The sequence below is a fragment of the Neolamprologus multifasciatus genome, chromosome 18 (genome assembly GCF_963576455.1).
Source record: "Neolamprologus multifasciatus chromosome 18, fNeoMul1.2, whole genome shotgun sequence".
Lineage (NCBI taxonomy): Eukaryota > Metazoa > Chordata > Actinopteri > Cichliformes > Cichlidae > Neolamprologus > Neolamprologus multifasciatus.
Window position 1 is genome coordinate 3,654,425 of NC_140456.1, and position 241,973 is coordinate 3,896,397.

General features: G+C 40.1%; 17 protein-coding genes and 2 long non-coding RNA genes across 32 annotated transcripts; 4 read left to right on the forward strand and 15 right to left on the reverse strand.

The window, feature by feature from the left end:
* Positions 1-2,523: 2,523 nt before the first annotated feature.
* Positions 2,524-9,644, reverse strand: LOC146497032 (uncharacterized). 3 transcript variants are annotated; one of them, XM_085140801.1, is made up of 3 exons: positions 9,500-9,644; positions 7,158-7,392; positions 2,524-4,380 (listed from the first exon to the last, which is right to left on the reverse strand). In XM_085140801.1, exons 2-3 carry the CDS (start codon positions 7,375-7,377, stop codon positions 2,987-2,989), a joined length of 1,614 nt encoding a protein of 537 aa, XP_084996927.1. In that variant the 5' UTR covers positions 7,378-7,392; positions 9,500-9,644; the 3' UTR covers positions 2,524-2,986. The 3 variants fall into 3 exon arrangements, with proteins under 3 accessions (XP_084996927.1, XP_084996928.1, XP_084996929.1); XM_085140802.1 differs by lacking the exon at positions 9,500-9,644 and adding an exon at positions 8,903-9,488; XM_085140803.1 differs by lacking the exon at positions 9,500-9,644 and adding an exon at positions 7,528-8,889.
* A 511-nt stretch (positions 9,645-10,155) lies between these two features.
* On the reverse strand, positions 10,156-18,477 carry LOC146497033 (uncharacterized). 3 transcript variants are annotated; one of them, XM_085140855.1, is made up of 4 exons: positions 18,118-18,347; positions 15,610-15,873; positions 11,239-14,363; positions 10,156-10,797 (listed from the first exon to the last, which is right to left on the reverse strand). In XM_085140855.1, exons 1-3 carry the CDS (start codon positions 18,311-18,313, stop codon positions 13,465-13,467), a joined length of 1,359 nt encoding a protein of 452 aa, XP_084996981.1. In that variant the 5' UTR covers positions 18,314-18,347; the 3' UTR covers positions 10,156-10,797; positions 11,239-13,464. The 3 variants fall into 3 exon arrangements, with proteins under 3 accessions (XP_084996981.1, XP_084996982.1, XP_084996983.1); XM_085140856.1 differs by lacking the exon at positions 18,118-18,347 and adding an exon at positions 17,136-17,411; XM_085140857.1 differs by lacking the exon at positions 15,610-15,873 and having other exon boundaries at positions 18,118-18,477.
* Positions 18,478-24,189: 5,712 nt separating this feature from the next.
* On the reverse strand, positions 24,190-32,098 carry LOC146497034 (uncharacterized). Its single transcript, XM_085140871.1, has 3 exons — positions 31,918-32,098; positions 29,112-29,379; positions 24,190-25,519 (listed from the first exon to the last, which is right to left on the reverse strand). The coding sequence occupies exons 2-3, from the start codon at positions 29,362-29,364 to the stop codon at positions 24,525-24,527; spliced, it is 1,248 nt and encodes a 415-aa protein (XP_084996997.1). The 5' UTR covers positions 29,365-29,379; positions 31,918-32,098; the 3' UTR covers positions 24,190-24,524.
* A 5,438-nt stretch (positions 32,099-37,536) lies between these two features.
* LOC146497035 (uncharacterized) lies at positions 37,537-58,877 on the reverse strand. Of its 7 annotated transcripts, XM_085140676.1 has the most exons (5): positions 55,988-56,543; positions 48,078-48,127; positions 48,000-48,032; positions 47,743-47,951; positions 37,537-40,453 (listed from the first exon to the last, which is right to left on the reverse strand). In XM_085140676.1, the coding sequence occupies exons 1-5, from the start codon at positions 56,060-56,062 to the stop codon at positions 38,727-38,729; spliced, it is 2,094 nt and encodes a 697-aa protein (XP_084996802.1). In that variant the 5' UTR covers positions 56,063-56,543; the 3' UTR covers positions 37,537-38,726. The 7 variants fall into 7 exon arrangements, with proteins under 7 accessions (XP_084996802.1, XP_084996800.1, XP_084996798.1 ...); XM_085140674.1 differs by having other exon boundaries at positions 48,000-48,127; positions 55,988-56,545; XM_085140672.1 differs by having other exon boundaries at positions 47,743-48,032; positions 55,988-56,286.
* An 11,506-nt stretch (positions 58,878-70,383) lies between these two features.
* Positions 70,384-81,326, reverse strand: LOC146497036 (tripartite motif-containing protein 16-like). Of its 4 annotated transcripts, none has more exons than XM_085140783.1 (2): positions 71,736-72,577; positions 70,384-71,031 (listed from the first exon to the last, which is right to left on the reverse strand). In XM_085140783.1, exons 1-2 carry the CDS (start codon positions 72,537-72,539, stop codon positions 70,975-70,977), a joined length of 861 nt encoding a protein of 286 aa, XP_084996909.1. In that variant the 5' UTR covers positions 72,540-72,577; the 3' UTR covers positions 70,384-70,974. The 4 variants fall into 4 exon arrangements, with proteins under 4 accessions (XP_084996909.1, XP_084996907.1, XP_084996906.1 ...); XM_085140781.1 differs by lacking the exon at positions 71,736-72,577 and adding an exon at positions 79,947-81,326 and having other exon boundaries at positions 70,428-71,252; XM_085140782.1 differs by lacking the exons at positions 70,384-71,031; positions 71,736-72,577 and adding exons at positions 79,570-79,728; positions 80,424-81,276.
* Positions 81,327-88,469: 7,143 nt separating this feature from the next.
* Positions 88,470-90,227, reverse strand: LOC146497037 (tripartite motif-containing protein 16-like). The gene has a single exon (XM_085140887.1). It carries the CDS (start codon positions 90,190-90,192, stop codon positions 88,513-88,515), a length of 1,680 nt encoding a protein of 559 aa, XP_084997013.1. The 5' UTR covers positions 90,193-90,227; the 3' UTR covers positions 88,470-88,512.
* A 1,933-nt stretch (positions 90,228-92,160) lies between these two features.
* LOC146497038 (tripartite motif-containing protein 16-like) lies at positions 92,161-93,920 on the reverse strand. Its single transcript, XM_085140878.1, has one exon. The coding sequence runs from the start codon at positions 93,897-93,899 to the stop codon at positions 92,244-92,246; it is 1,656 nt and encodes a 551-aa protein (XP_084997004.1). The 5' UTR covers positions 93,900-93,920; the 3' UTR covers positions 92,161-92,243.
* A 5,156-nt stretch (positions 93,921-99,076) lies between these two features.
* LOC146497039 (tripartite motif-containing protein 16-like) lies at positions 99,077-102,542 on the reverse strand. The gene has a single exon (XM_085140777.1). It carries the CDS (start codon positions 102,211-102,213, stop codon positions 100,555-100,557), a length of 1,659 nt encoding a protein of 552 aa, XP_084996903.1. The 5' UTR covers positions 102,214-102,542; the 3' UTR covers positions 99,077-100,554.
* Positions 102,543-110,185: 7,643 nt separating this feature from the next.
* Positions 110,186-112,946, reverse strand: LOC146497040 (tripartite motif-containing protein 16-like). The gene has a single exon (XM_085140709.1). It carries the CDS (start codon positions 112,867-112,869, stop codon positions 111,211-111,213), a length of 1,659 nt encoding a protein of 552 aa, XP_084996835.1. The 5' UTR covers positions 112,870-112,946; the 3' UTR covers positions 110,186-111,210.
* An 8,510-nt stretch (positions 112,947-121,456) lies between these two features.
* Positions 121,457-132,939, reverse strand: LOC146497041 (uncharacterized). The gene is made up of 3 exons (XM_085140670.1): positions 131,684-132,939; positions 129,175-129,439; positions 121,457-125,615 (listed from the first exon to the last, which is right to left on the reverse strand). Exons 2-3 carry the CDS (start codon positions 129,422-129,424, stop codon positions 123,673-123,675), a joined length of 2,193 nt encoding a protein of 730 aa, XP_084996796.1. The 5' UTR covers positions 129,425-129,439; positions 131,684-132,939; the 3' UTR covers positions 121,457-123,672.
* Positions 132,940-135,824: 2,885 nt separating this feature from the next.
* Positions 135,825-144,527, forward strand: LOC146497042 (uncharacterized). The gene is made up of 2 exons (XM_085140872.1): positions 135,825-136,047; positions 142,182-144,527. The coding sequence occupies exons 1-2, from the start codon at positions 135,825-135,827 to the stop codon at positions 143,186-143,188; spliced, it is 1,230 nt and encodes a 409-aa protein (XP_084996998.1). The 3' UTR covers positions 143,189-144,527.
* Positions 144,528-145,669: 1,142 nt separating this feature from the next.
* On the reverse strand, positions 145,670-152,234 carry LOC146497043 (uncharacterized). The gene is made up of 3 exons (XM_085140694.1): positions 151,666-152,234; positions 150,307-150,556; positions 145,670-149,282 (listed from the first exon to the last, which is right to left on the reverse strand). The coding sequence occupies exons 2-3, from the start codon at positions 150,539-150,541 to the stop codon at positions 147,658-147,660; spliced, it is 1,860 nt and encodes a 619-aa protein (XP_084996820.1). The 5' UTR covers positions 150,542-150,556; positions 151,666-152,234; the 3' UTR covers positions 145,670-147,657.
* Positions 152,235-152,878: 644 nt separating this feature from the next.
* epdr1 (ependymin related 1) lies at positions 152,879-156,487 on the reverse strand. Its single transcript, XM_085140981.1, has 3 exons — positions 156,194-156,487; positions 154,036-154,244; positions 152,879-153,154 (listed from the first exon to the last, which is right to left on the reverse strand). The coding sequence occupies exons 1-3, from the start codon at positions 156,427-156,429 to the stop codon at positions 152,961-152,963; spliced, it is 639 nt and encodes a 212-aa protein (XP_084997107.1). The 5' UTR covers positions 156,430-156,487; the 3' UTR covers positions 152,879-152,960.
* A 664-nt stretch (positions 156,488-157,151) lies between these two features.
* On the forward strand, positions 157,152-164,090 carry nol7 (nucleolar protein 7). The gene is made up of 8 exons (XM_085140962.1): positions 157,152-157,376; positions 158,017-158,077; positions 158,933-158,988; positions 159,081-159,106; positions 159,223-159,313; positions 160,030-160,151; positions 160,526-160,603; positions 162,365-164,090. The coding sequence occupies exons 1-8, from the start codon at positions 157,192-157,194 to the stop codon at positions 162,436-162,438; spliced, it is 693 nt and encodes a 230-aa protein (XP_084997088.1). The 5' UTR covers positions 157,152-157,191; the 3' UTR covers positions 162,439-164,090.
* A 2,745-nt stretch (positions 164,091-166,835) lies between these two features.
* On the reverse strand, positions 166,836-195,713 carry ranbp9 (RAN binding protein 9). The gene is made up of 14 exons (XM_085140698.1): positions 195,057-195,713; positions 191,738-191,849; positions 188,838-188,890; positions 184,957-185,124; positions 183,717-183,739; positions 179,602-179,786; positions 176,178-176,290; positions 175,607-175,715; positions 174,926-175,080; positions 173,428-173,581; positions 169,393-169,514; positions 169,081-169,232; positions 168,171-168,282; positions 166,836-167,542 (listed from the first exon to the last, which is right to left on the reverse strand). Exons 1-14 carry the CDS (start codon positions 195,271-195,273, stop codon positions 167,412-167,414), a joined length of 1,806 nt encoding a protein of 601 aa, XP_084996824.1. The 5' UTR covers positions 195,274-195,713; the 3' UTR covers positions 166,836-167,411.
* LOC146497047 (uncharacterized) lies at positions 192,071-195,050 on the reverse strand. The gene is made up of 2 exons (XR_014870797.1): positions 192,427-195,050; positions 192,071-192,388 (listed from the first exon to the last, which is right to left on the reverse strand). It is a non-coding gene; the product is annotated as an uncharacterized LOC146497047 (long non-coding RNA).
* A 2,554-nt stretch (positions 195,714-198,267) lies between the features above and the next one.
* On the reverse strand, positions 198,268-206,207 carry rnf182 (ring finger protein 182). Its single transcript, XM_085140959.1, has 2 exons — positions 204,224-206,207; positions 198,268-202,448 (listed from the first exon to the last, which is right to left on the reverse strand). The coding sequence occupies exon 2, from the start codon at positions 202,094-202,096 to the stop codon at positions 201,233-201,235; it is 864 nt and encodes a 287-aa protein (XP_084997085.1). The 5' UTR covers positions 202,097-202,448; positions 204,224-206,207; the 3' UTR covers positions 198,268-201,232.
* Positions 206,208-206,387: 180 nt separating this feature from the next.
* retreg1 (reticulophagy regulator 1) lies at positions 206,388-240,461 on the forward strand. Its single transcript, XM_085140858.1, has 9 exons — positions 206,388-206,628; positions 207,654-207,760; positions 211,029-211,059; positions 233,436-233,553; positions 233,869-233,953; positions 234,310-234,432; positions 235,406-235,476; positions 236,258-236,381; positions 236,488-240,461. Exons 1-9 carry the CDS (start codon positions 206,444-206,446, stop codon positions 236,988-236,990), a joined length of 1,347 nt encoding a protein of 448 aa, XP_084996984.1. The 5' UTR covers positions 206,388-206,443; the 3' UTR covers positions 236,991-240,461.
* Positions 211,066-225,399, forward strand: LOC146497050 (uncharacterized). Its single transcript, XR_014870738.1, has 2 exons — positions 211,066-218,766; positions 218,802-225,399. It is a non-coding gene; the product is annotated as an uncharacterized LOC146497050 (long non-coding RNA).
* Positions 240,462-241,973: the final 1,512 nt, after the last annotated feature.

Genomic DNA, 241,973 nt, shown 5'->3' on the forward strand with positions numbered 1-241,973 from the left:
ACACTACACAGAGAAGAACAGGAAGACTTCACACCTGAGGACAGTCAGGAAAATGGGTGAAGAACTTTTCAGACAGTAATCTCAACGAACCTGACAAGAAAGTACTAGCCAAAGGACTCAATTTTGCCATTTCTCCTTAACAGATTCTCATAGTGAACCTCATCACAGCCACAGAAACCGCCATAATGAATAAAATATCACAAACAGAAGTAGAGCAAATTAGGATGAAAGTTTCAGCCACCCTCTCCAGTGCTAAAGTTCCTCCATCTAACCATACAATACAAGAAAAGATTTGCTTTGCTTCCCTAAGCAAAGACCACAACATCACCATATTAACAGATAACAAGGGAAGGTGCACCGTGGTTCTAAATTACCACACAAAGATTACTACACTCCTCAGTGTCAACAATACATACGAGACCAGACAAGCAGCTACAAAAAGAAAGTTATCGCTTGCCTTCAAGAATTTGAAAAGGACAAAATCATTGACCGACCTACATATCATCATCTATACCCAGGGGATGGCATACCCAAGTGTGGGTATAAAGATGGGATCCCACTCAGACCCATTGTTAGCAGCATAAACTCTCCCACTTACAGCATTTCTAAAAACCTTGCTACCATCCTAGCACCCCTTGTGGGGAACACCCCAAATCACATCAAAAACTCCACCGACTTCACGAACAAGGTCCAGAAACTTATGCTGGGCTTAAACTGTGCGATTTTTGGCCCATCTTGAGCCGATTTTTGAGTTGTGCAACCATTTTGGTGATCGGCCCGAGTTTGGCCTTCATCGTGCGTCATGCATCGTGTAGTATACGTGGGGTAACGAGAAGTGATTAACACCTCACGACCAGCTCCCGATCATCAATCGCTTGGTCGGGAGGATTTCAAACCTGTTTGAAATCCTCCCGACTGTCGTGAGGGTGTCGCCGCAGCCGCTCACACTGCGCACAGATGAAACAATGGTGTCCTTTGATATAGTCTCTCTCTTCACTTACATACCCACCACGGAGGCAGTGGAGACTGTCAGAAAACGACTACAAGAAGACAGCAGGAAGACAAAACCAGCTTCACCCCCAACTAGATTTGCACACTGTTAGACTTCTGCCTTACCACCATATATTTTAAATACAATGAGGGTTTTTACAAACATAAACATGGATGTGCCTTGGGCTCCCCGGTGTCACCTATTGTAGCCAACCTTTACATGGAAGAAGTGGAAAGAAGTGGAAAAGAAACGCTCTTGGCTTAATGTATATATGTATATATATATATATATACGTATATATATACGTATATATATATATACGTATATATATATACGTATATATATATACGTATATATATATATATATATATATATATATACGTATATATATATACGTATATATATACGTATATATATACTCATTGTATTTAAAATATATGGTGGTAAGATATGAAGTATATATATATGTGTGTGTATATATATATATATATATATATATATATATATACGTATATATATATATATATATATATATATATATATATATATATATATATATATATATATATATATATATACATATATATATATATATATATATATATATATATATATATACAGCTGCTGCTGGCTCTTCCTCCTCCTCTTCCTCACACACTGCTGAGTTTGTTCTGGTGGATCTTCGGATCTTGTGCAACAGATGATGTGCAGCAGTGGGTCCCTCAGTCTGTCCTCACTCTGGACACTTGCAGTTGTCACACATGGAAATCAAATGTGTGATAAGCTGCAGGATTCAAACACAAGTGTAACTTATAAATACACGTTCATACTTTATTACACAATCAGAGAGGAAGAAAAAGAGAGAGAGTGCAGGACAGACAGACAAGTGAGAGTCTCAGGTGTATACACTGCTACAAAACAGCACAAGACAAGGAGGATTTAGTGTTTGTGTTATTACGAGTGCTAAACAAGAAGAGTTCCCAGATGGTACAGTGGACACATATGTGAATCCTGTAATTAAAGCATCTTTCTTTCAGCTTAACAAGTGAACCGTCAGCTCGTTCAAACACACGTTAAAGTCCGTTTGGCTCGACACCACCGAACAGAGGCAGCAATATAACATAGCTAACATTAACAGTGCAGTGAATCCTGCATGTGCTGTGATATTCAGGACTGCAAACCGAGCAGCATCACTGACTTTCAGCTTGTTGTGTTTCTGGATATATGACTGACTTTAATTATCCATAAAATCATCACATTCTCTGTAAGATTAAGGTAGACTATATATATATTTTGAAGTAGAGGCTTTAAAACATCACTAATGTCACATAACTTTGCCAACATGTGGCCAACATTGTTTTAATGTTCTTCATTATTAAACATTCGCACATAAATAAGTGACATCATATTCAGTACTTACTTTTGCCTTCTGCCGTATTTTGCGGCAAAATTATCCACACCCACCGCCGCGCTATGAATTGTGGGATATATGGGACCACGAAGCGTGCATCCCAAATTAGGTCACCTTTAGGTTTTGTTTTCCTCCCCGTGTTTCTGTTTGTGCCACCAGTGTGTAAATAAAGCTCGCTCACGTCCAAGCCAGTGCCAGCGTCTGGGTCCTCTCTCACACTCACCACACGTCTGCCACCGCAGCCGTGACGGTATCATTCTAAGATCTGAGTAAAAAAATCCTTCTCATTCTATATCTCTCTCTGAAAGAAATAAAAAGCCCACATTTGCAAAAAAAAAAAAGAGAGATAAGTTTATTTAAATAATTAAAACAACATTTTCTGATTTCATGTAAGCAGTGTCAAACATAAAGAAAACATTGGGAAATAACAGACAACACTGTTCAAATCCATAATGACTTTTACTTATTTGTGTCACTTTCCAGCTTTTGGATAGAGTGATGTAATCTTGGCTATAGAATACAAGTGTCAATAAATTATTTATCCATTCTTTTTCTATAATAAAGTACATTCTACATTTTAAAACTTAACTAGTATGAATTCTCATGTGCCTTTTCAAGTGTATCATCTGAACAAAACCTTTCCCGCAATTGCCACAGGAATGTGGCTTCTCAGGCGTGTGAATTCTCATGTGAGTTTTCAAGGGCGTCATATGACTGAAGCTTTTCCCACAGGTAATGCAAGAATGTGGCTTCTCACCTGTGTGAATTTTCATATGAATTTTCACTCCAGATTTCTGAGTGAATCGTTTCCCACAAGTGTTACAACAATATGGCTTCTCACCTGTGTGAATTCTAATATGAGCTTTCAAATTCGTCATGTCACTGAATCTCTTTCCGCAGGTGTTACAAGGGTGGGGCTTCTCACCTGTGTGAATCATTTTATGTTTTTTTAATCCTGACGAATCGCTAAATCTTTTCCCACAAGTGCTACAAGAATATGGCTTCTCACCTGTATGAATTCTCATGTGGGTTTTCAAGTTCATCATATGACTGAAACTTTTTCCACAGGTAATGCAAGAATGCGGCTTCTCACCTGTATGAATTCGCATGTGAGCTTTCAAGGACTTCATACGACTGAAGCTTTTCCCACAGGTAATGCAAGCATGTGGCTTCTCACCTGTGTGAATTTTCATATGATGTTCCAGTCCAGATTGCTGAGTGAATCGTTTCCCACAAGTGTTACAACAATATGGCCTCTCACCTGTGTGAATTCTAATGTGGGTTTTGAAGGCTGACAAGACTCTAAAGGTTTTTCCACATGTGCTACAACAATATGGCTTTTCACCTGTGTGGACTCTCATATGAGTTTTCAGGTTTATCATCTGACTGAATCCTTTTCCACAGATACTGCAAAAATGTGACTTCTCACCTGTGTGAATTTTCATGTGAGTTTCCAGGCCATATTTCTGACCAAAACGTTTCCCACAGGTGCTACAAGAAAAAGGCTTCTCACCCGTGTGAATTCTTACATGTTTTGTCAAGTGACATTTATACTTAAAAGTCTTTCCACAAGTGTCACATTTTAGAGACTTTTTACTTTTGTCAGTTTTACACTGATTCTCTGGCACTGGAGAGTTGTTTACACTGTTACTGTTCTTCAGCTCTGGTTTTCTAGTAGATTCTGATTCCACATGCTCATTTTCTCCTTGATGCTGGCTCTCTGGTGCAGGAGAGTTGTGAGAAAGAAGCTGGTCTTTGTTTGGTTCATGTTCACTTTCATCAAAAGTCACCATAAAGGTATCAATCTCCTCCTTCAATAAAAGCTGTTCTCCTTCCTCACTGGTGCAAAGTTCCTCTGGTTCCTCTTTAATCCATGGGAGTTCTGGGTCCTCGTGGTTCAAACTGGAGTTCCTCTCCTGGTTACACACCTGCTGGTCATGCAGATCCTGTTGCTTAAAGACACACTGCTGCGCAAGATCTGAAGGGACAAGTGGACAGAAATATATTCTAATTTTAACGATTAGCAGTACTTTAATGGTTGTGAACTATGAACAGGTTGCTCACATGTACCACTGAAATTTAGAGTGTACAAATGTGACAAATCATTTGGACACTGAAGCAAATTTTTGAGTATTTGGATGTGATACTAAATATGTATGAATTTTAAAGATATTTGTTTTCTTCCAATTTAATTTAGTTTGGGAATGGAGTTATAAGGTACAGCTGCTATGCTGGCTCTGACCTCTTATATCTTAACACTTTGACTACACACGTCCAAACACCATGAAAAACACTCTTCTTATATGATCAACTTCCACTTTAGAAATTCTGAATTGTACACAGCAAATTCAAAAGTGTTAAATGTTTTGGTGTTAGTAGTCTTAGAGTTAATTTTACTCTAAGTAGAGTCACATTCTTTTAATGTAACTCTGAGGTGTAAAATGATAGTAGTTAAAATCGAGTGTTAAAAATGAGTGTTTCTATTTCAAATCTGGAGGTGTTACAATGGAAACATTAACTCTTGACCTCTTAACTCTGAACTCCTACAGGGGCTATGACACCAATAGAGTAAATTCACAGACTCCGCCCCCAGCACGGCTCCAATCGAAGCTGAAGTGAAGCCGTTTCAGAACATTTTGCTCTACATATTTGAGTTGTTTGCCATGCTTGGTAAGTCATTTTTTCAAAGATTGTTTCAATTATTATTATTAGCTTTTACTTCTGTGGCTCTTTGGAGTTGAGACAAAGCTGTGTGAAAGGCATTAGCCATGTTGCTCGGTGATAGCATAATATTCTGTTTTAGCTAGCTGAAAGGTATTGTTTGCGGGCAAATACCACAGCCTTGAAAAAAAGCTTGCATGTGAATTTTCAGTCAAACCTTTGGTCAAATACACTTAAAACAATGTCTAGAATGTGAAATGTTGATATAATGGTGCTAATTGAAGCCTGAAAATGATCTCCCATAAAAAAACGAGCAAACAGCAGTAGCAGATGTCCCGACTGAGTTCTACGTTAGCACTTAGATCCCTCCAGAGTTTTGTGCACACGGTTTAGGTAAAAATGAAAAAGGTTGAGGTTTTACATTTAGTTCAGTATTACCTGTTGTCTGTGTCCTTGTCTTTTGGGAAAATACTTTACACAAGTAATGTCTCAAAAAGGATTCTTTTTTTTTATTTTTTTTATTGTGCAGCAATTGATTTGTGCCATTAATTAGTGTCAACTAATTTTTATTCAATCTCCACATAGGATATGCTTGTGAAGATGGAATATGGGGGAGAGCAGAAGTGCGTTGCAGTTCCACAAAGTGATGAATGAAGGACATGCATATTTTATTGAAAAAATAAGTGATGAGAATGCTGTTATTTGCATTTACCAGCTCACCTATGTCAGACCTTTTGATAAACAAAATTCTAATGAAAGTGAGAACATGTACACTGTTACATCTTTCAGAAAATGTTTTGAAATTGTGGTGCACAGTTCAGAATAAATGTTTTTCAAAAACCATTGCGTCTTTTTAGTAAATGTTTATTTCCAAGAGAAATTTCTAGAAGTTAAAATTCCCGCTTTTTAGAATTAATTAGAAGATAACTCTTACGTAGTTAAACTAAAATACTCTTTGAGAGTTAATATATAAACTCTTAACACCAAGTGTTAAATTATCAACTCCAGACAGATTTGGTGTTTAACATAAATCAGAGTTAACATACCAACTCTCCAAAAAGAGTTAAATTAACACTCTCTAGTGTGGACCCATATAGACACTTTAAAAGTGTTGAAATCAAATCTGACAGTGTTAATTTGGACATGCTGGATTTGCTGTGTATATTATGAAAACTGAATCTAAAAATTAATCCATTAATTAATCCTGGGAATTGATCAAATTAAATTTCACACATTTCCATTCTACAGAGAAAAAACTTAACAATCTTTAACTTAAACTGATGACAAAAAAAGAAACTTCTGCTGTTGGATTTGTGTCTCTGTAGGGGTGCAGACACTTCACTTCTTGCATTCTGGTGAATTGTTTTTCACATGAATTAACATTTTTTGCATCCTTAAAATGCAATGATGGGAATAATGGCGTTAAAAGTAACAACGTTACTAACGCTGTTACTTTTGTCAGTAACTAGTACTATAACTAATTACTATTTCTATGTTTACAACGCTGTTACAGTTACTAATAAGAAAATGTGGTGCAGACACGTTACTATTTTTCATTTAACCAGGAGCTGGGGGGGGACAATCACACGGGTGCTGCTGATTGGCTGAGGAAAAATAAAGTAGTCATGGTAAACCAATCACCTGACCAATTTAAGATGACACATAGCAACAAGATGCTATTTCAACCCAAGACAACCCTAAGTGTCCATTTTTGTGCTAAAAGTGGTAAATGTGATAAAAAAAAAATATACGCCATAATTTTTTCCGGAATACTATCGTATTTACTGTCTAAGGTCAGTGGTAGGAAGAGAGAGATTGAGTTTTGAGATGTGAGAGATTTGTGATGTGTAGCATGTTTGGAGTGTAGTTAGTGTGTTGATGTGTAGTTCGTGTGGATAATTGTTTGTTTTGTGTATAAGAACAATGAAGCCACTGCTGCATGTCAAAGTTGCTGTCAAAGAGCCACCAAGCCACCATTTACACTGCAGTCTGCAGAGGTGCGTTAATTTTACTTATTGCAGTTGGCCCTTAGATTCCTGCTATGCTAAGAAAAAGAAATGTTACTTCATTATTTTTAAGGGCAGTTTAGCATACCTTTACTGTATGCCGTTATTTCAGGTTTCCAGATGGTATCCAGCAATCTGAGCCGCTCTTCTCCGGTCCAGATGATGATGTCCTCAGCCTCCTGCTTCACTACAAGCTGCTCTCCCTCTTTAATCTGTGGAAGCTCTGGGTCCTGTGGGTCCAATGTGGAGTTACTCTCCTGGTTACAGACCTGCTGGACATCCAGACCCTTCCCTTCATTACAGTTCATGTTGCTGTTGGTTGTCTTTGGAGCAAATGAACACATGAAAAATATCTAATGTGATTATAGGAGAACACACATAAGCAAATATATCTCAGCAAGACTATGAATATGTTGCTCAAATAAAAAATAAGCAGCTTGCTTATTGATAAGAGATACCTGCCACAGCAGGAAGCTCTAGGAATCCAGGTGTAGGTGTGTCACAGGTTAATGGTAAATGGCCTGTATTTGTATAGCGCTTTTACTAGTCCCGCCTAGGGACCCCAAAGCGCTTTTACACGTCCAGTCATCCACCCATTCACTCGCACATTCACACACTGGTGGAGGCAAGCTACAGTTGTAGCAACAGCTGCCCTGGGGCAGACTGACAGAAGCGAGGCTGCCATATCGCGCCATCGGCCCTTCTGGCCAACACCAGTAGGCGGTAGGTCAAGTGTCTTGCCCAAGGACACAACGACCGAGACTGTCCGAGCCGGGGCTCGAACCGGCAACCTTCCGATTACAAGGCGAACTCCCAACTCTTGAGCCACGATCGCCCGCGTTAATATTGTTTAGGCAATGGCACTTCCCCACAGGTGCCACTAGTGGAGTGGACTCTGCTTTTGATGTAAACTGGACGCTTTGTCTGTCAGTTTGACAACCCTCAGGTCACATCAGAGTAATAACAATATGTGGGGAATTAATAGTGAAGACTAGAATATTTTCCATACCGTTAATTAACTTTCGCCTCTTTTGAATAGGCACTGTTATTTGCTTATTGCTGTATTCGCGTGGGAGTATCACCAGTTAAACACTGAGGTTATTTTATGTTTCTTTTTCAAAACAATATGAATGACAGATTGCTGTGTTTAGCTAACCCCACAAAGTGCCGTTTGTAGGCGACGTATTCACACTGATTACTTCCTGGTTTGTCGGTATCAAGTCCCGGTGTCGTGCCAAAGAATTTGTTTCCCCTGTGCTGGGAGCACGCAGGAAGTACTGATAATTTCATTTTGTGAAAAAGTGAAAAATTAGTATCGTTACATTACCATTCAGTTTGAAGGTTACAACAGAAAATTATATATTTATTGCTCACGGGGTATCAGATGGGATTATTTTAATAAACCATTAACATTTTGGCTGATAACTATTTTTATTCTCCTGTAACTTTACTATATAAAGAGCTAAATCCTCCAAAGTTTCAGGAGTAATGCGTCATAATAAGAAGTGTTTGTGAACAAAAAATCAGCAATGTGGGATACTGTTGGTCCGTGATTTACACAGGGGGAACAAATTGTGGCAGGATCAGCCTGATATTATTTGTATCCCACTATAACTTCGTTGTATAAAGACCTAACATCTCAAAAATGTCAGGAGTAGTTAGTCATTATAAGAAGTGTTTGTAAACTAAAAATCAACAATGTGGGATACTGTTTGTCCGTGATTTGGACAGTCCAGCGTGTGCTCCCGATGCAGGGGAAACAAATTCGTCGGGGATAACTAGTTTGGCACGACACCGAAAAGCCGCACCCGTGACACATCTGCTCACCCTTACCTGGTAATACAACACCTGTTAGAGAAACGGGCCTGCCTCAACCTCGGGAAGTCTGCGGATGCTGACGGAGGTGAGGTGCACCACCGGCCGAAACAACCGCAGCGGACTGTCGTATAGCCGCGGAGTGAGACGCAGTCACGCTGCACGGAGTGGACCGTTTTTTCTCATTATGCGAGTTTAAAGTGTGATTTCATCTCCCGCTAACGTCACTTGTGTGTGTTTCACTGGATGTTTAAAACTCAAAGTTTACAGTTTAAAGAAATGGAGCGTTTCTACGCCCGGTTTTAGTCTGTTAGCCTACAAACTGAGCTCTGATCAGGGTCCTACACGAGTCCTGCACCTGTGTTAGTTCAGTGACCTCCAGGATCCGCTGATCGGCGGACAGACAGAGGCGTTTTCTAGCAGCTTAAGTACAGTTTTTTGTTTTACGGTGGTACTTTTGCGACTTTTTCCCGAAGTCGCAAAAGTATGACGTCACAACATTCTGATTGGTCACTTGCAATGTTGATCCTGGAACAACATTTACTATGTTGATCTGGGAACAACACCAACACGACGATATCAGATCGCGCCCCGGGCAGAGGTTTTTTTTCATACCTGTAATTCTTCAGCAGCAGTCAGCCTTTCTTTTATAAACTCGCACTGTTGCTTCCACAGCTAAAGAATGTCGCTGTTAAGCGAGCTAACGGTACATGAACACGTCGAGTAAGTAAGGGTTGTGGCATCTTCCGCTGCTCTTCTGAATTTCCGGGAAACTGGTCATATCAGTGGCGTATTGCTGCCCTCCTCAGGTCATTAGTAGAAACTGGTTGTGATCCTCTGTGTGTGAGAGCTGCTTCAGCTCAGCATCTTTCCTCTTCAGCTCAGTGATCTCCTGCTCCAGCTTCTCCTGAAGCTCTTTGACTCGACTCACTTCAGTTTCCTGCTGGGATCTGATCTGCTGCTTCACATCAGAGCTTCTTTTCTGGATGAGATGGATCAGCTCAGTGAAGATCTTCTCACTGTGCTCCACTGTTTGATCAGCAGACTGATTGATGGCCTCCACCTCCTGTTGAAGCAGCTTCACATCTTTCTCTCTGTCCTGGATTCTCTGCTGGATGTTTTGTCGACTCACCTCCAGCTCTCTCTGCCTCTCAGTAGGAAGAAGAGTGAGGGTTATCAGACTTTATTCCAGGAAGAGATGCACTAAAGGATTCTTATGTGTTTACCCATTTTCTGTTCAAAACCCATAGAAATATAATGTCATGCTTTTCAGTTCATCGGGTAAATCTGCTAAATTAGTAATTTTGTTCTCTACAATAATTCAGATTTAAAAAATCACTGATAGTGATAAAAACAAACAAAGGAAAAATAAAAAACTTGCCAATAAAATAAAACTCAGCACACAAACTGACTTTCATAACTTATTTTCTTCAGTTACACAGACTGGATCCCACACTAGTCTTTTGCTGCCCTCTACTATTTCTCATTGAAGTTGTATCTATGAGATTATAGAAAGCCCAAAACTGTGTTCCACAGAAACAGAAACTTTATTGTCGCAGTTACATTCATGCAGCACTTCACCTTGTATATAACATATACAGGACATAGAATGAGACTAATATCACCACCGCTGTCTGTAGAAACTAGACGAACCTCAACCTAAATTAAGGCCGTTACTGGTGCTGACTGCAGCCCCATAACCATCAGATAGCAACTGAGACCGCAGGGCTTCAAAAACAGAAAAAAGTCTTCAAAGGCCTCGTCTCCTTGAATGCCACAGAACTGTCCGTTTGGACTTTGCAAGAGAGCACCAAACACGGGACATTGAAAGGTGATAGAAAGTTTTATTCTCTGATGAGAAATATTTAACCTTGATGGTCTCCAACATTACTGGCATGACAGGCAGATCCCACCTGAGATGTTTCCTATGTGCCACAGGAGGTGCATGCGCGACAAACGCTGGCTATGTCCAGATGTTGCAGAGAGCATGACTGAGGGCCCTCGTTTGCATGGTAACGACTGGGTTTTTCAACAGGATAACGCTACAGTGCACAGTGCCCGCAGGACAACGGACTTCTTCCACTCTTTTTGGCCCATTCCCCTGATTTAAATCCAATTGAGAACCTTTGGGGATGGATGGCAAGGGAAGTTTACAAAAATGGACAACCGTTCCTGATAGCAGATGTCCTTCATGTGGCCGTCTTCACCACTTGGAAAATTGTTCCCACTAACCTCATGGAAGTGCTTGCATCAAACAAATATTTGAAGTATCAATGACATAATGGTGGAGCTACTCATTACCAAGTTCATGTTTGGAACTTTGATTTTTGATTTTTTGAGGTGTGGTCCTAAACCTTTGATAAACTGTAAAACAGCCTGTTTCAGTTTAAATGTGGTTTTCAATAAATTGCATGCTCAAAATGTTTTGTCTCACTCCCATTTCTTCTTGTTGCAAGTTGAAGCTCTATTTGGAACCTTGTTAAGATCCAACCATGCAAAATATATTTTTTTTTTGCCATTTTTCAAGTGGTCTTAAACTTTTGATCAGGACTGTATGAGGAGATTCAAGTGGAGAATAGACCACAGCTTGCTTTGCACCCACTCACATAAATGGGGATACATCACATGACTCTTTTTCCATACAAAGTGATTCCTATATGAGTGCAGCCTTTTTCCAATCAGATAATAATGATAAAAGGCTGTAAAAATCTATAAAGTACAAATCAGTTTGTCAGTAAAATGCATCAGTGTTGCAAAAAAGATAAGACTTTTGGTAAATCTGATGATCTAGCCCACAGATAATACATTTCACCCAGCAGAGAATATACATTGTACTAAAAACATACTCTACGTAAAAAGTCAGTGAAAGTGTGGCACTTCCAGCTGATTTTTAAATCAAACCTCAGAACATAACCTGCTACTGAGCAGGGTTTGTGTTCAGAATCAGTTACCTTGGTGATTTAGCAAGGGAAAAAAGAGAGCCACTGACACAAGCTAACCTTTTAATCTCCATCCATGGTACAACCCTTTGTACTACAAAGCAGGGTTATCATATTCAGGTTAGGTTAACCTAGTCTCAGTATGGTGTTTTGTACTAGAAAGGTGGTTTACATCTTATTGAGGTATATCACCATGGTAACATATCAAGAATCAAGAATCAGAGGACATGAGAGGACAGCATTAGAACAGAAAACAAAAAAAAACTCCTCTGCACAGAGAGCACATAAATGTCCACATCACAACCATGAAGCACGTGACAAGCAACAGCGGTGGGTGAGGGGTGAGAAGTAAGCCGATGCAGACACAGCCATCCTGCCCTGCAGCTATTCATCCAGCGCTGGGCCCAGACCCGCCGTCCAACTTGGCCTTGGAGATAAGCACACGAAGGCGTTTGGAACCAAGAGTCTAAACACAGTTTGTTATCAGGGGAGAGATTATTTGTTATGTTCAGTTCCAGCCTTGAGACCGTAGCTGGCGCTGATATTGTAGCCGCATGAAATAATGGTGGTGTTCTTTCTTTAGTGCGATCCATCGTTCCAATCAACATAGTGGGCAGCCTTGTGGGGATTTGAACAGCCGTTTCCGCTTTCTTTAGTCTTCGATAAGCCAGGGCCAAGCCAGGGCCGATCAGCAAGAACCCTGTTATCATGGTTCCGAAAAGATGTCTTCAATGTCTTGTCACGGGCTCTCCCGAACCCAGGCTTCTCATTGAGAAGAGGGTGTCAATTGCGTTCAGGGACCAGTTGATCAAATCCATAATTCCTCTTTTAGGTTTACAGAACAGACTGTGAGACTCTTCCAGGGTAAAGGGAGAGAAGTAGACAAGACTAGACAGAGACATGAGAAAGCCAAGCAGGAAAGATAAGGGAAGGGAGAAAGTGCCACCGCCTTCGTCAAGAGCCAAACTATTTTTTACTGTAAATCTGTAAAACTAACCTGAAATCACTGCCCACTGACCAGTCTGATGGAAAATACATGCTGTAAAATAAAATAATTGTCCCCTCACTGATCTATTTTGTACGTATTTGTTAGGCTTCCATTTTAAAATGTCTGATTTAGGGTCAAAAGCATTGATGAGACTAACATATTAAAAGTTATTTACTGTCACATTTACATGCAATTTCCACTGTAAACCAGCAGTTATAGTACATAAATATCATATGTGTGCATCATTGATTAAAGTAGACTTGTAAAACAGAGTGAGGCAAGTTCAAGTAGTGAAAAAAACATTTTCTGAATTTATGTAAAACAATATGAGGGAAAAAAAGTGTGAAACAAGACAGAGCGCTCTGATATTTCAGAGATTACACCTTAAAATTTTCAATTAATTAATTAATTGAAATACTTAAGTTAAAAAAAGAACCAACAGTTGTAAATACAGTTCAAGAGGACAGGCACATGCTGAAGTTTACGCCTCAAGAAAGTCAACACCACAACACATGAAGAGACCTTGAATCCATAATGATATAATATTTTTGGTCTTGTCTTACTTTCTAGCAGCTTTTAAACCTGTTCAGAAAATGACTAAGTTATTATTATAACTAAAGCTCTCCCAAATTTTGTAAGTAAGTAAAAACCTTTTAAACTGTATGAATTTTCATATGTCTTTTCAAATGGATAATCTGAATGAATCTTTTCCCACATATGCTACAAGAGTGTATCTTTTCCCCTGTGTGAATTCTTATATGAGTTTTCAATGTTGATGAAACCGTAAATTCTTTCCCACAGGTGTTACAAGAATAGGGCCTCTCACCTGTGTGAACTCTCACGTGGGTTTTTAATGTTGATTTTCGACTGAATGTTTTCCCACAGGTGCTACAAGAATACGGCTTCTCACCTGTGTGAATTCTCATATGACGTTTCAGTTCTGATTTCCAGGTAAATGTTTTCCCACACGTGCTACAAGAATGTGGCTTCTCACCTGTGTGGATTCTGATGTGATGTGCCAAAGTTGATTTCTGACTGAATGAGTTACCACAGGTGTTACAAGAATATGGCTTCTCGCCCGTGTGAATTCTCATGTGAGTTTTCAAGTTTATAATTTGACTGAATCTTTTTCCACAGGTGCTACAAGAATGTGGCTTCTCACCTGTATGAATTTTCAAATGTTTAGTTAGTCTGGATTTATCGTGAAACGCTTTTCCACAAGTGTCACATTTTACAGACGTTTTTCCACAAGTGTCACACTTTACAGACTTTTTACTTGTGTCAGTGTTACACTGACTCTCTGATCCAGGAGAGTTGCAAGACAGTTTCCGGTCACTGTGTGCTTCTGGTTCACTGTGATCCACAAAATTATCAGATTCCTGCTTCAGTCCAAGCTGCTCCCTTTCCTGACTGGTACAGAGTTCCTCCTTTTCCTCTTTAATCTGTGGAGGCTCTGAGTCATCCTGGTCCAGACTGGAGTTCTTATCCTGCTTACAGACCTGCTGGTCTGTGAGATCCTCCTGCTCCTTAGAGACATGCTGATGTTGGAGGTCTGAAGGGACAAATTGAAAAAGAAAAAACTGAAACATCTGAAAAAAAATACATTTCAATCTTCATGCGTCGGAGTCTCGATAAAGCCTGACTCTGACTCTGACTCTGAAATAATGCCACTGTCTACATTCAGTAAGGAAGTATTGTTCATGATGGTAGGATGAAGAAGCATCATTAATGCAGCTGTACAGCAAGCACTGAGCATAAACGCCGAAGAAAAACTCCCTTTTAACAGGAAGAAACCTCCATTTTTACCATGAAGACAAGTGGACTGGAAAATGGTTTATAAATAAAGGCTGCTTTCGATTTTTCCAAATGTGCAACTTTTCACTATTTTATGCCTGCATAGTCATGTGACAGCAAAAACAGATAAGTATGTAAAATAGAAAAATTTTATCGTGAAATTGGCTCATCATCAAAATATTGATAATGTTCCCAGAGGAAGTGTAAGATTAAGCGTTAGCTGCAGATGATTCTAACAGCAATAAACATGTTGGATTTCCTGCTATAATTACATTCTTATTACAAACAAAAGTTAATCTGTTGGGTCTTTATTTTCTCTGATACTGAGAGGGCACAGTAACCTTGTTATAACGAAGGCTTGTGAGCTTACTGTTCGAAATCGGGCATATTCAAGTTCATGTTCTGCATCTTTAACCACTGGGTGATTGAGTAACACGTTTGCAGAATGCTTGGATTTTTTTTACACTCAGGTATAATTTTGTTTCTTGTGGTTTTATTTTGGCGGGTGTCAAAAATTCTTCTACGTAGGAAAAACCTTCACTTTGTTACACTGTAGCTTCTGCTGCCATTAACTTGTGTTCATGTTTTGCTATATTTATTGAGCACCTTTGCCACAAAGACGATTAATTAATTAAAATCCACTGAATCTCATTTTCAGCTTATAATAATATAGTAATCTAATCTCAAAACTATTTCTTCTCAACCAACAGATTTCAGCTGGACTTCAACTTGTTTTAGTAACCTTCAACAGTCAAAATAAACACATTTAAAATAATTTTAGTGAAATAAACAAATCCCTATATTCAGATTGGATAAAGTGCTTTTACCTTCAACTGACACAAACTGTAGGTTTAATGTTAAATGTTCACAGTTTAGAAAAAAAATGCATTAAAGTTACTTATTGCAGTTAGTCCTTAAATTCTTCCTAAAAGTAACTCTGAGCTCTGATTAGCATCCAAATTGAGTCATATTTATTTTTCTAAGACCTTTACAGTTTTACATACTTATTCTGTGTAAGTTTATTTCAGGTTTCCAGTTGGTGTCACTTAGTCTGTCCTGGTCTTCCCTGGCCCAGACGAGGATGCCTTTGCAATCGTGCTTCAGTACAAGCTGTTCTCCCTCCAGACTGGTGCAAATTTCCTCCTCTTCCTCTTTAGTCTGCTGAGAATCTGGATCCTGCTGGTCCAGATTGGAGTGACTCTCCTGGTTACAGACCTGCTGGTTATCCATACCCTCTTCTTCCTTACATTCATCTTCGTGTGGGAGGTCTTGAGGAACAAAAACACACAAGAAAACATTTACTAATGTGATGATGGAAAAACACACATGAGCAAATATATCCCAGCATATGTAACCATGTCCCTCACATATGAGTGAAATGTTTCAAGGTATTCCTATGAGTTCTGACAGTCTTATTAGCAAAGTTGTCACACTTTCAGTCCCCACTTATGTTGGACACTGGTGCCTTCACAGAGGCCCACACCACAGTTACGTCAGAACTGTTTTTCTGTTGTTGGAGGGGAAGACACTCAGAGTAGGTAAGTGGCACATTAAGGAAGTCACATACCTGTGAACTATATTACTGAGGTCCACAGGCACGAGTCTGATCAGTAGGGTTGATTAAATCTATTTATTTTTAATCAAAACATTGTTTTGTAATGCTGTATATACATTATAATAACATGGACATGCATTTAGTATAAACAGGTGATTGCAACTGTAATGCAAACTGTGCAGCTCCATGCTAAACTTTTGCACAATCGCATGTGTTTCATGAGACAGATCATACACATTTATTTCCTGAATTAAACAGCCTACTGGAAGCAAAATATACCAACCTAAAGAAGTATAAATGAAAAAATTCTATGTAAATGTATATTATTATTAGATATTAAAGGAATAAAACCACAACACATCAACACTCGGTTGATGTCGGCCTTTGCTGTCTGTCTTCAATCGTCTCCTGGCAGATAGACTAATAACAGCACAAACATGAGTAGACCAAAGACTGGTTGTACACACAGATGATCTCTGCAGACAGATGGGCTATGAGTAGTTGCCCACAGTCTGCCAACGGACTGCTAAGGCACTGCCATTGCCGAACCATAATTTTGCCCTAAGGCAGTGGTTCTTAACCTTGTTGGAGGTACCGAACCCCACCAGTTTCATATGCGAATTCATTGAACCCCTCTTTAGTGAAAAATAAAATGTGATTTTTTTCAAATTCAAGACGTAGATATGTTTTTTACTGGTGCACAAAATGAGCCGTGCATGTCACGGCGGAGGCTCTGCCCAAACCCCTGAGACCAACTCACCGAACCCCTAGGGTTCGATCGAACCCAGGTTAAGAACCACTGCCCTAAGGGCTTCTCGAGGACCAATGTGTTGGTTGCAACCACAATATAGAAAGCAGCTAAATTAAAAGAAATTAAATTAAATTATAAAGTTTGATTAGCTGTTGAAACAAATATGTGATCTTGTTAAGTGTGTAATAACGTAGTGTAAAAGTGTAATAAACAGCTAAACCTACTTGGAGCAGAGACTGCTGAGCCACTGCTGAGGGCGATGTAAAATCACCCTGAATGATAAAGATCTGGAAAAAGTTTGTGGAACATCTGAAAAACTGTAATTTTTGCCTCAAACCAACGTTGCCCTGATGCCAAGAAAACTTTCCTAGACAACGGTCGAGGAATGTAGCCAGAGAGAGGATGCCGTGAACTTTCCCCGATCCCTCACTCGCTTTTTTTTTACACTGTATTCTGCTGTGGATTCCATATCTTGTGACACAGGCATGATATTTTACTCAGTTTCGTTTATACTGGACCTGCAAGCATTTATTGTGTTGTTTATAAGATTTTTTACACCAGAAGTCTCAGTGGAAAAGCACATTTGTCATGAGAATTGTTTTAGTTCACCTGGAAATGCATTCATTTTACTTAGGCATTCACGCATTTGTTTGTTTGTTTTACAGCAGGTATACTCTGTCAGTTTCTTGGTCAAATTAAAGTGAGGATGCAGCAAATATGATCTCAATTTCATATTAAATACGGGCGTTAGAGATTAAAACTCTGCCTATTATTGTGTCTTTGAAAGCGATTGTATTTAATGAACTTACAGCACAGTTTGCTCTCTTTATGTTGATACAGCTCAACTAACAGTCTAAGTCTTCATCTCTCACTTACACGAAAGTTATAAATGAAATGAGAAGAGTGATTATTATACTTGGTTGTTAAAGTAAATGGATGGTTGAAATACTAATAACAGATCGGGTATTGTTTCCATAATCTCTACACTCACGTGTATCCGCTGGGAATAAACAGAAGCGGTGGTATTAAAAACATTAACTTTAAATTACAAGGCCCAGCCTAAATACTGCCGCTTATCGTTTAAGACAAAGAGAAGCACTTCTATTATTTATCTAAAAAATAAAAACCTCAGAGCTGCGCCTTCATTTTATTCTACAAACTGGGCTGTGATTTAGGTGCTGCGTGAGTCATCCCAGTTTTACATACCGATCATGTGTAACTTTATCTCCGGTTTCCGGCTGATATCCAGCAGCCTGAGCTGATGGTTGATTTCCTCCTCATACCGGACGATCGTTTTTTTAACCTCTGAGAAGATTTCTTCAGCAACGCCAGTCAATCTATCCCTGATGAAGTCTCTCATATACTGAACTGAAGACATTGCTGAGCCGTAACACAGACGCATCGTTTCCGTTCGTCCTCGTCTTGTGTTGGATCTGCGGAAAGCTTAAGGAGCGCCCCCTGCAGCTCAGGCTGAGAATTCCAATCAGAAACAAATCCTTACAGTGCAGCGAGTAACGTGGACACAGGCACCAAAACTTCATGCTTGGAGCAACGACTGTAGTCATTGGTTTGGAGCCATTATCTTGAAAATGTCTTTATTTATTTTTGCTTTCAATCTTAGGAAACAGCTGTTTTCTAAATCTCAGATTTAAACTAACTACAACATGAAAGACTGAAGTTTAATGAAGTCAGCAATGTCTCTAAGCTAAAGTCAGGCTAAAGTCAGGCATAGAGCGGCTGAGTGAATGTGGTCTGGATTCTGTCATGGTTTCAGGGAAGAAGGACACAATACCTGCTCATCTGGAGGACTGAGGACCTGAGAGTCTCAGAGCTCTGACACAAAACCTCAGAGGATGGATATTGTTGTTGGACGAGTTTGTAGACTCACATCTTCTACAACTGAAATAGTTCTCCATCACACCACCAGCCCACAGACTTCCAAATGACATAAAAATCATACATGAAACTGGTTCCCTCATTTTACAGTAAAGGGTGTTTCCTTGATAACATGTGGATGCTTTGCTTTGCTCCATAGACTGCTATTGTTCCTTCAGCACTGGTGTGATCACATTATAGAGACAGATTACAGTAAATTATATAGTTTCAAAAATAAGGCAAATATTGGGCTGGCGGTAGAGGTGCTTCCATATTTTTATCCTTTAAGTAAATTATCTTTAACTGCGGCCCCGAGCTAATGGGAAGCAAGGAGAGGGGCTTTAACAGTGGACAGAGCTAAAGCTGCAAGTTTCAGACAGAATGAGCTGAGGCGCTGCAGTACAGCCCAGTAAAAGATAAAAACTGAAAAAAACAACAACACCCTGATAACGACTGTGTTTAGTCTGTTCCCATTCCATGCAAGGCCACCTGGGTTGGCTGGTAGACTGTTTACTTAGCCTGGCAGGGCGAAGGACACTGTCTCAGCTAACTATGGACACGCACACACACACACTTACACTGATAAGCACACACTCATCCCCCTCCCTTTCCAAACGCCTTCGATGCTTGTTTCCTGCGGGGGAACACGGCGGGTCTGTGTGCCGCGCTGGAATGGTAGCGCTGTGCAGGGCGGCTAATGTGTTCGCTTCGGATTACTCCTCACCCCCCACCCAATCCTGTGGCTTGTCATGTCTTTCACAAAGTTGTGCTGTGGACATTTCTGTGCTTTTTGTGCAGAGGAGTTTTGTTTTTTTTTGTTTCCTGTTCTCATGCTGTCCTACCATGGAAGCACAGCAGGAGTAGAGGTCTCTTTTTTCCTCTTGTACTTTCCCACTGTAGTGTATATTTCAGTGTTTTTCTGTAACGCTACCGATCTCCGACTTGTATCCCCATGTAATGTCTGTGTTGTGTGTGTAAGGTGGGGGTGGGGGGTCCCAAATGAAGCTTTGATTGATTGATTGTCATTTTCCAGCTTTTAGTCCTGTGTAGCCTCCTCACTGAACAACAAAGGAATCGAAACCTGGCTGTAAATGTTTTTTCCAAAACACAAATCTCCATCTATAATTGATGGTCATCACTTCAAGAGCCTAAAATTATATTTTAAAAAATATATAAAATTTCACAAAAATTCTCTGTTTTTGGTAAGATCACAGAGACTGTATCTACTGAGGAAGTTCAGTGGTCTGCTGGAAGTGTTTTAACATGTTTTATGTAAATGTGACTGCAGATTAGTATAAGTCTTTAAACATTTGTGAGAAGTAAACCAGCAACCAGTATGGATCAGGCTTTCAAACCTTCAGTGCTTTAATGTGGCCGTGTAGATGTCTCAAGTAATATTTTCTGTGCTCATTTCTCTCAACCAAAAGGCTCCATCTAGAACCGATGCTTGTCAGCTCTACAGTTTATAACAAGAAAAATAATAATTAATTAATTTATCAGTTTAAATAAATATAAAATCAGGCTTTTTTCTAAATCATAACAAGCCAATAAAACATTTACAACCAGGTTTCGATTCCTTTGTTGTTCAGTGAGGAGGCTACACAGGACTAAAAGCTGGAAAATGACAATCAATCAATCAATCAAAGCTTCATTTGGGACCCCCCACCCCCACCTTACACACACAACACAGACATCACATGGGGATACAAGTCAGAGAACGGTTGCAATACAGAAAAACCACTGAAATGGACACTACAATGGGAAAAGTACAAGAGGAAAAAAAGAGACCTCTAGTCATGCTGGGCTACAGGAGGACAGCATGAGAACAGGAAACAAAAAAACTCCTCTGCACAGAAAAGCACATAAATGTCCACAGTACAACATTATAGAGCACGTGACCAGCAACAGGGTTGGGTAGGGGGTGAGGAGTAATCCCAGGCAACACAGCAGCCATCCGGCCACTGCGCCGACTCTCCAACGCGGGCCCAGACCCGCCTCGTGTTCCCAGGAGGCAACAAGCATCGAAGGCATTGGAAGAGGAAGGGGGATGTGTGAATGCTTATCAGTGTAAGTGTATGTGTGTGCGTGTTCATAGTTCAGCTGAGACAGTGTCCTTCGCCCTTCAGGCTAAGTAAACAGTCTGCTAGCCAACCCAGGTGGCCTTGCATGGGATGGGAAAAATAGTCATCACACAGTCGTTATCAGGGAGTTTTTGTTCGGCTCCAGCCTTGGGCCTGTGCAGCTGGCGCCGTGGTGTCCGCATGTTTCTGTATCTTAACATTGTTTTGCAGTGAAAAGTAACTGCCCCCCTTCATTTCATTCTCCCACATATTCTGCCACATATGAGTTGTGCTTTCTTTGATGATGCATCTGAATTCAGAAGTTCTGATGTTTATTCTTAATAAGCTTTTGGATTTAATATGCCAAATACATCTCATTAATACCATTTTGACTGCTAACACACAACACTCATTCTCCCCGATTCAAACAGAAACCCCACTGATTCTGCTTTTTCTTGTTCAGCAGAATGAATAGCTTCACCCTTAAGTCTCACCCTAAGTTTGATTGTTTGATCCATCATCAGTTTTTCCAAAGCTGGGCTTGTAGTTGTCAGTGATTAAGTTTGAATTACCTAATAATTGTGAAAGTAATGATTTATTGATCCAGTTTACCATGATCTATGACACAATATTATAAAGGTTTTAATTAGCCTAATAATATGTAATATGATGTAAAACAGTGCACAAACTGAGCTGAGGTGCTTTAACCTCCTCTACATCCCTGTTAGCAGGATGAAGGCGCCCTCTTGTGTTGTGCATCACTCTCAGATTTCACTTGTTAACCTGCAGGAAGACAAAACTTCACTGAGCCTTCAGCAGCTTCAACATCACCAGTAAAGACAGATTTAAATATGTGTAATATCACACTGTGTCAGTTTGTTTACAGGAGTCACAACCTGTAACACTGATGCTGCATTCCAACAACTAAAATAAATGTCTCATTTCTCAGTAATGAAGCTCTTTTAGTGATGAAAGCTGAAATTTCACAGAAAAAGCTTAACTCTGAATTTTGTTTCAGAAGGAAAACTGCTTCAGCAGTTTCTCGCAGATTAGTTTCAAATTTTCTCGATCAGAGGGAGATCCTGAAATAATGAGTAAAACACCTTGTTTAGGGTTCAGGGTTTTATTTTTTCTTTAGTTTTTTAAAGTAAATATCTCTTCATTGATTATAATCATAAATATTATAGTTTTATATCATTAATTTGTCATTTTTAATGCAAATATTTGGTCTACCAAACAGATAAAAGTAACTGTACTTTTAGGTTAACATTTTTCGCCTTGGTCAGCAATGACTCTTGGGATAGTGGGCCACAAAGGATACACTTGGTGTTTCGTTCAAATCTCAGGAAATGGAGGAGACATTTGCCATAAAACAACTTTTAAATAAGTTTTTCCATCTGCCCATGCCAAACAGCTTTTTCTGCTACTGACTCTTGATTGGTCTTGTTCATTAGATTTGACTGGATGGTTGTCTGGCAATTTAACAGTTCATTGATTTAACAAATAGAAGCCTCAGTAGCATGTGGAAGAACCATATAGAGCATGGCATCTCCTCCTCATGCTGGTCACACAGTGCTGTGGGATGGCATCCCATTCATCACCCAGCATGTGTTGCTGGTCAGCCACTGTGGCCATGCTACTCATTCTGGCACGAACTACACATCAAGTCGATCCCATGAGTGTTCGGTGGGATTGAGGTCTGGACTACAGGCAGGCCACTTCATCCTCCCTTCTCCCAGATTCTGGGGGTAGTCTCTGATAAACCCCGGACTGTGGGGGTGAGTGTTGTCACCTTGGAGCAGAGTTTGGTCTCAGCCTGTGGAGATATGGGACTGCCACTGATGCAGAATCTCATCTCAGTGTAACTGAGCATTAAGGTCCAATGATGACAACCTTTGTTTTTCCAGTGAGGGGGATGTAGTCCCAGTCTTCCATATCCTCTTGCGTACCTTTATTTCAAATCTACTGGAGCCTGCCCACAAAATGATGAATTTTATATACATACATATATGTATGTGTTGTGTGTCAGGTATAATGTCAATGAGAGGACCTGAAACGGCTCGTATAAGATTATTAATTCAGGCGTTGCATTAAGGCCTAGTGTAAAATAGCAGCGAATCATGGCCTCTGTATTTATATTCTTGATGTTTACTAGAGCTGAGAATGAGCCTGTTTCTCCTTCAAAGTACCATTGATAAAATATAATATCCAACCTTAAAACATTAAAAATGTTTTGTAGGAAAACCAACCCAAATGCAGGATTCAAAAAACAGGCAGGAGTAACAAAAACCTAACATTTAATTAGGTCAGCAACCAGCTTTCAAAATAAAACACACTGAAACTTGATAGAAACCCATAGCGGAAGGCTAGAGGGGAAAAAAAGCAAAAAAGAGCTATATTTAAAAAAAATTAGCTGGAACACAAAGAAGAAAAAGAAACTCAAGTAATGATTACCATAAAACAAAAGCATAAAAATAACAAGTATGTTTTAAATGACAAAACTCCAAGACTAAAGCGCAATAGCGCAAAGTCATATCATATGCTAATCATCAGGCTAAATATGACAAAAGTGCTTATTTGAAGACCAAAAGCAATGACAAACCATATAAACATATTAAACATCTTTTACCATTGCACTTTCACGCAGTTTAACTGTAAACCTGCAGCTACATTGCACAAATGTCTCGTCACCAGAAGTGTTTCATGAAATCTTTATTTAAACTTTAAAGATAAATAACATACTAAGCACATTGCTAAGAACACAATAAACACCACAACACATTCAGTGACCTGAAAGTCTAGTCTGTCTCTTGCTAGTGGAGTTTTTCCTTGATCTGTTGCTTAGCCGGGCAGCTTTTTAGTTTACAGCATCAATAAGTACGCATAATTTACTTACTGCGCATAAGCGTAGATATACACATTATAACAGACGAACTCCTATGTTGTTGTAAGCTGTTTGACGTTTCTTAGTTGCCCTCCATCCTCAGCTGGAGTAAACGATCGAGTCCATTCACCAACTGCACCGTGCTTTGCTTAGAATGTCTGGATTTTTAATAAACTCATATTAACTTTAAGAGTCATGTTTTTGTCAAACCATGTGAAGGACTGAAATTTCATTTGACAATCAGGTGCCATGTTACAAATCATGTTGCTTGTCAATACTGCACTACAACTAAGCGTACATATTTATTTACCAGCCTACAGACATTATACACACCTCCTGCCGTCAAGCCATTTGTAATGAAATACAGATTAGTCATTAAAAAAAAACAAAAAAAAACAAAAAAAAAAGATACAAGACAGAAGAAAAACTGAGAAAAAAAAACAAAAAAAAAAAAAAACAACAACTCAGAAGAATCAAATCTTTACTATGAAAAACAAAACTAAACAAAAATGAACATTTGTTTAAGTTTTTTTTTTTAAAACAAAGCTATTTAGTGAATCAAGTTTAAGGACATAATTCTACAATTAATTTTTGTGTATTATCTCTACAGGCTAAAAATATCATTTCTAGATTTAAAAACAAGGAAACAAAAGGCTTTCCCTACAATTATAAGAATAAGCCAGTATTAGAATATATGAGATCATTTTTTCCTCACAGGTGTTGCACTGATTTGGCGTCTCACCGGTGCGTGCTTTGCTATGAACACAGTGCTAAAAATCTAAAAGATGACATTTTTAACCAGTATGATTTCTCATGTGTCTTTTGAACTGTGTTTTCTGCTTGAATGTTTTCCCACATGTGCTACAAAAATGTGACTTCTCGCCCGTGTGAATCCTCATCTGTGCTTTCAATCCAAATGAGTATCTATATCTTTTGCCACGGGGGCCAGACGATAATGGCTTCTCACCTGTGTGAATTTTCATGTGTGTTTTCAAGTGTATCATTTGACTGAAGCTTCTCTCACATATGGTGCAAACGTATGGCTTCTCACCTGTGTGAATTCTTGTGTGTTTTCGGAATCCTGATAAGTCCCTGAATGTTTTTCCACAGATGCTACAAGAATATGGCTTTTCACCTGTGTGAATTCTAGTGTGAGTTTTGAATGATTTTAAATCTCTAAAACATTTCCCACAAGTACTGCAAGAATAGGGTTTCTCACCAGTGTGAATTCTCATGTGAACTTTGAATGCAGATGAGAAACTAAATTTGTTTCCACAGACACTACAACAATAAGGCTTCTCACCTGTGTGAACTCTCTGGTGTTCATTTAGTCCAGATTTAAAATGAAAGACTTTTCCACAAGTTTCACATTTTAAACCCTTTTTAAATGTGTTTGTTGTATACTGGCCCTCTGAGCCGGGAGACTCATCCGCTCCCTCACCGCGAGGTTTCCTCTTTATCGGCTCTGCTCTTCTAGTTGATCCCAAATCCACATGCCTGCCTTCTTCCACATCTCGCCTCTGTGATTCAGGTAAGTTATGAGAGAGAAACTGCTCACGCTTTGGTTCTGGCCTACACTGCTCGTAAGTCTGAGTCACCATAAAGGTATCACTCTCCTGCTTCAGTGCAAACTGCTCTCCCTCCTGACTGATGCACAATTCCTCCGGTTCCTCTTTAATGTGTCGCAGCTCTGGGTGCTCCTGGCCCAGGCTGGAGTACCTCTCCTGGTTACACACCTGATGGTCATCCAGCTCCTCTTCTTCCTTACAGTCGTGTTGTTGTGGGAGGTCTGAAGGGACAAATATGAAAACACATCTTTGGTTCTGGATGTCTGGATTCGGAGCAGTTGCAGTCATGGTACAAAAAACATAGAATTACATATTAAATTAAAATAAAATGTTGTTAGCAGGTCTTAAATTAAGCAGATACAGTCTCAGATAATAAAAAGTAAACAGATGCTGCTAATCTAAAGCACTTTATTAACTGATCATCTTTACGTGTGACCACCTCTATAGCTTCTTTGGCATTTTCTGGACTGGAGGTTAAAGGTGTGTTTTTGCAGATTGCAGAACATTGAAAATATTACAATTATTCCAAAACAGAAGCTTTACAAAATATTTGTTTCATAAAGTCTTCCACTACAGGATAAAATGCAGAATTAATTAAATGTTCATTAAAAATTACTCAGCAGCCTTTTATTGCCGCTTATTCACAAGGAAAACTAGTTGATCTTTGCTGGTTTCAGACACTAAACACTTTGTCTGCTGACAATTTTAGACTCGCATCTCAAATTTGATAAGCATGTAAAGAAAATGTCATAGTAGTTATGGCTAATCTGAATGTTTTAACTTAGTTTGACACTGTATAACGACATTAGCATACCTACATTCCCTCCCTCAAGGTCCTACCACAACATTTTAATAACATTGGGTCTGGGCTTTGACTGGGCCATTGCAACACTGTGACTGTTTTCTTTTCAGCCATTCTGTTGTAGATTTGGTGGTGTGATTGGGATCATTGCCCTGTTATACGAATTATTCTCCTCCAAATTTTATTAATTAGAAAGACTGTCTCAAATTTGACTCTACAGGGTGGGCCATTTATATGGATACACCGTAATAACATGGGAATGGTTGGTGATATTAAAGCCCTGTTTGTGGCACATTAGTATATGTGAGGGGGCAAACTCCTCAAGATGGGTGGTGACCATGGTGGCCATTTAGAAGTCGGCCATCTTGGATACAACTGTTGTTTTTTTTCAATAGGAAGAGGGCCATGTGACACATCAAACTTATTGGTAATGTCACAAGAAAAACAATGGTGTGCTTGGTTTCAACGTAACTTTATTCTTTCATGAGTTATTTACAAGTTTCTCTTTGTTCACAGCCATTGACATGTCAAAGAGGTTAACATGTGAGGAGCGGATCGAAATTGTGTTAATATCTGGTGAACGCAGTAACCGGGTCATTGCAGCAGATTTCAATGCAAGACACCCTACGAGACCACCCATCTCCCATGCTACAGTCAGCAAACTGTATTTGCTGACTGTGTTGGATTTGCCCAAATGTGGACGCAAGAAAACTGTCACTAATGAAGAAACATCAGTGGCTGTCCTAGCTTCATTCAGCAAGAGCCCACAGCCTAGCACTCGCCGCATGTCACTGGAGAGTGGCATTAGTCGAACAGCCCTTCGGCGGATATTAGCTACTCACAAATGGCACCCTTACAAACTCCAGCTACTGCAGCATCTCAACGAGGATGACCCAGATCGGCGCACAGAATTTGCAGAATGGGCAAAACAAAAATTGGAAGAGGACCCTCAGTTCACACAGAAGATTTTGTTCAGTGATGAGGCAAACTTTTATGTGAATGGTGAAGTTAACAAACAAAACCACCGGTCTGACACTAACCCACATTGGATGGATCCCTCCAAGACTGTTGGACCAACAAAAGTGATGGTTTGGTGTGGTATATGGGGTACAACGATAGTGGGTCCATTCTTCATCAATGGAAACCTCAAGGCCACTGGATATTTGAAATTGCTACATGATGATGTGTTTCCCTCTTTATGCACTGAAGCTGGCACGTTCCTGAGTTTTTCCAGCAAGACGGTGCACCACCACATTATGGGTGCCAGGTCGGAGCATTCCTAGATGAACAGTTTCCTGGAAAGTGGATTGGTCGTCGTGGGCCAGTTGAATGGCCCCCAAGGTCTCCCAATCTGACCCCCTTAGACTTTTATCTTTGGGGTCATCTGAAGGCAATTGTCTATGGTGTGAAGATACGAGATGTGCAGCACCTGAAACTACGGATACTGGATGCCTGTGCTGGCATTTCTCCTGCGGTGTTGCTATCAGTGTGTGAAGAGTGGGAGAAGAGGGTTGCATTGACAATCCAACACAATGGGCAGCATATTGAACACATTTTATAAGTGGTCAGAAACTTGTAAATAACTCATGAAAGAATAAAGTTACATTGAAACCAAGCACACCATTGTTTTTCTTGTGACATTACCAATAAGTTTGATGTGTCACATGGCCCTCTTCCTATTGAAAAAACAAAAGTTGTATCCAAGATGGCCGACTTCTAAATGGCCACCATGGTCACACCCATCTTGAGGAGTTTGCCCCCTCACATATACTAATGTGCCACAAACAGGACTTTAATATCACCAACCATTCCCATGTTATTATGGTGTATCCATATAAATGGCCCACCCTGTACAATACTTTGTTATGGTCCTGTAGCTGGAAAACAAGCCCAAATCATCACCCATCCACTACTGTGCAAAATAAGTGGTATGAGGGCTTTTGTAAAATATGGTGCTGTGTATTATAGCAAACCCCTCCCCTATTCTGTCCAAAGGACATTGCTCTAGACATCTTGTGGTTTATTCAGATGGAACACTGCAAACCTAAGCCATGCTGCCATGTTCTTTGTGGGGGCGAGATTAGCCTTTCTCCTGGCAACTCTTCCAAACAACCCCAATTCTTTTTAGTCTTTTACTAATTTTACTGTCATGAACTTTAACATGCCAACTAAGGCCTTTACAGTCTGGGATGTATCTCTTGAATTTCTTGCAATTTCATTGAACATTGAGATGTATTTGCTAGGGTATCAATAACTGGAAAGAATGGCAGCTACCTTGAATGTTTTCCACTTGTGACTAATCTTTCTCATTGTAGAATGATGGACTCCAAATTGTTTAATGACCTTTTCCATATGAGTAGACAACAGCTGCTTGTGTAGGATCATTGCTAATGTCTTTTCTAATACTACAGCTGAAAATTATCTGCCACTTTAACTGATTTTTTGTAGCCCCTCAGCTGGATCCTTTGAAGAAAAGTAAGTTCACTCAGAGTCCGTCTCAAATTACAGAGGTCCTTCTGGGCTGAGCCTAGAAATCCACTGGAACAAGCTCGTTTCCACAAATATGCCAACATTTAGAGGAGATGTTGAAAAATTATGTTTTTACTGAGGTAGTATTCTGTAGCATTTTATTTTTGTCTCCTGGTGCCTTTGTGAGCTCTTTTCGCAAGCAGTCATACTTGCAAATGACTCTGACGTCCCAGTTTGTTTACTTGGATTTGTTGAAGCATCACTTTCACTTGTTTTGGTCATATACTTATCATGTTTATATTTATTTTATTTAAAAGAGACGGTGCATATTAATGAATATGCTAAATTTAGCTATATAGGCTAATTTCATCTGCACTTTTTACAGTTTGTTGGTGCTTTCTTCAGGTTTGTGGTGTTTCACCATGACAGTTGCAGTGTGTGTGTGTGTGTGTGTGTGTGTGTGTGTGTGTGTGTGTGTGTGTGTGTGTGTGTGTGTGTGTGTGTGTGTGTGTGTGTAAGATCTCTACAGCACAGCTGCATACCTGATCTGTGTAATAAATTTCTTTCAGGACTCCAGATGACATCCAGCAGCCTGAGGCGCTCTTCCCCGGTCCAGAAAATGATGCCATCGGCCTCCTGTTTCACTACAAGCTGCTCTCCTGCCTGAGCGATGCAGAGTTCCTCCTGTTCCTCTTTAATCGGTGGAACATCAGGATTCTCCTGGTCCACACTGGAGCTCCTCTCCTGGTTACAGACCTGCTGATCATCACGAACTTCTTTGTCCTTACACTTCATGTTGCTGTGGGATGTCTTGATGAACAAAGTGACACAAGAAAAAAGTTACTAATGTGATGACAGGAAAACAGATCTGAGCAAATACATTCCAGCAAATTTAATAATAATAATGATAATAATAATAATAATAATAATAATAATAATAATAATGGATTGCATTTATATAGCGCTTTTCAAGACCCTCAAAGCGCTTTACAATTCCACTATTCATTCACACACACATTCACACACTGGTGGAGGCAGCTACAGTTGTAGCCACAGCTGCCCTGGGGCAAACTGACTGTTTCTATTAAGGAACAACTTCAGAATATCAAAAACAGATACTATTACACTGGTTATTTACATCCAAACAAACTTTCAACCATAAAAATTACATTTAAATCAACAATGAAACTTTTTTTTTTTTAAATCAAAAGCTGTTCGATAAAGGACTAGACCTAATTAGCCCACTCTTTAATTCAGATGGTTGCCTGCTTTCATATTCAGAATTTGTCCTTTTATCAAACGTGTGATACCAAAATAATATGCAAATGTTTGCGATGCAAGTCCAGATTGTGCAGTGAGACATTTATTTGCAGCACAGATGGAAACTACATCACACCACCCTTTGATCTCGGCTCTCCCATGACTGTGTCTTTAATCAGCAACAAAGCATCAACAGAATGATCAGAAACAAAAAAAACCCAAAAAATTATTTTACCCAGAAAGCTCCTACTGACCAATAAATGGTGACATTTAACACCATTAAACGTTACCTCACAGTGACCAGACTTGTTTACATTTCTAGAAGACGTTTCACCTTTTATCCGACAAGCTTCTCTGGTTCTAAAACCTAATGGTGAAGAAACCCGGGTATTTCAACTCTAGTGGGAGTTGTCCCTTAGGAACTTGACCCACTATTGATTATGTGAAAAAGGGCGTAGGTCATTATCAGCAGAATTTTCATTTGAAACCATTGTAAGATCTGGCCTCACCCGATTATGGCCTATTGAGATCAACTGATGCAAGATGTGAGTGGGCCCTGAGGTGCCTGGAAGTGATGTTAAAACTGTATTGTAGGTAGCAGACGGTTGATGTCGTAATCCACCCCCTCTGTTCAAGGATGGCAACAATGGAATCCTCGAAAGAGCGACCTTTGACCTTTAGATGCTGATGTACTCCCAAGTCTTGTCTTGTCAACGTGGCTCTTCTATGCTGTGCCATGCATTTATGGAGTGGCTGTTTGGTTTCTCCAACGTATGCACTGCACAGCATGCACCATGTTGTTTTGTAAAGGAGCGTATGCAGTGCAGTGAAGAGTGCTCAGACCTCTACATTGAAGAAACCAACTTTAAAATAAAATATTTGTAAGTTAAAATAAAAAGATCAAATAATGAAAACTCTGACAAGACTCAAACCTGTTTCTGTGACCACAAGCTAACATTCTCCTTCTGATACCACTAAGCAGCCCAACGGAGTCTCGAGTTTACTTAATACATCCTGTTCAAAAGCTTGGTTGATAAAAGACTGGGCCTAATTAGCCAACTCCTTAAATCAGATGGTCTCCTGCTCAGTTTAACACAGGCGGCTTCCTGCTCAATAAAACAAAACATCACTTTAATTTGTATAAAATGACCAAAAGTGTCTCTTTCACTAGCTTCACAGAAGGAGTCATGATAGAAACAGACCAAAAATCATGTTAATTAATGAATCACATTGGAATAATCTGTTTCCAGCGAGCTGTTCAGTGTGAAACGTGTGCTGCAGTCAGTTTACAGCTCTGAGCGGATCAGTGTTTCTTTAAATGTAACTGTACCATTTAAAGAGAGAATTACAAAAAAATAACTGAATGTCAGCCACTTAAGATGCCATCATGGAGATGTTTTAGTGGTGATTGTCTTAAAACAATTGATGGTTACTGTGAAAAACAAATGATCATCTTAAATAATCAAACATCATGGGGAATATATAAACACTGACTCTGCTGCGTTAATTTATTGTAAAAAGTATGAATGAGTTCAAGGCATTGAGAACTTCATTCAGAAAACTAGTGATTTTAGTCATCAAGAAATAAACTGGTGATCCCTCTACAGCCATACTGCCCCCCCCCCTCTCCTCGCGGGGTCTTTAATCTGGTTAAATCACCACGTGATATACTCGCAGAAATTGATGAATCCGCGGATGTAATCCGAAACACGGACTGGAATATCTAAACCAATCTATCTAGTTCAGGTAAAAACAGCTAACACGGAACACCAGCGTTTACATTCTGGTTTTCTGTTAACGGGTCCTGAATGCTGCTTCTGTTTCACTGTTTTGCCGTGAATGCGGCACACCGGCCTGCGCACACACCGCATGGAGTCCGCGGGTGTCCGCAAGCACGAAGGTTTTCACCGCGATGTTTTAGTAAAGTCACTTTCTGCTGTGTCTCTCTGGATGTTTAGTGTTAAACGCTTACCTTTTAAAAAGACAAAAGCACTTGTGTGATTAGCTGCTCCCTGATTTTAGTCTGTTAGCATACAAGCTGCGCTCTGATCAGTGTTAGTTCAATGAGACCGTCACAGTTTCACAAACCTGCTTTGTGTGACTTTATCTCGGGTTTCCGGTTGTTCTGCAGCAGTCTGAGCTCACGGCTGACCTCCTCCTCATATTTCGTTTGTTAAGCTGGCAGGATTTCTTCAGCAGCAGCAGATAAACTCTCACACGGCGAACTAAATATATTGTCGAGTAATAAAAGTCACGTCATTTCCGTTCTGTTTCGTCTTCCGGTAAATCACGCGTATCGAAGTTGCACTGCTGCCCCCCTCTGGTCATTCATACAATTTCAACCAGAACCAAGTCATTACATAGAGTCTTTTGCAGAAACCTGGATACAGAATTTACACTTCTCCAGTGACCCCAGTTCAGTGTTGATTTAAAGAATAGACTGTGATGTCATCCCTGACAGTTCCTCATGCATGAGGTTTCTTTCTGAAACCTGTAATGCCAGCCAGAACCTGGTCAAATTCACCTCATCCCTCCTCCTGCTTGTTTTTACACATAACAGATTTTCTGTATCTTAACGGTCATTCATAATGAGAAGTAATGGCACTCCTTCATTCTCCCACTGCTTCTGGCACAACACTGTTATGTTTTCTTTGATGATTCAGAACAGCCCATCCTTAGCTTAATACCTCTTTTAATTGCCCCTCAGGGTGCGGTGACTCAGGCCCTTCTGTGTGTTGGTATCTACAGACACCCTACTGATGCTCCTGTGTTTTCAGTACTATATAAATAAATCTGATTGGACTCCAGCCTGAATTTCTTTCTTTCTGTAGTATAAACAGACAACCGCCTTCAGTCACCTAAGCTTTACATTGCCTGTAGGTCTGTTATGTCAAAATCAAAGTCTCATTTACCATTTTGTGGACCTTCTGGCCATCTGCAGAAATCTGGGGTGCAGCTGAATAGTCACTTTCATTTAGGAAGGGTCCTAACTGAGTGACAGGACAAGTATCTGTGTGGGAGCTGTAATAAGAGCTCATCTCTAGGTATTAAGAAAGCTGCTTCACTGATTGCTTTATAACGTCATTTAGCAGAGGATACAAGGAATCAACCCTTATGAAAGGAAAACAGATAATATCATCTCATAGTTCACAGCAACACAGTGTCTGACCACTCATGAAAAGGATCAACTGTCAAAGTGGCATGCACATGTAAATGCTAGTTGTATTTTTCAGTTTTCAACAGCAGACCTTAAAGCCACAGCTGAACTATGGCCACAATAAAAATAATAACATCTGCTTCTTGTTGCATGAGGGCCCTACATTTATATAGGCTCTCTAAATCCAGATGAAGAATTAAAATGATCAAAATGCTTTTACTGTCACGGTTTACAGGGGCAGACCATGTGTTGGTGAGTGGGGACCCAGGTGCAGACACAGGCGAGGAAACCAAACTAACTTGAACAATAGGCGAGCCTTTTATTACGGCTTATAATCAGGTCAACAAAACAAGGGAGTACGCACAGAGGCAAAGCTAAACTGGGCAGGCTGAATACTGAGACTATGAAAGCTAGGAAGGCAATGACAATGAGACGGTGAAGACTATAAACAGGACTTTGTGCAGGAACATGAAGGAACTATGAACTCAAGCAACATGACCTGCACAGTGTCCTGAAACCTGACATGACATGAGGGCTGGAACACAGGCAACAATGAACGAAGGGAGACAGAGGACTTAAATACAAACATGAGGTGATCGGGGGAAGTGGAGACGCCTGAGGAAACAACTGACACAAATGAATCATAATGACACCACAGGGGAAGAGTAAAATTAAACACAGTAACCATAGAAACACAAGATCTCTTCAAAATAAAACAGGAAACATGATGAGACAGACATGACAACACAAACTTGACAACATAAGACATGCAGACATGAAACACATGAAGGGCAAGGAAGACTAAAACACAGCGGGAGAAGACATGAGGGGATCTAATAAACAGAGAACTAAAGGCTGAGCAGCTTAGGAGCTTAAGAAAAATAGATGAACTTAACATAAATAAAGAATAACAAAATACAAGGACTCAAGTCCTAACTTTTGCAAACAATCTGGATCGGATTAATTAATTTTTGCTTTGGGTCTTCTGGGATAGACTCCAGGCTCCTCCTCACCCCCAACAACCACTCACGACCCTGAACTGGATAAGAGGTAGATGTTAGAAATTTTGCTTTAAACATAGAAAACAAATAGGAGGAAAGGAATACACAAAATCACCTCTCCAGTGAGCATGTCACAGTGTGTGGAGTGAGAGAACAGAGTGCAGAGTTTAACAAACAAAACCAAAAGAGACATTTATTTAGGGTGATACATTTACTAAAATCAAAAGTCCATAAATGTGACTAATATATAAACTAAACACAGGGAGAACTGGAAACACTAACAGTTACTCAGAATACAAATTAGGAAACACAGACAGCCGATCAGGCAGAACAAGCTGTACAGCACAACAGGAAATGGAGGGAAACTGAGGCTATGAATACACAGAGAGAGAATGGAGTCAAAGGAAGTAGAAATATCTGAGGCACACGCATCACAGATCACCTTAATCCAAATAATGAGGCAGAAAGGAAAGCAAAGCAACACAAAAGAAGGAACTGCCATAACGGAAACTCGGAAATAAACAGTAAATGTGAATAAACTACACAGGAAAACAAGGGGAAACACTGAAGGAACTTCTGAGCGGAGAGTAATGCAAAGTTTTAGTGGGACCTATAGAGGTCTGCAAATTTAGAACAAGTCTCAAACCACTATAAAAATATTAACATCTTTCTCTGTTTTCAAACAGACTTTAAACAGTTGTTATTAAATTGTGTTTGATTTCAAACCCTATGTGGTTAACAATCCTTCAAAGCTTGCACTAGCACTCTACATGAGATTTAGACCATTGTTTTCATATCTACATACCGTCTAGCTTACTATTATTTGTATGTTAGGATAATATATTAATCTGAGGACATTTTACTGGTTTATCTTAGTATTATAGTATATGTTGGTAAGTATATATGCATTTGGTTTATATCTGATGTTCGGGGTTGTATTTATAATCTGTGATTAGCTTTTGGGCCCAATTTCAAAAATAACTATTTGTATATCATAATTTTTGAATTTTTATTTTATTTTTATTTATAAATAACCTGAAGCTGATATCAGGAATGCAGACATTAATTGAAGCTAACATATGTCAACAGCTGAAGGTTTATAATACATAGAAATCAAAGTTAAAACCTCATGAAAAGGAAATAGACTCTAGAACTGAGAGGCTCAATAGTACAAGTACATAGTTGAGCTAAGAACAAAGACAAAGGAACAAATAACGCAAAATTTTCACAACAAACTAAACACTGCACAAGGGAAACAGGGAACTACAGTAGTAAACCAAAGACCAAACCAATCGAAATAATAATAAAACAACCCTGACTGAATTAACTCAGTGTGCACGCTCAAAAACTGAAAATCCTGGGTGCAGAATCAAGGACGATGGAAGGAGTGAGAACAAATAAGGAGTAAAAAGCAATGCAAAAATAACGCTATGTTAATTTTTCTTGCAATCAACTAATTTGGAATGTTAATTACATGAGCAGCCTTGACCTCAGCTTCTCCCTAGGTTCTTCACAGTGCCACCTTCAGACATCTCAGGGCTAATTTTATCACCCCACTGACATGTTTTGACTTGATTGGAAACAAAGAACTCCACAGACAGGTCTGCTGACATGTTTTTAAATCAATCCCTGTTCTTTCACAGCCAAACGGTCCCCGGGTCCTAGTGTAAGTAAATTACTGCCAGTTGATTTTTTTCTCCCAAAAATTAAATAATAAAATCAACTAAGAATAATTTCAGAAAAGAAAATTAAATTAAATAACTCATTAAATAAGTCTAGTTAATTTCAGCAATTTAATTAAATAGAAAACCATCTACAAGGTATAACAAAAAAGGGCTGGTGTACAGCAGCATGTGAGGAGAGATAAAGGGAGGAAGAAGAGTGTTCACCTGTTGACTTCATGTAAACGCTGCTACTGTTGCAAGACATAAAATGCATAAATGCTGCATCATTTTAATTGTTATCCATCTTAAACATGCATATAAATGGATTAACTTAATTATTCTGTGAGTGTAAGGAAGTATTTTCAGCTGTTTGTTATCTCTCTGTAGTTTAGTTTGTAGTCGTCATGTCTGTATTTGTCCACTAGATGTCTCCCTTTGCTCACTTTTTCTACGTGACAGCTCTCTGCGCGTTAAGGCTTTCTGTTTAATGTTTGAACCAAGTTAAACTGTGTGTTCTTTACACATTTGCTGGTTCTGTTTCGCTGCTGCTTGTTCTTCTTAATAGTCTTGATGTTTTTTAAACCAATTCTACAATGTTAGATGATACAGCTTCAGAATAATAACTAAGTAAAACTTATGCAGCTTCGGCAACATCAGTAAAGAGAGATTTGTGTGTCTGCAGTATCACTTTGTGTGAGTTTATTCACAGGAGACATAACGTGAAACACTGATGCTGCATTCAGGGACCATGTAAAAGACGGTAGAGAAGATTTTCCAGTTCACAAATATCCTAAAACACTTTGCCTGTGGTGGTTTGAGAGTGATAGTTAGTGTGAGCAGATGATATAATCAGAGTAACAGAGCAGGAAAGGAGTAGTGATGTTCAGAAGATCAGAGAGTTATGGACGTATGAGATTATGGAGAGACTTAAAATTAGCACAATATTTTACAGGAAGCCAGTGAAGCTGTTGAAAGACAGGAGCTATATGTTCTATGAAACATCTTTATGTTACTGCTGTGTATATCCACTATCCCTCCTCTGCAAATGTGAATAGTGTTACAGAGTTGAAAAGAGTGTCTGACAGGATCTGAAGTTTAAAGCGAGATTAAACTGGAAGGGAAGTGCAGTAGGTTAGGGTGATTAAGGATAGAGCTGGAAATGCACTAATGAGGGCATTTCAAATGCTCCTGAGAGGAGTACTTTTATTAGGTTCACCGGGAGGAGGCCTTGTCTGCTTAGGCTGCTGCCTCCGTGACCTGGCCCTGCATGAACAGAAGAAAATAAATGGATGGCTGGAAAATTAAAAAGAAAGGAGGACAGATGGCAGAGAGACAGTGCATGAGGAAGTGCAGGAGATTGGTAAGGGGTAGGTTACAGCAGCTATGAAGGATAATGAGTGGAAAAGCAGTTGGTCCAGATGACATATCTGTGGAGGTATGGAGGAGAGAGGGCAGTGGTAATTACTTTTTCACACAGGGGCAGGTAGGTTTGGATAGCTTTCTTCCTTAATAAATAAAATGGGCGTTTAAAATTGCATTTTGTATTTACTCGGATTATCTCGGTGGAGATGAGTGTTAGGGTGATTTGTGACAGAAGGATAGCTGCAAGAGTTGAAAGGGAAGGTTTAAAAGATGGAAGCGAGACCTGCTTTGATTTATGGTTTGGGAAATTTGACACTAACTAAAAGACAGAAGGTAAAACTGGAGAAAGCAGAGCAGAGGACGTTCACGGATGTGGTGAAGGACATGCAGTGGGTTGGTGAAACACAAGATGAATCAGATGTAAGCAGATGATCTGCTGTGAAAATCCCTAATGAAACAATACAGCAGATAATAGCTGTGTGTATTGTTTTTATGCCAGGAATTACTTTTGAGAAGCGAGAAGATGGTTTTAATGGTTTATTTTGTTTTGCAACAGATGTGCGAAGTTTGACAAAACAGTAAAATTCAGTAAAATTCCTCATTTCAGATGGAGGATGAACTGTGGGGCTGCGCCAAGGTGCAGTATTCAGTATATCAGGTTCGTTCCAACCGTGACTCATGCAAAGTTCCTGCAGTGTAACAAGTTTCCTGTAACCAAAATACCATTATAAAATTTGATCTAAGGTAAAAACACTTTTCCCATCTTGTTGAAAAAAATATTAAATCCACATTTGCACAAAAGGTTTGCTTCTAATCATTTCAGTTGGTTACTTCGATGCATCCCTCTCATTAGACTGCACATTAAACCAATAGAGTAAATATATTTCATATCAAGCAGGTCAAACCCTATGTTACTGAGTTCACATCAAATTCAATACAAATAATTGTTGACATGATCACCAAAATTGATAAAATTTTCATGCAGTTTGAACTGTGAATCTGCTGCTAAACAAGAACTATAACACAGACGAGGACATGTTTATTCAAATAGTACAAAAAAGAAAAAAAAATCTGCTTCTACATTTATATAAAAAATATCAGTAACCAAGAAAAATGTGTGAAATAAGGCAAAATTTATGTTTCCTTTATATCTTAGATATTACTACTCAGAAAAATATATAAGGATTACTTTTAAAACTTTACTTGAACTGCATAAAACTCATAACCGTTCAACACACACTGAAGGTTAATTTTCATTAATATGAATAGCTCGTCAAGTCCATAATGACGTATTTCTGTCCTATGTGTGGCACTTTCTTGCTAAACTCTGAACAACTGAATTAAAAGTTTTCTATAAAAAGCATGAAGTTCATCTATCCTTGATTTTCTATAAGAAAGGTATTTCTTAAAACACAACCTACATCTACAACTTATGTTTGTCATGTCTACAGCCTAAAACAAAACAACAACAAAAATAAATTCAGACAAATATAAAATCAGGGTTTCTGCTACATCAGGGGTGTCAAACTGCCCCACAAGATAATTATTGATTGATTATCTGAAAAACAGCAAGTGTAGTGGTACAGGACAGGTACACACTGCTGCCATTCATCATAAGAATAGGACAGCAAATTGAATACATGATCGGTACAGTTTGTTAATGTTATGGAAATAAAATGCATATGAGGTCATCTTTTTAAGTGAGTGGGACACTTAACTAGTGTGACTTTTCATGTGATTTTTCAGGTTTGAGGCATAACTGAATCTTTTGTCACAGATGCTACAAGAGTGTGGCCTTTCACCTGTATGCCTTCTCATATGATTTTTTAAGTGTATCATCTGAATAAAACTTTTCTCACACACACTACAGGAATATGGCTTTTCACCCGTGTGAAGTCTTGTGTGAGTTTTGAATCCTGTTAAGTCACTAAAAGTCTTCCCACAGGTGGTACAGGAATATGGTCTTTCACCTGTATGGATTCTCATATGTCTTTTCAACCCTGATAAGTCACCAAATCCTTTCCCACAGGTGCTACAAGAATATGGCTTCTCACCTGTGTGAGTTCTCATATGTCTTGTCAAGTGATTCACCTGAGTGAATCCTCTTCCACAGACACTACAGAAACGCAAGTTCTCTCCTGTGTGAACTTTGAGATGACTTTTGAATTTCAACTCATCACTGAAACTTTTTCCACAGGCACCACAAGTATGTGGTTTCTCACCTATGTGGACTCTCACATGTTTTCTGATTGCTGATGAATCACTGAAGTTTTTGCCACAAGTTCCACAAGTATGTGGCCTCTCACCCGTGTGAATTCTCAGGTGTGTTTCCAGTCCTGATCGCTGAGTGAATCTTTTGCCACAGGTGCTGCAAGAATATGGTTTTTCACCTGAGTGGATTCTCATATGATTTTTGAATCCTGAAAAGCTACTAAATCTTTTCCCACACTCACTACAAGAATACGGCTTCTCACCTGTATGTTTTCTCATGTGTGTTTTCAAGTTTACCCGCCGACTGAATACATTCCCACAGTAGGTACAGGGGAAAGGTTTCTCACCGGTGTGTGTTCTTAAATGGCCTTCCAATATAGATTTTTTTCTGAATCTTCTCCCACAGGTGCTACAGGAAAAAGGCTTCTCACCTGTGTGGATTGTCATGTGACTGTCCAATCCTGACTTCAGTGAGAATCTTTTCCCACAGGTGCTACATGGATACGCCTTCTCACCTGTGTGACTTTTCATGTGACTTTCCAGTCCCGCCTTTATAACAAATCTTTTTCCACAGATGCTACAAGGAAATGGCCTGTCACCTGCGTGATGTTTAACATGGATTTTGAAAGGTGACAAGAAAGTAAACTTTTTCCCACAGGTGTTACAAGTATATGGCTTCTCACCTGTATGTAGTCTCATGTGAATTTTCAAGTTTACCATCTGAGTGAACCTTTTTCCACAACTGCTACAAGTATAAGGTTTCTCACCCGTGTGAACTCGTGCATGTTTTGCTAAGTGGCAGTCAAACCGAAATGTTTTTCCACAAGTTTCACATTTTATAGGCTTTTTGTTTGTATCAATTTTACCCTGACTCTCTGATTCGAGACAGGTGTCTACTGTGTTACTCTGACTTCTATTTGTCTGTTGTGATGTGTTCTTCAGCTCAAAATGTATAATCAATCCTGAGAGCACATGCTTGCTTTCTTCCTGTTTTTGGCTCTCAGTTTCAGAAGACTTGCAAGAAAGGAGCAGGTCAGTGTTTGCTCCTGGAGTGACCTCCTGCTTCACTGCAAGCTGCTCTCCCTCCTGACTGATGCATAGCTCCTCCTTTTCATCTTTAATCTGTGGGGGCTCTGAGTCCTGGTCCAGACTGGAGCTCCTCTCCTGGTTACAGACCTGCTGGTCTATGAGTACTTCTTCCTCCTTACAGTCATGTTGTAGTGGGAGGTCTGCATAGACAAAAATGATAGAAAACACACACATATTTGAGTAAATATCATGTAATTTGCCATCGGAAGTTCAGTTATGAAGGTGGAAAAAGTTCTAAAGAGTAAAAACTATTTATTACATCCTCACAAAAGCCCTTAGCTGTAATTCTCCACTCTGCAGTAATATCGTTTTTTTAAAATCAGTATATACCTATGTATTTCTCTGACACATTTTAGATTTTTCTCTTCTACTTATTACTTTTTATATTTCTTAGGGGTGAATTTAATGCTTTAATTGCAATTAATTAATTTGAAAAAAAGAGAAATGCGTTAAAAAAATTAAAGCATTTAATCGCACTTTGCGTTCCAAGCAAATCGGAAGTTTTGTCCATGTCATGATTTCCTGGTATACGATTACACTGATGCAAACAGCTACAAAAATGGAAGACTCAGAAGAAAGCATGCTGCTAGGACTGATCGCAGGCAAACTTCCTTTCCAAAAGACTACTAAGTAAAGCCTTGATAAAAGTTTGGTTTTGTGCAAACTGTGCACAAAGGAGTTTGCATACCACCAAATCACTTCAAGCTTACAGTACCATCTAAATGCAAAACATGTTGCAGCGAGCACAGAAACTGTGGGAGCTGTTAGCGCTAGCAGTCTAAGTACCAACAAAAGGTGCCAGCAGCCCAAACTTGATGAAATGACTGGCTTCAGGACCGACATTAGTAAGTCAACATCGGACAACAGTTAGCATCAGTTGATCCAACTTTCCACCTGAAAGACTATTCAGGTAAATTCAACAGCTTTATGACACTGAAAAAGCAAGTGAAATTAGATGCATTACACACAGTCCTGCTAATACTAGAGGTGGGAATCACCATACATCCCACGATACGATATTATCACAATACTTAACGCACGATATGATATTGCAATTTTTAAAAATATTTTGCGATATTCAGATTCTGTACATAAAGGTAAACTTTATCAATATTCATTTTATCTAATATCAAAGTCTCACACTCAGTCTTTCTCTCATTTCAGTTTTATTGCTGACAAACTGAACGGTTTGTATTACAGTCTAGTCCAACTTAATTGAACGCAACCATCTGGTACAATTATAGCTATTCTGAACTATGCAGTTTATGAAAACTATGCAGCCCCTTCAGCAACTGAAGAATTTGAAAGTAAATTAAAACAAAATATAATTTTACATTAAATAAAAAAGTTTTAAACTTAATTAAAATAAAACATGTCTTAAATTAAAATAAGTAAACTGTCATGTTTATTGCTGCCAAAAAAAAGTTGAACACATTTGGACAGTGAAGGAATGTCAGGATGCTCAGAAAAAGGATCAACATGCTCTGAAGTCAGAGCATGTTCCAGTCCACAAAAACTGTTTTTGTAACAAAATATCGATTTCTGCTGTCCCTGTATCGATACATTATTAGCAAACAAAATATCACAATACTACACAGTATCGATTTTTTCCCCCACCCCTAGCTAATACGATGGAACTACACCACGAGCAAACACGACTGGGGCAACAAAAAGAGCCACTCACACAGGATGTTTCCACACAGTGGAATTCAAAGCTGGATATGGTTTCTTGTCTACTAAAGAATCAAGAGGCTGTTTTTGCTGCTTTAGACAAACAATCGAATCAGACAAACTCCATCTGAGCCAGTAAAACTCCAAAAGCTGACTGTCTTCAAGTCATGCAAGTAAATAAAACTATTTTCAATTTATTGTTGCTGTTTCTTCAAAAAGTTCTATAGTTGACAATTACTGTGTGGATTAATATTCACTTTCTTGAACTGTCTACTACAGGTTTGTGACTGAACTTCTTAGAGGTGAGACATGTCTCATGTCCAGTGGTTTTACCTGCTTTCTGCCATCTGCCTCACACCATGGAGGTCTCCGATGATGAATCAAACTACATGGTGAAATTTAGGATCCTTCACAAAGGACATATCCCAATGTGTAGCAACACTCAACCATCAGTGCCTCAAGATAGCTACTGTGCTTGACCCACCCTTTAAAGATTTATAGTGTCTTAAAGTGTAAAGATGCCACTACAAAGGAGCCAGCAAAGACAAAGAGCCTCCTCCTCTCTTCATTGTCTTTGGACTCTGACTCAGATGAGGAAGCCCTGAGTACCAGGGCCATGAGTTTGTACAGAGCAGAATACACCATCAGTGAAAAAGACTGACCGCTGCACTGGTGGTCGAGTCGAGCAGGGACCCACCCACAGCTGTATGTCCTTGCCACGTGAGAGTCCCATGTGAGAGTGTTCCCCACTTGCAGGTCACATAGTAACAAAAAAAGAGAGCTGACTTGAGCTCTGAAAATGTGAACAGGGTAGTTTGTCTAAGTAACTGGCTGAAAGAGACAGACAGCAACTAAGCATAGAGGTATTGTGACTCAAATAGGTTTGTTGATTTTTGCACTAAAATGTTCAATGATCACACTGTTTTAGCCTAATGTACAAAATAATTTTGGCTACGGTTACTCAGAGTCTAAAGGTGAAGCTGGTTAAATAACCTTTAATGTTTCTGCCTTATTTTTTTATTAAGAAGAAAAACTGCACTTTATGTTGAAGTTTGTATTACTATTTAAAGACAATACGATTTTGAAAATGTATTTAAGTACTTAAAATAATGCTTTATTTTTAAGTCTGTTTAAGTTCTTGTTTCTCTGTTTTGAACTGAAATTCAGTTTAAATACTTTTTTCTCTCAGAAATTAAAAGAGTTTGAGTTTACAGCATTCATCTCCATGTCCATAATTTGATTCTGTTACCCGCTAAAACCCTTTTAAATAAAAAAAAACAAAAAAACAACAACATTTGAGCTTAGGGTAAACTTTTCTTGTGCGAGCAAATGTGATTAATTGAGATTTTCATTGCAAAGCCTCTAATTAACTAGATTAATCTTTTTAATCGAGTCCCACCCCTAATATTTATTCATTTATTTAGAATAAATTGTACAAAGTTCCTATACATTTTAATGCATCAGAATAAATTGTACAAAGTTGCTATACATTTTAATGCATCAAGCAGGAGTAGCACTTCTTTTTTGATATTTTTCCACAGTACAATGTGGAAATTTTTACAGCCTTTTTTCAAAAAAAAAAATTAATGTTTGGGCAATAATAAGTCCCAATTTTTAATTTTTAAAGAATGGAAACAACATAAACTAATTATTTGAACTCCACTTTCTGCTTTTATTTGGATAGAAACCTCAACTTTTCCAGGGGACCACTGTTAGCGTTCCTAAGCAACAGTGTCCTGGGTCTACCCCGGGGACTCCTCCCAAGTAGGATATGTCCAAAACTCACTGCCTAGAAGGTGTCGTGGAGGCATCCTTTAAACCGTATAATGTTAAACAGGCTGCCAGAATTAATTTGTTGTTTTAGCTGTGGAAGTGTCATAAAATCTGCTGTGAGTATGTGGTTTGTCCCTTTTTTAGGACTACTATTTCCTTCAACATCTGGTAGTTGTTTTGCTTTACTGTATGCTATAACTGTGTAATAACAGAGAATAATAACAGGAAACCACAAAACAGGAACATGAAATTTTACAGATTTTTACTGAATAAGGTACTCAGAATGTACATGAAAAAAAGATTTGCAATTTGCAATTTGAACTATAAAACAGACAACAACAAATATGTAAACTTTTGTTTGTTTGTTTCTGGGGGGCCTCTAATTTTTTTTCTAAGCAAGTCCAGACATTTTTGGCCTCTGGTGTAACTCCAAAAAGCAGTTCCTTTCAAGCTGCAGGCAAAGGCCTACATTGCACTGCTGGCATTTCCAAGGAGTGCTCCTCTTACAGACAGTGCACTGCTTCCTTCCCAAGGTTGCCCTGTGCCTCTTTCCCATATCTCTAGTGCTCGTAGGGACAGGAAAGTGTCCTTGACTTGGGAACTCAGGCTTGCCATCCAAGCAAACACCTAGGAGGTGTGCAGCGAGCTCCTCCTGGAAGGCCTGCCGTGTCTTGTGCTTCTGTTGCTTGCTGATGCACAACTCTTTGTGAAGAATGAAACTGTTGGTAACTGCAATGTCCAGTAGATGCTGGAAAACTGTCATGTTTGATCTTTTGGTTTTGCAAAGGACTGAATTTGTTCCTAGCATCTGGTCTGATGTGTCCACTCCTCCCATGTATTTATTGTATTCGGTCACAGCTGTCGGTCTGGGGACAGAAACACTCTCAAAATGTCCATCTTCATTTTTCTGCCAGCGTAACACTGTGTCCCCACTGTACACAGGGTGGACGGTGGTACAGATGGCGACTTCTCGACTGTCCAACCATTTTACAAATAAAAGGTCACCATCCCTGATCCACCGAATGGAGCCTCTTGGTGATCTTTTATGGAGAGCATTTTCCTGAGAGGATGGAATACCCAGTCTGCCCTCCCTGTATGTACCACAAGCCCCAAATCCCTGCTTTTTCAAGTGTTGGAAGAGGCCTGGGCTGGTGTAGAAGTTATCACAGTAGACAATATAACCGGATCCCAGAGAGTCTTTGTCCACTAGTGATGTAACCACATCAAAAGAGAGTCCTTTCTCTGATGACAACTTTGATTTCGCTGTGTATGGCTTGAAGTCTATGATGTAGCCATTTACATCAGCAAGAACAAAAAATTTTACCCCCCACTTGGTGGGCTTGGCAACCATCCTCTCTTTAACTGAAATGTGCTGCTTTGGGTGGTAGTTACTCATGCAACGACTTCTCATCATCTCAAGGAGAGGTCTGACCTGGTGAAATGTGTCATAGTCCTCGGTGCCCTTTTTCTTGCCATAGGCAACATCTTCTTCTGGATCACTGATATGAAGGTTAGAATTGATGGCCATAAATCGGTCTTTGGACATAACAGTGGCAGGAAAAGGAACATGAAAAATTGTGTTACTCCTCCAAATGTCTACCATTTTTGGAAAATTGCAGACTGCCATGTAAAGTAACAAGCCCAGGTACTTTTGGAGTTCTTCTGGTGTAATTTCCTTCCATGCAAACGTTTTGCCCTTTTCCTTTTTTTTTTGCCGCATTCTTGTTTGTGTTTTCACACAAGCATTTTAGTACTTCGTCATCAAAAAATTTGGATAAGATATCACCTGGGGATTGTGCAGCATTGAGAGGAGGTTGAATACCAGGGGTTCTCTTTGGTCTGAACCTTGGTGGTTGAGGGACAGCATCATCTGGGTCTGCCTCTGTTCTCCAAGCCACTGGACGATGTGGCGACCGGCTGCGAGAGGCATCACCACCAACTCCACGGCCTTTCCGATGTACATGGCACCGGCCTCGACTTTGGCCACAAATGGCACGGATCCCTGCTGTAGTCCTCAACATGAATGAATGAAATCCACCCCACCCCAGCAAAAAAAAAAAGGAAAGAAAAAAATTTCTGTTATACTTGCTGACTCTGTTTTCTGTCAACCAACCTTCGTTTTCACAGGGTTGCGTTCACCCTGTGCCTGGGATAATGAACCTAATTTCAATAGAAAGTGCAGAACCTCTGCTTTCAGAAACTGTTGCCATTTTTTTCAATTGTGTGAACTGTTCAAAAGTTACGGTAGGTTGAAAAAACCTGTCACCAGCGACGGGTTAGGGCTTAAAGGGTTTTAAAAGCCTGAGGACTTTAAAGTTGCTCCTTTCAATACAGAGGTGGAGAGGCACTTCTGACCAAACTCCTAATTTCTCTATCATAGAGCCCATATACCCTTCAGAAGATGCTCATTTTCATTTCCCATCACCTCCACACAACAGATATAGCATGCACAGCAAAAGCAGTACGGATTCCCCTTCAAGTCTCCCGCTCCACTCTGCCTCACTTCCTGAACATTTGAGATATCTAACTTCTTCCACTTGCAGGAGCAACTCATCCCTGACGCAAAATGGACATTCACCCCTTTCTGGCTGAGAACCATGACCTCATTTTGAAGGTGCTAGTTATCTTTCCAAACACTTCACACTTGGCTACAAATGCAAGTTGGATGATAAAACCCAAAAATAGTCACATCAACTGGTCAGAGAATTGGTGACAAAGGGAAGCCCTGTCAGTTCAACTCCCACCAGGAGTAAACATGAAACCAAGCTGTCACCACAGTTGCACCGAGTCCAACTCCTCTCAGTTCCCAAGATGGTTTTAAAAGGACTAGCAACATCACCTCATCTTAGATGGTTTTCAGATTTTCTGAGAAAAATGCCCAGACATCAGATCGATAAAAATAAGTCATTTAAATCAGCGGTCCCCAATCCCCGGGCCTCGGACCGGTACCGGTCCGTGAGTCGTTTGGTACCGGGCCGCGAGAGTTGAGGCTCAGGTGTGAAATGTATAGTTTTCAGGGTTTTTATCGGTTTTCAGCGTTATTTTGTTATCGTTTTTATCGTTTACTCGGTTTTCCTGGGTCTTTTCACGTGTTATGAATAAATTTTCTTTTTTTTTCGGTACCGGTACTAGTTTTATTTTGTTGTATTTATCTGCGACACCTTAAAGGCCGGTCCGTGAAAATATTGTCGGGCATAAACCGATCCGTGGCGCAAAAAAGGTTGGAGACCGCTGATTTAAATGATTCAAATTAAATAACCAAAGTACTGTACTCAGACTGAATAAAATGCTGTAGTAAAATCTAAACTTTACTCCAGGGGTGGGGGAACTCAAGGGCCGGTGTCCTGCAGGTTTTAGATGTGTCCTTGATCCAACACAGCTGATTTAAACGGCTAAATTACCTCCTCAACATGTCTTGAGGTTTTCCAGGGGCCTGTTAATGCACTAATTATTTGATTCAGGTATGTTGACCCAGATTGATATCTAAAACCTGCAGGATACTGGTGTTCTGACAAACCATCCTACTTTGGCAAAACGTCCTACCGTAAGTAGTTTATGCACATTTCTGCTGTCACACAGTAATTCCAGCACAAATTTAAGTATGTATGACTGTTTGCCACTTAACTTTGCCCATCAGAGTATACTTGTAGGTAACATTCAGAAAGGTAGCATGGTTTGTCACGTCATTTTACCAGTCAAAGTATGTTTCTAGCTCAGATTAACAAAGGTAGGACGATTTGCCACTTAATTTTGTGTTGTGCGCATGTGCAGAAACAACGGGTAGGATGGTTTGTCAGGTACAGAACACTGGCCCTTGAGGCCTGGAGTTCCCCCACTCCTGCTCCTGCTCTACTCATTGCAGTTTTCCCTTAAAAATTTCCTGTGCCTGTAAACAAATAAGAAACTTTGAGCTCTGATTAAGGTCAAAGTTATTAAGAAACATATTCCTGTGTCATCTCATTAAGAACTTTTTAGTTGTACATACCCAAGTTTTCTTTTGGTTTCCAGATTTTATCCAGAAGACTAAGCCGTTCTTTACCAGTCCAAACGATGATACCATCAACCTCCTCCTTCACTACAAGCTGCTCTCCCTCCTCACTGATGCAGAGTTCCTCCTGTTCATCTTTAATCTGTGTCGGCTCTGGGTTCTCCTTCTCCAGACTGGAGTTCCTCTCCTGGTTACAAACTTGCAGGTCTGGGTCCTCCTTAAACATCTTGTTGTTATCAGAGGTCTCCTGCTGATCTGGGTCCTCCTTAATGATCACGTTCTTGGAGGTCTTTTGTTGATCTGAGTCCTCCTTAATCCTCACGTTGTTGGAGGTCTTCTGTTGATCTGAGTTCTCCTTGCTGGTCATGTTGTTGTGGGAGGTCTTTGGGAACAAATGTACACAAGAAAAAGGTTAGTAATGTGATGACATAGTACAATGCAGTAAAACCATTGGATTACCTCTAACAGAATTAGATTTTAAATGTGGGAATACTACACATATGTAATTAGAGTCAATTTTGCATCAAATGTTCTCTGCAGTTTTATAAGAGACCGTTTTTTAAAGATAGCGATGAGGTCATAGCTGTAGTGATTTACTGAAACATGGAAAAATACAGAAATAGTGTATACATGGAAAAAAAGAGCCTGTCTTACTCTAATAGCTTAACAATCAATATTTGTGATAAACACCTTTATTCTGAACTCAGTCAAGCGTTTGCATCATTTCGTCTTTAGGAATAGTTCTTCTTGAAGGACACTTCAAGCTTTTCTTTGGATGTTGTCTGTCTTTTTGTGTTGTTCATTGTCAAGAAGTTCCTACACTGCTTCACTAATGCTGAAAAATAAAGCTCTGCTAAGACACTTCTTAGATGTTCTTTTTGTTTTCCTGATCTACTCGGTACACACTGATAAGAACTTGAACCAAACTTTTTTTTTTCACATTTGGATTCATTACTCGCTTGATGACTCCCTCACTAACAAGTCTCATCATAGGCGATGCTTGCAGATGACAAGAAAGCTCGGCTCACCATTCCCACTACCAGTGTTACTAAAACAAATGAGCTCATATATGCCACTGCCACAGAAATAATAGAAACACTTGGGTATGAGATCAAGAACGCATGCAGAGAAAGTCTCCTGTGGAGAAGAAGGTTGGAAGCCAAAAATCAGGGAAGCCCAGAGGGGTTAGTCAGCTAACAGAAGTACTGAACGACAGGTCCTGGATGAATAAGATATACAACAAGGTGCAAATAACTAAGGCTCTAGAAACTGCAGAACAAAAGCTCACACCTCTCGCCACTAGGCTGAAGAGACAAGCAAAGGGAGAGTAAATGGCCTCTTCTCCAAAGATCAGTCAGGTGTACTCTCAGCTACAAGGGAACAATAATAAGAGGGCACCCAGAGCTAAAACTGAGCAATACTGGAAGAACATCTGGGAGAAAGAGATGTTGTATACCACGAGCGTTAAGTGACTTGTGGACCTGAGAGCAGACCACGGCAACCTCCCAGAAAAAGAGGCAGTCAACATTATGGACCTGAGGTGATCCACACCTACCATCTGAAGACGCTAACAGCACAAATAAATGTGGTCATAACAGCAGGTACTCACCCAGACTGACTAACACAGGGCAGAGAACGCCGCCATTGAGCTACCAGCTGATTACCTGCGTCTACACAACATGGAAGCTCGTCCCACCAACCTAGCTAAATAGGTACATGAGTCAACACATAAGTGCATCTCTAAAAGGAGTAAGGCAATACTTTATCGATGCAGGGACACTAAATATTGATACGTTATTATTATATAAATAATCTTATATATTATCATTATTATTTTTGCAAATACAAAGTGAACCTTTTAATGCTGGGATAATAAAATCAGTTGCTTTTCAGTCTGTTGTTGCTGTTCTAGTGAGTACAGCAGCTCAGGAAGTTGGCAAAACAAAGATGAAAGCATCAGAAACAAATCACAAAAGTGCCATCTGTGTTTTAAACAAATACATGGGCTTATTATGGATGTTTTTAACAAATAGGAAAGACACAAATTCTCTCAGAATACTATAAACATAACGGCTCATCCCATGCAACACAACAGGATGAGTATACTGCCCTGACTGTGGATATGAGCAGGGTTGTCAACAACACAACAACACTGTGGTAGCGTAACTGAAGAGGGGGATTGGAGTTTATAGCACAAGCTGTGTCCGTTCCCCATTTTCTGACTGTTGCTGCTGTCCATAAAGCTAATCAAAAGCTGAAATGACGCTATTGATAATACTGATTTTTGTGGCACATTACTGTTGCATTTACTGTGTGTGTGTGTGTGTGTGTGTGTGAGAGAGAGAGAGAGAGAGAGACTGTGACAGGCAGACAGATTTGAGACACTGTGGTTTTTGCTGCATGTTTAAGACACTGGAGCTCAGGCATAAGTCACTGCCGTGTGTTTTCGTGGATAAAGCCAAATTCAGGTTCTAAAATGAAATAGAAATAAATGAAGTGTAAAGTTGAGGATAGTAGAAAGATTAGCATTATCTTGCAATGCGTGGACATTGCAGATTCATATGCAACTATGGCGACTCATTATATCACAGGGAACTGGCGACTGCTGTCTCACAACTGAACTAAATCTGCAGTTCGAAAAAAGTAATATATCACAGTTTATCTTATTAGAATACTCAGCATGTCACAAAATGTTACAAATTGTCTTAAACATTGTATATACTTGTATGTTTGTACATGTTTCAGTTCATCACTGCAGCTATGGCCCCAACTATCATACATAACATCATTATATATGATATCTCATAACCTATGTATTATATCCCTATATTTAAATTAAAATTACATGAATTCTGCTCAAGGTTACAGTTTTACTATATTCCTTTTCAGGTTAACTGTATGGTTTTAGAAAAAAATAAAAGCAAGGTCCACTCAAATCACATAATGTGTGAATATTACCATGTCTGAACTGCAGTTACATTAGTTTTCACAATAACAAACACAACACAACTGCAGCGAGTATCGAGTCAGGTTGACCCAGACTCCGTTCATGGTTATCATCTCCCCATATTACAGTACACTTTTCTGTTGTCACTTTATTATACAAAACAATACACCAAACAAAGTCTTCTCAAATAAAGTCATTTCAATTCAACTTATATAGGAATTTAAATGGTAAAAATAGCCGCCTCACAGTGCTTTATATTGTGAGGTAAAGACCCTACAACAGGGGTCTCAAACTCCAGCCCTCAGGGACCGGGGTCCTGAAACTTTTCCATTTGTCCCTATTGCAACTTACCTGAATGCAATTAGTAGGTCATTCGTAAGACTATAGAACTTGACTGTATGCTGATGTGGCAATTCAGCCATTTGATTTGTGTTACAGGAGCTCATGAGTGAATAAACATGGTGCAATAAAAATACTTTTAGTACATTTTTCCAAACACTTATATTTACTTAAGAGGTTAGGGGTTGCTGCTTCAGCATGCAGTGACGTTCTATACTCTTGCTAATGGCCTTATAATTTTATTCAGGTCTGCTGCAACAGGCAGGGACACATGGCAAAGTTTTAGGACACCGGCACCTCAAGGACTGGAGTTTGAGACCCCTGCCTTACAATAATACCGAGAAAAACCCCAAAAATCAGATGAAAAAAGTAATGTGGAAATTACTTCTCCATATTCACAATGCTTTTAATTTTAACTGCGAACAGAAAGAGCTGGATGAACATTTTACAACTAATAAGGTTCTTAAGGATTTCATGTATTTTCAACCTGAAAAGGAATCCAGTGAAACTGTTGCATCAATTCAAACATGATTACTGCAACTACAGTTCATAGATGGTAACATTATAAACAAGGCAACACATTTGAGTAGATTTTGCCTCATTTTTTTCTTAAATAATACAGTTACGAGATACACTACTACAAGCCTTAAATAGTTTAATAATGTATTATGAATGTATTATAACGTATAATGTATAAAAACCTATACGGGACAGCGGAGTAAAACGATAGTTCTGCAAATAAAGTAAAATAAAAACAGTTTCAAAGTTGCAGAATGGACGCGTGTTCCTTTGTGCTAGTCACTCGGCACCCGTACCACAATGTCGGGAATAGAGGAGCAGCACAACTGAAGGTGCGGCTTGCTTGACCGCGACTTCTCGAATAAAGGTTCCGGGCAAAATTACCGCTTTAAAAAAAGAGAAGCGCTTGTTTTACTTCTATAAAAACGATTCGATGCTGCTCCTTGATTTTAGTCTGTTAGCCTAAAACAACAAATCTGACTAGGATCCTGCATGAGTCGGATTCTTGTGTTAGTTCATTGAGACCGCTACACTTTCACGTACCTATTATTTGTAACTTTATCTCGAGTTTCCGGTTAGTCTCTACCAGTCTGTGCTCACGGTTGACGTCGTCCTCATACTGGGAGATCGTTTCTGAAGATCTGAGAAGATTTCGTCTTCAGCAGCAGCTAATCTCTCCTCGACAAACTCTTACCGATGCCGAAGACTGAATTGTTGAGCAGTAAAGAGGCAAGTCATTTCCGTTCTCCTTCTTTTTCTTCTTCTATTGTACTTCCGGTAGAATACACGCATCAACGTCGCATTGCTGCTCTCTTCAGGTCAGTTTGAAGCTAGTCCTAAACGAAATTAAATAGCTGACTAACTAATGGTATGTCCATACATTTTAAAAAAGAAATGTCAATATCTGTAATATCACGCTGTCAGATTGTTCATAGGAGTCATGACGTGTAACGATGGTGTTGCATTCAGGGACCGTGGGAGAGAAGAGATTATCAAATATCCTAAAACAGTTCAGTGCTACAATCCATTTCAGCCCCCATAAACAGACAACAACTAGAAGATGTCGCGGTATCACCCATGATGTTTGATTAACATCTGACCGCTGTGCTGTGCAGAGATGCCAGAACAATGATGGAAGAAAAATAAAATAAAAGTAAAACACAGATTTAAATTGATGAAAACAGGAAAGACCTCAGTCTATTTCAGTTTAACAAACTCAGCAAAGACATCAAAATTGATTGAGTTATCATAATATAGACTAATCCAGCATAGAGCGGCTGAGTGAATGTGGTCTGGACTCTGTGGAGGAGAGTCATGGTTTCAGAGACGCTGTAGAAGGATAAAATACCTGCTCTGTGATCCAGGTACACTCCTACTCTGGAGGAACGAGGACCTGAGACAGGAGTTTGGATGTTGTTGTACCAAAACTGGCCCGGTGGCGCCAGTGTCCGGCAGCCTTGCTTTTGTCAGTGCGCCCCAGGGCAGCTGTGGCTACAATGTAGCTTCCCATCACCTGTGTGTGAATGACTGAATGACTGAATGTAGTGTAAAGCGCTTTGGGGTCCTTAGGGACTAAGTAAAGCGCTATACAAATACAGGCCATTTACCATTTAATGACTTAGCGCCCAAGATTTGTCATTGTGTCCAAACCAGCATTCATTCCCTGTTCTGCTGATATTCTTGTATTCAGCTACTACATAAACTCCTATGCCTCTCCTTTCCACCTCCCAGTAACAACATCCAGTCAAATTTTCTCCACTCAGGATCTGCCAGTGTTCAGTGAATCTGTCTGGATAAGGCTTATTCATTACTATTGCTTTTCTGTGCCCCTCTGATAATAACAGCTGTTTGTGTGCTGTGTTTGGATCCAGTGTGATTTCACATAAATATTTTAAGAATTCAGCTCTGGTCTTTGCTTCTGGTGGATCTGACAGTAAAACATCCACTTCAGTGACTGTCAGTAAGACGCAGTGTTGGGGAGTAATGGAATACCACATCATAATGAGGCTGAAGGTGTTTCTCACAGTAAGATGCCAAAGATACTAAAGAGGATTTCATTTTTCTCCCAGTGCAGATATCACAGGCCACATCTTCAGGTCCAGCATAGCAGTGATCAGCAGGAGCAGCTTGGAGTCCAGTCTTCTTCAGCTCCTCCACTAAAACTGCTAACATGGTGTTTTTCACCAGGACAGGCCTCGCTGTGAAAGTCTGTCTGCACTGAGGGCAGCTGTAGATTTTCTTCTCCTCCTCTCCATCCCAGAATCTTTTAGTTCAGTTCATGCAGTAGCTGTGTCCACAGGGAATAGTAACCGGATCCTTCAGTAGATCCAAACAGATCTTGGTCCAGCTGAACTCCTTTCTGTGCCATTTCTCCTCTCAGTGTCAGTGACTGTGTGAGTTTGTTTTCCTTATAACTGAAACTAATCTGAGCTCTGATTGAAACAACATGTGAATGGGGCCTGTCAGCCCTTACACGTCACCACATTTTGGTTGCACCTATCTTCAAACTGGAGAGTTAAAAGGGAGAAAACGAAGAAATGTGTAAACAGAGGAGGTGCTGATTTAGACAGCAGGAAGAAGAGGGAGGGTTATCAGGCTCTGCTTCACTGTAAGAAGTAAAGCAGTATGAGAGAGAGTGGCCATGTTGAACCATTTCTAGGACCTTTTTAAATGTTTTTTAAACCTTTTATAAAAGTTTTGTGCTACATTTATAAACTTGAAATGCCTTCGACCCCTGTTTCTAATTGTTAAAGGTGACTATTAAAGCTGAAATTGAACAGAAATGATATGAAATGAAATCTGAGGATTTTTTGAATAAAAATAGCATATTTAGAATGTAACTTCAAGTAAAAAGTGTATTTAAATCTTTGTCCGTGTAAGTTGAAACACATAAAATCCCAGATCATTTGGCTGCTTTGATTGGAACAGATCATGTTTCAGATTTTTACTGACAAGTCAAATCACTTTTTTTCATGTAGACTGAGGACCCCAGATGTAGAGTCTGGGATTACATGAAAATCTTTTTATTGAAAGTGACCCAAATCCATGAGCAAACAGAGAAATGCGAGGGAAACATTGGAATTAGGGAAACTGCAGGAAACATAATGGCCACGACGCACAGGAAACAGTCTGAGGGGAACAGGATGGTGTGACAAAGGGCTAGGGGAAGACAATCTGTTTATCTCCTAGCCTCTTTTCCTTGACCTCCATATTGTTTAAATGGAGACAAAGGTACGAAGGAGAATTGATAACAAGTTAGGAAAAGAGAAGAGTGGTGCTGAAGTCGAACGCCCTTACGTGATGCGTTGCGCCATGTTAAAACTACAAGAAGACAGACTACATAATGTGCACCACATGTTCAAACCCTGTTAGTTTATGTAAGTCATATAAGTGAGAACAACATGTGAAAAATATCACATCATTAAAAAGATTGAGATTTTAAAGAAGGTGCATTGAAGGCCTGATTTGCTAACATCTGTAGCAGTGCAAAGTCTTCTTTTGATACTATAAAGCTGCTGGATTCATTAAAGAGGTTCTGTTTCAGTGACAACGTTTTAAACAAGAGTGTTTTTGCAGTTACCCTGATGACATGTGTATTTGCAGGTGTTTTACTTTCAGGACAAATATATTTAAGTGAGTCATACAATTGGGAAATACAAAATCTATGCCATACAACTTACAACAAATTTAAAAAAACAGCACTAAAAAAGTCATGTCATATGTCTGTTCTGGCTGCGATAGTTGCTACTAAGAGTGTTTGTTTTATAACACATGTATATCTGTTTTAGTCTAAGTGCCTTTTGTTTAGATGAACTGCTGGACTTCCAGACCAGCAGGTTTAGGAAAGTCACACACACACACACACACACTTACACAACGGGCAGGCAAGGTACTCTTTGTGTGTATGTAGACGTCATATGTTAATGAACCTATGTATATTCACGTAACCTAAATAAAAGAGCAGTGTTACGGGGAAACGAACGAGAGCAACTGGGGTCAAGCGTTCGTCCAGTTCTCTCCCGTGCACGAGAAACATAAAGAACTTTGCCTACTCGTGTCTTGCTTTGTCTTGAACGTTCCAGCGAATAGGTTTAAGCTACAAACCTATCAATAACACATATAATAACACAATAATTTAACTTGTTTTGTAAATCTGTCCCATAGCCTAATAAATTAAACATGGAACAGTGGAACTTCTTTCCTTCTTTCCTCCTCCAGCCATGGTCTGTGTTAGTGCCAGTGTTTTTCCACAGAGCCGACAGGTCCACCTCTGGGAGGAGCCACCGTGTTCCTGCTCTCACCTGTGGGTAATTAAGCTGTCGACTTATAAGGGCAGCGCTCTCAGATTCTCAGCTAACCACAGTTAGTGCAGGCCATCAGTGCGTTTTGTAAATATCATAGTAAATTACCTTGAACCTCTCATTCATAGCTACTCACCAGATTACCAGATACAAATCCTCTCCATAGAAGCTGCATTCGGACGCTGGACCTCTTGACAGTCTTCATAGTCATGGTTTTTGCTCACTACACACCTGCCTGCCTCAGCGTCAGGAGTCTTGGATTCCTTATCACTCACCCAGACCACTCTCCCCTCCATGCTACTGATCCACTTGCGGCAATTAAGCAGCTAAAAGGAACATTCAGAACCAATAACTGCCAGCATTGTCCTGGAACCATTTACTCTTATTTCAGTGACTCCGCCCCCCCTGGACCCTGCCATCCAGTCTGACTCTCCCTTTGGCCCCAAAATCAAAGAACTGCAGTTTCCACAGTTGAAGTCTCTCTTGTTGTTTGCATAGCTCAGGTTGCATAAGTGCTCCATAGTTTTGGCACAAGTTTATACTCACTGCCCACAGTTCACAGTTGAATAGCCTCGTTGTATAAACACTTGTTTTGTAAATTAACTGTCACTTAAATGTTGCCAGTGCTCCGTCTGCATCCTGCATTTGAGCCCTTTTCTCTCAAGTTGGCTACGGCTGACGCACTCCTCCAAGTTTAGGATTTCTGTGACTGCAGTAGATTTCCCTCCGTCCATCGCTTATCCCACAATGTGAGAGGATTCTCTTCAACCATGAAATTGATGTGGAGGAGTGGCGACATGCTTTAACACGTAACACTTTAACAATGACTGACTAAACAAAACTCTCCTTGAAGAGGTCACTAAGGTGGTATCAGATCTTAAAACATTGTATTGCTGATTGTTTTCTCGTGGGTGGTGATTGGAACAAATGAGTGATGGATAGATGTCCCCCAAAATTAGGGAAAAGCGACACAATGACATGATTAATTTATTAATGGATAATAATTTAATAGATGCATGGAAAACATTAAATCCAGTGCTTAAGAGGCGACACAGAGCTCACACACAGCACAGGGAGTGGTACAACACAACAAAGGACAAAGGAAAGCACGGCTTAAATACACAAGGGAGTGACGAGGGAATGGAAAACAGGAGGGACACACAGCTGGGACTAATTAGACATGATCAGACATGGGGACGCAAAACTAGATACACTGACATAGGACATGAGACCGTCAAAATAAAACAGGAAACATGAGACAATCACAAAGACGCAGACTAGAAGTTGAGACATAGTGACTCGACGAGGAATACGGGAAAGACAAAGTAACAGAAACCTAAATCCTAGGACGAAGAATATAACAAAAGCGGAAAACAACAAAGAGAACCAAAACCCATGAGTAAAAATAATCAAAAAATATAAATTAACCACAAACACTGAGTCAGAAGACTTAGGACCATCACATGACATGTGCCAGGGGCGATTTTAGCCCAGTTTTGGAGGTGCTTCAGCACCCCCAAAATGAATCAAAGCACCCCCAAAGATGTCTTACTATTTTTGAAAATATTTGCTGTTTGTGGGACACACTACTAAAAGTATAAAAAGCATACAGTACTTAATTGAGATGGAACATTTTAACAACAAAAGTGTAAATAACCCCTCCCCCCTCCCAAAATGGTTTGTTCCAGCTCGGCTCTCTCCTACTCGCTCTAGCGCCGTTGCTGCCAGAGCATGGTGGCTGAAACGCAGCGGAGCAGAGGTGGAAGTGCCTGGCTTAAAACAGGACATATTAGCTGCATTTAACTTTCAGTTACTCTTTATATAGTTAGGTAGGAGTCAGACCATGTTTCTTTTTAACTGAAAAACATTACACCAGGTAACCTGCTGTGTTGAAAATAGGGCTGCCACGATTAGTCGACTAGTCACGATTATGTCGACTATCAAAATCATCGACGACTGATTTAATAGTCGACGCGTCGTTTGAAGCTTTGTAAGATCATAAAAGACGCAGGAACAAGTAGAAGAATTTAAGAGTGTAATAACGGACTGAAACAGAAGATGGCAGCACTGCATGTACAAGGATGCCAGCTGCCGTTAAACCCCGAAGAAGAAGAAGAAGCTGTGTCCCAGAATTCATAGCACAGCCCAGCTCAGTCTCCAACAATGGCGGCAGCTAGTTAGTTTTAATGTTACTCTTATTATTCTTTCTGGGTCACAAAATAAACGTTTAGCATATTTTCAGGCGAGAATGTAGCTGTGTAAACCTCAAATATCTGCTCAGTTTATCAAGACACCACATATTTTCAAAAGCGCTCCGACGTTTTCAGAGACGTCTGTTACCCACTAGCTCGATAGCTAGCCGGGGGCTAGGCTAACTAGAGCCCGTGAGACTCCTGGCAAATCGTTTTCAAACCCACTGCGGTCTTTCGCTACTCAGGTTAAACATATATAAGTCACTTAGATAACTTAAAAATGTTATTGTTTGGCTTTTTTTTTAGTATTTTATTTGTTCCTGAGTAAATCGGTTAGGCTGAGATTAAAGTTATAGTTTTTACACAGCTGAATAAACGTCAAGCAGACAGCTGATTATCAGAAGTGTGAGATGCTCGAGAATATACTCCGGTGTCCTGTTATATTTTAGATAGCAAGGAGTTTATTAAACTTCACCAAAACAATCTGCAAATTTCATTAAAATTTAATAAACTATCATCTTGTCTTTATTTTTAGTTAGCACATACCTTAAACACTTAAAGCTGTAAGCTAATGATAGTTATATGAGAGCAGATGCTGCTGGTGCAATAAGCTGTACGCTGTACATCCAATGGATGATGATCTGATTAGTCGACTAATTGCAAAAATAATCAGTGACTAGTCGACTATCAAAATAATCGTTTGTGGCAGCCCTAGTTGAAAACGTGTTTTCCGACGAAGTTTGCTCTGTAGTAAAATTAGCGATATTTGACTGCCCTGTTGATCTCATTGAAATGTATACAGCCTATTTAAAATCTAAAACTTAACATTGTCCATTGCCTGCCACTGTCCTGTTTGAAATGTAATGAAAGAAACTGGTTATTTTGCCATATGTGCATGTGCTGATATTGAACCCAAGGTACTAACTAACTAACTGACTGGATGCCCATTAACCTTATAACTCCTGTTGTATGTGTGTGTGTGTGTGTGTGTGTGTGTGTGCGTGTGCGTGTGTGTGTGTACAGATTGTCAGTCCAAAGAGGGAGAGAGGAAAGAGGGGAACATGAGGACAAAGTACGAGATCAGGAAGTACCAGGTAAGAAAACAGACAGGGAGTACTAACAGGCAAAACAGTAACTGTTAAACTGGCAAAGAAAAAGAAAGACAAACAACTAATACAAACAACTCATACAATCTGGAAGTTGTGTTCTCCCTATATTAAAGCTGCTATACAGAATCTGCAAAACAAACTGGGTTGTCAGCCCTGGCACTGCATTACCATATTGAGCTTCAGTCAGAGGAAGTCACGGTTGCCAAAGACTTTATAAAGCTCAAGAGTGAGGCTGGTGCCATTCCAGATATGTTAACATTGTACAATCTTCTGGATAATCAGATCTTCCCCAAACTGAAAACTGTTATTCAGGTTGCCCTAACAAACCCAGTTAGCAGCTGCAGCTGTGAAAGGTCTTTTAGTGTCTTGAGTCAGCTCCATACCTGGCTGAGGAGGACCATGGGTCAAAGCAGACTCCAGCACCTGGCTGTGATGTCAGTTGGGAAAGAGATGCGTGAGAGACTTGACCACCAAAATGTGACAGACGGATTTACCAACCTCAAGGTGAGGCGACATAGGTTAAAAGAAAAGAAAAAAATCTGCAGAGCCATAGTAGTATCTGCAGTAAAGATCTTTTCATACATTGTATACATTGTACCGAAGGCCAAGTGTCGCCATTTTCTAATAATATTTTGTATATTTCAAGGACTCTTCTATTTTTGGAGTGTATTTTTTATGTATCTGTATTGTATTATACATACACTTTAGAAGTGAATCTCTGTCCAAAAAATGCACACAGTTTACTTTTTACTCACTATGAGCATCATTTATAATTTTTCCCCAGTAATTAAGGTTAGGATATGTATTTTTTTAAAATTCCAATCCATTCTTCTTTGACAGCATTTAAATAACCTTGATCAGATTTGATGGTTTTGTTACAGACTTTTCAAAAAAAGTGTTTTGCTATTCTTTCACAAATGTGGGGATTAAATTGTGTTAAAATGTACAAAACAGTGATGTCATGTTTTGTGACGAGGACCCAGGCACAGAGAGACTTGATGGATTTAAGAAACTTATGATTTAATAAAGAAATTTGCAGACTTGCACAGAGAGGGTAAAATTATGATGACTGATAATGGAGATGAAGACAACAGACGATGAGGACAGGGAGGAACAGGGGTTTAAATACACCAAGGAGGCAGTCAGAGAGAACTCGGGACAACTGGAGGCATTTAGGGATGCAGGGACTGACAGAGACGGGGAAGAAGTCTCATTGTGATGAGTAAAGTTTACCTTGCCTGGATGGGCAGCTCTCTGGGTGCTCAGCACCCCCAAAGCTCTGATCCTAGAATCGCCCCTGACGTGTACCTTCAAAGTGCTTTTATTAGATCAAAGGCCAAGTGGATTTAAGACGGAGAAAATTATTTCCATTATTTTAGTCAGTTAGAAAAACAAGTCGACAGAAAAAAAACCTCCATAACCAGTTTATGGAGTTATTAAGTTAAATACAGATACAAGATTGTAAAAAAGGAAGTTTTTGAGTTTTTCTCTGGTCTATGCTCCTCTCATTACTCAAGAGTAATCATAGACTTTTTATTTATTTATTTCAGATCTAAAATATCTAAAATCTATAATATCTTGATTAAAGCGATGCCATTTCTACTAAATTCTATGGCTTCACACTGAAAAATATAGAATATAGTGATAGAAAATTGTCCAACACATTTTTTAGATTTTACTGACAGAACATTTTTCTAATCAGAATAAGGAAAAACTGAACTGAAAGAAGACAGAAGACTTTGATCAAAGTTTATTTATTGTATAATAAATAAACTTTTGTTTGTTTGTATGTATATATCTTCAGTTTGTTTGCACCTTAAGTATTAAATATTGAGTTACATATTGCAGTCAATATTAATAATTAAATGATCTATGCTTTGATTATTATCATGATAATAACAGTTTTACAGCTTCTAATATGTTTGTAGATTTAGGGGAAAAAAACAACAAAAGTATTTTTTCTGCTAAAAAGACAAATGTGTATGTGATTACAGATTTAATTTCTAAATGTACTAAATGGTGGGAATAAAATCTCGTTAATAAAGAGTTTTCTCTGCTATGATTATTGGCTGCTAGAAAACCAAAAAGATGGATCAGGATTAATCAGTGCAAGCAGTAATATCAGTAGATCAGAGGATTCTTAAGGAGCTGTGGATGGTGAGGAAACTGATGATGCTGATGACCTGAGGTTGTACCACCTGATATATTGTAATACTTTTCAAAACAAATGGAAAAATATTGAATTTTGGTCCTAACTGGTCAACTGCAGACTTTATAAGAATTTCTGAAAGTTCTGACTCAACTGTTTTATAACAAAGCATTCAGAGGACAAATCAAAAATTGTCACAGTTTGCTGAGGCAAGCCGTGGTGTGTGAGAGTAAGGACCCGAGATGCAGGCACGGCTGAGATGCAAGTGAGTATTATTCATAAGGTGGGTGATACAAACAGAAACCGTGAAGGCGTGGACGGAAACTAAGCAAAACCTAAACTGGAAAAAACTAACAACACAGAGCTGAAAGGGAGACGCAGGGAAACAACACAGACTAACCAGCGACGAGCACAAGAGGACACACACTATGGCTGTATCCCTATTCAGGGTCTGCAGCCTTAAAGTACGCAGCCTCAGCGATCCTCAAGGGCCGCGTACTTAAAGACCGCTAAGGCCGGAAGTGCGAGGCTTGTGAAATGGGACGGTCTAGCCTCCGTTGCGCTGCCCAGGTTGCCTAGCAACCATGATACTAACAGCTGGAAACGTTTCATACAGCTTTGTTTGACAGAAATGAAGGAGAAAATCTTTTGTTCATTTGTTTGTTTGTTTCTACATGAGCTTTGATCATTCTCTGTAAGATTAAGGTCAGCTAATGAACGGCGTATATTTTAAAGTAAAGGCTTTAAAACCAAGTTAGTACAAACGTCACTAATGTCACATAACTTTGCCGACATGTGGCCAACAGGAATGTTTTCATGTTCTTCGTTATTAAACATTTGCACATAAATAAGTGACATAATGTTCAGTACTTACTTAAAGTTTACTCTTCGGCGCCCCTCATCCGCCGTTTTTTTCCGGCAAAATTATCCACACCCACCGCCGCGCTATGCATTCTGGGATATGTTGGGCCACAAAGTCTTAAAAATCTTAAAAGTCTTAAAATGCGGCCTTTAAGGCTGCAGACCCTGAATTGGGAAACAGCCAGAGTGAGACACAGCTGAACCTAACTGACCTGACGAGACAGGGGAAATGTAAACTGAACACACTGACATCAGACACAGACCTTCACAATAAAACAGGAAATGCATAGACTGAACTCAGAAGCACAATACAAAGACAGAACCAAAACCTAAGAAGCAAAGATACATCATAAAATCAAAGATTAATAATATAAAATGGAAAACACTGGGTCACTGATCCAGTACCGTGGCAAAACTAATGTTTGCATCAATTAAGAGTTGCTATACATGGTCTTACAAAAAGTGGCAACAGATGCCATGATGGTGCACGCACATGAAAAACAAAGTATGTCTGAATTCAGGATTAATTGCTAGTTTCAATTAAAGATAGATGGGAAGAAGAGATGAGACAGAACATTTGTAAACTCACAGACACGTTGTTTCTTTTGTTTAGTTCAGTTTTTGTAAGACCATGTATGACTCCTGTTAACTGATGCAAGCATATTATTTTTAGTTTTTGCTCTGGGTGTTTTAGAAAACTCTGACTGAACTGAACTATTGTAAATGGCAGCAATATTGAAAAGACCACGGTGCTTTCTACGAGTGGCTAATTGTTTTAGGATTTAAAAACTCTCAAAACAAACATTTGCTTCCTTCTCTCAACTCCAAATTAAGTTCCTTTTTCCTCAGTTACATTTTTAATCTTACTCCTAAATCAGACATTTTGTACAGGCGTACATCTGTGAATTAAAGTTAACCTTAAAAATCACATTCTTTTTTTTAAAATCTATTCCTGGTGCAACTAATATTCAAACATTTAGTGTCACAGTTTGTTAAAGTTTTTTCCATCCGAGTTACTGGCAGCCATCTCAGCGAGGCCTGGGCCAATAAGTTGGCTTCCCTAAAATCCACTGAAGGAGAGTCTGTCTTGCATTCAGAGCCGTTCTGAATGCAAGACAGGCTGATTCAATTTAAAGCTTTGTACAGACTTCATTATTCAAAGACTAAACAACAAAATATTTGGCAAACAGTGACACTGACACACAGACAGAAAGCATAGCTTTGTCTTTACATGTGTGCAGAATTTAATTTTTAAATATTTCAGTTAATTATCATACTCATGTTGGATAAAATCCATCCATCCAGCTTATTTAATATGGGTTAAAGGGAACTGGACCCTATGGTAGTTTCCTTTTGCTAAAGCGTTTATTTAGCGATGGATCAGGTGACAATGAATCCTCCTTTAGTTATACAGCAATAGGCTGCTGAGGGATTCCCATGATTCATTGAGGGTTTCTTCTTTAGTCAACGTTCGCGCTCACTATGTGTTAATAAACCTCTCTGCATTGAAACATTACTTGTTATTAATCTTCCAGAGCATGCCTTTTGTCCTGTCTTCCTCCCCTCACCCCAACTGGTCGCAGCAGATGGCCTTAAGGCGACTGTAAAATTGAATTAACTGAACTGTCATAGTGGAAGAGGCGGGACATGCAGGACAAACACAGGTAGTCATTAAATTATTCATCTCTGGTTCTCTCTCCTGTGTTTGCTTGTATCCGTCTCTCTCTCTGCTCTCTTCTCTTTCCCCTCACACCCAACTGGTCGCAGCAGATGGCTGCTTCTCCCTGAGGCTGGTTTCTTTCTGTTCCTTAAAGTAAGTTTTTCTCCCTGTCACCAAGTGCTTGCTCATAAAGGGTGCTGAGATTGTTGGGGGGGAGGGGGGGGGGGTGCTTTCAAATATTGTAGTATTGTGGGCTCTTTATGTTTTTTTATTAGTGTGTTATCAAATATGGAACTTTGCTTAAGTGCTGGTGTCGTGGTCACTGAGACCTCCTGCGCTGGCATACCTTCTCTCTCTCTCTCTGGCCCTATTTTTTCCTCCCTTTCTTTGTATGCATGTGTGTTTGTGGGCGTGTTTTGCTTACTCTTTCAGAGGCGGTACTTCCCAGCTTCCCCGCCTTCCTGGCAAACCCTCACTTGTTAAATACTGCTGATTAACATACCTCCTCCTCATGTGGTTATCAGACTGCCTATTTTAAGCTCAAGCAATTCCTCAGTTTTTGCCTGACTGTTGCATTACAAAGGGTTATTGGCTTCTTCATGTAATCCACAGGGTCGTTTTCAGATCTAACCTGTGATTCTGTGCAGACTACTCCAGTGTCTCAGAAGCCCTTGTGTATTTGTAACAGTGTGACAGTGTGTGTTTGTGCCCACAGTGTTGCATCTTAGAAAATGATTCTTTTTCCGGCACTTAAAAGCAACCTGTAAAACCTATGTAAACATTTCTCAGTGTCCTGTGAGTGAGTCTTCCTTTCTGTGACTTCCATGACAGCTGGACTTTTTTCTTCTTCATATTTTAACAGGCCATTACTCTGGTATTTGTCAATGAATTTATCCAAAATTACAGATCTTTGGTTCATTTAAATGGTAAGAAGATTTCAGGATTCTATCTTTAATATGTGAAATAAAGTGAAAGTGGGTCAACAGACCATTTTTCAAAAAGTATGTCTTGAAAAGTATTTGACATCTGAACCTATGTCACCCTAATCAATCTTTGCACCCAAACTTTGGATCATAACCATGACTTATATAAAGGAAAGCAGTGTCTCATGATTTATGATGTGACTCAATTTGCAAATTTTGAACTCATTTTATTGACCAATAAATCATTGTTTTTTTCTTTCCACAATAATAAACAACTTTCAGCTTTTAATGTATTTGAAAAAAAATAAACAACAACATGAAAATGGGTTTTTGGAGCTGGACTGTCTCCAAAGCACTTTGGGTCAACTTTTGTTGTTTAAATGTGCTATAAATATAAATAGATAAAATATATAAATAAAAATAAATGAATAAATACAATAAAAATCTATAAATAAAATATAGGTGACAGTTAAATCATAGAGCATGCTGGACTTACCAGATAGAAACAAAATATGGACTGGACTATTGATATCTGGATAAACCTCTAACTCAGTTCCCACAAAGCTCCAAACTGCCAGGAGTAAAATAGAAAAATGTATGTGTGCTGTTTGTAATGAGCTGTTTGTGAAGACACCCAGCTGTGACTAAGGGATGACAAAGACAAAAGCATGAAAAGCAGGGCTGATGTTACTCTGGAGACACAAGGCATTGTGTCTGTCAGGTAACATATGTACATCAGTCTGCACCGTGACAATACTACACAATACATTTTTTCCATAAGCTCCCCTGCACCTGCTCTACAGCTTCGATTGAATACACTGATAAGCTCCAAGTGCTCTGAATGCACCACTGAACGTACATTTTTATGCTGACCCAACAGATGTTGATTAGAGTTTGTTTCCTGAAATAGAAAGCACTTCTTACAACATCCTGTTCCATGACAGTCTTTGGGCATCTTTCCAATTTCAGACTTCCTCTTTTAAATCAAAGGAGGAACTTCTTTGATTTAAAACAAAGAAGTTTAAGTTATGACTGTCATCCTTTAGCACAAATGTTTCCACTTCTTAAGAGGCTGACGGGTAAATTATCTGATACCTTACATGGTTTAAAACCTGTGTTCTAGATTTCAGAACTCTATATAAAATAAAATTAAATACATTAAAAGTTACTGTTGTCTTTTCATACAGTCTGAAATGTAAACCTGCAGCTACATTACATGAACTTGCTGTGTGTGTCACACTGATTACAAACCTTTAGCAGAATTTTTCTTTTTTAATTAAAGGTTTAAAAACAAGTAGCACACATGGTCAGCAATGGGAACCATTCACTAATCTATAGTATATTGCCAAAAGTATTCGATCAGCCATCAAAATAATTGAATTCAGCTTTCCAATCAATTGCTTGGGTACAGTTGTATAAAATCAAACACCTGAACATGCCATACATATTAGCTGGATGGCCCTTTCCTGATCCAGAATGACTGTGCACAAAGCAAGGTCCACTGGTCCAAGCAACCCAATGGGACACTTTAAGAATGAATTAGAGTGGAGACTGCAAGCCAGGGTTTCTTGTCCAGCATCAGTGTCTGACTTGAGCTAACCACTGCACCACCGTGCATGTGTTGTGACTTTGAAGATCAAAATCACAGCACAGTAAGTTACTTTCCAGCTATTAATTGCATTTTATTCTGTATTACCTAATAATGCCTTACCATGCTTATCAATGTGTTATCATGCTCTTTTTCCTGAAGGAAAGCTGTTTAATGGAAATCTTGAGAACCTTCATCACAGCAGACGGCTGAATGTGTCAAAAAGAGGCCCAAAAGCAGGTTGACGGAACTTTTTTGGTAGAAATATAATTTGAAAAGTATTTGATATATAACCTTGAAGTGTCATAGCAATCATACTATGTGCTCAAACAATATTTTTAGACAGAATTTTAGGCAAATCAAAGATGATCAAGCAGAAAATATTCTAAAAATTGCCTAATCTGCAATGGAATGATGCTTTTGTCTTTTGAAGACTGTAAATGGATGTGTGTGGTCTTGTTGCATTGCTGACTTACAATAGAACAAAGGACTTCCTGTTGCAACTCATTTGGTTTAAAATAAGGAAGTTCCAGATGGAACTTCTTTGTTTTAAACTTCATTTCATGAGAGTTGACAGACATGTTGCTGAACACAACAGATGAATTGAACAGTGAAAGATGAAATGTCTGTGAAGGTTCTCAGTCATCCAGGTCATCGTAGTCAAAGGAGCTTGGAAAGAAAAGCGTCTGGACTTCTTTAAGTTGCTTGAAGACGTTTCACCTCTCATCCGAGAAGCTTCTTCAGTTCTAAGGTCAAATGGTGGAGAGTCCCAGATTTAAACCTAGTGGGAGTTTCCCCCCACAGAGGGACAAAAGGACCCCCTGATGATCCTCTAATCGCCTGAGCCAAGGTGTGAAACTGGGTGTGGGTCCCAATCAGCCAAAGTTTCGAGTGAGCTCATTGTGAAACCTGGCCCCACCTTATCATGCGAATTCCTGCGGTCAGATGGCCCAGGATGTGAGTGGGCGTTAAGGCGTCTGGGGAGGGAACTCAAAACTGGATTATAGATGGCAGAGAGTTGGTGTCGTAAACCACCGCCTCTGTTCAAAGATGGTCGCTCACAGTGGACATAGATGCTTCTTTCACTCCTTTTTCAACTCTTTCCACTCTTTCCACCATTTGACCTTAGAGCTGAAGAAGCTTCTCGGATGAGAGGTGAAACGTCTTCAAGCAACTTAAAGAAGTCCAGACGCTTTTCTTTGCAGGCTCCTTTGACAGTGAAAGATGAAGCACATCTGCTTATTCCATCCTCTGCACTCCCCTCCAGGTAGTCTCTGATAAATCTCATACGTGGGGGTGAGCATTGACAGCTTGGAGGATAGAGTAAATTAATACTGATGCAAATGGGATTAGCACACACAAAATGTGTAGAGTAAAAGTTCACTGTAGACTCTGACTGTAGGATTGCAGACTGTCAAACTCTTTCACTGAAATCAAGCTCATGTGGAATAACTTTGTTAAAACACGAGAGTCACAACAGTCATACCGCTGACCATGACAGGACCATGACACACCAATTATGTTGTGACTCTTTTCAATAGTCAAATTAAACTTAATAGCTTTGTTTAGATTGGCCACTATGAGAACTACCTTCCTATCCAAGCCACTTTAGTGAGCTGAGTTACTGTTAGGGTGTTAGTTCACATTTTTGTTTTATTTTCTTGAACAGCGCGGGACCTAAATACAATATTAAGAGAAAAGCTATATTTTTATTATGCAAAGCATAACAGGTACAATGTGTTCTTCCACAAGAACCTCACTCTGACAAAGAAGACAATAGAGGACCAGCTAAATTGGTCTTTTACTGCCCTCTACTGCTTTGTATTGAATCTGTTTTTCACAGTTAAATCTTAGTGGGGGAAAAAGAGAGTCCAGAACTTTGTTTCACAGAAAAGGAGAAGGCAGGAGTAAAAAAACAAGATATTTTGTTTTCACGGTTAAATTCATGCAGCACTTTGTCTTGTGAAGAAAATATGTCACCCTCGGTTTAACCACACTGACAAAAAGCTGCTGTATAGATGATCAACACACACCAATTTGACCACTGCAGGGCACATTAAAGCAGCGCAAACTGAAAACCGATAATAATGAATTACAGTAGTCCAGCCTAGAAGTAACAAATGCATGAACTGTCATGGGTTCATGTGTTTTTTGTGGACTTGTTTATATTTCTGGGGTTATCTTGGGCAGGCAGTCCTCGCTGGTCGCCCGTGTGTCTGTTTAACATGCCTTGCTGTCATATGGTTGTTGTTGTTCGCTCCTAGTCCCTCGTTTCCAAATTTACGTGTGTGTGTGTGTGTGTGCAAGTGTGTGTGTGTGTGCCCAGAGTTTCCTGTAACATCAGGCCCAGAGAGTTTTTCCCTGCAGTGGAGCCAGCCGCACCTGAGGGATAATTACATGCACCCGTCAGCCTCGTCTGGAGGGCTAATTAACAGAGTAGCTGAGCTGCAGTCGATGCTGGATTGTTAAGAGAAATCAGTTATTTCCCAGCAATTGTGGGACAGTGATTTTGGAGTTGACAAGTGGCGTGTACTTACCAGTTGCTTGTTGTTTTCCCAGAGTGTTGTGGACACGAGTGGAGGGAGTTGAGCACTCTGTATATAGACACCACAAGGGGGAAAGAAACTCACCAAGGACACTCGAGAAGTCGCAGCATGGGAGCAAGAAGCAAAAACTCACACACAGAGGATTGTTTGCTCTTGTTATCATTGTTATTCACTATAAATAAGTTCACAGTTTGCTGCACAGTCCTGTGTTTGGGTCCTGCTTTCACACCCCTTGACATGAACTTGGTTTTCGGCGTCACTCTGAGTGGTCAGAGCTTTCTGTGTCTGTGCTTTCTGTTTCCTTGCCAAATAAACTAAGGACAGATTATTTTCTTCCTGAACCTGCCAGTGTTCCCGATGTTTATTTAAATTCTGATTTTGTGAGTTTAAAGTAAAAAAAATAACTGTTTTGAACTGTATAACTGTGAAGTTGTATAAATGTTGTATGAATGTATAACTGTCAAGCTACAGTTTAGTTGTACATGTACAATGACAAAAAAGGCTTTTCTATTCTACGTTGGTGTTTCTAAACTGGCCAATTCCTCCAGAGGTTGTGTGAGTTTGGTATAGAAAATGTGACGTGAACATTTCTGGAATAAATATGAGTGAAAGTGTTGTCCCTGAGCCTGTCATTGACTGTTCTGTCTCAATTACTTCTGTGTGTGACTTGGAACAAAATTAGAAAATAACCTATTGACAATGTTTCTAAGGAAGCTTCGCCTGTATGAGGGACCAAACCTGCAGGTTCCTCTCCTCCTGAGCCAGAGGCACAGCCCCAGCTTGAGCCACCAGAGTCTGCTGTGTGCCTGCGCATTACTGTGCATATTGTTTATAGTTTAGGTTATTCTGGATTTATAATAAAATGTATGTGTAATTACTCTTTCAAACTTTTTAAAATTGTTTTCATAGTTAATCTGGTAGCTTTAATAAATCTGGTAAAAGTAATGTTCCAGGTTTCTGCTGTAACAACTCCATTTCCTAGATTGAGAACTAATGCTTACAACTTCTTTGATAGTAAACATAATAACAAAAAAGTTTGTTTGTTTTCCTCTTCATGCTACAAAAATGTGCAAACTATGAAAGTTTGAACCAGAATTTCCTGTATTCCCCAAAATGAAAGATAATTTTAAGACAACTAATGATATTTATCTGTGTGCTGATTTTTAGATGAACATTTAAATTGGACGGTAGTGTATGTACCTTTTTGTCAAAAAATATTCAAACTTACCAACGTCTTTTCTTTACATGCTGTATCATTAAACCCCATTGGGATGGTGTCCATGAATGGTTAGCACTGAAGAATTTTAATACCTGTGTTAGAATGAGAGATGGTTCCATTTGGTGTTTTTATAGAGAACAAACACGTGGAATTCATGTGCAATAACGCTTTTATTATTATCTTATCTTACATTTGTAAGTGATGATTATTTTTAATACTATCCAGCTTTTCTTGCATTTAAAAAAAGATTTTTTTAAATGGTTAAAAAATGTAATTCAATCTGTTGAAAGACCGGAGACAAGAAATACCTTAAAGCTTTCATGCATCTTTTTATTTATTGCCATTTCTATTGCCATCTATTTTCTTCTACTTATCCAACTAAGACACATCAAAGAAAAGTCATTTGTCCAATGCTTAAAAATGTGGAGTAACTTTACCTGTGATGAAGAATTACATCAAAACTGTCTTTATTGTCAAAATCAAGTAAAGCAAAAGTTGACTTCTTTCTATTTTATGACACCATTTGAAGAAAGTTGAAAATATGAACTCTTAACTTTGCAGTGTTTCAGGAGGACTATTTCAGTTACTTATTGAGTTTCACATTTTCTCTACCAATTTTGAGTGAGATCCTGGAATCAATGTAGAAGAAAAAACTTTTTTCAAATTGATTTATTGTATTTATATTTATTGAAGAAATGTCAAAACAATGATTCAGAGAAAATAAAATGGAAACTAAAATACAGATTTGAACCCACAACAATATGAAAGACTTCAGTCTACTTCAGTTTAATGAACTCAGCAGTGTCTCTCGTCCAAAGTCCAGCATAGAGCGGCTGAGTGAATGTGGTCTGGACTCTGTGGAGGAGAGTTATGGTTTCAGAGACGCTGTAGAAGGACAAAATACCTGCTCTGTGATCCAGGTACACTCCTACTCTGGAGGAACAAGGACCTGAGATGGGAGTTTGGATGTTGTTGTACCAAAATGTATAACTGTTATTTTCACAATCTAATGACCAAGATTTGTCATTACGTCCAAACACACATTCATTACCTCCTTTTCTGCTGATATTCTTGTATGCGACTGCTACTCGAACTCCCCCTCTCCACTCCACCTCCCAGTAACAACGTCCAGTCAGACTCTCTCTACTCAGGACCTGAAACCAGTCAGTGAATCTGTCTGGATGATCAGAATAAGACTGTTGTTGATTCACTACTGTTACTTTTCTGTTCTCCTCTGATAATAACAGCTTTTTGTGTGCTGTGTTTGGATCCAGTGTGATTTCACATGAATATTTTAAGAATCCAGCTCTGGTCTTTGGCTCTGCTTGTGGATCTGACAGTAAAACATCCACTTCAGTGACTGTCAGTGAGATGTTTGTCCATTCCTCTCTCAGAATGTCCTGTAGTTTATCTCTGACCTCTGACACAGCTGCTGTCACATCCTCAAAGTAGCTCAGAGGACGGATATTGATGCTGGATGAGTCTGTAGACTCACTGAGTGCTGACAGTGAGGGGTAGTTGTGTAGAAACTGGATGTGATCCTCTGTGTGTGAGAGCTGCTTCAGCTCAGCATCTTTCCTCTTCAGCTCAGTGATCTCCTGCTCCAGCTTCTCCTGAAGCTCTTTGACTCGACTCACTTCAGTTTCCTGCTGGGACCTGATCTGCTGCTTCACATCAGAGCTTCTTTTCTGGATGAGATGGATCAGCTCAGTGAAGATCTTCTCACTGTGCTCCACTGTTTGATCAGCAGACTGATTGATGGCCTCCACCTCCTGTTGAAGCAGCTTCACATCTTTCTCTCTGTCCTGGATTCTCTGCTGGATGTTTTGTCGACTCACCTCCAGCTCTCTCTGCCTCTCAGTCCTTTCTGCTGCAGCTGAGACTGTGTCGTGGCCTTTATGTTCATCCACAGGGCAGAGATAACAGATACTCTGCTGATCAGTACGGCAGAACATCTTCATCACCTCATCATGACGAGAGCAGATCTTCTCCTGGAGCTTCTTGGAGGGCTCCACCAGCTTGTGTTTCTTTAATGGAGCCACATCATAATGAGGCTGAAGGTGTTTCTCACAGTAAGATGCCAGACAGAATAAACAGGACTTGAAGGCTTTCATTTTTCTTCCAGTGCAGAAATCACAGGCCACATCTTCAGGTCCAGCATAGCAGTGATCAGCAGGAGCAGCTTGGAGTCCAGTCTTCTTCAGCTGCTCCACTAAAACTGCTAACATGGTGCTTTTCACCAGGACAGGCCTCGGTGTGAAAGTCTGTCTGCACTGAGGGCAGCTGTAGATTGTCTTCTCCTCCTCTCCATCCCAGAAGCTTTTAATACAGTTCATGCAGTAGCTGTGTCCACAGGGAATAGTCACCGGATCCTTCAGTAGATCCAAACAGATCGAACAAGAGAAAGTTTCTCGGTCCAGCTGAACTCCTTTCTGCGCCATTTCTCCTCTCAGTGTCGGTGACTGTGTAAGTTTCACTTCCTTATTATTGAAACTAGTCTGAGCTCTGATCTGAACAACATGTGTTGGGGCCTGTCAGCTTATACACATGTTGGTTACACCCATCTTCAAAGTGCAGATCTAAAGGGGAGGGAACACAGAAAGATATGGACAGACAGGAGGTGCTTAGCTAGAGAGCAGGAAGAAGAGGAAGGGTTTTCATGCTGTGATTCATTCAAGGAAGGGGAGTTTATACTTTAAATCTGCTAAATGTAACGTTTCTGTTCCTTGCAATAATTCAAATACAGCAGATGTACAGACACATTAGCGACCACTTTAGGGACTGAGCTGATAAAACAGGGCGTTTTTTTTAACACTTGTGTATTATGCCTTTTTACCCTACATTTTAAAGTTTTTCAGGCTGTAATTCATTCCAGGAAGCAGAGAGAGGGTTTCTGTTTCACTGTTTTTATTTTTCAAACCATAAAGAAATAACTAAATTGTCATGGTAGGCTGTGTGGCAGGCAGGCAAGCAGGAGTGGTGGATCCAAAATGCAGGACTCAGACACAGAAGTACAACTTAAAGCGCAGCTTCATTGCTGGGAAAAACCTCTTACTAAACTAAACTCACCAAAAGTAGTGATGTGACGTTCTGTATCGAGGCTTCAAAGCTTGTGTCGAGTAATTTAGGGGGCGTTTCCGCGATGCGCGTATCGAGGCTTGCTTCATTTGTGGGAGGAGCTGAAAATGATGACGTCCGAAGCCTCGCTGCCAGGCTGTACCACGTGACTGGTTCATGAAGTGGTTCGAACTTTGCCGCGAGCTATGACAGCGATATAAACCCCTCAGACTTCATTCAAAAATGTGGGTGTTTGATGGAGAGTTGCGGTTAGTGAGAGTTTGTTTGGAGGTTTATGAGAGTGAGGAGAGAAAGTCAGGAGAGAATGGAGCCAGCTAAGACGAGGAGGATGTCCTCCCCTGCGTGGGAACATTTTGATTTTATTCCTCCCAACAAGGTATGTAAATTTCTACAGAAGATGTATTTTCATAATACTGATGGTGCAATACAATTTATGTTAAGCTGTCTTTACTTTTGTACAAGGTGAAGTGTTTGCTATGTGCCAGGGAGAATAAGGGGAACACCGATTGTGGAGCAAGACCAGGTGAGCCATCAAATGCCATGATAATATAGCATGCAGTAATGTTACTAAATGATATAACAATATTATACAATGCAATAAGTGACGTGTGTGATATTTATATTTGTGCTTTGTTTTTATTGTCTTTCCTCAGGAGAACAATCTCAAACAGATGAAGACCTGGTTACCATGGTGATTGAGGACTCCCAGCCATTTAGCATCGTGGAGGACAAAGGATTTAAAAGATTTGTTAAATCATTAAATCCTAGCTATGTTCTTCCCACTAAAAAGGTCATAAAAGCAGTGAAAATTTAGTTTTTACAGAATAAAATGTGAACAGGCAGGGCTGAGGCCTCAGTGTGTAGCTGTCCATACCTCAACGTTACAAAAGCACAACCACTGTCCACACCCCAACCTCACCTCACCTCACAGTAAATGATCGTTTCCATTTTAAGCATTTCCAAATAATCATTTCCATACTGCCAGTATAAATATACACAGTATACTGCCATCACTACAATATACATGTTTTACACACTCCTTTTGTTGTTGACATTTACAGGCTGTGTGCAAAAGGCCACACTCTTCAAATTCATGCCAACTAATATTTTTACGTCCAGTAGGTGTCCTACTAGAGCAAATGAAGCTTCAAGAAGCTTTGCGCTGGGGTGAACAAATTGGATGAAAAGCTTCAGTGCTTCATGAAGCTTCATCTGCCCATCACTAACCAAAACACAAACAAAAACGCTGGTGGACTAAAACACTGTAGCAGAAATACTGAACTGGAGCTGGAGAAAAAAACACTGGAAACACAGAAGCAAAACACACAGCTTGTTGAGGGTACGACGCGACACTGACTCAGAGAAACACAGGGTTTAAATACACTGGGAAGTAACGAGGGGAATGAAACACAGAAGGAGAGCACAGCGTGGGGAAATAAGAACTGACGAGACAAGGAAGCGTAACCTGAACACATTCACATAAGACACGGACCTTCAAAGTAAAACAGGAAGTATGACACAGACGCGAACTTGACACGGTGGAGACAGCAACTAAGAAACACAGAGACATAACCAGTAAGGCAGAGTACTCGATGGACCAAAAGACACAGAGGGAAACTCAAACATGCAGACACAGACTTACACAGAACAGAGGGGACACAGAGAGACATGAAGGGCAAGGGATCAAAACTAGAAACCATAGAATAAATCACACACTAGTACAATAATATAAAAATCACAAAGAACTAAAAACGCTGGGTCAGGAGACCCAGGACCCTGACATAAATAAATAACAATATAACTGGATGCCTCCCATGTTAATCTCCTATATGAATAGCTGCTTTTGAGATGGTCAACAGTGTGAAGTTCCTGGGTGTGCACATATCAGATGACCTCGCTGAAAAGAAGTCTCTGCAGTGGATAGTGAGGACAGCAGAGAAGATCATTGGAGGCCCTCTCACATCCATCTCTAAACTCTACGACAGACACATCATCTGACGTGCAAACAGCATAGTGAAGGACACTTTCCATCCCTCACATGCACTGTTCTCCCTCTTTTCATCTGGCAGACGGTTTCGCAGCATCAAAACCGTAACGAACAGACACTGCAAGAGCTTCTTCCCCCAAGCAGTCAGAGCCCTCAACTCACTACCACCAAAGAACTGATATACACATACAAACACCTTACAATACTCATCAAAAGACTCAAAAACAACAAAAAATTGCACAATCCACCTGGGAACAATATGCTTATTTTCACACTCAGTCACATAGTTACTGAAAACACATCTAAACTACACTACATTTGCACATTTTGCATCTTGTACATGTCTTTTCATGTCTCGTCTATAATATCCTGACAATAACTCAACCTGGTATTCAATCTCACTGCACAATCCACTTTGTATTGTCTCTGTCCTGTCTTTGTTTATCGTACAGTTAGTATCGTATAGTTATCATTATTGTATTGTATAGTTAGTAATTAGTACCTTTTTATCCCGTAATTTTACAGAAAATTAGCACGTTATTTATTTGTAATTTCTAGTTTAATATTTTTGGATATATATATTTTATATACTTATAAATGCACCATGGGGCAGGGCTTGGGGTGAAACAGAATTTCAATACCCTGTATACTGTGTATACTGCTGTATTGACAATAAAGCTCTTGAATCTTGAAATAAATTCACAGTTTGCTGCACAGGAAGTCCTGTGTCTGGGTCCTGCTTCCACACCCCTTGACATGAACTCGGTTTTTGGCATCACTCTGAGTGGCCAGTGATAAGTAGGGATGGGTATCGTTTAGGTTTTATCCGATACTGGTGCCAAACCGGTACTTTTGAAACGGTGCCGGTGCTTAAACGGTGCTCAAACCGGTGCTTAAAGAATGGAGAACACAAAATTGGTCCAAAAACCTCTCATGTTTAGCTGTTTTTTTGTAAAAAGATAACAATGTTAGCCTTTTCTGCAGCTATGGGGCATATATGGTATCACTCTTGGCTGGAAGCAGTGCTTAAACAATGGAAAAAACACAAACTTTGTCCAAAAACCTCTCATGTTTAACTGTTTTCCACTTTTTCTTTGGTCATTTTAGCCTTTTTGGCCAGGGTGAAGGGAGTATCTGCCATCAAACAAGAAGACAGCCGCATGTAGCTATGATGATGTTTGCTAGTTCACCTTACATGCATTAATGTAATAACGTGGTTAGCCTACTCAACGTAAATTACACACGAACAACATTAAGCTACTCACGCAGAGAAGAACGGCTGCTGCTGCCATCAATATCCGTCATCATTTCTGCTACACTAGCAGGGCTCCGGGTCCGTTAACAGGCACCACACGCGCAGTAGATGTGCTCGGTGTGAGGTCTCGCAGCAAGCTATCAAATACGGCGCATTTCTCGGCTTTAAAAAAAAAACGCTATGTCGCCAGGTGTTTCATCGGATTTGAGGTGTTACCTCCTTTGACAGTGTCACAGTATCAGCTTAAAGCACTTGTTGCAGGCTGCTGAGTTTGCATATTTTGCCGTGAAGTACAGCCAGACTTTTGACCGCTTCGTCTTGGGCATTTTAATCTGTAGCTCTGCTCTAAAAGAACGTACGCACCTGGCCCCGCCTACTATCCTCGGAAACGTAAAATGATTGGCTAGAATCTAAAGTGTATCACAGCTCAGGAAAAAAAAGCACCGAAATAAAGCACCGAAATGTGCGCTGCTTTTCGGTCTGGTTACTACCGTTTATGTCAGAACCGGTGCCATCATGGCACCGGACACCGGTACCCATCCCTAGTGATAAGTCTGTGTTTTCTGTTTCCTTGCCAAATAAACTAAGAACAGATCATTTTTTCCTGAACCTGCCAGTGTTCCCAACGTTTACTTGAGTCCCTGCGCATACTCGTAATATTTTAGGTTATTCTGGATTTAAAATAAAATGTATGTGTAATTACTCATTCAAAACATTTTAAATTGTTTTTATAGTGATGTTCCAGGTTTCTGCTGTAACAACTTCATTTCCTAGATTGAGGACTGATGCTTACAACTTCTTTGACAGTAAACGTAATAGCAAAGTCTTACTAGTTAGAAAAGTTTGTTTTCCTCTTCATGCTACAAAAATGTGCAAACTATAAGTTTGAACCAGATCTATCATTTCTTGTACTACCCACAGTGAAAGTTCATTTGAACACAATTAATGATATTTATCTGTGTGCTGATTTCTAGATGAATATTTAAATTGGACAGTAGTGTATGTACCTTTTTATCAAAAAAATATTTAAACCCACTGTAACAGGGCGGCCTTTTGCGGCTGGATATACAGTGAGGCAGACCAAGACAAGTATAGTGGAACAAGGCATTTATTCACAATAAAGCTCTCCTCACAAAACAATTCACCGCATCTAATGACAACTGGCAGCCTTAAATACCCTCAGCTGTCACAGGCTAAACCATTATTCCACTAACAGGCGGGTTTTCAAATCCCAACCTTCCACCACATACAATAAATAAATTTCAATATATAAATATAAACATACATTTCACATTTTCATATTAAGAAATATTTTACACTTTATCCTTAAAACCATGCCCATTATTATAAAAAAAAACCCCCAAAAACCCAAGCACAAAAGATTGCCCACACTTCTTTAACATTCTCCCGGAACCTTTAAATAGTGCCTGGACCCCCCCCCCCCCCCCCCCCCAGGCAAACATTTGCAGTGTTTTTGGAGTTGAGAAGTGGCGTGTACTTACCAGTTGCTTGTTGTTTTCCCAGAGTGTTGTGGACACGAGTGGAGGGAGTTGAGCGCTCTGTATATAGACACCACAAGGGGGAAAGAAACTCACCAAGGACACTCGAGAAATCGCAGCACGGGAGCAAAAAGCAAAAACTCACACACAGAGGATTGTTTGCTCTTGTCATCATTGTTATTCACTATAAATAAGTTCACAGTTTGCTGCAGTCCTGTGTTTGGGTCCTGCTTTGACGCCCCTTGACATGAACTTGGTTTTCGGCGTCACTCTGAGTGTCCAGAGCTTTCTGTGTCTGTGCTTTCTGTTTCCTTGCCAAATAAACTAAGGACAGATTATTTTCTTCCTGAACCTGCCAGTGTTCAAGATGTTTATTTAAATTCTGATTTTGTGAGTTTAAAGTCCAAAAAGAACTTTTTTGAACTGTATAACTGTGAAGTTGTATAAAGGTTGTATGATTGTATAACTGTCAAGCTACAATTTAGTTGTACATGTACGATGACAAAAAAGGCTTTTCTATTCTACATTGGTGTTTCTAAACTGGCCAATTCCTCCAGAGGTTGTGTGAGTTTGGTATAGAAAATGTGACGTGAACATTTCTGGACTAAATATGAGTGAAATTGTTGTCCCTGAGCCTGTCATTGACTGTTCTGTCTCAATTAATTCTGTGTGACTTGGAACAAAATTAAAAAATAACCTATTGACAATGTTTCTAAGGAAACTTCCCCTAAGACGGCTAAGAATTAGTTCATTACTGCAGGGGTATCGAACTCCAGGCCTTGTGGTCCGGTGTCCTGCAGGTTTTAGATATCATCCTGGGTCAACACACCTGAATCAAAGAATTAGTTCATTAACAGGCGTCTGGAGAACTTCAAGATATGTTGAGGAGGTCATTTAGCCATTTAAACCAGCTGTGTTGGATCAAGGACACATCTAAAACTTGCAGGACACTGGCCCTCGAGGCCTGGAGTTTGACACCTGTGGCCTACTGAGTGCCTGAGCATCACTGTGCATAGTGGTTATAGTTTAGGTTATTCTGCATTTAAGCTCAGCATTGTAATTACTTGTTCAAACTATTTTAAATTGTTTTCATAGTTATTCTGGTAGCTTTAATAAATCTGGTAAAAGTAATGTTTCAGGTTTCTGCTGTAACAACTCCATTTCCTAGATTGAGATCTAATGCTTACAACTTCTTTGATAGTAAACATGATAACAAAGTCTTTTATTGCATAAAAAAGACTGAAAACAAGAAATACCTTAAAGCTTTCATATATCCATTTATTTATTGCCATTTCTATTGCTATCTATTTTCTTCTACTTATCCAACTAAGACACATCAAAGAAAAGTCATTTGTCCAATGCTTAAAAATGTGGAGTAACTTTACCTGTGATGAATCATTACATCAAATCTTTTTTGTTGTCAAAATCAAGTAAAGTAAAAGTTGACTTCTTTCTTTTTTATGAAGAAGAAAGTTGAAAATATGTACTCTTAACTACTATAGTCATTTAGATTAGGTTCACATTTTCTCCACCAATTTTGAGTATATATATATATATATATATATATATATATATATATATATATATATATATATATATATATATATATATTGCACAAAATGTCAAAACAATGATTAACAAAATAAAATGGAAACTATTTCAGTTTAATGAACTCAGCAGTCTCTCCAAGCCAAAGTCCAGCATAGAGCGGCTGAGTGAATGTGGTCTGGACTCTGTGGAGGAGAGTCATGGTTTCAGAGACGCTGTAGAAGGACAAAATACCTGCTCTGTGATCCAGGTACACTCCTACTCTGGAGGAACGAGGACCTGAGACACGAGTTTCAATGTTGTTGTACCAAAAACTGTTGCTACGATCTAATGACCAAGATTTGTCATTATGTCCAAACCAGCATTCATTACCCCCTCCTGCTCTGCTGATATTCTTGTACGCAACTGCTACATAACCTCCTACACCTTTCCACTCCACCTCCCAGTAACAACGTCCAGTCAGACTCTCTCTACTCAGGACCTGACACCAATAAGTGAATCTGTCTGGATGATCAGAATAAGACTGTTGTTGATCCACATATGTTACTTTTCTGTTCCCCTCTGATAATAACAGCTTTTCGTGTGCTGTGTTTGGATCCAGTGTGATTTCACATGAATATTTTAAGAATCCAGCTCTGGTCTTTGGCTCTGGTTGTGACAGTAAAACATCCACTTCAGTGACTGTCAGTGAGATGTTTGTCCATTCCTCTCTCAGAATGTCCTGTAGTTTATCTCTGACCTCTGACACAGCTGCTGTCACATCCTCAAAGTAGCTCAGAGGACGGATATTGATGCTGGATGAGTCTGTAGACTCACTGAGTGCTGACAGTGAGGGGTAGTTGTGTAGAAACTGGATGTGATCCTCTGTGTGTGAGAGCTGCTTCAGCTCAGCATCTTTCCTCTTCAGCTCAGTGATCTCCTGCTCCAGCTTCTCCTGAAGCTCTTTGACTCGACTCACTTCAGTTTCCTGCTGGGATCTGATCTGCTGCTTCACATCAGAGCTTCTTTTCTGGATGAGATGGATCAGCTCAGTGAAGATCTTCTCACTGTGCTCCACTGTTTGATCAGCAGACTGATTGATGGCCTCCACCTCCTGTTGAAGCAGCTTCACATCTTTCTCTCTGTCCTGGATTCTCTGCTGGATGTTTTGTCGACTCACCTCCAGCTCTCTCTGCCTCTCAGTCCTTTCTGCTGCAGCTGAGACTGTGTCGTGGCCTTTATGTTCATCCACAGAGCAGAGATAACAGATACTCTGCTGATCAGTACGGCAGAACATCTTCATCACCTCATCATGACGAGAGCAGATGTTCTCCTGGAGCTTCTTGGAGGGCTCCACCAGCTTGTGTTTCTTGAATGTAGGTGAATCATAATGAGTCTGAAGGTGATTCTCACAGTAAGATGCCAGACAGAATAAACAGGACTTGAAGGCTTTCATTTTTCTTCCAGTGCAGACATCACAGGCCACATCTTCAGGTCCAGCATAGCAGTGATCAGCAGGAGCAGCTTGGAGTCCAGTCTTCTTCAGCTCCTCCACTAAAACTGCTAACATGGTGCTTTTCACCAGGACAGGCCTTGGTGTGAACGTCTGTCTGCACTGAGGGCAGCTGTAGATTTTCTTCTCCTCCTCTCCATCCCAGAAGCTTTTAATACAGTTCATACAGTAGCTGTGTCCACAGGGAATAGTCACCGGATCCTTCAGTAGATCCAAACAGATCGAACAAGAGAAGGTTTCTCGGTCCAGCTGAACTCCTTTCTGCGCCATTTCTCCTCTCAGTGTCAATGATTGTGTAAGTTTCACTTCCTTATTATTGAAACTAGTCTGAGCTCTGATCTGAACAACATGTGTTGGGGCCTGCCAGCTCTAACACATGTTGGTTACACCCATCTTCAAAGTGCAGATCTAAAGGGGAGGGAACACAGAAAGATATGGACAGACAGGAGGTGCTTAGCTAGAGAGCAGGAAGAAGAGGAAGGGTTTTCATGCTGTGATTCATTCAAGGGGAGTTTATACTTTAAATCTGCTAAATGTAACGTTTCTGTTCCTTGCAATAATTCAAATACAGCAGATGTACAGACACATTAGCGACCACTTTAGGGACTGAGCTGATAAAACAGGGCGTTTTTTTAACACTTGTGTATTTTGCATTTTTACCCTACATCTTAAAGTTTTTCAGGCTGTAATTCATTCCAGGAAGCAGAGAGAGGGTTTCTGTTTCACTGTTTTTATTTTTCAAACCATAAAGAAATAACTAAATTGTCATGGTAGGCTGTGTGGCAGGCAGGCAAGCAGGAGTGGTGGATCCAAAATGCAGGACTCAGACACAGAAGTACAACTTAAAGCGCAGCTTTATTGCTGGGAAAAACCTCTTACTAAACTAAACTCACCAAAAGTAGTGATGTGACGTTCTGTATCGAGGCTTCAAAGCTTGTGTCGAGTAATTGAGGGGGCGTTTCCGCGATGCGCGTATCGAGGCTTGCTTCATTTGTGGGAGGAGCTGAAAATGATGACGTCCGAAGCCTCGCTGCCAGGCTGTACCACGTGACTGGTTCATGAAGTGGTTCGAACTTTGCCGCGAGCTATGACAGCGATATAAACCCCTCAGACTTCATTCAAAAATGTAGGTGTTTGATGGAGAGTTGCGGTTAGTGAGAGTTTGGAGACAGTTTGGAGGTTTATGAGAGTGAGGAGAGAAAGTCAGGAGAGAATGGAGCCAGCTAAGACGAGAAGGATGTCCTCCCCTGTGTGGGAACATTTTGATTTTATTCCTCCCAACAAGGTGTGTAAATTTCTACAGAAGATGCATTTTCATAATACTGATGGTGCAATACAATTTATGTTAAGCTGTCTTTACTTTTGTACAAAGTGAAGTGTTTGTTATGTGCCAGGGAGAATAAGGGGAACACCGATTGTGGAGCAAGACCAGGTGAGCCATCAAATGCCATGATAATATAGCATGCAGTAATGTTACTAAATGATATAACAATATTATACAGCTGTTATAAGTTACGTGTGTGATATTTATATTTGTGCTTCGTTTTTGTTGTCTTTCCTCAGGAGAACAATCTCAAATAGATGAAGACCTGGTTAGCATGGTGATTGAGGACTCCCAGCCATTTAGCATTGTGGAGGACAAAGGATTTAAAAGATTTGTTAAATCATTAAATCCTAGCTATGTTCTCCCCATTAAAAAGGTCATAAAAGCAGTGAAAATTTAGTTTTTACAGAATAAAATGTGAACAGGCAGGACTGAGGCCTCAGTGTGTAGCTGTCCATACCTCAACGTTACAAAAGCACAACCACTGTCCACACCCCAACCACACCTCACCTCACAGTAAATGATCGTTTCCATTTTAAGCATTTCCAAATGATCATTTTCCATACTGCCAGTATAAATATACACAGTATACTGCCATCACTACAATATACATGTTTTACACACTCCTTTTGTTGTTGACATTTACAGGCTGTGTGCAAAAGGCCACACTCTTCAAATTCATGCCAACTAATATTTTTACGTCCAGTAGGTGTCCTACTAGAGCAAATGAAGCTTCAAGAAGCTTTGCGCTGGGGTGAACCAATTGGATGAAAAGCTTCAGTGCTTCATGAAGCTTCATCTGCCCATCACTAACCAAAAGACAAACGAAAAAGCTGGTGGACTAAAACACTGTAGCAGAAATACTGAACTGGAGCTGGAGACAAAACACTGGAAACACAGAGGCAAAACACACAGCTTGTTGAGGGTACGACGCGACACTGACTCAGAGAAACACAGGGGTTAAATACACTGGGAAGTAACGAGTGGAACGAGACACAGAAGGAGAGCACAGCTGGGGGAAATAAGAACTGACGAGACAAGGAAGCGTAACCTGAACACATTCACATAAGACACGGACCTTCAAAGTAAAACAGGAAGTATGACACAGACGCGAACTTCACACGGTGGAGAAAGCAACTAACAAACACAGAGACATAACCAGTAAGGCAGAGGACTCGATGAACCAAAAGACACAGAGGGAAACTCAAACATGCAGACACAGACTTACACAGAACAGAGGGGACACAGAGAGACATGAAGGGCAAGGGATCAAAACTAGAAACCATAGAATAAATCACACACAAGTACAATAATACAAAAATCACAAAGAACTAAAAACGCTGGGTCAGGAGACCCAGGAACCTGACTGTGGGATACACTACACACAGGCACAGGACTTTGTATTCAGACACCAGCTTTATTTCGTGTTGTACGTGATGACCGACCACAGTCTGACAGCTGTCGGACACAGCTGATCTCTCGGCCCCCCTCCGCTCCTCTCCCGTCTCACTATAAAGGGTAAGGAGAGCATCATCAGTCCAAAACGCCATCAGCTGTTTTCACCTGCGTTTCCAGCACCGCCCCGTTGAGCTCACTGCACCACCCCTCCCCTGCAGCCGCGCCCGGGACCACGCCTCCGCCACACTGACATAAATAAATAACAATATACAGTGGGGCAAAAAAGTATTTAGTCAGCCACCGATTGTGCAAGTTCCCCCACTTAAAATGATGACAGAGGTCAGTAATTTGCACCAGAGGTACACTTCAACTGTGAGAGACAGAATGTGAAAAAAAAATCCATGAATTCACATGGTAGGATTTGTAAAGAATTTATTCGTAAATCAGGGTGGAAAATAAGTATTTGGTCACCTCAAACAAGGAAAATCCCTGGCTCTCACAGACCTGTAACGTCTTCTGTAAGAAGCTTTTCTGTCCCCCACTCGTTACCTGTATGAATGGCACCTGTTTGACCTCATCATCTGTATAAAAGACACCTGTACACAGCCTCAACCAGTCAGACTCCAAACGCCGCCATGGCCAAGACCAAAGAGCTTTCGAAGGACACCAGGAAAAGAATTGTAGACCTGCACCAGACTGGGAAGAGTGAATCTACAATAGGCAAGCAGCTTGGTGTGAAAAAATCAACTGTGGGAGCAATCATCAGAAAATGGAAGACATACAAGACCACTGATAATCTCCCTCGATCTGGGGCTCCACGCAAGATCTCATCCCGTGGGGTCAAAATGATCATGAGAACGGTGAGCAAAGATCCCAGAACCACACGGGGGGACCTGGTGAATGACCTGCAGAGAGCTGGGACCAAAGTAACAAAGGTCACCATCAGTAACACACTACAACGGCAGGGAATCAAATCCCGCAGTGCCAGACGTGTTCCGCTGCTGAAGCCAGTGCATGTCCAGGCCTGTCTGAAGTTTGCCAGAGAGCACATGGATGATACAGCAGAGGATTGGGAGAATGTCATGTGGTCAGATGAAACCAAAGTAGAACTTTTTGGTATAAACTCAACTCGTCGTGTTTGGAGGAAGAAGAATACTGAGTTGCATCCCAAGAACACCATACCTACTGTGAAGCATGGGGATGGAAACATCATGCTATGGGGCTGTTTTTCTGGCAAGGGGACAGGACGACTGATCCGTGTTAAGGACAGAATGAATGGGGCCAAGTATCGTGAGATTTTGAGCCAAAACCTCCTTCCATCAGTGAGAACTTTGAAGATGAAACGAGGCTGGGTCTTCCAACATGACAATGATCCAAAACACACCGCCCGGGCAACAAAGGAGTGGCTCCGTAAGAAGCATTTGAAAGTCCTGGAGTGGCCTAGCCAGTCTCCAGACCTCAACCCCATAGAAAATCTGTGGCGGGAGTTGAAAGTCCGTGTTGCTCGGCGACAGCCCCAAAACATCACTGCTCTTGAGAAGATCTGCATGGAGGAATGGGCCAAAATACCAGCTACTGTGTGTGCAAACCTGGTAAAGACCTATAGTAAACGTTTGACCTCTGTTATTGCCAACAAAGGTTATGTTACAAAGTATTGAGTTGTATTTTTGTTATTGACCAAATACTTATTTTCCACCCTGATTTACGAATAAATTCTTTACAAATCCTACCATGTGAATTCATGGATTTTTTTTTCACATTCTGTCTCTCACAGTTGAAGTGTACCTCTGGTGCAAATTACTGACCTCTGTCATCATTTTAAGTGGGGGAACTTGCACAATCGGTGGCTGACTAAATACTTTTTTGCCCCACTGTAACTGGATGCCTCCCATGTTAATCTCCTATATGAATAGCTGCTTTTGAGATGGTCAACAGTGTGAAGTTCCTGAGTGTGCACATATCAGATGACCTCGCTGAAAAGAAGTCTCTGCAGTGGATAGTGAGGACAGCAGAGAGGATCATTGGAGGCCCTCTCACATCCATCTCTAAACTCTACGACAGACACATCATCTGACGTGCAAACAGCATAGTGAAGGACACTTTCCATCCCTCACATGCACTGTTCTCCCTCTTTTCATCTGGCAGACGGTTTCGCAGCATCAAAACCGTAACGAACAGACACTGCAAGAGCGTCTTCCCCCAAGCAGTCAGAGCCTTCAACTCACTACCACCAAAGAACTGATATACACATACAAACACCTTACAATACTCATCAAAAGACTCAAAAACAACAAAAAAATTGTACAATCCACCTGCGAACAATATGCTTATTTTCACACTCAGTCACATAGTTACTGAAAACACATCTAAACTATACTACATTTGCACATTTTGCATCTTGCACATGTCTTTTCATGTCTCGTCTATAATATCCTGACAATAATTCAACCTGGTATTCAATCTCACTGCACAATCCACTTTGTATTGTCTCTGTCCTGTCTTTGTTTATCGTACAGTTAGTATCGTATAGTTATCATTATTGTATTGTATAGTTAGTAATTAGTACCTTTTTATCCCGTAATTTTACCGAAAATTAGCACGTTATTTATTTGTAATTTCTAGTTTAATATCTTTGGATATATATCTTTTATATACTTATAAATGCACCATGGGGCAGGGCTTGGGGTGAAACAGAATTTCAATACCCTGTATACTGTGTATGCTGCTGTATTGACAATAAAGCTCTTGAATCTTGAAATAAATTCACAGTTTGCTGCACAGGAAGTCCTGTGTCTGGGTCCTGCTTCCACACCCCTTGACATGAACTCGGTTTTTGGCATCACTCTGAGTGGCCAGTGATAAGTCTGTGTTTTCTGTTTCCTTGCAAATAAACTAAGAACAGATCATTTTTTCCTGAACCTGCCAGCGTTCCCAACGTTTACTTGAGTCCCTGCGCATACTCGTAATATTTTAGGTTATTCTGGATTTAAAATAAAATGTATGTGTAATTACTCATTCAAAACATTTTAAATTGTTTTTATAGTGATGTTCCAGGTTTCTGCTGTAACAACTCCATTTCCTAGATTGAGGACTGATGCTTACAACTTCTTTGACAGTAAACGTAATAGCAAAGTCTTACTAGTTAGAAAAGTTTGTTTTCCTCTTCATGCTACAAAAATGTGCAAACTATAAGTTTGAACCAGATCTATCATTTCTGGTACTACCCACAATGAAAGTTCATTTGAACACAATTAATGATATTTATCTGTGTGCTGATTTTTAGATGAATATTTAAATTGGACAGTAGTGTATGTACCTTTTTATCAAAAAAATATTTAAACCCACTGTAACAGGGCGGCCTTTTGCAGCTGGATATACAGTGAGGCAGACCAAGACAAGTATAGTGGAACAAGGCATTTATTCACAATAAAGCTCTCCTCACAAAACAATTCACTGCATCTAATGACAACTGGCAGCCTTAAATACCCTCAGCTGTCACAGGCTAAACCATTATTCCACTAACAGGTGAGTTTTCAAATCCCAACCTTCCACCACATACAATAAATTTCAATATATAAATATAAACATACATTTCACATTTTCATATTAAGAAATATTTTACACTTTATCCTTAAACCATGCCCATTATTATAAAAAAAAACCCCAAAAACCCAAGCACAAAAGATTACCCACACTTCCTTAACATTCTCCCGGAACCTTTAAATGGTGCCTATATGCTGTTTATTTAAATTCTGATTTTGTGAGTTTAAAGTCCAAACAGAACTTTTTTGAACTGTATAACTGTGAAGTTGTATAACAGTTGTATGACTGTATAACTGTCAAGCTACAGTTTAGTTGTACATGTACGATAACAAAAAAGGCTTTTCTATTCTACGTTGGTGTTTCTAAACTGGCCAATTCCTCCAGAGGTATTGTGAGTTTGGTATAGAAAATGTGACGTGAACATTTCTGGACTAAATATGAGTGAAAGTGTTGTCCCTGAGCCTGTCATTGACTGTTCTGTCTCAATTAATTCTGTGTGACTTGGAACAAAATTAGAAACGAACCTATTGACAATGTTTCTAAGGAAGCTTCCCCAAAGACGGCTAAGAATTAGTTCATTAACAGGCATCTGGAGAACTTCAAGATATGTTGAGGAGGTAATTTAGCCATTAAACCAGCTGTGTTGGATCAAGGACACATCTAAAACCTGCAGGACTCCGGCCCTCGAGGCCTGGAGTTTGACACCTGTGGCCTACTGAGTGCCTGCGCATCACTGTGCATAGTGGTTGTAGTTTAGGTTATTCTGGATTTAAGCTCAGCATTGTAATTACTTGTTCAAACTATTTTAAATTGTTTTCATAGTTATTCTGGTAGCTTTAATAAATCTGGTAAAAGTAATGTTTCAGGTTTCTGCTGTAACAACTCCATTTCCTAGATTGAGAACTAATGTTTACAACTTCTTTGATAGTAAACATAATAACAAAGTCTTTTATTGCATAAAAAAAGACTGGAAACAAGAAATACCTTAAAGCTTTCATGTATTTATTTATTGCCATTTCTATTGCCATCCATTTTCTTCTACTTATCCAACTAAGACACATCAAAGAAAAGTCATTTGTCCAATGCTTAAAAATGTGGAGTAACTTTACCTGTGATGAATCATTACATCAAATCTTTTTTGTTAAAATCAAATAAAGCAAAAGTTGACTTCTTTCTTTTTTTATGAAGAAGAAAGTTGAAAATATGTAATCTTAACTACTATAGTCATTGAGATTAGGTTCATATTGCACAAAATTTCAAAACAATGATTCTGAGAAAATAAAATGGAAACTATTTCAGTTTAACAAACTCAGCAATGACCCCATAAGAATAACAAACCCAAAGTCCAGCATAGAGCGGCTGAGTGAATGTGGTCTGGACTCTGTGGAGGAGAGTCATGGTTTCAGAGACGCTGTAGAAGGACAAAATACCTGCTCTGTGATCCAGGTACACTCCTACTCTGGAGGAACGAGGACCTGAGACACGAGTTTGGATGTTGTTGTACCAAAATTTATAACTGTTGTTGCAAAAATCTAATGACCAAGATTTATCATTACGTCCAAATCCACATTCATTCACACTCCCTGTTCTGCTGATATTCTTGTATGCAACTGCTACATAACCTCCTTCCCCTCTCCACTCCACCTCCCAGTAACAACGTCTAGTCAGACTCTCTGTACTCAGTACCTGCCACCTGTCAGTGAATCTGTCTGGATGATCAGAATAAAACTGTTGTTGATCCATGTTTGTTACTTTTCTGTTCCCCTCTGATAATAACAGATGTTTGTTTGCTGTGTTTGGATCCAGTGTGATTTCACATGAATATTTTAAGAATCCAGCTCTGGTCTTTGGCTCTGGTGGATCTGACAGTAAAACATCCACTTCAGTGACTGTCAGTGAGATGTTTGTCCATCCCTCTCTCAGAATGTCCTGTAGTTTATCTCTGACCTCTGACACAGCTGCTGTCACATCCTCAAAGTAGCTCAGAGGACGGATATTGATGCTGGATGAGTCTGTAGACTCACTGAGTGCTGACAGTGAGGGGTAGTTGTGTAGAAACTGGATGTGATCCTCTGTGTGTGAGAGCTGCTTCAGCTCAGCATCTTTCCTCTTCAGCTCAGTGATCTCCTGCTCCAGCTTCTCCTGAAGCTCTTTGACTCGACTCGCTTCAGTTTCCTGCTGGGATCTGATCTGCTGCTTCACATCAGAGCTTCTTTTCTGGATGAGATGGATCAGCTCAGTGAAGATCTTCTCACTGTGCTCCACTGTTTGATCAGCAGACTGATTGATGGCCTCCACCTCCTGTTGAAGCAGCTTCACATCTTTCTCTCTGTCCTGGATTCTCTGCTGGATGTTTTGTCGACTCACCTCCAGCTCTCTCTGCCTCTCAGTCCTTTCTGCTGCAGCTGAGACTGTGTCGTGGCCTTTATGTTCATCCACAGGGCAAAGATAACAGATAATCTGCTGATCAGTACGGCAGAACATCTTCATCACCTCATCATGACGAGAGCAGATGTTCTCCTGGAGCTTCTTGGAGGGCTCCACCAGCTTGTGTTTCTTTAATGGAGCCACATCATAATGAGGATGAAGGTGTTTCTCACAGTAAGATGCCAGACAGAATAAACAGGACTTGAAGGCTTTCATTTTTCTTCCAGTGCAGACATCACAGGCCACATCTTCAGGTCCAGCATAGCAGTGATCAGCAGGAGCAGCTTGGAGTCCAGTCTTCTTCAGCTCCTCCACTAAAACTGCTAACATGGTGTTTTTCACCAGGACAGGCCTCGGTGTGAAAGTCTGTCTGCACTGAGGGCAGCTGTAGATTTTCTTCTTTTCCTCTTCATCCCAGAAGCTTTTAATACAGTTCATACAGTAGCTGTGTCCACAGGGAATAGCCACCGGATCCTTCAGTAGATCCAAACAGATTGAACAAGAGAAGGTTTCTCGGTCCAGCTGAACTCCTTTCTGCGCCATTTCTCCTCTCAGTGTCAGTGACTGTGTAAGTTTCACTTCCTTATTATAGAAACTGGTCTGACCTCTAATCTGAACAACATGTGATGGGGCCTGCCAACACATGTTGGTTACACCCATCCTCATGATGTAGATCTAAAGGGGAGGGAACACAGAAAGATATGGACAGACAGGAGGTGCTTAGCTAGAGAGCAGGAAGAAGAGGAAGGGTTTTCATGCTGTGATTCATTCCAGAAAGCGGGGAGAGGCTCTGTGTTTAATTGTTTTCTGTTCAAACCTTTAACTAAATAATATAAATGTCAATAACTGGATGCCTCTCTATTCTTTTTGTTAATCTGCTAAATGAATAGTTTCTGTTTCTTTTAACAATTCAAATAGCAGAAATGAACAGCTGACAGCTTGTCAGACTCAGACTGTAAACCATAGAGACAGTTTATATATACATTTAGTCAGGGCAGTGCAGAGATGTTTAAAGGGGCGGGTGCTCACAGTTAAAAAGGGCACATAGAAGCAGGCTGAAGAACAACAACCCACATTCATCAAGAATCTAATATGGAATCGCATCACACTATATCACTGTCATCAGGTGGGCACGATGCAAAGCAAACGTAGCCTATTTTTTACCTGATGGGTACAATGTTGCTGTTTGGGGGGTTGCTTCTGCTCTTGCTGCTGATAGTGCTGGAGGGCAGGGCTGTGTTGATCTGAGACTGTAGAGATTAAACAGTCGACAGGAGAGAGGGTAGCTGATTAAACAAGTGTTATGAGATAATAATAAAACACAAAGATTGGTCACAGCTCTTGGAACCATAAGGTAACAAAACTGTGGGAGATTATTTTCTTCCTGAACCTGCCAGTGTTCCCGATGTTTATTTAAATTCTGATTTTGTGAGTTTAAAGTCCAAAAAGAACTTTTTTGAACTGTATAACTGTGAAGTTGTATAACAGTTGTATGACTGTATAACTGTCAAGCTACAGTTTAGTTGTACATGTACGATGACAAAAAAAGGCTTTTCTATTCTACGTTGGTGTTTCTAAACTGGCCAATTCCTCCAGAGGTTGTGTGAGTTTGGTATAGAAAATGTGACGTGAACATTTCTGGACTAAATATGAGTGAAAGTGTTGTCCCTGAGCCTGTCATTGACTGTTCTGTCTCAATTAATTCTGTGTGACTTGGAACAAAATTAGAAACGAACCTATTGACAATGTTTCTAAGGAAGCTTCCCCTAAGACGGCTAAGAATTAGTTCATTAACAGGCGTCTGGAGAACTTCAAGATATGTTGAGGAGCTAATTTAGCCATTTAAACTAGCTGTGTTGGATCAAGGACACATCTAAAACCTGCAGGACTCCGGCCCTCGAGGCCTGGAGTTTGACACCTGTGGCCTACTGAGTGCCTGAGCATCACTGTGCATAGTGGTTGTAGTTTAGGTTATTCTGCATTTAAGCTCAGCATTGTAATTACTTGTTCAAACTATTTTAAATTGTTTTCATAGTTATTCTGGTAGCTTTAATAAATCTGGTAAAAGTAATGTTTCAGGTTTCTGCTGTAACAACTCCATTTCCTAGATTGAGAACTAATGCTTACAACTTCTTTGATAGTAAACATAATAACAAAGTCTTTTATTGCATAAGAAATTGTAAATACATTTTTAAAAATGTAATTCAATCAGTTGAAAGACTGGAAACAAGAAATACCTTAAAGCTTTCATATATCCATTTATTTATTGCCATTTCTATTGCCATCCATTTTCTTCTACTTATCCGACTAAGACACATCAAAGAAAAGTCATTTGTCCAATGCTTCAAAATGTGGAGTAACTTTACCTGTGATGAATCATTACATCAAATCTTTTTTGTTGTCAAAATTAAGTAAAGTAAAAGTTGACTTCTTCTTTGAAGAAAATATGTACTCTTAACTACTACTTCAGATAGTCATCGAGATTAGGTTCACATTTTCTCCACCAATTTTGAGTATATATATATATATATATATATATATACATACATATTGCACAAAATGTCAAAAAAATGATTAACAAAATAAAATGGAAACTATTTCAGTTTAATGAACTCAGCAGTCTCTCCAAGCCAAAGTCCAGCATAGAGCGGCTGAGTGAATGTGGTCTGGACTCTGTGGAGGAGAGTCATGGTTTCAGAGACGCTGTAGAAGGACAAAATACCTGCTCTGTGATCCAGGTACACTCCTACTCTGGAGGAACGAGGACCTGAGACACGAGTTTCAATGTTGTTGTACCAAAAACTGTTGCTACGATCTAATGCCCAAGATTTGTCATTACGTCCAAAGTTACATTCTTTCCCTTTCCCTGCTCTGCTGATATTCTTGTACACAACTGCTACATGACCTCCTCCCTCTCTCCACTCCACCTCCCAGTAACAACGTCCAGTCAGACTCTCTCTACTCAGGACCTGAAGCCAATAAGTGAATCTGTCTGGATGACCAGAATAAGACTGTTGTTGATCCATGTTTGTTACTTTTCTGTTCTCCTCTGATAATAACAGATGTTTGTGTGCTGTGTTTGGATCCAGTGTGATTTCACATGAATATTTTAAGAATTCAGCTCTGGTCTTTGGCTCTGGTTGTGACAGTAAAACATCCACTTCAGTGAGTGTCAGTGAGATGTTTGTCCATTCCTCTCTCAGAATGTCCTGTAGTTTTTCTCTGACCTCTGACACAGCTGCTGTCACATCCTCAAAGTAGCTCAGAGGACGGATATTGATGCTGGATGAGTCTGTAGACTCACTGAGTGCTGACAGTGAGGGGTAGTTGTGTAGAAACTGGATGTGATCCTCTGTGTGTGAGAGCTGCTTCAGCTCAGCATCTTTCCTCTTCAGCTCAGTGATCTCCTGCTCCAGCTTCTCCTGAAGCTCTTTGACTCGACTCACTTCAGTTTCCTGCTGGGATCTGATCTGCTGCTTCACATCAGAGCTTCTTTTCTGGATGAGATAGATCAGCTCAGTGAAGATCTTCTCACTGTGCTCCACTGTTTGATCAGCAGACTGATTGATGGCCTCCACCTCCTGTTGAAGCAGCTTCACATCTTTCTCTCTGTCCTGGATTCTCTGCTGGATGTTTTGTCGACTCACCTCCAGCTCTCTCTGCCTCTCAGTCCTTTCTGCTGCAGCTGAGACTGTGTCGTGGCCTTTATGTTCATCCACAGGGCAGAGATAACAGATACTCTGCTGATCAGTACGGCAGAACATCTTCATCACCTCATCGTGACGAGAGCAGATGTTCTCCTGGATCTTCTTGGAGGGCTCCACCAGCTTGTGTTTCATTAATGGAGCCACATCATAATGAGTCTGAAGGTGTTTCTCACAGTAAGATGCCAGACAGAATAAACAGGATTTGAAGGCTTTCATTTTTCTTCCAGTGCAGACATCACAGGCCACATCTTCAGGTCCAACATAGCAGTGATCAGCAGGAGCAGCTTGGAGTCCAGTCTTCTTCAGCTCCTCCACTAAAACTGCTAACATGGTGTTTTTCACCAGGACAGGCCTCGGTGTGAAAGTCTGTCTGCACTGAGGGCAGCTGTAGATTTTCTTCTCCTCCTCTCCATCCCAGAATTTTTTAATACAGTTCATGCAGTAGCTGTGTCCACAGGGAAGAGTCACCGGATCCTTCAGTAGATCCAAACAGATCGAACAAGAGAAGGTTTCTCGGTCCAGCTGAACTCCTTTCTGTGCCATTTCTACTCTCAGTGTCAGTGATTGTGTAAGTTTCACTTCCTTATTATTGAAACTAGTCTGAGCTCTGATCTTAACAACATGTGTTGGGGCCTGCCAGCTCTAACACATGTTGGTTACACCCATCTTCAAAGTGCAGATCTAAAGGGGAGGGAACACAGAAAGATATGGACAGACAGGAGGTGCTTAGCTAGAGAGCAGGAAGAAGAGGAAGGGTTTTCATGCTGTGATTTATTCAAGGAAGGGGAGTTTATACTTTAAATCTGCTAAATGTAACGTTTCTTTCCTTGCAATAATTCAAATACAGCAGATGTACAGACACATTAGCGACCACTTTAGGGACTGAGCTGATAAAACAGGGCGTTTTTTTAACACTTGTGTATTATGCATTTTTACCCTACATTATAAAGTTTTTCAGGCTGTAATTCATTCCAGGAAGCAGAGAGAGGGTTTCTGTTTCACTGTCTTTATTTTTCAAACAATAAAGAAATAACTAAATTGTCATGGTAGGCTGTGTGGCAGGCAGGCAAGCAGGAGTGGTGGATCCAAAATGCAGGACTCAGACACAGAAGTACAACTTAAAGCGCAGCTTTATTGCTGGGAAAAACCTCTTACTAAACTAAACTCACCAAAAGTAGTGATGTGACGTTCTGTATCGAGGCTTCAAAGCTTGTGTCGAGTAATTTAGGGGGCGTTTCCGCGATGCGCGTATCGAGGCTTGCTTCATTTATGTGAGGAGCTGAAAATTATGACGTCCGAAGCCTCGCTGCCCGGCTGTACCACGTGACTGGTTCATGAAGTGGTTCGAACTTTGCCGCGAGCTATGACAGCGATATAAACCCCTCAGACTTCCTTCAAAATGTGGGTGTTTGATGGAGAGTTGCGGTTTGTGAGAGTTTGGAGACAGTTTGGAGGTTTACGAGAGTGAGGAGAGAAAGTCAGGAGAGAATGGAGCCAGCTAAGACGAGGAGGATGTCCTCCCCTGTGTGGGAACATTTTGATTTTATTCCTCCCAACAAGGTGTGTAAATTTCTACAGAAGATGCATTTTCATAATACTGATGGTGCAATACAATTTATGTTAAGCTGTCTTTACTTTTGTACAAGGTGAAGTGTTTGCTATGTGCCAGGGAGAATAAGGGGAACACCGATTGTGGAGCAAGACCAGGTGAGCCATCAAATGCCATGATAATATAGCATGCAGTAATGTTACTAAATGATATAACAATATTATACAGCTGTTATAAGTTACGTGTGTGATATTTATATTTGTGCTTTGTTTTTATTGTCTTTCCTCAGGAGAACAATCTCAAATAGATGAAGACCTGGTTAGCATGGTGATCGAGGACTCCCAGCCATTTAGCATCGTGGAGGACAAAGGATTTAAAAGATTTGTTAAATCATTCAATCCTAGCTATGTTCTTCCCACTAAAAAGGTCATAAAAGCAGTGAAAATTTAGTTTTTACAGAATAAAATGTGAACAGGCAGGACTGAGGCCTCAGTGTGTAGCTGTCCATACCTCAATGTTACAAAAGCACAACCACTGTCCACACCCCAACCACACCTCACCTCACAGTAAATGATCATTTCCATTTTAAGCATTTCCAAATGATCATTTTCCATACTGCCAGTATAAATATACACAGTATACTGCCATCACTACAATATACATGTTTTACACACTTCTTTTGTTGTTGACATTTACAGGCTGTGTGCAAAAGGCCACACTCTTCAAATTCATGCCAACTAATATTTTTACGTCCAGTAGGTGTCCTACTAGAGCAAATGAAGCTTCAAGAAGCTTTGCGCTGGGGTGAACCAATTGGATGAAAAGCTTCAGTGCTTCATGAAGCTTCATCTGCCCATCACTAACCAAAAGACAAACAAAAACGCTGGTGGACTAAAACACTGTAGCAGAAATACTGAACTGGAGCTGGAGACAAAGCATTGGAAACACAGAGGCAAAACACACAGCTTGTTGAGGGTACGACGCAACACTGACTCATTCACATTCACATAAGACACGGACCTTCAAAGTAAAACAGGAAGTATGACACAGACGCGACCTTGACACGGTGGAGACAGCAACTAAGAAACACAGAGACATAACCAGTAAGGCAGAGGACTCGATGAACCAAAAGACACAGAGGGAAACTCAAACATGCAGACACAGACTCACACAGAACAGAGGGGACACAGAGAGACATGAAGGGCAAGGGATCAAAACTAGAAACCATAGAATAAATCACACACAAGTACAATAATACAAAAATCACAAAGAACTAAAAACGCTGGGTCAGGAGACCCAGGACCCTGACACAAATAAATAACAATATAACTGGATGCCTCCCATGTTAATCTCCTATATGAATAGCTGCTTTTGAGATGGTCAACAGTGTGAAGTTCCTGGGTGTGCACATATCAGATGACATCGCTGAAAAGAAGTCTCTGCAGTGGATAGTGAGGACAGCAGAGAAGATCATTGGAGGCCCTCTCACATCCATCTCTAAACTCTACGACAGACACATCATCTGACGTGCAAACAGAATAGTGAAGGACACTTTCCATCCCTCACATGCACTGTTCTCCCTCTTTTCATCTGGCAGACGGTTTCGCAGCATCAAAACCGTAACGAACAGACACTGCAAGAGCTTCTTCCCCCAAGCAGTCAGAGCCCTCAACTCACTACCACCAAAGAACTGATATACACATACAAACACCTTACAATACTCATCAAAAGACTCAAAAACAACAACAAAAATTGCACAATCCACCTGGGAACAATATGCTTATTTTCACACTCAGTCACATAGTTACTGAAAACACATCTAAACTATACTACATTTGCACATTTTGCATCTTGCACATGTCTTTTCATGTCTCGTCTATAATATCCTGACAATAACTCAACCTTGTATTCAATCTCACTGCACAATCCACTTTGTATTGTCTCTGTCCTGTCTTTGTTTATCGTACAGTTAGTATCGTATAGTTATCATTATTGTATTGTATAGTTAGTAATTAGTACCTTTTTATCCCGTAATTTTACCGAAAATTAGCACGTTATTTATTTGTAATTTCTAGTTTAATATCTTTGGATATATATTTTTTATATACTTATAAATGCACCATGGGGCAGGGCTTGGGGTGAAACAGAATTTCAGTACCCTGTATACTGTGTATGCTGCTGTATTGACAATAAAGCTCTTGAATTTTGAAATAAATTCACAGTTTGCTGCACAGGAAGTCCTGTGTCTGGGTCCTGCTTCCACACCCCTTGACATGAACTCGGTTTTTGACATCACTGTGAGTGGCCAGTGATAAGTCTGTGTTTTCTGTTTCCTTGCCAAATAAACTAAGAACAGATCATTTTCTCCTGAACCTGCCAGCGTTCCCAACGTTTACTTGAGTCCCTGTGCATACTCGTAATATTTTAGCTTATTCTGGATTTAAAATAAAATGTATGTGTAATTACTCATTCAAAACATTTTAAATTGTTTTTATAGTGATGTTCAAGGTTTCTGCTGTAACAACTTCATTTCCTAGATTGAGGACTGATGCTTACAACTTCTTTGACAGTAAACGTAATAGCAAAGTCTTACTAGTTAGAAAAGTTTGTTTTCCTCTTCATGCTACAAAAATGTGCAAACTATAAGTTTGAACCAGATCTATCATTTCTTGTACTACCCACAATGAAAGTTCATTTGAACACAATTAATGATATTTATCTGTGTGCTGATTTTTAGATGAATATTTAAATTGGACAGTAGTGTATGTACCTTTTTATCAAAAAAATATTTAAACTCACTGTAACAGGACGGCCTTTTGCGGCTGGATATACAGTGAGGCAGACCAAGACAAGTATAGTGGAACAAGGCATTTATTCACAATAAAGCTCTCCTCACAAAACAATTCACTGCATCTAATGACAACTGGCAGCCTTAAATACCCTCAGCTGTCACAGGCTAAACCATTATTCCACTAACAGGTGAGTTTTCAAATCCCAACCTTCCACCACATACAATAAATAAATTTCAATATATAAATATAAACATACATTTCACATTTTCATATTAAGAAATATTTTACACTTTATCCTTAAACCATGCCCATTATTATAAAAAACCCCAAAAACCCAAGCACAAAAGATTACCCACACTTCCTTAACATTCTCCTGGAACCTTTAAATGGTGCCTGGACCCCCCCCCGGCAAACATTTGCCCAAATGTAACTGGTGTGGTCCTGCGTTGTGTCTGAAAATGAAAGGTAAAAGAAACAAAGACCTCCAAGTTATTAACTTGCCCACTCCAGCTCCTACAACCAAATGCAAACAGTAGGGAAGAGGGTTAGCTTAACCCACCGCAACTTCCAAGCTAGCAAGAATTATCTATTCATGCTAGCATTAACTGTGCCTATAACATATATGTGGCACACACGTACTACACATTTACAGCATCTACCAAAGACAGGCACAATGATGACAATAATTGAACTAAAAACACGATCAGAAACATCTGGTTGGCTAAATATACATTATATGTGTGTTGCACAGTGTTGGGAAAGAAATGACACCAACCTCTCCCACAGGGGAATAGTAGAAAAGGGGAGAGGCCAAAGAGGTACCCCGTATTTATAGGGTTGCACCAAAGAAGAAGAAGAAGGATGAGGAGGGGCTCTAACAGATAATGAACATAACTACAGGCCTGAAGGTCCTAAAAGTCAGGTATAAACTGGCAAATAAAATTTGTGTAATTATAACAATATGTAATTTATGACCTGGTTACATAAACACCCTGGAGAGTACACAGGAAAGGATGGTGAGTAATCACATCTTACAGTCACTTCTTTGCACCACCTTTACTCCTAGATTTTCCCACGCACACACACATGCACGCATTAGTTCTCCTTACTGATAAACCTTATTTTCTCTCAGTCACAACCTTTCCTTTAAACAGACAACCACCACATTTGTTGATGAGAAGCAGCTGTGCAGGACCTGGAACAAAGGCTACCAACTGATTTTAAAATACACAATAAATATTCAATAAATAATTAAACGTATTGTGTGCAAATGTTCTTCATGTGCAAATCTATGCTTAAAGTGCGATGCTAAGTTAAGTTCTAGATAAGGCGCTTTTAATAAAGTGAAAGGCGCCCCTTAAATGTTTTACAAATTGTATTATAAATAATTGTAGTAAGGGAGTCCTTGTCATGGTCCTGGGTCGTGCGACCCAGTGTTTTGAGTTTTAGTCTATTTTGATGTTTATTGTTTGTTTAGGTTCATTAAGTTATTCTAGCTCATTTGTAATTATATTACCCTTGTGTTAAGTCTCCCTTGCCCTTCATGTGTTTATGTCTGTGTGTCTTAAGTTGCCAAGTTCATGTTGTCGTTTCTGTCATCTTCCCCTGTACTCAGTCTCCCTGGTTCGTGCGTCTACCTGTCATGAGTCATGTCTGCGTGGTTATGTTTAGTTCATGTCATGTCTATCTCCATGTTTCCTATTTTACTTTGAAAGAATGTATTCAATGTCAGTGTATTTAGTTTCACTTCTCCTGTCCTGTCTTTAGGTTCATGTGTGTCAGCTGTGCTCCCATGTGTGGCCACTTCCCCTGATCATCCCTCATGTGTATTTAGTCTCTGTGTTTCATGCAGTCTGTGTCGCATCGTCTGTGTTCCCACCTCCATGTTTTCACGGTCAGTCTTTGCAGTGATCATCATAGTCTCTGAGTCTTCTTAGTTTGTCACAGTACTAGTTTTCCCAGTTTAGTTATAGTCTAGTTTAGTCACGCTATCCCTGCTGTGTTTGTTTACTTTGTCTTCAGCCATAATAAAGGCTTGCTTTCTGTTAAGTTCACTCCCGTCTACTCACTTGTGTACGCACCTGGGCCCATCACACACACCACCACACGGCCTGTCTCCGCAGACCGTGACAGTCCTTTTCCTTACACTCAACATCTTTTCTTTACATGCTGTATCATTAAACCCCATTGGGATGGTGTCCAAGAATGGTTAGCACTGAAGAATTTTAATACATGTGTTAGAATGAGAGATGGTTCAGTTTGGTGTTTTTATGGAGAACAAACACGTGGAATTCATGTGCAATAACGCTTTTATTATTATCAAGTTTGATATTTGTAAGTGCTGATTATTTTAATACTATCCAGCTTTTCTTGCATTTAAAAAAAGATTTTTTAAAATGGTTAAAAAATGTAATTCAATCAGTTGAAAGACTGGAAACAAGAAATACCTTAAAGCTTTCATATATCCATTTATTTATTGCCGTATCTATTGCCATCCATTTTCTTCTACTTATCCAACTAAGACACATCAAAGAAAAGTCATTTGTCCAATGCTTAAAAATGTGGAGTAACTTTACCTGTGATGAATCATTACATCAAATCTTTTTTATTGTCAAAATCAAGTAAAGTAAAAGTTGACTTCTTTCTTTTTTATGAAGAAGAAAGTTGAAAATATGTACTCTTAACTACTATAGTCATTGAGATTAGGTTCACATTTTCTCCACCAATTTTGAGTATATATATATATATATATATATATATATATATATATATATATATATATATATATATATATATATATATATATATATATTGCACAAAATGTCAAAACAATGATTCTGTGAAAATAAAATGGAAACTATTTCAGTTTAATGAACTCAGCAGTGTCTCCCATCCAAAGTCCAGCATAGAGCGGCTGAGTGAATGTGTTCTGGACTCTGTGGAGGAGAGTCATGGTTTCAGAGACGCTGTAGAAGGACAAAATACCTGCTCTGTGATCCAGGTACACTCCTACTCTGGAGGAACGAGGACCTGAGACAGGAGTTTCAATGTTGTTGTACCAAAAACTGTTGTTACAATCTAATGCCCAAGATTTGTCATTACGTCCAAAGTTACATTCTTTCCCTTTCCCTGCTCTGCTGATATTCTTGTACGCAACAGCTACATAACCTCCTTCCCCTCTCCACTCCACCTCCCAGTAACAACGTCCAGTCAGACTCTCTCTACTCAGGACCTGAAGCCAATAAGTGAATCTGTCTGGATGATCAGAATAAGACTGTTGTTGATTCATAAATGTTGCTTTTCTATTCTCCTCTGATAATAACAGCTGTTTGTTTGCTGTGTTTGGATCCAGTGTGATTTCACATGAATATTTTAAGAATCCAGCTCTGGTCTTTGGCTCTGGTGGATCTGACAGTAAAACATCCACTTCAGTGACTGTCAGTGAGATGTTTGTCCATTCCTCTCTCAGAATGTCCTGTAGTTTATCTCTGACCTCTGACACAGCTGCTGTCACATCCTCAAAGTAGCTCAGAGGACGGATATTGATGCTGGATGAGTCTGTAGACTCACTGAGTGCTGACAGTGAGGGGTAGTTGTGTAGAAACTGGATGTGATCCTCTGTGTGTGAGAGCTGCTTCAGCTCAGCATCTTTCCTCTTCAGCTCAGTGATCTCCTGCTCCAGCTTCTCCTGAAGCTCTTTGACTCGACTCACTTCAGTTTCCTGCTGGGATCTGATCTGCTGCTTCACATCAGAGCTTCTTTTCTGGATGAGATGGATCAGCTGAGTGAAGATCTTCTCACTGTGCTCCACTGTTTGATCAGCAGACTGATTGATGGCCTCCACCTCCTGTTGAAGCAGCTTCACATCTTTCTCTCTGTCCTGGATTCTCTGCTGGATGTTTTGTCGACTCACCTCCAGCTCTCTCTGCCTCTCAGTCCTTTCTGCTGCAGCTGAGACTGTGTCGTGGCCTTTATGTTCATCCACAGGGCAGAGATAACAGATAATCTGCTGATCAGTACGGCAGAACATCTTCATCACCTCATCGTGACGAGAGCAGATGTTCTCCTGGAGCTTCTTGGAGGGCTCCACCAGCTTGTGTTTCTTGAATGTAGGTGAATCATAATGAGTCTGAAGGTGTTTCTCACAGTAAGATGCCAGACAGACTAAACAGGACTTGAAGGCTTTCATTTTTCTCCCAGTGCAGACATCACAGGCCACATCTTCAGGTCCAGCATAGCAGTGATCAGCAGGAGCAGTTTGGAGTCCAGTCTTCTTCAGCTGCTCCACTAAAACTGCTAACATGGTGCTTTTCACCAGGACAGGCCTCGCTGTGAACGTCTGTCTGCACTGAGGGCAGCTGTAGATTTTCTTCTCCTCCTCTCCATCCCAGAAGCTTTTAATACAGTTCATACAGTAGCTGTGTCCACAGGGAATAGTCACCGGATCCTTCAGTAGATCCAAACAGATCGAACAAGAGAAGGTTTCCCGGTCCAGCTGAACTCCTTTCTGCGCCATTTCACCTCTCAGTGTCAGTGATTGTGTAAGTTTCACTTCCTTATTATTGAAACTAGTCTGAGCTCTGATCTGAACAACATGTGTTGGGGCCTGCCAGCTCTAACACATGTTGGTTACACCCATCTTCATAATGTAGATCTAAAGGGGAGGGAACACAGAAAGATATGGACAGACAGGAGGTGCTTAGCTAGAGAGCAGGAAGAAGAGGAAGGGTTTTCATGCTGTGATTCATTCAAGGAAGGGGAGTTTATACTTTAAATCTGCTAAATGTAACGTTTCTGTTCCTTGCAATAATTCAAATACAGCAGATGTACAGACACATTAGCGACCACTTTAGGGACTGAGCTGATAAGACAGGGCGTTTTTTTTTAACACTTGTGTATTATGCATTTTTACCCTACATTTTAAAGTTTTTCAGGCTGTAATTCATTCCAGGAAGCAGAGAGAGGGTTTCTGTTTCACTGTTTTTATTTTTCAAACCATAAAGAAATAACTAAATTGTCATGGTAGGCTGTGTGGCAGGCAGGCAAGCAGGAGTGGTGGATCCAAAATGCAGGACTCAGACACAGAAGTACAACTTAAAGCGCAGCTTTATTGCTGGGAAAAACCTCTTACTAAACTAAACTCACCAAAAGTAGTGATGTGACGTTCTGTATCGAGGCTTCAAAGCTTGTGTCGAGTAATTTAGGGGGCGTTTCCGCGATGCGCGTATCGAGGCTTGCTTCATTTGTGGGAGGAGCTGAAAATGATGACGTCCGAAGCCTCGCTGCCCGGCTGTACCACGTGACTGGTTCATGAAGTGGTTCGAACTTTGCCGCGAGCTATGACAGCGATATAAACCCCTCAGACTTCATTCAAAAATGTGGGTGTTTGATGGAGAGTTGCGGTTAGTGAGAGTTTGGAGACAGTTTGGAGGTTTATGAGAGTGAGGAGAGAAAGTCAGGAGAGAATGGAGCCAGCTAAGACAAGGAGGATGTCCTCCCCTGCGTGGGAACATTTTGATTTTATTCCTCCCAACAAGGTGTGTAAATTTCTACAGAAGATGTATTTTCATAATACTGATGGTGCAATACAATTTATGTTAAGCTGTCTTTACTTTTGTACAAGGTGAAGTGTTTGCTATGTGCCAGGGAGAATACGGGGAACACCGATTGTGGAGCAAGACCAGGTGAGCCATCAAATGCCATGATAATATAGCATGCAGTAATGTTACTAAATGATATAACAATATTATACAGCTGTTATAAGTTACGTGTGTGATATTTATATTTGTGCTTTGTTTTTATTGTCTTTCCTCAGGAGAACAATCTCAAATAGATGAAGACCTGGTTAGCATGGTGATTGAGGACTCCCAGCCATTTAGCATTGTGGAGGACAAAGGATTTAAAAGATTTGTTAAATCATTAAATCCTAGCTATTTTCTTCCCACTAAAAAGGTCATAAAAGCAGTGAAAATTTAGTTTTTACAGAATAAAATGTGAACAGGCAGGACTGAGGCCTCAGCGTGTAGCTGTCCATACCTCAACGTTACAAAAGCACAACGACTGTCCACACCCCAACCACACCTCACCTCACAGTAAATGATCATTTCCATTTTAAGCATTTCCAAATGATCATTTCCATACTGCCAGTATAAATATACACAGTATACTGCCATCACTACAATATACATGTTTTACACACTCCTTTTGTTGTTGACATTTACAGGCTGTGTGCAAAAGGCCACACTCTTCAAATTCATGCCAACTAATATTTTTACGTCCAGTAGGTGTCCTACTAGAGCAAATGAAGCTTCAAGAAGCTTTGCGCTGGGGTGAACCAATTGGATGAAAAGCTTCAGTGCTTCATGAAGCTTCATCTGCCCATCACTAGTTTTCATGCTGCGATTCATTCCAGAAATGTCAGGGCTCTGTGTGCGGGCAGGCGGAGAGGAGGATCCAAACGAAGGACTCGAACACTGAATTGTAACTCCAAAAAACCTCAGCTTTATTTGCTGGCTGAAAACAAAAGATGAAACTGAGCAATGGTACTGAACATGAAAAACTGACACAAAAACACACAGGCATGATCTGATGGTACGACACAACACCAAGCATGGGAAAACACAGGGCTTATATACACAGGGTAGTAACGAGGGAATCGGCAACAGGAGGGAGACACAGCTGGGAGAGATCAGGGCTAACGAGACAGGAGGAACAAAGCTGCACACACTAACATAAGACAAAGACTTTCACAATAAAACAGGAAACATGAATCACAACTCAGAGACACGGACTCCACACAGAGAGACAGAAAATGACACATGGAACTGAACTATACATGAAACCACAATTCCTAAAACATGGAAAACAGAAACATGAAACTCTAATAATAATCATCATCACAACCACAACAAGAGAACAAGAAAACAATCCATGATGCAAAATTAAACAAAAACATAATAAACTCAAAATACTGGGTACAATGGACCCAGAACTGTGACAAGAAAGCGGGGAAAGGCTGTGTGTTTAATTGTTTTCTGTTCAAACCTTTAACTAAATAATATAAATGTCAATAACTGGATGCCTCTCTATTCTTTTTGTTAATCTGCTAAATGAATAGTTTCTGTTTCTTTTAACAATTCAAATAGCAGAAATGAACAGCTGACAGCTTGTCAGACTCAGACTGTAAACCATAGAGACAGTTTATTTATTTATTTATTTATTTATTTTTCTTTTTTTTGCCTGTCCCATTTGGTTCTTTAGCCGTCAGAATTGTTGTCTGAAGACCAACAAGGATACCCAATGGATTTATTTTGCCAAATGGATCATCATGGCATTGCCGTATTGGTCCATTTGATCGACCTTTGTTTTTATTATTTATTTTATTTTATTTTCAGTTGTTACAGACGGGACAGACATGAGTGAGGGATAGGAAAGGGAGAAAGAAAGAGGAAGGAAAAGAAAAACAGAAGGGGAGAGGGACAGTGAGAAAGGGGGGGGGGGGGGGGAAAAATCTCCTGGATCACCTGTTGAGAGAAAAAGAATAGAAAACAAGCAAAAAAAACAAAACAAAGCAACATACTAAACACAACACCATCGCATTAATCTAGCTAAGTGTAAACAGCAGTAAATACTACATATTGAATGTTGTTGTGCAGCACGCAGGACAGACAGCGCACAATGTGCTTTGAAGTAACAGCCAAGAAAGGTGTGATTTAAGTCTACGAACAGTGAACACCCGTGTGCACACCTGTGTGGATCGGCGCGCTTGTATTCAAATGGTTTCCCCATGTAATGGTCTGCAAGAGGATGTAGAGAGCCATAGCCCTGTCCCCAGGGCATGAAGCAGGCATGGAGGAGATCCAGGCCCCAGACATCCAGAGGCCCCAGAGTGCAAGAGCCCAAGGAGGACCACCGAAGGGGCATCCGTGCCACCTTCATGGGAAGGGCTGAGGATCCCCAGACGAGGGGTCACCCAGTAGCCACCGGGCAGAAGCTAGAGGGGGCTGCACCGGCGTGCCCGCCGGCTCCGCCGGCAGCCAGCTGTGCCAGAGTGAACCGAGCCGCAGGCGCAGAGGCGGGAGGCCCGAGGGCCTGCCGCGCCCCGGAAGAGGCCTGACTGAGCAACAGGCGCCAGGCCCCGCCAAGTAGCCACCGGGAGTGAGCTGGTACATACCTGAGCGCCCAGCCCCGGACACCAAGAACCAACAATGCACCGACCCCTGAGGGCATCAGTCACCGGCAGGGAGTGTGGTGAGGGGAGATAAGCCTCCACACTTGGAGGGCCTGGGAGTTCCCAGAGAGGTGGAGTCTAAGACCCGACTTGACATATAGACACAGACAAACAGGCACACACAGACACAGACATGCATTCCCACCCTCATGCACACATACAGTGGGGCAAAAAAGTATTTAGTCAGCCACCGATTGTGCAAGTTCCCCCCCTTAAAATGATGACAGAGGTCAGTAATTTGCACCAGAGGTACACTTCAACTGTGAGAGACAGAATGTGAAAAAAAAATCCATGAATTCACATGGTAGGATTTGTAAAGAATTTCTTCGTAAATCAGGGTGGAAAATAAGTATTTGGTCACCTCAAACAAGGAAAATCCCTGGCTCTCACAGACCTGTAACGTCTTCTGTAAGAAGCTTTTCTGTCCCCCACTCGTTACCTGTATGAATGGCACCTGTTTGACCTCATCATCTGTATAAAAGACACCTGTCCACAGCCTCCACCAGTCAGACTCCAAACTCCGCCATGGCCAAGACCAAAGAGCTTTCGAAGGACACCAGGAAAAGAATTGTAGACCTGCACCAGACTGGGAAGAGTGAATCTACAATAGGCAAGCAGCTTGGTGTGAAAAAATCAACTGTGGGAGCAATCATCAGAAAATGGAATACATACAAGACCACTGATAATCTCCCTCGATCTGGGGCTCCACGCAAGATCTCATCCCGTGGGGTCAAAATGATCATGAGAACGGTGAGCAAAGATCCCAGAACCACATGGGGGGACCTGGTGAATGACCTGCAGAGAGCTGGGACCAAAGTAACAAAGGTCACCATCAGTAACACACTACAACGGCAGGGAATCAAATCCCGCAGTGCCAGACGTGTTCCGCTGCTGAAGCCAGTGCATGTCCAGGCCCGTCTGAAGTTTGCCAGAGAGCACATGGATGATACAGCAGAGGATTGGGAGAATGTCATGTGGTCAGATGAAACCAAAGTAGAACTTTTTGGTATAAACTCAACTCGTCGTGTTTGGAGGAAGAAGAATACTGAGCTGCATCCCAAGAACACCATACCTACTGTGAAGCATGGGGGTGGAAACATCATGCTATGGGGCTGTTTTTCTGCCAAGGGGACAGGACGACTGATCCGTGTTAAGGACAGAATGAATGGGGCCAAGTATCGTGAGATTTTGAGCCAAAACCTCCTTCCATCAGTGAGAACTTTGAAGATGAAACGAGGCTGGGTCTTCCAACATGACAATGATCCAAAACACACCGCCCGGGCAACAAAGGAGTGGCTCCGTAAGAAGCATTTGAAAGTCCTGGAGTGGCCTAGCCAGTCTCCAGACCTCAACCCCATAGAAAATCTGTGGCGGGAGTTGAAAGTCCGTGTTGCTCGGCGACAGCCCCAAAACATCACTGCTCTTGAGAAGATCTGCATGGAGGAATGGGCCAAAATACCAGCTACTGTGTGTGCAAACCTGGTAAAGACCTATAGTAAACGTTTGACCTCTGTTATTGCCAACAAAGGTTATGTTACAAAGTATTGAGTTGTATTTTTGTTATTGACCAAATACTTATTTTCCACCCTGATTTACGAATAAATTCTTTACAAATCCTACCATGTGAATTCATGGATTTTTTTTTCACATTCTGTCTCTCACAGTTGAAGTGTACCTCTGGTGCAAATTACTGACCTCTGTCATCATTTTAAGTGGGGGAACTTGCACAATCGGTGGCTGACTAAATACTTTTTTGCCCCACTGTATACAAACACTCAGCACTCACCCAACGTAGGAATAAACGTAAATGGACATGTACACACAATCACACTCCCCAAACATACTCTATACCCCGGGTCCAGGTATCCTCGCCCCCAAAGGGGGAAACAGCACCCAGACCCAAGAGATGTTACCCTTCCCTCCGGGGTGGAGGCAAGCAGACCGCCCCAGGGTCCGCAGCAGCAGGGAGGCCAATCAGACAGCCAGCATCTCTTCCCAGCCCCCCCGCCCGATGGCTAGCAGAGAACGGGGGGGTGTTAAGACCCCATACCTCCCTCTTCCCGCTCAAGTGTAGTGTTGCTGCGTGTTGCTCTAAAGTGTATTTAAAACACGGGAGAGCATGGTGCTGCTGCCAGAGAGCAGAAGGTGTTAGCACGGCCCCTCCCGAGAACCCTCAATGTCCACATGGATTTAAAATTGAGAGGTGGGCACCGGCGCCAGAGGTAGGTTTGAATACACAGACCGTCTACTGGACGCCGTTAACGTGCCCACCCTCAAGGCCCTATATATATATATGTGTGTGTGTTATGAGAGTGTAAGTAATGTGGATGTCTAAGCTGTGAGATAAAATTGAGGCACAGGTGGCCAGAAGAGGACGGGGGGGGGGGATTTCTCCCCTGCACCCTGGTGACACACCCGCACCCCAAGGCCCTACCTGTGTGGGTGGGTGTGGTGGAGCGGGAAGACGAAGGTAGCCGGGGATGGGGAGGAAAAGAAGGGAGGGGAGGATGTCCCTTAAATAGGGCCAGCTCCCCCGCTGACCCCAGTAGGCACCCCCGTCCTCTGGTATCCACCAAGGCAAGGGAGCCCAGGCCCGTCCAGACCGGGGCCTTTTTTTTTTTTTTTTTTTTATAAGAGAGACAGTTTATATATACATTTAGTCAGGGCAGTGCAGAGATGTTTAAAGGGGCGGGTGCTCACAGTTAAAAAGGGCACATAGAAGCAGGCTGAAGAACAACAACCCACATTCATCAAGAATCTAATATGGAATCGCATCACACTATATCACTGTCATCAGGTGGGCACAATGCAAAGCAAATGTAGCCTATTTTTTACCTGATGGGTACAATGTTGCTGTTTGGGGGGTTGCTTCTGCTCTTGCTGCTGATAGTGCTGGAGGGCAGGGCTGTGTTGATCTGAGACTGTAGAGATTAAACAGTCCACAGGAGAGAGGGTAGCTGATTAAACAAGTGTTATGAGATAATAATAAAATGCAAAGACTGGTCACAGCGCTTGGAACCATAAGGTTCCAAGCGCTGGTTCCGAACCTGCCAGTGTTCCCGATGTTTATTTAAATTCTGATTTTGTGAGTTTAAAGTCCAAAAAGAACTTTTTTGAACTGTATAACTGTGAAGTTGTATAACAGTTGTATGATTATATAACTGTCAAGCTACAGTTTAGTTGTACATGTACAATGACAAAAAAGGCTTTTTTTTGTCATTGTACATGTACAACATGTACAAGGCAAAAAAGGCTTTTCTATTCTACGTTGGTGTTTCTAAACTGGCCAATTCCTCCAGAGGTTGTGTGAGTTTGGTATAGAAAATGTGACGTGAACATTTCTGGACTAAATATGAGTGAAAGTGTTGTCCCTGAGCCTGTCATTGACTGTTCTGTCTCAATTAATTCTGTGTGACTTGGAACAAAATTAGAAAAGAACCTATTGACAATGTTTCTAAGGAAGCTTCCCCTAAGACGGCTAAGAATTAGTTCATTAACAGGCGTCTGGAGAACTTCAAGATATGTTGAGGAGGTCATTTAGCCATTTAAACCAGCTGTGTTGGATCAAGGACACATCTAAAACCTGCAGGACACCGGCCCTCAAGGCCTGGAGTTTGACACCTGTGGCCTACTGAGTGCCTGCGCATCACTGTGCATAGTGGTTATAGTTTAGGTTATTCTGGATTTAAGCTCAGCAGTGTAATTACTTGTTCAAACTATTTTAAATTGTTTTCATAGTTATTCTGGTAGCTTTAATAAATCTGGTAAAAGTAATGTTTCAGGTTTCTGCTGTAATAACTCCATTTCCTAGATTGAGATCTAATGCTTACAACTTCTTTGATAGTAAACATGATAACAAAGTCTTTTATTGCATAAGAAATTTTAAATACATTTTTAAAAATGTAATTCAATCAGTTGAAAGACTGGAAACAAGAAATACCTTAAAGCTTTCATATATCCATTTATTTATTGCCATTTCTATTGCCATCCATTTTCTTCTACTTATCCAACTAAGACACATCAAAGAAAAGTCATTTGTCCAATGCTTAAAAATGTGGAGTAACTTTACCTGTGATGAATCATTACATCAAATCTTTTTTGTTGTCAAAATCAAGTAAAGTAAAAGTTGACTTCTTTATTTTTTATGAAGAAGAAAGTTGAAAATATGTACTCTTAACTACTATAGTCATTGAGATTAGGTTCACATTTTCTCCACCAATTTTGAGTATATATATATATATATATATATATATATATATATATATAGCACAAAATGTCAAAACAATGATTAACAAAATAAAATGGAAATGTTAAGGGTTCAATATTGAGGAGAGGTGCAGGAGGCAATCCAGGAATAACAACACTGATCCAGCCAGGTGCAATCAAACGATGATTTTAATGAAGTACACGCGTGGGAAGATCACCACCATACACAGACAGCAACTGATCTTCGACTTACAGAGCATAAGCAGGTGTTTTATACCTTTGAGGGCTTAAATTTAATGACGCCCCAAAAACGTCACAGACATACAGTTTATACATAGATAGAATTCATAATCACAATGACTCTTAACACAATTAAAGATAACACTGTCTCCGTCTCCACGACAGATGTTTCCTGTCAGCGGTCTGACTTTCACTTCTCGTCTGGCAAACTGTTCTTCTATTTGCAGAGACAGCAAGAAACCATTCCTCTTTTACAGAGACAATTTTAGAGTTACAGGCAAACATGATTAACCTCTCACCTATAAATGACTCTATCTACTGTGTGTTCGTGTGTGTGTGTGTCAGCCTGAGATGCACTCAATTTCACCTTTCACCTCACGCACTAACTTTCACAGTCAAACAGAGGCCACTCTCTAATGTGTTAGCAGTTTACTAAAACTATATGTGCACTATGTTGAATAAATGTCTTAATCAAATGATACTACTTAAAACCTCATAAAAGAATATGAACCAATAAAGATAATAAAGAATAACCAGATATATGTGTTTTGTAAGCCTGCGCCCCTTTACGCTCCAAGTCTCCCCCAATATATCAACCGAGACGTCGCGCTCAGTGAAGCTTATAACCCTCAATAGACTGAGCCACAACTCTTAATGAGCACAAAATGCAATGTGTAAAAATAGTTAGAACTGTACCTGGAATACAAGGTTAGTAGGATAATCATATGCATAAACATTTTAAGGCCATCTTAAAGCTATCTGTTACATTGTTAAGGCAATGATTATACTGCAGATTATATTGTGCTGGTAAAATACTTTTGTTCAACCCCACAGAAACTATTTCAGTTTAATGAACTCAGCAGTCTTTCCAAGCCAAAGTCCAGCATAGAGCGGCTGAGTGAATGTGGTCTGGACTCTGTGGAGGAGAGTCATGGTTTCAGAGACGCTGTAGAAGGACAAAATACCTGCTCTGTGATCCAGGTACACTCCTACTCTGGAGGAACGAGGACCTGAGACACGAGTTTTAATGTTGTTGTACCAAAATGTATAACTGTTGTTACAATCTAATGCCCAAGATTTGTCATTACGTCCAAAGTTACATTCTTTCCCTTTCCCTGCTCTGCTGATATTCTTGTACACAACTGCTACATGACCTCTTCTCCCTCTCCACTCCACCTCCCAGTAACAACGTCCAGTCAGACTCTCTGTACTCAGGACCTGAGACCAATAAGTGAATCTGTCTGGATGATCAGAATAAGACTGTTGTTGATCCATATTTGTTACTTTTCTATTCTCCTCTGATAATAACAGCTTTTTGTTTGCTGTGTTTGGATCCAGTGTGATTTCCTTTGAATATTTTAAGAATTCAGCTCTGGTCTTTGGCTCTGGTTGTGACAGTAAAACATCCACTTCAGTGACTGTCAGTGAGATGTTTGTCCGTTCCTCTCTCAGAATGTCCTGTAGTTTATCTCTGACCTCTGACACAGCTGCTGTCACATCCTCAAAGTAGCTCAGAGGACGGATATTGATGCTGGATGAGTCTGTAGACTCACTGAGTGCTGACAGTGAGGGGTAGTTGTGTAGAAACTGGATGTGATCCTCTGTGTGTGAGAGCTGCTTCAGCTCAGCATCTTTCCTCTTCAGCTCAGTGATCTCCTGCTCCAGCTTCTCCTGAAGCTCTTTGACTCGACTCACTTCAGTTTCCTGCTGGGATCTGATCTGCTGCTTCACATCAGAGCTTCTTTTCTGGATGAGATGGATCAGCTCAGTGAAGATCTTCTCACTGTGCTCCACTGTTTGATCAGCAGACTGATTGATGGCCTCCACCTCCTGTTGAAGCAGCTTCACATCTTTCTCTCCGTCCTGGATTCTCTGCTGGATGTTTTGTCGACTCACCTCCAGCTCTCTCTGCCTCTCAGTCCTTTCTGCTGCAGCTGAGACTGTGTCGTGGCCTTTATGTTCATCCACAGGGCAGAGATAACAGATACTCTGCTGATCAGTACGGCAGAACATCTTCATCACCTCATCATGACGAGAGCAGATGTTCTCCTGGAGCTTCTTGGAGGGCTCCACCAGCTTGTGTTTCTTGAATGTAGGTGAATCATAATGAGGCTGAAGGTGTTTCTCACAGTAAGATGTCAAACAGACTAAACAGGACTTGAAGGCTTTCATTTTTCTCCCAGTGCAGACATCACAGGCCACATCTTCAGGTCCAGCATAGCAGTGATCAGCAGGAGCAGCTTGGAGTCCAGTCTTCTTCAGCTGCTCCACTAAAACTGCTAACATGGTGTTTTTCACCAGGACAGGCCTCGGTGTGAACGTCTGTCTGCACTGAGGGCAGCTGTAGAAAGGATTCTCCCCTTTGTCCCAGAATCTTTTAATACAGTTCATACAGTAGCTGTGTCCACAGGGAAGAGTCACCGGATCCTTCAGTAAATCCAAACAGATCGAACAAGAGAAGGTTTCTCGGTCCAGCTGAACTCCTTTCTGCGCCATTTCTCCTCTCAGTGTCAATGATTGTGTAAGTTTCACTTCCTTATTATAGAAGCTGTTCTGACCTCTGATCTGAACAACATGTGATGGGGCCTGCCAACACATGTTGGTTACACCCATCTTCATAATGTAAAATGACAGACAGGAGGTTCTTAGCTAGAGAGCAGGAAGAAGAGGAAGGGTTTTCATGCTGTGATTCATTCCAGAAAGCGGGGAGAGGCTCTGTGTTTAATTGTTTTCTGTTCAAACCTTTAACTAAATAATATAAATGTCAATAACTGGATGCCTCTCTATCCTTTATGTTAATCTGCTAAATGAATAGTTTCTGCTTCTTTTAACAATTCAAATAGCAGAAATGAACAGCTGACAGCTTGTCAGACTCAGACGGTTTGAAGGAGGACTCAAGCGCAGGACTCCGGGCTCAGATGCACACAAGAAAGATTAATTTACAATTCACCAGGTGTATATACAAGAAGGTGCGGGGGGGGGGGGGGGGGGGTTTGCTATGTACAGCAGCGTGAGGGAAAAGGGGCTCCAGGGAAGTCCAGGGAAAAAGCACGCGTTCTTCAGATCATCCACACACACGATCACTGGTTCTCACTCCAACACTTGCCACTCAGGAATCACACGGGGGGAATTCAGGGAGCTCTGTAGACTGAGAGACGGGGTTAAATACAACACACAAAGGAAACACACTTAACTTGACTTGCTGTAGCTTGGCTTCACTAGGAGACAACGATCCAGCGATGAACAGCAGTCACCTCCTGGCTTAAATGCTGATCATCTTAATGAGACCCAGGTGACTCATCTCCCCAGGGCGTGAACCCACAGTGAGTTCCACTCCGGCGAGAGAAAAGAGGAGAGAGAGAGGAAGAGAGAGAGAAACAGAGGGTGCTGATCAGCGTGCAGCTGCACTGAGTCCTGTCGCTCTTAAATCTGTTTAGCAGGAGTGGGGTTGGTGGAGGTTTGCCCGGTGCTGCATCGGTCATGTCAGTGGGGGGATCCGGGGGTTTCTCTGTGAATTTCACATTCCCGTGGCATCGTGCTCGGTGCTTGCTCAGAATTTTAGGGGATTTTTTTGCTGTAAAAAGAAGTTTACTTCCAGAAATATGAAAGGTACGATAAGAATAATAATTATGACAAACAAACAATAATAATAATAATAAAATGTAAGTTAAAGTGTCAGTTACCCACTGAGTGAAAGGCCAGCGAATAAAAATAAGTTTTTAATCTGGATTTAAAAACCAGCACTGATGTAGACAGCCTAATGTGAAGAGGAAGATCATTCCAAAGCTTCGGAGCCACAATAGAGAACGCTCGGTCTCCTCTAAGTTTCAAACGTGATTTAGGGACTGAGAGTAACAGCTGCTCAGCTGACTGGAGTGAACGAGAGGGGACATATCACTTCAGCAGATCAGTCAAGTATATATAATGCCAGACCATTTAAAGATTAAAAAACTAATAAAAGGCTTTTAAAGTGGATCCTAAAATCAATTGGAAGCCAGTCAGAACCGGAGTAATATGCTCAAATTTCCTTTTACCAGATGAAGATCTTCAAATAAAATAAACTTTGCATCTTGTATAACGTGTTCTAGGTTTTCATCTCTTTCTCATGCCACTATGAATATTTGCATTATAATTTTAGTTTACATGGGATAAGTGAAGACTTCGTTTTAGGAATTCCCACCAGGCTATCAGAGACATGCTTATGTTAAGGCTTTTAAAGCACTTATGATGTTTAATACTGGAGCTTATGAAAGGCAAATTAGAACTTTTTACTTTTCCACCAAATGGCAAAATATAAACCATTAATTTTCTAAATATCATTAATTTCCTGGTTTATTGGTAACAGCTTCTGAAAAGCAAGTCTATGACAGATCTGTTTTACCAACATCAGCCAATCAGCAACACCTGTTAATGTGAAACAACAGTCGAAGTTGATAACTTAACTGGTGTGACGTGATTTTAGCTCATTTTGTTAACGTGTATGCTCCCGAGTGGAAGCATTTTGGTGTTGGTTGTGTGTATGGAACGCCAGGACTGCCATAATGAATTAATTAAATACACCATTAAATAATTAATTAAATGTGTCAATAATTAATTAAAATGGGAAATAATTAATTAAATAAATAGTTATGACACATGTAATTAATTAATTATTGACACATTTAATTAATTATTTATGTATTTCACATTTTAATTAATTATTGACACATTTAATTAATTATTTATTGACACATTTAATTAATTATTTATGTATTTCACATTTTAATTAATTATTGACACATTTAATTAATTATTTAATGATATATTTATTTATTTCATTTTGGCAGTCCTGGCGCCTGGCTCTCATCATGAAATAATTTTATCTGTCAACCTCACCCATCAAACGCAGGGGGCGGGGTTAACGCTGCCCATGCAGCTTCTCTAACATTTGATTGGTTGCCGTGCAAAGTAAGTCAAAACAGGTCGATCCTAGATAATCGATTGCTTGTGTAGACTTGGGGCAGCCAGGTATCCCAGAATGCATTTCAAATCACAGGCAGCAATGTTGGTGGTGTAGTTTTAAAATACCCCGTTTTTCTGTCACCAACTACACTTTTAACCGTGTTTTAGCCGCGAATGTCGCGTTGTAATCTTCACATGTCGGGTCAGGTTGTCAACCTTTGCAAACATGTTCTATACATGTTTGCAAAGGTGCTCAGATGTTTTCAGAGATTTCAGTAGCTCTGCTAACAGTCAGCATGCAGAGTGCACCGAGGGGGTTACGTTAACCGGTTTGTTTACATATTCCACTCTCCGTGTTCCACGTGTTGCATTCGCAGATTCTCATTTTCACCGAACGATCGTCTCTTTCCACCTGGTCTTGTGTCTCTGTGCTTCTGTAACATAAAGAACGAGCTGACATTTTTCTCACGAAACCAGCGATCAGCTTAACAGACCCTCAGTTTACCTGCATGCATCCTCCTCCTCACCTGTCAGCTGTTTAACACCTGCTGCTAATTCAAGAAACACGCCCACGTTATCTGGTGATAGTCACAGTTTAACTGGGCAGCCGGTGCTCGATATTACGCAACGTCAGCACATTTTTCTGCACAAGATAAGTAAATATAGTTTTTCCCGAGCGCAGAGCTGCTGGAGCTTGTTTCCCAACAGAGCACTTTATTGGCGAACCCACTTCATCAGCGGCTGATGTCCAATCACCGGCACAGCTTTGAAACCTCAGCTGAGTTTTAGCTCTCAGTGGTTAAACGCTGGACTTAATTCACTCAGGTTCTGTCTGTCGGGTCACGTTTACTTCGCTGTTTTATTTACAACTGAGCAAATCGGTTTGGCTGAGGTTAAAGTTACGTTTCATAACTGCACAGTTTTACAGACGTTTAATGGTTCACTGGCACATGTGTTAGACTGAACCATTCGCTTTTCTTTATCTGGTGTGTTTTGGATTTAACAGTAAATTTTGAGATTAAACTGACTTTTAAAATGTTTTTATACAAAGAGGAAAGAGAAGGCGCATTTCCACCGAGAGGAGCAGAGTTTCCAACTACATGTTCATAATGCAGACTGCAACCTGGACAGAAATATTATATCATCTGTTTTTAATAGGTTTTCTAAGCACCAGCGATCTGTTAGAATTTTTAGAGTTTACTTAACTAAAAATAAATGAGGTTAACATATAATTTGTGTGATTTTTTTCTCTCTCTCTCTTTTTATTTATTTATTTATTTTTTTGCTTTTTCGGTCATGTTATGTTTAACTGTCAAAGGTTTGTTACAAACTATGAAACACATGGTGCAGACTTCTGGATGTTAGAAGAAAACTAATACTGCTAATAAGGCAGGAAGGTGTCCTTTAAAACTAAACATGTTAGTAGGACTTTAGTATTTATATCATAGTTTATGAAATAGCACGTGTATTTCAGTAATAGCCTACTGATTTCAGTGTAGTGGTGAACAGTCACACAGCTCACGTGGGTGTTATCTGTGATACTCCTTAACTATAATTTATCCAGGTTAACTTCAGTTAACTCTGAGCGGCTGGATCGACGGAGGTCAGACAACAATTTTACATGTATGATCTTAAAACAGGACACAGCCATTATCCGTCCTGGCCTCATATCAAATGTGAACGCAGACTGAGTCTATGTTTGACGATTGCTTTATATCTAATCTTCCTCTCAAAAATTTAAACAGTCTGCAGCTGAGGGAACACAAACTCAAATTGTCGGAACAGGTTTGCTCGTTTCTTGCGTTCATTTGGTAATTTATTAAATGTATAACTGTTATAACTGCTGAGTCTCTTACGCTGATGAAAATGCAGAAAACACAGATCACGAACACCTGTTCAACCAATCGCTTTCATTCCACTTTGACAAACTGACGCGTTCATCTCTGTTACAGTGTTGCGTTAGACTGCTATATTTTTGTGTTCTTTATGCTGTAGATTTTCACGTCTCTGGAATAGTTGGCAGTACTAAGGATGCTTTTCTGTAAAATCATATTGATATGACCCGTGAATTATTCGTAGATGACAGTTAGATTAGTCAGCTGGGAAACTCTGTGTTACCTCAGAGAGCTGAAGATATCGTGGATATGCTGACCTCGCTCTGTGGTGTACAGGTCCATTTACCCTCATGATTAATATTCACAATAAAAATATTAGCCGAACATCATGAAGTCTGTATGTGTGTCATAGTTTCGAACAACCTTTGTACAGTTAAAGCCAGCAGTTACTACATGAGGAAACACCAACGTTATCTCTTTTATGCGTTTATACACAGGTCACACTGATTACTGAACAAAAACCCAAAGATCAGCTGTTAATCGAATTTATTTGCTCTCTCTCCTCCTTAAACATGTTTTTAATGTTAGTTATAATTCAGAATTATACTGAAACATGTATGACGAACATCAGGAAATAAAACCCTGATAAATATAACCTCAGTAAAAGAAGTCCGTGTCAGCGGGGGTTATTACAGCTGTGTACCGGGGCCTGAGCTTTGTCGGTGGTAATAACAGCTCGTTTGCTTGTGAGGCGAGCGGGTCTATCCACGCTTTGCCGTGAGACTGGGCAGACATCTCCGAAATCATCGAAGCACTTTTGCAAAGAGGCTCTATCTTGAGAAACCGACCAGACACATGAGGATTAAACCACTACATTCTCGGCTAAAAAAATATTAAAACTGTATTTGGTGACACACATAAACAGGGTTTTCAAAGTTCAGTTCTGTTAGTTTCCACATGCTGGTTGTTGTGTGCTAAAAACAATGGCCACCAGGCCAAAGCAATGGTTTTGAGTCGATCAGCGTTAACCCCGCCCCCTGCGTTTGATGGGTGAGGTTGACAGATAAAATTATTTCATGATGAGAGCCAGGCGCCAGGACTGCCAAAATGAAATAAATAAATATATCATTAAATAATTAATTAAATGTGTCAATAATTAATTAAAATGTGAAATACATAAATAATTAATTAAATGTGTCAATAATTAATTAATTAAATGTGTCAATAATTAATTAAATGTGTCAATAATTAATTAAAATGTGAAATACATAAATAATTAATTAAATGTGTCAATAATTAATTAATTACATGTGTCATAACTATTTATTTAATTAATTATTTCCCATTTTAATTAATTATTGACACATTTAATTAATTATTTAATGGTGTATTTAATTAATTCATTATGGCAGTCCTGGCGTTCCATATGTGTGCAGTTGTTTCTGAATGACTTAAAACTGTTTTAGTGACGATGCATGTTGAGCAGATGTGTGTTTGATCGTTAGTTTGTGTCTTTTAACAGTAATGTTTAACTGCTAATACCAAGTAAGTTAAAGGTGCCATGTGCATTGGAAAGTAGTAACCACTACTGACGATGTGTCCCAAATTTTAATATTATAAACTAGATCAGATCTCTAATCCCTAAATCTAAATAAGAAAGGTAAAAAAAAAAATGGCAGACTAGCTTGGATAAAAGACCAAATCACCCTGAAGTTGAGGCACACAACGATGTGACCCACTGGTAAAGTTTCTGGGCTGCCTTTCCTCATAATAGCCATCCCTCAAGACTTTCTCCATTTGAAGCAATGCATTATAATAATAATAATAATAATAATAATAATAATAACAACAACAACAACAACAACAACAACAACAACAACAATAATAATAATATAATAATAATAACAACAACAATAATAATAATAATAATAATAATAATAATAATAATAATAATAATGGATTGCATTTATATAGCACTTTTCGAGACCCTCAAAGCACTTCACAATTCCACTATTCATTCACTCTCACATTCACACACTTTTATCGGGGATTGTAACATCTAGTCCTTTTACTGAATATGTTATTATTAATGTTATTCCTGGGGCCATATTCTTTACTAAACTAACATATATGTATTGAGTGTATTAAGTCAGATTTTTATTTTGCACTTTTATTGTTATCATGTTGTTCCTATGTGTGTGTAGCATATAAAATAGGTTATGTATGATCCTCTTCTATTTAAAGGGCTTTTTGACCCATTTGACAAAATGCTAATCTTTGACTGGCTTTGGGAACTTGCTGTTGGTAACAAACAAATGCAATGCTCAGTGGAGTTGGTCTGATAAAGTAAAATAGAGAAAGGGGAGGGGAAAGAAGGAAAAAGTGGTCATTGAGTGAAATCCAGTTCAATTATCCAGGTAGATTTTAGAATCTCTTTCAAGTCAGGGCAAACTACAAAATTGAATAAGCAGCTTGACAAAAGGTTTATTTTAATGTTGGATGCATGTTCCATTTGAGTTATTTGTTAAAACTCTTAAATCCTAGAGGATATAGATACATCAGATCATTTGGCACGGCAGTGAACTTGGAAAGAAAGATTCTGCGTCATATTTTTCCTCATCAAAAACCTCCAACATGCTCAAATACGTTCTGTATCTCCACCACTGCAGCGCTCTTTTATTACTGCTCTTATTTGGCTATACAGTGGGGCAAAAAAGTATTTAGTCAGCCACCGATTGTGCAAGTTCCCCCACTTAAAATGATGACAGAGGTCAGTAATTTGCACAAGAGGTACACTTCAACTGTGAGAGACAGAATGTGAAAAAAAAATCCATGAATTCACATGGTAGGATTTGTAAAGAATTTATTCGTAAATCAGGGTGGAAAATAAGTATTTGGTCACCTCAAACAAGGAAAATCCCTGGCTCTCACAGACCTGTAACGTCTTCTGTAAGAAGCTTTTCTGTCCCCCACTCGTTACCTGTATGAATGGCACCTGTTTGACCTCATCATCTGTATAAAAGACACCTGTCCACAGCCTCAACCAGTCAGACTCCAAACTCCGCCATGGCCAAGACCAAAGAGCTTTCGAAGGACACCAGGAAAAGAATTGTAGACCTGCACCAGACTGGGAAGAGTGAATCTACAATAGGCAAGCAGCTTGGTGTGAAAAAATCAACTGTGGGAGCAATCATCAGAAAATGGAAGACATACAAGACCACTGATAATCTCCCTCGATCTGGGGCTCCACGCAAGATCTCATCCCGTGGGGTCAAAATGATCATGAGAACGGTGAGCAAAGATCCCAGAACCACACGGGGGGACCTGGTGAATGACCTGCAGAGAGCTGGGACCAAAGTAACAAAGGTCACCATCAGTAACACACTACAACGGCAGGGAATCAAATCCCGCAGTGCCAGACGTGTTCCGCTGCTGAAGCCAGTGCATGTCCAGGCCCGTCTGAAGTTTGCCAGAGAGCACATGGATGATACAGCAGAGGATTGGGAGAATGTCATGTGGTCAGATGAAACCAAAGTAGAACTTTTTGGTATAAACTCAACTCGTCGTGTTTGGAGGAAGAAGAATACTGAGTTGCATCCCAAGAACACCATACCTACTGTGAAGCATGGGGGTGGAAACATCATGCTATGGGGCTGTTTTTCTGCCAAGGGGACAGGACGACTGATCCGTGTTAAGGACAGAATGAATGGGGCCAAGTATCGTGAGATTTTGAGCCAAAACCTCCTTCCATCAGTGAGAACTTTGAAGATGAAATGAGGCTGTGTCTTCCAACATGACAATGATCCAAAACACACCGCCCGGGCAACAAAGGAGTGGCTCCGTAAGAAGCATTTGAAAGTCCTGGAGTGGCCTAGCCAGTCTCCAGACCTCAACCCCATAGAAAATCTGTGGCGGGAGTTGAAAGTCCGTGTTGCTCGGCGACAGCCCCAAAACATCACTGCTCTTGAGAAGATCTGCATGGAGGAATGGGCCAAAATACCAGCTACTGTGTGTGCAAACCTGGTAAAGACCTATAGTAAACGTTTGACCTCTGTTATTGCCAACAAAGGTTATGTTACAAAGTATTGAGTTGTATTTTTGTTATTGACCAAATACTTATTTTCCACCCTGATTTACGAATAAATTCTTTACAAATCCTACTATGTGAATTCATGGATTTTTTTTTCACATTCTGTCTCTCACAGTTGAAGTGTACCTCTGGTGCAAATTACTGACCTCTGTCATCATTTAAGTGGGGGAACTTGCACAATCGGTGGCTGACTAAATACTTTTTTGCCCCACTGTACATGTCAACAAAATAGACTTTTTCCTGCATAAATCAAGACAACTGACAAAAGCACATGTAACATGAGAGCTCACGCTATGCAGGGACATTGGGTATGATGGAGGACAACAGAGAACAGACACAAACAGAGGAGATTAGTGCAAAGTGGAGACACCTGGGAAAAAACACGCAGCTGAGCCGAATGTAATCCCTGTCTCTAATGAGACAGGGGAAGCAAAACTGAACATGACACACATGGGATGTGTGACTATCAAGATAAAACAGGAATGAACAAGCACTGAGACCAGATCTAAGACATACTAACTTAGACCTGGTCTTAAACACAACAGGAAAACTGGACAACCATCAAGACAGGACAAGACTGGGGAGGGAAAAAACTTTCCAAAAACTTAGTTATGTCCAAAAGCTCTTCATTTAGTCCTCATGCTGATTGTTCAGGACGCGCTGTCTACAACGGCTCTCCCTCTCACCCTTTACCCACCCCTGTTGAGTCAAGACTCAAGAATCAACATAGAGGGCAGCCTTGTGGGAATTTGAACAGCCGTTTCCGCTTTCTTTATTCTTTGATAAGGCAGGGCCAAGCCAGTACCTATCAGCAAGAACCCTGTTATCATGGTTCCAAAAAGGTAGATGTCTTCAATGTCCTCGGTCGACAGTCCCACCAGGGACACGACCCTCCAGTCCTTCCACCCATCCATCATGTATCCGGCAGAGAACGTCCCTCCAGGACACACGGTCCCTCCCGAACCCAGGCTTCTCATCAAGAAGAGGGTGTCAATTGCATTCAGGGGCCAGTTGATCAAATCCATAATTCCTCTTTTAGGTTTTAGAGAACAGACTGTGAGACTCTTCCAGGGTAGAGAGAGAGAAGTAGACGAGACTAGACAGAGACATGAGAAAGCCAAGCAGGAAAGATAAAGGAAGGGAGAGAGTGCGACCGCCTTCGTCAAGAGCCAGAGAAGTTACTTGTCATGTGTTTCTATGGTGTAATAACAGCCATGTGCTTTTTTGTGCTGAGGTGATTTTTTCTGCTCTCAAACTGTTCTCCCATTAGGAGCTCAGTCTGGGTGGAGTTTTTTCTCCTCTCACCTCATGTTTAATTTTATTGTTCTTTCCTATCAGCCTACCTCTCTGACCTGTCTGCCCAATGTGATGTGTGTCTAAAGTATGTTTGGTCAGAAAGTTCCTTGTAAGTGCGCATGCACCAACTAGCATGCTGCCTGCTGTAACCCATAATTTCCTTCGGGGTTAATAAAGTATATCTGATTCTGTTAGTGGGGATAGGTTAATTGATTAATCTAAATTGCCCATAGGTGTGAATCTGTGAGTGAATGTAAGTGCGAATGGTTGTCTGTGTCTCTATGTGTTAGCCCTGTGACAGACTGGCAATCTGTCCAGGGTGTACCTCTCGCCCTATAACAGCTGGGATAGGCTCCAGCGCCCCCCGCAACCCTGGAAAGGAAAGGCGGAAGCAAATGGATGGATGGATGATTCTGATTCTGAAGAAATAAATAACCACAAAAACCTTTAAATATCTCTTTATTTACCATTTAAGAACACATAACCCATACTCATTTACAACAGAACTAAACAATAAATAACAATACAGGCATGAACTTTCCCCTGAAGTTAAGCAGAAATCAGCATGGCAACACAAAGTGATTTCAAGTCTACCATGACATAATAATTGGTTTTTAATAATAAAATAATAATTATTATAATTGTAATATTGTAAACAACAGACATTTACAATTGATGTTTGTCACATGGACAACACTAGAACAACTGTAAAATATGAGTTCAGATAAATACAGGGATTTAAATAACTCAGAGATTCATCAATATATCATGGAAATGAGTTATAATTTAAATAAACAATTCTCAAAGCTCTTGGATAACAGTTTAGCTCACAAGTTGAATAGATTAGTATATGCTGTAATATTGCATGCTGTAACTAGTGTTTGATTCCTACCTGATTCCTTTTGCTGCGCCTATTTTTCTATTTACTTGTCATGCTCTCCCTATTGTCTTCACTATGCTATCTGATAAACATGAAAGTGCCCCAAAGAATTCTGTCTTTAAGTGTTTTAGACAGAAACTATACCATAGATAAGAATGGGGTCTTTTCCCTAAGGTCTTGCAGTGATTTTGTTTCTCACCTGTGTGAGAAACAAACTTGTGACAGTAGCTCTCCCACATTTTGTAAGAGTGAAACTTTCAACCAGTATGAATTCTCATGTGTCTTTTCAACTGTGTCGTGTAACGAAATCTTTTCTCACAGCTGTTACAAGAATATGGTTTCTCCCCTGTGTGAATTCTCATATGAGTTTTCAAATTCACCATATGACTGAATCTTTTCCCACAGGTGCCACAAGAATGTGGCTTCTCACCTGTGTGGAATCTAGTGTGAGATTTTAATGCTGATAAGTTACAAAATCTTTTCCCACAAGTGGTGCAAGAATGTGGTTTCTCTCTTGTGTGAATTTGCATGTGACGTTCCAATGTTGATTTCTGAAAGAATCTTTTGCCACAGGTACTACAAGAATAGGGCTTCTCACCTGTGTGAGTTCTCATGTGAGTTCTCAAGTTCATAATATGTCTGAATCTTTTACCACATGTGCTACAAGAATGTGGCTTCTCACCTGTGTGAATTTGCATGTGACGTTCCAATGTTGATTTCTGACTAAATCTTTTGCCACAGGTACTACAAGAATAGGGCTTCTCACCTGTGTGAGTTCTCTTGTGAGTTTTCAAGTTCATCATATGACTGAATCTTTTCCCACAAGTATCACAAGAATGTGGCTTCTCACCTGTGTGGAATCTAGTGTGAGATTTTAATGCTGAGAAGTCACTAAAATCTTTCCCACAAGTGCTACAGGAATAGGGCTTCTCACCTGTGTGAGTTCTCATGTGAGTTTTCAAGTTCATCCTATGACCGAATTGTTTTCCACAGGTGTTACAAGAATATGGTTTCTCTCCTGTGTGACTTCTCATATGAGTTTTCAAATTTACCATATGACTGAATCCTTTCCCACAGGTGCCACAAGAATGTGGCTTCTCACCTGTGTGGAATCTAGTGTGAGATTTTAATGCTGATAAGTTACAAAATCTTTTCCCACAAATGGTACAAGAATGTGGCTTCTCACCTGTGTGAATTCGCATGTGACGTTCCAATGTTGATTTCTGACTGAATCTTTTGCCACAGGTACTACAAGAATAGGGTTTCTCACCTGTGTGAGTTCTCATGTGAGTTTTCAAGTTCATCATATGTCTGAATCCTTTCCCACAAGTATCACAAGAATGCGGCTTCTCACCTGTGTGGAATCTCATGTGAGTTTTGAATGCTGAGAAGTTACTAAAATCTTTCCCACAAGCGCTACAGGAATAGGGCTTTTCACCTGTGTGAGTTCTCATGTGAGTTTTCAAGTTTATCATGTGACTGAATTGCTTTCCACAAGCGCCACAGGAATAGGGCTTCTCGCCTGTGTGACATCTAATGTGAGTTTTCAAGTTTATCGTTTGCCGGAATCTTTTTCCACAGATGCTACAAAAATATGGCCTTTCACCTGTGTGAATTTTCATGTGTCTCTTCAAACTTGACAACTCACTAAATCTTTTATCACAGGTGGTACAAGAATAAGGTTTCTCACCCGTGTGCACTTTCAAATGTCTAGTGAGGCTGTATTTATCGCGAAAGCCTTTACCACAAGTGTTGCATTTTACACAATTTTTATTTTTAATAGATTTACACTGACTCTCTGATACTGGAGAGTTGTGTATTATATTACTGTGACTATCGTTTCCGTTATGTCTCATTTTCTTCAGCTCCCAATTTCTAGCCAATCCCAGGTCCACATGGTGACCTTCTTTCCAATCACGCATGTTTGGTTCATAAGAGTTAAGAGAAAGAAGCTGGTTCCTGTTTGGTTCTAGTTCATTGAGGTCACTATGCTCATAAAAAGGAATCACCATAAACGTATCAGTTTCCTGCTTCAGTAGAAACTGTTCTGCCTCCCGACTGTTGCGGTGTTCCCGCTGTTCCTCTTTAATCTGTGGAGGATCTGGGTGCTCCCGGTCTAGGCTGAAGTTCTTCTCCTGGTTACAGATCTGTTGGTCTGTCAGAACCTCCTCCTTGTTACGCTCAACTTGGTGAATCACATCTGATGGGACAAATGGGAAAAATGTGTTTATGAAAGAAAAGTGTAATTCAAAAATTTGAACAATTAATTTTCGCACTGATATAAATGACTGGAGTTCTGACACTCTTATTAGAAAAGCTCAATATTTGTTAAATGGCAGCGTTTTTAAACATCCAGAGTTTTTCATATAGCATTTTACAGAATTTTCAGTTATTTTTAAGTACATATGTTTAAATACAAACATCAATTAAATTACAAAACAGAAACTGAATTAACACACCTAATGTAAAATAAAATGAAAAATCTAAAATTGTCAGTAACCATAAATTTTTATTTTTACCTTCCTAACTTTAACATAATTTTAATATACCGTCTTTTGTTTGACTTTAACAGTATAAATACGATTCTAAAATTTAATGCAAGCAGTGTATAACATCACTTAGAATTAGAATTGTTTTATAATGTAAAACATATTATTACTGTGTGTTGTGTATTTTCTAGCAGTTCTTTCATGGGTGGGTGGGGGGCAATGCTCCCTCTAATTTTTCATGTGTCTGAGCAAACACTCCCTGAGTGGTCCCTTGGACCACTGTGAGTGACATTAGATGTGTGCACTGTGGTCACGCCAGCATCGAATCCATCCAAGTTACATGGTTTATTAAAATAATCAAATTACAGCATTTATGTTAGACTACTTTTAATTAAGTGCTTTAGCTCACTTACAATGAAAATGTAAAAAAATCTTGTTCATGACCTGTGTAGTAGCTGGTAACTGTGCAGGGGCGGGTCTAGCAAAGTTTTGCCAGGGCGCCAGGTAGGGCATTAACAGGGAGAGGGGGGCACAAAATAGTACTTATTCTTATTCTCATTTAAAATGTCTCGCTTTTAAAAAATAATTATCTGAATCTTACAACAAACGATTGATAGATTGATGCATATATACCATCAAAACAGTGTACATCACTGTCACAACAGTGTTTGTTTTCATTCAAAGGCTTTATGATTTTTCCTATAATAGCGGGCCGGTCTGTAGTCAAAACGCCCGGGCTGATTTTTTGTCCCAGTCCAGCCCTGTAAGCAGCTCATCTGCAGTCTGGTGTTACCTACATCTTCCTATTTGGAAGGCAGAATTTTTGAGTTCTGAGTACAATCGAAAGCATGACTGCAGTTTTTGTGTTGGATGTAAAAAGCGCACGTGACGTTGTGACGTAGGCTAGAATCATGGCGGCGGTCAACGACGGTCCAGGCGTGGGATTTCTCTCGTGGAAATATGCACATTGTCTAGCTAGAAGACTGGCAGTCTGGCTGGGTATCCAGTTACAGTAGCAACACACTAACAAGAGAATTCTGAGTAAAACCAAAGTTACTTTCCCTAGAAACTAGTTACTTTGAAAGTAACTGAGTTACTTTTGATAGAAGTAACTAGTAATGTAACTAAGTTACTAATTTAAAGTAACTTACTCGACACTGGTAGTATGTTAACACTATTGGAAGTAAAAATAACTTCAACTCCAATTCTGAAAACAAAAATTTCTTCCTTTTTTTTATTTTTTTTTTATTTATAAAGCTCTGACTTGTATTATGAGTATGAGTCTGTGGTCTGGGAATATCTCTCTCTCTCTCTCTCTCTCTCTCTCTCTCTGTATATATATATATATATTAGGGGTGCAACGATACACAAAATTCACGGTTCGGTTCGGTTCGATACTTTGGTGTCACGGTTCGATATTTTTTCGATACAAAAAAAATGTTCATGCCTTTTTATTAATTTGTCATTTATTAAATTTTCACGGCACATTCTGCACCACATCTCTGTGCGTTCATCATTTGTTTGAAGCCAGCTCACCTCCTGCAACCACTTTTCAGAGAATACGCGCTTCTTTTGTGGTTCGGACTCCTTCTGACATTTCTTTGGAGGTGGAGGAACATCACAGTAACTGCTTAAAGGAGCTTCTTCGACATCTTTAAGAGTTCTAAACAAATGTCTGTCCTCCTGAAAATCTTATGTACGCAAACACGCGTTGCAACTTCTTATCTTGTGCGGGTTTTTATTTTGACAGCGAATGCGCACCTGCGGACCACTTATGTGCAGCCCTGGTTATTTAGCTCGTCATATTGCAGCCACAGAAATTCTTTTGTCCATGAAACCATAAAGCTGCACTTTCTTTTTTCCTTATAGTCTGATTTGTCATAACCTTTCCGTTTTGTGGTAAGCTTTTCTTTGGCTGTCACTTCTTCACGCTGACCTGTCTTATTTGGCTCAGCAGAACTAAAATATATATCCTGCTGCTTTTACACACGCACTAACATAACGCTCAGCGATTCTCTGCGCGATCAACCTCTCACATGTTTAAGCTGCGGGAGATTTCACTTGTCATGTTTGCATAGTAAGCTAACGATTGATAAGACGATGTCAGAGGAATTGGTGCGCAAATTATCATCACTCACCAATCAGTACTGTCGCTCTCTATACACAGTTCACGCGATTGCAAAGTGAAAGCAAAAAACAAGCGCAAATTCAAACGCGATTTCAGTATGTCACATATTGACAGTGGCCGATGCCAATGACATAATTACCCAGCTACATTTCCAAAAGAAGCATTGACATATATTTTTCCTTCCTAGGATAGGCCGACGGGCAGGGCAGAGATAGATTTTGGTAGCCCGACTGGAAAAAAGCCCCGTCGGGCTAGCGATTTTGCGAGCCCTGTATCTGATTGAGGAATCACTCATCTTTGGAAAAGAGAGTTTATTATGGAGAAATGTCTCTTTCCAAAATAAAAGCTATACTATACGCTTCTTCTGGGCTATATTCTCAGCAGCATATTAAACATATCAGGTCCCCATAAGGAGAATCGTGTGCTAACGGCTGTCTAAATGACTCGGGTAAAGTTTGTAGCATGCTGCTTGTTGTTTTTCTCTGCTTCCACTTGTCTTTGCACTAGGATGATGTCGGAGTAAATGTGCAGTCATATTGGTTGTGTTCCCACTAGTGCTGTCAGCGTAAATCTGAAATGACATTAACGTCACAACACGGCAAATCTCCGTTAACGAGCTACCGCGGATCACCTCATGAGTGGGGCTGGAAGACGTCAACACATTAACGAGCTAACTGCGCTAACACACTAGTTCCCACCAATTGAGCATTGCTGGCACATCCAACATACTGTTTTACTTTTGTCCATGACAGGCTTACCTTCAGGGTCATACATCACATGAAAACCAAAATAGTTCCAAACGCCAGATCTGAATGAGGGTGGGGGAGGTTCAATTTGCCATGTTGCAACTAGCCTAGCTTCTGTCTCGCTAGCTTGCCCTGCGCTCAGTGAATCTGTGTTCGACTACTCCGCCTAGGCTGCACTGTCGAGCGCAGATCCACTGAGCGCTCAACACAGACAGCATCATCAGAAGGAAAGTTGATAAAATAAATTAAAAATGTTGTATCGTTCGATACATATGCGTACCGAACCGAAAGCACTGTATCGAACGGTTCGATATCGATACGAGTATCGTTGCACCCCTAATATATATATATACAGAGAGAGAGAGAGAGTGGGAGAGAGAGAGAGTTTTTACATACCTGTGCTCTCTAGATTTATTTCCGGTTTCCAGATGGTATCCAGCAGTTTGCGCCGCTCTTCCCCAGTCCAGACAATAATGCCTTCGGCCTCCTGCTTCACTACAAGTTGTTCTCCCTCATGATTAATGCAGAGTTCATCCCGTTCCTCTTTAATCTGTGGAGGCTCTGGGTCCTCCTGGTCCAGACTGGAATTCCTCCCCTGGTTGAAGTCCTGCCAATCATCCAGACCCTCCTCTTCCTCACACTTCATATTGTCTTTGGAAGTCTTGAGGAACAGTGGGACACAAGAAAATTGTTACTAATGTGATAGCAGGAAAATACACTTGTGAGCAAATATAATCTAGCAGCACTGAAAGTGTGTTTGAGGAACACCATGTGAGTGCTAAATGGTAAATGGACTGATACTTATATAACGCTTTCCTACTCTCCTGGAGCACTCAAAGGGCTGACTGCAGGTTTACCCAACCCTATAACCAGTACATCTGCACAATGACTGAAAACAGTGACTGAACAGCGAGCAGTGAGGTCAGTTTCTTGATCATTAATATGCAGATTGTAGTGACCATTGATCAATAACCACTGATCAAAGACTCCTTGAAGAGGTAATTTACATGAAAAGGAAAAGACAATCTCTGAATCGAGGAGGGGGCCTATGGGTAAATCTTTCACCATCTTACAGTGCTGTGAGTGCAGCCGTTATTGGTACTCATGGCCATTGATCAATGGTCTTTGATCAAATTTGCATATTAACGAAAAAAGAAACTGACCTCACAGCCCATGTTTCTAAGTAGATCAATCTAAATCCCAATCTTTAAATAAATCTTATGGCAAAGTTACTTCAGTGGGCATTCTGTGTACATGCCCAGGGACCCACAGACAGCTGGGGGGCCCATAAAAGAGGCAAATGAAGAAAAAAAAACCAGCATACACATATGCATAAACACACACACACACACATATACATATATATTGCCACAAATCAATAGACATTGATCAAAGACCTCCATGACTCCCCAAGGAGGAGGAGTACCTGTGAAAAGGGAATGACAATCTCTCAATTGAGGAGGGGGCCTAATGGTCCATCTTTCACCATCTTACAATGCTGTGAGTGCAGCTCTCTGTAAATTGTATGTGAATGGATCAATGACCATTGATCAATGGTCTTTGATCAGTGGTCATGACAACTTGCATATTAATGATCGTCTTGATCATTAAACTGACCTCACAGCCCATTGTTCATTCTGTGGGTTTGTTTCAAGTCCTTGTGCAAATGTACTGTTTATAAGGTTGGGGAAACCTGCAGTCAGCTGAGACTGAAGAAGTCGCTTGGATGAGTGATGAAACATTTCTACGTCCAGATGACCAGAATCTTTTGGGGATTTTAATACCTGGGTGATTTAGTATGCATCAAGACAGTAAAAAGATGCTAAATTGTTATTAACATTTGCAACTGGGAAGATATGTGCTATTTAGCCAACTTCTGGTCTTACGGCGACCCCTAGTGGACATTGTAAAATATTGCTGTGTCTGAGTAGATGATGTGTTCTGATTGTTGCTTAATTATCTTTGACCCTGCTAATTATAGTATTACCTGTTTCTGTTTCCAGACAACCATGCTTATAGTCACCTATACTGCATCTGCCACAATTATAAGTGCACATCTGGCTGTATCACAGTTGGATTTATCACGGCAAGCCCTGCTGTAACCAGTTCTTCTGTGAAGCTTCATTAAAGACGGTGAACTAAACTCCTGGACTGCTGAAGTCTTTCTGACCGAAGACTTAGGCCAGACTTGTATACCCAGCACTTCCAGTATATATGGCCTGCTGCACCTCACAGAAACAATAATAAAACATAATAATATAAACGTATAAACATCTTCTATCCTTATTAAAAAATAACAATAACAATTATTGAAAAACATTTTTAAGTTTTTTTCATTTTTTTTTTAATATCAGATGTCTTATAGCTTTAGAACTACATTAGTTGTATTCATATGAAACTGTATTCATTTCTACACATTGTTACTTTGCAGGACAGTGCTCTTCTTTTACAGCTATTCTGTGTGAGGGTGGGTTTAAAAAACGATTTTAATATGAATAATGAGTTATCGATTCATTAAATCCTGATTAAAATTGATCAGTTTTTAAATGTAAATGTATTTTTGCCAGAAACGCCGGAATCTCGACTTAAAGCTCACAAAACAATTTCAACCGTCAGTCGGCTAAAACAGCAAACGATTAAAGGGCAGGTAACCGCAAAAAGACGTAAACACAAAGCACAAAACCCGACGGCACGGACACGCCGTCCGGTGAAAACCTGCCAGGTTTGTCACTCTCCGACCAAAATACACAGAACCGGCTTCTGTCTCCGGGTGTTAATACTAAAGGTTTGCTGTTTAAAGATAGAGAAGAAGTCCTTGTTAGTCTGTTAGCCAAAACTGAGCTCTGATCGTTGCTATATGTTATTCCTGTGTTCGTTCACTGAGATCATCACCGGTTTTACATACCTGTGATGTGAGACTTTAGCTCAGATTTCCAGCTGATATCCAGCGGTCTGTGCTGACTAATCTCATACCGGACGATCCTGTCCTAACCTCTGAGATTTCTTGAGCAGCAGCAGTCACCTCCTCTCAGACACACAACGGAACAGAGCAGCGTCGGTTCCTTCTTCTTCTTTTTATTATTTAATGGCTGTTGGCAAACAGCACAATGGCGCATTACCGCCACCAACTGGTGTGGAGTGTGGACCGAAAATGTTATTTTAAAAAAAATGAAATCCTCCCAAAACAAATGAGTCTGCCTTAAGAATCAAAATAGGGTCTGATAAGTTTCAATTCTCGAGTTCGTACGAAACAAATCAACCAAGTCGAGTTTCACTTTCATATCACCAACCTGATCAATTTTTCTTTCAGCATCATATGTCTGACATTGCATTACGCATCATTTCCGTTCTTCCTCTTCTCCTTTAAATTTTCGTCAGATCGGCTGCATTAAAAGCATATTATTGCCCTCCTCAGGACACCCGTGGAGGTATTCATGAATTTTGGCACAGCTGTGAACAAACTAAGCTGAAGTGCTTTAACCTCCTCTGCATCCCTGTTGATAGAAGTGCAAGATACATGGGTCAGTGATTTAGTCTGGAGCTGTATCATCTAATATTTCCTTCAGCTTCAGCACAGAGTGTTAACAGAACAAGACTTTTGATGAGAAAAAAGAGCAGGGACAGGAAGGAAACAGCATAGTTTAACACAAACAGTAAAAATCTAATAAAATGGTGACAAAGGACAGACGTTTTTTGGTTTTTGCTTGTCTGCAGCACCTCCAGCATGTTTAAAATGATCTGGTTGTTTTTGCACGCATTTTGGTTAGCGTGAAGTTCATGTGGAGCTCAGCGTGTTTGATTTTATATAAACTGATACTTCAGTGTGAGCTCCTTTCTTTACAGCTGTCAATAAAACAGCAATACTTTTACTGCTGTGATGAAAATGAAACATCTGTGTGATAAGCAGGTGAGGCAGGTAAGACAAAGCATCAGGACTACATTAAGAAAAGCATTATTTTTTAATATTATTACTGTCAAACAACTGCCTTGTCTGCTATACCCATAATTAATATTTAATATTTAATCTGTAAATTTCCATGTTGTTTTCAAAATGATCAATTACAATAAAACAAAAAAAGCTATTATTTACCTATCGTACATTACTCCTTCGTAGGGCTGCCAGACTTCATGTAAGGACGTGACTTTCGTCGGACTGACCTGAGAAGCGCAGCAATACGCTTTTGGGCTTTCTAGTCCACCGGAAGTACAATAGAAGAGAAATGACGGAAATGACGCAATGGTTACTGTTTAACATGTCTAGTGTTCGGGTTTCAGAGTGATTGTTGTTGAAGAAATCTGCTAACAAGTTTAAAAAAAAAACGATCGTCCGGCATGAGAAGGAGACCAGCCGTCACCTCAGACTGCTGGACATCAGCTGGAAACCCGACATAAAGCCGCACATTACAGGTGTGTAACACTGAGACGGTCTCGGTGAGCTAACACGGGACTGTGAACCGTGCTGGAGCTCATGTAGCGGCTCAGTTTGTAGGCTAACAGGCTAAAATCAAGCGCTTCTCTTTATTTTAAACGTAAATATTTGACGTTAAATACCCACTGAGACACTGAGGGAAGCGACTTTCTTCTGCATAAAAGGGGTTGGCAGTGCTGGCGTGTTTTCCTTTCTTTAAAAAAAATCTTTAATATCCTTTTTTATGTGTTGGTTGGCTGTAGTCAGCAGGATCTACGGATCTCTTTGGAAAATATCATTTTGAATCTCCCTTATTGTGTCTACTCTGTGTGCAGTTTTTTTCCCTTTTGTTAAAAGTCACGTTTTGTAAACCTTTTTTTTTCTGCTTTAAATGACTTTGATAATATCCAGGACAGATGTGCTTGGCAGATTTTAGGTCCTTGGGTCACTTACAACAGTTTGAATGTCACTTTGTTTGTACAACCTGCAGATTACTTTGAGAAATATTGTGGAAAACACCCCCGATCAGGTCCTAGCACCCTAGCAGAAGACCTTTTTTAAATACATGTTTTTCTCTCCGCCTCCCGCCTCCAAACATCAAACTTATTTGAGCCTAAACAGTAACACATAAAAGGGAATCATGTTTGTGTATTAATTACCAGAGGATGTCACATAAAAAGGGATGAAAGAGGCAAAACTGTGTGCTATAGTAAGGGGTTAACATGAGGTGGTGTTTTTATTTTATTTTGTTATATTTTTGGAACAACTGCAGATGTCTGTAAGTTGCAGTACTTCAACATTTAGATAACGCTACAGAAGAGGAACGAACATAAGGGAGTGATGTTATTTAAGTCACAGGTAATTTCAAGTTCAAAGGCTCAACAAACATCAGCAAACACACAAACTGTGTGCAGTTGTTCACAGTGTGTTGCTACCTAAAGCTCCAGCTGCTATATTTCACAGGGAGAAATATGACTTTGGATGCTCATGTAAAATCTTTGGTTCGCTCCTGTTTTTATCACTTGAGAAACATTGCTAAGCTGAGTCCCATTGTATCGCGCTCCGAATTAGAAATTGTCATTCATGCATTTGTTTCATCTCGTCTGGACTATTGTAACTCTTTGTTTACTTGTTTATGTAAAGCCTCTTTGGAGCATCTGCAAGTTGTTCAGAACGCTGCTGCAAAGCTTCTGACCAAGTCCTCCAAGTTTTCCCATGTCACACCCCTGCTGATCCAGCTGCACTGGCTCCCCGTTAAATACAGAATCCACTTTAAGGTTTTGACCTTGACTTTCAGGGCTCTGCATGGACAAGCACCAACATATATAAGTGAACTTTTACATCCATACATTCCCAGCAGGTCTCTGAGGTCATGTGACCAGGGCTTGCTTGCTGTCTAACACACGAGGCTGAAAACAAAAGGTGACAAAGCTTTTGGAACTGTGGCCCCCAGATTGTGGAACTCTCTCCCTTTGAGCCTGAGATCTGTGGACTCAGTGGTCGAATTTAAAAAACAGCTAAAAACTCATCTTTTTAAACTTGCTTTTGGTTGATTTTTATTTTTAGGTTTTAGCTTCTGTGAAGCACTTTGTGATTTTTATCTTGAAAGGTGCTATATAAATAAAGTTTTACTTACTTACTTACTTACAATGTCAGCAACAGCAAACAGAGATATATTTTATTTTCCTTCTTTTTCACTCTTGATGTTCTACTTAACTGATTCAAGCTGAGTACATTTATTAGAATTGAATTCAGACAAACAAAGTTTGTATTCTACTAATTTTATTTTACCATTACATTAGTGTAGCATGAGGTTCAGTTAGCTTTGCATAGAAATAGGAAATAGAAATGTTCTTCAATGAATTAGTTTTTGCTTGTACTTTTTCACTTTTACTTGAGTAAAGAAGTTGAATCAGTACTTCAACTTTTATTGGAGTATATCTGTACTTCTGCATAAGTAAAGAAAGCCTGTATTTGTGCCAGCTCTGGGTTTAAGAAAATAAAGTTTTAAATGATCAGGTAAAATAATTGAAATTGAAATGTTTCTCAAAATATTTCCAAGTTTTGCTGAGATAGAGCACCTTTAAACTAAAGGTTTCCAGCAGTAATCTCACTGCAGCTAATCTCATGGCAGCAGCAGAGCCTCCTTTGGTTTTCTGTGCTTGACAGTATGTCTGATTGAAATGAGAGAAAGACACTGGACAAAGGGAAGTAGCTCTTAATGTGGATCTTGGAGTAGATCTCCCATCATAGGCAGAGAAGTTCTCATGGGTAAAATTAAATGCAACTGATTGTTTATCTGCAGCGTGTTTTTATCATGGATTTGGATTTAGGAAAAGCTGTTTCCTCTTTAGACATGTGTGATTCTGCAGTGTACAACTTTTAATCAAATAGCTGCTTCACACTTTAAGCCACTACCTGAATGTTTTGTAGTCTGAACTTTGCAAATAAGAACACCAGAACTTGAGACTGTCTCACATGGTACTCCCGACACATTTGTCAAATTTGTGCACAAATTTATATATGAGAGACATGCTCGCAGTGTACAGTCCTTCTGGATTATATCTGTGTGTTCCTGTCATCACATTAGTAACATTTCTATTACATCCCTTTGTTTCTGAAGTCCTCCCACATCAACATGAATTGTGAGGAAGAGGAGGGTGTGGATGATCAGCAGGTCTGTAACCAGGAGAGGAATTCCAGTCTGGACCAAAATGACCCAGAGCCTCCACAGATTAAAGAGGAACAGGAGGAAGTCTGCACCAGTCAGGAGGCCGAGGGCATCATCGTCTGGACTGGAAAAGAGCGGCTCAGACTGCTGGATACCATTTGGAAACCTGAAATAAAGCTACACAGAATAGGTATGTTAAACTGTAAATAAAAGTCCATAATAATTATATAACTCTTTTAGGATTTTAAACTCAGCTAAAAGGTACTATAATTTTTAGGGATAGTATAAAGGACGCGAGGAGAGTGTGGAGAGGGAATAATATGAAAGAAATAGTCTAAGGAGGTTGGAAAGAAAAGCGCCTGGACTTCTTTAAGTTGCTTGAAGATGCTTCACCTCTCATCCGAGAAGATGAGCCAAGGTGTGAAAATGGGTGTGGGTCACAATCAGCCAGGGTTTCAGGTGAGCTCATTGTGACTAGGGGTGGGTTTTTATAATCGATTTATCGATTAAAATCGATTCTGGCTTGGATAACGTAAAATCGATTCATTAAAATCCTGAATCGATTTTTTAATATAAATTTATTTTGCCCGAAATGCCAGAATCTCTGGTGAAATCTCACAAAATTTCAACAACCACAGCTAAGACAGTAAATGAGAGCAGGAACACGGATTCTGCACAAAGACTTAAACACACAGCGCAACCCGCGGATCAGAATCAGTGAGATGTCGCCTTTCTCACCTGACCGCACGGACACGGTCGGGGCTGAAAGCCGACAGCTCGCTGATTCTGATCTGTCGGTGGGTCCGCGCTTTGTGTTCATGTCCTTTATGCGCTGATTCTAAAGCTGTTAGTTTTATCTCCCTCCAAACAATATTGACCGAACCAGCAGCAAAAGAAGATCCAAACTACACTTCACATAAACATCGTCATGTATTCACTCTGACTTTTCCTGTTTTGCTTCGACCACGATGCACAGCTCTCTCTCCCTCTCTCTCTCTCTCTCTGTACTGTTTTCTGCATTATTCGCTTGCTTGTTACGCACAAGTCTACCGTTGTTTACAGCGCTGTCGGCCGACGGTTTTTTTTTTCGTTTTATATACTTCCGAAAAGAAAACCTAATTTCTGCCGTTCAATACTGAACAAATTTAAACTTTTTAGAATTATGCAAAATGCAAAATGCTTAGCCGTGTCTCTAATTAAACCGCTGTAACTTCAGAGGTGATGTTCATGTGTTGATTAATGGTTTTCTTTCGTTTTTGATCTACTGCAGAAAATTTTTATAAAATCCAGAACAGGAAAATCGCCTTCATGTTTTTCTATGTTTTATCCTCAACTACTTTGACACAAAGGCATCTGCTGTGACGCTCACACCTTTGATAAAGTCTTGCGTGTGTCAGCTTCCTTTTTATAGATACAAAAATATGTAACTGTACTGATCTGAATTATAATATTTCTGACTGTCAAAATTTCCCAGATTCAAATCGAAGTGAATCGAATCGAATCAAATTAAATCGAATCGTGGATCGAATCGATTCGGGACCTTGTGAATCGGAATTGAATCGATTCTAGAAATCAGTGACGATACCCAGCCCTAATTGTGACCCACACCCGTTTTCACACCTTGGTTCATGTGATTAGGTAGAGGATCATCAGGGGGTCCTTTTGTCCCTCTTTGGGGGGAAACTCCCACTGGGTTTAAATCTGGGACTCTCCACCATTTGACCCTAGAACTGAAGAAGCTTCTCGGATGAGAGGTGAAACGTCTTCAAGCAACTTAAAGAAGTCCAGACGCTTTTCTTTCCAACCTCCTTAAACTACGATGACCTGGATGACTGAGAACCTTCACAGACATGAAAGAAATAGAAACTTGGAGAAATTATTGCAACAAAAGATCTTTTGTCCCGTGGGTTGACCATTGTCCTGATACCAGCCATTTTACTACACATGTGCTCAGGGAACTCTTTGGACATAAAATGCTAAGAGTTCCCTAAATGTGTATAAATGATCCCCCATAAACTTTAATGAACTCGTAAAGATGAGTGGGCCGAAATTTCTCCACAATGATGTGAGAGACTGATTATAAGTCACACAGAAAGTGATGACTTCGAGTTATTACTGCTGGATGTGGTTCTACAAGCTACTGAATCACTAAGAGTGTACTTGGTTTTTCACAGGATCGTAACTCTTCTACTACGGGCTCGCAAAATCGCTAGCCCGACGTCCCGGAGCTAGCGATATCTCCGTTCGGGCGACCAAATTCTATCTCAGCCCTGCCCGTTGGGTTATTATATAGCCCGACAGGTGGAGCTGAGATAGATTTTGGTCGCCGACCGGAGATATCGCTAGCTCCGGGACGTCGGGCTAGCGATTTTGCGAGCCCTGTACAAACTAATGCTGTTGTAATAAACGCAGTATGACATTTAGCTTTGTCTTGCTGATATATGCAAGGTCTTCCTTAAAACTACGTCATCTGGATATACCTTTCAGCATTGTTGGTGCTTTTCCAGATGTGTAAGCTGCCAGGTCAGTGGATACGAATGCACCTCTGTACCAACAAAGATGCAGGTTTTTGAACTGAGTGCTGATTAAAAAGCCAGATGGTGTCTCTCATTTTTAGACCAGAGAATGTGGTAAAGTATTTAAAAAATAAAAAAAATAAAAAAAACTTCACATGTGGTTTCAGTACAGTTTTTGGTCTAATTCCATTTTAAACAAGCTTTGGTTAAGGTTCATAAAGGTTCAACCTAAGATAAGATAAGATAAGGTGAGATAACCTTTATTAGTCTCACGCGTGGGAAATGTTTTGGTCACGGCAGAAAGTACAAGTTTAAGAGTGGTAAATGTTAATAAAACACAATAGGATAGGGTAAGATAAAATAGAATAGAATACTATACAACAAGAATAAAATACTATATACAATAGAATAAAGTACTATACAAATAAGATAAAATACTGTGCTCTGTTGTAGTAGGAAAAAAATTGCACTTTGTAATATTGCACATCAGGGAGACTGTTACAATTGTGTATCTGATGTGTGTGTGTCTGTCTGCACGTGTGCAGTCATCTGCAGACACCATGTTGTAGAGTCTGACAGCAGTTGGAAGGAAAGACCTGAGGAATCTCTCCATCCCACATCGTGGGGGCCGCAGCCACTGAAGGAGCTGCTCAGTGTTGTTAGAGTCTCCTGCATGGAGTGGGAGATGTTGTCCACCAGGGATGACAACTTAGCCACCATTTAGGGCATCCTAAAACAGTGCTGGCCCTCCAGATTAGCCTGTTCAGTCTCTTTCTGTCCCCAGCAGACCACACAGTAAAAGATGGCTGAGCCCACCACAGACTCATAGAAGGTCTTCAGGAGTGGGCCCTTCACTCCACAAGACCTGAGTCTTTGCAGCAGGTACAGCCTGCTCTGCCATCTTCTGTAGAGGGCATCTGAATTGTGAGTCCAGTCCAGTTTATTGTTCAGATGAACACCAAGGTGCATGTAGCTATCCATAGCCTCATTGTCCATACCTTGGATGTTTGTGCTTGCGGAAGTCCACCACCAGTTCCTTGGTTTTACTAGTGTTGATCTGGAGGTAGATCTGCTGGCACCAGTCCACAAAGTCTCTGTACTCCTTGTTGTCCCCATCAGTGATGAGGCCGACTATTGCAGAGTCATCAGAGAACTTCTGCAGGAAGCACTGGGTGGAGTTGTGGGAGAAGTCTGCAGTGTAGATGGTGAAGAGGAACGGAGCCAGAACCGTTCCCTGTGGGGCCCCTGTACTGCAGATGACTGCCACACAGCCCTGAGTTCTCACATACTGTGGTCGGTCGGTGAGGTAGTCCATTATCCATGTTGTGAGGTGATGGTCCACTCCCGAGTTCTCCAGCTTGTCCTTCAGGACCGTGGGAAGAATGTTGTTGAAGGCACTGGAGAAATAAAAGAACATTATTCTCACAGTGCTCCCAGCGGTCTCCAGGTGAGAGAGTGAACGATGTAGGTGGTGAATGACAGCTTCATCTGCTCCAATGCCAGGCTGGTAGGCAAACTGAAGTGGGTCCAGTGATGAACTCACCAGGCGTGGAAGCTGAGCCAGGACCAGCCGTTCCAGGGTCTTCATCAGGTGGGCCTGTAGCTGTTGAGGTCCTTGGGACGTGGAGTCTTTTGCACTGGTACAACACAAGAGGTTTTCCAGAGGTGTGGAACTCTCCTCAGGCTCAGGTTGAAGATGTGCTCCATCACCCCACAGAGTTGATCTGTGCAGGACCTGACGACCCTTGAGCTGATGTCGTCTGGACCCGCTGCCTTCTTGGTTCTGGTCTTCCTCAGTTCTGGTCGAGAGAGACAGGCTGGAGCCTTGTGTCGGTTGTGTGCTGGATGCTGTGTTGGGGTGGGGAGTTGTGAGCAGGGTGAGTAGAAGAGGTGTGATGTGTCAGAGGTGGAACAGCAGCAGTGAGGGTGGGTGAGTCTGCAACCGATGTTGAAGACTGCCTCATGGATAAATCAAACCTGTTAAAGAAGTGATTCAGTTCACTTGCCCACCTTGCATCCCCCACAGGCAGAAAGTTCTGATCCTTGTGATCCGAGATGGTTATAAGGCCTCTCCAGACTTCGCTAACATTGTTCTGCAGAAGCTGGTCTTCCATCTTCTTCCTGTAGCTGGCCTTTCCATTCCTGATCAGGCCTTTCAGCTCTCTCTGCACCCTTTTCAGCTCCTCCTTGTCTCTGGCTTTGAAGACCCTCCTCTTCTGCTTGAGGATTGCTTTAATTTCTGGGGTAATCCAGGGTTTGTTGTTGGAGAAACACTGCACAGTCCTGGTGGGTACGGTATTATCCACACTGAAGTTATTGTAGCCAGTAAAACAGGTCACAAGGCTGTCTCTTTTGCATTGGCATACAGTAGGTCCAATGTTTTATTGTCTCTCGTGTGGCACGTCACATACTGGGTGAAGGTCGGCAGTGTCAGTGCTTCTCTCCAGGTCTTCTCAAATAGAGGAGGCAAAATTATGCAATTGTCGTTGTCAAATTGACTTCAGTGTGAATGCACACTGCAGTCGACTGCACTCAAATCGACTGGTTTTCCATTACAACCCAGTATTACCTTGTTTACGTGCTTGTTGTCATAAGAACCTGTGTACGCATCCTGCGACATAATTAATATGTGACATACAACAAAGGTGGATGTCGAAGCAAATATATCCCTGCTGCTCAGTCTGTAGCTTTTCGTCACACTTGGGAGAACACGGCGTTGTTTTTTGTAGTAATTTCCTTTGTTGCAGAGTTTCAGAAATGGTGGTTTTGACACGTGAGCAAGATGCTCTCATGACTCATCGAGTGATGCTACTGACCAGCCAATGTGACGTGCAGCGTGACAACGTCACATTTTAGTACCTGTTTGGATCACTTGGAACCCTGGGCAAGCAGGTACTAAAACAGTACCTGGTACCAGGCACTGTGACCTAATGGAAAATCCTGGAAACTGTGCGAACCGTGCCGAGTTGATCTGAGTAGGTACTAGTGGACAAGGGGCTTTAGATTTAAACCAAATAGGGCCAAACCCTTGAGCCAAAAAAAGTAGATGAGCTAAAAACACAGATGGGGGTGAAAAAAACAAGACCTAAACACTAAAGTTAAAAGGTTTGATATGAGGGAGCTCTTTCTTACACAGAATAACCTGAGAAAGAGAGAGTGGCTTATTTTTCAAAGATGGTTACCACAGTAGGTAAAAAACATTTTTAGGTCACTGTTTGTGGGGTCAAATAGTGTTCAGTCCTTATTCTAGTTTAGTTTATATCTGCTGCCACTTGTCCATGAAATCCATAATTAAACACAGGTGTCTTAAGAGATTGATTGCCAGTTTTGTCTTCTTTGTTACAGGAAAACACAAAAATCTAGATTCCCTGCAAGTCCAATCTTGCCTTGCAAAAACTAGAAATTTATTGGAAAGGAAAGTCCAGTGCTTCTCAGTAATATAACTGAACACCGTACCAAACCATCATTTCCCTAAATTATTGCTACTCATTGTATACATGCTTAAGTTATGCAGCAGTGTCCCATCTACGATGAATTCAAAACACAACACCAAAAACTACTCACAAACGCACACCTTAGCAAACATGTCACTCTAGTCCTCAAAGAGTCGCACTAGCTTCCAATTCAGCAAAGTGTGGAACTGAAGGAAAATTAAAATTAGCTGCAGCTGAGCTCACTGTCACAGTTTTTTTTTCTGCAGCAGCAACCATCAGCATTAATAACCAGTGGGAAGCAGTTAATTGAACAATTTCTATTTTCTCCTGTGTTTTATACACTAAACTTTTTTATGTTTAATGTCGTTGTACAGACCTCCACCAGCAGGATATCGGTAAGGAGGAAGAAGTTGTCACAGATCAGCAGGTCTGTAACCAAGAGAGGAACTCCAATCTGGACCAGGAGGATCCAGAACCTCTGCAGATTAAAGACGAACAGGAGGAAATCTGCATCAGTCATGAGGAAGAACCGCTTGTATTGAAGGAGGAGACTGAGACCTTTATGGCTGCTTCTACTTACGAGGAATGTAAATCAGAAGCAAGCAGTGACCAGTTCCTTTTTCACAACTCTCCTGACCCAGAAAGCCTAGAACAAGAAGAAAGCGAGCATGTGGACTTAACATCAAGTAAAAAATTATTAAAATGTGACACTTGTGGAAAATTTTTTCAGTATCAGTCCAAACTTAATAGACATCTGAGAGCTCACACAGGTGAGAAGCCATATTTTTGTGCCACATGTGGGAAGAGATTTAGTCAGATGATACACTTAAGAAAGCACATCAGAATTCACACAGGTGATAAGCCTCATCCTTGTAGCATCTGTGGAAATAAGTTTAATGACATGTCAGCATTCAAATCGCACATGAGAATTCATACCGGTGAAAGACCATATTCTTGTAGCACCTGTGGGAAAAGTTTTAGCCAAATGATACACTTGAAAATTCACATGAGAGTTCACACAGGCGAGAAGCCGTATTCTTGTGATATGTGTGATAAAAGATTCACTAATTTGATAAACTTGAAAACGCACATAAGAATTCACACGGGAGAGAAACCACATTCTTGTAACATCTGTGGGAAAACCTTTCGTCAGAATTCGACGTTGCAAACTCACCTAAGAATCCACACAGGTGCGAAACCATATTCTTGTAGCACCTGTGGAAAAAGATTTAGTCATATTAAAAACTTGACAACTCACTCAAGAATTCACACAGGTGAGAAGCCATATACTTGTAGCACCTGTGGGAAAAATTTCAGTCAGTTGACTCATTTAAAAAGTCACATGAGAATTCATACTACCTTACAAAATGTAGCAGAGTAGGAGTGTGTGACTGTTAGAATGCATAGTGAGGGAAATCACAGCTACACACGAGGGGAAAAAAAGATGACCTTATATTCTGGTCAGTATGGAATAGCTTTTAATAATAGTCATTCAAGTTGGCTGTGTTTTTTTTCTGATGTAATTGGAAGCCCAGTTTTATAAAGGGTCTCAAATAAGCCACTTTTTAGAACATTTCCTACTGAACTATCTTCAATATGTATTAACATTTCACGGTACAAATTTTAAACCTGTATAACCAGTCCTGTGAAATTTTAGCTTCATAAATTAAACAAAAACAAAACAAAAAGTTATATGTTTTAAGTTACTTTCAAAACTTAAATGGTTTCTAACTAAGTCGTAAAGTGATAATATTCTATTTTCATTCAGCTTTCAAGCATTTGAGCAAATACGATAAATATTTTAACAAAAACAAAAATATCCGTAAAGAGTTTAATCCGAATAGAACAAGTTTCTAGATGGTTGTGTAATTACAACTCAGAAAATAATTTCATTAGATATTTGCATGTTTAACCTCCTAGGACCTGCCGTCCACATATGTGGACATCACATTTTGGGTTATTTAGACCAAAATACTAAATTTTGCTCAACAATGGCCTGATATCCACTTACGAGGACATTATACTGCTACTGTTCTATCAAAATTTTAAACAAATATCCTCATGTGGCTCTCATTTTTCTTAGAAACAAAAGTCAGGTAAAAAAAAATCTGGTAATTCTTTGTTTTTACATTCATCAGGTCCCAATATGCCCAGATATCAAAGATAAATTAAAAATGAATGCCATGGAAGAGTTTGGGTCTTAGGAGGTTAATCAAATCATTAAATCTGATCAAAACAGAGCCTTCTCCAATTTACATAATGTTATGTTTCAAAGTGCGGGCATATTTTCCCTCTTTTCATATTTTAACAAGAATTATCAGAGTTGTCCAAAAGCAGTATTTTTTTTCCTCTTCTGCCTGTCAGCTTAGACATTATCATATTATAATATACTATGTTACATATAATAATAATAATAATAATAATAACTGAAATAACACAAATAAAATGATAAAATAAGCCAATAAAAGAAACAAACAAGAGGATCCTATAGAGACTTCATAGAATGTATCTTGGAAAAGCTACATATGTTTGGCACAAAGGTGATTTTTACACCATAATTCGTATTTTAAAAGCTGCTAGACAGGACAGGATTTAATTTCTTAAAAAGCATCAAATTACATTTCTATAAAAATAAAAAGTTTCTGTTGAACCTTCTCCAATTTGAATAAAAATGTTCAGAGTTGTGTAAACAGTAGGACTCAAAATGGTTGGTAGGTAGAGTAGGGAGAAAAAAAGGGCTGAAAGTGCGTCACCATTTAAAAAAAAAACAAAAAAAACAACTTCAATATATGAAGCTAAAATTTCACGGCAATCAGTATAAATGGTTAAAATTTCTACTGTAAAATTTTTATGCAAATCTGAGATGGGCTAGCAGAAATCTTTGTTGATTTGACACAGACTTACCCAGAAGTCAACAAGTAACATAAGCCCAGTTTATGAATAGCAGGTTTACTCTTCAGCTTCAGAAGCTTTTATAAGTGCTTTGAAGTCTGCCATGGAGACAAAGTTCCGGCTTGAATATGCTCTGAAGGTTATTTCATCACCGAGATGGAAAAAAAGAAAATATTATTCTACTAATTTATCCTAGTTTTAAATATTTGATATTTTTATTGTTTTATTAGCCACTAAACAGGTTCCACTACATTTAAAAACTGAAAAAGATCTAGAAACACATAACATATTTTTTTATGAACATTAGTTATTTTGTGGTGATATTTATTTTAATGAAGACTAAACTTGATTTTTATCCTGTCCTGTATATTTAATCTCGTGCACTGTTTATTTGTGATGTGGGTCATTTATTGTAAGATGTCAACACGATGTAATTAAAACTTTTGTCGAATAATTTGGTCTAATGTGTGATCTTTAAAAAAAAAAAAAATTAACCAGCCCTGTGTGCCATATTTAATGTCAAAGTAAACTTGTTGAACGAAGATCAACTTGACCAATTGAAAAACTGATCACTGTCACAAGATGGCAGTAATTTGAAGTTTGCAAATAGGTAAGACGCTTTATGACAGAATGCTGTTTGAGATGCAAGAGGAGAGATTGTGGCCACTCAGATTTTAGATCATATGTGTTCATAGATTTCACTGGGCATGTACTGCCTGATTTGCTTGCCCTAACAGAAAGTCACTATTAAGTTTTTTTTTCTCCTGTTGGCTCTTTTTCGTCACTAATAGGGGAGGTTCTTAATTGTAATCTCAGGCGCAGTGTGTGCACAGAAGCCCTCCCCTCCTGCAGTTCAAACCCTTTCAAGAGTCAAACAAATAGAAGAAAACGGGAAACTGGGAGAAAAATTATTTCAGTGACCAAGAGTAATACTATCATCAAAATATGGAAAGAAAATCTAAGCTTTACTATATATATAAAAATTGTTCATTAACGCTTTCACGCATAGTGGTCGCTACAGTGGACAGCTATTCAAAGGCTCTTTTCTTGTATTTGTGTCAGTGTTAATGGTATACTTAAACCACTACATTGGACACCATTGTGTCACTCCATTCCCTGCCACCCACTCCAAAGGTGATGTTGTCCACCTAAATGGACATGAAAAAAACTTTGAAAAGTACCTGTTTAAAAAATGAAGTTCAAAAATCTTTTTTTCATGCCTAAAGATGAGTGAAAATACTTAAGAAAAAATAATCCAGATTGAGGTTGTCATAATTCCTGCATGAAAGGGTTAATCATAATCATGGCAAAATGTTCATTGATCATGATTTTGATTTGAAGACATACTCCCAAGCCGTACTCTGAAAGATCAATGAAGTCTACATTTGTGCAACTCATCAAGCACAAATGATCAATTACAACACAACAGGGAAAAAACAATATATTAAACAAACCCAAGTGTAAAAGAAAACATAACTTGCAGCTCATGTTAACTCAGAGAAGTTCCAGGTGTTACAGTTTATTCATAAAGAAACAAGGTTAAAGTTCACTGACCAGAAAAAAACAACTCTTTGTCTTGATTAATGGGAAAACCCCAAAGTGGATATTTTCCTGTTTGGTTGACCTAAAGCCACTTTAAACCTTGTTGATTAATGGAAAAACATGGAACTAAGGCCAACATTTTGACAAAAAGAAACAACGTTTACAAAATCAAGGACCAGAATAAAGACCAACTTAGTGGAGTCGCATTACTCGTGTTATTGGTTGATTGTGATCCTGGATGAATCTCTGATCAAGTAATTTTGTTTGCCCAGTTGAGCAACATGATTATGGAGGACCACAAGAGCCACACACACCCCAAAAAAATTTTATGCTGCAATTTTGAATTGTTAATGCAATAAAATGCATTTGCAAATTCAGTTACAAATGTGTTTTTTTAATTATTTTATTTATTTAAACATTACAAAAGTAACTTTTTAATAATTACATTTTAAATAAAGACTATTTATAGATCAATATTTTAAAGTTATTTATTAATCCATTGATAAATACGTCAAATCGAAAATGGATTTCACAAAAAAGAATTGAACTCTCAAAAAAACCCTCATTTGACAAATGCCATTCAGCGGCTGTTTCTACACTCTGCCCAACACGGATATGTGAAGAATGTGAAAGGACTCTGCTGTGAAATGGAGAGCCAAATCTCCGAGTCTTTGCCTGTGGACAGCCTGACCACCTGTTAACGGTAACATTTTAACATGGCTAATGTTGGCATCACTGCATGTAGTGCCACAATTTTTTAAGTTAAAGAGTTTTTCCTTCCCACTTACACCAAGTTGTTGTTTATAGAAGGACATGTGACTGTTGGCATTTTCTCTCTATTACTGTAGGGACGTCACTTTACAACTCAGAAAAAAGTCATGAGTTTAAAACACATCTTTATTTAAACCTTATAAAACTCAAAACCCTTCAGCATCTTCTGAAGTTTAATTATCATGAAAATGAACATCAAGTTCATAATGATGTATTTGTGTCTTCTGTGTGACACTTCCCTGCTTTTAATATTGTGCAGTGAAACCTCTGAACAACAGAGAAATTAAATATTTGCCATAATAAGCAACAAGTGACAAAAAAAACATATTTCTCTATAACAAAGCTGTTTAGTGGAACAAGTTTATCTACAACTTGTGCTTGTCACCTCTACAGCCTAAAACAATAAAAATATGAATTCAGACAAATATAAAACCAGACTTTCCCCTGCATCATATGAATAAGACAATTAATAGAATAAACAATTGTTACAGTTAGTTATTGTGTAAAATAAATATATGCCGTATTGAGCTGAATAATACCTGTGGGATAATCATATTTTATCCCACAGGTGTGATTTGCACTGTCATTGCTGGCTCTACTATTAACACACATGCTACACTGACACATTTCTTAAGCAGGAAACTTTTAACCAGTCGTCATGTGACTTGTCATGTGAGATTTCATGTTCGTAACATTACGGAATCTTTTCCCACAGGTACTACACAAATATGGCTTCTCGCCTGTGTGAATTCGCAGGTGATTTTGCAACTGTGCCAACTGAATGAAACTTTTCCCGCAGGTGCCACACGAATATGGCTTCTCGCCTGTGTGAATTCGCATGTGAGTTTTCAATGTTGATAATTCTCTAAATGATTTCCCACAGGTGCTACAAGAATACGGCCTCTCACCTGTGTGTACTGTCATATGTCTTTTTAAACCGGACAGGCCACAAAATCCTTTCCCACAGGTGCTACAAGAAAATGGCCTCTCACCTGTGTGAGTTCTCATATGCCTTTTCAGGTTTTGCAGCTGAATGAAACCTTTCCCGCAGGTGCTACAAGCATGTCGCTTCTCACCTGAGTGAATTTTCATGTGATTTTTGAATCCTGTTAAATTACTAAATCTTCTTCCACATGTAATACAACAATATGGCCTCTCACCTGTGTGTATTCTCATGTGAATTTTCAAGTATACCATCGTAGCGTAGCTTTTCCCACAGGTGCTACAAGAATGAGGCTTCTCACCTGTGTGAATTTTCATGTGAGTTTCTAGTCCTGATTTATAAGTGAATTTTTTCGCACATGTGCTACAAGAGTATGGTTTTTCACCCGTGTGGATTCTCATGTGTTTTTTGCACTCTGATGAGCTAATGAAGCTTTTCCCACATGTGCTACATAAATATGGTTTCTCACCTGTATGGATTCTCATGTGAATTTTTAAATTTGGTGTCTGGGTGAATCCTTTCCCACAGATGCTGCAAGCAAATGGTTTCTCGCCTGTGTGACTCCTTACGTGACATTCCAGTGATGATTTCTTTCTGAAACTGCTCCCACAGATCCTACAAGAATAAGGCTTCTCACCTGTGTGAATTCTCATGTGAACTTTCAAGTTTATCATATGCTTGAATCTTTTACCACACATGCTACAAGAATGGGGCTTTTCATCCGAGTGAACTTTTATATGACTTTCCAAGTCGGATTTCTTGTAGAATTTTTTTCCACAGGTGCCACACAAATGTGGCTTTTCACCTGTGTGAATTCTAAGGTGGCTTCTGAAGGGTGATGAGAAACTAAATGTTTTCCCACAGGTGCTACAACAATATGGCTTCTCACCTGTGTGGACTCTCATGTGACTTTTCAAGTTTATCATTTGACTGAATCCTCTCCCACAGGTGCTGCAAGAATGTGGTCTCTCACCTTTATGAACTCTTAGATGTCTTGTCAAAGAGGATTTATAGTAAAAGGTTTTTCCACAAATGTCACATTTTACAGAGTTTTCACATGTTTCAGATTTACGCCGGGCCTGCGACAGGCGCTTATTTCTGTTTATTTGAGGTCTTTTCTTCAGCTCTGCATTTCTAGTTGAGTCCACATGCTTGCTTTCTTCCTGTTTTAGTACAAGATGCTCTCCCTTTTGACTTGTGCAGAGTTCCTTCTGTTCCTCTTTCATCGGTGAAGGGTCATCATTGTTTATACTTGAGTTCATCTCTTGATTAAAGTCCTGCTTGTCTGTGAGAACCTCCTCTTTACAGTCATGCTGTTGTGGGAAATCTGAAAGGAGAAACATTACAGGAAAACAAACAATTGAGAAAATATAATCCTAACTATTAGCAGGTCTTTACTTTGTGAGCATGTCACTCACATTTACCAATGAAATTTATTCTTCAGTTGTGGCAGACCATTTTGGACACTGGTGCAAGTGAATGCATAGTTCTTGGATTCTAATTTGCAAAAATTATCTCAATATTTCGATGTTTGTGATTATCAAACTGTAGAAATATATCTCTCATTAGCTGACTGGCCTCTCCCCACTGTGGGTGAATCAGACTGTGGATCAGGGAGAATCCATGCTTTACACATGTCAGTGTTTCTGTTTATATGCTCCCAGTCTGAGATGCACAATCTGAGCTGTTAAACTTCTTCTCGTGATCTTGTGCTTATCCTGTTTGACACTACTGCTGCTCCCTGCATATCCTCTCATCTCCATTCATGTCCTTCAACCCACTTTTGAAACTAACAGCATCAGTATCTGTATTGTTTTAAACTTGCTTGAGTAAACATTTGTACCTCTATTAGCGAATAACGTTTATGATGTAGAAGCACATAATGACAGACACGACGATTCATCACAGTTGCTGAAAACAGTAAGTGTCAAACTTACTGACGTGTTTTAAAGGCTCAGAGACACTTTAGTGCACATGTTACATTTGTCAGAATTTTATAAAATTAGTTATTATTAAACTGAGGTTTCTTCCTGTTAAAAGGGAGTTTTTCCTTCCCACTGTCGCCAACGTGCTTGCTCATAGGGGGTCATATGATTGTTGGGTTTTTCTCTGTATGTATTATTACAGGGTCTACCTTACAATCCCTTGAGGGGACTTGTGATTTGGTGCTTTATAAGAAAATAGAATTAAATTGAACTTTAGTTGTGAAAAGTAAAAACTGATTCTTGCCTTAATGCCATTTGTTGCAGCTGTTAAATTCATCATGTATGGCTAAAAATAAAAGTAACTCTGATTGGGGTCCAGCGTGAGTCATATTCCTTTTTAACTGAGACTGTTACAGTTTTACAAACCTGTGCTGCGTAAGTTTATTTCTGGTTTCCACATGTTATCCAGGAGTCTGAGCTGTTCTTCCCCGGTCCAGACGATGATGTCTTCAGCTTCCTGCTTCACTACAAGCTGCTCTCCCTCTCGACTGATGCAGAGTTCCTTCTTTTCCTCTTTAATCGGAGGAGGATCTGGGTCCTTTTGGTCCAGGCTGTTGTTCCTCTCCTGGTCATCCAGACCCTCCTCTTTCTCACAATTCATTTTGTTGTGGGAGGTCTTGAGGAACAGTGGGACATAAGAAAAATGTTACCAATATGATGACAGGAAAATACACTTGTAAGCAAAAGCTGCCATACCTGGATGTGACACGTTCACACTATCTGTTGTTTAACACGTTAGTGACTTATAAAACACATTCATGTTAACTGTCACAGTTTAACATGGGCACCAGTCTGCTCAACATGATTTAATATTGTGGCATGACTTACTGCGCCAGTCTGCACGCCAAGATACTAACCCCCAGTTTATTGTGAATGTTAGTGCTGCATAATGAGCAGTCCATTTACATGATTTAATGCTGGAAATAGTTTATTTTGTCCTAACAGAATGTTTTTATTTCAGGATATAACCTGAGGTGCTAACTGACTGATCTTTGTCCGTGCATGAACATGTGCATTGGTGAGTTCAGAGCACTCTGCAATGATCAGTGTATTAAATGAAGCTGCAGGGCAGATGTGGTGGATCTTATGGAAATAATCTATTGTAACAGACCAACCTACAGATTTTTATCAGAATAATGTCGCAGCTGCCTTTGGTTCTGGTTTGGTCTGCGTCAGTCAGTCACTTTGCAGCTTTGCAGGAGCTGAGTCTTCTAATGTCTGTTACTGTCCTGTATACGCTCAGCATCTGACAGAAGACTCCATCACAGCTGTCTGAATGTATACAGTTATTATGATCACAAGCTGCTGCTCACTGTGTGGGAGAGCCTGCAGGTTCAGACAGAGGAAGGCTATTTTGGCCCCTTATTATTTTTTTTCTGACAGTTTATACAGGCCAAACATAATGTTGCAAAAACACACCTGCCCCCGCAGGCGGCCGCGGGCTGAGGGACAAAGAGCCGACGGTAGCACACTGCTGATAACAGAAGCTTCCTGTCATCGACTCTTTGATTTTAATGTATAAAAACCAGCTTATAGTAAAGTCGCTCTCCCCTGTATCGTATCGGATGCTATATGCTAAAATCCTCCATTTAAAAACAAGAGGAGGACTTGTGTTATTTCTATAAAAACCTAGCTCACACCGGCTCATTGATTTCAGTCTGTTAGCATTCAAACTGAGCTCGTGAGCGCTATGTTAGCTCATTGACACGTCACAGTTTTACACACCTGTTATGTGTCACTCTATCTCAGCTGTCTTTATATCCCGCAGTCTGCTCTGATGGTTGATCTCTCATACCGCACGATCGATTTTTAACCACCGGTAGTCTCTAATGTTGACAAACTCTCTGAAATACGGAAATGACGCCTGAGCACTGACAGTTGCGTCACTTCCGCATTTCGCCGTTGGATTTTGGGCAGATTAGAGGCCTCAAAATTCATATTCATAAGTCCAAATGTTTAGGAAGACATCCCTCTTTTTATGTATTCTCCTTTGAACTTGTACAGTATCTTAACTCAATTAAGAACTCCACTAACCCAAAAGCTATAAAAACTATTGGTGTTTGTGAAAAAATCAAGATCTTTCAATCACTTTATTCTTTGGCTTGATCAGTTACTTTCCCCCTCGCATATTTATATTGTTGTTTCTGAATACTGTTCTTGTATTTGTTTATCTATGCATACAATTTTGTAAGTATAACACCATTATTGTGGTACTGTTTAATTCCATTTTGTATTGTACTGAAGTTTAAATAAAGGTTTGGGGGAAAAAAAAGAAGATTAGAGGCCTCAAAAGCGCAGTGCCCCCCCTCCCCCCCCCCCCCCCCCCCATGACTAGACATCAGCTTTCTTTGATGTTAAAATTCAAATGGTTTTGTGGTAATAAAATGTCTATAAAATAAGGGAAACAATCTACGTACACCTGCTTACATTTCTTACTGTGTTTAGCTGTGGGGGATCAATTTAAATGGCAAAAGAAGAGTCATACGGAAATTAACTCAAAGCTGGCAGTCTGGAAATGATGGTTTACCCATAACTGTAATAATGAGATCAAAACTCTTAAAGTCCCTTTCGAGCACAGAGTCAACTGAACGTAATTGAATGATGTCATGTGATGGATTTTATAGCCAAAGGTACCATCAGGCTCTAAGTGAGGACACACAAAAAAATAATGTTTACTTAAAGTGTCTGACAGTTATAGAAAGCTACTGCATTCATAAAATGTTGTATCCAGTTTTATGGTAAGTATTTTAATTCATACTACTTTATACTTCAACTTCACAACATTTCAGAGGAAAATAATCGTTTTATTCCAGTGATATCTGACAGTTTTAGCTTTGAGTCTTTACACATCACGCTTCATACAAGTATCCCAAATGTCGTAGTGAAATTTAAAGATACAAGTGACAAAATAAAAGCAGGTTACAAAATAGTAGTGATTTGTGAATGACTAAACAGGGAAGTGGTTTCAGACTTAAACTGCAGTTTAGCTTTTAAGGTCAAAGGTGAGATCTGATGAGGTCTCAGCACTCGAGGTCGACCATCCTCTCAGGCCGGGCTGACTGGCATGTGCTCGGTGGGGTGAAAACGTTGGGGTCGCTGATTCCCAGCTCCAGGCTGAAGAAGCGGGTGGAGGTGGTGACACTGCTGTTCCTCGTGTAGGTCTCCTGCACTGGGTAGCAGTCCTTCATGGTGTAAACGCCCACCCAGGTCTCATCTGGTGGAGAGACGAGGACAAGTTACTGAAATAGCAGATTTCAGATGAGGTGCCAGCTCTGCCTCGGTGCCTTTTGAGAAGCAGCACACAAAAACCAAAGGTTTTCTCACAGTGGGTAGTGGGAGTTGTGGCTGTATTGGCGAATCATTGGAGAAAGTCTTGTAGTAACCCCTCTCAAACCAATAAAAACAATCTTCCCAAATTTTGGACCAACCACTCTTACCTCATCTCCACCACCATGGCTCCAGTGCCTAATCGAAAACTGTACCAAGAAAAGTGCAGTCAGATTTTGGATGTAGGAAACATCTGACTGGGAACGCCTTTATTTTCAGCATGACAGTGATGAAAAACACTGCCAATAAAAGCATATCTGGATAGAAAAAAACACTTTCAGTCATGGACTGGCCTCCACAGAGCCTGAACCTTAATTTTATTAAAGCAATGTGACAGAGAATGGAACAAAAAGCAGCCGACATCCACAGAAAAGCTTTGAATGTCCTTCAAGACGTCTGGAGAAGTTTTGCTGAAGATTATTTAAGAAATTACAAGAAAGTTGCCTAAGAGAGTTCAGAGAGTTCAGGCTGTGTTGAAGAATAAAGGTGGTCACACCATATATTGACTGTCAAGCCATCCTTTCAACTCCTTATACACATATATACTGTTTATTGCATTTTCCTAGATAAATATAAAGAAATCATTTAGAAGCTACAGCCACGCTCATAATTCAATAAAACTTGCCAGACATGAAAGAAAGAACCACAGTGAAAGGGCTTATTCTTATTATAAAGCAGCTGCAGGACGTGCTGAATTTAGGCTAACACTGACCTAACTCTTCAGCGCTCACTATGGCCTGTTTGAAAGCATAAAAATCTCAGACTTACGCTTGCGTGCCGGCTTCCTATCTGACCACTCCTGAACCTCAATGCTGTCCCCGGGGCCGCCGATGAAGTATTGGTCCTCAAAGGTGGAGTTATCAGGGACGTCGAAGGGATCCCAGGCTTCAGTCAGAGCGATCTTTGAGCATTCCTTCGTCTTCTGGTCAATCTGGAACATCACCATGCTCTGATACAAGTAGATATACTCAAAAAACCTGAAACAAAGAGGTTAAAGAAGTTTTTGGATGGGATTGTGCAGAGGACAAAAGACACAGAGAGCGGTGTATAAACACAAACAGTGGGAAAAAAAGATAAAATAGATGTTGCTTGACTCACAATTTTGAGCTGTGAAAAAAAGTCTCACCACCAAGCATCAACCTGCGGAGCTAAAAGACAATCTCGAGATATCAGAAATTGTAGTTCCCCTAATGTCCACTAGAGTCTGGCTCCACAGCTGAGTCATTCTGCACAGACTCCCAGGTTCAAATGACCGATTTTACAGTAGAACTAATCATGTTTACAGCCTGCTACAAACCCATTTTTGGTGTCCCCTTGATAAGAACTCTACAGAGGCTGATTTAACTGGAATGTGTTTTAATCATTTCTATGTTTGGCCTCAGCTCCAGTAAATCCAGTGAAAGAACCGGAGCGCTCCACCGTGTTTGTCCTGTTGGTGCCTTTTGGAGCATTTTTAATGAATTATCTAACAAATCGTATATCCTGGTGTTTAAGAAGTTTGTGCTTCAGTTTTGGTAAAGTCTAATATTTTATTAGTCTGTTACTTGCTGGATCTGTGTCATAACACTGCATGCTCTCATCCAAACATGGTCACATCCAGCTGAAGCAAACCACCTGAGCAGTGGCCAAAACATAAAACATTCAACATTCAAATCGCAGAATCCAAAACCAGTGGGCAACATCGTGGATTCTTCTTCCATTTCTTATGCACAGAAACTATAGGGCATCTATTTGGGCAGTAAGAAAACTGTCCAAGAGTTTGATAGTGTCTCTGTCTTCTAAAGTCTTTCTTCAAGTTTAACTACAGCATGAACGTTTCGCTTCAGTGTATCTGAGACTCTGAAGATGGTTACTTTTGGCAGGCTAGTCCTCTGTGCCCAAACCAAACACTCCAAAGTCGCTCTGTGGCCTCGTTTACCAGCCAGGGAACATTTCACAACTCCAGACTTTAGTCCAGGCTGAGACTATGTGTACCACTGCAGCTGTGACGAACACGACTCAGAGTGCACTGAAAAAAGGCAGCTGACGGAGGGTCAGGGGCAGCACTGGTGTTACAGGCTGGTGAAGTGTTCAAACAGACTGTTCATGACCCTTTTTAGAACACAAAAATGCAAAAAACTAAACAAAACATTGTTTTATAGATTAATAGTACAGTTATATTAATAATAATAATGGATTGGATTTATATAGCGCTTTTCAAGGCACCCAAAGTGCTTTACAATTCCACTATTCATTCACTCTCACATTCACACACTGGTGGAGGCAGCTACAGTTGTAGCCACAGCTGCCCTGGGGCAGACTGACAGAAGCGAGGCTGCCATATCGCGCCATCGGCCCCTCTGGCCAACACAAGTCAGTCTCTGATGTGTTTTTTAATCCGATCTTTAGCACTGATGTGTAACACATGGGAAAATAATTGATCCATTAATCGAATATGACCTTTATAATCATTATTACTACTACTATTATTACTTTTTGTAGTGTTTGCAGTATAAATAACTATGGGTGTAAATTATGGGTTGGTTTTGTGAATAAAAATACACATAAACTATAAAACAAAGCCGATCTTACAGAAAAGAAGAGCTTAAAGCTGGGAACAAATCCATTATAAATCAGCTTTATTCATCCCAATAGCAACATTTACAATATTTAAGAAAAGTCTCCACACCAGCCAATAACATTGTTCCTTATTACGCTTTATAAGTGACCTTCTAAGCTTTTACAAAACAGCTAAGTACAGTGTTAAGTAGAACATGGTATCATACTGTGTTTTTTGTTAAATGATAAATGGAGTGACGCTTATATAGATGATTTGGAGATTATTAAGCGCAGATTTACAGCTGCAGCTTGTTTTGTTGACTGTGCGCAGTAATAAAACGCAGTCTGTAAACAACATGTTTACTTTGTGTTTATTTACTGGTCTTACCTCTGACACGGGGTGTGCTTCTTGTGCTGCTGCAGGACTCGGATCCTCTGGTTCAGGGCGTCGTACGAGACGGCGGCTCGGCTGTTCCTGCCGGTGCTGTGGTCGTACACAACCCACCTTCCCTCCCACTGCAGCGGGGCGACGCAGGGCCCGACCGCCGGGGACGCATCCATCCGCGGGAGGACGAAGACAGAGGCCCCAGCAGCGGCCACAAACACGAGCAGAAGTCGGTGCATTGTGCCAATACAACCCTGAGTCCCGTTCACCACTAACAGCCCGGCAGATCCCTAGAATAAAGAGGAGATGGTTTTCCGGTTTTATCTTTCAAAATTAAAGCACAGGTAGTTAACATTTTCCTCCAGATATTACAAAACAAGCACATAATGAGGAAAATATAGACACTTGTTTCCGCCACTGAAACAAAATAAATAAATAAAAAAAAATGCAGATTTAAATAGAAATTTTGACTTATTATCTGAAAATTTTAGTGACTGAAACTCCTGAATAAGCTGATTTCAAGATTCTTAAGTCGAAAATTTAAGTTAAAAAAACACAATTTTGAGAGACTGATCTTAAATTTAAAATAAATGAATAAAAATCTGTTGGAAAATGCTACCTACAACAAACTTTACAGTTACAAACATCTAAATTGTTAAAGTTAACTGTAATATAGATGATATTCTATCTCAAAAGTTTGACTTACTCAGAAGTAACTAACTAGACATTTCGAGATATTGAAATGCTGGCATAATTGTATGGATGTTGAAATATATTCTGCAAAAACAATTTAAACTTATTAAATAAATATTAAATTAATACAAATATAAAATGATAAAACTTTCTAGAATTAGATAATCCTATCATTTGCACATTTAGATCTATCTAAAACGGTTTGTTTGTTGGGCTGCAGTCATTGGTCGGTCGATCAGTCGGGTTCATTCTTATTGCGTCACGTTGTGTGCGGCGTGGCCTGATGACGTCTCACAACGCTGGGCAACATGGCGAAGAAACAACGTGGGAAAGCGAGCTCGTCGTCAAAGACGGCGGACATCGAAAAGCCCGCAGAGAGTTTCACCTTGTCGCTGGAGTCTAGCGACGATGAAGCTCCAGAGGAGGTGACCTTTGAAGACTCCAAAGCTGAGGCTCTGCGGAGCATGAAACAGGCGCTGGATACCGCTAGAAGGTAGCTAACCGCTAGCTAACCTGTGCAGGGACGGTTGGGCCAAACTCCATTCAAAAAAACTTTGCATTTAGACGTCTCTATTCCAGTGAACACTACAGATACATTACGTAATTTTTACCTAGGCGTATATCAAATCGGCAGCACGAAATTTAACAAAATTCATGTTCACAACGTGTGTATTTTTTTTAGCTGTTGTGTACTCTCAGACGCACAGCTCTGTGTCATCAAATTAGTCCGAATCTTTGGATTGTTTGACGAAGTTTAGTTGGGCTAATGTCTAAAAGAGAAACTTTTCAAGCGTCAAAAAATAAACCCGATATGGACTACACGCTCAGAGACCTTTTTATTTGGCACATCAGTAACAGTTTTGTCATAAATTATACGTCTAGTCACATTTAAGGGTGACCTCAGCAGGGCCACAAACGGATCAGTAAATTATCCTGATGCGTTTGTCAGCTTTTGCAGTATTTTCATACATGAGGGACCAGAATATTAGCAGTCCCCCTGAGAATGGCTTACGCTTGATCGCCACCAGCAAATATTCCCCATAAGTGTTATTACATTATCAGCAGAAGCTGTACAGTTGTGTGTTTGTGTCATTGTTATCCATAAACCTGATGAAATGCTCCTCTGTTTGCAGGGAAAAGCAGCTGCTAAAAGAGAAGAGGAGGAAGAGACAGGAGCTCTTCCAAGAACAGAAGGTCAGTGTGTGTCATCTTAAATGGTTTCAAATACTTTCAGAGGCCTGGACCCTGTCTAACCCTGAGTTTTACAAATGCATTTACCTTCTTACCAGGGTGCATAACCATGGTAACTTCTCATTAAGTCATAACCTGCTCCTGAGAAAACATATGGACAAGTTCAAAACTACTGCCTGCTGAACAATCGATCGCCTAGAAAATGGTGTCACCAATCAGAGCTCACTGCATCGACACTAATATGAGCTAAAGTGTTGAGCTAAAGTCTAAAGATGAAATTTACATCACCCTAACACAAGCGGACTAACAGATTCAGAAAGTGCAGAACCTGTTTAACTCCCATTACAGTCTGACTATTGATTTTAGTTTAAGTGAAGCCAGATCAGGAGAGCCTGAGTATGCTGAAGTTGCTTCATAGTTCAGGATCCAGGCTCAACCCAATCACACATCAGTGCTTTCATTTATTTTACTTCTATCTGAAAAGAGTTCAGGGGCCGTTCATTTCAGGAGGAGACACCGATGTGCTGTTTGAGGTGTATTAAAGCAACATTAAGGAAATGATGGGAAGGAGAGTTTTATTCATTATTGTTTTTAATCCCTCTGCCTGTGAGTGAGTCTTCTTCACTGCAGGGTGGTTAACTTTGCTTAGCTTTACAGTAAAGAGGCAGGAAGTAGCACGCCTGGTTTGAATGATTCTGGATGAGGAGGATGTCAATGTTTTGTTCCAGTCCCATTCTTGACATTTTTCACTTTAGCAGTTTAAACAGTTCTCTCTTTTTGCCTTTCAGTGTGACTTAATGCCATAGAAAAACTAAAAGATGTGTGAACCTGCAGTTTCACAGACTCTTTTCTCCACAGAAAAGAAAACTCTTATCGGCTGATGTGTTGGAGGAAATCGACTCAGCTTCCTCAAAGTAAGTTTACCCGTCTAATTCTTGGATTTAACACATCGTCTCCATCAACTCACTCAGTGCTCACACCATTTGTTTGTTTTTCTTTTCTCCAGGAAGCAGAAACAGTCTGAAGATGAAGGTAAAGAAGCTTTCTTGATAAATCTTTAACCATTTAGCTGATGCTGTGGGAGGACTGAGCACTGATTTGTAGAGCAGCAGAATGAACTTCACCTAAATCAACCTGTCCTCACCCAGGTGAACAGGAGGAAAAGCCAGAAAAAGAGCGGGGAGATGGAAAGAAGAAGAAGAAAAAGAAAAGGAGTGGGAAATTGGCAAATGCCCGGAAGTATGTCAATGTTTTTAAATCATTTTATTTCAGAGTTTAAGAGAGACACTTTACTTGGGTGGACTTGCCAGATTCTTTATTATTTAGTGTGGTCAGCAAACACCTTGTTGTTGTTACACATTACCAGGCACCAATAGAAACGAGAAAATTAAGTATTTGAAGACAGGAAGTGTCTCAAACTAATATTTTTCAGTCTAATTTGCTCCAGCCTGTCCTCACGAGTTTCTCCTCCAGCGATGGTTCATGATGGTGGAGTTCATTAGCAAGAGAGACCCACTGATTGTTTTGGGAACATCTCTGCAGATAAAATATTGGTAGACAAACATTGATTCAGCTCCTCACCCACCACGATTAGACAAAATCTGTTGTTACCAAGCACTTCACTGACTGCTGGACCCACTGATCAGAATCCACTCAGTAACATTTCAGAGAGGAAGTGAAGATGCTGAAATCAATCAATAAAATAATGGTACAGAAATGTGATATTTTCATTGTTCTCACCTCATTGGACACTTTAAATTTAGGATATTAGTTGGACTCTGTGTGCAGAGACTTGTTTTTAATTCTCAGCCTTTTGGATCCAATGAAAGTGCGTGCTGGTGCTACTGAAGAAGTGATCCTGATATATGTGAGACAATCATTATTCATATAAAGTGAAGCTGATCAAACACACATTCTTCTTTCCGTCCTTTTATTGTACTCGTGTTGTTCGTCAGTCTGAAGGGGAAGTACACAGTGACGACGGTGAAGGAGCGAACGCTGGCGTCCTTCCAACAGCAGGTGGCCGAGGAGTTCATCCGGTCCAGACTGTACGGACCAGGAACCTGCAGGACCACAAGTGAGCTGGTGGCATCACCATACTTCATTTTTTGTCAGGTTTTCTACTCATGACACGGGGAGATGCATTTCTGCAGATTTTATCACCTCGTTTGTTGTTCTTTGGTCTTAATACTGAGTGAACACAGCTTCTGTGTTGCTGATGTAAAATGAAGCAAACAGCTGCAAGCTACACTCTGTGGCAGTAGTCTGTAAAGACGATGATCTGTCTCAATTTGAGCTTTGCTACAATGACGTCCCGTCTCGCTGAGAGGCGCTCGCTCTCCCGGGCGTCCTGCTGCAGAGACGGCGACGACATTCACAGCTTTCAGTCTTCAGACTTTCAGACCGGCGTCCTGTTCAGTGTTTTTAATCTTGATGTCCTTCTGCTTTCAGATAATGAGATGCTGTCCCTCCAGAACAAGAAGGGGTGGAATAAAAGTGCGGCAGTGCAGTTTGTCAAGAAAGACTGGGGTACGTTCAGAAGCCTGAGATTGATGACCAGAGGAAGGTTACTTCAGCTTTTACAGAAGCTTAAAAACAGAAGACTTTATTTTTTCTTAACTGATTACTGCACAGTTTGTTATAAAAGAGATGGTGGAGCCTGAATACAAACCCCAGAAAATTCTGAAGCGCTAAAGATGGTGGAAATATGAGCCAGGCATGTTGATGCTGGACATGTACAGGTGAGGTTTACGGTGGCCTCAGCTGTGTGGTGGAGGCGGGCAGGTTTACTTATCGTAGTAAAGGATGTTTTTTTTGCTTTCTACGATGAAACTACATGTAGATAGAAGTATAATTTCTAGAGAATAAATGACCAGGGAATTAGGGGTTGCAGAGATGGCCGCAAAGTGGTAATACTTTCTTAATTTAGATCTTTGGTCACCCCAATTACAGCAAAGTACACAGCGATAGGGGCGACCGTGGCTCAGGGGGGTTGGGAAGCGTATCTGTAACCGGAAGGTCACTGGTTCGATCCCCGGGCTCTCTGTCCTGGTCGTTGTGTCCTTGGGCAAGACACTTCACCTACCGCCTACTGGTGTTGGCCAGAGGGGCCGATGGCACGATATGGTAGCCTCGCTTCTGTCAGTCTGTGGCTGTGGCTACAACCGTAGCTTGCCTCCACCAGTGTGTGAATGTGAGAGTGAATGAATAGTGGCATTGTAAAGTGCTTTGGGTGCCTTGAAAAGCGCTATATAAATCCAATCCATTATTATTATTATTTTTTCAGCTTTATCTGTAAAATGTAGAAAAATGGGGTCAAAGGCATGAAAAGTTTGAGGTCACAGTTACAGATGGGTTCATCGAGGAGTTACGGTAAAACCTGTTTGTTATAGAAGTCTTTGTGTGAGACGAGTAAAGATACGGTCGAGTCTCTGCAGGCTGTGCACACCTGGATTTTGGCTCTGGCAAGATGATTAAAGCAAAGCACAGTTTGAAGCCTCAGCACTTTACAGGAGCGCAACACCGGGTCGGACTTATTTTAGGCTTTGAGTGTAGACTGCAAAAAATGTTAGTTTCACCCATTTATAGATAAATTTACATCACTGTGCAAACTGAAGGATTCTGACTACACCAATGAGCCTCAAGGACACGTTTATAGGGATAAACCAGCTTCACAAAGTGCTTCTATCGAGAATCATCAACTAAAGAAGTAACGCTCACGTCTTAAACTGCCGACCTGTATTTAACATTATGTTCTGAACACTGATGTGCCTGAATGTATCATCAGACAGGAGCTAGCATGGAGGGTTAAATACAAGTCACATTGTTTGACTGTCATTGGTTTGATCTCTTTAAATCTTTTACAGAATTTTGCGGTTATTGCCTCACAGGTCAGATTTATGCCACGATATTTATTAATGTTGTTGTCGTCACCACTCACCAGGTTTTCTGCCCCTGAGGCTTTTCAGGAGAGATTTTATCGCCATGTTTTTTGTTCTTTGGTCTTAATACTTTGTGTTATTGATTTAAAATAAACAGCTGCAAGCTACACTCTGTGGCAGTAGTCTGTAAAGACGATGATCTGTCTCAATTTGAGCTTTGCTACAATGACGTCCCGTCTCACTGAGAGGTGCTCGCTCTCCCGGGCGTCCTGCTGCAGAGACGGCGACGACACTCCCAATTTTCAGTCTTCAGACTGGCATATTTACTCTCAATGTCCTTTCTAAAGGGTGTTTGAGTTGACATAAGTCACATTTTTAAAAAAAACCTGTTATTGGTCTGATCTTTCAGCCTCTAAGGAGAAAGCCAAAGCAGAGAAGCTGAAGAAGAGGTGGCTCCACAAACAGCAGATTCCCTCCTCTTGATGGGACGTGAGGAAGCAGCCTGTGAGCACACTTCTCCCCATGGCTGTTTAAAAGGACTCAAAACAGTCAGCATCACTGAGGAGGGGGTGGCAGCACTGTTGAAGCTTCAGGATGGGACAGTATACAGACTCTGAACTTGTCACAGAGACTCAAAAGACTGAGATCCTACCGAACTAAAGTCCTTCAACAGCTTCTTCATCACGGCTTTACCAAGAAGCAAAGGCTTTATTACTGGGTCTCAAAGTTTGTAAAACTTTAATGTGAACTTCTTGTTTCGTGGTTTTCTGCAGTCACTTGTGTTAAAGGTGTTTTCAAACCTGAAAGGCCAAAAATCAGATGTTTTGTTGTTTTTTCTGTAAAAATTCTGTATGAATAAATGCTGATTGTTTTCTATTTCATATTTTTGAGATAAAAACCCCGATGCTTTCATCAGGTGTTCGTTTGCATTCAAATAGAAAAATGCAAAAGATGACGTCAGCGTCTTTGGTAATTAAACTTAATTCAGACATAAGAGGAAAAAAGCACTCAAATAATCCTGAGTTGAAATATGAAATAATTTTTAGAAGACAAAAATAAAAGTAAGTTGAACTAAAGTGCCAATTTATGGACATTTTACTGTGAATATGCACATTTATGGTTAGTTTATCATGAAATATGTACATACACAGCTTTTGTTATATTTTTTACTATTTTCAGTCCAAAACACTGAATCCTTCTCAGATATGAAGGCTTGAAAAGTTGGGATCTGTCATTAAATCTCTCGTAGTATCACATCCTGTCGGCGCACTTTGCTCTCAGACTGCAGGCTGACTTGTGGTTTTTAAAGGTAGAATGAGATGAAGTATCTCGTTCCTGTAGAAGCAGCTCCCAGTTTGGGAGAGCAAAGCCTTATTTTAAGATTAGCCTTCAAAGTGTCAGGCAACCCTGCACCTTCCATGCTGCTGGGGGACTTTTCATAATGCACTGAGCAGTCTCCACTCACCTGTATTCACTCCCCATGAGTTTATATGCCTTTATTTTCTCTCTCTCTTCCATATTTGTTTTCGCTCTATGCCTTCAATTTCCCCCTCACCTCCCCTACCAGTGGGCTGGTAGATAGCTGGCCCTCCAAGTCTGATCAAAGGTGGTTCTTCCTTCCCGCAGTCGCCAGTTCTACTATTATGGTATAGGCTGGTCATTGGGCTTCGTTCACTGAATTTTGTTTCAGTTATTGTAAAAGTGCAAGAAACCCCAGAATTAAAGAAGAGTCTTTGAACATGTCATTTTGAATTAAACTGAACTCGATTTAAACTTCTTCTTCAGGTGTCATGCAGCATCCACACACGTGCTATCATCATTTGTCATTTTTAATATAAATCTTTTCACCCTCACACAAATTGCACATTTTTTTTTCTCCAAATGGACACACAGTCAGCAGTGGACAACTTACTGGTTGACATCTTCCTTATACACCGTGAACTGGCTAAAAGAAGGAGAAACAAAAAGAATAAAATAAGAGACATCTAACTTGATCTTACCACCACTTTACTATGGCATGCATAGGTTTCAGACCTTACTCAGAAAGAGACAACAGACACTTTGTCTAAGAAGTTTTCTAAACGATGCCGTGACTGCTTGCGATCCAAAGAAACAAACAAACAAAAAAAAGAAAACAGAAAGAAAAGAAACAAACCAAAGTACAGAAAGCTCGGTTCCACCGTGAGGAAAAATACCAACTCTGGATTCCTGGGTGGGTGTGAGGGCCAGGGGCTAGAGGAAAAGATGGATGTCGTGTCAAGCGAAAGCCTCGGCCTTCCTGTTTCTCTGCGAGTGGCGAGCATGAACACAGGCCTAAAAAACACAGCTGCGATACATTTTGGTTTAACGTGGAAGCCACAGTGCAGGTGACAATTCTGGATTTTTTTTCTTCTTAAAGTCTTTTTTCTTTTTACATCTTTACAGACTAAGAGGCCAAAAAAAAACAAAAAAAAAACAACACTATTCTGTTAATAAAACTGAAACCCGCAAGGTCACGAAAGCTCTCCTCTGAGGGGTGATGGGTAAAAATGAACACCTGTATGCATTTTCAGGAAGTTCAGAAATAAAAACTGGATAGATTTACTCCCTGGTAGCATTTTGCTGAGTAAAAAAAAAGAAGCTCTGGGGGCAATTTGGTGGCAATCATTAGGAAAACTAAAATAATTTAGATTTCTGCTATCCAAGATAAAAGTATTTACTGTTTCTGTGGTTTAAGCTGAACTAACAGCCTCTCCATTAATACAAAGGAAGGGGTGAGGTTTTGGCACCCACTGATGACGGTGCTGGTTTGATTAAAGACGGTTGGAGCCAAGTTAACACAGGATGAGGACTGGAGATGGTCATGAATAAGGTCATCTTCAGGTAAAGATACAGATTAATGCATATATATATAAATATATATAAGTTCTGAGGCTCTGCCATAAAAAAAACCAAAAACCATCACTGATTTAAATGTAGCTGATCCAAGGTCATTACGTTGTGCACCTGTGGATCATTTGCAGGGTTACCTGAAACACAGATTAGTTGGAAGTCCCGTTCTGACATTTCTGATACATGTAAGGTGTTGCAGGGCATCGAATCTGACTAATTTACTCTACGACCAGCTGCTGAATGATGCCACACAATTTCACTTCAATTATACAAATGTTGTGCCTCAGGCCTTACAGTCTCACTCCGAGGGATCAATTTACATTGTTCATCCATTAAAACGTTCAGTGTGATCACGATCACGCTGGTGACCCGTTGCGCGGCTTCGTGCGTGGACCCTGTGGACTCCTGCACTGAAAACTGCCGTCTGTTCTCACGAGCTGTAACCTGAGAGACTTGGCTCTCATTATCAGTGGTCTTCAGCATAAAAGTGGGGTCAGAATGATGGAACCGGACGTTTGGGATCTGGGATCAACAATGCAGAGCACAACAGAGTGATGTAACAGAAGCGGCAACGCTGAACGCAGTCGAAAGGTGCACGGGAAGAAGTCCCTGAAGTAGAGGTGAGCCACATTTAAATCGAAGGATTTACTTTTTTTTTTTTTTTTTTTTTTTTTTTTTTTTTTAAGGGCGGGGTCTTGACTTTATGACGTACTCAAGGAAAAAAACAAAAACACAGTTTTTTGTTTTGGTTTTTTCGGTCTTGTTTTTTTAGGAGACAGGAGATTTAAGTTTGACCTTAAATGGCTGAGCTACCTCAGAGGCCGATTTCACACCAGCTCAGTTTTTCTCATCTGATTTAAATGACCAAAAGTCGAATCAGCATTCAATAGAGGCACAGGGGCCAATCAGCTGCTTCTAAACCAAGAATGATGAACAAGAGGGTATTTTGGCTCCTGAGTTTGTTGGGGGTTAAAGATTAGCATAGAGAGATACAAAAATAAATATTAACAATGTTTGGGACAAATCTTGTGTGTGGCTGAGGGTTTACCAAGGGGGGGGGGGGGGGGGGGGGGGGGGTAACAGATAAAATGCAGTCAGAGGTCAAAGCAGGGCTTCTACACAATCATAGAAAATCCAGCAGAAGTGTCTGAAGACGCTCTCAGCTCGTCTGTAGTGACTTCACGGACAACATGTCAAATCTGCAGCCAAGTTCTTAGAACTAAAAACCTGTTTTTTTCCAGAATTTTCCAGACCTGGAATTTGTGTCAACTTTCACCTGTGTAGGAACCCTGGATTCAACCAAAGAGGAAAATATTACAAACTGGGAACAACCAGAACACGTCAGGGGTCACTGGTGTCAGTACAAAGCATTAAAGGACTGTTTTGTTTTTTTTCAGTGATTTCTATAACTAAATATGTCGCTCTATTGATATAATTTTATTTTGTTAAATTCATATTTAAACGTTAACATGTACACACGCTCGTCACTGGTAGAATCGGGACCTTTATTATAATAAGTTGGAGGAACTTGCTCTCGCTGGCGCTCAACAAATATACTGTGAATGCAAGTAACAATAATTAATATATTGATAATTAGAATAATAATAAGAATAATCATCGTCGTCTGCACCATGCCTTGTAAACCTGGAAAAACTAAACAAAACAAGAGCCAGGTAACCCCGCCTCCCTCCCCCCCCCACGTCTGCCCACTTCGCCGAAGAAAAACAAAAACTAAACGAAAGGTTAAAAATAGGGAACGCTGAGTCGAGACTGTAGATTCTCTCTGGCTTCTCTGAAGTCCCGAGTCCACGTACGTCACACATGTCTCCGCCGATGTCCTGAAGTCAGTGGAAGGTAGCAGGAGGGAGGCGGTGCGGGGAGGGTGAAGATTTACGGAGGGGGGGTAGGCCATAAGGTTCGCATTGGCCGGAGTTTGAGCAAGCCTCGGTGAGGTGGACTTTTCAATGCCAGCATCAGCATCAGCATCAGCTTGCCTCCGTGTTTATTTGTGTGTGTTTTCTGTGTGTGTTTGCCTGGTACGCCCCAGGTTTACAGGGACCACGTTAATGGTGGGTCAACCATGGCGGCCACTCGTCTGTTTTCTTATTGTTGCCCCCCCGCCACCCCTCCCCTCCCCATTTATGTTTGACCAGAGATATTTTTTAGCAGTCTGTCCACCCCCAGTTTGATTCCTCCCCCAGGAATGCGGGGACTGTGGCGCGTCCACACGAGTTCAGCCCCCCGCCCGATTATTTTTTAAAGTCAGCTACTGTCAGTTAGATGGAGGCAGACGCATGGGGAGCCAACCGAAGGTGGAGGTGTAATTTCATATTTATGATGGAAAAGGAGGTGGTGTCACTCTAAGGATCTGCCCAGAAATGTCTTCTGACCCTCAGCGGCGTTCAGCAAAAGCAGAACCAGAAGCGAGTGAGATGGTTGACGTTCTATGACGGCGTGCAGAGGAACGCCTCCTCGGCTAATAGGACTACACTGACTGAGGAGTCGGAAAGAAGGATTTCTGGACAGACCCTTGGAGAGTGTGTGTGTGTGTGTGTATGTGTGTGTGTGTCTGCGTGCGCACGGGGCTAGTGTAGGTAATCGTCCACAGAGGCGAAGGCGCAGGAGCCGCTGCCAGTTCGTGCCATCATGGCGAGGCATTGGGCGGCCTGACCCACGGCCTGGGCCAGCGGAGGCTGCTTGGGCAGGTTGTGAGTCTCTGGAAAGAAAAAGTAAAAAAAGAAAATTGTGACTGCAGGTAATATCAGGAATCGGTCGGTGCAGTGCTTGTTGGACAGTCATACAGCGTCTGGAAGTCATTTGAATTGAATGGCTTTATTTTCAGATTATTGAAGTGAAAAACTTCAGGATCTGCAGGAAAATTGTGTTTAAAGAATGTAAAGAATTTCTGAGCTTATATATCAACATATCAACATGCAAAGGACAATTTGATATATGGCTAAAAAAAACAAACAAAAAAAAAATCACTGGTGTTTTGGAAGTAAGTCACATTTTTGCAGCTCCCTCAGAATGAGAGTACCTGCTCAGTTCTGCCTTCAGCTGGATAGCAGGTGCACTGACACCTTTATCTTTAAGGTTAGTTCACCTGGACTTAAACACATGTCCTGGTAATATGCAGTCCCTAAGATATGCTGCCTGTCTGTCTTAAGATTTCTGCAGCAAACCACATGCAAAAGTTTTTAGCATTTATCACAATCTGAGTGTTTTTGCTTCTTTTTGAGATTTGGGTTACCCACAGTCCCCATCGATCTCTTTTATCCTCCTACATCCAAAAATGCTAACTGAAAACTGTAGACTGGATCATGCACTGCTCATGGCTGACCCACCTAATATTGCACTGTTGAGAGTGGAGCAGACCGGCTCTCTCTGAATGGCGTCCAGCTGGTATCCGACTGGGCTGTTCCACGGGTCCGAGTAGGCCAGCAGGCTGAATGCGTCCTGCAGCAGAAGACGGGAGAGCAGAAAGTGATCACACCACAGCCCATCGCCTCGTTTCACCTGCTTTGTTACAACATGCCGTAGCTGAACGTTCTTCGTGTTAGCATTTCAGCTCAAACACAATTTTCCCACAGTTTGACCCGTTCCTTTAAGAAAACTGAACTGACTGCACATTTTAAAACAAATATATTACATCATGACTGACTGCAGAGGTCACAAAATCTGTTTTTGAGCTATACTTTCTCCCGTTAAAAAAATAAAATAAAAAAATGTTATTACTGAACATTTGAGGTCATTAGTATAGACATCCTTTTGGAGAGATTGAAAATGAGCCCCGTTATCTCAGATTTTAAATGACAAAACCTTAATCCCATCTATGACACATTTGCTTCTTTTCTGGCAACTATTGTTGCCGTCACAATTTGTTTAACTGGAACGAGAAAAACAGACTGAATGCTCATATGCTAGGATCATCAATGTAGGTACCTGCCAAAGTCGAACACCTTCACCATCAATTTGCTCTAAACGAGACCACAATGTAGAAAATGAGCACCCCTTTACACTGCCTTTGATTTGAACCTGGCTCATGTTGGCATTTTACTGGGAGCTAGTACAAACAGATAACATCTGAAGCTTTTATAAATATACAGTACAAAGGCAGGCATATTTTTATGTGAAGAAAATGGCTTAAATGATTGAAGTCTACTGTAAATGCGTGAAATACAAACACACAACGTGAACAGACCCCACAAAAACAAACAATATAAACCAAGTAAGCAACAGAGATTCCTGTGTTACCTTGAGCATCTTTTTGTTAGCAGAGTTCTTGCCGCACTCACGGCGGAGGTGTTCACTCATGCTCTGGAGCTCCCTGCCAAAATGGATCATTCTCTCGATGGCCGCCTGGCTTCCGCCGCACAGCTGCCTCTTAGACTGTGCCGACTCCACCTCTGTAGAGTCCATTCAAAATGAAAAGAAAAGTGTTTTTAAGGCTGCGTGACACGCACAACGTGTGCATGACATCTTGAAGAAGAAAAAGGCTGCTAGAACTGTAACGCAACATCCAAAATCTCCGATCAAGTTTCTCATGTCTCCACACGCTCTGCTCACCCATGTCTGCGTCACAGTCGTCAGGCTCCGTGGTGTGTTTGGAGGTGCCGTTGAGAAAACCATTGGAAGACGATTCTGTCACTCCGTTGGTGAAGTGATCGACCTCCATATCCACATCATTACTGAGAGAAGACGCGAGAAACTGTCAGCAGCTTCTACAGGTGGATACTGTTTGGATTTGTAGAAGCTACTTTTGGCTGGAATCCAACCAGCAACCTTTTGCTTGCCAAGTGAATGCATTAACACACCACTGGAGGCACTAATATTATACTGCTCTGATTTAAAATCACTGCTAGCACAGCATCTATTTAAAATTGATTATTTATTGATAGTTTTATGGCTTCCTGAGTGATTTCTGTCTACGCAGGTTTTCAGCATTAATGCAACCATTACAGGACGGACACGATTTCCATCTTTAGTTCTAACAAGGCTCATAAACATCAGAACAACACAATTAATACTAACAGCTCTACATTAAACATCTATAGGATTCCCAATAGCTCATTTTTACTTTTTTAAAGTAACTCCTATCCCTAGGGACCAACGTCCTCATCACATAAAACGTCTAAGACCTAGACCTATCTAAGTTGTTGGGTTTATTCCAAAGTTCAAAAACTGTGGAAATGCTGTGCTTCTTAATTCAGATAAAACTGAGGTTATTGTACTCGGCGCTGAAAAGCTAAGAAATATGGTATCTAACCAGATTCTTCCTCTGGATGGCATTACCTTGGCCTCCAGTAACACTGTGAGGAACCTTGGAGTCATTTTTGACCAGGATATGTCCTTCAACGCACATATTAAACAAATATGTAAGACTGCGTTCTTCCATTTGCGCAACATCTCTAAAGTTAGAAATATCCTGTCTCAGAGTGACGCTGAAAAACTAGTTCATGCATTTATTACTTCCAGGCTGGACTACTGCAATTCATTATTATCAGGATGTCCAAAAAACTCACTGAAAAGCCTTCAGCTAATCCAAAATGCTGCAGCAAGAGTACTGACAGGGACTAGAAGGAGAGAGCATATTTCTCCTGTTTTGGCTTCCCTTCATTGGCTTCCTGTTAAATCCAGAATTGAATTCAAAATCCTGCTCCTCGCATACAAGGTCTTAAATAATCAGGCCCCATCTTATCTTAATGACCTTGTAGTACCATATCACCCTATTAGAGCACTTCGCTCCCGCTCTGCAGGCCTACTTGTTGTTCCTAGAGTATTTAAAAGTAGAATGGGAGGCAGAGCCTTCAGTTTTCAGGCCCCTCTTCTGTGGAACCAGCTTCCAGTTTGGATTCAGGAGACAGACACTATCTCTACTTTTAAGATTAGGCTTAAAACTTTCCTTTTTGCTAAAGCATATAGTTAGGGCTGGACCAGGTGACCCTGAATCCTCCCTTAGTTATGCTGCAATAGACGTAGGCTGCCGGGGGATTCCCATGATGCATTGAGTTTTTCCTTTCCAGTCACCTTTCTCACTCACTATGTGTTAACAGACCTCTCTGCATTGAATCATATCTGTTATTAACCTGTCTCTCTTCCACAGCATGTCTTTTATCCTGTCTTCCTTCTCTCACCCCAACAGCAGCAGATGGCCGCCCCTCCCTGAGCCTGGTTCTGCCGGAGGTTTCTTCCTGTTAAAAGGGAGTTTTTCCTTCCCACTGTCACCAAAGTGCTGCTCATAGGGGGTCATATGATTGTTGGGTTTTTCTCTGTATCTATGAAGCGCCTTGAGGTAGAGCTGGGCGATATATCGAGTTTTTAAAAAATATCGATATATTTTTATACGAGATATAAGATGTGACAATATCTTTTATATCGATATAGTCTATGTTACGTTATAATTATACTTGTGGAGCCGCAAGTTTGCCTCTCTTTCGTCCACTTTTGTCTTTAAGCAACATTACTCGGCTTCGCCCCTCCTTCACTGAACACAACTCCCCCTCCTCCCCCATCGCTTCACCTGCAGGAAGCGACAAGATGGACACGGCAAATCTCCGTTAACGAGTTACTGCGCATCGCCCCGTGCATGGGGCTGGACGCCGTCAACGTGTTAGCTAGCTAACCACGCTAACGAGCTAACCACGCTAATGCCATGCACGGCCTGAAATCCTTTCATTTTCTCAAAAGTTGACAGCGCGCCTTATGTATGAATTCTGGTTGTGCTTGATGACCGCGAACCGATTTTATGTGGTACACGGCGCTCAGCAATCTGTCAAAAAATGTTTTAGTACGACTTTGCTAAGCTACGGAGCTGCACCGCTTGAAGGATTGTCGGAGCAGTACGGCTACCGAGGAGCCTCGCGGAGTAATACGTACTGTGCTTCAACGTAATATTACCCTACTGTGTATAAGGACCATAAATGGCACCTGTTAAGAGACGTGGTTACGAAGAGGATTTCAAACTCAATGCTGTCAGTCATACAGTAGAAGTTGGGAACAGAGCAGCTGTGAAATCTGTCTTTGTTACTATGCTCTGCGTCTTTTAGTTTACATTTTGACTGCACAATTGTGAGCTTTTTGTTATGCACAAAAACAACATTGTTTTCTTTTATTTATGGAGCATTATTATTTAATAAATGCTCATAATTTATTTTTGAGTAAATTTTATGTACATCTATGCTCTATGTTAATAAAAGTGCATGTGTGACATCTGGGACACAGCTTTGACTAAGAACTCTCTTTTTGTTCTTACTTTATGGCTTAAAAAAATATATAGAGATATATATCTTATATCGCCGTCCAGGTAAAAAATATCGAGATATGAATTTTGGGTCATATCGCCCAGCTCTACCTTGAGGCGACTTTTGTTGTGATTTGGCGCTATATAAATAAAATTGCATTGAAAATTGAATTTCGTGCCACCATTAGCCTACACTGCCCTGTCCTCTGCATTAGATTAGTTTGACAAGGAGGTAACAAAAAACTCCTGTCTGTTGAGTGGAGCGTAGAAAATTAAAAATAACCAATAACCATAACCAAAAATAACAAATAGTAACCAGCATAAATAAAAATAACTGTCTGAAGTGTAAATACACATGTTTCTGATAGATTGTTGAATCTGGTAAATTATCCAATCACATCACAGAAAGTTCAAGGGAAGAAATTTCTCCTCGATGAAAGCTGGAAACCAAATTAGTAAGACATGTGACGTTCAGTCCCTGAGAGAAGTGATGCCATGAAGATTCATTAAAAAACATATTTGAGAAAAAAAAAAAAAACTACTAAACTCAATATATTCATTTTAATGTCTAGTTTGAACCATCTATGAACATTATCTGGGCAGATAATGTTTAACAACAATTGTTAAATAAATACTGGATAAATATTTTAGTACATCTAAATATTTTGAAGCCCTTGTAAAATTAGATTTTTATAGTTCTTGTCTTAAAGATTTTGTGAGCAAACCGGCGCGGGAGTGAATGTGAAAACTGTAGTTTGTTTGGTTTCACATGCCGTTTAGTTTCATATTACTAGGCGTCTGGGTAGCCTTAGTAAAAGGTTGTGGTTTGGATGCCATGACACGTGGCTCACAGGAACAACACCCACAGATGCTTTATGTGCACCTCTGAGACGCCGGCAGCTTTGACCTAACAGCGATACTTGAACCCCTGAGAACGAGGACAGACTCACTAATGACAATAACATTTGGAAATTAACAAATACATTATTATATTGCATACTGATGTAATGTGTCCCACTACAACACATAACCACTAATTAGGAAATATAATTTTAAGGCTTGTTACAGAAAGAAATATTTACTATTGTTTAATAATGAATTCATAATTGTTCAACTCTGAATAAGAAAATGGATAAATGATTGTTATAAAGTGATGCTGGCTTATTTTGATTAAAAGTCTAAATTTACTGTTAACTAGTTTAGATGAAAAGAATTTGGGGGCGATGGAGGAAAAGTTAAGGTCACATGATGAAATTTACATCTTTTAAAGTCAAATTGTAAAGGTATGCTGGTTAAAAAAAACTCAAAACCAAATAAACGCCTCCAGCTTTTACTGCTGTGTGAGTGCTTTGTTTCCACACCTGGTTATCGGCTGTTGGCTGCGACTCCCGTTGAGGCTGATGTCGGATGCTGGGAGGGTGGAGCCAGAGCCCGGGGGGCAGGGCTTATGACTGTGAGGGGAGGAGCTGTGGCTCTTATTAGACGTCACACCATTACAGCAGTTGCTGTCAAACCCTGCAAATAAGTTTGACGTATTTGAAATGATTTCAAATGTTCTTAAAGTGACAGACAAAACTCCAATTCCTAAACACAACAGAAGTAACGCATCCATTCTGATGTGCTCGCTCGCAGCTCATTTCCAACCACTACCCATAGTTTGCTTTTTACATGCATAACAAATGACAGTAACTCACTTTTGTGAAAATACATCACATACACAAAACTACAATAAATATATTTAAAACATACAGAAGAATGACAAAACAAAGCAACAAATACGATTTTATGTTGAATAATAATGAAACAAACAATGACTGAAAAATCCTAATGCTCTGATTTGAAATTTAGATGTACTGTGTGTGTGTGTGTGTGTGTGTGTGTGTGTGCATACATTTAAATCACTCATCACTCCTTCCTTATCTTATCTATGGATAAGTTGCTCTGGGGCTAAACTGTTTATAGCATTTATAGAATTGACACTCACATTAAACTACAGTCTACATCTTCTCCACAATAGCAAAAGTTCACATGATCTTGTATCACTCTCTCTAACAAGTCACAATATAAAGTGACAGGACAAAGCTGTAAAGAACAAAAACAGAAAGCCAATAGTCTAATTTTATATAGTATCCCCTCCTTATCTTGTCATTAAAGAGCTCCACAGCACTAACCAGCAGTGGTGTTAATAGTCATTTGTTCAGTTCTTTATTGTGTGCTTTGCACAAATGCTGCCGGCAAATGTGAGCAGAATGTGTTGAGTTGGAGCCAATAAATTATAAATATTTAACATTTATTACTGCAACTAAAAAAAGAAGAAAAGGGGAGAAAAAGGCTTCACTGGCAGTTTATTGGCTTCACCATTACAAAGAAGAGAAATGCATTCACAGCCTGTTACCTATCCCATTTTATTTCATTGAAAAATCAATGAGGTATTTATGCTGCTTCAGATGCTTAAAGGGCATAAGAAACAATCACACCACGGCAATGTGTAGTTAACGCTCCTGAAGAGACAAGTCAGTTGCCACACGTGCTAATGAGATACAGCTGAAAGTGATCAGCTGGTCTCCAGGTAGAACAACTCACGACTGGTTCAGGAGATCCTCTCTTTTCTATTAAATAGTAATATAAACACTGTTTTGTATTTTTGTCGCACCTTGCTTTTAGAGGAACATCTGTGTGGTGGGCTTTAGTTTGTGCTGCAGACACAGATTCAAACATGGGTGTAGAGATGGTGTCTGTAAGATGATGTATATTTGTGCTCAGGTCAGGGAAAGAAATATTCCCTTTTATTTGCCTCTGGCCTCTTTTCCCCCAAAGATAAGTGAAGTTTTCACACTGTGAATGATGTGAATAATGTACCTGTGAGGTAGGGCTGGGAGCTGCTGGCTTTGTGGCTGGGGCTGCTGAAGGGCCGGGGTGACCCGGGGTAACTGTCCTGAGACTTTGGGCTGCGACCTCCCAGACATCTCACCTCGCTGTCTGTCCCGTTCACCATCTCTATGAACTGTCTCACCCTGGGGAACGATGGAAAGAGGTGAGGAAAGATTAAAAGGGGGGAAAACAGAAGGGTTAGGAAGGATGGTATGAAAATAAAGAGGTGGAATAAGGTGAAGAAGCACACAGAGCAACAACAGATGGAAATAGAGGAAATAAAGAAAGGGATGTAAAGACAGGACAAAAAAAAAAAGTACTTAACTTGGTATTTAAGTTTAGAGCTACATATGTGAAAGAGAGTAGTCGTTCAGCTTAAAGAATTAAAAAAAGGGCAGGATGTTTGATTCCATCCAAGTTGTGCAGTGAGTGAAGCCATTTTCAAAGCAATGCAGGAAATCTTATCGTATCTTAAAGGATATCTTATCCCCTTTCCTTTAAATATAATTATTGAATAACTCACTGTCTATAGTGAGGCTGTGTGAGGGTGCGTGACAGATAAAAGGGTTTAGATTATGGCTTTGTTAACTTCTCCAATAATGTTATCCATCTAAATAAAACAAGTGTAAACATGTAAAACATACATTTTATATGCAACCATGTTCTTACTTGAGCATGAAGAGAAGGTCTGGGTTCCTCTCCAAGAGGTTGGGGTACAGCTGCTGGGTGGTCTCAATGGCTTCACCCATTCTACCCGACAACACCAGCTTCTGGATCTCTACAAACCAACAGTGAAATCACACATGAAGGTTTTGAATGCTACCGTTAACAACCTCCACCTCCGGTAAGAAGGGAGGGTCATCCCAACATCTTTTTTATGATGGGCTCCATTAGGTTTACTCTGCCTGTAGTCGCACTCAGATACATTGTTGCATCTTTGAAAAAAAGACAACAAAAAAGAAAAACCATTCTCCCTTATGGTTTCTGATGATCAGGCTCCTGTTCAAGTACAGTTTGTATGGGGGGAAATGTGTATATCATATACACTGATGTTTAAATTCAAGAACTGTATACTGTAGAGTATTAGAAATCAACATATGCTGGCTGACTGTGTCTCGCAGAGAGAAACCATACCAACCACTTTGGTTCCTTTATGATTTTTAAATCTACAAAAACTACGACAGTGTCAACTTTAAAAATGGGGAGTAAGAAATAGATATAGAAATATAGGAGCACTCACTCTGCCGGTTTTTGATGGAGGCCAGCTCCTCATGCACGGCCTGATCGGTGGATTTGGCGAAGGCTTCAGCTGTGGCGCAATAGCTGTGGTGCACCAGGTAAGAAGCCACCATCCTGATGAGACAACAAAAACCAAAATACACTGATCAGACAAAGCAGAAGCAGATTTTCTACAATAACACTGCTTTTATTGTTTTCATTATTTGTTAATGTTGCCTCAGCAGAAGTAACATTAATTGAACTTTTCTGTCAGGACAGAAAAAAAACTGGTTCAACTGAGTTGATTTTGAACAGGGATGTACCACAACAAGTGAGATAAAGCAGGTTTTATCTTTGGCCTGATTACACCCACATTTCTACAGCACCACTACACACAAATTTCTCTTGAACTGCTTGTATTTCAGAACTTGGACCACAGCAATAGCATAACAGAGTCTGCTGACAGTCTCAAGCTGAAACAGCTACTATATACAAAACTAAAGTTGAGTTTGTTTTGTTATTTTCACTGTCGAGACTGAACTTCAAATCTACGCTGGTCTCATTTGTGTAGCTTTCTCTGATCCGTTCTTTCTATCGCGTCACAATTTTGCTCACCAAGTTAATAACTCAGCCTAGGAAATAAAATGATCCTTTTGTGGTAAAGTCACAATCAGTCACAATCCCTCACTGCGCAGGAAAACTGTGGGCTGCGGGCACACCATTGTGGTAAGGGTGAGGGGAGGGTGTCAAGTTAGAACAGGAAGTCTGTCTGTACACCGTGCCTCGCAAATGAAAGTCAGTTCATGTTTCTTTTCACTTCCAAGTGTATTCAGCTGTTGGCCTTTCCGCTTTCTTCATCTGATCACGCTTTACTTCTCTAATGTCCACAAACCTGAAAGACTAACTTGAAACTACAAACACTTAAGTCTTATTAGCCAGAATGACCCTTTAAAGGAAACCCACTATGTTTTTCTTATTTTCCGTCAGATATAAATTTGTTACAATGATCAGTGCTCATTTTAAACATGGACAATATTTTAAATGAGGTCAGTGTGTGCCCAATAAATCCCTGTGAGGCATAAGCTCAGGATTCAGACTGCTCTCAATGCTTTGTTTCGGACAGTTCTTTTTAAAATTATTAATTCTTAGCTCTGTCAAAAAAAAAAAGAAAGGGGGGGGGGGGGACATCCTTATGTGCTCATCTGAGGCACAGAAGCCATGCTCACCTACTGTTCAAATTCTGTTTATCCAGGGCAGATAATAGAAAGTTTCCAGGTGCTACCGCAAGGACCAGGATAATATACATAAGGATTATTTTGAAATGTAAAATAAAGCTAAGCAGAGTTCAAGAATAAAAATATGCAGATGAATATGAGCATGGTATGTTTTTTGAGTGTATGTGTCTGACTTTTCATTAATCAAATTAGAGGCACGGCTAAACCCAAACGCCCCATTACTACGTCGATGACGAGTTCCCTCAGTGCAGCAGAGCTAAACCAAACTTCATGCTTCAGGCCGTTATATGACGAGACAATGCCACTCTCACCGGCTGATCGTCATGCTACCATTGTTCCACAGAGACAATACACTGCACTGGTGTAAGATCAGAAACTTCTTGGTTCTATTCCTGCCTGTGAGGCGACATCTGGATAAAGGAAATAAGTCCCTTTATTCAATCCCACCCCCAACTCCAATCCCCATCAAATGGAGTTTAAATCCATTCAGGACAAGTAATCATAGCAACAGAGAGCTAATCCTGCCAGGCCACAGCTTGAAGGGAAACCAAGCCCTGCATCTTTCCCTTCTGAATCACAGCTCCAGCTCTTCGATGAGGAACAATCCATCCGGGCCTTGATGCTCTTCATGTTAGTAGTAGTCCTGTCACCTACAGCATCCTTCTAAGACTTTTTCATTTAGCCAATACAACATGAACACTGTTCAGTCTACAATAACTGATCAAAAGCTCTGGATCCAACATGAATGGAAATTTCTGGTCAGCTGTCTCCTGTTCACGTAAGCATGAATTAGTAAATGATTGTACTGCTAAAACAGTCAGATAACAAGCCTGAGTGTGTGTCTGTGTGACATGAACACTGTGTGAGACCTACTGCAGTCACCATAACTCTGTCAGTAGATAAGCAGTTAACTGCGACTATATAACTTGTAAAACACACACTTTCACACCCATTTGAATCAAGAGGAACTTTATACTAAAACAAGTAATTCATGCAGCCACACCGACATCGCTGAACAGGAAAACAGAAGTAAGAATTGTTTTATGTTACAACATTTATTTATTTATTAACTTCATCTGTGAAAAAACAGTGTAACAGTGTGTGTTTAAGTGCATCAAAATAGCCAGTACTTAGACCCTGCAAAGGCGTTAACTTAGGAGAAGCAGGCAGCTGGTTTTACGCAGAAGAATACCTTGAGGTCACAAAGTCAAGTACTCCCTTTTCCTCCGTCTGGTCAATGTGCCGCTGGTACTACTGAAACAACCAGCACTTTCAACCATTTATGGTCTAGTTAAAATCCAATCAGCTGTGAAATGTGGAGTAATGATGGTAATAACTCTCCGGATGGCTTTCCATGTCTGCTACAACTAGCTCTGCCACATTACATCGAGCAGTTAAGCAGAAGTGAGAGTTAAAGTGCCAAATCTGTACATAAATGACTTAACCGTGAAAGTCCTTTAATCCACACATTCATAAGCATGTATGGATTTTAATAAGCAAACCAGTAAGATTGTGTTAAACAAAATGGTCTTTATTTCAGTGGGCTATAAAATCATCCACCCACTTGTATCAGATATTAAATGTGTTGATTAAGACTTGCTATTCTGTATCCTGATAAAATTGTTAAATTTGCAGATAAAATTTGAGATTTGACAATCCTGTACAACAAAGAAACTGAACATTATAACACTGTTCCTCATGAGCCTTAAATAGGTCAGGTTAGTCCCCTTTTATGCGTGGAAGATGTCAGGAACATTCAGCATGGCTCACTCACACGTTAGGAGCTGAGTGGTGGTAACATCACATGGATAAAACTTTGGTATAGGAAACATATCCACAGATTAACTTTTCACTTCTCCTACTTGTACTTAAACTTCTGAAATCATAATAGGGACGTCTATTTGGAGACCATCTGGCTGAAAAAAATACAAAATAAAAAACAGCTTTTTAAAAATGGACATATCTAAATCTCTCATTTCCTGCAAAGTTTGTTTTCCACAATTTTGGCAGCTATTTTTTTTCCTGAGGGAAGCAGACTGAAGTCAATTTCTAGATTATTCTTAACCTAAGAAGTCATCCTCGTGGCACCTTATCACTGGGCAGACATCATAAGTGAACAAAGCATGCCAAGTCTAATATTCCATAGTTAAAAAAATAAATGTACTTAGCTTAAACTACATGCAAATAATTTGAGCCTTCTAACTCTCTTACTTCTGGATCATGGACTGCCACTCGCCCTCGCGCTCTCCGATGGGGAAGCGGTCGATCTGGGCCTGAATTTTTGTCCTCCATTCTCTCATGTAGTCTTCAATGTCAAACACGAATGGGTGCTGCCCGAAGTTTGCATCCACCACCTCCCCCGGAGTCTGAAGGCCCACGGTCGGGTACAAGTTAGGCTGCAGCAGGGAGCGATAAAGAGAGGTAAGAGTGATAGAGGAAACGGAGTCTGGAATGCAATCTGAACAATTAATCAAAACAGGAAGAAACAATGAAGGGTAAAAACAGGAAAACGGAAAATCTCAGGAAATAAGCTTTTGTCTGCAATTACGCCTTAAAATGTGATTCTAGTAGCTGACAAAGCTCATACGTGGTAGGATGCTGACAGTGTATCTTCTGAACAGAGAGCTCAGCCTGTTTTCACAGGCGTCGTTTAAAAAAAAAAAAGGGGGGGGGGGGGGGCCTTATCGCACTCACTGACCATAATATGACAATCAGCTGATTGCTGAACTGACTTCATCAGAATTGATGACACTTCCAAATACTTGACTTTTGATTAATTTTGCTTTATAGACAGAACTAAAAAAATGTTCTGTCAGTCAACAACCCAACAAAGATCTTTTTGATTATTGTGCATTTCACTTCATTTTATGATTTTTTATTTAATTTTAGTTTGTCCTCCAATACATTACTAGTACTTCATAGTCCTGTTGTATTGACTCTGTCCCACGTACTGCACTCAGCCTAGAGCAAATTCATTTCAACTGAAGACATAAATAATAAAGGAATACTGGTGGGTATTCTTTGTCTTACAATTTGAAGGATATTGAACTGTGAAGGGGAACAATTAATATGATTTAATTATAATATAACTGGGTTTTTCTGCCGATCATCTTTGACTGCTGTTCAATACTCATTTGATGCTATGGAGCATATCTTATGGCAACATCTACCAATATACTACCCAAACTAAACAGCAGTTCCTGTTGTTACCTGTAACCTCATTAAAAACTTCATTTGTTTTTCAGACCAAGGAAACAGCCACGTGCTAACAGTGCAGCTCCCTAACACGCAGTTTTGGAAAACTACTGATGTTAAACAAGGAGGACTCTACACTCAAACACACAATACATGAGTACTGGTGAATAAAAAGTAGAAAGTACAGGAGCACTGAAAGCAATGAAGCTCAATTATTACAGCCAAAGCCTTTCCAGAAACAAGTCTCACTCAGCTGGCATTTTAAAATGTCTCTGGGCACTTATTTTGAAGCAGCACCAGAGTTAAATTTCACTTATCACACAGCCAGAAAAACTGCAAGTACCGAATCTGTGATAAAAAGCCACTGAAAGGTTTGCCACTGAAAGATTCTACCAATCACCAGAGCTCTGGTTTAATCAGAGGCAGTGGTGACAAGGCACATTCACTGTGTTGCGTTTGGATCGCTGCAAGTGTCCTTAAATTAATACCAAAATACCAAAATGTAAAAACAAACTAAACAAAAAAAGACAAACAACAAAAACGTTACAAAACACTAAACATTTTAGAGTTAGATTTAGGCTAGGAGTTGGGAATAACACTGCTGATAACAGCCCACATAAGAACAGCAGCACAAAGCTGTGTGTGTCTCTCAGAGTTGTCTTTGTCATGGTTCAATAAGCAGAAAGGTCAGCTGCGTCGAGGTGACGCACTTCACTGCACAGCTCTGGAGGAACATGAATGTCTGGCTCGCATCCAAGTCTGTTTGGCTGCTCAATGGATTATTGTTTTAGCTAAGACTCTTATTTTTATTCTCCAATAACAGCCGGCACCCGTTTTCATTTGCTACCAACCAAGCAACAAGTGTCTCCCTAAACATCCCAACTTTGGTAACGTATGCATGAATCCCACTGGAATCAAGACCCAGTGGGTGTGGGAGTCGTTCACATAACGAAGAATAGGAGCTGACCGTGTCGCCTTGTTAAGAAACAAAGGAGTACTCAAAACTCTGGATCCATTTGAAAAAGTGGGCCATTATTCTCAAGTCTAGCTCCATACTCTTGGACGTTCTTGGTGCAGCTCCTTAGCTCGCCTTCCTGTCTGGTATAAAGGGCAAAACAAACAAAACAAAAGCAACAAAACATTTTAGCTCCTCCCCCTTTGGGGCAAACCATTTGTGGTTCGCTGCTGCTTACAAACAGAAGTTTTAAACAGCAGGAGGTTGGGGCTTCTGTGCTCACAGCTGTGTGCCTGAGATGGCAATATTACAGACATCTCCTCTGTCTGACACAATACACAGCAGATAGTAGAAGAAAACAAACAAACCCCCTTTAAAACAAAAAAGAAGCTTGAGCATTTGGCTCATACACTTATGTCCTATGTTAGAACTTTGGTCATGTTTAATATGTGAATTTGCCACTGTAATATGTTACAGACAGAAAGAACAGGTCCACTGTAAATAGTTTTTAAACTTTCAAGCTGCTTTCTACGGAGCCCCGCAGGGGACATGGCAGAAAAAAAAAATTAAGACGGACTTTTGCGAGAAAAAAGTTTTGCGAGATCTCGCAAAACAAACTCTCGAGTCATCTCGCAAACGTTTTAGCCGCATTCTTCGGACGCTGGCTCGAAGCCGACCGGGAGGTCGAGGCACGATGTGCCGGGAAAGCGGTGTTCCTCCCGGCTGTAGTAGGTCTCGACCTCCCATTAGTTCGAAGCTAACGGGAGGTCTCGACCTCCTGTTAGCTTCGAGCTAAAGCTTCGAGCTAAAACTGCGGCTAAAACTTTTGCGAGATCCCGAGTTTGTTTTGCGAGATCCCGAGTTTGTTTTGCGAGATCCCGAGTTTGTTTTGCGAGATCCCGAGTTTGTTTTGCGAGATCCCGAGTTTGTTTTGCGAGATCCCGAGTTTGTTTTGCGAGATCCCGAGTTTGTTTTGCGAGATCCCGAGTTTGTTTTGCGAGATCCCGAGTTTGTTTTGCGAGATCCCGAGTTTGTTTTGCGAGATCCCGAGTTTGTTTTGCGAGATCCCGAGTTTGTTTTGCGAGATCCCGCAATAGTCCGTCTTAAAAAAATTTTCACCCATGTCTCTTGCGGGGCTCCATAGCTTTCCCCACTAAATGAAAGTGGAAAAATGTGTCAACATGACTCTGATGGAAGATCTGGATCAAACAGCAAGTTTACAGCAGCTTAAAAGAAACTTTTTAAAAAAAAATACTTTCTTCAGACATTTATTAAGCAGCTACTTTGAAGCATTATCAAATTAACTGTCACCTGGAGTGACCTCTGTGAGGAGAACAAAACAAACAAAAAACAAACAAAACAAAAAAACAGCTTATAAAGTCTGCTGACTTTGTTTTAAAAAGCTTCTTTCTACTTTGAGAGTCGTCCCCGAGATTTAAATTTAGGAGTCTTCCGTTTAATTTTTTTGGTCCAACCAATAAAATAATTAGATAATGTAATCAGTGCCACATAAGAAGCTTTTATACACAGTAAAGATATTATTCCTGCTAATATCAATTTATATAATATTTTAAAAACTGTGCTTTGTTTTGCCGTTTTTCAATTTTTCTACGTTCTACTTTTCTCTCCCACATTTCAAGGCCTACAACCTGCATTAGATGCTTTACTAATGTAACTCTGTTCATCCATTTGTGGGGAAAAAATGAAACCATAGTACAAAAAGTGTTATATAAAGCACTTTACTGTGTCTTTGAGTTAAAGCCTCCTAATAAATGTGAACCTCTGAACTTCATAACGCAAGTACAGAAAGTAAAGTTCATTTGCTTTAAACACATAATAAATTCCTAATAGAGAACACTCAAGTGTCTGTTTATGGTTGGATAAAGCCAAAGAAACTTTAGCCAAAGGTTACACAGACGCCACAATCACTACAGATGTGACAGAAGAAGAAAGGCCTTCCAGTTTGACAGTGTTTGAGAAAAGCTGACGGTGTGTTCGCAGCTCCCGAGTTTTCCAGCCTCTAATCCATTTTGCATGGTTAAACATTTTGACTGCAGTGGACATTCTGCAGGAAATGACACATTTAACTTCCATAAATAGCATCATCTCCTACAGCTGTGCTAATTATGGAAAAGATTACTTTACAACAAAGAGTGAAGAAAATCGCAGTACTTACTGGTAGGTCTGTGAAGGCGATACCTGCAGAGGAAGAGAGAAACAGTCAGCATGAAAAACAAGAGTACTTTCCATTTGTGCACACAGCGCGAGGCCACAGTTCGTGTGTTTACATGTGCTGAGGTAATCTGGTTACTGTCATCTTGCTGCAGTTCATAAATGTCAAATAATGTCCCCAACAGATTTAACTGTGATCCCTGTCTTCTAATCATGAAGGAAATTATCACTAAAGCATCATCTAAAAAATACAAATTTGTATAATTGAAAAATTACATCAAAGTACTGCAAAGCCTTCACATTAAAAGCTTTTTGACAGATTTGCTGGATGCTTATATTATGAAGAACATACATGCATATAAATATATGTTTACATTGCTTTTACTATCGAGCTTTGTAACATTTCTTTGCTGTGCAGTAAAGTGGAAAAAATAATTTAAAACAAAAAAGAGCAAAAAAACATCAGAGACATTTAATTAACAAAGAATGATTATTTAAAAAACAACAACAACAACAAGAAGACAATTCATAGAAACATGCAAAAAGCAATATATCACAAGCTGGACTTTCTGCGGTGGCCTCTTGTTTTGTGTTTGGCTCAGTAACAACTTCTGTGAAACTATTACAGCCGTGTTTGTAAAATGAGCTTACATCATGGCAAAGTTTCTCCTCAGAAAATATTTTATTTTCCAATCCCTTTGTGAGAAATGAATAACTACACAAATGTAATCAAAGTTCCTTTGGAAGTCTCCAACTACAAAGCTTTGGTGAGTGTGGTATAAAAGCGACATAAGTGAGCCAATCCTCCATCTACCGCAGCTTCTGGTCAGAGTAACCATCCAGCTTACAGTAGCGCGACAGGACAGAAGCAAGACTACTTTCAAAAGCTGCAGTTCAACGTGCTGCAGGCTGAGATCCTTTTGGGGAAGGAGGGGAATAATATTACAGTCCAACAAAAACCTGGCCAGTGAGCCAGCCATTAGGAGAAAGATAAGACAGGAAGAGCTGGAGCTAACTGGTTAGCAGCAATTGAACTTTCAAAACACAAGTGGGAAAAATATAGTGGACAAGCGGGATTGCCAACTATTTATTTAAAAAACAAAACAAAACTGTTGCTCGTCTCTCTCTTATTGAGAGAAATGCCATCTCTGTTTAAACATTGATAAAAAAAATATATTGGAAACACTGCAGTCCTTCTGCAACTTAATACACAGACCCCTGCATGGCAGCATTATTTTCTGTACCTAGGCTGTGGCCATTCTTTGTGTAGAAGCAGGTGTTGTTGATGAGGTTAACACAGCAGCCAATCACATCGCCTGTTGTAAACGTGGGTCCATAAGGTTGCCCGGTGCCAGACGAGCAGAAGGAGTGGCCGTCATCTCCATGGTAACCATAAGAGTGCTTGTCCCAACCTGCAGCGATGCAAATGAAAAGTGAGAACATGAGGTGAAAAAGTGTTAAAACACAGCAATTGTTTGAATCTCAGACTCAACACAGAAACACAGAGACATCATCATCATCATCAACTTTATTTATAAAGCACTTTAAAACAACCACAGCTGACACAAAGTGCTGTACATTGGAACTGTAAAATAAAATTACATAAGATATAAGTAAAAACCAAATAAAAGAGTGATATCATTAAATAACTACTTCAATTAAAAGAGAAACTAAGTCTCGCTGAGGTTAAAAGCCAAGGAATAAAAGTGGGTTTTAAGACGTGATTTAAAAGTGGACAGTGAAGGGGCCTCTCTAACGTGCATGGGCAAATTATTCCATAATTTTGGAGCCACAATAGAGAAGGCCCCGCCCCCTCTGAGCTTCCTCCTGGATCTCGGTACCTCCAGGAGCAGCTGGTCAGCTGACCTGAGAGACCAACCCGGACAGACACACACAGCCCATAGGAGGGCTGAATGATAATGGTCATAGTCTCACAATATGAATATTCCTACATTAAAAGGTACAGTGCTGTAAAATAATGATATACTTTGCAGCTGATTAGTCACACAGAGAAACTTCTTATGGTTGAACACAGTTGTGGGTTAGTTATAGGCAAAGCCTATACACAACTTTACACACACCTCCTCACATGTTGTAGCTTCTACCTGTCACCAAGGGCCAGCGTTACAAACAGTGAGCTCCTCCTACATGTGCTACATGTCAGTATTTATTTACTTATTTGTTTTTAGAAAACCTAAAGCAATACGTCAGTTTAAATTACTCAGCTCTAGGGTCAGAAGTACAATGTGGCCCCTAGAAGTATTGTAAATATGACTGAACTGGAAGCATACTGGCACTGATGACACAGGAGATCAAAAAACACACAACATAATGTTTTCAAAATTTGTTTTGTGACAAATCACAACAAAAGCTACGCTACTGAGGAGGACAACAGTGCTGTGAGCAGGCCGCCAAAATGGTTCAAACGCAGTGTGACTAAACTGGAGAGGCAGCGTCAAAACCTTTATGAAGTAATCTTGCCACTCAGCAGCAATCTTAAAATCCCTCTGGGAACATATTTACCAACTTCAATATTAATGGTCACACGTGTAGAATCATCAGTAAAGTCTGATTTAAATACCTGCCCTAAAATATGGTCATAAAAGGATTTTCATCTTTGCTTTGGCAGCGATCTCCCAGATTTCAAGTGGGATTCTCTGAGTGCCGACTCTTTTCTTTTCTAATCTAATTATTAGATTTCCTCAAATAAGACATGAAATAAAAGTCAAACAACAAAATAGCTGGACCAAGATGTTTCGTATCTGCTGAAAGTTAAACCCAACTCGAACATTTGTGAGTATTTACAGACATTTCCCTATCACCAAACTTTATTAGGCCAGAAATTCGCATGTTGAGTCTAAAAATAGACATATGTGACGTCATAATTCCAACGCTTCAGTAAACACTGGTGTAATATCATGACCTGGATCAACAATCACACAGTGCTGAGAGCAGTAGAGCTGAAATATCCTCACTTAAAACAGAAAAAAGGCAGATGTATGTGTCCACACCTTCACCCACAGCCCTGTACTGTGAGCCAGCAAGCACAAACCTGCAAGATTCAATGCCTTGCTCAAGGACACTATGGGAACTGAACCTGGGAAATCCGTATTCTCAATCAGTGGAACAGCTTGCTGTTGCTTTCATGCTCATTCAGTTTCTTCCAGAAAACTGGATGTACTCCCAGAATTAGGAGATTTTTGTGGCATTTTTAACCTTCAATTCTTTGTTTACACTTTAACCTTCTGCAGACTGCAGCTCATTTTTGATGCGATGCCCCTTATTTCACTGAAAATAAATATTTTTTTGTATTGAGCATAAAATGGAAGAAAGAAAATTACTGATGAGCAAAGGTTTAATGTGAACAGAATACCTGTGTGTATTAAAACCTGGAGTACTCTGTGTTTGCCCAGTACTTGTTTCTCAGGGACACTTAAGGGGATGCAGCCTTTGCTGCAGCACACAGGACTTTGGGGCTGTTTTAACACTAGAAACCACGTGGCAGGATCCAGAGTTACTGTCGAGCAGCAGGATTAATCCTGCCGTTTCCACAGTCGTCACTGCAGGACAGCACTCAACTCAGCAGCACTCTGGCATCGGTTCTTCACAATTACTGAGTTTTCATTAGCATCTATCCATCAGCTGAGACTGTGCGGTTGGCAATAGGCCCGCTGTTATCTTTGTGTGAAGAGACTGGAGCTCCTGGGTGGGTCCAGCTTTCAAACTGGTGGTGGGGTATCTGGGGTCCTGTTTGGCCTGATAACCTCAGGGGAGCGTAGGGTTGACGTCTGCAGCGTCCAATTAATGATATTCATGACATTTTATTGTACCATCAACATTCACTACCTCATGTGTTGGTTTCTGACTTCACTAAAACATTGAAGCAGCTCAAAAAAATCCAAAACAACAACTTTATTACACCTAATTGCACAAGTGTTTAAAAAAAGTTCTTGTTCCAACAATCATGGATACGAGTTAATGATTGAGTGCATACACTGAGAATGCTTTTAAGCACAACACTTGTGTAATCAACAGACAAGGAAAAAATAAAAATACTTGAAGGGAGCATGACAAAGGTCAAACATCACCTTAGGATATACTGATTACACAATGATAATCTTAAACTTTCCACCCACCAGAGGCCTGTGCTTTGCAGAGAACTGTGAGGTTAGCGAGGGCTTTCTGGTTTATAGAGTTGGATAACAGCTTACGTGAATGCATGGTTGGTTAAGCTAATTCTTACATCCAACCTGCTTTAGGGGGCAACATGTCCTCCACAGCCTCACAGGAAAAATATATTTATATAAATAAATAATTACAAATATAAAATAAAAATTTCAGCTACTGATTGTGTTTATTCATAGGCTGGTGTTTATGTTGGTAATGTCTGCTTTTGTATAATTTATGAGCTTTTAAATAATTAGTTAACAGACTTATTTCTTATGACATCCTCTCCAGCTTTTTGGCAGTTTCATCAAAGTTAAGATGCTTTAGGCCACCATGAGCAAACTAACGAGAAATGTTCATTTAGCCACTTTTGATATGCCGACACAACACCTTGGCCTGAACTACATAGAAAAGCTCAGTAGAGTATTCGTCCTTGCTCCTCACTCAAGAGCTACACAACATGTTACTGAGATCTCTGGATATAAACCCTTTGGCTTGTCCTGACAGCCAAAGGGCATATGTTCTATGCAAAACATTGCAAACCCCTACAAACCCCTTCAACATATGAACTTAGCTTCAATTTTTCCATGCTGGTTGCAACCAATTTCAATTTTATTTCATTTTTCTATCGGCCTTTGTATAGCAACATAATCCTAAAACAAGTTGACTAAAACGTTAAAGCCTTATTGACCTTACAGAAGATTTCCCAGTAAGCCTACTTAAGGATCTGAATTGTGTTTTTTATATTACTTGTTTTTCTTTTTTTTTTTTTTCAAACTAAAAACCACAATGAACTGACTCAGTCACGGCTCCAACCAGTTTATCCAAATCTAAACTCTAGTAGTTCTGTTCAGACAAGATGACACCCACAGAAATCCCAGACATATCTAGTGTAGAATGTAACAGATAAAGACACCAAAAGACCGCAGCAACAAATGCACAAAACATGTCAACTTACCAGGGAGTCTGTTCATGTTTACACCCTGAGCTGAGAGGCCGATACCCATGTACCTGTAGGACAGACAGGCGAGCGTTAAGCTGTGCATTTATGCAGAAAGAGACTGAAGAAGCCATTTTACACATGTAAGCTGAAGTCAATCATACCACAGACATCAGCCATGGCTCATCTCAAGCTACATTCAACACGGTAAACACCAATTTCTCACATACGTAATCTCTTCAGAATGGGGTCTGCCTAATTAGGTTAATGTCATTTATTTTTTAATAATTTAAGTTCATGACAAGGGCTACCATAACATTGTTCAATGTAGGCAAAAGCTAACATTAATGTGGTTATTGATGAGTAACAGAAATGATTAAAATTCAATGTCATGGGATTGTAAATGTAGTCACCAGATCTGAAGTTTAAAAAAAAAAAAACAAAAAAAAAAAAAACAAAGCTGCCACTGATTTATATATCAAGTTTCTTCATCGCATGGCTGTTCTATGCAAAACATTGCAAACCCCTACAAATTTGGCATCCTCAAAAAAGGCTATAAACAAAGGAATATTCAACACACACAATGTAATGAAGTTGTTTTTTTAATATACACGTTCTGTTAACTTAATTGAACATATTATAATTTTGTTTCCCCCCCAAAAAAATCTACCTTTGTGGTATGAACACCCCCCCCCCCTCCATTGGCTCATTCTGAGCCAAGAAAACAGATTTGGATGTATTTTTCTGGCAAATTTAAAGCCATCGTTAACCAAATCCTATTTCTTATATTTGAATGGAAAATTATTACTTGAAATAATGAAAACAGCAGAATAATCACAAGTTAGCAGAGATGCATTCATTTCTCTCTGATTGTAGTGCTGGAGTGACAGAGTAATTGAGATGTAAAGCAAAGCTGCTAGTCCAACTACGTTCTAAAAACCACTTCTGAAAATGTTTTAAACATTTGAACTTCTGAAACACATATTTAGCCTTGTGTGTTCCAAACACCATTATAGAAATTCAGTTAAATGTGACCAAGCATGACCAACTGGTTACAAACGACCAGGGAATGCCTGATGTTTGAGGCACTTTGAAGATTTTAATCATGTTCATTATTTTGTCTTCTCGTACGAATTTCTAAAATCCTTTTTGATGTAAAGGGCATGTGGTACCTAAACATGATGTGTGACTTTTAAGATAATGGATATCCAAAGAATTCATTATAGTTTACAGGCTGGAGTCTTGAACAGTTAGAAAATAATTTCCTAAATATTTTTTATGAAATTATTTAGGAAGTTTTACAAAGACGCTCCCCAAGCATGGCCATTTAGACCCTTTAAGAATTTTAGGCATGACCCAAAGGAGAATAAAAGGAGAATAAAAAGGAATTTAACTGGAGGACATACTTTAAATCATTTCTGATTGAACACAAAACAATGTAAGAGGGAAAAAAAAAAAATCAGGACTTTGTAGAGAAGAGAAACTGAAGTGCTTTATCTCGACCTCCCACTCTCATAGGACCGAACAACAATTACACTCCACAAGGCAAAACGCTGCAGGATTACGGCTCATGTAAACCCAGATTAGACTTGTCACTTATTTGGACTTTATACTTTCAGCAACTAGCCACTTTGTAAAAAAAAAAAAACAACAACAACAAAGGGTTTATCATTCCCAATGAGAAGTTCATCAGTCATGATAAATGAGTGTCACAGGCATGACTGAGGAAAAACAAACAAACAAACAAAAAAAACAAAACAGAAAAAGCTGTTCTTTCATTTTCTCAGCCTCACATGCCTTAGCATTGCTGCATGAGCATTAGTGCACAGCACAAGGGCACTACAAGTTTAATGCCAACATCCTTAAATAAGCACGTCAAGGTGGTGACATTGGGCAGTCCTAGATTATTACTCAAATGTGCAGTTTGCCATTTACATATCGATACATGAACACACCAGCATGCACAGCTGGTAGAGCCAATTTCATTCCTATGACTGTTTGGGGTTTTTTTTTCCCCAGTGTTCAACTATTTACCCTCTCACCTTGGTCACCTATTCTCGAACTTATTGCTACATTTACCGATTCCTTTGAGCTGTTCTGCAACTTTAACCAACACCAGGCGAACGGAATAAAGGTTGGATGTACCAACTGTCGGTCCCACACTGGTTTGTGAACGCCTGGTATGAATACTTGGTTTTCACATTTTTGCCGACACCAACTTAGAAAATGTCCTTTTGTGACCACAAGGGTTGCCCCCTGGTGGCCATTAAAAAGAAAGCAGCTTTAAGGCACTTTGACTGGTTTCATTTTCTAGGACCGCAGCGCTATGCCCATCTTTTATCCAGTCTGTATGGCAACAATATTTGTCGCCATAGACTGTATCCCACTTGTAGATGAACAGTTGCCACTACTTCCTCGTGAACACAGCATCTTTCTCTCCTGCTGCAGACATGACTCGCTCTTCGTTTGCTCTGTTCAGAGAAGAGTGAGGAGCAGCATCTGACAATGAGCTGCTTGTGCATTGCTGTAATGAGAGTAGCTTTGCTGAATGGGGCAAAATTGCACTTATTTTTTGGAAAACATTGCAGGCTCTTAATCAGTTTTATATCCAGGCTATCTATTAAATGTTTTACTCTAAAAGAAGTTTGATCAAATTGGAGGTAATTTTATTGTTATTATTTGATACACTGAGTGGGCCAGCACACCTAAGAACAAGTTTGTGCTTATTGTTTTTGTCTACTTTCTAACAAAAATAACCACAAATATTTTTTGCATTCTTTTTTTGCAGTGTTGCTAGTTTCAAATTTTTTCGACAGTTTACCTAACCAGCTTATGAACCACTCACTCATCTATGAGCCCAAACTATTAACCCTGCTGAAAGTAATGTGTATGTCTGGAATGTTTAGGGCTGCTCTTACCCATCTCTGCCTTTACTGATGATCTTCACCTCAAAGTAGTAGACCCCGCAGGCAGCTGGGATAGGGTGGGTGGCTCGCACTGATGCAGCATCTTTGGGTGTTTTTCCATGACCTTTAGGTTGCGGTAAAACACAGAAGTGCACAGTTAGTACAAATGACTATAGTTCATGAGACACATGTGCCGAGTGCCAAGACGCAGAGAAGCTTCTCTGCAGTTACTTTGGCTAAGGACCAAATACCACTTTCATTTAAAGCCCAGTTTATGATGTATGTAGGGGTTGTTTTTTTTGCCATGAGAAGCTGTGTAAGGGATTAAATCGCAAAGGCTAGCAATCATTAAGTCGGATCAAAACGTTTGAGAAGCACAAAACACACCTCACGAGCAGATTTACCACCAATGAAAAAATAAATAAATATATATATAAACTGAGAAAATAATGTCAGAGTTACTTTGAGATTGGACCAGCAGAGAGCTAAGGACTCTGCAGAGACACTACACTATAAAAATTTTACAACCCAAGTTTGGATCTATAAATAAAAGCAGCTTGAAGGAAAATACTGGATGTCCCACTATTTGTCGAGGTGCATATTTTACTTGTAAGTACTGCATAATTTACTTTCCATGGTTACATACTTTCCACATTCAATGGTCTGCCATTACGAATATGTGGATGAACACACTATAAAACATATATAGGTTTGTATCACTATGGCTGAACAATACAGAAATATTATGCTGATATACCAGGTGACATTTTTATAAACACACCTGAGCAAAAGATGTGTCGTTGGTGAGAAGATTGTCACTCCAAACGTCTTAAATCTGAGCGGCTCATAATCTCAGTCTTTAAGGTTAACATGAAGCCACAGTGTAGAGCTATTAACAGCACCATGACGGTTATAAATCACATGTTTACACTGCTGTATGTTACTCAGTAGCTGTGTTTAGTTATTACAATAGATGGTCAAATAAACTGGATTATTAAGAAGGTTCTAAATATCATTAGAGGGAAATTCTCAGTATGCTGCCAACAGAATATCTGACAATATCCAATACATTTACTTAATGGCTGGTTCTTTATATGTAGGATATAAACAATAAACAGCAGCATCATTTGACCTGACTGCCTTCATGTAAAAACAACGTACATTTGTAAATGTAATTTGTAAGTTTACAGTACGATTTGTCATAATTTAAAGATTTCTTTAAATGTTTTTGTATATCTTAATAAAGACACTTGGTTACTTATCACAGTTAAGTTAATTGAATTATTTTCTTTCAAATACCCCAGAACCACCTTCAAATATAAGGAAATATATACTAGATGTAGATCAAGTGAAGTAAACACCTCACCTCCATTTTACAAATTTTCTACTGGCAATATGGCTCCCAGATTGAAAGAGCAACAGGAAAACACGATCATTAAAATTTTACCATGGCATGAAACATTAATTCATTAGTCAACTCAATCATTTAATCTTTAGAATTATATAAAGTTTAAAGACGATCAGCTTACAAGAACACTTCTGAACCCAGAATTAACAGTGGTTTCCATTTTTGGCAAACACAAGTCTTGAACGTATTCATCTGTAACCAAAATAGCTAAACGATTAGAGTCGGGTAAATGAACCGATCAATAAATTAATCAGTACTGACTAAAAACAAAGACCATGTTAATTATTAAGTGAGATTACAAATAACCTGTATTAATATAGCATTATCATTAATTACACACATTATTACAGAGCGGTTAATTGGTAACACGGTGTTTACAGAATAATAACTTTTCTTGTGTAGATTTTCTACTGTTCTTTTAAGTATTGTCTGTTATACAAACTTTAAAACTGTTTAAAACAGTCTTTGGGTGTGAGGTGTACAAATGTGAATTACATCACTGAGTAACACCAATGCTATTCTCTCTTGCTCTGATGACATTTTTCTGTTATTACTGTATTAACGTATGAAACATTTTCTCAAATATAAAATTAATGCTTTTGTCCATAAAATGTCAGATAAATGGCGAAAAATGTGCTTTGTAATCTTCCAAAACGAAATCTTAACCCACCAAAGAATTATTGATTTTCTAGCCAACTATACCACTAAATATTAGCATTTAACCATGTGAAATGTGAATATGTTTACTTAAAAAAAAATGTTTACATAACTGACATTTCAGTTTGTAAAGTATTTGCTATTTTACATTACAAATGTATTTTATATTTCTGGTAGGCCTTTGGACACAGCTGACATTTAGTTTCAGTAGAACTCACAGAACAATTTTTTCAGAGGGTTTTATATGAGAATTTATATTTGGAATTGGAACCAAAACCCATCTAACTAAAATCAAAGGGTTTCCATTTACAACTATGGCATTCTGTTAAAACATGGTTAATCACAGAAGGCCTGAATTTTAGAGCTTAACACTGCTGTTAGAATAAACTGTTCAGTAAGTGGAGAATTGCTCCCTGGAGGTCAGTACATGTAAAAGTTTTACAGTGTTTGAATGTTAAAGTTGCAGCTGCTGTAAGAAATTCAGGTGGATTTGTTGCACAAAGGCAGAACATTCTAGTTGCAACAAGGAAGCGTGTGTGCAGAGGGCCAGACAGACACAGAATAGCAGCACACACCCAGGAAGCAGTTGCACCTTTTTAAAAAACAAGAAACAACAACAACAGCAACAAAACACTAGCCTTTTCTTGTAGGCCTGCACCAGAAAAAAAGAAAAGACAAAAAGCCCTCTAGATAGAAACTAGTCCAACTATCTCTGCATATCGTATCAACACTAGCCACTTCACTGGAAGCCTAGCAGAGCCTCTGACCGGGATAATCACGATATTTGACACAGCATTTCCTGACAATTAATAATACATAAAATAATGTTACATTAGCCTAACAGAGGGTTGTCAAGCTCTGGTTCATTTTGGATAACATTGAACGTTGTAATTTTGGCACTCAAACCATCAGATGTAATTTGGCTAAGGATGTTTTTTAAAATATATATTTCACAAGAGAGTTGGCCAGGTTGTCTGTCGTGAAAGCTCCCCGGTGACTATAAATGGAGCTGACAAGCTGTTTCACAAGGTAGCAGGAAAGCTAACAAGCTAGTAGGTCAATTTTGGCTGTGGCTACACCTCGCCAGCTGGTCGGGTTGCAAGATGTCCTCTGTCGTGTTGTTGGTGAAGCTGCTAGCTTAGCAGACTTTGTTTTTAGCCTCAACGGCAGTTGGCTTTGATCCGCTAACCGTCAAGCTAAGCTAACATGTCGTTAGCATTTGGTAACACAAGTACAAAAATACCCGATTAAGGCTTTCTGTCATACCTTTATAGTGTACGCGGAGGTTGTTCTGAGACAGTCCGATGTAGCTGAACTTGTCCTTCGGGCTCCAGGATCGGGGAAGTGGAGTCTCGTTTTCGTTAACGGCCGGATAGAGCCGTCGGAGCCGTTGATTGAGCTCCTTTTCCTGCTCGTTCAGAGCCGAGTCTCCGTGGACAACTACCGACATCAGAAACCCACCGCCGGATGACTGTCCAGACATGGCTACGACACGAGTTTTAGTAAACTGGCTTGTCAGCAACAAGCCAGAGCCACTTGTGTCCGTCAGTGTCAAGTTTTAAAGGGGAGTTAGCAAAGCTAGCAAGCTAGGAGGCTAAGCTAATTGACTTCGCTGGTTGTTGCAGAGGCAGCCAGAGCTGGTTAGCCGAGCAGCTAACCTGGCTAACGCGTTTAGCTTGGCCAGCAAAGGCGAAGCGATCGCTGAAAATGACTCAGGTTGACATTAGGTCTGACTAAAACACAAATAGAAACAAGAGGGTGAGACTGCCCCACGGGATCTGAGCAAAGAAGTAAAAAAACAGGGAGCTAGTCGGTGCTGGGGGCAAAGTAACTACTAACGTTAGCCTAGACGGATCGACAAAGTATGATGAGCTCGGCTAGCCTCGATCTTTTGTTTGTTGTCGGAGCATTATCCGCTGATCTGATTGGCTGAAAAAAAGCTCCACTCACTTCCTATGGGAATGTGAAGAAAATACACAGAGTGAGCTAAAAACTATCTTATCAGTAGATTACAAGGTTAACACTGTCAGCAAGTCTTCATGATTTGTGTCATCATCATTGTTTTCAGTTTTTAAGCTCTATCATTATTATTACATTTTAATTGTTGATGTTTCTAAACTAGATTTACACTTAATTATATGTCTTTCTTTTTAATATCCTATGACAGTGTAAGGTGAAAAATCTATATGGTCTTATTTGTGGAAGGTTTTTTTTCCTTTATCTACCACTTACTAACTTAACCCTATCCACTACTAAGGCATCACTTTAATCACTTATTTCGGTTTTAATAATATAAACAAGCATACAAACAGCTTTTGGCAACCAAATGAAGGAAGAACTCTTGTTTAACAGAAAAAAGACTTCAAGCCAGGCTTGGGGAAGGGCAGCTATCTGTGGTGATCAAGTATGGGGACTGATGGAAAGGAAATACAGAAAAGAGGAGCATCGAGAGATCATAAGTGACAAAAAAAGCTACTTTCAGCTGCACCATATTCAAAAGTAGTCACCATGGCCAATTGCGCTTGCATGATTGATTGGGCCATGATGGCTACCAAATACCCAGAACACCAAAGGGGGGTCTTGTCAGGACTCCTGGTTCAGTTCACCTTGCATTTCCTCATGGAATCAAACCAGGTATCTTACACTTGTTTGTCAAACATGTACACCACTCCACTATGGAATCACATGAATAAAAAAACCCCGGTCCTCCAGCAGCCCTACTCTATAGCATTAGAAGGATTTCTCTCACTTGAAGGATTTTCAGAGAACTTATAAAGAAGCTTGATAATAATTAATTACAGTAGTTCAGTGTGTAAGTAACATATCTATAGATGTGCCTTCTTCTAGTTTATTAACAGTGTACTGCACATTAATTGCATTTTTATTTTTGCCTGCAGTCTCACACATGTTGACAGCCAGGGTTTTATTGGGGCTAATCTTATTTAATTTGCCAATTTTTTAAATATTAATTGACATCTAATTACTACATCATATCAATGACTGTTTGCTTCATTAAAATACATTTGTTTACATAGATTTTTTGTTTTTTGTACTGTGAACAAGACTGAACCAGTATTACTTTATAAAAGGTGTTTTATCAAATACTTGTTAACATGAAGAAGTTTATTAAATCAAATTGTTCTTATGTTCAGTTTACATCTCTGTATTTCTATTTTTGCTAGACTGTAAACAGTGATGCCCCGGTGATACATATTGGTAGCCTCACTGGGCAGACGTTAAACATAATTACAGCACATGTAACTTGCACACAGTAACTGAATGCAACATATAGTCGATTGCACAGGTAATAAAAGTGGAGTAAAGGTTGATGCTAATGATTCTACGTTTAGGGTATAAACAAAAAGTTCAAAATCTTGATTAAGGTCGGAGTGAGTTGCGTTTTTCACCATTCAAATCCCCTTCGCCAACCCCGGTCTCCACTAGGTACAAGTGTCTTTTCCTTCTCTGAAAAGATATTAGCACTTTCTTCAGAGTTTACTGTGCTTCATGTAGCAGCTAACTGTTAAATAAACACGAATTTAATGTGTAATGTGTACTATGAATTTATCAGGTAAATTTAAAGACAACCTCTTACCAATTTGCGTTGCTATTTGGCAGTGTTTTTCTGTTGTGAGAAAATGTTATGGGCTAATCAGGGAGGTGGTTGGGGTGGATGGTGGCTGTACAAATACAGACCAGAGACAGTGAGGGGTAATTATGTAGCCGATGTTTAAGGAAAGGTGGTTTTGAAATTTAGTGTTAATAAAGTTGTATCTTATGATTAATATGGAATTTTTTGCTAAACTTGTATTTTTTAAAGGGCCTATAAACATTACAGTAAAAAGTTTTAGCATCAGAGTTTTGAACTTTAAACTGACATGCAGCTAATCAAATTACCTGTTAATTAACAGAGAATATTTTTGCGTGGGGCCTCTCTGGGTGTAGTTCAGCACTAATCCATCCCTGTTAGTTGATATTTTAATAGTTAAATTAAAGGAAACCAGCTCAGTCAAAACACACACAGACAGAAAGTAAAACAAAAGCTTGGCAGTAATACAAATTCATGCCTGCCAGTCAACTAAAACAGTTGTTTTAAAGATCGTGTTTAGTCTTGTTTTTGTTTCCAGCAGCTCTGATCACTGTTATAAACTAAAAGGCTTTTTTTTTGTTTTGTTTTGTTTGGCTCACATGGTCTGTGAATGTCCCTCGCGCCAACATGTGGGAATGTTCGTTGCATCACTAAAAAGGAATCTGAAATGATGTTACGCTCCCTGTAGGGAAGCAGTTGTTCACATTCACATCCCCTGGAAAACACACACATTAGGCCTTGGCTGTTTATCATCAGCAAGACGTGTGCTGTAGAAATGTGTACAAATTGTGCTGGGAACAGCTCCTCAGTGTCTTAAACAAATGAATGAATAAATAATAGCGCAACAGAAATGAAAGCTTGGATTTGAAACCGGTGGTGGAAAATGTATTCATTTATAAACTGAAGCTCTTTATTCAGTCCTAATTATTTTTTTTAGAAAGGGATATTTTCTGTTATCATCTTATATTCAGCAGCTCAAACACGAAAAGGCTAATGACACATCAATGCAGTATAAACCAGGATCATAGCAAAATAAGCTATAAAAACAGTTTGTACAAGCAAAGTATTTTAAATCAACAGCAACATTTTATAGAAATAATGATTTTCACACATTGAGAATCTCTGGTTGGTGTATCCTTTTAACTCTGATTAAGAGTCTCTTTTACAGAATTCACCAGAACCCCCGAAAGTAAAAACAAAACTCCACACAGAAGGGCTCTGATGGGATTGATCCTCATCCTTCTTCTTCTACTAAGCCACATCAAGGCTTAGCTTCAGTGCTTTTTTTGTAATTTAATTCTGTATTTATCCGTTACAATATTCCAAATTGATCACATTTTAGTTTGTACTGATTTTACATGAAGAAGTTCTGGGTGTTGCAAAATAAAGAGGAATAAAACTGACAGAAAATGAAGAATAAAAGTTTCTAAAAAGCAATTCAGAGCAGAATAATCAAATAAAGTGGTATTTAAAGCTCGCCTTCTAACCAATGGTGACGCTGTGTAGAGCGATGTAATAAAGCCCCTGTTTTTATGTATATATACGTCACAATATGCTGTTTATGCTTCTCCACTAATCACATAAATTAAAACGCATGTGACTAAGAATCTGCACTTTATTGCATGATGTGAAATAACTTCAGTTCTTATTTTGTGCTTCTGCTTCCCATGCATAAAATGTTGTATTAAAAAAACTTTATATTGTTTATATTTTATATATACGATATATTATTTATATGTCTATATTGTTTGCCATTGCTTTCAGTTCTTAGTATAACATTAACTTGACAGAACATAATATACTTCCAGGCACACCTTTCACTTTTCTTTTGCTCTTTGTGGTGTAGAAGTTAACACGCTCACTTGATATGTGGAAGGTTGCTGGTTCAATTCCAGCTGCAGGCACCCTTTGGAGTTGTGACAGGAATGCCACCTGCTGCCAAATCCACCTGTTCAACTGCTTATGCAAATATCTAATTAACCAATCGTTCAGCTCAACAGATTTAAACTTTAACATGTGGTCAAGACGACGTCTGATTGACAACATTCAGATGAGAAGGTCAGAATTTGGTGTAAACAACTGGATAAGTAGAAGAAAATGGATGGATGGATGGAACATAATAACATGGATGCCTTATCAACGGTTCAGGGACAACTGTTGATACAAGAACCAGGAGAACCAGGAGATTCTCATCATGCGGCAACTGCGTGATGCCATCATGTCAATATGGACTAAAATCTGTGAGAAGTTCCAACACCTTGCTCAGTAGATCTGAAGGCAAAAACTAGTCTAACCCAGTACAAGATAAAATAATGAGTAATTTGGTAGTCAATTTGGCACCTTTTAAAAGGTTTGTATTTGTATTATTATATTAAGGTAAAACAAAAAATTCCAGGGTTAAAGACTATTTTAATAAGCCACAAATGATAGCAGTACAATGTTATTCATCTCATACTCATTCATTAGCTTGTGTTTGACTTGGATCTCTCAGTCAGTTATCTCTCCAGACGTCTCCGCTCCAGACAATAACAAGCATGAAAACATGACTGTTAATTTGACTTTCAAACGTACAGTGTAAACACTGCTGTTACATTTGCACCAAAATCTTAAACAACAATCTGAGCTGGTCTGAAGCCGATTCTAACTGTTTTAATCGACAGAGATGTTCTGTCAGTTATCAGTCACTCCATTAGCTGACATCTTTTTGCAAAGATTAACAGCCTGAATAAAGACACTGGAAATAAAGACTTTTGCAAGGACAGGACATCCAGCAAAACCTCAGCAGTGAAGGTGGATGTTGGGGTGGATGGTCACAGCACCCTCTGGTGGCTCAGACTAATAATACATTACTCTGTGAATAGACGTTAACAGCAGAGATTCCACGTCTTTAAATACCCACTAGCTTAATGTTTGACTAATTATATCAGCTAGATCCTGCTTTTCCCTCCAATGTTAGTTATCAGCAAACATTATTATGATGCCTCCTTTTATTCTATTTGAGGGATTTAATTATTTTAGCTGGCAGGGCTTTAATCGGAACAAAATGATTTGTCCCTGTGACACAAGCAATGAGTGTGTTTAAGATCAAATCTAAGATCTCAGAGACAACGTTTAAGATCTCTGCTGCTGATCTGCAGGTTGCGTTTTACATATTATATCTCTATTAAAGGTACCTATTGTGTTTTTTCCCATGTTCTTTCAGATATGTACTGCTACAGTGGCAGATGCTCGTGCCTAAACTTGGCCAAAATTTGAAATGATGATGTTAGTCATGTGAAAGTAATCCCAATCAGCCAAAAGTTCAGCCTGATCTAAATACTCTGTCAGTTTTATCTTTAATCTTCACTCTGCATGATGACAGGATAGCTCTGATATGAGCATCTCAGGTGCACAGCTCTGGCTGTGACCACAGGAGCTGCACCCACCTGTGGTTCAAACCTTATGTTTGCCACTCATGGCACTCGGGAGAAAGCTGGTTGGTTAATAGCTAACCTGATGTATCAGGGAATAGGTTAAAGAGGACACCATGTATGTAAATCAGCCACACCAATGTGGAGATGAGAACAGTCTGTACATTCCTTTAGATTTTGAACTATAACATCATAATGCATTACATTAAACAGTGACTTCAGAAGTCGTGTTTTAGTCGAAGCTATCTGACATTTTGAGCTTTATTAGGTAAGTAAATTATCAGCCTACAAACTGCACAAATGAAGATGTATGAGCTCCACCTTTATGCCATTCAAATAACAGTTCACATGGTTAGCTACACAGTAACGTCCCCATCAGTCAATTCTGGAGATCTATTGTCAAGCATGTTCAAAGCAAAGCATTGCCTGTTCATTTGGTTGCATTATGATGGTAAGCAGTCCCAGAACTCATGGCAGATACACTGGCAGAACCCATAGACCATGATCACGATGAGGCTGGCAGGAACCAGGCTCACCAGAAGCACCCCGAGCGTTGTCCTCTGCATTATGAGCAGGTAAACCCCCATAGGCAGGGAGCTAAAGTACAAGAGCCCCAGGACCCATACCAATGCCCGGGCTGAAGTCTGGCACAGGAGGGCTGCACAGTTCCACACTGTCCACCTCTCTGCGATGGATGCCATAGAGTCCTGACTGGATGAGTGGTAGTCCTGGTTTGACAGGTGAGAGCCATGTATCTGCTGGTAGGGATGGATGTCTTGGGTGGATATGGATGCGGGCGGAGGCTCCATGATCGTAATGACCACAAAATTAGGGGAGCTGCGGATGGTGGAGTAAGGGGTAGAGGAAGATGCGGAGGAGGAAGTAGATATCACAGGTGAATTGCTACTCATCAGTGAGCTCAGGCGCATGGGGCTTAGGAGCAGCTCCGTAGTTGCCTCCTGGTGGAACTGCCGGTTTCTCTGATTCCTGTTTTGGAGGGCCAGCGTTGCCACCAGGTTGCAGTCATCTGGCAGGTTGCTCACAGCATCTCCCGGCAGTCTAGTGAGATAGCGACAAAACGGACACACCAAGGCATTGGGAGGCGACTCACCCAAATCCAGGATCTTAATGAGACATTTGGAGCAGAGACGGTGGCAGCACTCAAGCACTTTAGGCCTTCGACTCCCCAGGTTGTAGGCGCAGTAGCAGATCTTACACTCCATCTCTTCAGTGGCCAGCATGTCCACAAAATTAGAACCTCCAACACCACCACCACTATCCTCGGGGTTTTGCATCTCTAGCATCATCCTGTGCTCAAACTTTATCCAACTCTAAGATCAAACGCAAAATCCGACCAAAAGCTCAAGTCCAAGCTCAGCACCGGTACTTTTCCCATCGATGGAGACACTGATGAAGGTCCTCTTCACTGAAGATCTAGGCTTCATTGCAGCTGTCTCCTAAAACGTGTGTGTGTGTGTGTTTCAATGTGAAGCGAGAAGAGAGACATGCGAGAAGGTGAAGCTCCTCGCAGGATTTGGCCTCTGGCGGTTGCTTGGCTCCAAGCAGTTGGGTTGACCGTGCTTCATTTGGAGTAAAAAGCCTTTCATGAGCCGCACAAAAAAGGGGGGAGAAGGGTGAGAGACACACTGAGAGAAAGACCTAAAGAGAGAGAGAGAGTGAGAGACAGAGAGAGGGAGGGAGACACATAACTGTTAACACAGCAAACAGAGGCGAAAGGACAACAAAGCAGAGCCTGTACAAACCAGAGCTGGAATTTTCGAGTCTGATCTTTTGTTGCTCCATGAAATTCAGCCCAATTAGTGACTGATGCACACACACACACACACACACACACACACACACACACACACACACACACACACACACACTACTGTATTCATGACGTCCGTGCACATCGCAGTGACTTACCTTCATTTCCTGAACACTTGCTGTAGACTTAACCATCAGTTGCCTACACACATACACACATGCCAACCTGAAATCATGTCCTCACCTTTAATAATTTACGTAGCATGGATTAAATTTTTGTCTCTGGGAGGAAGACACACCCTCATAACGTGACATTGTAAACACGCAGCATGGATAAAACCCAGGTAACACACACAAACAGACCACAACTGCAGCTCCCTGTTAATGGTCTGCAAAAATAAGTGTGCATGAAAAGTTGAATGAGTTTCTATATAAATAACTTTATCTGTACAGCACTTTGCATTGAATCATATCTGTTATTAATCTCTGTCTCTCTTCCACAGCATGTCTTTATCCTGTCTTCCTTCTCTCACCCCAACCGGTCGCAGCAGATGGCCCCGCCCCTCCCTGAGCCTGGTTCTGCCGGAGGTTTCTTCCTGTTAAAAGGGAGTTTTTCCTTCCCACTGTTGCCAAAGTGCTGCTCATAGGGGGTCATATGATTGTTGGGTTTTTCTCTGTATCTATGAAGCGCCTTGAGGCGACTTTTGTTGTGATTTGGCGCTATATAAATAAAATTGAATTGAATTGAACTTTGGTCAGCCATAATGCTATATAAATAAACTATGGTATGTTATGAACCATCCGGGAGGGGCTCGGAGTAAGGTTCGGGCATCTGACAAGGATGTCTCCTGGGCGCCTCCTGGGTGAGGTGTAGACCCAGGACACGCTGGAGAGATTGTATCTCTTGGCTGGCCTGGGAACGCCTTGGTGTTCCCCCGGATAAGCTGGAGGAGGTGGCTGGGGAGAGGGAGGTCTGGGCCTCTCTGCTTAGGCTGCTGCCCCCGCGACCCGACCCCGGATAAAGCGGATGAAGATGGATGTTATGGTGTGTGTGTTTGTGAGCAAAATGATGTGCCCACGTAAAAACAGAAATGTGTTTTCTCATCCATCCCTACAGAAATGCCTGGTTCTTCTAAATTCACGGTGATAATTCTAAACAGGTAAATAACTTCTATCTTTATGAGTGTCGCCATGTGTATAATGACACTCCTGTCTCAGAAACAAAGATCCTGTGGAGGTGGGGGTGGATGATGGGGTCAGCAACGTTACAAGTCCTGTTTCACATCTAGTAGCCGACATGGTTTTATCTTTTTTTAAACAATCCTTCTAGCGCTGCCTAAATCTACACGTCTGAGTCAAATTCACATGTAATACCATGCATAATGTTACCAAATGAGAACCTGTGTTTTCATTTAGTATTTCCTGTATTAGTGTCCATTTATCCGGTTAGATGGGTGCAGATGGTTGTTTCAGCTAACGTTTCTGCATGAAATCTTATGGATTATCTTTTTATTTGTAAGAATGCTGCTGTTTTCTGTAACAGTTAGCTAGTAACGCACAAAATCAGCCATTTGACAGCAAATTTAAATCCCACGATTTAGTTTTCATTAGCTGAAATTCACAGTCAACAGTTTGAAACAACAAAGAAAAGAGAAATGTCTTACCATGAAAGACACCTATGATTTGAGACCAGGCCCGCTGATGCAAATATGTGTCAGAATTGGTGAACTGGTGTGGACTGAAGGACCCAGCAGTGGAAAGTGGAGCAGGTCCATGTTGGAGATCCTGGTTTGGCAGTGAGCTCTGATCTTGATTTATGGCCAGAACAGCACAGGCAGCAGAGCAAAATGGGTCAACGTCTCTTTGTAGATGTGAGCTTTCCTTGTTAAGATGGGCTCATTCCGTCGAGTGTGGCAGGTAGCCCAGTCTGCCCTCTCTCACGCAGTGTCATTTAGCTGTTGTTCTGTTTGCCACCTTAATTACTAAACTAAGAAAACGAATGATAAGTGCCCAATAAAAGTCACAATCGTCTCACGCAGTAATTTCAAACACTAAACTGGTTTTGTGGTTTCAGGGCTGGAATTACCCTGAAATGGCAAACTGCAAAGGGAAACGTTTGTCACAAAGATTATGGAAACTTTGATCTTGGTCATTATAATAAGCACAGTACTGTGCAAACATCTTAAACCAAGCCATGTGTCAGGTCTTTGCTGGATTTCTTTTCTGTTTTTTAAGGAAATTACTTTGAGATACTTTTTCTGCAGAATCAGCTGAAGAAATAAATCATATGGTTCTGCAACAAGCTGATGGTACAAAGCTTGGTGTCTGAAGCTTGGTGTCATCCCCTGAGTTAGATGGATTTTTTTTGTAAGTTCAGTTTGCAAACAAACAAAAAGATGCATTTCTTTGAAAATTGTCAGGTACAAGGATGCTGGAAGGAATGAAAAAGTAACCAGTGTAAAAAACAAAACAACCTGCTCTGTAGCTTTTGCAACATTTTGTACCTCAATGTTAAAATATAATATGTTTTTTTTTTTTGTTTCGTTTTTTCTTTTACTTAAAGTTGCGTCCATCTCACCACTGGGTCCAGAGCAGCTTAGAATCTCAGCTAGCCAAACATGTTTGTTGATCTGTGGGAGGAAACTCAAACACAGGCTGTCCAGTAACAATAACATGAATCACTTGTAGTGACATTTATCTTATTTCTGTACCGTTTTATTGCACAGTTCATAGAAGTTCATTTTAAAGCTCAATCAAGTGATTTTTTTTACCACTAGTGGGCAGAAAAACAAACATGAACCACCAAGCTGATCAAGCTAATTTCTTAGAAACCAGGCATGTTTAAAGTTTGGGCATAAACAGATCTGTTCCCTCCCTTTAGATTCACAGTATGGGTCTCTGATGAATGCAAGTTAAATATTGACTTTCTGTTTCTCTTTCAGGATGGGTGGAGACCAGCATCAAGCAGCTATTCTTCAGTCTTTTAACTTTGGCAGCTGAGAAACATCTGATTCCATTGTATTTAGTGCAGTTAACGTAGGTGTAGTTACATGTACATTATATAGTAGTAATTCCGTCATTTACACACAAAGGCTATATAATGATAACAATAAAACACAAACAAAAGACGTTACACTCCAATAAATGTACACACACAAACACACACACCTGACGTCACCAACCTGAACGACAACAACACAAGAGGCAGGGATTGTGTGAAAAGTGTGCAGCTGATTTAAGTTGAGACAATTATACAGGAAGCATGATGATTGTGTCTTTCAAAATAAAGGCAGGAAAAATAAGCCAAAAAGAAATGCAAATAATTTTAATGATTGCTTAATTACAACTATAAGAAGCTAGAACCTAGGTTTCAAATATAAAGTTACCACACTTTGGTTAAAATAAGAAAAAGTAATACAAATGATAGAAAATTGTTGTACATTTAATTTCTATCTTTTAATTTCACCCCGTGCACGCACTGTTCCAGAGCAGCACTACTTTTACTCAAACACAGCACTTAAGCATACTTTTGAGTCACTTGTATTTTCATTTTATTTTCTTTAAAAAATAACTTTCATGCTACTTTTTAATTGGTTATCATATGTTTTATTACTGCATTTGTTTCACGTATGTATCTTTGCTCTGTGAATAATAATGTAAACTATATATTCCTGAGATAAAAAGTAATTTAATAAGACTGTAAACGCATTAGTTTTAATTGCAAAAAGAACATTTTGACTATTTTCAAAAAGTGAACGCGTTATGAGACACTTATTTTGAAACCTCAGAATCGGAAATAGCTCAGTAAAGTCTCCGCTTTGCTTAACACCCATCTCTGCTGAAGGAGCGGAGGGGCAGAGCGGAGGGACCCCGGTCGTTTTTCAATGCTGGGGAGCCGGGAAGCAGGAACCGCCGGAGGTGGGCAGGTGGCCGCGGCCGGCGGACCGCCAAGCCGGGATCAGGAGACCCTTCCCGGCCGCGCAGGGTGTCGCCTCACCGGCTTGGTCAGCTGGAGGCGGAGACCATGCAGGACTTCAGCCCTGTTTGCTGCAGCCAACGCGATGTTCGGGTAGGCATCATGACGCAGGGATATCTCACAGCACTGAGCTCCTGTTAATAAAATAAATAAATAAAAATAATTATGACTTTAAGTTAAATATTAAATATACTGTTAAAAATAACGACATCCTAGTAATTCCACATTAAAGGCGTAATTATTTCATCTTTAGTCCTTTTTTTCTATTATATCTTTTAAATCCTTTGACGTTGTTACTTTTAAATTCATCTATACTTCACACACTAATAATAATAATGATGATCTTTAAAAAAGGGTTGTAAATACTCAGCTACCACTGTTTTCTGTATTTTTCTGTATGTTTCTTATATTTTTCTGTAAGTAATGTCTGTATCAGGGACATTGTCAAAACAAACCGCCATGAGCAAAAAAACCAAACAAATCACAATAATTTGGGACTTCATGAGACAAAATTCGTCAAGTTTATGTTTGTTCGTCTGTTTAAACAAATTTCACTTTTCTCATTCTGTTACAATATATTGCTTGAAATGTATTTTATGGCCTAAAAATAAGAGTTACATTTATAATTAGTCAACAGTAAAAGCACTTAAAAAACATTTAAAACCCCAAATAGTGTTCATTTAATTTTGTTTGTATTAGTATTTTTATATATTCCAGCATTGCTATATTACTGCTGCAGTGGTTCTGCTTAATGTACTGAAAGAGGAAAAGCATAGATTGCTGTTATAAAGTCTTCCTTGTTATAATTGTGCTTCCTGATTTTTTGAGTAAGGAAAGCAGAAAAGCTCAAACTTCTGACACAGGGTCATTTTTTCATAATAGCAAAAGAATATGAGAATATTTTAGCTCCACAATAGATGGTGAGGTTTTTTTTTTACATCCACGGATGTAAAATTATGTATCCAAAATCTAAATATAAAGCTTTATCATCTTGTATAAACAGCTGCACAAAAATAAACATTGATCTGCTAAAACTTCCACAGAGTTAAACTGTGGAGAGCATCACAACGACCTGAGTGAGCTGCTGTGAGTGAAACCTTTGTTCTGTTTCCCTGCAGGTTTGTGGCCTTTGACTCGTTTCGGGCCTACACCCTCCTGGCTTTCCTCCTGGCCCTGCTGGTCATCACGGTCACCACCCGAGATGTAATTCGGTCCAGATCCGCAGGTAACCCCCAAATGATCAGTCGATTAAAGAGAAGAATAACTAGTAAGGAACTGCCTCGCCTTAATCTCATAACTCTGGATCTTCAGTCATAACTGCCCCGAAACCAAACTGACACTAAAGTGTTTGTCAAAGTGCACAAGCTGTGTAAAGGTGCTTTACAAAAAGTTGCTTGAAATCAGTTTAAACACTTTTGAGTGATGACTTTGTGTCCCAGGAGTCTGTGTATTGTGTGACAGAGACGTCAAGTGATGCTGAAGTAGGGCCAGGCTGTAGTCTGGTGTAATGTCACTGTGAACCAAAAGCTGGTGCAGGATGCAGCGTCGCATCCAGTGTTTGAGAAAATGGACGGATTATTGTCAGGACTAGGGATGGGTACCGGTATCATGGCACCGGTTCTGACATAAACGGTAGTAACCAGACCGAAAAGCAGCGCACATTTCGGTGCTTTTTTTTCCTGAGCTGTGATACACTTTAGATTCTAGCCAATCATTTTACGTTTCCGAGGATAGTAGGCGGGTCCAGGTACGTACGTTCTTTTAGAGCAGAGCTACAGATTAAAAATGCCCAAGGCGAAGCGGTCAAAGTCTGGCTGTACTTCACAGCAAAAGATGCAAACTCAGCAGCCTGCAACAAGTGCTTTAAGCTGATACTGTGATACTGTCAAAGGAGGTAACACCTCAAATCTGATGAAACACCTGGCGACGCATAGCGGTTTTTTTAAAAGCCGATGGATGATGATGCAGCAGCAGCCGTTCTTCTCTGCATGAGTAGCTTAATGTTGTTCGTGTGTAATTTACGTTGAGTAGGCTAACCACGTTATTACATTAATGCATGTAAGGTGAACTAGCAAACACCATCATAGCTACATGTGGCTGTCTTCTTGTTTGATGGCAGATACTCCCTTCACCCTGGACAAAAAGGCTAAAATGACCAAAGAAAAAGTGGAAAACAGTTAAACATGAGAGGTTTTTGGACAAAGTTTGTGTTTTTTCCATTGATTAAGCTGCTTCCAGCCAAGAATGATACCATATATGCCCCATAGCTGCAGAAAAGGCTAACATTGTTATCTTTTTACAAAAAAACAGCTGAACATGAGAGGTTTTTGGACCAATTTTGTGTTTTCCATTCTTTAAGCACCGGTTTGAGCACCGTTTAAGCACCGGCACCATTTCAAAAGTACCGGTTTGGCACCGGTATCGGATAAAACCTAAACGATACCCATCCTTAGTCAGGACCACTTTTGCTGCAGATGTAGTGATAGCATTATAATGTATGCGGGGTCTTTGTGGGAGTAATCAACCCCTGATAATTAAAAAGAAGACAGACACTCAGATTAGAAGATGTAAAAAAATATAAACCCTAAATATAGAAATGAATGATCTATTACAACCAAAACTGTAAAGGTGGAACCCAAGTACAGAGATCTTAATAGTGTGTAAAGGAGGTTGAAGCTGGTTTTAGTGGGATAAGAGTGCAAGAAGCTGAGGTAGTCAGAGGGAGAAGCAGACTGGCGGGCAGCTGGGTGATGTTCCTGAAGAAGAAAACATGGAGAAAACTTTGTGATAAGAAACATTAGAGCAGATTTACTACAAGCAAGTTCTAACTTGGTGTTCAAAGTGTTATTACTGAGGTAGAAACTGCATTGTGGCGAGGAATGGTTGGAGAAAACGTTAACACAGTGGATGGAAGGCAGATGAACAGGTTGGGTGGGGCTGATTGTTGGCAGGTGTGCAGGATGAGCAGAGCTGGGAGCCAGGTATAAGGGAGACCTCGCCCACACCCATCCACAACAAAAACACAGACAGACAAACAAGGGGTGGAGGCACCAAACAAATACAAGACAGAGAAAAAAGGAAGCACCAGGGAGTGTTTAAGGGGAGGATTGTGACGTGGCTGCAGCACAAACCCTATAAACTAACAGGGCTGTTGACAAGAATATAAAACATTTACAAAAAGACGCATCGAATGAACGAGGAGCTCGGATTTTAAAAAGGCTTTTATATATTATTTAGATGTATTTGATATTTACGAGAAAGCGTAATGGATATACGGGATGTGGATCCTGTCTGTGGTTTTGAAATAATCGGTAAATGTTTGGTCTATTATGTTGAATTGTCAACAGCATTTTTATTACTATAATTTATTTATTGATGATTTCTTTTTATATATTTCTATTTCAGGGACGAAAAATAGCTGACAGCTAAATCTGATACAGTGGATCTTTTTTATTAGTAGATTAATGTTTTTTCCATCCCTGACAAATAAAGAGGAAAATTAAAATGACATAAATAAGTCGTTCAGCTTAAACCCAAGATGTTCCCTCAGCAGAGTTATGAATGGCTGCTTTGAAACCAACCACATATATTTGGTTCGGATGTTTACGTGATTTCAGCTTCATCCTGGCTTATTAGCCCGATGAGTAAGGATGAGACATCATCTTTCATGGCGGATGGTGACTCATCAGCCTGACAATTACACTTTGAACACATTGGGCTCCTGATGTCAGCAGTTATTTACGTTTAATGTTATCAGTATAGTTTTCTCTTTGTAGAAAACTTTCATTATCATTACCTAACACTTCTATTAAAGAAAACTGTTTTTGCACATCATTAAGTATAATTTCATAACATCACAGTAATCATTAGCACTATATCAACACTCAATAAAAAAATGGTACACTACATTCAGTCATTCACACACTGGCAATGGCAAGCTACATTGTAGCCACAGCTGCCCTGGGGCGCACTGACCGGGCCTTCTGACCACCACCAGTAGGCAAACATGGGGTTAGATCTTGCCCAAGGATTTTTGGGATGCAGCCAGGATCGAACCACCGACCTTCTGATTAGTGGCTGACCTGCTCTGCCGCCTGAGCTACAGCCACCCCATAGAAAAAAAGATTATATCTACTTAACCTGTGGTTGGAAACATGAAAAGGATCTTTGTTAAGCATTTATTTCATCTACAAATTATGTTTCTTTTAACATTATTTTATTACATGGTTGTTATATTACATTTAGAGCCCAATCATAGCTTGTGGTAACTACATTACAGTTTGTTCCATCCATTTATTTTCTACCACCTATCCGGGTTTAGGGGATATTCTTACCGTCACCAACAGCTCGATAGGTGAGGGCAGGAATGTAGACCATCCAATAAATCAATAGCTAAGCCTTCAGGCTCAGCTCTGTCTTTGCCACAGTTTCTGCAGTGGGTGTGAGCGCGTGAGTGCCGATGAATAACACATCTGTGGTGTTTTTTTTCACAGGAGCTCAGTTATGGCACAGCATGACAACAAGGTAAGACACTTAAGTGCAGGTGATTGTGATGTGCAGGTTTGTTAATGTTGTGTGTTTGGTGAAAATTACAATGGGAGTGTTTGGATTTTAAAACATATCAGAGAGGCAGAGCTGCTCTGAAGGAAGAAATCTTCATATTGGTGAAGATGCTATTGCGGCATTCATTGTTTCCTGAACCTGAAGGCTTCCATAGGACAGTGAAGTTAATTTAAACAGAGAAATCAAGAGCAAACATGTCTGCATCAAGCTTCTGCTCAAACCACATCTGATCTTAGATCAGATTTAAATTATGTCTGACACAACTTGTTTTTCCCAAACTGAAAGGTGAAGAGGATCTTGGCTGAAAAACAAAACGTTGGTCAGCTTAAATTGTTGATATCACATGAAGGAAAGTTTAATTGGATGTTTGTGACTCCTGAAATCAAGTTGATGTGATCAGATTCAGTAATCAGACGTCTTACTCTGTTGTTCAACTGAAGAACGAATCGACTCGCAGCAGTGCGGTCGCGTTACACAGTGTTGCTTCATGAATCACCTCCAGCTATGATCTCTTTTTGAGTTTGGACATATGCACAATATTATGCCAGAGACGGAGGTTTTAATTAAAACTGAACCTGTAATGCTTTTAGCACCAAGAGATAAATAAAGTCCCAAAATCCAAAACATTTACCGAACAGAGCCAGGAAATATAAATACCAGGGATAACTGGGAATGTAATTCTCAGGGAACACAGAGCAACGAGACATAACAATGTAGGCGATGTGACAAAGGGACGACTGAGACAGTACAGACAGGTGACGAGGGAAATGAAAAAAGGTGGAGAACACAGTTGAAGAAAACATAACAAGACAAAGGGAACACAGAGAACAACGAATACCAAAATAAAACAGGAAGTAACAGAATGAGGAAACAAGATTGTTATTGTCTTTCTTTGTCTCGTGACAAGTTAAAGAGATTAGACTGGAACAGAATAGAGAACAAAAGGGAACTAAATACAACTGAAAATATTGAAAATTAAACCACAGAGAATCTTGTCAAAGTAGAACATAAACAAGACTTATAAACATAAGTGAATAAAAACTCTATCAATATTAAACTAAACACTCACTAATATTACAAAACAAATAGGAAACAAAGCTCATAGTGGATTCTCAAAAACTAAAATTCAATTCACTTTTATTCATATGGTGTTAATGTCATGCGGCGGCTGCGTGAAGGCAAGAGAGGACCCAAATGCACGGCTCTAGAAACACGGGGATTGACTCAAAGGCAAGTCTTTATTAACAGGAACATAAGAAGTCATACAAAACTATACTGGGAGAAACTAAAGCTGAGGCGCTGGGAAGACACGGGAAATGCACACAACCTAGAGCGACGACGCAACACGGAACAAAGGGATACTTTGGCTGTATCCCAATTCAGGGTCTGCAGCCTTAAAGGCCGCATTTTAAGGCCGATTACGTCACCGCGACGCGACGAAGGCTGTCCCAATGCGAAGGCTGCTCGAAATGCGGCCCTCAAATGCGTCCTTCATTTCCCTGAATTTTAAAGACGTGGCGGTGTAGACTTCGTGGCCCAACATATCCCAGAATGCATAGCGCGGCGGTGGGTGTGGATAATTTTGCCGAAAAAAAACGGCGGATGAGGCGCGCCTGAAGAGTAAACTTTAAGTAAGAACTGAATATTATGTCACTTATTTATGTGCAAATGTTTAATAACGAAGAACATTAAAACATTCCTGTTGGCCACATGTCGGCAAAGTCATGTGACATTAGTGACGTTTGTACTAACTTGGTTTTAAAGCCTTTACTTTAAAATATACGCTGTTAAATAGCTGAGCTTAATCTTACAGAGAATGATCAAAGCTCAAGTAGAAACAAACAAACAAATGAACAAAAGATTTTCTCCTTCATTTCTGTCAAACAAAGCTGTATGAAACGTTTCCAGCTGTTAGTATCATGGTTGCTAGGCAACCTGGGCAGCGCAACGGAGGCTAGACCGTCCCATTTCACAAGCCCGCACTTCCGGCCTTAGCGGTCTTTAAGTACGCGGCCCTTGAGGATCGTTGAGGCTGCGTACTTTAAGGCTGCAGACCCTGAATTGGGATACAGCCTTTGACATAAATACACAGAAGGTAATGAGGGAAGTGGGAACACACGGGGAACGTAGCTGAGGACAATTACTCGTGACAGAGCGGGGAGGACACGAACCTGAAAATACTGACACCAAGATGTGGACCTTGAACACAACACAGTACACAGAGATGAGCACAGAGAGAGAGGCAGATAAGAAGGATGAATACACGAGGGGATGAGGAGAACACAGAACACAAAGGACGGGAACACAGTATCAGAACAAACACCACAATAACAGCATGGACACAGACCAAACCAAACAATCCAATGAACATAAGGAACAAAATACAAAACCACAGGAAAACTGAGAACACTGGGTCAAAATGACCCAGTTAATTTACAACAAACGCCTTAAGGTGCATTATTCTATAAGGTCAAGACCCTCTAATATTAGAAAGAATCCCCAAATGTCACATGACTCCTAATGAGACTTAATTTTAAGAGGAAGAAACCAGGTTGGGGAATCATCAGTTCACAAGAAATTCAAAACTCAGGGACCACAACAAATATATCCTTCATTAAAACTACATGAGCCCATTGCTCTGTTTTCTTAAAACGTGAATATGGTGGTGTGTTGCTGACTATTTGCAGCAGATTAAGCCAAGTAATACAACACAAACACAAACAATCTTTTAGGGAAATGGATTTCAGTCTCTGGGGCGTGAAGGAGTTAAAGCCTGCAGTCACAGTTACAGAAATGTCACACCAGCCCTTTCTGCTAATTTGTGTTTGCTGCTGTCACACGTTCCTGTGCAAATATCACGCACTAATCAGTAACCAGGATACAAGTGTTTATTATGCATACAGGAACCTGTAGCAGCAGGTTTCTCTGCAGACGTAATTTCCTGGATATAAACAGGATAAACCTTACAAGCAGCATGACCATGTAAACACACTCACTCACACGGGAGCTTTGGGCTGACGATGCATTATTCCATACTGCTACTCATTAAACTTTCAGCATGTTTCAGTAATTATTCGTAGGTTGTATTTGAAAAATTGAGTTGTGTTGAGAAGCTTCAAGCTGAGTGTTCACTGTCAACATCCCAGCCTTTTCAGACCAGCCCTCAGTGGCTCTGATTGTGAAATACTCATAACTTCATTAGTCACCTCATCATGAATGGAGATTTAACACATCCATGCTTCATATACTGAAACTAGGGATGCAACGATACCAATTTTTTCAAACCGATACGATACAGATACTTGGATCTGAGTACTTGCCGATACAGAGTACAAAAAACGATACTTCTACCACACACACACACACACAAATACAATTAATTGGAAGACAGGTTTTATTATATTCCCTGCCGATAAAAAATAAAATCTTAATAAAAATGACTACAAAAAAATTTCAAGTGAAAAATCAGCACTTCTGTTAAATTATTGCAGAGTCTCCACGTTGTAATTTAACAAAATATCGCTGAACTATTGGCACTGTCTCGAGCTTTCAGAATAATAAATAAACACTTCTGTTTGGAATAAAATAAATACAAATTAGGTTTGCGAATAAAATAAACTTTTAAATTATTGCAGAGTGTCCATATTATAAACAAACAAACAAAATAATTATTATTAAATAAATAATAAAATATAAAAAATTATAAAATAAATAATAAATAAAATAATAATTGGCCCCCCTAGTGGCCAATCTAAAAAACTACAACAGAAATGACAAGCCACCCTCTGATTAATGAAATAAGTTCGTATCGGTTCATGGTATCGGTTAACTTTTACGAGTATGAGTACACACACATTTTACAGTATCGGCCCCGATACCCGATACCAGTATCGGTATCGGTGCATCCCTAACTGAAACCTAGAAAAAGTCTGTGTGACCACAAAGGACGAGGTGGCGTTTTGATGTAGATGAAGTTTCTTTTACCATTTCAGTAATTTTATTTCACATATTAGATGGGTTGCTGTAGTAGATCTTTAACAAAACACTTAAAATCATACAACTTTTGCAGAATTTGAATTTTCAGGTCTCATAACTTTTGAGTAGTCTTTCATATTAATCGGCGCCTGGCAGTGATTGAAACCTTCATTCCAGTTTTTTAAATTGTTGTCTCTGGTGGGTTACTTCTGCAGCTACGACCTGCTTTCACAGATGCACTGCAGCCTTGACTTTTCTGAATGTCAACGAACAGAGGTCCATGTGACAATGCAAAATTCCAAAACAGACACTGGTTGTCCTTCAACTTCCCAGATTGCTACTGCAGCTAATGTTTTGGTGGATTAACGCTAAAAGTTGATCAACTGTGTGCTGCTTCCTGCATCATTCAGTTGTTTGTAGTTCGAAGGTATTTTTTTCTTAGTTAAAAGGTCAAAGATTGTAGGAGCCATTTTTGGGTTAATACCTTATGTGGCCGCTAGAGGTCACCTTTTTCTGTTTTGTTCATGTAAAGATATTTAAGGTAGACGCACGTAATCAGCGCCACGTGTGTCGTTAATTGTACGAAGGCAAACAGTTTGTGACCGTTGCGCTGTTATGTTAAGATGATATGGGAATAAAGACCAAAAAGGACCAGATAAGTACTGCTGGAGTTATTGGACTTTTTACTTTAATTCATACATACCAGTGACATCGCGTCACCCCCGTTAACGACCACCTCAGTGGCTTCAAGCGTAGGCTTAGCCTCTACAAAGATAAAGGACAAAACCCAAGGAAAGGAACAGTTACAACATCCAAGGTGCATTTAAATAATGAGTTTAAAGACGATTAAGTACGTTATTAAAGGTGAGCCAAGGCTAAAACTTAAGCTTGTGAAAAAAACAAACAAAAAACAGGTTATATAATGTTCTGCTTAAATAATGTCAATTTATACCTCTGAAATGCTTCTTATACATGTCTGCATGTGCTGAGGATATTTCAGAGGCATTTGCATTTAAAACATGATTTGTCAGAAGCAAAGCAGATGCACATTTAAAACGGGAACGTGTTTTATTTGTTACTCTCTAAAAGCTTCTTGGCGCTCATGGTTTGGATGAGCAGTTCAGCTCTGCCGATGTGCAGTGATTCTAAAACAACTTCTCTGCCTTAAATTTGAATCATCTCTTGTAAATACACTGGAAGGTTTCCTAACACAGAGCATATAAAGACGTGTAGCTTCTCATACTGTATCATGCATGAGTCCTCTGCGAGAGCCGGGTCTCGTCCTGACTCTCAGCTGCAGCCCTGCAGAGCTGATTGCTCACATATGACTGTCTAATTTAATCCCCCTGCTAATATCTCCTGTGTGTGTCAGACTAAACCTACAGTTTCATGACGCAGTTCATGCGCGTATCTTGTGATGCATGACTCAAATGCCTACTTATTTAGCAGATTAGTTGATAAACAGAAAGTAAATATATGGAATGAATTTGGTTCTTTTTGAAAGACAGGACATGCAGCTGGAAGGTATCAGATTAAACTGTAATTAACCATTACTATAATCTGCATGTCCTGGGGCATGCCTTTACTATGAACAGAGCTGCATTCATGATCTGAAACCTCCCTCTAACTGCAAGCTTGTGACTGGCTGCTTAGTGTTGATACTTCGATAATCAGAGATGCCTAAACAGATTAATAGCAAGCACGAGCTGATATCATGTCGATGTCAAAAAAGCTAATGTTGGTCCAGGTTGGACATCACAAGTGACCAATGAGATTGTAGTGATGTAATAGTTTTGCCACGTGGAAACAAATACACACCACACACCAAATCGTAAACCTGAGCCCGTAACCCTGACCGTGATCACACCCTGTTCTCCAACCCTAACCCTGACCCTCACATAGGGCTGCACGATTTTGCATAAAATGAGAATCACGATTTTTTTTGCTTAGAATTGAGATCACGATTCTCTCACGATTTTCTTTTCCAGTATAAATATTTATTGCACTTATTAACTGCACATCAACTTCGTAACAGTTGAGACTGAACATAAAAACAATAAACAAACATAAAAACAACAAATGTCTCACATTTTGTCGTTGCCGCAAAATGTTGTACTGCTTGTAATTGCGTCTCCACCGTTGCTCGACACTGCGTGTACAGAGCAGGTAGTGCAACAATAGAAAAATAGTTGCGGGACGGCACTGTGTAGCGTTTGTCTAGGGTGTTGATCATTTTCCTAAATCCCTCGTTTTGCACAGTGTTGATGGAGCCATATCTTTGGTCAGGTGATAAGTAATAGCCTCCGTAATTTCTTTGTGCCTGCGGGAGTTCGACGTGTATAGGGAAGCGCTGTATAAGGTTCCCGTTATTGATGTTTGGGTGGTTGACCGGGACGGATTTTCTCCTGTCACTTTCTCGTCATCCCTGACGTGCTCTCCGTTGTTTTTTCCTGCTAATTTTAGCAGCCAGCTTCTGTATCACGTGGTATAAGGCTCCGCCCTTGTCATTTGTTGAGCAGGAAGAGTGAGCGCTTGTTTTCATGCAGATTACGTCCCGCATCAAAATGCGGTACAATCGTCGCCGTCTTTTTTTTTTTTTTTTAATCGTTGTCATTTGGAAATGAGATCGCACATAAGTATGAATCGAGATCGCGATTTTCTAACGATTAATCGTGCAGCCCTACCCTCACACCCCATTTTTTGATTTCTTTCCTGAGTGGACATCCGCAGTTTTTTTCCAAAGTCACAATGATATGACAACACAATGTGATTCATCAGATCCAATGATGCTCCCAGACTAACATTATTATGTTGATCCAGGAACAACACCAACATGAGGAAGTTAGACCTGATAGTCCGAGTTTGTGCCTTTTCACTTAAAAGATTCTTATTAACAGGTCACATTTTTTACACATGCATCAAACAGGTGCTGTAAATTACACAGATTTTTAGTTTTTCTCCACCTCATCTTCTTCTTAGTGGATCATCCACCTCCATCTCACCCAGTCCTTTGCATCCTCTTTTGTCACACCAACCATCTGCTTGTCCTCCTACGCTACACCCATGAATCTTTGCTGTGGCCTTTCTCTATTCTCTTTGACTGGCATCTTCATCTTTAAATCCTTTGTCTAACATTTTCACTGTCCCTACCCTGCACAGGTCCAAACCATCTCAGCCTTGTCTCTCTAACTTTGTCAGTAAAACACCTCGACCTGATATGTCCAAATACCTATTCTTTCTAATGACTCTCAGTGAAAATCCCAGCATCTTTAAACCTGCCAGCTCTAGCTCTGCCTCCTGTCATTTTGTCAGTGTCTCCAAACCCTGCATGACAGCAGGTCTTACTACCATCCTTCCCTTCACGCTTTAAGCTGTCTTTCTGTCACAAATCTCCCTGACACTCATCTCAGTTGGAAGTTTTTAATTTTTACATTTTTTCAAACTCTGGGTTTGAATCCAGTCTGGGGCCTTTCTGTGTGGTGTTTGTGTTTGCGTGGGTTTTCTCCGGGTACTGTGGCTCCTCCTCTCACAGTCCACAGACATGGATGGTGTTAGGTTAATTACGGATTCTAAATTTGCTGTAGGTGTGAATGTTAGTGTGAATGCTTGTCTGTCTCTCTGTGTGTGTCTCTCTCCAGTGATGGAGGGTGAGCTCTTCAAGGCATACCCTGACTCTCGCCTTAAGACAGCATAGTATAAGCTTCACACCCCCATTATCTGAATTAGAGTAGTAGAAGAAACTGGATGGATGACCCCAAAAGATTGATTCTGTTCATCTGGACGTAGCGTTTTCAGTGGGAGAAACGTTTTGTCACTCGGCCAAGTGACTTCTACACTCTCAGCTGACTGCATGTTTCCCCAACTTTCTAAACAGTACATTAGCACAATGACTGAAACGAGAACAACTGGCTGTGAAGTCAGTTTCTTGATCATTAATATGCAAATTTTCATGACCATTTAGGAACAACCACTGATCAAACACCATCGACCAATGGTCATAAGTACCGTATGTCTGTGAAGGTTCTCAGTCATCCAGGTCATCGTAGTCAAAGGAGCTTGTAAAGAAAAGCGTCTGGACTTCTTTAAGTTGCTTGAAGACGTTTCACCTCTCATCCGAGAAGCTTCTTCAGTTCTAAGGTCAAATGGCAGAGTCCCAGATTTAAACCCAGTGGGAGTATCCCCCCCAAAGAGGGACAAAAGTACCCCCTGATGATCCTCTAATCACATGAGCCAAGGTGTGAAAGCGGGTGTGGGTCCCAATCAGCCAGGGTTTCGGGTGAGCTCATTGTGAAAAAACCTGGCCCCACATTGGCCCCACATTGAACATTGGCATCCTCGAAAGAGTGTCCTTTATCCTTTCGAGGATGCCAATGTTCGCATTTTGGACAGAGAGGACAGATGGTTTGAAAGAGGAGTGAAAGAAGCCATCTATGTCCACTGTGAGCGACCATCTTTGAACAGAGGCGGTGGTTTACGACACCAACTGTCTGCCATCTATAATCCAGTTTTGAGTTCCCTCCCCAGACGCCTTAACGCCCACTCACATCCTGGGCCATCTGACCTCAGGAATTCACATGATAGGGTGGGGCCAGGTTTCACAATGAGCTCACCCGAAACCCTGGCTGATTGGGACCCACACCCAGTTTCACACCTTGGCTCATTTGACCTTAGAACTGAAGAAGCTTCTCGGATGAGGTGAAACGTCTTCAAGCAGTCCAGACGCTTTTCTTTACAAGCTCCTTTGATGGTCATAAGTACCATTCACATTCATAGTGAGGTGTTCTGGACGTGGTGTTTAGAGCTTAAAGGATGAATGAGATTTTTCTCACATAATTTTCATGAAGAACTAAACAAACAAACTTATTTACAAAACTGTTCAGTTGTTGTGAAGAAATATTTAAAAAGTGTATCACGTTAAAGTACTATTGACAATAGAGAACTCGGTTATGAGCATGTTTTTTTCCTTCTCTGCTCTCTGTAAGAAAACAAGAATCATTTCTTTACATGATTGTCTTTCCATCCACATCCTTAGTTTTTTATTTCTGCCACTGGATGGAGCCTGAGTACACAATCATAAATTATTCAGTTTGTTTAGGCGAAAGTGTAACTTTCTACACATAACTTGAAAGATGAAGATGAAATATTAATCTAATAGTGATCTCAGTCATCTGTTTGTATTTTTCCATTAAAATTAAAAGTTTTCGGACTGAAGGAAAATTGTTAAATAACAACACAGATTTAAACTGCATTAAAATCTGAAAATAAGGTTCAAAGAAGGCGTGTGTTGCTCGTTTCCAAGTCCATAATAATGTTTCTCTATACTACCAGAGTAGCTTTTCATTCGTCACAGTTCAGTATACTCATTTGTATCATATTCTGGGCCTTGGTATAGCACGTCACAAACAGAACGTTTGAACAGAAGCTGGGTGGGACTTCGGCATTTTCATACAGAGGTGTGTGTCTGAGATCACCATACTTTCAATATCCCCACTCACTGAACCCTCAATTGAATAAGCAGAAGATAATGGATGGATAAACAAGAAGATGAATAACAGTTCCCCTTTAAATAACAACATCATTTGATTCAATATTTCAGGATACGTAACTAGAATAATTACTGTTCAGTCCTTCACTGGTCAGATTTGGTCTGTTTCCAAATCTGTTTTATGGACTCTTGTTTTGTTATAGTGTTCATTAACTGTCAGTGAGCACCATTTAATACTTTACAGTTTTACGTTACCTGAAGTATGTTTATGTCACTGTGGGGCTAAACATATGGTGAGGGTAAATGATTTGTGCTGCAAGAATCTTTAAAAGAAAAAGCTTTGTGATCGTGTTGTAAAAGGAAATTCATAAGATTTTCTTCTTGGTCTTCTTCTTGTATAAAGTTACATATAAACCTGCTCAGCATGAGCTGACAGGTAAATATACAGTCGAGTTCAAAGAGAAAATCCTGTCATCCTTTATGTAAATAATCAGAAAATGTGAGGATTTACAAGAAATTCAAAAATCTATAAGCGATGACATTGATCATGGTTTATTCTTTGTTCTTTTACTTTGTACTTTCTGACAGTTCCCATTTATTTGAATTGTTTATTAGAGTACCATTTAGTGATTGTTCTTGCATGATAAAAATAAAACTTTTGCTGTGGAATAAATTAAATAGAAATATCTTAATGCACGTTCTCAGAGTTTCAGATCCCTGTTTAATGGTGCTGAGCCATGACCCATTTGGCAGTCTGTTTTGTGACCAAGTGGTGAAGGCATTGAAGGGGGAGTCACATTGGTGAGCTGTTTTACACGCTCATTTCAAATGGTGTTAGTGGTGCAAGGGGCGGAGGTCGTCCGTTACCCGATGCCGGCTCTAAAGGTTCCATGGGATTGAGCGGAGGTGACAGGGATTTGTGGGCGCCAGGCTGGATGCAACACATCTGAGTTATATAACAGATAGTTGGGTGAGTCCAGGTCAGGGGCAATTTACACTGTACTGTAAAGTGATAGAAACATCACAAGATGCATTTTAATATCATGGACATAATAATTGTTTCATTTCAGTTATAGTTCACCCAGCTGAAGATTTTTCATCCAAGTAAAACCAAACTGATTAATAAATAAAAGTCCACTTGTAATCTTCATTTGGACTTTTTTCACCCAGTTTCTATCTTCTATGTATTCAGTGTTTGAGTCAGTGGAGCAGTTGACAACAACTTTTGGTTGAAAAATGTTAATAGTGTGACAAGTACAGCTGTAGCTTGAAGTTACACTCATGTGTCCAAAAGTTGATTCTGTTCATCTGGACGTAGCGTTTTGTGGGAGAAACGTTTCGTCACTCATCCAAGTGACTTCTTCAGTCTCAGCTGACTGCAGGTTTCCCCAATCTTATAAACAGTACATTTGCATAATGACTGAAACCAGCCCACTGAAGGAACAATGGGCTGGGAGGTCAGTTCCTTAATCGTAATTATGCAAATTCTCATGACCATTGATCAACAACCACTGACCAAAACCCACTGATCAAAGACCACTGATCAATGGCCATGAGTACCATTCACAGAGAGTTGGGGAATGGCTGCAATCACAGCATTGTAAGATGGCGAAAGATGTAGCCTTAGGCCCCCTCCTCGATTCAGAGATGGTCTTTCCCTTTTCACAAATGGCCTCCTTGACTCCGCGCTCAAACCAGCGTTCCTCCCTGTCCAGGATGTTACATCCTCATCATTGAAAGAGTGTCCACTGGCCTGTAGGTGTAAACAGACTGCAGAGTCCTGGCCTGATGAGGTAGCTCTTCTGTGTTGTGCCATCCGCTTCACCAGAGGTTGTTTGGTTTCCCCGATGTATAAATCCTGGCAATCCTTCTGACACTTAACAGCGTACACTATGTTACTCTGTTTGTGTCGGGGGACCCGATCCTTGGGGTGGACCAATTTTTGGCGCAACTTGTTTTGGGGTTTAAAAGCCACAGAGACCCGGTGTTTCGAAAAAATGCGTCTCAACTGTTCTGATACTCCTGACACATATGGGATCACTACAGGTTTTCGCTTGGGCAGCGGTTGATCTTAAGGTACATCTTTCGCCATCTTACAATGCTGTGATTGCAGCCATTCTCCAACTCTCTGTGAATGGTACTCATCGCCATTGATCAGTGGTCTTTGATCAGTGGGTTTTGGTCAGTGGTTGTTGATCAATGGTCATGAGAATTTGCATAATTATGATTAAGGAACTGACCTCCCAGCCCATTGTTCCTTCAGTGGGCTGGTTTCAGTCATTATGCAAATGTACTGTTTATAAGATTGAAACCTGCAGTCAGCTGAGACTGAAGAAGTCACTTGGATGAGTGATGAAACGTTTCACCAACAAAACGCTACGTCCAGATGAACAGAATCAACTTTTGGAGATTTACTTTCCTGGATGATTGAGAATGCATCAAGACGTTACACTCATGTGCATGGACTTCATGTTAATTTTGGGCTTTTAATGATTTCTGAAACTGTTCTAATTCCTGGGTGGAATGATTGCACAGCGTACCTCTTTAACGGCTTTAAAAAACAAGAATTGGATGTACAATTTTGCATTTTGGGGGGATTTTCCCTAATCCACACAGGGTCAAAGTATAAATACATGCCCACTAATATTTGCCAAAAGGTTAATTCTGTTCATCTGGACGTAGTGTTTTTAATGGGAGAAATGTTTCATCACTCATTCAAGTGACTCTTGGCAGAATTGGTAGAATTCATTTAATCTGGTTGGTTACATAGCACAGATGTGAATTTTAAGCATAAAATTAAGTCCACAAATGTGCAGTAGGCTTGAGGTCGGGACTTTGGGAAGACTACTCCAGAAGCTTAATGTTAGCCTATGTGATGGCTGCACTTACAGCCACACAGTGGTAATACCCACCATGTTAGTGTAGAGGCTTATAAGTAACATTGCATTCACATGTCTTTCTTTAAATATAGGAATTAATTTACAGGACAATAAATAACTGGTTTTGGTTTAGAGTTCATTCACATATCCACATAACACTGCATTCTAAAATAAGTGCGCACATTTTAGTTTACACTGTTATGTATGATTAATCTTTTGTTTTCTGAGTTAGCTTAGTTGCAGCTGTTCCAGTCCCTTGATTAAGGAGCCAAGAGGTGGAAAAGGGGCGGAGCGAGCTTTAAAGGAAGACTGCAAATTGGTTCATGCCATAACTCGGGACCATGGGGGGGAATTGGAGTTCATTATGTTAGGTTTAGTTAGGTTTTGTGTGTTTTACCCCTTCTCCTGTTTTTGTGGGCTGATCAGCCACTATTTAAGTTTCCCCTTTGTCTCGTTAAGTTAGGTCAGTTTGTTTGAGTTATCAGTAGTGTTGTCAACTTTGAGTAGAGGTCTGTTATTTTGACCTCTTTTATGGGCCCAAGATTTTGATTCTTTTTGCATGAGTTAATCAATTATGTTTTTGGGGTTAAATAAAAAATATTTTTTTTGGACTTTAACCTGTGCCTAAGTTTCCTTCACTGCTCGGTCCATCACAGCCTACTTTATCCATTTAAAAAACAGTTGTGATGTTTTTTTGGGATCATTTTCCTGTTCGAACATGCAGCTGTGTCCAAGTTTCAACTGCCTCATAATGAATGTGAGTAAATGCCTGAACAAAACTGTACCAACTGTACAACAGTTACATCAAAGTCACCTTTTGGTTTGTGGACTTGAATTTATTAGAGCTAAGTGGGCATATTTGGATGTGATTGTAGATCATGAAGATAGCTGCTAATTTGTGCTAAGTATCAGACTAATAAATAATTGGAGATCCATAATTGGATCACCAACTTCTTCAGCTGGCTAGTTCCCAGACTCCAGACATGTGCATCAAAGTCACCACAGCTGTTATTTCAAGATGCCAGCTTTTTAAACAAATCCAAAAAAGTAGAATTATAAAAATATTTTCCACTGTGCAGTTGAATTGAGGGCATAAAATACTTAAAGAGTTTTTTTTAATGTTTTTTTTTTTTTAAAATCAAACTTTAAACATGTTTGTTTCTGCAGTGAAATTAGTAATTTCAACAGTGTTGTGGGGATTGATGTACTTTGGGACAGCCTCAAGTGGCCGTTAGAGGAACTGCAGATTTTAGCACTGATATGTTGGCTTTATTTTTGGCTGTAGTGTGGTGCTAAAGAATTTTTGCAGTAAAGTTATCTATTTATGTTGGGAGCTTGGATTGTTTCAGATTTCTTTTGCCCTTATTTGCATATCTACACTTCCACAGTCTGTCTTGTACTCTTCCTCTTTCTGTCTCTGTGGCATTTGGCTGGCAGGATGGGATTGTGTTGTTGCCACCTGCTGTTGTCTGTCAGAGCTGTCTTGTGGGTAATTGTACATCAGGCACAGAGCACGTCTCAGGCAAAGGCTTGCAGGAGATTAGGTGCTGACCCAAAATGTGAGCTGACAGCTGAGGAGTGTGAGCCAGCCACGTATATATCTACGTGTGTGTGTTTGTGGAGGGGGGCATGGGAGGGGTGTTGATAACTGAAAAAACAATGTCGCAAGTAATGTAAGTAACAGTTGGCATTTATTTTGAGTCATGTTGTGTAAATGGTGAATGTTAGTTTCCTTTTCACTCTCGTGTGGTCTCCACTAACTCCTGAGGAACATACACATACATGCCAAAAGTATTCACTCACAAATCCAAATCACTGAATTCAAATGTTCCAATCACTTCCATGGCCACAGGTATATAAAAATCAAGCAGGCAGGCTGCTTCTAAAAACATTTGTGAAAGAATGGGTTGCTCCCAGGAGCTCAGTGGATTCCAGAGTGGAACCATGATAGCTGCAAAACAAGTCCAGTTGCGAAATTTCCTCTCTGCTAAAAGTTATTGGCATTATATAAGCAGAAGCGATTACGAACAACAGCAACTCAGCTATGAATCCAATCCAAACCTTACATTACTGAGCGCAATGCAAAGCGTCAGATGCAGTGATATAAAGCATGCCACCACTGGGCTCTAGAGCAGTGCAGATGTGCTTTCTGGAGTCACAATTCATGCTTCTCCTTCTGGCAATCTAAAGGATGAATCTGGGGTTGGAGGTTACCAGGAGAGTGTTGTCGGGTGGTTCATCAGGAGTTGGACTCGCCCCCTTATTTCCAGTGGAAGAAACTCTTCAGCATACCAAGACAATTAGGACAATTTGGGGATGGCCTCTTCGTGTTCCAACATGCCAAAAAAGACATGGATGAGCGAGTTTGGTGTGGGAAACCGTGACTGGCCTCCACAGGGTCCTGACCTCAACCTGATAGAATGCCTTTAGATGAATTAGAGCAGAGACTGTGAGAAGGGCAGGTTGAACATTTGGTTGATCTGACCTCACAAATGTGCTTCTGGAAGAAAAACTCCCATAAACACTCCTAAACCTTGTGGGAAGCCTTCCCAGAAGAGTTGAAGCTGTTGTTGCTGTTTACTTCAACAGCTGACATTTACGTGTGCCCGTCTGCTGTTTGGTGCTTAGTGGGTGTAATAGCTTATTTGGTAAAACCTGCTTCCTGCTGCACCTGGAAGCTCAATAACACAAGTCAGGCTGAGCCACACAGCAGAACATAGAACCAAAACAGAGAGATAACTGTGATTGTTTCTCAGGTTTATCATAATATAAATATGAGAACTATCCAGTGATCAAAAAAGCCCAGCACATACACAGGTGTTTTAAATTATTCCAGCTTTGTGGATTTGTGGAGTCAAGAGTTACAGGATGTAAACAAATGCCAATAAAACTGTTATTGGGAAAGTGAAAGAACTGTTGGTCAAGCATCATGTCAGTGCCATTTGTGTGTTTAAATGATGGTGCTTACAGATGTAGACGAACGTCATGCGACTCATACGATTTGTGTTTGTGGCGTTGGCTTCGAGGAAAGACTCCGTGCTGTGCTACTCTGTGTTCCCACAACAACTGCAAAGTTTCTTAAGAGTTGTGAAACCTGAGTGCAATGTGTGCCTAATTACTTACTGTGCATGTGTGCGTGTGAGTGACTCAGCTGTTTCCACACCACCGGAACAGATTCAGACGACTGGAAGCACTTGAACCAATCAGATCACTTGGAATGGTGTGGGTGTGTTTCAGAGTGCCCACTCTGATTGGACCTGGGGTCCTCTGGAGTAAAAACAGCACAGTAAACCAGCTGTGAGTGTTTCATCACAGTCAAGTGATGTGATTACGTCATATATAAAGAATAACAGTGATTACATCCAAACTTTGTTGCTTTTCGTCTTAAAAGTAGTTTACCAAGTTGAATGTTTTTAAGAAGAAAATTAACAAACGTTGTTGCCAAAACTGTATCTGGATAACCTTTACCTGTTGGCATCTCTCTGTTTTTGTCTATACTACAAAGTAAGCATATTATTTTTATGATAATTCCATAAAAATACTCCAAAAGGTACAAATAGCAAAAACATATGGAAGAGGATTAGGACCACTGGGGGAAAAAAGTGGGCACGTCTTTTTTTTTTCTTCTTTTCCTGAATTCTGAGAAAAAAGTCCGAATTCTGACTTTTTTCGAATTCTGACTTTTTTCTCAGAATTCTGACTTTTACTCAGAATTCTGACTTTTTCTCAGAATTCTGACTTTATTCTCAGAATTCTGACTTTAATCTCAGAATTCTGACTTTGTATCTCAGAATTCTGACTTTGTTTCTCAGAATTCTGACTTTAATCTCAGAATTCTGACTTTGTATCTCAGAATTCTGACTTTAATCTCAGAATTCTGACTTTAATCTCAGAATTCTGACTTTTTTCTCAGTTTTTTTCCAGTGGCCCTAATCCTCTTCCGTACAAACACGGTTAAGAAGTCCAGTTCAGGTGAAGCTGGCTGACAGCTACACCTCATCAGTCAAAGCTATAATAAATCGGTCAAAATTATTTCTTTGTACTACACCATAAACATGTTTCTACAGTAACGTCTCGTCTTTGGAGCCGTCCTGAAGTGGTCTTTACATGAACTTCTTTTGACTCCTGGATTTTGCCTCTTGGGTTAAACACCCACACAAATACAAAAGGGTGGAAACTGTTTGTCCATAAGTGACAGCGAATTGGGGTCGAGGCCCACACAACGCTGAAAGGAAAAGGGCATGACAAGCGTCAAACTTTCCCTTGAGCTAGCATCGATCAACACGCAGACAACATTGTGTTTCTTCTCATCTGTTTGTCCAGTGCATGCCACTGAAACATGAGCAGGTGTGTTTAGGAGACCGTTGTTGTTGGATCGGTGTTGTTGATACAGGCTGTTGTTGTTGCCCCCCACCCCACCCAACTGCACCCAGACCAGCCCAACCTAGCCCAACCCCATCCCTCTGTACTCCTGATGGCTGCCGGATGGAATGTAGTGTGACTCGGTTATTTTTAGACGGGGTCACTTGAAATACTCCAAGCGGGGCTTCATTGAGGATAAACAGAAGCCGCTCTCGTGCAGTGTGTCACACTTAAAAGCTGAGCTTACCTCAAGCCTAGGTTTGCATTTTGTAACAACTGGAAAAAATTTAAATTAGGTGTTTCTTTTTTTTCTACCATTATCCGTGATCCAGTTTTTACCTCGCTGTTTTATTTGCACCATTTAGCCCCCTGAAGGTGCCTGAAGACCTTGAGATGTCTCCTGAAGACCATGGGACAGGATTGAGGTACAAATTTGTGTCCTGGAGTGGAAGCCAGAATAGATTTAAGGAGCAATGACTTGTCTGGTCTGCTAATCCAGATCCAGTAGAAAGAATTTAGCAGTTTTTACAGTTGGAAACAAACAGATATTTGGACAATTTTGGTTGTATTTGTCCCTTTATTGTAGGCTTGAAAACGCATGGATCTGAGATTTACTTATTTTTTTGGCAGAAATGAAGGCGATGATGTAGCACTTTTAACTGAACAAACTCAAGTACTTTAAAGAAAAACCGAAAACTTTTATTTTTGGGGGGTTGGGAGGGTGACCTGAACTTACTAAAGAATCTCAACGTAAAGTCAGATCATACTAGAATTATTAAATTTATAATACATTCAACTTTTGATGTCAGTCTGAATAAAGAAGCACCACAGAACAGATGAACGTTGTTGTGTCATTGGGCCATGTCTGTCTGTTCCACTGGTTTCTTATACTACTTGTTTGTTTTGGCTTCTTACGCAGACACATGCAGACTGCTCTTTCACGAAGGCATTAAATGTAAACTCCATCAGCCGCGATTCTGATTTCTCGCTCTGTTAATATCAGTCTTTTTATCTGTGTGTCTCTACGCAGAACAGAATCAGGTATTAGTTGCGTCAGAGTCATGTTTTCTGTGGTAAACACCCACATAAACGGTGGGGAGGGGGGGACTTCACAAGTGAGGAGCTGAGATGTTTTTGCCGCCATTCTTTGCATTGTTTGTCTTTCTATTTTTAGACTGCCGTCACTGGGCTTGTTAGAGGCTCAGACGTGCCGCTTTTTCCATGTTCTGTTGTTTCAGAGCCTTTTAGTTTCTATTGGACTATTGCCTGAATCCTTCATACATGTGACTAATAATGACCCACCGGTGGATAACAGTGCTCAGTGGTGGTGTGTAAGAGTCTGGGGCAATGAAACATGATATAGTCTTTTCTCAACAAGTATCCAGAGTGCATGGGGCAGGAGTTTTGAGAATGCACATGTTGAAGGTTGACTATTACTTTCCTTTAAGTTGTGCAAACACTTTTTGGTTAAATCTAAAGTCAGAAACTGGTGAGATTCACTGAAAAATCTTGCAGACAGAGGCTACCAAGAAGTGTAAACATAAACCCAATATTCATACTTTTGATCGGATAATTTTTGGGGGAGTTGAAGGCTGGGTCAATGTCTTGAAATGTGTTTTTTTCCATTCCCATTGAGATTTTGTGGTGTGTTTACTGACATCATTGCTGTTGGTTGGTTGGTCCACTCGTTTGTGGACGTAAATGGGGGCAGTTGCCGATCCAATCACACGTTTTCCAAGTCTGCTTGGGCTCCAAGGCTGCCTCAAGGAGTATGGGCTGTTGGTGCAGTGTCTGCATAGACAAGTCTGATTGGTCATCTTGATAAAAATCGAACAATTGTATTAACGTCACCTGTCAGTATATAAATGAGGATGAAAGATGGCTACTTGCCACCAGCTTACTTTTTAACGTGAAAAGTGTGTTACTCTGCTCAGAGAAATGGGTCGATTTTAACATTTCTTTGAAAGCGTTTTGGTTTGTTCCTTCACTTCTTGTGTCATGATTGCAATGAAGATGATGAGGTTAATATAAAGGGTAGTGTTAACAAGTGTTAATGAACAGATTTCAAGATTTAAACATGTATTTAGAAGGAATTTAGTCAGGCAAAGTCACACCTAGCTTCCCTTCTTCAGCCTTAATGCAACAACAGAATCAAGAAAGTCCCCTGAGCAGAAAGTTTGTCTGTCTGGTGACCCCCACCAGAAAAGTCAAGATCAAAGTAGGTCAAAACATCTGCTGAATGTGCATTCATTTCCCAGCTGATGCAAATATTACTGTAAAAGTCAAGCTGGATGGAAAACTAAATGGGATTTACTCATTTCAGAAGAAGCAATCATCCATATGGCACTGGATTGCATCACATCCACGAGGCCTCTGTGTCAGCTGTAAAGCTGGATATGCCAAAGAAATTACCAAGCAACAAGCTCAAACAAACAAATGTGGTGAAACTTTACAGAAGAGCTGCATGTCTTTTTAGGGAGATGTCTGGCTTTCGTGGAACCTGTCAGCCCATCCATGTTGCTATAATTGCTTTGCAGTTTTACTGTCACATGTTCAGCACACCATCTTGCCTGGAAAGCAAACTCCTACAGGGCGCTGGAAGTCGAGAGGGGATCAGCGGGTTGAGTTTTCGTCATCAGGGTTATGTGAGACAAGGCTGGGTGTGTGGGTCAGGTGGGTGTGAAAGAGATACTCTCGCTTCTCGTGGCCTAGGTGCCAAACTGAAGCATGATTGTGGGGAGGGAGAATTGGACTGAGCTGCAGATAAAGTGGAAGTTTAACTGATAAGTTCTGACTGTTTAATTTCTATGGCTGAACTAAAACAGTTTCTCTTTTTCAACACAAATACAGGGTGTTTTTGGATCGTAGCCGATTACAAATTTATACAGACAATTTGGATTATCATTTTGAGTCAATGCAAATGATCTGTGTTGGGTCGGACAGTGTAATAAAAGTAAATATAACGACGAATTGGTGGAGTCCATCTTTAATGCTGGTCAAGGATGAAAGAATAATGGAGATGACTGCAGACATGGCACTGATTGTGTTAGTAAGCAAAAAATATAAATGAGGTTCTGGGCAGAAGATGGGCTGCAAAGTGGCTTGCAGAAGTGCAGCAACTGTAAGCAGCTTTTCACCATATGAGATTTACCAGTTGCATGCATAGGATGGTATCAGTTAAATCACCTTAGTAGTCAAGTTTAGTTAGTTTAATGCAGTGGTTCTTAACCTTGTTGGAGGTACCGAACCCCACCAGTTTCATATGCACATTCACTGAACCCCTCTTTAGTGAAAAATAAAATATGATTTTTTTCAAATTCAAGACATAGATATGTTTTTTATTGGTGCACAAAATGAGCCGTGCATGTCACGGTGGAGGCTCTGCCGAACCCCTGAGACCAACTCACCGAACAAACAAAGCATTAAACCAGTGGTTCTTAACCTGGGTTCGATCGAACCCAGGTTAAGAACCACTGGTTTAATGCTTTGTTTGTGAGACAGTGAAACTGTGAATATGGAGTTAAAAGCTGTGCAAGGAAAGAAGAAAACCAACCTTGGTGAAGATCGTTTCAAGTATTAGCAGCTGCCAGCAAATGCTAATATGCAATACTTAGGCTTTTCCTAAAGACGTGCCAAGAATAGGGATAAATCTGGGATACGTCAGAAATACCACATTAAGTCAGACCTTGCTGGAAGTAATTTTTTTTTTATTACAAATGTCCAGTCCCTTTATCAGCATGTGCTGGTAAATGTGTATCAAGTTGCACTCAGAAAGAAAGAACAAGCATAAGTCATTGGAGGTAAACGTGGCCTTAAACTGCCGAACGCTGCAGAGCCACTGGGCTACAGTAGTGATCCTACTTGTATTTGTTAAGCTTCCCCTTCCACACTGTTTACTGCATCAATCATTCACTGGAGTTAAATCAGACTCAGAAAAGAGTTAGGTTCTGTGTAAAATGTAACACAGTCTACAAAACTGTCAGTATGTTGATATGAAGCCAACATTTGTTGGTTAACTGGTGGAAACCTGTCTAGCTGCTGTAGTAACTTGAGCCCCATCACCATTTCCCACCAGCTGTTTCCACCAGGACAGCTGCAACCACAGGACATGTAGTTTCCATCCTCAGCTGGATAAAGTGGGATATTTAATATGAGGAACATGGTTGAGACATTTCCAGCTTTTACACTGACAATGACAGATTAATTTGGTCTGAACAACAATAGAAATTTCTCTTAGTACACTATGGATTTATGTTTGAACTTGTTTATTTTAGGTTGGATGAGGGAGAGGCAATAACACCAATCTGGGAAATGAGTCAGTAGGCTAAATAGACAGCAGGAAAACAAAGGTAACAAGACTAAAGAGGACAGGGCAAATACCAAAGGAAGGAAGCAGAAACATAGAAAGAAATATGAAGACCTAACAGGAAGTAAACCAAAAAGGAGACCAGACAACGACGAGACAAAGGTGCAGGGTAGACTGATGCTTTCTTCTGCAGAGTGATCACATTTCATAGGTATATTTTGATTTGAGATTTTTGTAATAACTGGGTCCAGATTTATGCTTTTCTTTCTGCAAATCTTTGCTATTTATTTCCATCATATTCAGGAGAAGATAGTAGGCTAAACAGCTCTAGAAGTAGTATTTTGCTTCCTGTTCGAGGTCGTGAGAAAGCACATCAATGTGATTTAAGTCCAGATCTTGACTAGGCCTTTACAAAATCTTTTTCTTTGTTTTTTGAGCCATTCAGAGGTGATCTTTCCAGAATCACAGTCCTGGTGATGTTTCTGGTGTTACATTATACACTAGTAGATGCTCATTTATCACATTTTAGCTTTACTAATATTACTGCCGCATTGCGTTACAGCCTGGGGAGCTGAAAGTAGCTAAGAGAGGAAAGATGACTTTAGCTGCCTCATACTCATATCTATTCATCACACATGACCTACACACCTGTGCCTTTCATAGCTGTTTTATATCTGAAGAGAACACGAGAGGCTGATAGTGGAGCTTAAATAGGAGGTGATGTTCGGGAACTCCCATCCTGGAGCGGAAAGTTTTATAAATCATCAGGTGGCCCAGAATTCCCAGCAGTGCCACAGCATGGAAACCAGTTTCACGTCCCTATTCCCATCCCACACCTGTCTGCGCAGTCATCGTGCCAATGTTATTGTAGGCTTCCTAATTTAGACAATGACATTTGCATTGCAGTGGCTTTTTACTTGGACGAAAGTTTATCAATGACCCTCAACAAAGCAGAATTTCAAGCCTCTGACAGCAATGCAATCCCCTTCTTAGTTTGTCAAATGCTGGGCCTCTTTTTAATGCGGAGTCACCGTAAAGTGTGTCAGCATGATCTAGTCCAGTCAATTTATTGGAGGGGACTATGAAAACAGACTAAAGCAAGAAATGCAACAGAACTAGAAAACTTAAAAAACACAGAACTCTGGGCAACAGACTCACGACCATGACGATTTTAGCCTTTAATGTCTAAATTATGGAGGCTATTTTGTTTGGCCGAGTAGCAGCATCATTAGACCTGCAAATTTACATTTTAGAGGCCCATTGTTTCAAGTACAGTCAGGAGTGTTATCTTCAATTGAATTAACATTCCTCTGTCTTTGTCTCTTTATAGCTGGGAGATCATTGATTCAGGCCAGGACAGCCAGACTGGGGTTGGACCTCAGCTTACTGACTCCCTCAGACTCTTCCTGCAAGAGACATCAGCTTTCAAAAAGCAAAACCCAGGCAAGGTGAGGCAGAGACGACACACCTGATGTATGTCATGAACAAAGCCTATATGTATACTGTGTATATATATATATATTTAGTATAACAATTAGTTAATAAATTATAGAAATCTGTTTAAAACAATTCTACCATTCAGCATTGTTGGAAAATACCTATTTGCTTTAAAACTTCACTGTCTGTACTTTGTGTCTGAAGCTGAAGCTGGGAGGGATTTTGCATATCTGTAAAAACACAAATACTAAAACAGTTTATTGTTTAGGGGGAGTTTAGTTTGTAACTGACAGCAAAAGTTCTTTGTTTTTGCCTCTCTGTTTTAGTTCTGCCTGCTGGTTTGCAGTGTGTGCACTTTCTTTGCTGTCTTAGGACGCTACATTCCAGGGATCGTTATCTCGTATATTCTAGGTGAGTCCTCAAAGATTTGCTCAACAAAAGGTCAAGTTATCAACTGAAAAACACATTTGAATCACATTTTTTTGTTTGAGTTATTTCACCAAATTGAGTGCAATAGCAGTGTGCCATCGGGATACCGTTAATTAGTGCAATAATTAGCAAAGAAATAATGATTATGAGTCTACACATTGATGTAACCTGTGTGTTGTCCTCGGGCCAAAAATGGTCCCTAGGTGAATGGCAAACAAGTATATGGGAATCCCGAGGACAGCACAAGTTAAACAGCACACATATGATGAATATCGCATGCTGAATTTGACATTTTATTCTGCAAAATAAGCTGACGTTGTTATTTTTTCTCTGTGAAGTGTTGGGTGTCTTTCTGTGGCCTCTGATTTCATCTCATGACATCAGCTCGTGGCTGGAGCCAGTTCTGCAGAAGCTGGACTTTGGCATCGGCGAGTTTTTTCAGAAAATCAAAGAGAACCACGGTAAATATCATGCAATTTGTTTTTACTCATTATCCAAACAAGGACATGAGATCAGGAAGTGGCTTACCATGTGGTTTTATTTAAGACAACCACCTGCCAAACTGCTGCAAACTTATATGACCTTTATTTTTCTATTATGTCGACCTAACCAAAACAAATCTTTAAAAACTTTAACTGAAGTTTTGTTGCAACTACTAAATGTCACCTTTGGCATATGCAATATGAGCCATATATCTCAACAACACATAACAAGCATAATGTAAGGGTCTGTCGTTTCTGCTCTGCAGTTCATTAAGACTGGTTTTTCATTTGACCCAAAGTTAAGTCTGCAGGTAAATTAACATTAAGGTCACGGCTTGACCTAGATTTGACATTATTGTGAAATGCTACATAGCATGTAGGAACTATTGTAGAAATGTACTGTCAGGGGTTGCTGAGTGGATGAGAAGGAGGACCCAAATGCTGGACTCACTGGTAGGTAGGTGAAGGTTGGTGTTTATTGTGATGGCGTGAACAAACAGAACAGAGGTAGGAAATGGCTGGCTGGACGACTGAATGAATGAAGGACTGACTGGCTGACTGAACAAACGACAACGTAACATCAATGACACGACAAAGAACTGGTGAAACCGAGGAACTTAAATACACAGGTTGAATGATGACAATGATTGGAAACAGGTGAGTACAGGGCTGAACATAATCTGACTAATGACACGAGAGACAAGCTGACATGGGGAAAAAACAGGAAGTGAAAACATTGATGTGGGAAAACTTAAAACACTGGGTCACCGACCCAGGAACCCTGACATGTACACTGAATGCAGAGTAGATTTTTAATAGAAATGCATATCTAAATAGCGAGTAAACATTAAAAATATTTGTAATCATGTAAAAATCAGTTTACCTTTTTTATCCAGTATTTTGCCAGAGAACTAAATCAATCTTATCCATGTTTTTCTTTTTTTTCTTTCAGAAAAGCGACTCCTGCAGGCTCAGAATGAGAAAGAAGGCATTGAGTCAGACCTCTCCTCTATGTTTCCAAAGGTTGGCTAATCATCTTCTCATCTTCAATCAAAGCTTTATTCGCCACATGCAGGTTGCCCTGCAGTGAAATGGGACCCCAACCGACCTTACACACATAACACAGACTTTACATGGGGATACAAGTTGGAGATCGGTAGCGTTACAGTAAAACACTGAAATGTACACTACAATGGGAAAGTACAAGAGGAAAAAAAGAGACCTCTACTCATGCTGTGCTTCCATGGTAGGACAGCATGAGAACAGGAAACAAAAAAACTCCTCTGTACAAAAAGCACACAAATGTCCACAGCACAACTTTGTGAAAGACATGACAAGCCACAGGATTGGGTGGGGGGTGAGGAGTAATACGAAGCGAACACAGCAGCCGCCCTTAATGTAATTATGCCTCTGTTGACTGATAGCATCCAGTTAAAGCTAGTAAAATTCAGTACACATGATCCACATCACCATCGTCAGCATGGGACAAATTCAATGGCAACAAATGCTTTAAAGTTTTTCTCCTCATGCCAAACGCTGAGCTGCTGGTTGAATTCACTGAGTGCACTTCCCTGTCACGCTCACTATTAGAGCGTTCAAATCACTGTGCAAACATAATGAATGCAATGCAGAAAGAATGTGTTGTAAGCCTCAAGTGACTTCAGGATTCTCCAGTTTCATGCACTTAGTTGTTATGCGGCTTCATCTTTTAGTCCCGGATGTCACCACTTTGTCTGAGTCAACCAATTACCAGCTCAGATCTGGGTTCGCACTATAAAATCTGACGTGTGTCTCTCTCGCCCAGCTCGACTCCACAGTGTGTAAAGAGATGTCTGTCTCGGACACAGAGGTGTCAGATGTCACGTGGACAGACAATGGTACTTTCAACCTGTCAGAGGGACACACACCACAGACTGAGAACTCAGAGGGTAAGTTTCATTTGACGCTCTTCTGACTGACGCCGAGAGCTACTTTGTGTCTCATATTTAGGTAACTGGTGTTTCTTCCTTTTTGTGTCGGGGCCACTTTGATCAGACTTTGACAGAGAAGAACCGTTCATTGGTGGCCTACCTGAATTCCCTTCACTTGATAATGGCATGACCACCAATGGCGACGACGACGACGACCTCAGCCTCGGCCTTGCTTCACCTCCGACTCGGCTCCAGGATCCAATCAAATCCAAGCACGAACCTCAAGACCAGTCCACCAACGCCCTCGATTTGGTCAACCAGATGGCAGGTGAAGTTATCACTGCTGCAGTCACAGCTGCCATCCAGGAGAGAATAGAAGCAGCAGTCAGCTTCATGACGCCAACTGAAGACCCCAAGCGGGCGGGACTCACAGAATCGAGCAGGCTGCTGGAGCTGACCGAGGAGTCGGACAGCGAGGTGGAGGACTTTGAGCTGCTGGACCAGTCAGAGTTGGAGCAATTGGAGGGGGAGCTTGGCCTCGGAGAGAAGGCCAAAGCCAAAGAAGAGGTGCAGACCGACAATCCCGCCTCTTCTGGCTTCTTGTCCAAACTCCTTAAACGCCACTGACGGATGAAAAGTTTGAAAGCAGATGGTGAGGTGTGGTTTCCAGAGGACATGTGGAGGGGAGGCAACTTTATAGAGCTTCAATTTAGTTTCTTCCTGTTAAGCAAACATCTACAGAACTGATCAGATAGTGCTGTCTCTTTTTAATCGAACCAGAGTAGCCCAAAGCTGAGACCACACCATATACCCTAATAATGGCTGACCAAACTGAGGCCTCTAAGATGATTTCAGTAACTAATGAAAGATCCATGCTCATCTGAAAACAGGCGTATGGACTTTTAAATTTATACTTTTATTATTTGCTATCAGTCAGGTGGAGGCTGGTCACTCACGTTTATAAGGCTTTATATCGTCGCTATGTGGCAAGTGTGCAAAACTAGTGTAGTACAAAACTCACTAGAATAGCTGTTTCCATTTTACAAAAGCTGGTTTATAATATGATTTGTTATTCTTAAGTTGCAGGAAAGTAAACCCACAGTATGCAACTCCAGCCCTGCACCTAAGATAAATTAGGTTCCCATAAATCTAATTTGCATTCTCATTAATGTTGCAATGGAAAAATGTTATTTACTTAAATCTAATTATCACAAAGCCAGTCATAATTTTTATGTGAGACAGGATTCCTCAAACTGATAATCCAAGAAACAAAAGAGGAGCTCGGAATTTAGTTTACAATGAAACTGTCACGGTCTGCGGAGACAGGCTGTGCGGTGGTGTGTGTGATGGACCCAGGTGTGTACACAAGTGAGTAGACGGGAGTGAACTTAAGAGAAAGCGAGCCTTTATTATGGCTGAAGACAAAGTGTACAAACAAAGCAGGGATAGCGTGACTAAACTAGACTATAACTAAACTGGGAAAACTAGTACTGTGACAAACTAAGAAGACTCAGAGACTATGCTGATCACTGCAAAGACTGACCGTGAAAACATGGAGGTGAGAACACAGACGACGCGACACTGAACGCAGCACGACTGAGGACTAAATACACACATGAGGTGATCAGGGGAAGTGGAGACACATGAGGACACAGCTGACTAGAATGAAACATAATTACAGGGGAGAGTAAACTAAATGCAGTGAACAAAGAACATCAGACTCTTTCAAAATAAAACAGGAAACCCAGAGACATGAAGATAAATCATGACATGACCTTAACCACACAGACATGAAACATGACAGGTAGACGCACTAATCAGAGACTGAGTACAGGGGGAGATGACAGAAACAACTAAGAAATTAACTAGATCAAAAATGGATACAAAAATACATAAAACTCAAACACTGGGTCACACGACCCAGCCCACGACACAAACGTCTGTTTTAACCCAAACTTTGCTGAACGTAACAAAGAGGTTTAACGCTTAAAAAAATGTTGACATTAAGATGAATACTGACTTCCCATAAGACTCAAATCTTGTGACATACTACTCCACTACTACTCCTTGGGTTGGTCCTTCACATAGAGCTGAGAGAAATTAGACATTTAATTACGCCTATGAGTCAAATCACAGCAAGGATTAAGTCGCCTTTATTAAAAGAAGCATGAAATGCTACACAAATAAAGGCTAATCTACACTATTGAGCCTGCTCTAAAACAGACATAGATGTAAAACTGTCTGTGAAGCTGGATTTAAGAAACAAGTGCTTAAAGTTAAAGTTTTAAAAACATGTTTGGCGCCATCTTCTGTCAGTACAGAACATGACGTTATGTGGTTAGTTCGTTGGTTGCAGCTAATAGACTTTTATTAGTTTATATTAGCTAACTAGTGACAGAATCGATAACTCAGATTAAAAATAATGATACTAAAACTAAAAATCAGTCTAAGGAGATCACTTCTTTGCTGCCCCTGACTGCAACAATGAGTTTTATGTTAAGAAACTGAGGATATACTGTCCACTTTCACTGTCTGTCTCTTTTGCAGGAAGTGGCTGGTTGCTGTTTGGCTAGCTGCACCAAACAGGAAAATTTATCTGTTAGTCGTAATGTTTGGATTTGTAAAGCACTTTATAAATGAGGACTGTGTGGAGCAGAGCCTGTTGGAAAAGCTGGAGTCCAATACTCCAGCTTTTCCTCACCAGGTTGGGAGTACTGAGCCGTGAAATCAGCATGCAAAGCAGATATTGGCAAGATGCCATCAGCACTATTTTATGCAAAAAAAAAAAAAATCTCTCTTTAACGAAACACAACCAGTTTATTACATAACAGGTTACTGCATGAATATCGCACCAAAAACATAACAGTTTTTTACCGAAGGCTATTAGAAACCCTAACATCCATCAGCATGTCCGCAGGAAAATAAATCTCCATGTTACAGTCTCCTTCACTTACATTTGGGCTTCGTTTATCCTCAGTTCTATATGAAGTGATCCAGTCTGTGAGATGATGTGAGGAAAATACAAAAGGTCTCCAAAAAGTGTGACATTTCTTCTTCAAAGCCTCCGCCTTATATTTTTTTCCCTTCGTGCGCATACTATTGCTTTCCCTGCAGACGTACTGATTGGATTCCTGGTGTGATGTGCATGTAGTGGGCTGTTATGTTGTAAACTGTCTGGATGTGCTCGAGAAGAGAAAGATTATTTTATTGCATTAAAAAGTGCTGAATGCATCAGCTGATTGCGCCCCTCAGTAAACTTGGCCAGAGGAAGAAAAACCAGTTTCTGTCAGCCCGGTGAAACCATCTTAAACGGGCTCTCCTCCGCACAGTCGTCATTTAGAAAGTGCTTTACAAACTCGAACATTAACAGGTGGATTTTCCTGTCTGAGTGCAGCCAGCCAAACAGCGACCAGCCACTTCCTGCTAAAGAGACATACAGTGAAAGTGGACAGTACATTCTTGGTTTTAACATGAAGCTCATTGTTGTAGTCAGAGGCAGCAAAGAAGTGATCCTCTTAGACTGATTCTTAGTTTTAGTATCATTACTTTTCCTCTGAGTTATCGATTCTGTCACTAGTTAGCTAACATAAACTAATTTAAGTCTATTGGCCGCAATCAACCAACCGATCACATGACGTCACGTCACGTACAGAAGATGGAGCTAAACATGTTTTTAAAACTATAACTTCCAGCAAAATTCAAGATTATTTTACATCTATGTCTGTTTTTGAGAACAAGGCTCAATAGTATAAATTAGCCTTTTTATGTGGAGCATTTCAGGTTCCCTTTAAACACACAGATATTGTGTGGTGTGGTCCCAGCATGACAGGCAGGTGACTGGTTGATGACAAATCTCCTGCTCTTGAGTTTTCATCAGTTGTGGCTTTTTAAAACAGCTGAATTGTTTATGAGGTCAAAATTTAGGATTGATGAGCATCATAAACACTTAATGTTTCATTCATCACCTGCTGTTATTTAGTTCTAAGCAAATAACGATATTTTTGTGTTTATTTATGTATTTGTGAAATTCTTTTATGCCTGTAAATCATTTTGTATTGTTGCATAACAAATAAAGGAGTGATTATTCACAAAAGACAACATACGTCATATTAAGATTTATACCTTTTTATAAACCATCTCGAGGTCTATGCAGTTAAATCCTCTCAGACACATTTTGGGAACTTTTTTAAAAATATTTTATGTTTTGATCACACTTTAACACTAATATTTATTGTCTTTTTCTGCACATTAAATATCTTTATATATGCATACAGCTAAATTACAGTGTGTAATTAAAAGCATTTAATAAATACATATCTGCAAGTGCTAAAAGTAATCGCATTACTTACCCAGACTTTGAAACAAGATTCAAAGTTGGGACTTAAAAGGTAATCTAAGTATAAAAATTCACTTTTTAAATTGTAGTTTAGGCCTAAATGTTAACTGAAAACAGGTGTTATTGTAGCAAAGATTGTATTTTACCAGTGAGTTTGTATAGTGGGCAGGAAAACGTCCTATCGCCTGCTGTTAGTATCATAACTGACAGGATTTAGTTGCTTCCAGGACAGGCGCCAGGATCCCAGGCTGGATATCTGGGAAGAAAAGGACGAATAGATTTGGTTGAAAAACCAATGCTGCTGCTACTCAGCTCATAACACATGAATCAAACTTCAGTGCTGAAACAATTCTTCCAACTACATTACCCACGATTCCATCAAACCAGTTGAAAATCACAAGGGAACCAAATAATCTTTAATATGTAGTTTATTTTTAAAATTTGGATTTGAATTGTACCTGCACCTGCTTTACCTTTATGTTTCATGCATATGTTATTACAACTTGCAGAAGGTAAAATTACTGTCTCAGCTTTAGACATGAAGATATTTAATCTGAAAACTGAGTATGTTTAATTTGTCACAGTAGGGGAAGCACGGGAAGAATTAATGATAATTAATGATGAGTCATCATGAGGGAAATCGCAATTTCAAAAATGTATCTAATAGACAGAGAAAGAGTCTATCCTACATTTTTTATGTATTAAACCTCTTAGTCTTGTGAGATGATTGGTTGCATATTCAAACTTTCTGTCCCTCACCGTTAATGTGTGATAAATAAAAAGATCAAAAAACTCAAGTGCGTGTTTAAATTTCATTAAAAGTAGGTCTAAATAAAACAGTTTTCATGAACACTATGTATTTATTTGACATCTGAGATCAGAAAATGTGACAGACTGTAACAAAATGATGAACAGTCAGTGGAGCTGTGACAACAAAGTGAAGATGTTTTTTTTTATTCCTCTTTCCTTGTGCTGCTTCCTTGTTTCCTTCTCTCTGGTGGGAAAGACCCAAATTACAAGAAGAGGAACTGACGATATGCATGACAAAAATAATTGAGTGTAACTGAACCATCATTAATATATCAGAGATTTTCCTTCTGTGAGAACTGAAAGTGTTTGCTCTGGAAGAAGTGTGTCCTGGCAGCGCGAGCTACCAGTTGGAGGACTGAAAAGTGGTTCATCAAATAGACTGTTTCTATAGTTTGAAAAAAATAGAAACAGAAAAAACTAGAACAATGTCCACCCTGACTCTAATACATTTTATTTTGATTTTG

Bases quoted from the DNA above. Each gene is read 5' to 3' on its own strand.
- LOC146497040 (XM_085140709.1), bottom strand. From the start codon at position 112,869: ATGGCGCAGAAAGGAGTTCAGCTGGACCGAGAAACCTTCTCTTGTTCG.
- LOC146497034 (XM_085140871.1), bottom strand. From the start codon at position 29,364: ATGAAGTGTAAGGACAAAGAAGTTCGTGATGATCAGCAGGTCTGTAAC. The intron at 25,520-29,111 runs GTATGCAGCTGT...TTGTCCCTTCAG, and splicing joins AAATTTATTACACAGATCAG to ACCTCCCACAACAACACGAC.
- LOC146497033 (XM_085140855.1), bottom strand. From the start codon at position 18,313: ATGCGTCTGTGTTACGGCTCAGCAATGTCTTCAGTTCAGTATATGAGA. The intron at 15,874-18,117 runs GTATGTAAAACT...TTGTTCCTCAAG, and splicing joins GATAAAGTTACACATGATCG to ACCTCCCACACGAAGATGAA. The intron at 14,364-15,609 runs GTATGTAAAACT...TTGTCCCTTCAG, and splicing joins AATAAACTTACACAGAATAA to ACCTCCAACATCAGCATGTC.
- LOC146497042 (XM_085140872.1), top strand. From the start codon at position 135,825: ATGAATTGTGAGGAAGAGGAGGGTGTGGATGATCAGCAGGTCTGTAAC. The intron at 136,048-142,181 runs GTATGTTAAACT...GTCGTTGTACAG, and splicing joins AATAAAGCTACACAGAATAG to ACCTCCACCAGCAGGATATC.
- LOC146497041 (XM_085140670.1), bottom strand. From the start codon at position 129,424: ATGAAGTGTGAGGAAGAGGAGGGTCTGGATGATTGGCAGGACTTCAAC. The intron at 125,616-129,174 runs GTATGTAAAAAC...TTGTCCCATCAG, and splicing joins AATAAATCTAGAGAGCACAG to ATGTGATTCACCAAGTTGAG.
- LOC146497038 (XM_085140878.1), bottom strand. From the start codon at position 93,899: ATGGCACAGAAAGGAGTTCAGCTGGACCGAGAAACCTTCTCTTGTTCG.
- ranbp9 (XM_085140698.1), bottom strand. From the start codon at position 195,273: ATGTCTGGACAGTCATCCGGCGGTGGGTTTCTGATGTCGGTAGTTGTC. The intron at 175,081-175,606 runs GTAAGAACATGG...ATCGTTCCCCAG, and splicing joins GACCTTCTCTTCATGCTCAA to GGTGAGACAGTTCATAGAGA. The intron at 168,283-169,080 runs GTAACACAGGAA...CTTCTGCTGCAG, and splicing joins CTAACAAAAAGATGCTCAAG to GACGCATTCAGCCTGCTGGC.
- LOC146497037 (XM_085140887.1), bottom strand. From the start codon at position 90,192: ATGGCGCAGAAAGGAGTTCAGCTGGACCGAGAAACCTTCTCTTGTTCA.
- rnf182 (XM_085140959.1), bottom strand. From the start codon at position 202,096: ATGATGCTAGAGATGCAAAACCCCGAGGATAGTGGTGGTGGTGTTGGA.
- LOC146497036 (XM_085140781.1), bottom strand. From the start codon at position 81,227: ATGGCGCAGAAAGGAGTTCAGCTGGACCGAGAAACCTTCTCTTGTTCG. The intron at 71,253-79,946 runs GTCCTGAGTAGA...GACTGGTTTCAG, and splicing joins GATTCACTTATTGGTGTCAG to GTCCTGAGTAGAGAGAGTCT.
- LOC146497032 (XM_085140801.1), bottom strand. From the start codon at position 7,377: ATGAACTGTAATGAAGGGAAGGGTCTGGATGTCCAGCAGGTCTGTAAC. The intron at 4,381-7,157 runs GTATGCTAAACT...TTGTCCCTTCAG, and splicing joins AATAACGGCATACAGTAAAG to ATCTTGCGCAGCAGTGTGTC.
- retreg1 (XM_085140858.1), top strand. From the start codon at position 206,444: ATGCTGGGGAGCCGGGAAGCAGGAACCGCCGGAGGTGGGCAGGTGGCC. The intron at 233,954-234,309 runs GTGAGTCCTCAA...TTCTCTGTGAAG, and splicing joins CGTTATCTCGTATATTCTAG to TGTTGGGTGTCTTTCTGTGG. The intron at 235,477-236,257 runs GTTGGCTAATCA...TCTCTCGCCCAG, and splicing joins TCTCCTCTATGTTTCCAAAG to CTCGACTCCACAGTGTGTAA.
- LOC146497043 (XM_085140694.1), bottom strand. From the start codon at position 150,541: ATGAATTGTGAGAAAGAGGAGGGTCTGGATGACCAGGAGAGGAACAAC. The intron at 149,283-150,306 runs GTTTGTAAAACT...TTCTCCTTTCAG, and splicing joins AATAAACTTACGCAGCACAG to ATTTCCCACAACAGCATGAC.
- LOC146497035 (XM_085140671.1), bottom strand. From the start codon at position 56,062: ATGACTATGAAGACTGTCAAGAGGTCCAGCGTCCGAATGCAGCTTCTA. The intron at 48,128-55,987 runs GTGAGTAGCTAT...TTGTTCCCAAAG, and splicing joins GATTTGTATCTGGTAATCTG to ACCTCCCACAACAACATGAC. The intron at 40,454-47,742 runs GTATGTACAACT...TTGTCTATGCAG, and splicing joins GAAACCAAAAGAAAACTTGG to ACCTCCCACTACAACATGAC.
- epdr1 (XM_085140981.1), bottom strand. From the start codon at position 156,429: ATGCACCGACTTCTGCTCGTGTTTGTGGCCGCTGCTGGGGCCTCTGTC. The intron at 154,245-156,193 runs GTAAGACCAGTA...TCTTTGTTTCAG, and splicing joins AAGCACACCCCGTGTCAGAG to GTTTTTTGAGTATATCTACT. The intron at 153,155-154,035 runs GTAAGTCTGAGA...TCTCTCCACCAG, and splicing joins TAGGAAGCCGGCACGCAAGC to ATGAGACCTGGGTGGGCGTT.
- LOC146497039 (XM_085140777.1), bottom strand. From the start codon at position 102,213: ATGGCGCAGAAAGGAGTTCAGCTGGACCGGGAAACCTTCTCTTGTTCG.
- nol7 (XM_085140962.1), top strand. From the start codon at position 157,192: ATGGCGAAGAAACAACGTGGGAAAGCGAGCTCGTCGTCAAAGACGGCG. The intron at 157,377-158,016 runs GTAGCTAACCGC...CTCTGTTTGCAG, and splicing joins GCGCTGGATACCGCTAGAAG to GGAAAAGCAGCTGCTAAAAG. The intron at 159,314-160,029 runs GTATGTCAATGT...GTTGTTCGTCAG, and splicing joins AAATTGGCAAATGCCCGGAA to TCTGAAGGGGAAGTACACAG.